The following is a 218,211-nucleotide window of genomic DNA, read 5'->3' as shown; positions in this document are numbered from 1 at the left end:
CATTCTTTTACAAGTAGTTGTCCAGTTTTCCAAGTACCATTTATTGAAGAGGCTGTCTTTAACATTGTATATTCTTGCCCCCTTTGTAAAAAAATAAGGTACCCATAGGTGCATGGGTTTATTTCTGGGATTTCTATCTTGTTCCATTGGTCTATATTTCTGTATTTTTTGTGCCAGTACCATATTGTCTTGATGACTGTAGCTTTCTAGTATAATCTGAAGTCAAGAAGGTTTATTCCTCCAGCTCCATTCTTCTTTCTTAAGACTGCTTTGGCTATTTTGGATCTTTTGTGTTTCCATATGAATTGTGAAATTTTTTGTTCTAGTCCTGTGAATAGTGCTGTGGTAATTTGGTAGGGATCACACTGAATCTATAGATTGTGTTTGGTAGTATAGTCATTTTCACAATATTGATTCTTCCTACCCAGGAACATGGAATATCTCTCCATCTGTTTATATAATCTTTGATTTCTTTCATTAGTGTCTTATAATTTTCTGTGTACAGTTATTTTGTCTCCTTCAGTTCAGTCACTCAGTCATGTCCAACTCTTTGCAACCCCATAAATTGCAGCACGTGAGGCCTCCTTGTCCATCACCAAATCCCAGAATCCACCCAAACCCATGTCCATTGAGTCGGTGATGCCATCCAACCATCTCATCCTTTGTCTTCCCCTTCTCCTCCTGCCCTCAATCTTCTCCAGCATCAGGGTCTTTTCAAATGAGTCAGTTCTTTACATCAAGTGGCCAAGGTACTGGAGTTTCAGCTTCAGCATCAGTCCCTCCAATAAATATTCAGGACTGATCTCCTTTAGGATGGACTCGTAGGATCTCCTTGCAGTTCAAGGGACTCTCAAGAGTCTTCTCCATCACCACAGTTCAAAAGCATCAATTCTTCTATGCTCAGGTTTCTTTATAGTCCAACTCTCACATCCATACATGACCACTGGAAAAACCATAGCCTTGACTAGACGGACCTTTGTTGGCAAAGTAACGTCTCTGTTTTTTAATATGCTGTCTAGGTTGGTCATAACTTTCCTTCCTAGGAGTAAGCGTCTTTTAATTTCATGGCTGCAATCACCATCTGCAGTGATTTTGGAGCCCCAAAAATAAAGTCTGACACTGTTTCCACTGTCTCCCCATCTATTTCCCATGAAGTGATGGGACCAGATGCCATGATCTTAGTTTCTTAATGTTGAGCTTTAAGCCAACTTTTTCACTCTCCTCTTTCACTTTCATCAAGAGACTCTTTAGTTCTTCACTTTCTGTCATAAGGGTGGTGTCATCTGCGTATCTGAGGTTATTGATGTTTCTCCTGGAAATCTTGATTCCAGCTTGTGCTTCATTCAGCCCAGCATTTCTCATGATGTACTCTGCATATAAGTTAAATAAGCAGGGTGACAATATACAGCCTTGATGTACTCCTTTCCCTATTTGGAACCAGTCTGTTGGCCCATGTCCAGTTCTTAGTGTTGCTTCCTGACTTGCATATAGGTTTCTCAAGAGGCAGGTCAGGTGGTCTGGTATTCCCATCTCTTTCAGAATTTTCCACAGTTTATTGTGATCCACACAGTCAAAGGCTTTGGCATAGTCAATAAAGCAGAAATAGATGTTTTTCTGGAACTCTCTTGCTTTTGCGATGATCCAGCAGATGTTGGCAATTTGATCTCTGGTTCCTCTGCCTTTTCTAAAACCAGCTTGAACATCTGGAAGTTCACAGTACACATATTGCTGAAGCCTTGTTTGGAGAATTTTGAGCATAACTTTACTAGTGTGTGAGATGAGTGCAATTGTGTGGTAGTTTGAACATTCTTTGACATTGCCTTTCTTTGGGATTGGAATGAAAACTGACCTTTTCCAGTTCTGTGGCCACTGCTGAGTTTTCCAGATTTGCTGACATATTGAGTGCAGCACTTTCACAGCATCATCTTTCAGGATTTGAAATAGCTCAATTGGAATTCCATCATCTCCACTAGCTTTGTTCATAGTGATGCTTTCTGAGGCCCAGTTGACTTCACATTCCAGGATGTCTGGCTCTAGGTGAGTGTGAGTAATCATACCATCATGATTGTCTGGGTCATGAAGATCTTTTTTGTACAGTTCTTCTGTGTATTCTTGCCACCTCTTTTTAATATCTTCTGCTTCTGTTAGGTCCATACCATTTCTGTCCTTTATTGAGCCCATCTTTGCATGAAATGTTCCCTTGGTATCTCTAATTTTCTTGAAGAGATCTCTAGTCTTTCCCATTCTATTGTTTTCCTCTATTTCTTTACATTGATTGCTGAGGAAGGCTTTCTTATTTCTCCTTGCTATTCTTTGGAACTCTGCATTCAAATGGGAATATCTTTCCTTTTCTCCTTTGCTTTTCACTTCTCTTCTTTTCACACCTATTTGTAAGGCCTCCTCAGATAGCCAATTTGCTTTTTTGCATTTCATTTTTTTGGGGGGGATGGTCTTGATTCCTGTCTCCTTTACAATGTCATGAACCTCCGTCCATGGTTCATCAGGCTCTCTGTCTATCAGATCTAGTCCCTTAAATCTATTTCTCACTTCCACTGTATAGTCATAAGGGATTTGATTTAGATCATACCTGAATGGTCTAGTGGTTTTGCCCACTTTCTTCAATTTAAATCTGAATTTGGCAATAAGGAGTTCATGATCTGAGCCACAGTCAGCTCCCAGTCTTGTTTTTGCTGACTGTATAGAGCTTCTCCATCTTTGGCTGCAAAGAATACCATCAATCTGATTTTGGTGTTGACCATCTGGTGATGTCCTTGTGTAGAGTCTTCTTTTGTGTCATCTCTTTGTCTCCTTAAGTAGGTTTATTCCTAAATATTTAATTATTTTTGTTACAATGGTGAATGGGATTGATCCTTAATTTCTCTTTCTGAATTTTCATTGTTAGTATATAGAAGTGCAGGTGATTTCTGTGTATTGATTTTGCATCCTGCAACTCCGTTAAATTTACTGATTTGTTCTAGTAATGTTCTGATACTACCTTTAGGGTTTTCTATGTACAGTTTCATGTCATCTGCGAACAGTGAGAGCGTTACTTCTTTTCCACCTGGATTCCTTTTATTTCTTTTCCTTCTCTGATTGCTGTAGCTAGAATTTCCAGAACTATGTTGAATAATAGTGTTGAAAGTGGACACCTTTGTCTTCTTCCTGATCTCAGGCAGGATGCTTTCAGTTTTTCACCATTAAGAAAAATGCTTGCTGTAGGCTTATCATATATTGCCTTTACTATGTTGAGGTGAGTTCCTTCTATGCCCGTTTTTTGAAGAGTTTTAATCATAAATGAGTGTTGAATTTTTCAAAGGCTTTTTCCGCATCCACTGAGATTATCATATGAATTTTATCTTTCAATTTGTTAATGGTGTATCACATTAATTGATTTGCATATATTGAAGAATCCTTGCATTCCTGGAATAAACCCAACTTGATTATGTTGTATGAGATTTTTGATGTGTTGCTGAACTCTGTTTACTAATATTTTGGTGAGGGTTTTTGCACTTATGTTTATCAGTGATATTGGCCTGTAGTTTTCTTTTTTTGTGTTTTCTTTGTCTGGTTTTAGGATCAGGATGATGGTGGCCTCACAGAATGAGTTTGGAATTGTTCCTTCCTCTGCAATTTTTGGAAAGAGTTTTAGAAGGATAGGCATTAGCTCTTCTCTAAATGCTTGATAAAAATCTCCTGTGAAGCCATCTGGCCCTGGGCTTTTGTTTTTGGGGAGATTTTTGGTCACAGCTTCAATTTCAGTGCTTCTAATTGGGTTGTTCATAATTTCTATTTTTTCCTGGTTCAGTCTTGGAAGATTGAACTTTTCTAAGAATCTGTCCATTTCTTCCAGGTTATCCATTTTACTGCTATACAGTTGTTCATAATAGACTCTTATACTCCTTTGTATTTATGCATTGTCAGTTGTAACTTCTCCTTTTTCATTTCTAATGTTGTTGATTTGATTATTCTCTCTTTTTTTCTTGATGAGTCTGACTAAAGGTTTGTCAATTTTGTTTATCTCCTCAAAGAACCAGCTTTTAGTTTTATTAATCCTTACTATTGATTCTTTCAATTCTTTTTCATTTATTTCTGCTCTGATCTTTATGATTTCTTACCTTCTACTGATTTTGGAGTTTCCTTTGTTCTTCTTTTTCCAGTTGTTTTAGGTGTAAAGTTAGATTATCTTTTTGATGCTTTTCTTATTTCTTGAGGTAGAATTGTATTGCTATAAACTTCCCTCTTAGAACTGCTTTTGCTTCATCCCATAGGTTTTGAGTTGTTATGTTTTCATTGTCATTTGTTTCTAGAAATTTTTTGATTTCCCTTTTGATTTCTTCAGTAACCAGTTGGTTATTTAGAAATGTATTATTTAATCTCCACGTCTTTGTGTTTTTTACAGTTCTTTTTTCTTGTAATTGATATTTAATCTCATAGCATTGTGGTTGGAGAAGAATCTGGATATTATTTCAATTTTCTTAAATTTACTGAGGTTTGATTTGTAACCCAAGATGTGGTCTATCCTGGAGAATGTTTCACATGCACTTGAGAAGAAGGTGCATTCTTCTGCATTTGGATGGAATGTCCTGAAGATATCAGTGAGATTCATTTCATTTAATGTATCATTGAAGACTCATGTTTCCCTATTAATTTTCTGTTTTGATGATCTGTCCATTGGTGTGAGTGGGGTTAAATTCTCCTACTATTATTGTTCTACTGTCAATTTCTCATTTTATGTGTTAGTGTTTGTCTTATGTATTGAGGTGCTGCTATGTTGGGTGCATAGATATTTACAGTTGTTATGTCTTCCTCTTGGATTGAACTCTTGATCATTATGTAGTGTCCTTCCTTATCTCTTGTAATCTTCTTTATTTTAAGGTCTATATTGTCTGATATGAGGATTGCTACTCCACCTTTCTTTTGCCTCCTATTTGCAGGGAATATATTTTTCCATCCTCTCACTTTCAGTCTACATGTGTCTCTAGGTCTGAAGTGGGTTTCTTGTAGACAGCATATTCATGGGTCTTGTGTTTGTATCCATTCAGCCAATCTGTGTCTTTTAGTTGGATTATTTAAACCATTTACATTTAAGGTAATTATTGATATATATGTTCCTATTGCTATTTTCTTAATTGTTTAGGGTTGATTTTGTAGATCTTTTTCTTCTGTTGAATTTCTTGACTATATAAGTCCTTTTAACATTTGTTGTAAAGCTGGTTTGGTGGTACTGAATTCTCTTAACTTTTGCTTGTCTAAAAAGCTTTTTATTTCTCCATCAATTTTGAATGAGATCCTTGCTAGGTAGAGTAATCTTGGTTATAGATTATTCTCTTTCAGTACTTTCAGTGCCATTCCCCTCTGGCCTGCAGAGTTTCTGCTAAAAGATCAGCTATTAAACGTATTTATAGTAGCCAAAATATGGAAGGAAGTTAAGTGTCCATCAATAAATAATGGATAAAAAAGATGTGATGTGATGTGTATATATATAGAATAGAATATTAATCCACCTTAAAAAATATGAAATCTTGCCATTTGTGTCAACATGGATGGACCTGGATTGTATTAGGCTTAGTGAAAGAATTCAGAATGTGAAAGAAAAATACTGTATGTTTTCACATATATGTGAAATCTGAAAAACAAAACAAAGAACAAATATAACAAAACAGAAACAGACTCACAGATACAGGGAACAAACTACTGGTTATCATAGGGGAAAGGGGTTGGGGAAGGGACAAAATATATGCAGGGGATTAAGGGGTACAAGCACTCAATTATAAAATAAACAACAGGGACATAATACACAGCTCGGGATTATAGTCAATATTTTATAAAAACCTTGTATGGTATATAATCTACAGAAATATCAAATCACTATGATGTACCCCTGAAACTAATATAATCTTGTAGGTCAGCTTAACTTCAATTATTTTAAGTTTAAAAAATAAAATTAAAATTGGGATGTTTATGTGAAAATCCAGTTTTGAATTTTCATGAAGAAATTGGCAGAGCTGGCCTACATGCTCCCTTGGTAATAACTGCCTGCAGCTGAGTCTGCACTGCCTCCTATGGGTGGGGCTTGTGCTTTTCAAGACATCAGTCCTCAGCATGCCCACTGCACCGACTACCCAGATCCAGGGGCACTGGAGATGGTAACCTCATAGTCTCTTAGGTCCCTTTCAGCTCTGAAATCCTATGATTCTCCTTTTCCTAAAAGACCGACACATAGAGCAGGAGACAATGAGAGAAGGGTGAAAAGAAATAGAGCAAAGTGAGAAGAAAGGGGACTCTATCCAATTCCTGATTATTGATATATAAGTCTCTTGGAGGTTGTTGCTCAGCAGGCCCAGCCTGGCTGTGGGCCCCAGGCCTCTCCGCCTGGGACTCTGCGCCTGCGCCCGCCCGGCCGCTGCCTGCTCTCCCAGCGCTGCCGCGGTCCAGGCTGCAGCACGCCGCCTGGGTGTCTGGGCGATCCATGGGCTGCAGCGAGGGCCGCGATGACAGATTACGGCGAGGAGCAGCGCAACGAGCTGGAGGCTCTGGAGTCCATCTACCCTGACTCCTTCACAGTATTATCAGAAAATCCACCCAGCTTCACCATTACTGTGACATCTGAGGCTGGAGAAAATGATGAAACTGTCCAGACAACCCTCAAGTTTACATACAGTGAAAAATACCCAGATGAAGCTCCCCTTTATGAAATATTCGCCCAGTTAAATCTAGAAGATAATGATGTAGCAGACATTTTAAAATTATTAGCATTACAGGCAGAAGAAAACCTTGGAATGGTGATGATCTTCACCTTAGTGTCAGCTGTGCAAGAGAAATTAAATGAAATAGTAGATCAAATAAAAACTAGAAGAGAAGAAGAAAAGAAACAAAAAGAAAGAGAAGCGGAAGAAGCCGAGAAGCAATTATTCCATGGTACTCCTGTTACAATTGAGAATTTCTTAAATTGGAAGGCCAAGTTTGATGCAGAACTCTTGGAAATTAAAAAGAAACGGATGAAGGAAGAAGAGCAAGCGGGAAAAAATAAATTAAGTGGGAGACAACTATTTGAAACAGATCATAATCTTGACACATCTGATATCCAGTTCTTGGAAGATGCTGGAAACAACGTGGAGGTAGATGAGTCTTTGTTCCAGGAAATGGATGACTTGGAGCTGGAGGATGATGAAGATGATCCAGACTACAATCCTGCTGACCGGGAGAGTGACTTGACCGACTGATGGACTATTCCCGTCTGCAGAGAGGCCTGACTGCCACAGCATCTGTGGCTATGCTGAGAGGGTGTTGATTTTCCTTTCTTTTTTCTAAGAAAAAAATAATTTTCAGGAGAATATTCTTCTGATGGCTTTCATCATTGAACTTAATAAATTGATCTTAAAAATTTCAAAAAAAAAAAAAAGTCTCTTGGATAAGTGGACTTCATCACTTCAAAATGTTATTTTATTTATTTATTTATTTATTTGCTGTACCCAGAAATTTTACTTATTTATTTTTTCTTTTTGTTTTAATTGGTTGCTAATTATTTTACAATATTGTAGTGGTTTTTGCCATACATTGACATGAATCAGCCATGGGTATACATGTGTTCCCCATCCTGAACCCCCCTCCCACCTCCCTCCCCATCCCATCCCTCAGGGTCATCCCAGTGCACCAGCCCTGAGTACCCTGTCTCATGCATCAAATCTGGACTGGTGATCTGTTTCAAGTATGATAATATACATGTTTCAATGCTATTCTCTCAAATCATCCCACCTTCGCTTTCTCCCATAGAGTCCAAAAGACTTCTATACACATGTGTCTCTTTTGCTGTCTCATATATAGGGTCATCATTACCATCTTTCTAAATTCCATATATATGTGTTAGTATACTGTATTGGTGTTTTTTTTTCTGACTTACTTCACTTTGTATAATAGACTCCAGTTTCATCCACCTCATTAGAACTGATTCAAATGTATTCTTTTTAATGGCTGAGTAATATTCCATTGTGTATATGTACCACAGCTTTCTTATCCATTCACCTGCCGATGGACATCTAGGTTGCTTCCATGTCTTCGCTATTATAAACAGTGCTGGGATGAACATTGGGGTGCACGTGTCTCTTTCAATTCTGGCTTCCTCGGTGTGTATACTAAGCAGTGGGATTGCTGGGTCATATGGCAGTTCCATTTCCAGTTGTTTAAGGAATCTCCACACTGTTTTCCATAGTGGCTGTACTAGTTTGCATTCCCACCAACAGTGTAAGAGGATTCCCTTTTCCCCATACCTTCTCCAACATTTATTGTTTGTAAGCTTTTGGATAGCAGCCATTCTGACTGGCATGAGATGGTACCTCATTGTGGTTTTGATTTGCATTTCTCTGATAATGATGATGTTGAGCATCTTTTCATTTGTTTGTTAGTCATCTGTATGTCTTCTTTGGAGAAATGTCTGTTTAGTTCTTTGGCCCATTTTTTATTGTGTCATTTGTTTTTCTGGAATTGAGCTGCAGGAGTTGCTTGTATATTTTTGAGATTAATTCTTTGTCAGTTGCTTCATTTGCTATTATTTTCTTCCATTCTGAAGGCTGTCTTTTCACCTTGTTTATAGTTTCCTTCATTGTGCAAAAGCTTTTAAGATTAATTAGATCCCATTTGTTTATTTTGCTTTTATTTCCATTACTCTAGGAGGTGGGTCATAGAGGATCTTGCTGTGATTTATGTCAGAGAGTGTTTTGCGTATGTTTTCCTCTAGGAGTTTTATAGTTTCTGGTCTTACGTTTAGATCTTTAATCCATTTTGAGTTTATTTTTGTATATGGTGTTAGAAAGTGTTCTAGTTTCATTCTTTTACAAGTGATTGACCAGTTTTCCCAGCACCACTTCTTAAAGAGATTGTCTTTTCTCTATTACATATTCTTGCCTCCTTTGTCAAAGATAAGGTGTCCATAGGTGCATGGATTTATCTCTGGGCTTTCTATTTTGTTCCATTGATCTATATCTCTGTCTTTGTGCCAGTACTACACTGTCTTGATGACTGTAGCTTTGTAGTACAGTCTGAAGTGAGGCAGGTTGATTCCTCCAGTTCCATTCTTCTTTCTAAGATTGCTTTGGCTATTTGAGGGTTTTTGTATTTCCATACAAATTGTGAACTTATTTGTTTTAGTTCTGTGAAAAATACCATTGGTAGCTTGATAGGGATTGCATTGAATCTATAGATTGCTTTGGGTAGTATACTCATTTTCACAATATTGTTTCTTCTAATCCATGAACATGATATATTTCCCCATCTATTTGTGTCATCCTTGTTTACTTTCATCATGTTTTATAGTTTTCTATATATAGGTCTTTTGTTTCTTTAGGTAGATTTATTCCTAAGTATTTTATTCTTTTTGTTGCAATGGTGAATGGTATTGTTTCCTTAATTTCTTTCTGTTTTTTTCATTGTTAGTGTATAGGAATGCAAGGAATTTCTGTGTGTTAATTTTATATCCTGCAACTTTACTATGCTCATTGATTAGCTTTAGTAATTTTCTGGTGGAGTCTTTAGGGTTTTCTATGTAGAGGATCATGATGTCATCTGCAAACAGTGAGAGTTTTACTTCTTCTTTCCAATCTGGATTCCTTTTATTTCTTTTTCTTCTCTGATTGCTGTGACTAATACTTCCAAAACTATGTTGAATAGTAGTGGTGAGAGTGGGCACCCTTGACTTGTTCCTGACGTTAGGGGAATTGCTTTCAATTTTTCACCATTGAGGATAATGTTTGCTGTGGCTTTGTCATATATAGCTTTTATTATGTTGAGATATGTTCCTTCTATGCCTGCTTTCTGGAGGGTTTTTTTTAAAATTTTTATCATAAATGGATGTTGAATTTTGTCAAAGGTTTTCTCTGCATCTATTGAGATAGTCATATGGTTTTTATCTTTCAATTTGTTAATATGGTGTATTACATTGATTGATTTGTGGATATTAAAGAATCCTTGCATCCCTGGGATAAAGCCCTCTTGGTCATGATGTATGATCTTTTTACTATGTTGTTGGATTCTATTTGCTAGGATTTTGTTAAGGATTTTTACATCTATGTTCATCAGTGATATTGGCCTGTAGTTTTCCTTTTTGTGCCATCTTTGTCTGGTTTTGGTATTAGGGTGATGGTGGCCTCATAGAATGAGTTTGGAAGTTTACCTTCCTCTGCAATTTTCTGGAAGAGTTTGAGTAGGATAGGTGTTAGCTCTTCTCTAAATTTTCAGTAGAATTCATCTGTGAAGCCATCTGGTCCTGGGCTTTTGTTTGCTGGAAGATTTCTGATTACAGTTTTGATTTCCATGCTTGTGACAGGTCTTTTAAGATTTTCTATTTCTTCCTGGTTGAGTTTTGGAAAGTTATACTTTTCTAGGAATTTGTCCATTTCCTCCAAGTTGTCTGTTTTATTGGCATATAGTTGCTGATAGTAGTCCCTTATGATCCTTTGTATTTCTGTGTTGTCTGTTGTGATTTCTCCATTTTCATTTCTAATTTTGTTGATTTGATTCTTCTCCCTTTGTTTCTTGATGAATCTGGCTAATGGTTTGTCTATTTGGTTTATCTTCTCAAAGAACCAGCTTTTAGCTTTGTTGTTTTTGTTATGGTCTGTTTTGTTGCTTTTGCATTTATTTCTGCCCAAATTTTATGATTTCTTTCCTTCTACTAACCCTGGGGCTCTTCATTTCTTCCTTTTCTGGTTGCTTTAGGTGTAGAGTTAGGTTATTTACTTGGCTTTTTTCTTGTTTCTTGAGGTAAGCCTGTATTGCTATGAACCTTCCCCTTAGCACTGCTTTTACAGTGTCCCATAGGCATTGTGTTGTTGTGTTTTCATTTTCATTCCTTTCTACATATATTTTTATTTCTTTTTTGATTTCTTCTGTAATTTTTTGTTGGTTATTCGGAAGTGTGCTGTTTAGCCTCCATATGTTGGAATTTTTAGTAGTTTTTTTCCTGTAGTTGACATCTAATCTTACTGTATTGTGATCAGAAAAGATGCTTGGAATGATTTCAATTTTTTTTTTTAATTTACAAAGGCTAGATTTATGGCCCAGGATGTGATCTATCCTGGAGAAGGCCCTGTGTGCACTTGAGAAAAAGATGAAATTCATTGTTTTGGGGTGAAATGTCCTATAGATATCAATTCGGTCTAACTGATCTATTGTATCACTTAAAGTTTGTGTTTCCTTGCTGATTTTCTCTTTAGTTGATTTATCCATAGGTGTGAGTGGGGTATTAAAATCTCCCACTATTACTGTGTTATTGTTAATTTCCCCTTTCATACTTGTTAGCATTTGCCATACATATTGTGGTGCTCCTATGTTGGGTGCATATATATTTATAATTGTATCTTCTTCTTGGATTGATCCTTTGATCATTATGGAGTGTCCTTCTTTGTCTCTTTTCACAGCCTTTGTTTTAAAGTCTATTTTATCTGTTATGAGTATTGCGACTCCTGCTTTCTTTTGGTCTACGTTTGTGTGAAATATCTTTTTCCAGCCCTTCACTTTCAGTCTGTATGTGTCCTTTGTTTTGAGGTGGGTCTCTTGTAGACAGCATATATAGGGGTCTTGTTTTTGTATCCATTCAGCCAGTCTTCATCTTTTGGTTGGTGCATTCAACCCATTTACATTCAAGGTAATTATTGATAAGTATGATCTCATTGCCATTAACTTTGTTGTTTTGGGTTCAAGTTTATACACCTTTTCTGTATTTCCTGTCTAGAGAAGATCCTTTAGCATTTGTTGGAGAGCTGGTTTGGTGTTGCTGAATCCTCTCAGCCTTTGCTTGTCTGTAAAGCTTTTGCTTTCTCCTTCATATTTGAATGAGATCCTTGCTGGGTACAGTAATCTGGGTTATAGGTTTTTCTCTTTCATCACTTTAAGTATGTCCTGTCATTCCTTCCTGGCCTGAAGAGTTTCCATACAAAGATCAGCTGCTATCCTTATGGGGATCCCCTTGTGAGTTACTTGATGTTTTTCCCTTGCTGCTTTTAATATTTGTTCTTTGTGTTTGATCTTTGTTAATTTGGTTAATATGTGTCTTGGGTTGTTTCACCTTGGGTTTATCCTGTCTGGGACTTTCTAGGTTTCTTGGACTTGGGTGACTATTTCCTTCCCCATTTTAGGGGAAGTATTTTCTCATGGCCTTTCTTCTTGTCTTTTTCTTCTGGGACTCCTATGATTTGAATGTTGGGACATTTGGTTCTCATTTCTTTTAATCCTTTTTTCTTTTTTCCTCTCTGCTTCATTTATTTCCACCATTATATCTTCTACATCACTTATCCTGTCTTCTGCCTCAGTTATTCTACTGTTGGTTCCCTCCAGAGTGTTTTTTATCTCATTTATTGCATTATTCATTTTTAATTGACTCTTTTTTATTTCTTCTAGGTCTTTATTAAACATTTCTTGCATCTTTTCAATCTTTGTCTCCAGGCTATTTATCTGTAACTTCATTTTGCTTTCAAGATTTTGGATCATTTTAACTATCATTATTCTGAATTCCCTATTCCCTATCCTCCTCTTTTGTTTGGTGGTGGGCATTTATCATGTTCCTTTCCTGCTGAGTATTTCTCTGCCTTTTCATCTTGTTTAGATTGCTGTGTTTGGGATGGTCTTTCTGTATTCTGGCAGTTTGTGGTTCCTCTTTATTGTGGATGTTCCTCCCTGTGGGTGGGGTTGGACTAGTGGCTTGTCAAGGTTTCCTGGTTAGGAAAGCTTGCATCAGTGTTCCAGGTGTGTGGAGGTCGGTTTCTTCTCTCTGGAGTGCAATGAAGCGTCCAGTAGTGAGTTTTGAGATGTCTGTGGGTTAGGTGTGACTTTGGCCAGCCTGTACATTAAAGCTCAGGACTAATTTCCTGTGTTGCCGGAGAATTTGCATGGTATGACTTGCTCTGGAACTTGTTGGCTCTTGGGTGGTGCTTGGTTTTAGTGTAGGTATGGAAGCTTTTGGATGGGCGCTTATCGATTAATGTTCCCTGGAGTCAGGAGTTCTCTGGTGTTCTCAGGTTTTGGACTTAAGCCTCCTGCCTCTGGTTTTCAGTCTTTTTCTTACAGTAGCCTCAAGACTTCTCCATCCATACAGCACCAATGATAAAACATCTAGGTTAATGGAGAAAAGATTCTCCACAGTGAGGAACACCCAGAAAGGTTTGCTGAGTTACATGGAGAAGAGAAGAGGAAGGAGGGAGATAGAGGTGACCAGGAGAGAAGAGGGTGAATCAAAAGGGGAGAGAGCAATCTGGCCAGTAATCAAATCCTTATGTGCTCTCCACAGCCTGGAACACCCAGAGAAGTTCACAGAGTTACATAGAGAAGAGAAGAGGGAGGAAGGAGATAGAGGTGACCAGGAGGAGAAGAGGGGGAGGGAGAAAAGGGGGAGTCAAAAGAAGAGAGACAGATCTAGCCAGTAATCAGTTCCCTAAGCGTCCTCCACAGCCCAGAATACCCAAAGAGATTCACAGAGTTGGGTAGAGAAGAGAAGGGGGAGGGAGGAGATAGAGGTGACCTAGGGGAGAAAAAAGAGAGTCAAAAGGGGGAGAGGACAATCAAGTCAGTAATCACACCCCTAAGTAAAAATGGGTACTGAAGATTGGATTCTTAAAGGTACAAAATTGATAACAAATACCAAAAAGCAAAGATTAAAAATCTAGAGGTTAGGCTCTTAAAAATACAATATTTTTTTAAATCACAAAAATTATAAAAAATATATATGAAGTTTGCTTTGAAAATAGGTTGTTTGTTTTTTTTTTTTTTTTTTTGCAAGTTAATAGTAGGTTATAAAAGTGAAAATTAAAGGAGTAATAGAGGACTTAAATTTTTTAAAAAAATTTTAAAAATGATAGTAGTAAAAATACATCTAGGAATTTCTCTGGAACTGTTGTGAGCAGTGTGGAGTCAGTTCAGTTTCAGATAGTTCCTTGTTCCAGCTTATACTTCTCAAGATCTATAGGCCCCTTCCAATGTAGTCAGTGCCAGCTACAGGGTTTTAATCTGTTGCACCTGTCACTTCCAAACTAGTTCCCTCTGTTTATTTTGGCTTCTTCTGTTTGCAATTCTCTTCAGTGTCTAATTTCTGCCCTGACACTAGGGTGCAAAGGTGGTCACTTATTTAGGCTTACTTGTTCAATCGTGCTGTGAGGAGGGAGGAACACTGCTAACAAATATCACTGGCGTCTGTGGGGAGTGCTCGCAGTGTCTTGGCCACACTGGGTTTGCCACTGCTCACTGCATGTGTGCTTTCCCAGTCTACACTGCTAGGCTCCAGGTTGCTCTGCAGGGGAACTGTCTAAAGTGGGCCCTGGGTTGCCAGTACTTCCCAGGTCTAAGCCAGATTCAGGTTCTCGGGTACTTTACAAAGGCGCAGACTCAGTTGGGCCTGCGTTTTTTGCCCTTCCCAGGTCTGAGCAGCTCAGGTGACCAGGTGTATAGTGAGTGCACACTCCCCAGGTGCCATGAGTCTTATCACTTCCCCAGTACCAGCTTCTCTGTTTCCTGGGTGCACAGCGGGACCACCATCTCAGGTGTGCCATGTGTCTCTTCTGGAGAGTTGATCTCTGGCTGTGACCCTCCTGTCAGATGTTAACTGTCCAGGATTCCAGGAAGACTCGGTTAGCAACTAGGAGCCTGCTCGCAGTTTGGTAGAGGATGCCATCTCTGGGGCTGAGATTGCCCCTTTCAGGCTTTGGCTGTTGCCCACCTGCCTCCCTGCCTCCAGCAGGGGATGGGCCAGTCCGCTGCTGGCTAGCTCTCCTCTGGTATTTGTTCAGTCCTTTTTCTGTGAACAGGCTGGTTTGGGTTGCTATCTCATGTTAACTCCCTCAGATTGCCCTCAGGGCATTCAGGCCTGGTCCTTATCCTATGCAATGCATCCCGTGGCACGGACGTCTGGGCTACTTCTCTGCTGGGAGTTGCACGTAATCTGTGGGTTTTATTTATTTATTTATTTTTCCTCCTGGTTATGTTGCCCTCTGAGATTCCAAAACTCCCCACAGACCCGCTGGTGAGAGGATTTCCTGGTGTTTGGAAACTTCTTTTTTAGGACTCCCTCCCGGGATGGGTCTCCATCCCTAACTCTTTTGTCTCTTTTTTTATCTTTTATATATTTTTTTATCTCCTTTCAAAGACAATGGGCACTACAAGGGATAAAAAGACAAACCAAAGAAATAACATTGAACTTTCAGTTCAGTTCAGTTCAGTCGCTCAGTCGTGTCCGACTCTTTGCGACCCCATGAATCACGGCACGCCAGGCCTCCCTGTCCATCACCAACTCCAGGAGTTTACCCAAACTCATGTCCATCGAGTCAGTGATGCCATCCAGCCATCTCATCCTCTGTCGTCCCCTTCTCCTCCTGCCCCCAATCCCTCCCAGCATCAGGGTCTTTTCCAACGAGTCAACTCTTTGCATGAGGTGGCCAAAGTACTGGAGTTTCAGCTTCAGTGTCAGTCCTTCCAATGAACACCCAGGACTGATCTCCTTCAGGATGGACTGGTTGGATCTCCTTGCAGTCCAAGGGACTCTCAAGAGTCTTCTCCAACACCACAGTTCAAAAGCATCAATTTTTCGGCGCTCAGCTTTCTTCACAGTCCAACTCTCACATCCGTACATGACCACTGAAAAAACCATAGCCTTGACCAGACGGACCTTTGTTGACAAAGTAATGTCTCTGCTTTTGAATATGCTATCTAGGTTGGTCATAACTTTCCTTCCAAGGAGTAAGCGTCTTTTAATTTCATGGCTGCAGTCACCATCTGCAGTGATTTTGGAGCCCCCAAAAATAAAGTCTGACACTGCTTCCACTGTCTCCCCATCTATTTCCTATGAAGTGATGGGACCAGATGCCATGATCTTAGTTTTCTGAATGTTGAGCTTTAAGCCAACATTTTCACTCTCCTCTTTCACTTCCATCAAGAGGCTTTTTAGTTCCTCTTCACTTTCTGCCATAAGGGTTGTGTCATCTGCATAGGTAGCATCTAATCTACAAGCAAGAAACAATAAAAGTACATACACCACTTATGCAGTACTATAAGAGGCAACTGGTAAAAGGAATATACCAAATATAATTAATTCAAGGTTTATAATTCAGTGAAAGTTGCAGTGAAAGAATATGAAAAGTTTTTATTTTCTTGGACAAAGAAAAATGAAAATATTTTCAAATTTTCATTGAGTTATAGCAAATTAAAAAATAATCAATTAAAATGGAACAATTGCATATCAACGTGATGCATATTTGTTGTTTAGTCACTAAGTCGTATCCAACTCTTTGTGACTCCATGGACAATAGCCTGCCAGGCTCCTTTACCCATGGGATTTCCCAGGCAAGAATATTGGAGTGAAATGCCATTTCCTTCTCCAAAGCTTCTTCCCAATGCAGAGATTGAACCTGAAGCTCTGGAACTGGCAGGCAGATTCTTTACCCCTGAGCCACCAGTGAAACCCCGTGATGCATATACCTAATTATATTTAATCAAACTATTCCAAGACAATAAATTTAAAATATTGCAAAAACAAGTAGAAAATGGAGCCCCTCTCTAATTACTTTTATAGTAGAAGAAATGCTGTTAGATTTTACAGCTTCCTAGATGAACATTTTACTTTGACCCTGACTTCATGGGACCTAGAAATGAAAGTAATTACCATAATTTAGAATACCTCTTTTGAAAGATTTCCCTTCTCATCTAGGTCATAAATTAACCAGAACATGATTTCAGTATGTTATGAGTATTTGCGAAGAAAACGGTCATGCCCTGACATACACTGGTAGGAAAAAAAAAAACAGATTGAAAAAAAAAAAAAAAAAAAACTTGTTCCTGATTTAATTTAAAAATGATAATTGGTTCATTTTTCAAAGGACCTTAATTCTGAAAACATTTTACCATAGCATTTTTGTGTATGTAAAATCTAATGATACCCTAGATAACAAGTTCCCAAATAAAATTACCAACAATTAGATGTTACATACATTGCTTTCAAGTCTACAGTGTTATTAAATTATCATTGCTTTGCAAATTAATACTTGCTTTCATTTTGTAAAGTGACCAAGGGGAAAATAGGTTCAAAATGAGTGCAAAACCATGACGATGAATCACCAAAATTTGTGGCTCTTTTTCCCTAGAATCATCTTCTCCTCCATGAAAAATATGGCTTATAAGAATAATAAAACATTTCCCCCAGCTTTTTATAGTTTTAAAGACTGATATGCTTACCACAGGATCTCTATTTGTCTAGAAAATTTAGTGGAAATAGCATACTGTCCACTGGATAAAGCATGTTTAATAAATGTGATCCTGCAAATTACTGCTGATTTATCAAACTACAGTTGTCAACTTATTCAATTCCTTTGGTGGATCAACATTTCCATTACTGAGAAAAAAGGTACACCTCTGAGCTGTATACTATTCTCTGCAGACAGAAAACTGTGGTTGTCATGGCAACTGCAAACTGTGCAGAGTCTGTCATGACCCAGTAACAGTGTAATGGAAAACATCTGCTGGGAAATCACAGACGGACTGGCACAAGGTCTTTGGGAGGAAGTATTTGTGAGAGTTTAACCTTAAAATATTTCCTCAATTCTCATCTCAGATTCCCCCAATACAAATATTTTAAAAGTTGCTATTCTTGCCAATATCTGCTGCACATAACTTAAAGGAAACACAGAGAGTTTTTTTTCATTGTCAATAGCACAACTTTTAAAAAATTAAGTTAGTTTTTAAATATGAAATTATTAAAAAACCTTTCTCCCCACAAAAATGAGACAGGTAATTTTCACGATTGGACCTCAACCAGCAGCATTCAACATAAGTGTGCATCAGAATTATCTTCAGGACTCCTTATAGCACAAAGTGCTCAGCTCCGCCCCAAAGTTTCTGATTCAGTGAATGCGGTGGGATCTGAGAACCTGTATTTCTAAAATTTCCCAGTGATGCTGTTGCTGCTGGCCCAAGTTCCTTATTTTGAGAACCACAGATCTAAGCTAAGAATCTCAAAGAACTCTAAAAACCTTCCTAGCCATGGAATCATGTGAAGAATAAGAAAAATGTCAGTTTTTGTTTTAAAAGTTCACTTCAATGATGGAGACTGCAGTGGTTTTCATACCAGTTCCTGCCTGAGAAATCGCTTAAAAAATACAAAAGTCCGGGTCCTATTCCTAGAGATTTTAGTTGCTTTTGGATGGAATCCAGTTTCTGAATATTTTTAACAAGCATCCCAAGTTAATTCTGATATACGCCTATTTCTCTACTTTGCTTGGGAATCACTGATTCAAGACAAGTTGTCACGTTGTAGCGTATAGCTGTAAAGCTTGTTTTTAAATCTCCAATCATTGCCCCAGTAGGTCTGGATGGGACTCAGGAATTGAAATTTTATCAAGAACCACCAGGACTCGGTGAAGGTGATGAACAAGATTATTCTTCAAAGTGAGCTCTTCAAGACATTTATTTGAGATGGGGAAAGAAAAAACTAAAATTATTTTATTTTAACGTGAAAATGAAGAAAGGCATTAGGTTTTCCTCATACTCTGGCCCCCAAAATGAACCCATCAGCAGGGCCAGTCATGAGTCACCTACTGTGGAAGGAAAGGTGGGTCTTTATCACCTTTGACAGCAAGATTCTCATTCAAACATTATTACAACACAAAGCAGTTCACTGAGACTCATGTAGGTGGACATATGGATTGTTTCCCCCTGATTTTCACTGACCTAAGTCTTCAGAAAATGGCTTAAAAAGAATCGAGATTGACTGAAGACATTGTGAGTAATGCAACCACAATAAGCCATCTGAAAATGATACGGCTGACACATTTCCTACTCTTAATGCAAGTTACTTCCCAATCTAATTAAGAGGAGTAATCTACTAAGATCCAAGAAGTTGATCAATAAAAAGAACTCTTTTCTGAAGTAAATGCAGGCTGTGGAAAGAGCATTTTGAAAACGGATGTTTCTATCATTACATAATTTTGTTGCTAAAAATCTGCATACTTAAAAACATGGAAAATGAATTTTCTACCCTGAAAATCTTCAAAAGTGACTCAATGGGTTTCAAATCATTAAAGATATAATTAACATTTGATTAGTTTACAAAAAAAACTGACAGACTTCAGGGAAGATTAAAGCTTGCTTGAATTTCAACAAAAATCTTTAGTGGACAATATAGAGAAATGAGTAGGATGATTTCATATGCAAAGTAAAAAAAAAAAAAGACGTTTTTTCCATTTGTATCTGCATTTTTTTTTTTTTTTGGTCAGCTAAGATGGGTCTCCAAACCCAAATATCTAAGCAAACTGAACTTAAACTCATATTTGCAAATTTCTACATTATAAAGCATTAGGCTGAAATATTTTTTATAAATAATGAAGCATATGAAATACTAGTTTTGTCCCCATATCGTACTATGTATTATTTGTCTTCAAAGAAAAAAAAGTTTTGTTATTCTTTATATTAAAATAGTTATTAAAATATTTGTGGTTTTCTCAGTTCAGTTTTTAAAAACTTCTATTGCATCTTTTGTAATTTAAGGAATATATAAATTTATTTATGGCATAAATAAATATTCATGTGCTGAGGATATTTGTTTGAAAATACTGACTTTCAGAAGCTGGATTAGAGAGAGTATTTTTCTTAGAAATCTGTTAATAAATTAGAAATTCTTTCTTTTCTCATCTATGAATTAGAAATATGTGCCAATCAATGGTAACAAAGTGAATATTAGTTATTTGAATATTATAAGCATTGTCTTAATGCTACCTCTTATAGATGTTAAAAACTTTGACAATTATTAATTAGTGGGTCAAAAGTAATTGACATTTATTATTCTTTTTGTAGATAAATAGTGTTTAGTGTCAAAGAATGGTTTTGGCATCACAGTTGAGTGAATATTCATCAGGATCGTGAAATTGAAAATTTGAGAAATAAATTGAATATTTTAACTAAACTATATTAACCATCTTTGGGAAACTGGTGACAGATTCATCAATGAAAAACAAATTCTATTTGCTTTTCTACTATAGACTGAATAGACTTAAAGCAATGTACGTTATAAATACTTGTTAAATGGTTATAAAAATTACACAGAGATGCTCACTCCAAATGGAATGTAAAACCTAGTTGGAGAGAGAAGACATAAAAGTGTACCCCATGTATCTTTTTACTTGAAGGGAAAGAATATCACATGGCTGGGTCTTTAACAGTTCCGTCTACACTAGTTGAGGGTGCACACTGTGGGTAGTGAGGAAAGTTCTTGCCACTTTGTGCGTGCATGCTCAGTTGCTTTAGTCATATTGGACTCTTTGCAACCTCATGGACTGTAGCCCCCCAGGTTCTTCTGTCCATGGGATTCTCCAGGCAAGAATACTGGAGTGGCTTGCCATGCCTTCCTCCAGGGGATCTTCCCAACCCGGGGACTGAATCGAGGTCTCCTGCACTGCAGGCAGATTCTTTACCACTGACCCACCAGGGAAGCCCTCTCACCGCGTCAGTGGGACAAATAATAGCACAGGCAGCAAGGAAATGCTTTGAGAGTGTTTATGTCATAATGACAAGAATGGAACGCTAGCACCACCTCTAGATAAGCTTATTTGTTTCCTAATGCTGTGTAACAGATTACCAATGATTTAATAGCTTAAAACAAGCTTCACTTATTATCTCAGTGGCTATAGGTCCAAAGTCCTGGCACCATATTACTATATTCTCTGCTCAATCAGGCTATCCGTAGAGCTGGAGTCTCATCCAAGTTCCAGAAATATCTTCTTCCAATTTGGTAGAATTTGTTCCCTTGTAGAACTCATAGTGACTCATCCTTCAAGGTCAGAAGAATGGCTTTCTTAGACACCACCTCTAAAGGGCTCACCTTTATTAGATAAAATCCAGGAACAATCATCTCCATTGTTTACTAATTTCAGTTAAATTTGAGATATGATGCAGAAAATAAAATTTCTTATAATCAAAAACATTGTGGAAAAGAAATTTTATTTAAAAAAATTTTTTGTTCTATTTGCAGAGACATATAAGTATAGAAAAATTGCATTTCTAAACTAATCTCTGCAAAGTCTTATGAGTTCTTTGTTGATTAATCACAAAGTCAAGTCCAACTCTGCAACCCTGTGGACTATAGCCCACCAGGCTCCTCTGTCCATGGAACTGTCCAGGCAAGAATACTGGAGTGGGTTGCCATTTCCTTCTCCAGGGGATCTTCTCAACCCCGGGATCAAATTTGCATTTCTTGGGTCTCCTGCATTGGCAGGTGGATTCTTCATCTCCAAGCCACCAGGGAAACGCAGAAGTTCATGGGAGTCCCCTTAGAATCACAATTATTAGTGGATAGGAATATATAGGGAGAGAAAGAAGTGAGGAAAAACCAAGATTTGGTGTTGTTTAAATAAATTGCCCTTTGCTTATTTTTTTGTTTGCTTGAAAATCAAATATCTAATTCCTCAGAGAGAAATGGACCAAAATAATCCTAGATAGATGTTGCCTAGTCTTTATGGTACAAAGGAAATAATTGCATGCTTATTTAAGTATTTGGAAGAAAAACTTCTGGAGAACAATGTTGATTTTATACTTGTATAAAGATGACACAACTATTATTCTAAAAGACAATCAGGCTCTGAAAATTTTGCACGAAGCCATTATTCCATCACTAAGAGATGGAGAATGGGAACTAATATTGGATAAAGTTACAGTACACCAGTCAATGTGCTCAACTTGATTTTTAATCTTTATAATTTAATGCACGGTCAACTTTCAAAACTTTTGCACTTGTTGAGTTGCAGAGTCAGCATTCAGTTAAATGCACTAATTAAGTGAGATTAACAATGAGTAAAAATAATCCAGCATATTAAAATACTTATGTTAATTTTTCCTTGGAATCCAAAGTTTTTTATATTCTAAATCTATTCTTTTTAAGGTTGCTTCCCAGGAGGCACTAGTGGTAAAGAATTCACCTGTCAGTGCAAGAGATGCAAGAGACCCAGGTTCAATCCCTGGGTAGAGAAGATTCCCCTGGAAGAGGAAATGGCAACCTCTCCTGTATTCTTGTCTGGAAAATTCCATGGGGAGAGGAGCCTGGCGAGCAAAGTCCATGGGGTTGCAAAGACTGAGCAGACACACACATTCTTCTTAAAGAACAAAGTTGTCTTAGCCTAGTTTTTATTGTTAAAACAAACGACACAAAATCTCTACATACCGCAATAACTGCTTATTCCTAATGGGAGTTTTATAAATCACACATATGAGGCATAAACCATTTAATATCAACACAGCTCTTGAAGCAAGAGCAGGACAGATTTTGTACGTGATAGTAGTTTGTGGTTGTTTGGTTGTCTAAGTTTCTGTTGCAGCCATTTCTTTTCTTTTGTTAATCAACCATCAAAAATACTAACTGGGGAGGAGGGGTATAGAAGGCAAGGACTGGGAGTTTGGGATTAGCAGATGTAAACCAGTATATATGTGTGTGTGCTCAGTTGCTCAGTCATGTCTGACTCTGCGGCACCATGGACTGTAGCCTACCAGGCTTCTTTGTCCATGGGATTTCTCAGGCAAGAATACTGGAGTGGGTTGCCATTTCCTTCTCCAGGGATCTTCCCAACCCAGTGATCAAACCCGTGTCACAGGATACTATATTCAATATCCTGTGATAAGCCATAATGGAAAAGTATATTAAAAAAAAAGAATGTCTATATAACTGAGTCACTTTGCTATACAATGGAGATTGGCATAACACTGTAAATCAACTACCCTTTAATTTTAAAAAATACAATTAAAAAAATAATGGATGATATAGTATCCTGTTGGACAATGGTTAGGGAGACAGTCTCTGCAATCATGTAGAAATGTGTATGATAAAATACGCTAAATATAAGATTTAACGTACTATAGCATAACTGCCAAATGATAAGTCCATGTATTTGAGTGGTAATTGAATTTATATAAATGTCACATCTTTTATGATAATGTATTGTAATAATAATCTTCGCATTGTTCTGCCATGAATGGCAAATGGTAAAACTTTCCAAATCCCTTGGTACTTTAACTTTCCAACCTACCTGCATCTTTCAAATACACTTGTCATTTATTAAAGATTAAGAATGCAGTATTAGTGGTGGGCTTCCCTGGTGGCTCAGCGGTAAAGAATCCACCTACCAGTGTAGGAGACACAAAAGACGTGGGTTCGATCCCTGGGTCAGTACGATCCCCTGAAAAAGGAAACGGCAACCCACTCCAGTATTCTTGCCTGGGAAATCCCATAGACAGAGGAGCCTGGCAGGCTACAGTCCAGAGTAGGACACGACTGAGCAACTGAACAACAAGAACATTATTAGTGGTGATATTCAAGGAGGAAACAGACAGAACATGCTCCATCTTGAAAGCAGGACTCCATCTTAGGCCAGACATATATCTATATATATAGATATATGCCCAGTATCTATGAAATGACATACCAACTGCAAAACCAGATGCCGCAGATGGAAGAGCCCCAGGGCTCATACCTAGACACTCCATTGACTAAAAGAATACCCTAATTATCTGTGTAACCAGGGTATGACCACAGGCCTATTGATAATTGTCCACTGTTAACTACCTAGGCTTAAGGCATATGAATCGCGGGTTAACTTTCTTTTCCTTTGTTCAAGACTAGTTTCAGGGAATTTGGGGAGGTGGGTTTGGGCACATACACTTAGGGTATATAAGGTTTTCACAAAAACTGGTCAGGATCCTTGGCTAAGAGGAGACTCTGCCTTGGGACTGCTGGTGTAATAAACTGCCCTCCACTATTTGCATCATCCTTCTGAGTGAGTTTGTTTCTCAGAACGCGTGGCTACAACAATATCAGGTGTGTAATTATGCTTTGCATTAGGAAAGAAATATAATGTTGTTGTTGAGTCACTAAGTCACGTCCAACTCTTTGCAATCCTATGGACTGTAGCCCACCAGGCTCCTCTGTTCATGGAATTTTCCAGGCAAGAATACTGGAGTGAGTGCCTTTTCCTATGCCAGGGGATCTTTCCCACCCAGGGATCGAACCCGAGTCTTACATGTCTCCTGCATTGGGGGTAGATTCTTTACCACTACACCACCTGGGAAGCCCTTTTAATACTAATTTACACTGCCTCAAATTTGATAAGATTAAATATTGTCAGCAAACTTAAAAACTTTTCCTTTACCCTCTTAAGTGAAGTGTTTGGGGCCTCCAATTAAACTGACAAGTGACAAATTAGCAAGAAAAAAAGACTTAATTACATATGTACACAAGGGATTTCACAAAGAAATGGGACTCAAGGAGGGGAGTTTGGAGCTTACCTACCATCTTAACAGGAGGCTGGGTGGGGCAGAGTGACACTTTTGAGAGAACAAATGAGTTCTTAGAAGGGGGTTAAAAAGGCTACTTAAGGAAAAACAAACAGTTTTAAGAGATAAATGGGCTTTAGGAAAATAGATGAGATAGGGTGTGGTACTGACTTCTGTTCTCCAAAAAGAGATTAGCATAACTCCTAGGGAGGTGATTTGTGACAATGGCGTTCTCCCATTTGTGGCAATGGAGGGTCTGCTTTTAGGTAGAGGGATTTCAGGAACTCAAAGGTCTTCAGATCAAAATAAATTTTTACACCACCGTGGTTTATTCTGGATCCCTATAAAGCAACAAGCTATGAATATATGAAAAAAAAAGAGAGAGAGAGAGAGAGAAAAAGCTTTCATTGCGAAAAGTCAACATCTAAGGCTTCTTAGATTGTATCAGATTCTCACTGAAGTTCATATTTTTGTTTAGTGTAATGTGTTAGAACCACAAGTCAACAGTTTAATAAGCTTAGGGAAAACACCATTTTTTTTTAAAGACACTTCTGAATGGCTGAATCACAGATTACAGACAGGTGAGCAGAAATAAAATAATTAAGACTAAATCAGTGGTTTATCATACCCTTTAAAGATCAGAGGCTTTAGAATGTTTTTCTGAACTCATGAGTTTATCACCAATAGTGTTTCAGTAGTTTTGTTTTTAATTATTCTGCCAAGGCTGAATCTGAGCAGAATAATCTGGATTCTAATAGGGAAGCAGATTTCTTCCAGAGTGTACACTTTTTAAAAAGATTAAAGTAAAATTTTTTCAACCATAGATGCTCCCAGGTTAACCACTCACCCCTGCAAACACCTTACCTCTGCACTTTTGATTCTTCCTCATCTTCCTAGCATCATTTTCTTCTTATCTTCATGGACCTTCCTTCCTCTGTAGAAGGATGGGGATGAGGTAAGATTTGTTTTCTTTCCAAAAATATTTCTATTATCCATTGGCAGAAATTTAGCATCACAAAGCACTCATGGATCAAACGCATGGGAGCAGCTGCTCTGAAGACAAGAAAAATGAGAGAAATGGATGAAGGTGATTTTTAAGTTATCAGTGATTTTTAATCATTAACAAGCATACAAATCTCCTGGGGGATTTTGTTAAAGAGGATATTTGGGGGCTTGGAACTGAGATTTGGCGTTTCTAATAAGCTCCCAGTGAAGCTAATGCTGCTGGTCTGGGGACCATCCTTTGTTGGCATGTCAAAGAGTTGGGCTTTCTCTTCATGGACTGAACTGAACTGATGTTGTTAGAATAGGAAAAAGGAGTCCAGAATGGTGGTGGCTAAAAGACAAAGAAGGGAAAAGTTTGTGAAAATAGAACAAAGGAAGGTCGAAGGACCAGAGTGAGGACCTCAGGTAAAACAAACAGCCCTCTGGCTAGTCCAGTTTACATAGGGCAGGCTCACAAGGAGGAGGAAAAAACATATAAAAAGAGGAGCTTTGGGCTTCTCTTCGTGTCTTTTGGGTCAGCCTGCACTCACGCCTCGAGGATGTATTTTCCTTTGCTTGCAATTAAAACTGAGCTGTAACACGGAACTGTAACATTGGTCTGTCCACAGCTTCAAATTTTTGCTCTGGCGAGACAGAACTGAGGAAATTACAAACTTCCCCGACAATATTGCCATGTGCAGTTCAGTTCAGTTCAGTCGTTCAGTCGTGTCTGACTCTTTGCGACCCCATGAACCGCAGCACGCCAGGCCTCCCTGTCCATCACCAACTCCTGGAGTTTACCCAAACTCATGTCCATCGAGTCAGTGATGCCATCCAGCCATCTCATCCTCTGTCGTCCCCTTCTCCTCCTGCCCCCAATCCCTCCCAGCATCAGGGTCTTTTCCAATGAGTCAACTCTTCACATGAGGTGGCCAAAGTATTGGAGTTTCAGCTTCAGCATCAGTCCTTCCAATGAACACCCAGCACTGATCTCCTTTAGGATGGACTGGTTGGATCTCCTTGCAGTCCAAGGGACTCTCAAGAGTCTTCTCCAACACCACAGTTCAAAAGCATCAATTCTTCGGTGCTCAACTTTCTTCACAGTCCAACTCTCACATCCATACATGACCACTGGAAAAACCATAGCCTTGACTAGACGGACCTTTGTTGGCAAAGTAATGTCTCTGCTTTTTAATATGCTATCTAGCTTGGTCATAACTTTCCTTCCAGGGAGTAAGCGTCTTTTAATTTCACGGCTGCAGTCACCATCTGCAGTGATTTTGGAGCCCCCCAAAATAAAGTCTGACACTGTTTCCACTGTTTCCCCATCTATTTCCCATGAAGTGATAGGACCAGATGCCATGATCTTAGTTTCTTAATGTTGAGCTTTAAGCCAACTTTTTCACTCTCCTCTTTCACTTTCATCAAGAGGCTTTTTAGTTCATCTTCACTTTCTGCCATAAGGGTGGTATCATCTGCATATCTGAGGTTATTGATATTTCTCCTGGCAATGTTGATTCCAGCTTGTGCTTCATTTAGCCCAGCATTTCTCATGATGTACTCTGCATATAAGTTAAATAAGCAGGGTGACAATATACAGCCTTAACGTACTCCTTTTCCTATTTGGAACCAGTCTGTTGGCCCATGTCCAGTTCTTAGTGTTGCTTCCTGACTTGCATAAAAGTTTCTCAAGAGGTGGGTCAGGTGGTCTGGTATGCCCATTCCTTTCAAAATTTTCCACAGTTGATTGTTATCCACACAGTCAAAGGCTTGGCATAGTCAATAAAGCATGTGCAGGGTAAGTCTTTTAAGAGATCAGTTTTATAGAATCTGCTTTTATAACTGATAGATATTAATTAGGGGAACATCGAAAGCAAAACAGTGGAGTGCAAGGTTCAAGTATAACTAACATTAAATTAATTTGCTGTATACATATTTATTTTGCAACATTTTATTCTGAGCACCTTTCTGGGCTTTGAGACTAAAATGACAAGCAAGACAGGAGTGAACCTGACTCCAGAAAGCTTTTATTTTAGTGGAAGCATCACTAAGCAACAGGGAGTGCTATTTCATCAGCAGTTCTCAAAGTGTGTACCATGGACCCTTTGGTGATCCCCAGTACTCTTTTAGTGGCTCCATGAGCTCAAACTGCTTTTCATAATAGCATAAGACATTATTTGCTTTTTCCTCCTCTTTGTTGACATCTGCATAGGTGATGTAGAAGCAATAATGGGTAAAACTGCTGGTGCTTTAGCACAGATACCACCAGTGTCACCCTACTGTTCTCCATTTCTAGTAAATTTTGTTCTTACTGTTGCAAATGTGTGGGAGAAAGACAAAGAAAAAAAAAAACAGCTTCACTTAAGAATGTTCTTAATGAAGCAGTAAAGATTAATTTCATTAAATCTTGACCCTTAAGGATATGTCTTTTAAATATTTTGTGTGATTAGAAAAAGGCAGATCTAGGACTTTAGCAAGAAGGCAGAGTAAGAAATGTCAGTTTTCATCCTCCTATAGAAAACATACTGCTACTCATGAATGAAAATTGCTCCAGGAAGGCTCAATAGTTCGGTTAAGAGGCTACAGCAGCAGTGGAAGGAAAAAAAAGGGAGAATAATGGCACGTAAAAGATTGCTGGGGAGACCAGCCTGGCTGAAACATCTGGAGAAAGCTGGAAACGAAGAAGGTCAGAGGCTGTCATAATCCGTACGGCATCAGCCACCTGGTGGGTGCCGTCAAGATCCCCATTGGCCTGCCCTGTAGAGGACACTGGCAGCCTTTGTCCCCAAGGAGCTCAATAGTCCCAGCAACAGCTGCAAACCTTGCCACTTTCATAGTAGAGAACCCCAAAGTCTTTGCAAGCAACCCACTGGCCTACTCCGCAGAGGGTACTGGCAGCTTTTGTCACTGCAGTAAACTGGTACAGTGCTTGGAACAGAATAGATGTTTAACAAATGGTGTTTGGGATTGCTTGCTTGTTTTAGGTCAACAAAATATTGCCAACCAGGGGAAGTTACCCAAGCTTCAGTGTCTAGCATTTACATAGCAGTGTCATTACATAAATGTGAGTGAGTGAGTCATGGGCCACATGATCAAAATAAATCTACACCCCCCATCCCTAGATATTGGGCTGCTGTCATGCAGCTCAAAATCCAAATCCTCCAATACCAAGGTTGGTCCTGACTCATCTCAGCATAAACTCTCTAGGACAACCCTGTGCGTGGGTAACTAGTGAGATCGACTAGTATAAAGTATTAGGAACCATCACTGTGAATAATAAAAATACCCTTATCACTTGGGAAATTCCAAGGATTTAGAGGCTACTCCCCTAAAACTGAAGACAAAGATCAGCTAAATTCTTCACTATATAACAGAGACCAAGATACAGGTACTGAACTATAGGGACCTGAACACATGTGTGTTGCATGAGTAAAGACTTCTGGTCTGTGTAGGTTGACTCCAGGGTATTTTGAAACATAAAAATGAGGGATAATCCATGGAAAGAAGTTTGAGGACATTTTATGAAGCATCTTTGAAAGTAGCCTAATAATTTTGTCTTCTCCTATTACCATATATATTTATTTCCAACTATGTTCATTACCTGAATTACTTCTATTTGGTGAAGCTATAGCATCTCAAGGGGCTTCCCAAGTGGTGCTGGTGGTAAAACACACACACACACACACACACAAAACCCACCTGCCAATGCAGGAGACACAAGAGATGCAGTTTTGATCCGTGGATCAGGAAGATCCCCTGGAACAGGGAATGGCCACCTACTCCAGTATTCTTGCCTAGAGAATCCCATGGATAGAGGAGCCTGGCAGGCTACAGACCAAGGGTTGCAAAGAGTTGGATACAACTGAACTGACAGCATGCGTGCACACATGGCATCTCAAATGATTTAACAAGGAGAGTGGGCCTGGACCATGTTTCTAAAAGTCCACCTCATGCTTATAAACTGTTTCCACTGAACCAAGAAAAAGTCATTGAAAAACTCGTAGTTTAACAAAACAACTGATGCAGCTATTTAGCAGAGTACCTATTTAGCTTCTTTCCTGAATTCTCTATCTGCTCTGGTCTCTGTTAGCCAGCTACCCATTTTGTTTCCTGACTTATTTTTTCCCCTAGATTTCCAGGTTTCTGGCTCCTCCCTCAAACCTTTTTCTGTGCCTCAACTTATCAATGTCCATGCTATCCCATTAGCTTGTCTGTCTGTTACCTCCTGTGATGGCATCACAGCCAGATACCTAATAGGACAGCCCTGTGATCAGGGCGGCTGTGCCAGGAAAGGGAAGTGCCTGCCAAATCTAGCCTTGCATCCCTTTCCTGTGGTGCTTGCCTTTTTCTGGGACAAGAGCCCTTCATTCCACCCCAGCTCTGAGCTCCTGGCGTGCTGCAGACCGTGGGGTTGCAAAGAGTCGGACATGAATGAGCGACTGAACTGACTGAAGCGAGAAATGTGGACAAATGAAAGGAGTCCTGACTTCATAAAGCTGACAGTCGAGTGGGTAGCTTATAACTTTTTTTAATATAAACACTACTAGTTAATTTTTAAACATATCCCTCTTACAAATGTCTACTTAATAATTACTATAGTAAGGCAGTTCTATGTTATCCAATCCTTTATGTGCACAAAACGGGTCCTTTTCTCAAAGTGGCCATCCAAAGTGGCCTGGGATGAAAATCTCCAAGGACAGGTAAGTCACATGGACCTAGATTCTTCCTCTGGAGTTTAATCCAGAAAAGAGAGAATCCGCAGGAACAGAGTATGTAGGAGCAAAAGCTGAGAAGATGTCAGGGCAATGAGAACCATGACTGAAGTGAAGAAATAAAAAAGAAGAAGCTACAAAAAAGATGGACAAGCTGGTTGAGGAGTAGTAGAAATAAAGATAAGTCTCCATAATTGCCCAAGAAGGATGTGCTCAGTTAATGAGGTGATCAAATAAATGAACCCTAGTGCTGTGTAGATGATTCTGCCCCACTGTGTTCTGTTTCACTACATCTCAACCATTCAGCTGTTCCTGACTTCCTGGGGGGTTCTTGCTTCCCTGATTTCCACATGTATGCGTTTATTAAATCTGTACATTCCCAGGTGACGCCCTAGTGGTAAAGGACCTGCCTGCCAGTGCAGGAGATATAAGAGATGAGGGTTCCATCTCTGGGTGGGGAAGATCCCTTGGAGAAGGGAATGGCAACCCACTCCAGTATTCTTGCCTGGAGAATTCCATGGACAGAAGGCCTCATGGGCTATAGTCCATGGGGTCAAACAGAGTGGGACATGGCTGAAGCGACTTAGCACACACACAGTGTAAGGTAGTCTAACTGAGTTTCTGTTTCTGACCAACATGCAACTGAAATCAACCTGCATGACGCCATTCAAGAAATATCCACTCTTATTTGGAAGATATGGTGAAAATAGGCAAACAAGTGAAAGAACAGATTTGTACATCTGTTAAAAAATCTGTTAATAATATACTATTACTAAAAACCCATGACTGTGGCCAAAACAAAATCACCTGGATGAGTGTAAACTAAAAGGTAAAATTTCCAGTACAATCTCTTGCCCCCATTTCTACTTTCCAGAAGTAGTAACAGTTTCATGTTTATCCTTCCAGAATATTTCTTCTTATATATACATTCTTATACAGATAAACTCATTCTAAACATGGTATTCTTTAACTTTATTTTCTTACAGCAACTACCCATTTCCATGAATACAAATCTGCCTCATTCTATCAACAGCTGTGTTGTGTTATATTAAGTAGTTGTCACATTATTTAACTAGAGCTCTACTGTCAGGCATCTAGGCTATTTTCAGTTCTTTGCTCTTATAAATAATGCAGTAGTATGCATTCTTCTTTTTGTATCATTGTGTAGTTGAGTGAATATTAAAGGATAAACACCTAGTAATGGATTTGCTGAGTAAAGGAGATATGTTAATTTAAAATGTCATAAATATTGTGAAATTGCCATCCCAAAATGTTATTTCAATTTACAAGAACCTTGTAAAAACTGCCTGTTTTCCCACACCTATGCTAGACTGGATATTATCAAATCTTTTCATCTTTGCCAATATAATGTGTTAAAAATACTGTGCTGTTTTAATTTGAATTTTTAAGCACTAGTGATGCCAAACATCAGATATTTATTGGTGATTTGAATTTTGTTTTCTGTGAGCTATTTGTTTTTTAAAAAAATTCTTTGTCATTCGTGTTGAAAATATTATTCCACTTTGTTATTTTTCCTGTGGATTTATTTAGTGAATGTTATCCTGCATGTGCATATCTTTTAAAAAATATTTATACAAATTTAAGAGAATCAGTCATTTCCTTTGGACTCTGAGGATTTTTTTATACTTAGAAAGTCATTTAACTCCCCAAATGACTTTTTTTCCTATATTTTTATGTTCTTTTAACATTAATATTTAAATTTGGATAAATTAATTTTGTTTTAAATAGAAGATTGGGATTTACTTTTCTTTCAGATGACTATACAGCTGCCCACCTAAAGGCAATAAATAATCCAAATTTTCCCAACTGATAAGATATATCATCTTTCATATCTTAAATCTCTATCCATATTTAAGTCTATATCTGGGTTTGAATGACTCTAAATGCATTAATATATCTATTCCTATGCCAGTACAGGTTATTTAACTTTCCATAGCTTTGAAAATGCCTTATTATTTGGTAGGAGGTGTATTCTTTCTCTAGGGCAACTTGAAAATGCATGTCAAAAAAGACAAAATTAACTGCAATCTTTGACTCAGCAATTTCACTTCTAGAATTTTTAACTAAGAAAATAATAAAACATATGGTTTGTTATTTAGTCACTAAGTCATGTCCAGCTCTCTGCAACCCCATCAACTGCAGCATGCCAGGCTTCCTTATCCTCCACTATATCCTGGAGTTTGCTCAGATTCATGTCCATTGAGTTGGTGATGCCATCCAACCATCTCATCCTCTCTTGCCCTCTTCTCCTCTTGCTCTCAATCTTTCCCAGCATCAGGATCTCTTCCAATGAGTTGGCTCTTCACATCAGGTGACCAAAATATTGGAGTTTCAGCTTCCAAATAAAATGTATATATCATTTAATATGTATGATCCCAATTTCCCCAAGTCTAATTGGAATACGGGGCTTCCCCAGAGGCTCAGTGGTAAAGAATCTGCTTGCAATTCAGGAGACGTGGGTCCAATCCATGGGTCGGGAAGATCTCCTGGAGAAGGAAATGGCAACCCACTCCAGTATTCTTGCCTGGGAAATCGCATGGAAAGAGGAGCCGGGTGGACTACAGTTCATGGGGTCACAAAAGAGTCAGACATGACTGAATGACTAAAGAACAACAAATCAGAACACAGGACAGATTGGAACACTGTAAGAGTTATAACTAGGTTGACCAAGCTTTCTGCTGGGATGAGGGGATTTCCCAGGACATGGGACTCTCAGTGCTGAAACCAGGAAATTCTCACGTAAACTAGATGGTTGGTCACCCTAGCTACCCAAATATTTCTAGTTCTTGTTCTTCCTGTTCTACATGTTCTCTAGCCTCACAAATATTTCTAGGAGGTCCCAAGTTTCATTTGTGCTTACAAGTGTATGTTCTGTGTAAGTATACATGCATACTCATATTTACCTCTACTGGTACTACCACTGTTCCATGTGGAAGTACCCAACTGATGCTACTTAATTCTGTGCTACTTAATTGTTAAAAGTTTCCTGGCTCTCTTGGGTATAGTGAGCATCACTGTCACTCTGATTAGTATAGCTTTATCTACCTGGCAGTAAGATCTCTCTCAAGTACAAGTCTCTGGTTTCTCTGACTCTATTGTGGCCACCCTACAGCCAAGAACAAGAATACAACCTCCAAGAGATAGATCTCCAATCCTGAAACACCAGGAAGGCTACTCAGAAGACATGATGTCAGACCCAGATTGTCAAAGGAACAATTTATTTCCATGCTTCCTATTAGTTAACTGGAAGAGCTACCCTCACCCACTTACAGCAGAAAGCCGAGCTCTGCCCGCCCCCCAAGGCTGTGCCTACTCAGCCTCTAATCTGTTGAGTGAGCATCACTGTGAACCTAGATGAGTCCCCAGTGGCGACGGGATCACAGACTCTGATGACTGGGCTCACTACCAATTTCTGTGTGTGAATATATATCCTGCCATCTTTCACTGTTGAGTTTGGTTAAGAAATGAGTGACGACAGGAAACTTGAATCACCCCTCTCTGTTACAGCGGGGTCAGAAAGAGTGAGACTGAATAACTGCCAGCCCTGCTGCACCCTTGAGAACAAAACGGGAACTGAAGCGGACAGACCCGTGTGGCCCACACCCCAAGGGGGGAGCCGTGTGTTTCTGTGATGTTAGTGGTTGCTATTCCAATGTCTGAGTACTAAATACAGTAATATATTCAAACAGAAATATATATAATTGCTAGTTTTTAACTACTCTCTATATCCTCTTTGGGCATATGTTTTAGCAATGAAAAGTAAGAATGAGCAATACACTATAAATCCAATTTTAGGTGACTCAGTGGTAAAAAGAATCTGCCTGCCAATGCAGGAGAGGCAAGAGACACAGGTTTGATCCCTGAGTAGGGAAGATCCCCTGGAGAAGGAAATGGCAACCCACTCCAGTATTCTTGCCTGGAAAATTACATTGGCAGAGGAGCCTGGCAGGCTAGTCTGTGGGGTCGCAAAGAGTTGGACACGACTGAGCGAATAAACACATGCAGATACACATACACAAAGCAGATGAGGGTATTCATTTTTTACAGTCAATAATATTTTAATAACTTTGTATGGTGACAGATGGTTACTAGACTTACCATGCTGATCGATTCTGAATACATGTAGACATCAAATCCCTGCATTGTACACCTGAGACTGATATAATATTGCTTGTCAACTATACTTCAAGTTTAAAAAGAAAAAAAATAAGATTTCTCTGTGTGGTTAGGATATCAGTAATCTTTTTGTTTGTTTGTGAGGGCATACTTTTAATATGTGTCATAAAATATTTTGTGGGTGTAATGAAGGTATCCAATTGGTTTAAATTTATTTAATATGCAATTGTTTTTAGAGCACTTTTAGGTTCACAGAAAAATTGAGAGGAAGAGACAGCAATTTCTCATATTCCCCATGCCCCTCCACATGCACAGCCTCCTCCATTATCAGTGCCCTCTGCCAGACTGGTACCTTTGTTATAACTGATGAACCTACACTGGTGTATAATAATCATCAGCCCATTGCTTACATTATAGCTCACCCTTGGTGCTGCACATTCTATGGGTTTGGACAAATGTAAAATGACATGTATTTGTCATGACAGTGAGCACTGAGACTTCACTGCAAATCTTCTGCTGACTTTGAAGGAACAAGCCACCTTGGGTTCTGTAGCTAAAAGAAAATGAATTCTACCAATCACCACATGAACTTTCAAGAAGACCTCAGGCCTCAGATGAGACCTCAGCCCTGGCCACTACCTTGACTACACCGTTGTGATGCCCAGAATAGAGGACTTAGGGAAGCTGTCCCCAACCTCTGATCCATAGAAACTGTGAGATAATAAATACGTTGTTTGAATCACTATGTTGTGATTATTACTCGGCAATTGAAAGCCAATATGCTATCTAATTGGTATTTCATGTGTTGGTTTTTAGAACAATTGAATTGAAGCACTTTAGAAAAAAATCTATATATGATTTATATGTTGATTATAAAGTAGATTGTGGTATATTTCCAGATGTTTCTAAATAAAAGCCTCTGATTGAGCTTATGTTTCTAGATATTTTTTGCCAGTTCCATATTGAGCCATTTCAAACCGTCTGTACTGGTATCCCTGCTTCTTGTTTTATAGAGGACTTAGTAGTGATATCATTCTGATTTTGTTCAGAGGATGGTCTTTACAGTGTTTATAAGATTTCTGAGGAAGGCTTTGCTTCCTGTTAGCATGTCTTGGAAAATGGTAACTGACCACTCTATAAATTAGCCCAAGAATAGCTGTACAATACTATAATTATATGGTACAAATCAGAATGCTTGGATCATATTTTCTCTGTGGATTATATTTTCTTAAGCTATTTCTTCCTTGCTACAATTGGGATTTGTTGTTTAAGGTAGCAGAAAGACTTTCCTTTTGTAAGAAGAGTAACTTATTGTGTGGTTTTGGATCTGATGATCTGAAAAAATATTCTATACATGTAGATAAATGACATTTCTTGTATTGCTTTGTTAAGAAGCCCTAGCCTTAGTAGCTCAGGGAGATTATGATCTAATTATTTTATTTCTGATAAGGCTTCAACAAATGTAGCTTTATTAATTTTAATACAGTATGAAGTATTTCATGAATCATAGAAAGAAGTTAAGGCACGAGGTGAGTTGTATAATCAAATGTTACTGTGCTCAGGAAAATACAGATACTTTCAAGACTCTCTCAAGTACTCACAGTAATAATGAAAAATATTTGAAACTTTGTGTTGATATGAATACCTGTACACTTTGCTCGTTAAGCTTTTTATGAGTCTCTGAAATGCTTTTGATTAACTTTTTTCTTTTAGTTTCATAATTTAGTCATGAACTAAGAGGTCTTCTATACTCAAGGAAAGAAATCTTAATACACCTTTTGCAAACTGCTTTTTTTCTTGAAGAGGTATGTTCAAATGTAAACCATTGTTTTTCCAGGAATGTTTCCAAATGTACATTTCTTATCTGTTTTTTTTTTTTTCCATCTAAAATAGATGGAAAATAAGAAGTATTTTTGCAAGGCTAACTTCTACTCCGCCAAAAAAGTCATGCTTCTCAATGGAAGTGGCGCCCTCTAGTGGATAGAGTTGCAATAATATGAACTTTTTTTCAAACAAATTTCCCTCGAGAAATTCGCAAAATATTACCATTTTAAAGTGTAAGATTAAGTGATATTTCGTGTATTAACAATGTGTGAAACCGCTAGCTCTCTCTAGTTTCAAAACTTTTTAGTCATTCCATAAAATACCTCATAACCATTAGCTAATCACTCCCTATTCAACGTTCTGCCATTCCCTTGCAAGCTTACGCTACTTTCTGTCTCTATGGATTTGCTTAATCTGGATATATCATATAAAAGAAACATACAGAATGTGACTTTTGGTGGCTGGCATCTCTCATTTTAGCATAATATTTTTGAGGTTCATGCAGTACTTTATTCCTTTTTATTGTTGAACAATATTTCATTGTATGTATATACCACAATTGGCTTATCTGTTCATTCACTGGTTGAAATTTGGGTTGTTTCTACCTTTTTGCTGTTACAATTAATCCTGTTATAAACATTTGTATACAATTTTTTGTGTGAATATATGTTTCCATTTGCAGTTTAATTACTAGGTCATGTAGTAAGTCTGTGTTTAATTTTTTGAGGAACCACACACACAAAAAGGCCAACCAAGACACATCAGAATATGGTTTTCTAAAATATTGTCATGTTTTGCAAGAGAATGCTTATTCGTGTGGGAAAATAATGACAATAGTTATAGTTACTTATATTTCCCTCTGATAATGTCAATCTTTTACAGAAAGCCTTTCTAGAATTTAACATGGGGTAATAATCCTCCTTTTCCCATAAAGATTGACTTCAATGATATGCTATAAGATTTATCAATTAAAGTATATATGATTATTTAGTATATCAAGATGTTTGAGTGACCTATTGTATTTTGACTTCTAAGTAAGTTTTTCTCCTTTTTCTTGACTCCTTTTCATCTGAAAAACATGACATTTTTTGTTTCAAATAACAGGAATTCAGATATCAATTATATCAATTTAGAGGGGGAAAAACATTTCTTTTCTCTAAACTTGATATTTATAAATTTATAGTAATGTTGAATTTTTACATATTAAGACTTAAAGTACAGAGAGTTGAATAAAGTATAGGCTCTAGAATAGGAAGAGTAGCACATTATATAAGGGAAGTTCTTGTCTCACAGGAAAGGGAAAACATTTCCTGTTACTCGTCAATGGAACAAAAGAGAAAAAATTAATAAGAGAAGGAGATCAGCTATTAGTGACCTGATTCTCTCTCCCAGCTCATAGCTAAAATTAGTATTAGAAGTGGTGGTGGTAGACCATTACCATTCAAAGATGGATTTAAGTGACTCTCAAGCAGAGGGCATATTCTGCACTTTTCAGGACATAGGTGAAAGCTGGCAAGTAAATTGATAGAGCCACCATGGAGAACAATATAGAGAGGTTCCTTAAAAACTGAAAATAGAACTTCCATATGACCTAGCAATCCCACTACTGGGCATATACCCTGAGAAAACCATGGTTCAAAAAGACACGTGTAGCCCAATGTTCACTGCTGCACTGTTTGCAACAGCCAGGACATGGAAGCAACCTAAATGTCCATTGATAGATGAATGGATAAAAAAGATGTAATATATATATACAGTGGAATACTACTCAGTCATAAAAGGAATGAAATTGGGTCATTTGTAGAGATGTGAATGGACCTGGCGTCTGCCATGCAGAGTAAAGTAATTCAGAAAGAGAAAAAACAAATATCGTATATTAGCACATATATGTGGAATCTAAAAATAATGGTACGGATGAACCTATTTGCAGGGAGGGATAGAGAGGCAGACATAGAGAATGGACAGATGGGAAGGGGAGGATGGAATGAACTGGGAGATTAGGGTTGACACATATACACTACAATGAATAAAGCAGATAGCTAGTGGGAAGCTGCTATATAGCCCAGGGAGCTCAGTTCAGTGTGTTGTGATGATCTGGAGGTTTGGCTTGTGGTGCAAGAGGGAGATTCAGGAGGGAGGGGATATATGTGTACTTACAGCTGATTCGCCATGTACAGCAGAAACTCATACAACATTGCAAAGCAATTACACTCCAATTAAAGATTAACTTTAAAAAAGATACTCTTTAATATGACAAAAAAGAAACCCCTACACCTGGGACTTCCCTGGCAGTCAAGTCATTAAAACCCTGTGTTTCCAATGCAGGGGGGCTTGGGTTCCATCCCTGGTCATGAAACTAAGATTCCACATGCCGCATGGCCAAAAATAAATAAATAAATAACCTATACCAAGCAGCATACTTAATAGCAAATAATTAAAATATTCCTCCAACTTAAATGAAAAGTAAACAAACTAACCATTATCATCATACCTGTTAAATGTTATAATGGATGTTTACCCAGTCCAGTAAGGGAAGAAAATGAAAATGATGGTAATAGGATTCAAAAGAGCAGAAATCAATGAAATGGAAAACTGAAAAATGGTAGAGAAAAATCAGTAAATCACAAGTTGGCATTTTTGAATACATTAGTAAAATTGGGGAAATCCTTAGATAAACTGATTATGAGAAAGAGATAAACTACACATTTTCAATACCAGAAATGAAAAAAGAGATATGACTAGAGAGGCCGTAGACATTGCAAGCATAAAAAAGGGATGATTTGAATAATTTATACAACAAATGCAATAACTTAGGAATTCTTAGAGGAAATTCTTAAAAAAATGTAACTTACCAAAACTAAAAAAAAAAAAAAAGTAGGAAACAATCTCCATAGCCCTATATCTGTTGAAGAGATTAATGTCTTTAATTTAAACCTTCTGTACAGGGAAGACTCAAGTTACAGATGGCTTTACTAGTGAGTTTTATTAATATGGAAAGTGAAAGTGTTAGTCGCTCAGTCCTGTCCGACTCTTTGTGACCTCATGGACTGTAGCCTGCCAGGTTCCTCTGTCCATGGAATTCTCCAGGCAAGAGTACTGGAGTGGGCTGCCATTCCCTGCTCCAGGGGATCTTCCTGACCTAGGGATGGAACCCAGGTCTCTTGCAAGCAGTTTCTTTACTCTCTGAGTCACCAGGGAAGCCCAATATGGAATGGAGAAATAATTCCACTCTTACAGAAATTCTTTCAGAAGTGAACACTTGCTAATTTGTTCTATGAAGACAGCACTATCCTGATACTAAAACTTTACAAGTTATCCAGAAAGAGCACAAAAAATGAGAGACACTATGAAACATGAAAGAAAGATTTAGAAATTTCAACATGTAACTCTCAAAAGTTCCAGATGGAGAGAACAAGAAAATATGAAATGAGACTATATCTCTAGTGCTAAAAGTTAGAGTGCTTTTTAAATTTTCTTAATTAAAGATACTGACAAATACCTTCAAATTATATTAGCATAAATTCTGTCAGATTAACAGAAGTAATTGTATAATGACACAAAAAATTTAAAATAATTAAAAATAATTATAACTAAGCTAATCTATTAAAAATGTGGCTGACTAGACATTTTCAGGAAAACAAAAACTAAGTCAGCTTGCTGTCCACAAATGCCACTAACAGAATTCCTCATGTATTTCCAGAAGGAAATAGAGCACAAAGTGAAGTAAGCAGAAGCAAATTTAAAGAAATTATTATAATTAACATCTAAATAAGTCTAAATAAGCATTGCCTAAATAAATCCACAATAATAATACTGTTTAATTCGTTGGGTGTCAGACAAGGTAGTATTAAAATAGTAGACAATAAAAACACGAGAAGTGAGCAAAGATATGAAATCAGCTAGGACCTTCATTGTTCCAGATAAGGTTACAACTATTGATTGTACTTCACTGTTTAAGCATGCACATTAAAATTTTAAAGTAATCACATAAAAAGGAGCAAAGGAGAAGGAGGAAGGAAGGAAGTATGTATCTTCACAACAGTAGAGCTGGAGGGGAAATGATGATAAAATTAATGCAAAAGAGGACAATTAAAAAGAAAAGGAAAAAAGCTTAAAAATTCAAAAGCACAAAATAAGGTGATAAAATAAAATCAAATACATCTGTACATAAAATAAATGTAAGACTTTAGATTTTACATTTGGATTAATATAGGCTATTAATAGAAAATGTCAGGTTGTTTTTTGTTTTTTTTTTTAAAAATACGTTCTTTAAAAAGATATGCTAAGAGGTAAAAATACAGGTACCTTTAAAAAAAAAGAGATGGGAAAATGAAATCTCTGTAAAACATTAGCAAAAAACAGTCAATGTACCCTTATTAGTATCATCTTAAATAGGCACAGATGTATCTGATTTTACTGATCATTCTATTGCTTAGGTGCAATCAGTCACATCCTGCTGCCAACAGAATACATTTCAGACTCTAGCATAGCTTTCCAAGTTCTTCAGCTTTAGCTACAAAGTTCCTTTGGACAGTGAAGTTCATCTTTGATCGCTCAGCTCCTATCATAAAGCTAATATGAAGTAGAACTCGAATATTTATTTAGTTCAGATGAAAGAAAAAAAATCATGATTCATGCAATCATTGTGACATTTACTTGCATAATGCCCTTTTCAGCTTTTTTTAAGACATATTTTTCTCTGAGAACAAATAGAGAGGAGGCGCACATTTACACTGTGGATCTCATGTACTGACAACTAAGCAAACTTTCTTTCCCACGTGGCTCTTCTTTTCCTGTTTCCCCTCTATTGCTGTGCACGGTAACAACAAAAGCCTTTATTTTTTCAGAGGATAATTTATGAAGAATTCCCTCTGTTTCTTATACGCCCTTCCTTTCCTCAGTTTTCCCATTTTTTCTTCCTCCTTTCTTTTCCTCTCCCTTCTTTCCTTCACTCCTTCCTGCTCTTTGTAAGCTGATCTATATTACTCAGAGCTCGGGGAAAACAAGTGATGGTTAAGAGGTGCCCAACACAAAAATAGGAAGTCTTTCCTGTTTAGATTTGTGAATTGACAATGACAAATTAAATGAATACTTTATATAAGCTGCCTCTCATTGGTCCAGACCTAATGGTTCTTATCCAACAGGGCACCTGGACAGCTATTCTATGAGTCCACACTCTTTCCTCAATCATCCTTGTATGCACTAGGGATGGTTGGGGTACAGTTTTGCATGTGTGAGTGTGTATGTATAATTTGAAGAAGCTCTCTAAACTATTCTGATAGAATTTCCTTTCCACCAACTATAGTCCTAGAAGAGAATCCCTGATATAAATGGGACAGTGTCACACCTGAAGATGAATACCTCTCTCTTATAGAGCACAGCAAACAATATTCAATATCTGGTGATAAACCATAATGGAAAAAGTACTGAGAAGAATGCACATGTATGTATAACTGAGTCACTTTGCTATACAGCAGAAATTAAACACAGCATCATAAATCAACTCTACTTCAGTATAATTTAAAAAACAATAAACACCTCTCTCACTACAAGATAAGCACCTCCAATGTCATCATATTGGGAACTTGTATCTGATGATTTATATATAATGAAGCCCTGAAGGGGACATGGACATTTTCGACAGCACACTTTTTTCATATTGAGCAAGGATACGCTAACTACTTGGCCCTCAACCTAAGCATGAATCAGCATTAACGGGGAGCCTTAAAAAATTAGATGCTTAAGTTTCATACCCAGAGATGTGAATTCAGTTGGTCTGACTTAGGTCCACAAGGCATGTTTTAAAGCTTCTCAGGTATTTCTAATAGGTAACCAGAACTGAGAAATCTTTCCCAAACTTGTCATAATTAAATCAGTGTCATTTGGGGAATTTGTCTATATATTATGAAGAGTGAAATCCAAGCTCACTTAGAACTTTTGCCCCCAAAATTATAGATATGAAGATGTATGAACTTTTTGTGGTGCAGCAGATTATTAGAAGTCTAAGTATACAGACTCTGTTGTCTATAGACAGTAATAAACAAAAGCTTTGGCAAGCAGAAAAGAAACAAAGAGAATACCCTTAATGAAAAATACTGAGAGCCTCAGGAAGTGATGGAAAGTATATAGAAAAGTAGATCAAGAATACATGGGGAAGGAACAAAAATGGGAAAAGAGAATAACAAGACAAAATAAAGCAGCAGATAGACGGGAAGGAGAAAGGATGCACAAGTTAAAATGTTAGTCAATTTTTTATTAATTTTTGTAATTTTCCACTACTCTATCCAATACCATATCTAGGTTTGTGGCCAATATTAAAACTAGATATCCAGTACACTCTTCTTAATTAATTTCCATTCCATGAAAAATTTAAAGGTGAATTATTATATTTAATGTGTATCTTTTACATTTTTTCTGATAGATCATTTTACATGATAGAAATGTACCTTTAAATGGCATTTCCAAGATCGAAACAAAGACAGAACAATTAAATACAAAAACAAAAGCAAAACCTTTATTCTTTGCCTTGATTGTAATGTGGTTTACCGTTCTTTATGGTAATAGCATTTTCCTGCATGCATTTCACCAACACACTACAAGTCAATAGCTTTAGTATAAAGAATCTACATTTAATGTTGCTTGTGAAAGAAACACAAAGTGTTTTGATGTGACTGGTAATATAATTTCATTTATATGATTTTTGTGGAATAAAGCTTGGATCTCATACCATATCTGATAAAGTTCTAATGTCTTATGGGTTGGTAAGAATACGATCTATCTGTGTAAACAAACACTGGAAAAGACTGATGATTTACTGAATAAAAAGACTAGGTGGAAACATCTGATTCAAGCAATGCCAAGAATATCAACTCATCGTTCCTTAAGCCTCTTTCGATGATAAGGCATCACTATGAAAGCAAATAAATGCTGGACTCAGTCTGAGATTCGTTTCACATTGAAATGTGTGCAAAGTTTACAGTACTAATAAAAAGCAGGAATCTACACTGCATTTTAGTCTTTGTTTCTTACTTCGTGAAGTGCTTTAATTTAAAAGTGCTAGGAACAGAAACTAACAATAGTGACTGTGACATCAACCTGAAGATACTTTTAATTTCTCATTTATGTACAAAAAGGCTGAAAAAGAAAATAAAATGAACTTTGTACAATATTTATATTTTCTTAGAAAACTCTAACCGTATTATTTTCAACAGAATTAAGCAGCTTGCGACATCTTTGTACAATTGGGCTTTTTACCATAGAGTACTCAATTAAGATTGGAAGGATAAAATGCAAGAAGCTCTTCATTGTTTGCTGCAACCTATTGCTTAATGACATGAAGAATGAGGTCTTGGTAGGACAATTTGCTTCACTTTACCACTGACATATGGCTTCCCATATTAGACTTCTGAACAGTGGAAAGAATAAGATGCAGCAGCAGAGGCAAGATAAACATGCAGCAGTGACAGCATCAAACTATAATGGAACCAATTACATCATATTACCTGTTGAAAGCTTGCAAACTCTACTTCTGTGGTACATATTTGATGCAATAAATACTGTGCTTAAGTCATCATTTTTGTTTGCTCAAACATGCACCACTGGGTAAAATTACTATTTACAAAGCAGACTTTTTTATTTTGTAAATTGACATATTCTATGTCAACCTTACCAAGAGCAGAAGATGGCTAAACAATACTGTAGGAAAAAGCAGAATCAACTTTATAAAGTGGTGGTGGGGGATGCTTTTTGGTCAGTTCAGGTTTTTAGAAAGGACTGATAGGATATTTTTATTTTACGCCAAAGGACACTTATCAAAAATGTTATAGTCATGCTGCCAGAACTCAGAATGACTATGTAATGGTGTGTGTATATGTGTGTGTATACATATATATGTATATACATGCACATATACATATATACATGTATATGTAATGAATTATGTAAAAATAAAACAACTTTTTAATGCTTGTGGATTCTATGGAACATTTACAGGCACAGTAAAATTTTTCTGGATGAGACACCTTAAAAACATGAATAGCTATTTAAGCACCTCAAAAATCTGAAAACATCCTGACACAAGAAGTAAACTCTTTCCTTTTGGGACGTGATTTTTTTTTTTTACATGAGAATGAGAAGTGCAGCATGCTTTCATTTAAAATATATCCAGTTATACAATAGAGAAACATAGAATTTCTTACCTTTACTCCCTCTCCCCAAACATAAACCCATTTACAAAAATAGTCACATATAATAGTAAACAACCTGTGAATTAAAACAAAAAGCGACCAATTCACAGCATACGTTTTGTAAAAATATGGCAGGTGTGGCAGTTAGAACATAAACACTGGTGACGATTACTGTTATCAAGTGTCGCATGTTGAATCTACATAAAAATTTAACTTCCCTCCCCCCTTTAAATTGGTTCCTAGAGTCTGAGTAGCCATTACTCTCTGCTCTTCAGCAGTGTCAGCTGGTTGTGAACACAGAAACCTCCTGTCGATGCTGTTTCTCTGGTTTGTTGAGTCCCAGTTTGCTGACCAGAGGCCCCTGTCTTGATATAGGCACTGACCTTAAGTATACATTTGTAAAAACAGTCAGTTTGGCATAGACCTCCTGTGGGAGTCCTGTTGACACCAACACATCACCATCACGGGCTGTAAACAATTGATCACAAAGTGGAGTATTCTTTGTTTCCTTCTACTTTTTACTTTCCCTGATATCTTTCCCTTTGTCTTCCTTTTCTGATTTGTCTTTTTCAAATTTTTCTTTCTCGGGTTTGGTCACACTGTCATAAGAAGGTGGAGACGTGGTGGAAGGGGTCATGTCGGTTTTCTCTGGAGTTGAATTCTCATTTAGTTTATCAATGAGGATATCTTCTTTGATGGGTGTTCCCTCCCCTTCCTTGCCTTTGTCTTTCTTATATATACATGAAACTTTTTTAACTTTTTGCTTCAAGAGGTAGCGTCTATAAGCCCTCTGGATAACAATAGCAGACACCTCCTCTTGTTTGCGTTTCAGAGTGGTTGTAATGGGCTCATACGAGACTTTGGAGGGGTTCGATGCCATGAATCTTTCTTCCATCTGGATTCGAAGGGCATCCATCTCTCCACTCTCACCCAAAACACGCTTTGTAAAGGCAAATAAGATGTCGAGGCAGTGGATCCTGTCCCCACTGACCATGGGCAGGTCCATGGCAATGAGCTGGACTTTGTTTGGTTTTGCTATGAGAAGAGGAGGATCCAGGGCCGCTGCAAAATCAGAGAGCTTGGAGAACTCTATGAACTGGGTGGCGTCAGGATCAAACTTCTCCCAAACCTCGTAGAACATCTCAAAGTCATCTTCACTCAGGGGCTCTGCGCTTTCTTCAGTAGCAACACTGAAGTTCTCCAGGATGACAGCGATGTACATGTTCACCACGACCAGAAATGATATGATGATGTAACTGACGAAGAAGAAAATCCCAACAGACGGGTTCCCACAGTCTCCCTTAACTGAGCTGCCAGGGTGATCTTTTTCAGGGTCACAGTCTGGAGGTCCACTGTTGAGGATAGGTGCTAGCAATCCATCCCAGCCAGCAGAGGTGGTAATCTGGAACAGGCAGATCATGCTGTTGCCAAAGGTCTCAAAGTTGAACATGTCGTCAATTCCAACCTCCCTCTTAACATACGCAAAGTTGGACATTCCAAAGATGGCATAGATGAACATAACCAGAAAGAGCAGGAGACCTATGTTAAACAGCGCAGGAAGGGACATCATCAAGGCAAAGAGCAGTGTGCGGATCCCCTTAGCCCCTTTGATCAGACGCAGGATTCGGCCAATCCTGGCAAGACGGATCACTCGGAACAAGGTAGGGGACACAAAATATTTCTCTATCAGCTCAGCCAGAAACATACCTATGGAAAGCCAAGATACAACAAAAATAATGTTATATGTAATGGCAGCAAACGAAAATGTACATTTCTAAGATAAGCACTATTTTTACAAAATGTGGACATGAGAATTAGGTATACACATACACACATGCACATACTAGTTTTATAAAATGTGGACATGAGAATTTGGTACACACACACATTTACATATACATAATCTGAAATATTCATTTAGCAAAATGAAACTGGTATGTTTAGTGCTATAACATTAATAGTTTTATACTAACTGAAGGCATTAATGGTCATCTTTCCTGGTTCAAGTAAAGCATATATCAAAAGACACAATATATATGGTAGCCAAGCACAGAAATGGATTTATGTTTCTGAAATACTAGTTTTATACTAGTATTTGCATAAGGACTAATGGATAAAGCATGTGGTTTTAGATTAGGAATATGAAACTTATTCTTCTGAAATGGTCTGATCAATTTTATTTGGGAGGTGGCAGAAGAGACAATCCAGGCCTTCCAGACAGACATACTTGGGACTGAATCCTGGCAATGATTTTATGCATTGCCAAATGGTGATAATAGCTATTAAATAGTTTTGCTGTTGTTGGTTAGGCTTAACGTTTACTAAGTCTTTTCTTTGTGCTAGACATAAATGCTAAGTGCATTTACTTTCATAATCTCATTTAATCCTCACAACACCACTTTACAAAAATATTTCTTGGGAAACCAGGAATCGGAGAGGTGAGATCCCTCTTGCCATAGGTCACAGAACTGGTAAAGAGTGAACACATGGATGCACCAGGCTGAGTCTGTATAACCCAGGAGTCTCCTCTCTTAATCACTACATTACTTCCCTATAGCACCATCATTGGGATCAAATGGAATGATACCTTATTTCAAAGTTCTATTTAACCAGCAAAAGTATGTAAACAGTGGAAGACAACTTTTCTATGTGTATGTTCTCTCTCCTCAAACAGGCAGAACTTTACTTCCGGCACCTGACTTAACATCCTACACACAAGAAATATGTATTGATGAAATGAATCTGCTTTGATTTTTTTGAACAAAATGTCCACTTTTGAAAAAGAATATTATACACTGTAGAAAATTATCTGAACCCAAAGATGACATGAGGCTTGTTTGAGTGTGAATATATATAAACACACAACATGCTATTCCAATTATCAAGGACAATTATTTGACTACTTCTATTGATTAATATGTGTACATGTGTGTGAATTGTTTATTCAAAGCAGTACTTGTCTACACCATAAGAGTATGACTATTATGTCAAAGTTGCAGTTATTTTCTTCCGGCATGAGACAAGATGATACATGAAAGCTGCATGTATAATATAATTATAAATAATATAAGTTCTCTTTTTTATATATAATTTCATGCACAGCACACAATTAGATAAATGACAAGCTGAGAATGGACTCTTCATTAGACTTCATTTGAAATTTGGGGATGAATGAGAAAGTATTAGTGAAAAATACTCTAAAGTTTTAAAACACAAATTTTTACTCCTAAAAATTTCACTTAAATGAAAGCACCTCTTCTTACCTACAATGGAGAGAATAACCACCACAAAATCAAAAATATTCCATCCGATGGTGAAATAGTAATAACGAAGAGAGATCAGTTTCAGCACACATTCTCCAGTGAACAGAACAATAAACACCAGATTAATCCAGTACAGAATGTTGGTCATTTCTTGACTCTGGTCATCAGTCTCCACCATCATGGTGACCATGTTGAGGCAGATAAGGATCATGATGCTGATATCAAAGACTTGTTTGGTTACAAAATCAAAGACCATCCCTTGGAATTTGTTCTGCAAAAAAAAAAAAGGAGTATGTGAAATTCCCTTAGAGACTGAAAAACAAATCATCCAACTTATCTGATTTTAACATAGCAATATGAAAATACAGCTTTTATTACAAAACATTCCATGTTTGCTTTACACTTGGAAGAAAATTTCATATACTGGAATATCCAGCTCTTTCCAAATGTATTTGTTCTATTTATACTGTTTATGATAGCAGGTTTTGTAAACTGATTTTTTGTTAAGAACCACCACTTAGTTTCTCAGTGCCTAACCATGCGTAGAGCAGAAGTTAGTAAATATTGGTCACTATAATGAATCTTTGTTATCTTCTGTGTTTGGGGTGAGCATCAAAATTAACTTTGAAGAACTAGTGAAGAAATACATTTCTAGCTTTTTTGGGTCATTTCCCCCCTAGTTTCTTCCTTCATATTCCCCACCCACTATGAGCAGCAAAGCCACAGCATCTTAAATTCTACCTTAAAGTTTAGCTGAGAAGATGCTTTTAAAATTATAGTTCAAGAAAAAGGATATTGGTGGAATAGTTGGTAAAATCCAGTTAAATTCTATATTTTATTTGATAGTATCATACCAGGGTAAATTTCTTAGTTTTGCTGACCCATCTATGGTTATGTAAGATGTTAAGACAAAGGAAAGCCGAGTGAAGTTTATATGAGGTAACTGCTAAAAGAATAAAATCATCTTTTAAAAAATTATAGCTTAAAATTTCGATGTTCAAACTTTGCCCTATTCAATCTGGACCTAACTTCCAAGCACTAACTAGCCTTATATCTTGTTTATGAAATTAAGTCCTCATCTTGTAAACCAATTATGTTCACTGGGCCCTGTGTTTTTCCTTCTTTTCAACTCTATGTGCTCAATATTCATCATCCTAGCGCTTGGAACTTGGATCACCTCTGCTAGGTCATCCTCTACCTTCTCAACTAGAACTACAGACCTTCTGCTCCATCTATGTTCGTAGTCTGCATTCCAGATGGATGCCTTTATTGGTCTGGATTCTCTGTGCTCGTGTTCTGCCCCTGCCCGACTAGTAGAGGCATCCATTACTCCATACTGGAATTCTGGGCTATCAAGTAGTACTGGTTTGTTATATTTTGCTATTTTCTCTGAATACACATATAGCCTGATGGACTGGACTTGCCTTGTTTCAGCTGGATCTGTTCTTCAAGGGCCTCCTTCAACTTAAATGCATCTAATTCCAGTTCTAAGCCCCTTGTTCTTAGCTCTTATGTACTGAAGTCTACCTTTCCAAGTCTGGTTATGTTCCCCTTATTTCTACCCTTCTGATACTTACTACCACTCTTGTACCATACTGTTTTATCTTGTTTATCCATCTCCTCTGTCATAACACTTCTGTCAAGGGGCATTATTAGACTCCCCTTCTCAGTCTGGGGCATCCTAACTCAGTTTTAAGTTTTAAGCACTCTGTGATCTCAGACAATTTTGTGCTTACATTTCTCATAAAATTTATGACATTTTATTGAGAATGGTTTGCTTTTATTTACTTAATAAAATCATTTTCTTCCACAGATACAGCACCTAGAATGAAGCAGATTCAAAATGGCTTAAAAGCAGCAACTTGCTATTTATGTTCACATCAGCATTTTCAGTAAAAATCTCTTTAGATTCTTTGCCCATTTAGTTTTCCAGTGGGTTAGATCAACATACAACTCCACTACACAGTCACTGTCTCCAATTTAAATTTCAGAATATGCTGGAGGAAGCTGTATAACCTTGGAGGCCATGTTCACTAGAGGCTTATGTTTTCTCACTTTATCTTGGCTCTTCATAATGATTAGCAATCCTTTGTCCCTCACTTGCTCCCAGGATAATTTCAAACTTCTCAGAAATTTCCTATTCTCTTGCCCTTTATTCTTACTTCTTTTGTGAGAACACCAAAGTCAATTGTTATAAAGAAACTCCTCTACCTTTTTGTCATTTTATAGTATATTGATTTCCACACCTATCTTTTTACATACTACTCCAAATTCATTGGAGGACTCAGTCCCTTTTCCTCTGTAACCTAATCCACACTGTTTTTGAGCCACATCCTGTGCAGTTTTATTCTATATTTATTCCCTTTCTCTTCAATCTCTTCCTCTCCAGAATTCCTGCTTTGCTCTGACACTAATCTCTCAATCTTTAGAAACTCTATTTTACTACTACTTCTAACATTCATTCTCTTTTGGAGTCCCCTTTTGATTTTCAAATTCTGTAAACTAGCATCGCCAATTGTTTTCTCCATTCATGTCCCTACTTCTTACTCTGTGTGACTCCACTCTTCATCTCGTGTGTAAGGCAGAGACTCATGAGTCATCTTTGTTGCTTCCTTCTTTACTTCTCATATTCAATTAATAAACCTTTTAATTTCACTCCTATGATAGCTCACAGATCCATTTTATTCATCTCCACACCACTCTGGTTCAGGCTGACTATCACCCCTGAAATAGTTCCACCAGGAGTCTACACTGCATACACTGCCTCCGTCAATGCTGGTTCAGTGACAGTCACAACACCCAGACTGACCAGCTTCTGCTCAATGGCTTCACTTTGCTCTAAGGACAAAGACTTGTCTTAATGTGGCCTAAGAAGCCCAGAAAAGTCCGGACCATCCTAGCCTGTTCATTCTCACCATGTCCCAAATGAACCCCCACCCTCTGCACTCCAGCCTCACTGGCCTTCCTACCTCAGGACCTTCACATGTACATTCCTCTTTTCTTCTTACATGGCCTGTAGACACTTCCTCATTTTCCTTCAGGCCTAGGCTCATGCTCAGTAAAGCCTTCCTTGATTAACCAGCCCCTTCTTTCTTATCAGCTCTCGTAGCTAAACGGATTCTTTCCTTCTTGGATATTTCTATTTGTTGGTGTGACTATTTGATTACCAAATAGACTCTCTGTTTAGTATTTAATTCCAAATGCTTAGCATCATACATTGTAAATGAATGACTGAATAGATGGATTTTACCACATATTGTTGCCAATAATATTCTAGCTAAATGCACTAATCATTTCCTGTGCATCCCTACCCCTATTAAAGTAAATCTACATGCTATCTGACGTAATTAAACAACAATTAAAATTTTTTCTCATTATCTACATGTATGTGTTGCCTTACTAATAAATCTCACTCTCTCACTGATTCACCTCTTCTATAATGGTGAAGTGCACAAGGCTTCATGCTCAGCAATTTCTTTTTTGGTATATTATAATTATCTTTCAAAAATGAACCTAAGATTTACAGCTCAACTGAATTATGTCTGACAATGACAACTCTAAAATCCTTATCCCATATTCATAAGACCTAATCTTTCCAAATGCCTTTACAGGACTTTCAGTTACATTAACAGAATCAATAACTTCAAAAAAACATTAACTGCTTTATATTCTTTATTATCTATATGCCCTCCCTCTTTTCCTATATTTTATAGGTTCCTCATCCCACTGAGCCTTCTTGTTGGCTCATTTATTTCCAGTCCTATTGGCATGACCCTATACTGTAGACTCATCTTCTTGTATGTAAGGGTTCATCTTCTTGTCTAAGCCCCAGCACTACTTTGTCTCTAACATTTTCCCATACCAGTCCCTAAAAATCTCTTTTTCTTCATATTACCATGCTGTTCACTTAATTATATCGTATTTTTACTTGGCTAAATTAAATGGATGTATTCGGATTCATAGTGGGCTTGACTCATTTGACCCAGAAAACCTTGTGTTTCCCACTTACTATTTCAAAAAATAAATCACTATTCTCCACTGCAATATTTATTTCCATGACTTTGGAGTGTATGTTTTTCATGTAAGTCATTACTCTGCTTTTCTCCCTTATCCATCCGAGTTGTATTATTTCTCAAAAAGTAGGCTCAAACTGTACATTCCTTATGTTTTGTCCAATATTACTATCCACTGTCTTTGGGCTTTTGGCTAACTTACAAACAGAACAGGGGCATGACCAGTTTTAGGTTAGCTAGTTTTACATCATCACTAATGGAGTCATAGAGTCGTGTTTCCTGGGGAACACTTGATTACCTTGTACCATGTATGCCTTCAGAGAGGAGTTCTCAAACATGAAAGAACTCAGGGACTCTTCTGACAACAATTCCTTGTAGCAACCAAACAGACCAGTAAAGTCAAGTTGCTCAGTCGTGTCCAACTCTTTGCGACCTCATGGACTGTAGCCTACCAGGCTCCTCTGTCCATGGGATTTTCCAGGCAAGAGTACTGGAGTGGGTTGCCATTTCCTTCTCCAGGGGATCTTCCCGACCCAGGGATCGAACCTGGGTCTCCAGCATTGCAGACAGATGCTTTACTGTCTGAGCCACCAGGGAAGCCCAAACAGACCAGTAGCCACTGGCAAATATACAATCGCAATCACCATAAAAAGCCATAGAGAATGATGTCATCTGATTTAGGGTCAAGATGCTTAGAGGAAATAGGAAATTTTTCTTGAAAACCAGGAACAAACAAGACCTATGACTTGTTTCATTAGTGATTCCATTCAATCTGCAGAGTTGGACAGAATATGGGGCATATCCAAGATGTATCAATTATCCCAATTGGTCTTCACTGCACTCTGAGAACATTCAATATTTCCACACTATGTATATATGAATATGTTTTCTTCTCTACATTGTTAGAAGCTCCTCAGTGACATCAATCCTATGGAATAGTACTGGTATATAAGCCTGAACATTTTTACTTATATATATTTTATGTCTCTGTATAAAATATATTACATAATTTCTACATATTATGTATCTAAAAATACCGAATACTTAGACTATTGAGGCCATCTGGTCACATTGCTAAGGCAGAAACTGTTTTGCAATACATGAAAATTAGTATCTAGCAATTTGGGCTATAAAAGTGATAGATAACAGCTTTTGTTAAGGATGAAAGTATGCTATTCTTACAGCAGGTCGAGGTATGGGTTTTTGTGGTTTCTTTGAACCCAATTTTTTCATTGCATTGTAGTATTTCTTCTGTTCTTCTGTCATAAAAATGTCTTGACCTCCAAAGTAAAGAAATAAAAGGAAAACTTGTAAAAATCATGTTCTTTGCTAGCTATAAAATCCATATTAGTAATTGTGTCAAAAATGTCTCCATATTCTATTCTAAAGTTACTAACATATATTTTAGATATGCATATATTCAATGTGTAAATTAGATTTCTATGCTGGAAACAGCACTTTCAGATAGCTGATAGTAATTCAGCTATTTGAATTATCAATCACTTAAAAACTCATAGATGATTAAGTCAAAATAATTTCTGAATTTTATATTCTTTTTTTTTGATGACTGCACTTGGAGCCAAAAGGAAACAGTGTGATATGTCTAGTTAGCACTTTAGAGCAAAGATGAAGTTTTAGTATACTTATCTTTTTTTTCTGCTGGTTGAAGTTATCTATGATGACACCAATGAAAAGATTTAGAGTAAAGAATGAACCAAAAATGATAAAGATGACAAAATACAGATACATGTACAGATTGTCTTCATACTTGGGTTGTAATTCTACCTACAAAATATGAAAAATGATAACCATCAGACCTAAAACTTGTTTCATAGAAAAGACATCAGTGAATTTTCAATTCTCAAAGCATATCTCTATACACTGGAAATTTTTAAAAAATTAAACAGATTTTAGGAAAGATCAAGTTTAACACACTTACTGAAGAGTCTCCAAACTCTTTCATTGACTTGAGAAAATGAAACAACTCATAGAAAAGTCTGAATAATTACAATTCATTTCACCCAATAAATGCCTAGGATATGAATGCACTTTTAAGACCCCAATAGGGCATGCAGAGTGAGGACTTCCTACAGAAGAGATACTACAGTTACACTAGTTTATGTTTAAAACTTTCAAATTTTACTCTCTCTGACTCAGTTTCTTCATCTGTAAAATGGGGAAAAAAAAACCAGAATCAACTCTAATATGGTATTTCAGAAGGCTAAATATGTTACTATATGAGAAGTGTTAGAACAGAACCTGGCCAATAGTAATAGGTAAGAGTAAGGGTTTGACTTCTGTTATATATTTCTCTTGCTAGACTAGAATTATTACCGTATGTGTTGACATAAGTATATCAGTAGGATCTTTCCTTTCTGAAAATGAGTCTATTGATTCATTGTACTCAGCAGGTCTTTTTTTTTTTTTTTTTGCCTTTATTTATTTATTTTTATTAGTTGGAGGCTAATTACTTCACAACATTTCAGTGGGTTTTGTCATACATTGATATGAATCAGCCATGGATTTACATGTATTCCCCATCCCGATCCCCCCTCCCACCTCCCTCTCCACCCGATTCCTCTGGGTCTTCCCAGTGCACCAGGCCCGAGCACTTGTCTCATGCATCCCACCTGGGCTGGTGATCTGTTTCACCATAGATAGTATACATGCTGTTCTTTTGAAATATCCCACCCTCACCTTCTCCCACAGAGTTCAAAAGTCTGTTCTGTATTTCTGTGTCTCTTTTTCTGTTTTGCATATAGGGTTATCGTTTACCATCTTTCTAAATTCCATATATATGTGTTAGTATGCTGTAATGTTCTTTATCTTTCTGGCTTATTTCACTCTGTATAATGGGCTCCAGTTTCATCCATCTCATTAGAACTGATTCAAATGAATTCTTTTTAACGGCTGAGTAATATTCCATGGTGTATATGTACCACAGCTTCCTTCAGCAGGTCTTAAGTACTGCTTCTGTAACAATGATGCGCTCTCTTATCTAACACAGTTCTGGTTTGTTTGTTTTTTCAAGTATGAATAATGTTGATAATGCTCCACTCTTTTAAAGATATGAAAGTGAAAGTGTTAGTCACTTAGTTGCATCTGACTCTTTACGATCCCATGGACTGTAGCCTGCCAGGCTCCTCTGTCCATGGAATTCTCCAGGCAAAAACACAGGAGTGGCTAGCTAGTCTCTTCTCCAGGAGATCTCCCCAACCCTGGGTTTGAACCCAGGTCTTCTGCACTGCAGGTGGATTCAGTACCATCTAGGTCACCAGGGAGGCCTTTCAAAGGAATATTTACCCATTTCCCATTCCCCCACCCCACCCCCAGCGTATGAGAGTTCTTGCAGTTCTTGGCAGTACTTGATATTGCCAGACTTTTAAATATTGCCAATCAGGAAAGTATGTAGGTAATATTTAATTTTGGTTTAAATTTGCATTTCTCTCTTGACTAAACGAGAGTATGGGTGAATAACTTTCCATACTTTTAGAAGCCAAGTGAATTTCATCTTTTGTAAAGTGTTTGAATACTGAGGGATTATATAGTAGTATGACCTCTGAAGAACTGATGCTTTCAAACTGTGGTGTTGGAGAAGACTCTTGAGAGTCCCTTGGACTGCAAAGAGATCAAACCAGTCAATCCTAAAGGAAATCAACATTGGAAGGACTGATGCTGAAGCTGAAGCTCCAATGCTTTGTCTACTTGATACAAATAGCTGACTCATTGGAAAAGACCCTGATGCTGGGAAAGGCTGAAGGCAGGAGAAAAAGGGGGCAATAGAGGATGAGATGGTTGGATGGTATCACCGACTCAATGGACATAAGTTTGAGCAAACTCTGGGAGATAGTGAAGGACAGGGAAGCCTGGTGTGCTGCAGTCCATCAGGCGACAAAGAGAGACACGACTGAACAGCAAAATACAGTATTGTATGCTAAGATATTAAGGAAGAAACTGAAAGTAATTTGCATGTCATGTAGGTTATTGATTAGAAAGGTGGAGAGAATTTTGAATTAATCAAATGGGTAGGAAACCATTGTAGAAAATGAGATAATGTAAGAAAGCCTTTAACACAGTGAGTGGCAATAAACAATAAATTATTAATATTATTCAAAAGAGCCTATAAATGGGACTCCTAATAATAAACGAGATAAAATGCAGGGTGTCGAGCTCTTATAGTTTCTTTTTCTTAATAAGGGGGAAAAATTCAGGAACTCTCTCTAAGTTACCACCTGCTTTTGGTGTCAGAGATATAACATCTTGAGCTTAATTACTATGCTCTGACAATATATGAGAAACTAATCTCTTTTCTAAAACGTGATTTCCTTCCTTATTGTTAAATAGTGAGAAATTATATGGAGATTACCACAAAAAAATTCAAAACTGCTGATGTATGTAAGATACATTATGAAAGCCCTTTCTATCATAAAACCTTATTTCCAAAAAGAAATATGATTATATTTGTTTTGTTTTCTTTTTTTTTCTTTTATCATTATTCAGACTTTCCTATCACAAAAATATCAAAAGCTGGAGGAAATCTGAGACAGATGAAGAAAGCACCTGTAAGGGCTTTTAATTCATGGCTAGAACTATTAGAACCAAAAACAAAATGTCTCTATTTACAAATAGAACAAATAGAATCTACAAATTTTTAAGTGCCAGTTGCTATTCTAGACACTAGGAAAGATATGTTAGAACATTCACAGTGAACAGAGAAATACATTCAAATCAAATTTTGGAAGAAGTAATATAAGGTTGAATATTTTATTTTTCTAATGTAGATATTCTGTATAAATCGACCCATGGTTTTATTTTATTGGCAATATCACTAAATTACAACACTGTAGAAATAGTCACTAGATCTAATTAAACAATTTTCCCTCTAAACAGACTTACATTTCGTGAATCAACTGCTGCATACATAATATCCATCCATCCCTTAAATGTGGCCTGAAAAAAAAGTCACACCATTGAATTTTTTCCCCTCACAAATTATAATTCTAGAAGAGACTAAATATCAGGTTTATTAACCAAGATTTATTCAAAAACAGGTATATAAAATAGTTTGAAATTAATATTTAAACTCTTTTGGCAAAGTTTTATTTATTTATTTATTTATTTTATTATTATTATTATTTTTTTTTTCCAGTGGGTTTGTCATACATTGACATGAATCAGCCATGGATTTACATGTATTCCCAATCCCGATCCCCCTCCCACCTCCCTCTCCACCCGATTCCTCTTGGTCTTCCCAGTGCACCAGCCGAGCACTTGCTCATGCATCCCACCTGGGCTGGTGATCTGTTTCACCATAGATAGTATACATGCTGTTCTTTTGAAATATCCCACCCTCACCTTCTCCCACAGAGTTCAAAAGTCTGTTCTGTACTTCTGTGTCTCTTTTTCTGTTTTGCATATAGGGTTATCGTTATCACCTTTCTAAATTCCATATATATGTGTTAGTATGCTGTTATACAGAGTGAAGTAAGCCAGAAAGATAAAGAACATTACAGCATACTAACACATATATATGGAATTTAGAAAGGCAAAGTTTTAAAACACATGCATTGAAAACTCTTCCTTCATGTTCTTTTGTAACATCTTTCTATTTTGACTTGAACATCTATACTTAAATCATGATAGATTATAACAATGTGCTATCATAAAAGCAATTATCAACAACCTTTGACTCTTATGTATATATACAAGAATGTAACATGAAAAAATTTCACATATATAGTATTACCTTCAGACAAACTGAAAACTATGTTGCATTATTTGATCTTAAGGTTGTCTTTTCTGCTTATCTTTTCTAAATGATATTATCATCAACCACCAATCATGATGGTTTGTTCTTGAAATTGCCAAATATACTATTTTGAGGCAATTATTCTGTAAGGGGAAGTTTTATAATCTAAAAACTATTATACCTAACAGCAATTTACTTTTTAAAAATTTTGGTTGAAGAGACATAGTAATTCTGAAGACAAGTCATCAAGTCATGTACATTTGTTTTTCAGTTTCTTAATGCCACAGGACCCTGCAGTCTTCATCTCATGTTGGGTATCATGTTAGTGGATCATCTCAGGGAGCATGTGAACATGACTTAGAGTGGTCCGTTGAGAAGCTAAATGGAGTTTTATGAAATTATAGCAGGCATAATAGACTCAATAGGAAGGTTTTCATTTGCAAGAGAGCAATCTCCCTATCTTAAAGCATTCAAGCAACAGGAAGGAAGATGGACAATCAAGGTAGGAGTCCATGTGAGGGGAATATTTGGTTATGGTGTTTGTGAAAGTTGGGTGAGTGGAGACTTGGCAAGGGTTTAGATACTGTCTGGTATCTGAGAAGGACAGAAATCTACCACCCCTCCCCCTACCTTTCCAATCCCATCCTCGGGCCAATGCCTCTACTTTGCTCAGACTGGGGAAAACAGTGGGAAACGACATAGAAATTTCAGTAACAAAGACTTGTTTTGGGAACCTAAGGCATAGTCTGGGAAACTTTAAACTTTATACAGCCATCCAGTCTCCAACATGGTGCAGAAAGACAGTCCATCCATGATTAAGGAAGAATCTAGGCAGATGGGCTTAAGGAAATATGTACTGCAAACAGTCAGCAAGAATATTATACTCATTTTAGTAACACATCACAGTGAATAATAAAGTGGTTACTTACTACCTGAAGCAGAGAAAGATACCCAAGTCCCACATTATCAAAGTTGACCTTCACGTTCTTCCAACGGGCAGTTTGGTTGCTATCTATGAGGGCCTTACATTCGCTGTAGTTGTTGACCACGCTGACATCAAACATCTCTCCAGTGGTGTAGTTAATACAGTGATAAAACTTGCCAGCAAAAAGATTCACCCCCATGATACTGAATATCAACCAAAAGATCAGGCAGACCAGAAGTACATTCATTATGGATGGAATGGCTCCTAAAAGAGCATTGACAACAACCTGCACAGCGGGAAGGTGGGAAAAGAAGTGAAAAGAGAGTCAGCTCTAGGGAAGAACTAGAAATTTAGGTCATCATACATGAAAACTCAACAGAGAAAATATAAAAATCATTCTAGTACTGAAAGCTTGATTCTCTTTTTAATTTTTTTTTGATTCTCTTTTTAAAAAATTAAAATAGCTACTGTAAAAATAGGTTTTTGAAATTGGTAAACTGAAAAGAATTTAATAGCATTCCTTTCTATGATACCTTGCACACACAAATACAGAAGCACAAACACCTCCACATATCATCCATTTCTGGTTGTGTTTGCAACATTCAAAGAAAATCCTAAGTAACTATTTTAAAATATCACAAAACAACACCTAAAAGTTCCTTTTTGAATAGCCAAACCTTCCTGGACAGGGCATCACCATTTCCTCAGTGCTGAGGGTATGTAGTCTCAGGTTTTATGCCTCAGGGGATGACAAATGGCAGTATAAATGCCTCCCAGTTCCTTTGTACCACCTTTCTAAATGAGGGTTAAATTTCCACAGCTGACCTACTTTTTAGCTAGCGCAGCCTTTGTTTGAGAGCAAAAAGGCCAGGGTTAGACTTTAAAAGGCTCAGAAGACATCATATGGAGCAGGGAAGAAACAGGATGAGGAATGATTTGGTGGTTTCAAATTACAGTGAGTGGGATTTCCTTCACATTTATAAACTGGAATGAACATAACTAATGTTGACTCACATCAGAAGTCTACACAACATGCTAGAAATTTCCCACAGAGTGAAAAAGTCTAGGTAGAAGCAATCTCATTGATTCTAATTAGAAGCCATCATTCAGGTATTATGTTGTGTGAGGGCCTCCAAAAGTGTCATTTATGGATGTCTGACAAATATTACTAATTGACTGGTTACATGAATATGAATGTAGGAGACACATATTTAACCTGGATGTGTCATATCTAAGGTTCAAAACAGCAGTTTATACTGAAAGTGTTCGTTGTGTCCGACTCTTTGTGACTCCATGGACTGTAGCCCTCCAAGCTCCTCTGTCCATGGAATTCTCCAGGCAAGAATACTGGAGTGGGTAGCCATTCCCTTCTCCAAGGGATCTTCCTAACCCAGGGATCGAACTCGGGTCTCCCATATCACAGGCAGATTCCTTACCACCTGAGTCACCAGGGAAACCCTGTTTTCAATTATAATTCCAACAAATACTAAAGTATGTGGTCTTACCCTCATTCCTTCAAACCGGGATAAGGCTCTCAGTGGCCTCAGAGCTCTTAGTGTTCTGAGGGATTTGATGGCACCAAGTTCTGAGTATCCCAAAGCATTTGCAGTTAAGCTAACCAATGAGACCTATACAGAAAAAAGCAACACAATTTTCTTATTTATAGGCAAAAAACGTTTACACAACTCAACCTTGCTCTATGCAATAAACCAGTTCCAAAACTTTAGTGAGTATCAAAATCACTTGTTGCAAACACAGATGGCTGGCCAAGGTTCGCATGAGACCTGAGAATTTGCATTTCTTTAAGTTCCCACTTAAGCTTAATGATACTGGCCAGTGAATCACTGCTATAAACCTATGAAAAAGCAGCAGCAATATATGCTCTTTTTATCAAGATTCTTGACAAGAAAATTTAAAAGAATTAAACGTAAGGAAAGACAAAGAATGACACCAAAATGAAATTTTCATCTATAGATGTATAAAACTTTAACATTTCTCATATTATTTAGCAGACCTGAAAGAGAAAAGAAATCCTAGTACAAGTATGCAAGTAAGCTATGCAAGATACAGTTGACTCTGAATATAAGCACACTCAGCAAGATCTAGATTTCTAAACAGTGGTTTAATCTTATTGTAAATGTCAGTGTGAAGGCCTAAGATCATTACTTAGGGAAAAGTGAAATCATTAACTTTAAAAAGTTGAGATTTTAGTATAACTAATTAGAAATTGTCAGAACAATGTTTTCTTTAGTTATTTATACAGATGGCTAATGTAGTTGATATAAGTTGTGACATCACAGTGAAAAAAGAAAAGAATAACTGCCGCAGGTGGCACAGAAATGTCTGATTTCCTTTGAAAATACATAGAAAACCCATTAAAACTATATAAGCTAATGAAAAGATATTTTCTCCTAAAGTGCAGCTGAATTGCAAAAGCAGGAAAATGAAAACAGATGTGTAATATAGCTTTTAAGAATATGGTGTTAGTGGATATTTGAAAAATACATTTTTTTAAGAAAAGTAAATGAGGCACATAAAAATATTTTATAACACAACTTGACTTATTCAAACTAATTTTGCACATGTAATATGAAATAGAAAAACCTTTAAATTAGGAAAAAATTAATCTATACAATTTTCTTAAGGAGTTTCTATATTTTTCCTAAAATCTAAATTTTTAGACTTTGCAAATCTCTTCAAAGACAAATGAAAGATAAAGTTACTGAATTATCATTTATTGTGAAGATTTTCTAGGTATAAAACATGAGGACTTACAGTACTTTATCTTCTCTGAAGATAGAATGAAAAAGAGATAGGTATAAATTAAAGAATGAAAGATAAAAGTTAGACATAAAAAAATTCTGAACAGGGGCAGTATTTATTGGCTAAAGAGGTAGTAAACATTCAATTTTATGTGTCTTGTGTAGTTGAATATGAAAAGGAGATACATGTAGATCTTCTCTTTCTGGTCTTCTCCTTTTGGCCTCTAAATAGTAATTTTCTTCCATTCCATCACTGACATCTCCAGCAAATTTCTTTCCCTAAAAAGGGTGAGCTTTTCTTGTCACTTTTCACAGATACTCTTCAACAGAAGAGTATCTTCGAGAACTCTTCAATAGCTTCTTCACTAAATCACTAAATCATAGATCTATTAATAAATCTCTTTGAATGGCATCTCAGGTCCTTCAACCTCTTCAACTTACCTTTCTTATCAACCAATTACAAAGTATCAACCAATTACTTTCCCTCACCCTGTGGCACAGAGCTTATCCTATAGGGCTACTTGGTGGTTGAACAAGCCCTGCTTGGCATGCAGCAGTGTCTTCAAGGCTTTGATGTCCTTGCCTCATCTGTACCTGCTGACATTGACATCCTTCAAATGCCAGTTCACACTGCACCGCCCTCATGAAGCCTGTGCTTCCTCCTCAGTGAAGAAGATGAAACTTCTAATAGAGATGTCATCTTCTCATTGTATGCATATCTATCCTCACTAGTTGCCTGTAAGCTCCCATAGGCCCAGAAGATGGCATACATATTTGTCTCTTCCATACAAAATAGATGATTGATAAATATGTTTGACATAAACCAAAGCATTAATGTATTATCATAATAATTTTCTTAAATCCAAGAAGATAAACATCCAGAATATACTAGGTAACATGAGCAGCAGCTCACAGATTTCTCTTAAGATTTTCTTTATACTTAGGTAGTGTTGACTTAATGCCTTTATTATTACATGGATATAGTAAACATAAGATATTTTTATTAAACATTTACAGTGTATTTTCTGTACATAGAAAATAAAGTATCATCCATAATCTCATTATACAAATAAAAGAACTGGCATTGTCATGGTATATTTTTCTTTTGCTCACAGTGCTCAAACACATGTGATTTAAAGTATTATTATTGTCATTTTATTGCCATTAAACTTTTGATATAATTCCACATGTAGCTTTATATGTTAATATAAATAATAGGCTTGCTTTATGCAGATTCAGCAGAGGAAAAGATATTTTAGTCTCTTAAATTCAAAGAAATCTCTTTATTTCTTACAAATTTTTTCTGTTTGGTGGCTAGAAAACTCCTACTAAATTAAGTTGAATTTTTTTCACCTACAATTATAAAAACTAACTTTTTTCATGAAAGAGTCCATTTTTCTCTTTTTCTAGTATATGTAAATTTTATATATCATAATATTTCTTTAATTGCCAAGGAGTTATTATAATCAACAGAATATTATCTTTAAGTTCAATACTTAAAACACACATTGTTCTTTCCTAAAAATTTCAGTGTCTTTCTTCTTAATTAATCTGAGTATCATTCTATCCCCTCCCTCCAGACTTCCTGTCCCTTGTTCCCTCTGGCTCTCCTAGTTTTTTCCTAGACAAAAGGCCTTAAATTTCTAAACAAAATTAGCTATTAATTTAAAGGCATTTAAGAAGTATATCTTCAAAATTAAATAAAATTGATTTTTAAAATTTTGTCTGGTTAAGATCTTCTTCAAAAATTTCCCTCAGAAGTAAGGGAATAAACTCATATTCATATTTTTTAAAGCCTCTTACTTTCTGGCACTGCATCTTATTAATAGATTATTTTCAACACCAATATAGTTTCATAAAACTCTTAAGTAATTGGCCCACAGCTAATCTGTTTCTACGATCATACAAATCAAGAAGTGTCTCTTGCTACTTGGACTTTCATATTTCTTTGTAATTACTAATGCACCTGTGGGACACACTTTGCAACAGGTTCTGGAGATGCCAAAAATGCTAACATCAAAGATGCCCGTGAAGAATTTAAACACAGTTACATGTGAGAGTGATAAAGCAAAACTTCTACATTTATATATAGCTTTGCGTAACTTGGGATTTTAAATATTAATTTAACTATTTTGTCTGTGAAACTCTGGCAAAAAATGTTTTGGGGCATTTTCTTATTGGGAAGATGGGACCCATCATTTATACTTGGGGTCCTGTGGTCGTACTAAGTGCCTACTATGTGCCAGGCACCAAGCGAGGACTGGAAGTTACCCTTCACATGCCAATGAAACGAAACAATAACGTGCAGAATACTCACATCGACGATCAGGAAATCTAGCCAGCACCAGGCATTGGTAAAATACACTTGAAAGCCATAGGCAACCCACTTGAGAAGCATTTCCAGGATGAATATATAAGTGAAAACTTTGTCAGCATATTCTAACATGGTCTTAATGGTTTTTCGCTGTTCAATATATATATCTTCAAAGGCCTGCAAGTGAAAAAACTCCATTGAATTTCATTGTCATAAACTGTCTCTAATTGGTATTTTATTAGAAAAAATCATGCTTGCAAGCATCTTTTCAGGTGCCTAAGGCTGGAAGACTTCATGCTTCCTAGAGCTGCATTTTGCTCTGTAGTTATCTATATGCAAGTGACTCTTAATTGGACATTTCAGTCAACAAATCAATTCAAATAACCTTTAAATTTTGGTATCAGGATATCCCATCAGAGCTTAAAATTTTTGAGACACTGCCAGCTGCCTCTGTCTACAATAGGAGGCACAAAATCATCTGCATGCATATATGCTTGCTCAGTGCAGAGTTGCTTGACTGTAACCCTAAAACTGTAACCCTAAACCTATTTAGTGATGAAAATATAAGGCAAGGAGTCCCCTTAGCTTGGGGAAGGGGTAGGGATCAGTCTTTTGCTTTCTCTCTCTCTCTAGCTCAATCTGAGCATGTACATAGTTGTCTAGAACCTCCTTTACCACTATTCTGCAGAGCTCTTTGGAAAGGGCAAGGGAACTCACTTGCAGGAGCCCCTGGGTCTTCTGGAATGAAAAGGGCATTAATAATTCAATCCCTTTACAGGAAAACCTATCAGGACTTGGTGATCTGGATCAAGGAGAAAGGAGAAATTGGTTTTCATTTTTGTTGGTTTTTTGACCATTCTGTTGAGTGAAATCAGATATAAAATAAGTCTGTAGTGATCTCACTTTGCTACTTGTGGGTAATTTAATCCATTTACCATTCAATGTGGTTGGTATTAGTGAACTGGCGTGAACACAGCAATGGAGCTGATGTTAAGCAGATTGATATTTAGCTGATAATCCCATGCCCTGTCTACATATTGATTCTTAATAGGAACTGGTTCTGATGACTAAAAGTTAGAAGGGTCGTTCTTTAAATATTCACAAAAAATCATACTGATCTAAATTTGATTCAATCTCAGGCCTACGGCAGAACAATCAAACTTGCTACTTAGCGAGCCTCTCACACTGTGCTAAAAATATCATACAATGTCTCTCATCTTCACAAACACCTTCTTGTGAAAACATGCAATAGGAGGTTGATTGAGGGAAGAGGTAAATGGTTTCAGGTAAAAGTAAAGGAGCAGATCATGTTACCTACCAGTGCCCCACTGCTGACCAGAATCATGAAGACAATGAAGGTTTCGAACCAGTTATGCTCCACTATCTTATAGCAAGTTTTTCTCAAGTTCCACCAGAGTTTCCCTTTGCCTTCTTCTATGCTTATCTGACAACACTTAAATTTCCGCACACAGTCTAAAATATGTCAAAGTAAATGAAGAAAAAATATCACTCTTTGATTATGCATATTTGTGTTGGTGGGAGATTCACCTACATTATTACCTGATACATTACAAATAACTTCATATTTTAAGATGGCTTTCATTTGTTGACATAGAAATCATCTATACATTTTAAAATCATTCATCCAAAAACTATTTTTTAGTGCTTATGGGGCTAGTTTAATGGTCTAATAATATAGTATAATGTATTACATTATAAAACCACAGTACAGAACAAGAGAAAGAAATGAAATCACCAAAGGTTAGTATTTCCATCCTATCCCCATCCTATAATTCCACTCATATTTGAACTTTATATGTTATTTCTAATTAGTTCACTAATTACAGTGTAAACATTTCCCTTTTAGTCACAACTAAATAGAATTTTGGAAAGTTTCACAATACTTCTCTAAATAAGATAACCAGACATAAACAAGAATTGAGATATCCTACTATTATTGAATATGTATGTTTCTGCAACTCCAGCCATTATCAGTAATAATGTAACAAACACCTTTGTGGTCTACTAGATCAAAGGCTTCTCAACAAATATTTATTGCATACCTGTTTATTCAAGGAATTATACTGGACAATTGTAATACTAGAATATGCAAAACACCATGTATCTATAAAAACAGTATGCATTTCAAGTAGGGAAGATTTGTCCATAGATATCATAGTTATAGAAAGAAACATATTGTTAAGAGTTTACCAGCATGTTAATTCTTAATATTGAGCTGTACAGAAGAAGCAGATTTGGGGTTAAACTTTGAAGGATATGTTAGAATCAGGTCTAGTATATAGAGCTTCAAAGGAATGGAGAAGCAATGAAATAAATAAAATTTGGTGGCAGGGAAGTTTGGAAATTGTATGAAGCAGAAAATCGGGAATTACCACCAGAAAAGACAGCTAGAGCCAATCTGAAAAGGACCTGAAAGATTCAGTTAGAGAACTTAGATTTTGTGTGCTAATGGGGACAACACTGAAGGATTTATTTGGGGTTATGAAGATTCACCTGATGAGAATATTGATTTCGAATGATCTATGCCTGTACAAGGCATTGAATGGATAGAAGACAAAAGATGGACAAGTAGTCAGGAGTCTAAGAGATTCAGTCAATGTAACATGAAAGAAAGTGAAAACAAGGGTGATGGTGGTGACAATAATCGGGGCAAAAGAGTCTACTAAGTTGACAGGATCTGGCAGCACATGTATATGGGGGCCCTGGGGTGTAAGAAAGAGAAGATTCCTGACATAGAGGCTTAACTATGACAGAGAGCTCTTGTTCAATGAACAGAAAAATGGAAACCTCATTTTGAAGAAGCATATTATTTTAATGCACAGATATTTATCAGATGCTACTTTATAATGTCAGCCTGATCATATACTTTGTTTCATGAACATTTAATGAAGTTCCTCTTAAATATTATTAGTTTCTCAAGTAATAAATAAATAACATATATTTCTTGTTTCTTTGAGGGTGATCTTTTTCATATTTCTGTCTCCTAAAGGATTAAGAAGAGTAACATGCCTTGAAAATATTTGTTGTAATGAACTAGATGGAACTGAAATTAGTTTTTTTTTTTTCCCTTAAAAAGGATATGAGATGAAAAAATACTGTTCAATATAAAAAGACGAATGTTAGTGGGAAGGATAAATGCCAAATTTGGGACACTGGTTCACTTCCGAGAGGGAAGCAAAGGATGGGATAAGGAAAGGGTACAAAAGGGGTCAAATCTGTATCTGATTTATTCTTAAAAAACCTGAAGCAAATACAACAAAAATATTCAAACTGTTAAAGTTGGTTGGTGCTGCTGTTGCTGCTAAGTCACTTCAGTCGTGTCCGAGTCTGTGCGACCCCAGAGACAGCAGCCCACCAGGCTCCTCCGTCCCTGGGATTCTCCAGGCAAGAACACTGGAGTGGGTTGCCATTTCCTTCTCCAATGCAGGAAAGTGAAAAGTGAAAGTGAAGTCGTTCAGTCGTGTCCAACCCTTAGCGACCCCATGGACTGCAGCCCACCAGGCTCCTTTGTCCATGGGATTTTCCAGGCAAGAGTACTGGAGTGGGGTGCCATTGCCTTCTCGTTGGTTGGTGAGTGTCTAAGTATTTTTTATTATTGTTTTCTATAATGTTATGGTTGGTGATGCTTTATACTGAAATGTTTTTTAATGTCACAAAAAACAAATGTTGATATTATCATAAATATTATTATTATATTGTGACCCTAAAAATAAACTAATTGTCTGGGAAAGAATAACAACTAATGCTACATAAATTATTTTTGTGATATATCTAACCTCTTGAATGTTTTGTGAAGTCATAATTTTTTTTCAAAATCAACTAACTTCATTGAAATATATGCAGAATTTTGGAGGAAAGAGTGGAAAAAAGTGGCTTCCCTCATAACTTATGCTGAAAAAATATCTCTTCCTCTGAAATAATTTAAAAATTGACAATGAATACATAAATATTTGTTTTCTCTAATGCATTCAAGTCCAAAAGCAATAGGTATATGCAACCTATTCATCTGCAAAACTCTTAAATCTATTGACATCAATTTTGACACTTGCATAACCACATATTTTTTAAATTAGCTTAAAGTTCAAATTAAACAGCTTTAATGTTCTTAAATGAAATGAAAATGAAGGGAACACTTCTAGAATTAGTTGTAATTAAATAGCATTACTACCATCATTATTAAAATAAACTTTTGTTTAAGCAATTAATATATGGTATTGAATTTGGGGCTAAGATATAGGATGAATTATTAAATAGATATTAAACAAAAAATGAGTTAAGGATGGAGTGATTTCTAGGGTTTTAGAGAAACAGTTCTGTACCTACAATAGAGATTTGTCATGGTCTGTGCTATTGCACTAATATTTTATGCCTCTTTGTTTGTGGTACACTCCCACATTGAATCTAGATTGGCACTTTTGCTTTGGTGAACAAGACTGAGAAAACCTGATGTAAGTGGAGGATTGATAAGTGGTTGGCATTTAGGCTTCCTCTCTCATTCCTTTTCTTTCACCATGAGGACAAGCCTGAGCCAGTGTGTGGATGGAGCTGAGTCAGGCAATTGTCTCATCTAAGACCTCAGCCCTATGACTAATCCCAACCAAGATCAGCAAGATCATCTTGCCAGCCATGGGCTTGTGAGCAAAGATGTGTTTTTTGTTATATGATAAGTTTTGTGTGCTTTGGTACACATTATTATTGTTCCAGAGATAACTGATCCACACCTCAAATAACATAATTTTAGCTTTCTTCACAAAATCCTTTTAGTATTACTCCAATGACATAGTGCCCCATACTGTATCACTCAGTATATTTTGATATTTCATTATTGATTGTCTAGTATAATTCAGAACAAATAATATATATTTGACCTTGACAGATACAGGTAATTGTTATTCATGGACAGTTCCTTTTTAATAACATAACCACATTTATTTAAGAATGTGTTCTGATATCAAATGGCAGAGTATTCATGGACAGTTTTAAATGTAAACTAATCCATTCGTACCATTATAACCTGACAAAACCGTAAACAGTAAATTACTCCTTCAACTTAAATTTTTTTCTTTTATTTCTTAAAGGTAGAGAGAGAGATGTATGATTTAGTTTTCCTGCCTATCAAAGATTCTACAAGGCCACCAAAAGACCCAGAGAGTTAGCAGCATTTCTTAGAGTAGAACAGGATTCACAAAAGTAGAAAACCAGATCTGATGCCATAAATTAAATCTTAATTTTTCAAAAATCATCTATGCTTTGATATAGAAAAAGCAACCAACAAACAAGTAAATGTACAGTTGCTGGATACCTATAGAGGATTAGAATGAGCCAGAGAGGGAGAGAAGAGACGGCTAGATCAGAGAGAGGTCTAAGGAGCGTACACGCTCTGTTCCTTACCTTCTGTAAAACAGGCTTCAGGCTCCAGAGATTCTTCAGGCTCAGCTTCAGGTTGTTCTCCCTCAGCGGGAGCTCCTATATCAACTGTGCTGCCTTCAGATGAACTAGTTGCATTTAGCTTCTGAAAATCAATTCCACAGAAAAGCTTTTAAAATAGTTTCTTTAATCTATAATATAAAAATTCCAAAGGCGTGCCCTTAAGTCTTCTGTATTCATTTCCTTGATCTGTAATTTAAGAATATCTTAAACATAATGCCAGTCCGCTTTGGTAGAGGTGGGGGGTCACAAGATTAGATACAGCACCACAGTATTTTTTTTTCCTTTAAAAATGTGGTGCTAACAACTTAAGTAATCTTTGATTAAGCTCCTGTATAAAGAGAGATTCTGAAATAAAATCATGCAGAGCTTACATAAGCTGCCAGAGTCGTATGGTAGTCTGTGATCTTGCTTTTGTGAAGTAGTTTAGTTGGTTTTATTCTAAAATTGTGACCCAACCAACAGAAGCTGCACAAGTGTATTTTCATGTCAAATGCAGAAAAGATTTGATCAAACGCACATAAACAGCAAAGTCTAAATTTATCCACTTTTCATTGACATGAAAACATTTACCACTGGTTGTTATTAAACATATTCTCTAATCTTCTAATTCTGAAAGGAGCAGCACATTGTTAGCTTTATAGCAAGAGCTGGTTGTGTGCATTCTCTTTGGCCAATGCACTCCTGCGTTTCATTGTGCATTTGGAAACTACTTGTTACTTTGGCACTCTTACCTCTCCAGGTAATAAAGGCAGAAATGAATCTTTGGTTGTTGTTTTGTTTTAAGTTAAATCAAATACCACCGAAAGAAAAATATAATACAAAGAAGTTGTTTTAAATCTTGAAATGCAACAAATTTTAGCCAAGTCATGTCGTTCATGGGGCCAGCATAAATGAAGGGATCCAGTCTTTAACCTGGTCTTAAAATGCTGCAGGAAAGACACAGGGCCAGGTATGAGTGCCACATGGAATCAGAGTAGTTTGGGCCACAGCATTCTCGGACCTGTTACAATGTTATTACTATCAGTGCATAACATTAGGAGATGGCTGAGCTGACAGGAGCTACTTTATAAAGGGGATGAGATAAGCACATGATAAAATGCACACTGAAGTATGTTGAACCCATTCTAAAATAGATGTTGTGCTCAGTACTGGAAACATTTTATTTATATTTATTTTTTATTTATTTATATTTATATTTGGGTTCTATGGATTTCCCTAAGAAGCTGGTTCCTTTATTTTTTGAAAATAATTTTCTTTATATAAAATATTTCCTTGGCATAGTGGTGTGGATAAAGTAAAAATATTTATACACACTATAAATATAACAGAAAATACTTTTGTGTGTAATTTAACAATACCACTGATACAGGCATAAATATCATATGTCTCCTCCATTAAAACTAGTTCAGGATTATTTTTAAATTCAACCAAACCATTTAAAATTAAGGATTACATATTATAAGGCACTTGAAGTTTACTGATTTCTTTTCTACTACCAATTATATCACAACATTGGACAGATACTCAATTATAATATCTTTGTTTTTAGAATTTGAATATACAGTATTCTAAGATGAAATATTACATGACTTTTTCTAATTTCCTATCCTTTATAGCTAAATTATCCTATCAATCTTATTTACATGAAGATGTTATAGTATTTGGGACCTGAAATATTGATCATATTATTTACTGGATATTGAAACATGACATAAGTAATCAGAATAAGTGAAGCTTAGTTATAACTAATCTAACTACAAAGAGCCCAAACAAGAAATGGAAAACATTCTTTTTAGGAAAAAGGATCACACTGCAATTATGGGTTGGTTAGGGATTAGGGGATGATTCTAGGTTTACTGTACCCCACTTTGCCAGGATTCTCTAGAGAATTTCTTTGATGATCCATTTTCAAGGCGCTCCATACTGGTGAATGGCTGCATCAGAACTTGCAGCAGTGCTAGGTATATACAGCTCAGGTACTCTATAAATATTCTTTAGGGAAGGTGGGAGGGAGGTTCAGGATAACAGGAAAAAGGTATACCAGTGGCCGATTCATGTTGATGTATGGCAAAAATCATCACAATATTGTAAAGTAATTATTTTCCAATTAAAATTAATTTTAAAAAATTAAAAATGAATGAATGAATGAGCTTCTTCATAAAATAATGAAGGCTAGTCCTTGATAGTGACTAGCAGAAGTCACCAGACAACATTCCATGGAATCTTGGTTTAAAATATTCAAAAGTTTCCAGGTGATCTCTGTAACATCAACTGCAATGCCTTTCATTTAGTGTGGAGTGTGGTGTCTTAGTACCGACACTGAATTAATAGATATCTTTCTAATTGAAGTCAGACATTTGTATAGTTAGAGGTCAGATTATTTTTTAAAGGTGCAACATAAAAGTTTTGTGTTTCTAGAATATGTATCTCACCAGATTTAACCCTCTGAAGCAAAGATCATGCTTTTGTCATCTCTGCCTCTCTAGGAACTATCACTAATGTTTGTGTTTAATAGATGTTCATTGAATAAACGAATGAATGCCCAATTCAGGAACTCTTTTATTCTACCACTAACTACTTCTAACACCTCCTATCTTTTACATTCACATTCAAGGGAACACACATAACATTCTCACGTCAGTACAGAGAAACACAAATCTCTTCCACATTCTAACTTGCGTAAGTAATGACCAATGACCTTTAGAATCAGAAGTGCTGTCTAAATACCAGGCTTCCAATTAATCAGACCTAAGATGAAACTATAAAATAAACTATGAAATAAATAAAGTGTACTTTAATTCTGGAAAGTATTAGGAAAATGTTAGGAAAACTGACACTAACTCATTTTGACAATGCCTTTCCTCTTTCTACTCTATGTACATGGATCTACAATTCAGCAGTGAATGGAACCCCTCTAAGGAAAGGCAATCTCATCCTTCTCCATCTTCCTCCTCAAGTGGAACAGCACAGGATCTACCTGTTACATGTTACTTGAGTACCTCTACATGTTCTACAAATTAAAAAGCTAGGGTGTACATTAATCCTCAACACCAACCAATCCAGTGTCTAGTTAGAGAAAGAAATGTGGCTTTAATTATCTTGTCAAAAGGCATACTGAGTTAGTAGCTGGATTCAAGGTCTTCTGTATCCCACTTTGTTAGGATTCCCTAGAAAACTATTTGATGGTTCATGAGTTAAGCCAATCTTTATCAATTTAAAACATTTAGTAGATGTGATATGTAACTAAACATTGTAGGTTCAAAATAGTGCTTGGGATACTGTTGCTTCCCAGGTGTCATGACCATGAACTTAGTATTAGTTTGTTATAGTCACATTCTTATATGTATTAATATAAAGTTAAATATACATTGGGACATTTCATTAAAAACCTTACTTTAAATAACAATCTTGAAATGTAGGCAAGAAATTCTGATTTATAAAACCTTTCCTGACAACATCAATTCAAGGACTTTCTTAAAATCACATGAGGCAAATATCATAGTATTATAAAATATGTTAACTAAAACAGTTAAAATGCATTAAAGAGTCTATAAAGAGTCTATAAAATCCAAATGAATCAAATTAAGAATATGAAAACCTTTCAGCTTCAGATAAGGTCGTAATCTCGATTAATTCTAACTACAGTACAAATTCACCAATTAGAATTGTCAAATGTACATCATTTATATGGAATTATTAGTACTAATATACTTAAAAGAATAACTTTCAAATAAAGCTTCTCTGTAAATTTTCCAACGTAGGCATCATTCACTGCAAAATGCCACATGACTAGGAGAGCAAAAAATGAGCGAGTTAGAAATAAAACCAGTTCTTCTTCGCTTTGGTAAAATTTAGATGTTTAGGTTCCCTTATTATAATCTGTGCTTCTTTATTGGAAGACAAGTGAACTAAAGGGTACTGTTAGTACAGCCCTTCCCTACTCAAACCTTAAAATATGGATGTCCTCCAGTGTCAGGATAGTCAAGAAATTAAACACGCATAGAGAATTATTTGCTATGCCTGGCACTGGCAATCATTTATTTTCAGGTGAAATATTAGCTGAATTTTTTTAAGTGAAAATTTCATGGTACATGGTTCTTACTACTGAAAGTCTGCTAGGTTTCTCAAAGAGCCGGGTCACCATAATCATAGGAGTTAAGCAGGGCAGAACTGTATTTTGCTTAATGATCTGATAAATAAATATCAAGTTACAATATTTCATTTCTTATTTTTAAACACTGTACTTTTAACTTTTACTTTCCACATCACTGACAAACTGTTACCAGACATCTGCCAAAGTCATAGTCCTTCTCTCAGAAAGTAGAAGCATTTTTTAAAACATAACACAGAAAAGGGACAGAAACATCATTTTATATTAAGTTTTTCAAAAGTACACTTTTTTTCTTTTTATGAAGTTAAGATATTTTTAAGAAAATGTAAACGATAGTCAATAAAAGAAATTAAGATTTTTTTTAAAAAAGAGAGATAATTAAAATATAGATTAAATCAAGTATTCCATATCTATTTTGGTCACCAAGAATGACAATTCTTTGCTCCATGTGGATCCTAATTCTAGTCTGTACTTAAGGAATTCTAGGTCATTTTATGTGAAAAATCTTAACATCAAAGTAATGAAAGTGATGGTTTTGGTTCCTGCGGGATAGGCCAAAGTGACACATTAATAATAGAAAGGAATTATTCTTCTTAGTAAGGAAAAGCAAAATCAAAACTGTTATTATCATCATATTACATTATTTAAATAATCATTTTTGTCTTTATAACAGACACATTTCAAAACTCTGTAACCCATAAATAGCAAAGTTTTAAATATCTTTCTTGAGATGGCAAAAATAACCCTTAAGTCCCAAAGATTCATGTTTGGTCAATTTTTTTTTTCTTACATTTAGGATATGTAGAGCTTTTTAAAAATTCTTTAATCACTATTCCACTGGAAAACTTTCCCTTGAAGATTTATACATTCTCCAGGATAAAATTATAGATGGGTTTTTACTGAAACCATTCTACCACTGCTTACCCAAACCTTCTCTACACAGCCTTCTCTCCTTTCTTACTCCTTGTCCTAGAATTCAGTATACTGCTCTACTAGGGCTTCTCTGGTGGCCCAGTGGTAAAGAATCCGCCTGCCAATGCAGGAGAATAGGGTTCGATCCCTGGGTTGGGAAGATACCCTGGAGAAGGAAATGGCAACCCACTCCAGTATTCTTGCCTGGGAAATCCCAGGGACAGAGAAGCCTCGTGGGCTACATTCCGTGGGGTCACGAAAGAGTTGTACATGACTTAGCAAAAACAACAATAATAACTCAGAGAATAAGAAAACTAATCTTTCTAAGAAACCATTCTAAGAAACCTCTTTCTAAGAAACTAGGAAAAAGAAGCTATTATCTTAAGGAGTCAAATTTCATACTTTTCTGAAGAATTAATGCATAACAGGAAAAAATAATTCTCTCTAGTTACTGTGTATATGGGTATCTGTTTTATTTGGGGTCTTAATTTATATGATTAATGATATTGGTCTCATTCTTCCAGTATATAGGGTATTATCTTTCATGAATATAGAGTGCCCGTGACTGAATATTTTGTTCCAAAATATTTTTTAAAATGCTACCCCAAATCCATGATCGTTGCTGCACCCAAAGAGCCAAATGTGCTTATGTTAGGGTTGTTTTATGCTTTTAACGGCAGAAGGAGAGGAAACTGCATCTAAATTACAAAGCATTTAATTAACATTTCTTGAAAGAAATTAAATTGGGTTGAGCAATTTGGTTAACATATTTTAGGAGAAAACTGTGATTTAAACATCAGGAAGTGAAAGTTCTGCTAAATGGAGCCTACACTCACTGCCTTAGCTGAATGACTAGTAGGTCCCTTCATCTAATAAATATGAAAGGAGTAGAGTTCACATTGGTTTTCTTTCTATATGAATTGTGTTGCATGATATATTTAAACAATATTCTTTAAGAGAAAGTTTCCCAGAAGTTTTAGATGAAACAAAGGAGAGACAAAAACATAAAATATAGAGGAGCAATACAATGAAGAAAGTAGATTTCAGATCTTTTTTCAGAATGACTATACCATCTATAACATTTTTGTTTGTTTCTTTTTCTTCCTTCCTATCTTTTCTTTTTGATGTACAAAAGAAACTCATTTCCTTTTCTTTCATTCTCAGGAATTTCAGGGGTAAATATCAACAGATTCTCTAGGAGAACTGTATTCTAAAGGCAAAATACTCTTGGTCAAGTGCTAAATAGAGCAATACCATTTTCTCTGAAATGAAGCAGATAAAAATTGTACCAGTGCTGCTGGCAGCAAAAACATAACATTCCATTTACATTATTATCACATTAAAACATCCTTTAGAAAGTTTGCACATGAATAAGGGATTGCTCTAACTTGCAGATTACCCTTCAGAAAAATTTAATATGGCACTGAACAACAAATTACCAACAAAGTACTCTCCTAGGGGCTTTATTTACTTAAGAAAAGGGTAGAGGAGTGAAAGCGTCCTGCAAGAGTTTTTCAAAGAGTACCTTATATTTATCCTTTAGACCCTTAGCATGTTCAAAACTCTGTAATGTTAAATGGCATTAAATAATCTATAAACGCATGCACTTTTATTTTTCACTGAATGTAATTTCTATAAAAATCTATGTAAGAAAATTAGCAGCTACCTCATTTTTAAAAAAAGTTAGGGTTGCCAGACTTGCCTGACCATGCTTTATGACTCAGCATAAGAGCAGCTGTGCATGTTTTTATTTCACTGCCAATGGATGGGCAAGGAATGTAGCTGAGTAACATGCAGGCCAGTCAAAATTCATTTAGAAACTAATTATATTTATATATGTACAATTTGCTTAGGTAACCTGGGTAAAAGTGGTGGCAGGAGTCTCTGGCTGGTTAAAAAACACCAGAGCTGCATTCTTGATGGCTCCAGCTTGTTTTTACCCCTGTGAGAAGTAAGAACGGTAAGCAGTGAAGGTCACCATATTGCACTAGTAAATTTTACTTTGAAAAATAATCATTCAAGCATGGCTTAAATTACTAAAACTCTATAAAAGAAATCAAGCATTTGAAATCAAAAGTATGAAAGGAATGACATTACATACGGTCACAGTAACTTTAGTTAAAACATACAATTACCATATGAATTTAAAATGATATACTCTAGAGAATCTACAGAAAGCTGTCAAAGAATCACACAAATTTGGCAAAGATAAAATAGAAGAGGATTTAGTTCAAACACCTAAATAACCTCTGTGTCCACTTGGTTAGTCTGCCTTATAAGAAGGGATTCATTATAGGCATTCCAAAAATTAAAAGGTGCTTCATTTTTTTCCTTTAATATTTCAAATCATTTAAAAAGAATATCATTCAGTATGAATCATTCGGTATGATATCTTATTCCATTTGTTAATACTTCACATGTGATATTTAATACCACAATCCAACCCTACCAATTAAGAAAATTACCAGACAAAACTAACGTGAAGGCAGAACCCTAAAAAGATATCTCAGGTGGGAATATTTGTAATTCTTGAATACTTGTTTCAGTTCTCTTTTGTTTTCTAGTGTAGCGTTACCAAAATGCCAGAAGATTGGAACTTGAACATAGGCCCTTCCTAGACTATTGCTCTAATCCTTTATTTGTTTATGAGTTTATATTTAAGAAGTTTTACATAAAGCCATAAATGAAAATTTTACCAAATAATATATTTTAAAACACAAGTAGCAATCTCTACACAAGTACTGAAAAGACTCCACAGCTAAAACAACAAAATAATTCTACTTTCAACTGGCAGACCAACTCTCTGCCTCCCATTCCAAAGCAGTGACTTCACATGTGTTATTTTGGAATACCTAACTCAAATGGAAAACACATGACAAAGTCTAATGTTTACAAGAGAAACTGATAAGAGAGTTTTGATTTTTCCTACTATAAGCCCCACCTTACTAGATATTTCTCTAATGTGAAACACAATGGTTGGAGATGAGGCAAAATACATGCTCTTTTGGAGAAGTTTGAGGTTTTAAAATTTCTGAAAATTAAGAATAGCGAATGTCAAGTTATCCTACCTCAAAAGATACTCAAACTTAGCCAAAGGTTTAAATGGACTGGCGACTTCAATGTTTGATTCTTCATAATTCATTTTTAATTAACACCATAAATTAAACATGTGCTGTGCTGTGCCTAGTTGCTCAGTCATATCCAGCTCTGTGACCCCATGGACTATAGCCCGCCAGGCTTCTCTGTCCATGGGGATTCCTCAGGCAAGAATACTGGAGTGAGTTGCCATGTCCTCCTCCAGGGGATCTTCCCAACCCAGGGATTGAATCCAGGTCTCCCACACAGCAGGTGGATTCTTTATCATCTGAACCACCAGGGAAGCCCAAGAATACTGGAGTGGGTAGTCTATCCCTTCTCCAGGGGATCTTCCCGACTCAGGAATTGAACTGGGGTCTCCTGCATTGCAGGCAGATTCTTTGCCAGCTGAATTAAATTAAACATATATAAAAATAAACATTGACCTCCCTTATTCTAAAGGAGATATTTACTATTAGGTAAAATAATGAGAGGAGACTACATATTAAAATTTAATGACCCAATTCTATTTTCTAAATGCTGACCTTAGTGTCTGGGCTTCCCTGATGACTCAGATGGTAAAGAATCTGCCTGCAATGCAGGAGACCTGTGTTCCACCCCTGGTTGGGGAAGATCGCCTGGAGAAGGGAACGGCTACACACTACAGTATTCTTGCCTGGAGAACTCCATGGACAGAGGAACCTGGCAGGGAAGTCCATGGGGTCGCAAAGAGTCAGACACTAAGTGACTAACCCTTAGTTTCTAGAAACTTACAATACAAGAAATTAGGCCCCACCATTTCAGCATAGCCCAGCCAAATACACTTATCCAAAATTTAATTAACTAGATATTAAGATATTATTCAGCTTTAAAATAATGATCTTATTAGTGTACATTTGAGTTCAACTAATTACAGCAATTATTTGCTCCAGGCTATAAGGTTTTTTAAATTTCCCCTTTGAATCTCATTGTTATTTTGTGACAATTCTAGTCACAAAAGTAATACTAGGTATTACCTGGAGAAGGCAATAGCAACCCACTCCAGTACTCTTGCCTGGAAAATTCCATGGAAGGAGGAGCCTGGTGGGCTGCAGTCCCATGGCGTTGCGAAAAATCGGACATGACTAAGTGACTTCACTTTCACTTATCACTTTCCTGCATTGGAGAAGGAAATGGCAACCCACTCCAGTGTTCTTGCCTGGAGAATCCCAGGGACGGGGGAGCCTGGTGGGCTGCCGTCTATGGGTGTCGCACAGAGTCGGACATGACTGAAGCGACTTAGCAGCAGCAGCATGATCTTGCTACCTAAATGTTACTTTTAGTAATTATATTTAAACTTTCTCTGAAGTTAATGTTTAATACCTACTTCTACCTAATCCCTGAATTAGCAATACTATCTTACAAATAAGAACAAACAGAAATAGCATCTTTTCCCATTATTATATAGGAGAAATACAGTAAAACTGATTAAAAAATCTAAGGTTCCTTTCTTAGAAATACATTTTTGCTCTAATTTTATTAACTGATCCCTAATTTTTGTGACACTGTTTCACTACTTAAATTACATCCTTCAGTGTCTCCAACTCTCCCAAATCATCATTCTTAGGATGAGAATAATAATAGAGGTCTTTCTGTTTCCTGCCAATCAATTAAAATGACAACAAAGAATGAATCTTTGTTTTTGGTTTTTATTTTTATTTGTTTATGCAAGTGTTAATTGCTGGGAATTCTGGCTTCATTTCTGTGTAAACAAACATTAAGGGTTTAAATTCCTTCTCTTTATTCCCAGCATGTGCTTATTAATCTATAAATAAACCAAGAATATACCCTGGTATTTAGACTCTTCTAGTAAATCAAAGAATTCTTTAAACTACCAAGAGTCTTACTATAGTTGGAAAATTTAGAATTTTACATTTATACAGCATGCACTGTGCTCAGTAGGGTTAAAGATATTTTCAACCTGATTCTTCATCACTACCTTCACGTCCTTCAAAAAATTGTTTAGTTCAGGAAACATGAAACTACAAGTAAATATCAAGCCAAGATCCCAATGATACTTCCATTAAAAATATGCCTGTGAAAACTAAATAAAATCACATTTGATGTTATTCCGTAAGAGCAAAGAATGTAGCAAAATGAGGACTGGAACTGCCCCTCACCAAGCATTTTTCTAGTACACACAATAAAATACCATCATGGGAAAATTATAAGGAAGAAAGTAGATAAACTGAGGCAATTTTCACAAATCAAAAATTATTTAAAATCTTTTTTAAAATTTATATTAACCTGAATATTAATATATCAGCAACTCAGAATGGTGACTCCTTAAAAGAATGAGTTAACTATCATTTGTTTAGCTATATACTATTATATTGTCAATTTATCTATCACCAATTTTGCCACAGAAATTGTATCAATAGGTATTTCCTATTTTCTTATAGAAAGAAAATAATTTTTAAAAGTCTGGATGATTTAAAGCAAACATAATACCAAAATATCTTCTTATGTAGAAAGTCCTACCTCTTTGCTTTCTTCCATATCTGACTCGCTGCTGAATTCTTCAGTATTTAAATTTTCAAAGTCAGACTCTCCGACAGCAATTGGTACAGTCACAGTGAGGCTGGGGTTGTTTATGAAGGACATGTAATCACTTTCATCCACGACATATTTTTCTACACTGCTGCCTATGCCACTGGTAGTTCCGTTGCCATCTTTGAGATAATTGAGGTCTTTGCCTATTTCTATGGTGGTATGGTTGGAAATGCAGCTGTCTTTTTTGTTATTGAGATCTTCAAGAGGTTTGATTTCATCTAAAGCTTTCTGCTTTCTAACAAAGGCTTTCTGAATAAATTCACGTATTTTTCTTTTAACAAAATCGATTCCTTTCTGCATCCTTCCCACAGCAATCTGGAGATTATTCATTTCATTATCATCATCAGTGGCGGCAAGATTGTCAGAACTGAATGAACTCAAGAGTAAGGCCAGGAAGAGGTTCAGAACCTAAAACACAATAGGAAAGCTGGTGATCAAAACATTCCATTGTTTCTATTGCTCCGAACTACATATTTTCCAAAGTTGTTCTTACACCTCACTTTTTGCTAATAGATATTCTTTCTAATTTATGATAAGCTATCCTGGAAAAAAAAAATACCCGGCCAATAATACTACATTAACACTATTTACATTTTAGTCATTGCAAGATTACTAAAACCACTGCTATGTAAAACTTCTATATTAAGTTCAATCCCAAATGAAAAATTTTAGCTATCTAGATAACTATACAATGAAAAAGAAAAAAAAAGTTTTATTAGGGATGTTAAGTATTTTCCCCATGTAACCTGGGTTTTCCAGGACACTGATAATTTACTATACTTTTATTCCTGAACCAAAGATGATTCCACTATATTTAAATATTATTTTATTTTTATGTTTGTACCTATTCTTGCACTTTAGATAATTTGTCAATTTAGAAAAAATACATACCTATCAACAGATCAAAAATCTCAGTTTTTGGTTCAGAAAATCATGGCCACTAGATTTATACAGTAGTTGGAAATAGTATAAAGAAATGGTTACAGACCACTAATTACTTTAACAACTTAAGTCTTCAAAAATAGGACCCACTGATATGGGTTAGCAAAAAGATTAGTGACCATAAATCTGCTATGTACACTCAAAAAGAGGTAATTTACTAAGAAATAGAGCACTCTCATTGGCACAAGACCAAGTATATGAGTCCTTGATCATTCAAACAGACAGAACAATGACAAAAAGGATATGGCTCTGAAGGGGTCCAAAGACAAAAAGTAAACAGTACAGAAGAGGAATCCTAGGAAAGGTTTTAAGTAGAACTCCAATGAAAAGGATGCTGCATTCTTTCTATATTCCTATCTTTCTAATCGGTTAATGAGCCTCAGAGTTCCTTTGTCTAACCAGTTATGAGTCAGTCTAACCAATGGTGTTAAGAAAGGCAAAAACCTATAAGATCCAACAAGGACTACTCATAATTCTGTGAGTCTATACTGACATCTTTCAGTTACCATATCATGGTTGCTAGTATTCGTACTAAGATCTGCTCCTTCACATCTGAAATTTACCAATAAAGTTGTATTTTATAGTGATTTGCCTTGAATGTATTATTTGGATAAAAATAGATGAAAGAGAAAAAATTAAATGCTACATTTTGGGTTTTATCCATAATAAAACTGAATTTTGGTACCATAATTTTTTCTAGATTTGATTTATTAATTCATTAATGAACTTTTTCTATTGGGAAATTTTTCTTGACAAATATTAGTCAACCTTCCCAGAGTGAGATCCGACTATAGTTCCTCTCAAAGCACTGGAGCAGGTATCTATTGCGTGTCATTACTGTTATATCTTATGGCCCATTCCCTTTTCACATTAGAATTAAAGCAATGGGTAAGAATCAAGTTTATGTCAACTTTCTCAGTGCTAAGCTTACAAGATTGTTCTCAGGATTCAGTTAAAGGATCCACGCGGCCCTCACAAAGCTACTGGGACATGGTAAAGTGCCAGTTTGAGAAAGTTTAGCTGTTACATCACTGTTACTATGATCCAACCTACTCTCTGTTAGCCTGTCTTCAATTTATCTGTCTTTTGTTGTTTGCAATCTAATCCCTTTTTCTAGACCTCCTTTATTACCAAAGGGTATTGATCAGCGTAACAGCTGACCAAGGTGGTGGGTGTGACCAAAGGCAATTTAAAGGAATACAGTTCAACAACCTTACTCAGGAACTGAAAACTGGGATCCTGTTTTGCACATGGTCATGGACAGACTTGATAGCTCACTGAGTGGAACTGTTTCTTTCATATGTCCCCAAATTATTCTCTTGGAATAATAATTTCTGTTTGGGATTCAAGATTGAAACATATTGTCTGTATCAATATTTTTAATTGGTGAGAAAAACTCACGTGCACATCCCTCTTGTGTGCTAATGCCCCACTTAGAGATAGAGGTGGCTACTTCTAGATGTGGTAATCTTCAAAAAAAATGTATTCTCTTTCTGAAGCACCTGTCTTGAACCTGTAAGAGGATTTCTGGCCACAGTGTTAATAAACCAAGATGATAGCTTGGGAAAAGCAATCTATAGCCCCACCTCTGTCTTGTGTGTGGACTAGGCAGTGATTACTTACACCTCTTGTGGTCGAGCATTACATGGAAGTTTATGTGTGTTTACAGGAGGTTATGTCAGCTTGTCTTTGGGGGACATTAACCTTTTTGGTGATGATGAGAAGGAAGAATTGTAGGAAGCAGTGCACCAGGTTCAGTCAGTCTTAGTTAAGGAAATGTGATATGAACATACTTCCTTAATAGTGATAAACATGACAGATATTATTACCACCTTAGTTACTCCAGAAAACATATACAAGGTATCACAAAAGGAGAGATACATTTTAACTTCTAGTAAATAAGGAGTTTCTTTAATTTTTTAAAAAAGGTACAGAATTTAAATGTAAGCCAATAGGTGGAAATTATTATTTTATCTGTTATACCATTTTATGTATATGTAGCAATCCAAATTAATATAAATGACATCCATAGGTATGAATACTTCCTGAAATTCTCTTTTCAACTTGAAATCTTTTGTACCGTTAGAGAGATGTGCCCTATTTCAGTAAACTAAAGATGATATTTGGTATGTTGAATTTCTTTAAATTCACTGTGTTTTCTGGCTACATAAATTCTACCCAAATTCCACTTGCTCACTGCCACTTTCCTGATAAAAAGACATCTGTAGCTTTCAACTGTCTATAGGAAAAAAATATTCAATTTGGTAATGCATAATCAGCCTTTTCATAAATTAAACTCTACACAGTTTGGCCTCAAACACTTTCTGCTACCCCCACTATGAATTTTCATTGCTTGTGTCCAGTATTCTCAGGCATTGCTGGCATAAAGGATTCTGTTCTCTGCCTTCTATTCTCTTCTTCCAATGTATGCCAAACATATAAATGAAATCAAATCAAATCTAAAATACAAACCAACAACATTTTCTCTGTTTTTCTTCTAGATAGCCCTGTGATCGTTTCTTCCTATTCCATGCATTCTTGCATCTTCTGAAAGCAAGCAAGTTATATCTGGAATTGTAGTGGTTTTAAAATTATTTGATGCTCATCCCTTCAAAACTTAAAGTCTAATCCCTTTTTCTTAAATGTGAGCTCTTTTTAGTGACTAGTCAACAGAATATTGCAGAAGTGACAGCATGTGACTTCAAGAGTAGAACATAAAAGGAGCTTCCTCCTTGCCCTTTGCTTTGTGTCTTGTGCTCTGGCAGAAAAAGCCAACTGCCATGTTGTGAAGGTAATCAACTCTATAGCAAGATCCACGTGGAGAGAAGCTGAAGCCTTCTACCAACAGCCAGTAAGGCTGAACTGGGACCTCTCACCAACAGCCATGAGAGTGAGCCTTATTAGAAGTCAATTCTTCAATCTTAGTCAAGATAACTGTCTCCCATCAACATTTTGATAGAAATCTTTTAACTAACCCAGGGCCAGAACCAGGTAAGTGGTTCCCAAATTTCTGACCCACAGAAACTATGAGACAATTAATAAATGTGTATTGTTATAAGCCACTGTTCACATTTCTGGATTGTACACTATTCATGTTTCTTGTTATTTTAAGAACAGGTCAGAATTAACAACAGGATACTGAGAAGACTGAAATATTGCAAAAAATACAAATAAATGATATTTTTTTGTTTTTTCCCTTTTCCTTTTCTCTTCCTCTGGGGGACTGAGCCAATCAGTCCACCCTAAAGGAAATCAGTCCTGAATATTCATTGGAAGGACTGATACTGAAGCTGAAACTCCAATACTTTGGTCACCTGATGTGAAGAACTGACTCATTTGAAAAGACCCAAAAGATCCTGACGCTGGGAAAGACTGAAGGTGGGAGGAGAAGGGGATGACAGAGGATGAGATGGTTGGATGGCAACACCGACTTGATGGACATGAGTTTGAGTAACCCTGGGAGTTGGTGATGGACAGGGAAGCTTGGCATGCTGCAGTCCATGGGGGTGCAAACAGCTGGACATGACTGAGTCACTGAAGTGAACTGACTGGGGGATTGGAGGTTACTTTTAATGTGAAAGAAAATGAAGTCTATAAATTTGTAGACTTCAAAATATTGGTTACAAAAGTCCTTGTTCTATTCCACTAAGTTGGGGCCTGGTCAAGCAACTTAGTATAATAAATTGAACATATAAGAGTCTGATCCCTCTCACATAAATCTATTGTCCTTTCTTCCCCAACCACTGGGTCCACTATTTCCTGGCTTGGGATGGTCTACTTTCTTCTCACATTTCAATTAAAGATATTTGCAGGTCTGAACTCTTTGACAAAGCTTTCTGTGATGATCCTTGCAAGCGCAAAGCAACATTTCCATCTTGTGAACTTTATATAACACTTTGTTTTCACATTTTTTTCACTTACTCTTTTTATTCCTGTTTGAGTAAATGTCCTATCACTGCGCCATATATATTGTCCTACCATCGTTCCCAGGCCTCCAGGACTCAGTAGACGTGTGTTGGGCATAGTTCATTTTACACAGAAATGATAACAAATGATTCTTGAGTCAGTGTTACTTGTTCATATTGTTGTTTCTATGCAACAAATACTGATGTACTTTCAATGGACTAAGATGATCATTTTTTTTTTTTAAACTCCAACTTGTAGAGAACCCAAATGTGAAACATTTTCAAGTGACAGTATTGTTAGTATTTACAAATAAAATGAATGACTGTCTAATAGCACTGCCATGCTTTAGCACAAGAACTGAAAGATAAAAGCCAAAAATGGCCCTCTCCATGGAACAGTAAGAGGTACAGAGATGAAGAACAACTTTGGTTCAAAAGGTATTTTAAGAGTTTGTGTTACGTGTCAATCACAGTTCAATATAGCTGGAAAAAATCTAAAATAATGTAAGCAAATATTAAAAAGAGTTCATGTAGATTTCTTTAGTCTGATCTATAACTGACTCCTGCCATCATGAAGAATTGAAACTTGATTTAAAAAATATATACAAAACATTCCTGATGGTTACATTATCTTTTACTGAAAATGAGAAAAATGTTTTACCACATACCACCAGGTTTCCAATGACCATGACCATCATGAAGACAGTAAGGCACATGGTTTGACCGGCGACCTCCATGCAGTCCCACATGGTCTCTATCCACTCTCCACACAGCACCCGGAACACAATCAGGAAGGAGTGGAAGAAGTCATGCATGTGCCAGCGAGGGAGTTCACAATCATTGGAAATCTTGCAGACACATTCTTTGTAGCTCTTACCAAAGAGCTGCATGCCGACCACGGCAAAAATGAAGACGATGATGGCCAACACCAAGGTGAGGTTACCCAGAGCCCCTACAGAATTGCCGATGATTTTAATTAGCATATTCAGGGTGGGCCAGGATTTTGCCAACTTGAAAACTCTAAGCTGAAAACAGAAACAAGGTCATTATTGCTCTGCATTTGGAAGAATTTGTATATTTGTTTACAGATAAAGTCTACAATGTCTCAGTTTTAGGTGGTGGGTTATTTGTGTGCCAAACTGTTGTCTATATTTTTCATTCTGAAATAGTATATATTATAAATAAAATAAGAATACAGTTTTTTTAATTGCCATTTAAATTCCAGAATCTTACATAAGCATTTATACTATTCTTTTTGTTTTTCTGTAAGGAACTGAAATACCTAAAATTAATGGTGATTAATTAGCAGAAACTGCTTCAGAGAAGTAGAGGCTCTAGTAGAGACTCTCATTATTTAAAAGCCAAAAGTGGATATATTTTTCAGTGTGCCTGAAATAGGCTGAAATGCACAAGTGTAAACAACATTAACACTTAAATTAGGGAAGATACAAAGGAAAAACCAACTAATTTCTTTAAATCTTAGACTGCTTTGACCTTTAGCATGTTGTAATATTAGGCTGTATTTCAAAGGAGATTTATTATATTCAAATAAGAAATACTTGAACTTGAATAAAAAGCTGTATTTTGTCAACCTTTATGTCTTCAGTGATTTAGTTAATCAACTCATTATAGTGCGTAAATGGCTTGCCACCTCTATGCCTGATACATTGGTTGTATTAGCTCATAGAAACCTCTAGAGTACGATTTACCATTAAACAGTATCAGCATTTTATTTCTGATGCTTCTGTAAATATCAGGCTAAGAGTAGTGCATTATTTAATGGCAACTAAGTGACCCAAAGGAGCAAAGATAAGAACCAAAATTTTTAATTTATTCCCAGAGAATAATTAATGCAAAACAGCCTGATATACTAAGCAAGAACATTAGTGATATTATGCTTTGTACTTTCCTAGACTCCATCACATTATCATAAAGACTTACTAAGCTTTTTAAAAGTAGTTGCCCATATTTACTTGTTATATAATCACTGCTAATTTTTTTTCTTTTATTCTTCTAACTTCAAATTAGATCCACAGCCAAAGACTAGGAAAGGAAATCACAGCTCTAAGGATCTTAACAAATATTTGAAAGTAGTAAGGAAATTTCTAAACAGACTTGATTATAAATTCTTGAAACTAATCACCATTAAGGTAGGTTGCCTATAGGAATCTATCTTTACTACCTATATACAATGACTGTTGTTTGAAAATAAATCACAAAAAGCTGGAGCCAATTCAAATAAACAGCACAATAAAAAATATCAAATTTTAAATGGAAATGGGTCCAGTGATTTTTTTTGTCTCTTAATTTAAAAAGATCCCTAAACTCATTAAATATAAAGAACAAATGAAGGATCCTTTCCTTAAAATTAAAATATTATACAGGCAACTTTTCTTAGAGAGTGGATTTGGCGACTTCCTGACCTGGCTGAAGGCACAGATGAATAGGCGCTCTGTCCTCTTTTCTGTGCCCTCTACCCAGTCCTGAGTCTTGAATTCTATGGGGGCAAATTGGGCAACTTCATAATCTCTTAGCCTCTGGTAGAAAGAAGAGCCCATCCAAAGCCCCAGTCAAGCCCCTTATTATGGTTAAGCAAACCCCATATAGCTGAGAGGTATGTATTGTGTTGTTTAATTTGATTTGGGATTATGTATGACCTCCATTTTCTCTCTTCCCATTAGCCTTGACATTCAATTACTAAGGAGAGAATTATTGGCTGTTCATTTGAATTAAACTTAACCTGTGCATTAAAACTGTAATGAAGAAGAAATTACCATCTGCTTTGTTAGAAATATATTCAAACAAAATTAAAGCTATGGGAAATCTTGCAAGTTTTACAAGAAAAGAGTGACTACTAATTACATTATTTATAAAAATATTATGGCTACTCTCAGTTAATTTACCAGTCGAAATGATCGGAGAACTGACAGTCCTTCCACATTTGCCAAACCAAGTTCCATTAAACTAAGGCTCACAATTAAACCATCAAAAATATTCCAGCCTTCTTGAAAGTAATAATATGGATCCATGGCAATTATCTTGAGAAACATTTCTGCTGTGAAGATCCCAGTGAAGACCTAAGTGAGAAATGTTTATTACATGAGTGAAGACTCTTGAAAGCAAAAATAACTATTAAGCAATTTAATTTATTCCCAACAAGTCACAATTTAGTTCTGAGTTTTAAAAATTGGTTTAGACCCAGGAAGTTAGTATCCTCAAATGGTTTGTATTCAAGTTGTTATTTAATTGTTTACTATAGTTAAGGTTTATCAAGTGATAAAGAATATAAGAATTAAGACAATAAAACTAATATTCTTACTTTTATATTCTTAAGTGAAAGGTTCAGGTAACTCATTGCAGTCAACACCCTGACTTTGCCTCTGATCTCCCTAGCTTTCCAAAAACTCACCAAATGATTACCTATTAGGGCATTCTAGCCCTAGAACCAGATTGACTGGCTTAGAAATGGTTCTGTAACTCCAACCAGGCTGATGGTATTCAATATTTGGGCTTGTGTTAGAAATACTAGTTAGGCGGCATACTTTTTCTGCTTAATGAGCTGTGTCAGTAGGATAGAAGTTGGTCGAACATTGCCATCAATAGAATATCCAGCCAGAGATGAAAGAAACATACTGGGAAAAAGCTCACAAGAAGCTAACTCCCAATGACATTGATTGAGAACTTGAATCTAGACAGATTAAAACCTGGAGCTATGCCCAAATGGACTTTAGTTACTTGAAGTAATGAATTATTTTTTAAAATTTATTTTGCTTATTTTTGCTTAAGCCCATTTGAGCTGTTTCCTAATACTCATCTCCATAAAGCTTATTTTATCCCTTGCTCACTTTTTTATAGATAATGTTGAGGTGATTCCTACATATGTGAAAAAATTTGGACTAGGTAACATTATTGTCCTTTCCTAAAGTTCTGTGATTTTTGGGCACAGCTTAAAACAGTCTCTGAAATATCTTTTAGAGCCTCTGATACAGTATTTAGAGCTTTCATTGCTCTGTCAATTTCTCATGGGTATAGATTCCCTCACTGTAAAATGCAGACATTCATAGTAGCTACCTGAGGACTGACTTTGTGGGTACCTACAAAGAGGGATTTTATGTAAACCATTTAGCACAATGTCTGGTACAAAATAAGTAGTCAGAATATATATTGTAACTTTATCAGTTAAGACCTATCTGGTTATAATAGAACAATAATGGTTAATTCAGAGTCTAAAAATATTGTGTATCATCCTTCAGAATATATCATTTACTATCTATATAGAACCTGCCTATATGTTCATTTATCAAGGTGAGAGGTTCATGAGAACTTAATAAACCTCTTACATTGATATCAATATATTTTTGTTACCTGAATTTATTCATTTTGACTTTCATTTCTATCACTCTACCATGTAGCCATGAATGTTAGTACAGAATTTTAAGTAAGAAATATGCAAAACTTAATAGTTTATAAATTCCTAAATGTATAGGACAAATTCAAACAGAAATAATAACTTCTATATGATGTTTCTTCCCTTAAAAATCCATCTTCAGGTATGAACAGATATTTCAAAATTACCTGACTTAATTTGTTTGACAAATGTAAACATGTCTGAAAGAGTCTCTTCTAAATACCTGAGGAACACAACAGCATTTTACCATAGATCTATGTCCCCTGTAATTCATAGTGATCTTTTTAATGAATGGGCAATTTATATTTAATTCTAAGTCAAACTATAAATAAAATCTTTGACTCTTTTCTACTGCTTAACTGAAGCAATATAATTTGTTATAAAAAAGTAATGCTGAACTTTTGCTGCCCAAGTAAATATGGCCAATTAATTCATATTTAATTTGAGAGTGATGTGTGAAATTCATTAAAGTAACCATATATTCTTTCAATGAGCAGAGTAACCCTCAGTGAGCCTTACCAGATTCCCAACTGATAGCACACTGCTAAACTGCTCCGTCATGGGATAGTGCTCCATGGCCATGAAGAGGGTGTTTAGAACAATGCAGATGGTGATGGCCAGGTCAACAAAAGGGTCCATCACAACCAGGTTGACAACATGTTTCACCTTTAACCATGGCTTACAGCAGTCCCAAATCAAACACATGTTAGCAAATTTATACCAGCACGGTGGGCATTTCTGTCTGGATTCTTCAAGTTCTGGAAGAAAACAGAATACTTATGAAAACTGCTTCCTCCCTTTTAAGAGGCCTTTGGTTTAAATTGAAAGTGACTCAAAAAATTCTGAAGTTGTTAAAAGGCATTATAGGTTAATTTGATGGTTGAGCAGGAAAGCACTGATAGACTAGGTGTCATAAAAAATGTCGAAGGGCTAGTAAACTTTACAAATGTACCTTAGTTAAACATGGTTTCCAAGATTCTATCTATAACATTAAACTATCTGATAATTATCTTCAAGGCTATCAAAAATTAATGGGTAGGACTTGTGTCGAGTATACTTAAATGCCATCTATGTTCCAGATAGAACACTTATATTATGGAAGACTGTCTCTCAGGAGAAGTCTTTAAAAGCTTTATTAGTCATGATGAATTTCAGTTTCCTGGATTAGATATGTTTTTTGGGTATTTTAATGAAAGAGTTCTGTCAGTATCACCAATCTTGAAAGTTTCTGGTTAAACCTAATTAGATATAGTATTACACATTAAACTCAGCAAAACTCCTTTTTTCTGCCACATTTCTTGATTTAAATAGACGACACAAAAGAAGAGGAAATATCCACTCTAAGAAAGTGAGATCCTCACTGTTTCACAAAATGTGAATTATGCACTACAGGTAAAATGCAAGAGGATTTTAGGTGGGACATATGTATAATTAATAAATTTTCATGAAATGCATTTATTTTAATGTGTTAAAATAACAATCACACCAAACCTATGATAAAAGATTTCATATAAAGACACATTTACTTAAGAAACTACTATAATGATTTCAAGAAGAATTTCAACTAAATAATAGAGAAAAGACAGAAATGCACAGATCTTTAAGGTGATGCTCAAAATACTGAAAAAGTAAATATTGGCAAAGAATTTGGGAGAACTAGAAAGTGGGAAATTACATACTATTTTCCTTTGGTATATTTATCTCAATCAATTATTGAGTAAGAAAAGGATACAGTTGTTGTTTTCTGCCAGTATCACACACTATTAGTTGCTCAGCCAAATATGAGACCTGATTAACACTAAAGCTCATGAGACTGATGAGCACTAAAATTGAGGAAAAAATTCTTTGTTCATCAATAGCATAACTGACTCTTCTGGGTCAATTTAGTATTACTACTGTGGCAACTGGAATATCTCTCCAAATCTGGGACAGTTTACTAGAAATTAAACTTTTTAAGGGAATTCATACAATGGACAAACACTACCATAGGTGGTGATTTTTGCTTTGCTGATAGACATTTACTACTAATTTTATAAAGTTTGTTACTTCACTGAAGTAAATTAATTTCCTGATTATTTTTCACAGAATTCCATTTAGAAGCAGATTCTTCAATTGTGTCTTTAGATACTGAAATACTTTAAGTACCCAGTTTATTTCCATTTCTCTTAATATGTAATTTTGTAAACAATAAAGAATAGTTAAGTTGTAAATCAGAAGAAAAACATATAGTTTTTATGTGCTGTTTGTAGATGCTGAGACTCCCAAATAAACTCATATTTATACTGAAGATAAAAGGACAATATAATTTACAGTAAATAACTAAGAGAACTGAAAAAAAAATCTCTTTGCCTATGTACAGTCAGCATAAGTATTTTTTAAAATGCTACTTGCAATTTAGTAGCTAAAGAGAAGCAAACGGAAACTGTGTGGAAAAAAAATAAGAGAAAAGTTCAAAAGGGAAAACACAGCCAGTGTTGCTCATCTTGACACCAGGAAAAAGTGAAGCCGAGTTGTTAAGTTCTAAAATAAAATCATTCAATTATTCATGCCAAAAGGAAAAAAGAATTATCACACTTTGAAACAAAACAAAGCACTCAGGAGAGAACTACAGCCACATCTCCATTATTCCTGGGTGGGTTATCCACACTGAGACGCATTTACAACTCAGTTTAGATCTTTGCTGGCTTCCCTCAATTCCCCAGTGCTTCTACCTCACCTCCCACTGTTCCTCCCAAAGATGTGACCAGGAAATATTTCCATGTGTTTTTTGCATTTTAAAAACTTGAAAAGGAAACAATTCATTTCTGTGTATCTCCTACAGTGTCATTAGGTAGGAGGCTATTCATTACCCTGGACAATGGAAATCCAGCTGTAGTTCAAAAGAGGGAAAACAAAAGTTGTCAGCGTGGGTCAACAAGCCTGGCTAAAAAAAGCAAAGGTAAACTAAAACACGATTAGACTCAGAAGGAAGGATCCCCAGATAAACAGATTATGTCAACCTAAGACACTTTTCCACCATCAGGAACCAAAAAGTACTATATTAAAGACAGTTCTAGTTGCCTGTGTGCACTATGTAGCTAACAACCAGCCTTGATTAATGCCAGATTCAAAGTGTTTAGATATAACTGAATAAAGAAAAGTATGCTTTGCATTCTACACAACCAATGAAAAATAGAATGAAAACTCAGCCATTGTTCCTCCCAAAAATATCAAGTTAAAAGCTCTGCAGATATTAAAGCCAAACACTCAGTCTCCTGCTTCCTAAGTTACTCTTATCTCTAGGACATCATTTCACTCTAAGCAATTTCATGAGACACATATTCATGGAGGGCGATATGGGAATGTGTGCACTCATTTTTAACTCCATATCTTAGTGGATAAGTTCAATTTTGTGGTGGTGGCTTGATGTTTTTAAGTAACTTCTTAGGTTAATTCAAACTTAATGCCATCAGTAGTGCAAATTAGTGTTAATTGAGACTTACCCTGTCTCCTTCTCTACTTCTTGCTTTAGGGAGCAGACATGCTGCTGACATCGGTAGCAGAACCACTGGCAGCTTCCTCTCAGTGGTTTTGCTATGGCAAGGAGCAGAAGACCAGAGAATCTTCAAAAGATTTACCTGGAGGGACAGGGAGGAGCAAGCTACTGGCAGCTGGGGGGAAAGAGGGAGTGCAAGCTAACGCAGGCGAGGTTGGGGAAGAACGTACTGAGTTTAATATCCCATAGAAATCAGTGAAAAGATTTCTGATATTGCATTAGGACATTACGGATGTTGGGACTGTAGCAACTGACATGGCTGTGATATATATGGCCATCTACATTGTGAGATTTTCCTGGCTGTGACTCTCAGGTTTTGGGTATTATTAAACATCACGGGGTCTTTGCATTCAGACTGGAAAATAATTATTCCAAGAATCTATCCCGTATTAAGAGAAACTACAACTAACAGAGAAGCATGAACACATGCTCGTGTTCTTTCTCATTCTCCATCTTTCTTTTTCCTTCCACACATCTACACACACACACACACACACACACACACACACACATACTTGGGAGGGGAAGGAAAGGGAGGGTTATAAAGGTGAAAGAGAGAGAAGGGCAAAGGAGAGTAAGGGAGGATGATAGAATACATTTTATATGAAAGTATTTTCCAAGGTGAAGTTGATAGTTGATGTTTGAATTCATTAACAAGTACAGAAAGGCATAAACATGTGAATTAACAAAACAATGATAAAGCAACCAATAATACTGGTTATTGACTGCCTTCTACATTCCAGGAACATAGATGTTTTATGGATGAGGTCTTATTTAGTCTTTACAACAATGTTATTCTAAACATCATTATCAATACTAACTGATGAAGAAACAACTACAGAGCCACAAATAGATACACAGAGTCAATAACTGATCACAAATCAAGCTGTCCCCAAATTCTTTATTTTGGAATTAATAACATCCAGACCTCTTAACAATGTATTAACTACTCATATATAATCAGCAACTAAAGAGAAAGTTGAGATATTATTAAACTCTGATCAGAGAGAGAGGCAAAAGTAGTTTTCAAAATTTTGAAAACTTTGCTTCAAAGTAGTTAATATTAAACCCTAATTTCCACTTTTTTCATTTATACTTCTGGTTAAATCAAATGAGTTTATAGCTTGAGTCTCAAGCAGTTAATACAATTCAACTGTGTTAGCATCACTATAAAAATAAACATTTATCATTACATTCCTTTTGATGTCATGCACATGACAAACTTCAACAGTTTAAGAACTTAATTTACCAAGGTTATATTCCAGGTATACCTTGAGTTTGCAGTAGCTTCCTGGAGGCTAAATGTAAAAATCTATACGAGACAACAGAATCGAGGTATTGCATGTGGATTTTACTTTTCTTTAGTAAAAGAAATAATAATATTGTGGTATCAATTCAGTTAGAATTTAACTCTTAGAATTTATGAAAGTTTTTTTAATCACCATTACCAAGGCACCACCAAGTAACTGTGCTGTAAGACTTTTGACATACCTTCCATGGTGTTGGTCAAAATACTAGCCATACTCATTGCTCTTTGCCTTGCTGAAGGATCTTCCAAAAGATCCATGGAAACGTGATAAGAACTGGACCGTCTCTTTCTTATTTCTGTTTCAGTAGTTGTGCCCTAAAAACAAAATTTCATATGAAATAACTAGTATTTTTAAAGGCCAAAGTGTTCCCGCAATAGGTGTTATTTAGCCAAATATTCAGTATGCTTTGTCAGATATAAACAGCTCACTAAGACATTGCTAGAATCATCATTCTTGGGAAGGGTTTGAAAGCCCATCATATTCTCAGCATTCAGGGATGCCTGGGTTTGTGATCAAGATGGACTTTTTTAATTCATCCATCTTGGAGCTTTGGGCTGGAGGCATCTTGCTTCTTTTGGGATAGATAACCTTTTAGCATTTCAGTCAATCCTATCTAGAACTTCAAACTGAAGCATATTACTCCTTGATTTACTCACATATTATTAGATCTTTATATATATTCATGTAGTTCAATGAATGAAAAGAACTTTACAGGTTTCCCTAATATGCATCAGTAGTAGCACTCCTAAAGTGTGAATTCCATGTTAAAATGTTTCTGTTCATTATAGACAGGTACAGATACAGGACTGCACATATGATTTTGTATAGAGCAGATGGGACTAGATGACCTTTAAGCAACCCCATTTTTTTACCTTCACACTTTGCCTTTCCCTGATGAGGTTAAATATTTTCAACTCTAAGAGACAACTTTTTTATTTAAAAAGGTTTGTTTCCGAGAGGGGTTATTTTTTCTCATGAATTTTACTTTTCTTTCATAGTAAAATTAATTTTAGGGTGACCTAAATGAATGTTCATCCTCATTAATGACAATCCTATTAATGGAGTGGAAATTCTGCTTTTGACTATGTATGTATTAGAGGTAACAAGGTTAATAAAATAATGTTAATTACCGATAACACAATAAAGTAGGTGAACAGGCTCATATTGCTTATATAAATAAGGAAAATCCTCAGAGGAATAAAAGTGACTTCTTCTTTATTATTAGCACTCAGACTTGCATTAGAAATGCTTGAGTCTTGCCCCTTTTTTCTCCTGTGATCGCTAACTTCATTGCTTGAACTCTTGAAGTGGGAATAAATTTCTGCCCATATTGAAATTCTGGTGAGTTTATTTTGGAATAGAAAAGAATCAATTCATCATATCATTCTAAAAATCAAAGATCCCCCATTATGATGTCTTGCCTTAAATTAGAGTTTCAATGCCAAGGATGGGTTCTCTTGTAAGTATAAGATAAAGTTATAAAATTTAGTTTAATTTAGTAACATCCTATTAATGTTGCATCAGAACTGAAAATATTTTGCCTCATCAGAGAAAGTCAAAGTTTGGAGGAAAAAAAATGGGGTCACTTAAAGGCCATCTAGTCCCTTCTGCTCTGTACAAAATCATATATGTTATCCGATATTTGTCTAATTTTTAGTGCTAGATTTCAAACTCTCTAATGATATTACCAAGGAAATTCTTTCTTAAATTAAATTGCTTCAACTGAATTAATGTGAAAGTGCAGGATATTGTGTGCTCTGGAAGGTAGCATTTGATCACAGCTGCTTATTTTCTGTTCTTTCTCTCTGCAGTCTTGCAAAGCCACATCTTTGGTCTGCCTCTGCAGCTCCTGCCACACCATGGTGCGGGGCCCTGCCTCACAGCACTTGATTGCAATGCTGAAGGGTGGACACCAAGCAGCAGGGCATGGATACTAAACTAGGCTTTGTTTAAACTGCCCGAATTTGCCTTCAGAGATTTATTCCCCACTCTGTGATAGGATAGGAGTGATAATTACTGATAAACGCTAAATATTTTCTAATGGACTGAAATTCTCTTGCATTTATGTAAAGAAGTTGTAGGTTTATTTTCATGTTCTCAATTAACATTTATCAAGATCAGAAATACTCATACTTCAATATGTGTAAGAACCATGTGGGATGCTTGTCAAGAAAGAAGAAATCACTGATTCCTGGCCTTTTGGTCTTGGTCTGAGTAAATCTGAGTGGGCCCAGAAATCTTCATTTCTTCCTTTAAACCACTTTTGTGAAGTATTATCAACATGTAAAAAGCTATGTGTACTTCACACTCACAACTTGATGAGTTTAAGAATAAGTATATACCCGTGAACCATCACCACTATCAGTTCATAAACATTTCCATCAACTTCTACAGTTTGCTTCCACTGCCTTATCATTGTTGCTGTTGCTATTTGGGTTGAGAACACAGCATAAGACCTATCTTCTTAGCAAATTTTAAGTTTACAATTCAGTATTCTTAGCTCTAGGCACTATGCCATACAATAGATCTCCAGAACCTATTTATCTTGCATAACTGAAACGCTGGACCCTCTGGTTATCAAACTCGGAGAAGCAGAGGAGAATGGTGGCTGCCAGGGGTGGAGGGAGGGGGAAATGAAGACTCTCCATTTTAAGAAGTATCCCAGGGATTTCTGAGGCAAGTAGTCTGATGACGAAATAAATCTTGAGAAACACTGGGTAAAAACGAAAGGGTTTGTTTCCTTAACCATCTCTTTCCCATTTAAGAAAATTTAAAGTAAATTAGTGGGAGGTAATATTGCAATATGGATAGAATGTAGGGTCAGTAGCCAGCATATATAGGGTCAAATCCTAGCTCCATCATGCACAGGCCTCAGTTTCCTCTCTGTAAAATGGAGATAATATTAATAACTATGATAAAGTATTGTTGTGAGGATTAAATGAATTAATGCAAGGAAAGTGTTCTGGACACTGTCTGGTACATAGTTAGGCATGATTATTTTTTATTTTTTGCATTTTTCCAGGTTCTTTCACAATAAAGTTCTATTTTTATTCATGAGTTGATCTGATTCTAGGATACTTGAATATCTCTCTGGGAGAAATGGTGGGGAGAGGCCAGGCAAAAAAAATAAGAATGATCAATGGCTGTTTCTATAATCCAAAGTAAGAAGTTTTTCTATTAGGTGACTGAAAGCTGACTCCATATGATTTTATTGTGACTGGCAGAGCTCATCCAACTATAATGAGGAAAATTTTGCAAAAAAAAAAAAATCATACAAAGAAGATTTTAATATGATTTGGTAAACTATAAAGTACAACCAAATTGCTAGAATTTTTTATACTGGCAAATGAAATCTTATTTAATACCAAAGTTAAAAAGCATTTATGTTTTATGAAGGAAATGTCAATAATATATCCCAGTGTCTGGTATTTAGCTGAAACTAAATTCCACTAAGTTCCGTATGCATGATTTATAACCATTATGTTAATTAAAAAAACTCAGGACAGTAATATACAAATTGAAATCGACTCTAAGTTATAACACATCACTTTACCAGGTACTTCGAGTGGCTTCTTTACCATATAAATGTACAATGGTCATTTGACTGGGTGCCAAAATGTTATAGCACTTTGACTTGCCAAGAGGAAGAACCTTGTTTTGCAGAATTTAGATGCATTTAGTAATACTATCTACTTCAAGTGCAAGTATCAAGTACTCCTTTTAAAGGATGAGAAATAACAAGATGCTTAAGATGGGCATTTATATCATTTCTTGCATTTATTTTGCTTATATTAATTAAAAACAATGCATGATAAATTGTTGCTATATTTTTGGCAAGTTTGATACTGTGGTAATAATGATGGAGGTCTTCTCATTACAGTCTATGAGACCCAACCTATGTTTTTTTTGTTTTTTTTTTTTTTCATTTATTCTTATTAGTTGGAGGCTAATTACTTTACAATATTGTAGTGGTTTTTGTCATACATTTGTTTTTAATTCATCTGTAGAAAAGTCTGAAAGGAACAATTTGACAAAATAAGTTCATAACTTGACTGAACTGACCCTTGGCCTTTGAAGAGTAGGCTCACTAAAACTCATACAGGTGGGAATGGAAAACCATTCCCGCCTGCACCAGCCACACCTCCCTCCCCAAGAGCTGCAGGCTTCCCTGGTCTCACCTCTGGTAGGAGCTGCCCAGCAGGAGACGTGAGGGCAGAAGGGCCCCCGACCAGGGAGACCACGCCGTTGCAGTCCACGGCGCTGTGCATCTTCCCGTTCACGGGCAGGATGGGGAGCACCCTGGAGGCGCGGCTGGCCTGGCTGACGTTGCTGTGGCGCCGCTCCCCGTGTCTGTGCGGCACAAACAGAGAGTCTCTTCTGCTGTCGTTGTCCTCAAAGGTGCTGTGTTCATCATCCGCAAAATCATTCTCGGAGCCGATATCCTTGGCTCGGCCTCGGAAGCTGAAAAGGCTCGCCCTACTGTTGCGTCTTGGAGAGAACAGGGAGCCACGGACGCTCAGTAAAGACTATCAACAGCAAGGAAGGAAACAAAAACCCAGATGAACAGAATTAAGTGTTCTGGAAAATATGAGCCAGGACTCATTGCTTCATAACTGCTGACTTACCTAGGACAAGGCATTGGATGGGTGTGATCAAGGGCTTATATGGTAACTGCTGGTGGCATTCTGGAACTTTCTCCTGGGTTCAGCTCTTTTCTTTTGCTTTCCCTGTTTTCTTCCTTCCTTCATTTTCATCTTCTGAGCTCTGATTTTCTGTCATTTTCTTCTACTTTACCCATGACTTCCGAGAGTCAGAAGTACCCCTGAAGACCGTTTTGTTTCATTTCTGGCACACAGAACTGAAATCTTTACTAAACTCTTCTCTAGAAACTATTCTTATTTAACAATCCAATGGGGAGCAATTAAGTACACAGCTATATTTAGTTCCTTTGAAGTCAAAACTTCACCAGTAAGAGTGCACTAGTGACCACATGACCACACCCCAATGCAGATCCCCCCACAGAGAAAAATGAAATCAATCTTGCTAGTAGGTCTGTTTAATTATAGTAACAAGGAGCAATTTCTCCCCTTCCCCTTGCATATTTTATTACAGTCCTCCTGAATAATTTAAACAAATCAAACTGAAAGACTGTATGATTCATTCCCTGATTTTCACTCTTTTGTCTGTCTCAAGAAATCTGAAGAGCACCACATTTACAAACACCTGGTTTTCACTAAGTGTCTGGTCACAATCATTTAACAGTCTTCTAGATGGCTACAATGTCACTGGCATCATTCAGTTTACTTTGATTCTCAAGCACAGTAGCATTGAGCACAATGAATCATTTGCTGTTTACCACTAGTCCACTTTTACAACTTCACTCTAGGGAGCACTTGTTTCTGCTTCTCCAATGGATATATTTGTCCTTTGTTGACAGTACCCTGATTATCTCCAAGAAATGCTCTCTGGCAAGAGCATGATCCAGGTCTAGCCAATGAGTGTATTCCATGCCTCTGGCCATGGAGACTCGTTTAAAAATGGGTAGGGGACTCTGCATGGTCCACTGACAGTCACCAATTTCTTTTGCAATTGAAAGGGGTACATTTTTTATTGAGGTTGCTAAAACCACTGACTATAAGTTCAGAGTCATGGTGGGCATCTTATCACCATGTTGGAGGAATCTGTAGATGTGGAGAGATACTTCGCCCTGGTAACATGTTTTGAGCCCTTGAGTCCAGCTGTGCCTAAAGGTACTCATTGATATTATTTACATGATCTAATTCTCTTTTTTGCTTAAGCTGGCTTAAGTTGGATTTCTATGATTATTAATAAAATACCAACTCATCATTTAAATGTTACTAGTTTCATCTTTTTATCTCCAAAGGATTTAAAGCTAACTAAAATTATTATTTTGCACCTATATATATTTTACATTCCCTGACTAATAAGTGTTCATTTAATTTTACTTTCAGCTAAAGAATGATTTTCTCAGTGACACCTATGAACATCTATAAAATGTCTGTCATCTTTAAATACTACCTTATATTATGTGATCTTAGTCATTATTTACAGAAAGAAACACATCTAAGAATACTGATCTATTCTCCCAGAAGAACTTATTTCTTCTTTTCCTATACGCATGTTTTTTCATGCTGTTATCAACTTCATTAGTAAGATAACTCATTTCCTTTGTTATTTCCATATGAATATTTTTACAACCTTTCCTACACTATCCAGTTTCTTTCATGTCTCGTTTCTCTATTCACAAGGGACTTTGAGTTAGATATAAGGACACAATATCTACAGAATTTGTGACCTACTGGTTATCACTACCTCAGAAAGAAAGCCAGACAATAAATGCTTGACAATAGGAAATGAAGTAGAAATTATGTATATGTACCATCTTAGTAACAGTTTATGTTTTTATACTACAAGTTCTGCCCTCGGTTAGTGCCAGCAGATGGTTTGGAGAGAAATGTTATAAAATTAGACACACTGTTTCTCAAAGTTCAAAGGTGAATTATGCTGCACAAGAGAACAGTTTACATGTGGCAGCTATATGGAAAATGATTGTTTTCCATGTGTTAGCCTCAACGTCCACTGCTTATATTAATTACATAAATCTATAGCAATCAAATGTCCTGTTACAAATAGAGGATGGATGGACAGTAAGAAAAAAATCTGCCATAATAAGTGGATCTTTGGTTTATCACAAATACAGAGGGAAATAATAACTTTAGAAGGCCAACAGTATCTTATAAACGCTTTAAAAATAAAATATCCAGATTGTCTTGAGCCGTGGTTAGAAACTGCACTCTTGGACTTTCTTCTTTCCCCTATCCCACAGTAACAAGTCTTAAGAAGTCTAAAAAGTATTTCATACAATCCACCTACTCTGAGGAAATTATAATCCAGTGGTAAAAGTATATATTATATTTTTTTTCAATATGAAAATAGCAATGGTTACCAATACAATTGCCTATCATGTCCCTATAAAACAATAGTTTTTAATACATGTGGGCCTTGTGCCCTGCAAAACCTAGCAAAAGCTATGGACCCTTCACCACTGTAGCCAGGCTCACTATTTTCAGTATTACTTACAAAGGTCTTGCAAAATGAAATTAGTATGACTTCAGCATCCCTCCCTTCTTTCCCCTCCTTTTCTCTCTCTCTCTTTGTATCTTCATTGCCCTCTCCAGCTTCTTAATTAGTTGCTTGATTACTTCTTTTTCAGATAAAAATCTTCAGTTCTATTTTTATACAAATACCACTTCAGAAACAGATATCCATTTGAGCCAGATATTACATGTTGTATAAGTCAGCCATCACCTATGATACCCAGCTAGTTAAGAAGCAGAAGTTTTAAGAAGATGGTATGGGGAAAATGTTACTTCTTTGGACAACATGTACAGAAAAAGGTGGGTAGAACCTAACATTTTCAGACTTAACTATTCTGCCTAGAATTAGTTCTATTGGACTTGAGATAAAGCAACTGGGGTGACTCTTTGTGGTATCTGGTATCTGGTTTACAGTTTCAAATTTTGGTAGTTTTTCCCCAGCTAACTTATTTCCCTTCTTTTCTCCTCTTGTTTCCCTCTTCCCTTCCTTCAAAACAAACAATACTCTAAAAGGGAGATTTGATTTTTTTACATTCACATTTATTGAGATTCAAGTCTCCACTAATGAAAGCATAATGATCATGACAACAACACGAACAAGGGTAGATTCTACTTCAAATTTGAATTCAACTGCACTAATCCTTTCATTTAGCGTATCTCATAATGTTACCTAGACTTAGAGTGAATCAGGCTGACCTATAAAAATTATATACATATTAAACATAAGGTTATATGAGACTGTGGATACAAAGAACATATATAATCCTAAATATACATATCTTTTAAATGAAATCAAATTGTAAATTTTCTCATCAGCTTCTTAAGACTTTTTAAAAAATATTCTTTCTAGTCAGCCTAATACAGCAGAAATTTCAAGGGTTTCAGTGTCAGGCCAACTGTGAATGCCACTTCAACCTTTAATAACTATATGACACTGGGCAATTATTTAACTTCACTGAGCCTAAAATGTAGTGAAAAGAGTCATATTCAGGGTGTTTAACATTAATTACGGTAGAAGAAGAAGAATGCCAAACACAAAACAGACGCTCAACAAAGAATACCACCCGTCCCCTTGTCTTCACATCTCAGATTGGGGATGAGGATGACAGTACCCCCTAGGGCTGCCCTGAGTGGCCTCAATAAGTTTATACTGTAAGAAGCAGTGCACCAGGTAAGTGTTAGCCATTATCATTGCTGTGGGTGTTCAAATTGTTACTGTTAATTGTATGGATATGAAGTTTTTCAGCACTGAAAACCTGTAATTCTTTGGTAATTTTAAAAGCAATTAATGATCCAAAATTTCAAAGTTACAGCAGCTAGTGTTGGTAGATAAGCCAGAAGCATCTAGATAACATCTTCTGCCCTATATAAGTCAACATATTATTTACATTCAAGTCTCCTTAAACATGAGACACAGGCAATCAAGTGCAATTAAACACAATTGTTTATTTAGTATCATAGATCTTCCTCAGTGCGCATCTACCTAAAATTTTTGATGACACTTTTAGAAAAATGAAGGCCCAGTTTCCCTTGAAACAAGAACACAAAGAATACATTCCTCATATGAAGTTGGCAGGTGGATGGGAACAACTGCATAGATGGTCTGAGAGAATCCACTCTTCAGTTCTAGGAAGCTGCCACTCAGAAAATTGACAGTTCACTGGCACCACAGCTAAGAAGGGACGGGAACCATCTACTGATTACTCCTCAGGTGGAAAATTGCCCTGAGACGCTTACCAGTCTTTAGGGAAATCTCAAAATCACAAGCCTTCCCAAATGCTCTAAAAATGCTTTCCTGGAATTCCAAAATGTTGTAAAACTCACAAATTCCTTGAGGTGATAACCAAAACTTATTCATCAGTCATTACCATTCTGAAAGTATGGTGTCATCAAGGAGGAAGGCAGTTTTATCTCTAACCAAATTCTGGCATATTTTAAATACATGTGTTTGCTATAACAAATGCAATTTATATAATATAATATGCTTACCTGATGTGGAGAGGAAAACCTCTTTTCATATGTCAGCCTGCTTCCTTCTAAGGAAAACCGGAAACCTTTTCTTCTTATGCTGTCTTCAGATTCAGATTTGTGGACCCCATCTTCCTTTTCTTCTTCTCCAGACTGTTCTTTCTGTTTCTTCTTCTTCCTTCTGTTTTTCAGCTCTTTTTCACTCTTGGAGCTCAACTTTGATGCTACTGAAGAACTCTCTGAGAAAACCCCGATCCCACCAGCACCACTGAAGTCTCTTGATTCAGCCGAAGCTGCTGCAGCTGCTGCCTAGAAGGGTCCAAGGGAAATGGCAATTGCACATAAACTTTGAAAAACTCTATCAATGTTACTGCTTCACTTATCTTTGGTATCATGAATATGTGATTTTAAAAAAATGATTCTCCATCCTAGTATGTATTTCGGAAAACAGCTCATATATTGTCATTGTCGGGCTTCCCAGGTAGTGCTAGTGGTAAAATTTCCACCTGCCAGTGTAAGAGACACACAGGTTCAATCCCTGGGTTGGGAAAATTCCCTGGAGGAGGTCATGGCAACCCACTTCAGTATTCTTGCCTGAGAATCCTATGGACAGAGGAGGCTGGCAGGCTACAGTCCATAGAGTCGCAAAGAGACAGACATGAAGCGACTTAGCACACACACACACATTATCATTAAACCACTTAAAGAATTAAAATTAAGAGAAAAGTGAAAGATCATACATGTGACTTCAAGGAAGATCTTCAAGCCGTGGCTTCACACTACACATTCTAATTATCTAGTAAAATGCAAAAGACACTCAAATATCATAAAGACTTTTTTCTGTTATTTAAACAATGTCATAAGAAGCAAATAATTTAAGAACTAAAGGTTTCCTATTTTAACCTGATCTAGCACACTTCCACTTGACAATGATTTTTAGTGCCAGTATAAATTATTAAATTTAATTCAGTCAAGAATTTTGTTTTAATAAGCCTTTTTTTTCTCTTTGACTTAAAATGATTATTTCACTAAGAAATATCACAATGAAAACAAATTAGAGACTGTATATAAGAAAATCCTCAATCATGGCATCTGAGTGAATTTATAAATGGCAACAGTACAATTATTGGAAAGATAAAGTGCTCAATATTGTTGCTGCTATTACAGTGTAATTTTATTTATCTGATCTTTATTACATATTTAGGATACTCAGTGCTAAAAGGGAACTGTACTCTACATTCAGTAAAAACGAATATAGGCGATTGGATTAACAACATTGTCAAGCACGTATAATTAGAGAAATTATTTTGAAACTTCAAGTCCGAATTATAAGATTTACAGGGTAGTGGGCACAGAATGTAATGATTTATTTAGCATGTTTATGTACCAGTGTCTTCTTTATGCAATCCACAAATTTGCATTTGAACTCTTCAAATAGAAAATAAATATTAAATAGGATTTTGTCTTTTTTTCCAGACTCTATAAAATAATCTTCTCAGTTTGACCTGGGTTTTCTGACCTTTCCCACCTCTAGTGACACGAAGGAAGAAGCAACCAGAACTGAATTCTGCTTCCCCAGAAGATTAAGAAAATAGTTCAACCAAAGGCATGTAGGTATAACTCCTTTGTGAGCTTGAGTGAATGAAGGGTCACAAGGGAGAAAAAAATGCCAATAAACTCATTATAATTTGCCATGTTTGGATGCCGTTACTATAGTTAAGTGATCACGTTAGTGGCTCAGTCATGTCTGACTCTTTGCAACTCCATGTGTTGTAGGCTGCCAGGCTCCTCTATCCATGGGATTCTCCAGGCAAGAACACAGGAGTGGGTAGCCATTCCCTTTGCCAGCATTATCTTCCCAACCCAGCAATCAAATCCATGTCTCTGTCATTGCAGGTGGATTCTTTACAGTCTGAGCCACCAGGGAAGCCCAAGTAATCATCAAAATAAAAGAATAAGTCTCTAATTACCAAATAGACTCCCAGCACTTATTAAACACATATGGCATGTTTCTACTATCAGTTATCACTGCTGATTTTGTGTGTTTAAATATCTCTGATCTTGACAGTATGGTCAGAGGATGGAGATAAACACAAAAGGACTCGATGCTTGCTACTATACCTGGGCTTCTTCTTGTTGCTTTTTAAGCTGTTCAAGCATCTGCTGAAATTCAGCTTCTTTCTGTTCAGCCTCTTCCAGCGTTGCCTGATTCTGTTCTTCATAGGCCATGGCCACCACAGCCAGGATCAAATTTATTAGATAGAAGGAGCCCAAGAAAATGACCAGCACAAAAAATATCATGTATGTTTTCCCAGCAGCACGTAGTGTCTGCAAAAATGGAAGAGATATTTTATTAACTTTTATACAGAATGCTACAAGCATGCATTCTCAGTAATAAAGTATTTTATTATAGTTCTCTTGATCTCAGGAGTTCATGCTTCCCAGAAGAATCATTTTATCTGTTCTCACCAGTTGATAAAGGTTTTCCCAGAAGTCTTGAGTCATGAGACGAAATAAGGATAGGAAAGCCCAGCTAAAGGTGTCGAAGCTTGTGTAGCCATAGTTGGGGTTTCGACCAGCCTTCACACAGATGTATCCTTCTGGACACTGGCTGTGATTAGGTGAAAAGAAAGAGGGGACATCCATCACTGCAAGTTGGATGGCTGGCTTTCCTGTTTTTATAGACCCTGATGTCTATTTTATGCAGCACAAGAAAAAGCAGATTGTTCTCACTTTACCCAGTGCTGAGTCCAGGACTAAGAAGACTGATTTACATAACAACAGAATCTGCTAAGTCTATTTGTGGATTTCTCTGTGATTCATGATTGTCATTATTATATTTATCGTGCCTCCCTATAGAAGCAATCATATTATGATTACTATCTTCTGAGATTTGTGAAGATGAACAGAAAAATAAGTCTGCAGGGAAAAATTTGATTTTCACTGAAGATATCTAGAGGCAGAAGTGTGTTGAGTGTGGAGGTAGGAAAGCGGGATAAGAAAAAGATAGGGAGGGTGCATACCAAGAGGAGTGAATGAGTCTGCAGAGTGAACATTTCACAGTATGACCTTAATGATTAAGCTGACCTGGATTCAACATTGTGCTTGACACTCTGGGCTGTGTGATCTCGGGCAAGTTGCTGGTTTGGAACACACTGTATGTAAGAAAAGGCTAATAACAGAACCTGCCTCCAAACTTACAATCACTGAATAAGACATCATATGTAAAACACTTAGTACAGTACAGAGAAGAGTTAAAATCAGTCTGTTTTACTTATCATTAAGATCTGGAGATAAACGCAGCACAATATCATATGAGCCAAATGCAAAGCTTATTACCGTTGGGGATTCTGCTACAGGTACTAGTTACTAATGTCCACAATAGCACCTACCTCAGGAGGAACATCAGACTTCCATTTATGATTCTAAAATCTCATAAATACAGAAAGAACTATTTCTATGAATTTTCCTCCTAGCTTTAGCTCCAGGGAAAATGCTTCTTAACAACAAGCATTCACATAATGCCAGTTATGATAATTTAAAGTACTTATTGAATGCTGTAATAGCTATACATTCATTAATCCATTTAATTCTCACAGTCACCTTATAATTTATTCCTACTTATCCCATGGGGAAATCAGGGCAAGGAGAGGTGACATTATATGGTGAGGTTCGGGTTTGAATTCGTGTAAGCTCTCGGGTCTATGCTCTTAACCATTTTGCTAAAATATGCTAAACATGTACTCACTACAGATCAGATACTGACATTATCTTCAGATATATTTTATGCCATGGAGACCACATTAGTATATATAGAATATCACACTTATAAAAGAACATGGTTATGAATTCTATTAACTTGAGCTTTTTATGTATATGTATTGTTTTTCTTTCTATTTTCCATTGAACTAATTTGGAAGATTAGCTGTGACCTAGTATGGAAAAATAATTGCTGCATGAGTGTGTGAAGGAGGTGACAATCCACACTTATCCCAGCTATTTTGAGTCAGCATGAAGTGGGATTTATGGAGGGCTTTGAATGAGAAGCAAGCGGAGGCAGGGTAGGCGGGAGGTGGCAGGCTAAGGCCTATGGAGCAGTGTGGACTGGGGCTCGACACAAAACAGCACTTACCCTGCATCAGAGCTGTTGCCACAAAGCAGAGCATCATTTTGCCCTTCCAAAAAATAAAAGTGACCTATTTAAAAGAGCAGAGAATAGAGAGAATCATTTTGAAGAACCTTCAAAACGCTTCAGCCACTGTGTCTGGTAATAAAGCTTACATGTTTTAAAAAGCATAATAAAACTGATAAAATAATAAATGTGTGTATGAAGTGAAGTGAAGTGAAAGTCACTCGTGTCTGACTCTTTGCGACCCCATGGACTATACAGTCCATGGAATCCTCCAGGTCAGAATACTGGAGTGGGTAGCCTTTCCCTTCTCCAGGGGATCTTCCCAACCCAGGGATCGAACCCAGGTCTCCCGCATTGCAGGCGGATTCTCTACCAGCTGAGCCACCAGGGAAGCCCAAATATGTGTATGGCTAAATGAAAATAATAACTGAAACCATACAAATATCACAAACATTTTTGATTAAACAAATGTTTAGAAAATCTGTTTAAAAAGAAATGTTTCCAAGATGTAACTATTATAGCATTCCCTATTAGTATTTATAAACTCAAATATAAACTCAAATCGCTTAAGTAAGTGTTAGTCTCTTAGTCACGTCCAGCTCTTTGCAACCCCATGGACTGTAGCCCGCCAGGCTCCTCTGTCCATATGGAATTTTTCAGGCAAGAATAGTGGAGTGCTATTCCTTTCTCCAGTGAATCTTTCTAACCCAGTGATCAAACCCAGGTGAGATAATTCAAAAAAGAGTTGCCAAACTGATGTTTTTTACTTGGCACAGAAGTGAGAGAAAGAAAAGCCTTGTTGCTTCTAAATGCTGCCATGAAAAAACATTTTACTCTACAAATACATTTTGTCTGGACTCAAAATGGATTCAGACATTTTTTTCCCGCCACTTTTAACAGGTTCTTGTGAAAAGTGGGCTTAGGTGTTTGCCCTTTCCATGATGCTATAAATAAGTGTTTTGTTTTGAGTTTTGGCTTGATTATTATCTTTCAAGATAAACTTGTCCCTTTGGAGATAAAGATTTTCGAAGTATACCTAGTTTTTATTCTTAAGGAATACCTTATACATGATGCTAATAAGTTGCAAAGAATATCTCAGGAAACAGACAAATGCATAAACATACATATTTACATATTCACATACAAAAACACACAGACATAAACACATTAAAACACACACACATATCCCTCACAAATTTTTTTTTAGTTTTCAGAAATACTGAGAGTCTATATTCAAAGAATATCTTACTTTATTACTTGGGTCAATCTGAGTCATAGTTTTATGAAAAAAATTAGATCATTACCTCATAACATATATCAAAAAATAATTCTAAAGATTTAGAAGCAAGTCCATTAATATAAAGATATGAAGACTTTCTATACTGTAGAATATATGAGGCTATTTTATATGTAGAATATCTACGTGAAAATTTGTATTATCTCTGAATTCAGAGGCATTTATAAACTTAAATATGGGGGGGAACCTACAAATTTGATGACTTGATTGCCTAAAAATCAAGTCATTTAGGCAAAAAACAATGAGAAGAAAAACAAGCTAGAGAATACATTTGGAAAAAAAAAGACAAAAGGTTAATATACTTGATAAATTATAGAATTCTTATGAATTTCTCAAAATATACTATCATTTCATAGAATAATGAGTAAAAATACCAACAGATAATTCACACTATATAAAATATATTAATTGCTAATGGTACTGATAAACATAAATGCTACCACATTAATAATTAAAAAGAGGATATACTTTTCTCTCTACCATATAGTAACAGTTAATATTAATGGGAATTCAGTAAGATAGACACTGCTATAGGAGTTATATAATTTGATCTCTCGGAATTTGAGACTATGCCTCTCTAGCCATCTTTCATGCAAACATGGGCATATAAAAGACAGAAATGGTATGGACCTAACAGAAGCAGAAGATATTAGGAAGAAGTGACAACAATACACAGAACAACTATACAATAAAAAAGATCTTCATGACCAGATAACCATGATGGTGTGATCACTCATCTAGAGCCAGACATCCTGGAATGTGAAATCAAGTGGGACTTAGGAAGCATCACTACAAACAAAGCTAGTGGTAAACTATTTCAAATCCTAAAAGATGATGCTGTTAAAGTGCTGTACTCAATATGCCAGCAAATTTGGAAAACTCAGTAGTGGCCACAGGACAGGAGGTGGTCAGTTTTCATTCCAATCCCAAAGAAAGGCAATGCCAAAGAATGTTCAAACTACCACACAATTGCACTCATCACACACACTAACAATGTAATGCTCAAAATTCTCTAAGCCAGGCTTCAACAGTACATGAATCATGAACTTCCAGATGTTCAAGCTGGTTTTAGAAAAGGCAGAAGAACCAGAGATCAAATTGCCAACATCTGTTCAATCACTGAAAAAGCAAGAGAATATCGGAAAAACATTTACTTCTGCTCTATTGACTATGCCAAAGGCTTTGATTGTGTGGATCACAACAAATGAAAATTTTTAAAGAGATAGGGATACCAGACCACCTGACCTGCCTCCTGAGAAATCTGTATGCAGGTTAAGAAGCAAGATTTATAACTGAACATGGAACTATAGACTGGCTGTTGCTGGGAAAGGAATATGTCAACACTGCATATTGTCACCCTGTTTACTTAATTTAATGCAGAGTACATCATGCAAAATGCCAGGCTGGATGAAGCACAACTTGGAATCAAGACTGCCAGGAGAAATATCAATAACCTCAGATATGCAGATGACACTACCCTTATGGCAGAAAGAGAAGAACTAAAGATCCTCTTGATGAAAGGGAAAGAGGAGAGTGAAAATTCAGCTTTAAAACTCAACATTCAGAGAATGAAGATCATGGCATCTAGTCCCATCACTTCATGGCAAATAGATGGGGAAACAATGGAAACAGTGACAGACTTTATTTTGGGGGGCTCCACAATCACTGTAGATGGTAATTGCAGCCATGAAATTAAAAGACCCTTGCTCCTTGGAAGAAAAGTTATGACCAAACTAGACAGCATATTAAAAAACAGAGACATTGTTTTGCCAGCAAAGGTCCATCTACTCAAAGCTATGGTTTTTCCAGTAGTCATGTATGGATGTAAGAGTCAGACTATAAAGAAAGCTGAGCACCGAAGAATTGATGCTTTTGAACTGTGGTGTTGAAGAAGACTCTTGAGAGTCCCTTGGACTGCAAGGAGATCCAATGAGTCAATCCTAAAGGAAATCAGTCCCAAATGTTCACTGGAAGGAGTGACGCTGAAGCTGAAACTCCAATACTTCGGCCACCTGAAGTGAAGAACTGACTCATTGGAAAAGATCCTGATGCTGGGAAAGATTGAAGGCATGAGGAGAAGGGGATGACAGAGGATGAGATGGTTGGATGGCATCACATACTCGATGGACATGAGTATGAGCAAGCTGCAGGAGCTGGTGATGGACAGGGAAGCCTGGTGTGCTGCAGTCCATGTGGTCGCAAAGCATCGGACCACCACTGAGTGACTGAACTGAACTGAACTAAGCCTTAGTATGGTCAAAATCTTTGACATTCCAAAATTCTACTAGTATAAATCTATCTGAAAGAAACAATCAGAAATACATCAAAAATTTATGTGCAAAGATTGTCACTATGCTGCCATTATAATATTAATAAATAGGAAAGCCCATAAATAATGAAATCATTTGTTTTATTTATTCACTTACCCAGTGAACCTTAATCTCTCCAGTATAAATCTTCATACCAATACTAACTCTTAAAACATTAATATATTGTGGGAAATGATAAATTTTCATATAGTTCTAAAAGTCATGAAAGATACCTCAGACTAAGTATCCCTGTGGAATATTGATAAGCAAGAGACCAGTGGAAGCTGGCTAGTTAATTGTACACAGAGAATGAGGAATTTGGACATTCCAATGACAGAGGGGCTGCCTTCAATAAGAAATTATACTGAAGTATGTGTGTGTGTTTAGTTGCTAAGTCATGTCTGACTCGAGACCCCATGGACTGTAGCCTGCCAGGCTCCTCTGTCCATGGGATTTCCCAGGTAAGAATACTGGAGTGGGTTGCCGTTTTCTTCTCCAGGGGATCTTCCCAACCCAGGGATCAAACCCACATCTCCTTCATTGGAAGGCAGATTCTTTACTGCTAAACTACCAGGGAAGCCCTATACTGAAGTATATCATCACTATGTTTTTAAGTCCATCTCTAAAATAAAATCAAACAATTCTAATATGATGATTGATACCAAAGAGATAAGCTGAAATAAAAATATTATAAATGTAGGTTTTGAGTTTATACTTTCTCATTAATAAGTGACGCTGGACTAAGGCTGCTTAACTTAACTTTCTGATGAGTACACAAATTCAGTTGTCATCTTGATTTTTCTACTCCCAGATACATCATAAGTGCTCAGTACATATATTGAGTCAAATTTCTCAGTCTTCTTAACAATCCATTTCAGTAAAATACACTGAATTCTTAAAATTACTGATTTATTTATTAAGATGACTGAAAACTCTTGATCATCATCTTTCAAATAAATCTTTTTGCTTATACAGCATTATATTGTATTGCTTTCAAGACTCATTGGGGAAAAGAATATGTCTTCAAATGGTACTTTTATCATGTTGCTCAAAAGATAAGGAGAAAGGAGTAAGGTATCATTTGATTTCTATATCACATATATTGCATACATGTGTGTTCAGTCATTTCAGTCATATCTGACTCTTTGCAACCCCATGGACTGTAGCATACCAGGCCCTTCTGTCCATGGGATTCTCCAGGCAAGAATACTAGAGTGGGTTGCCATGCTCTCCTCCAAAGGATCTTCCCAACCCAGGAATCAAACCCGTGTCTCCTGCACTGCAGGCAGATTCTCCACCACTGAACCATCAGGGGACTTCCCATCACATATATTATCTTAAACTGGTCTAACTAATTTGGTTCACATCAAAATTGAGACAATTTTCACTATATATACTTTAAAAAAAATATTTAAAGGACTAAATAGCTTAATGGTTAAAAGAGTATATCTTACCTTTATCTTCAATATATTCATCCCAATTAAACATGCTCACTGTCCTATTGAAAGTGGTACCGTTTCCATCCAATGAGTTATTAAAGAAGGAAGTGATGTTTAGTTCAAAGGAAGAATTATCTGGGGGCCATTGCAAACATTTGTTTCGCAGGTTGCCCATAAATAGCTGTAATCCTATTAGTGCAAACACGCTCAGGCAGAACACAGTCAGGATCATTACATCTGAGAGCTTCTTCACCGACTGGATTAGGGCCCCCACTATGGTCTTCAGGCCTACAAATAAAATCAAAGGGAGGAATTTAAATATACTATTCAACAGCTATGTTATAGAGAAAAACATCAGGAGCTTGTCCTGGAAAATAAAGATGTCATGCAGAATGCCAACAATATTAGTTTAATGTTTGTGACTGAACAACACTTTTATGAAAAGCCTGCTAGCTGGTGAAAATGAATGAAAGCAGAATTTGTATTTTCATTAGAAAACTGTGAATGGAAACAAACCAAAAGTGTATTTCCAAACACTCCTTAGAGCAAAAGAAATGGTTTTGATATTCATGCTTAAACATCAACCTTGTATAAATACTTTGCTTTTATTTGCAGATGTCTTACTCCCTAACCTCTCACTGGTTTTAGAAAAATCTGTATGAATAAAATAGTAAGAAATCTTGAAGTCACTGAATTATGAGGTTATATATTTGTGAATTCTATCAGCTTGAGAATGGGTTAAAAAAGGAAGACATCTGAAAACTGAGTCCCATGCAGCACTCATGCTATCTCTCGCTCTTTTATTTATCTGAAGTTAACATAATTACCAATTTTAGACCTAGCTGGTCAAATTTGCATCAGTCGAATGCCTCACAGTTTAGCTTCTATGCGGAAAGCTTGACGTTACAGGACGCAAACCATGTAGCCTGTTACTGCAAATGCCTCATGCAAAAACTTGTTAAACTCAAAGGCTGATTTAGAACTGCTCATTTTAAAGAAAACAACTAGTAAAAGCAAAGAATCAAATCCATCCAAAACATGATGTACTGATTCTTGCTTTTTTACAAACATTTGCAATAAGTGAAAAGCAACAAGGCTTACGCACAAAAGCTGTGATTGTACCACTAATGCTGCTGAAGTCAGCCTCGGTGTTTAACCTAGCTCTCACCTGGAATGACTGAAATTGTTTTCAATGCTCGGAGAACTCTGAAGGTTCTCAACGCTGAGACATTGCCCAGGTCCACAAACTCTGTCACATATCTGTAATAGGGAGTTCACACACAAACACAATAACAGAACACAAGAAACAGTTGGAGATATAAGGGGCCTACCACCTTATACCAGTTTCTTCTTACCTGGAATTACAGAAATAGTTTTCAAAGCTCTCAAGACTCTGAAAGTTCGAAGAGCTGAAACATTGCCTAGGTTTACAAATTCTGTTACATACCTGTAGAATTAAATCAGAGTTATTCAAAATTTAGGGAAATCTAAGTTGGTCTTTCAAGACCTTTTCAACTTCAATGAGTGTTGCCATCATATCTCCCAATTAAGAGGAAAATGGCATTGCTGTTGATCATAATCCCTATTACTTGGGAAACATTTTTTTGCTTTATAGCACTAGTTGAAATCAAAGCCATGTAATTTACTATGATAGTCCCTAATTTCTCCCAAGTGCATAATTTGATCAGAAGAAAAAATATCCTAAATTCACAGGATAACCAAGAAACATGCTTGATCTGTTAAGGGAAGCCACCAAGGAGAAATACAGTATAGGCTTCCACTAATGATTTAGTCTTCCTGGACAGAAAATGTATTAAGGTACTTACGCAAAAGTAATGACTGTGAAATCCAACCAATTCCATGGGTCCCGTAGAAATGTGAAATCTTCTAGACAAAAGCCCCTTGCAAGTATTTTTATAAGTGATTCAAAAGTATAAATTCCTGTAAAGGTGTACCTGAGAGAAAATAGCCAAGCCCACATTAAAGATCCTGAAGGTAATTTACAGGTAAACATATTAAAGGAGAAAAACAACAAATAAAAATTAGAGGGTTCTATATAGGTCTATATTGGTCTTCCCATGATTTAGACCATAGGTAGGGCTTAAGGAAAAAAAAAGAAACATTACATACTGAAAGACATTCTCATTGACTATATATGAAAATTGTACTTGCTTGCATTAATTAATTTGAAGGCCCAAATAATATGATTCTATACATATTAAATGAAATACACTCGTTTTGTTCTAATTTAAGCAAGTAGTTACTAATACAAAAATAAATGAAGACTTTTTTGTTTAATAAAGTGTGCATCATTAAGAGCCATGAAATATAAACTAATAAATCATAGAAAAGTGATAGCTATGAGGAAAAGAACATACAAACTATGTATAAATTTATCATCAGATACTAGTAATCACTGATGATCTTGAAAAGAGTGTAAGACTCACAAGGAAGATAAAGGGCTATACATATTGACAGTCAAATCAGTGCAGTAATCTGAGTAAATGCATGAGCCAGTGCAAGCTTTGTACTACAGAAAATCAGTGGTTGAAATAAACTTGAGTCATTGTGTAACTGGTTTAGAGTAGCCAGTACAATTTGCTGAAGAAACTGATGAGGTGTCAAGATGATAGAAGCACAATTCAAAACATAAAGGGACAACAATATTGCAAGATTTTTAAAAAATCTTCTACTTACTCCACATTCTTTGTCCAGTCTGGAGGGTTACTCATGGTCATAAATACACAGTTGGTAAGAATAGTGCACATAATGAGCACATTGAATAAAGTAGAAGAATACCGTCAAGGAAGACAAAGGTCAATGTAAACTTTCACTTTCATACACCATTATGTCTTTTAGCATTTTGAAGTTTAGAACTTTTATGACCCTACGATTTTATTATTGAGCTTGCTTTTTCCATTTCCGTAATTTTAGCAACTCCATACTCAAGTCATGTCAGGCCAAGCCATGAACTACTTTGAGGCTATTTATGTCATTTTGGTATTGAAAAAGATTAAACACAAAAAAATTAGTGCACTGGTAAATAATTCATCAATTTGTTTTTCTTTAATGACTCAATGACTAAAGTGCAAGCTCAGCACATATGAAGACTCTGACAAAAATTCAAAAGGAGATTTCAAGTAACAGTCATCCCTCATTATCTGTAGGGGATTAATTCCAGGACCCACAGTAGATACCAGAATCCAAGGGCGCTCAGGTTTCAAGGCCCCTCTGTCTCCATGAGTTCTGTCTCCCAGATTCAAACCATGGATCTTGAATACTGTACACCATCTACTATTGGTTGAATCTGTAGATATAGAATCCACAGATAGGAAATCCGCAGATGGGGAGAGCCAACTGTAACTGAATGTATTATAATCCATCCTAAGGATAACCTGGTTCGAATATTCTTAATAAAATTCTAAGCGGAGTATATAATACACGTGATTGCTCATTAAATTCCAAATAGGAAAAAAAAAAGACGACTGGTGTTAGTACTGGCATTTCGTGGGTTTGCAACTGTGGCCAAATTGCTTATTTATTTCCCTAAGCCTTGGTTCATTTTGCTACACTAGGGAAAAAGAAAAACCATTTCATAAGATTGCTGTCAGGATCAAATTAGTTAAAATATATTAAATCTCTTGCAACTTTATGTACCTTATATGGTAGATAATCAATAAATTACTTTCCTAATTTCCTAAATCATAGAGAACACTACTTTGGACAAATATCTGATTTTTCTCATTCTACCCCACTTTGCCCATGTGTGTAGAGATAGCCCTTCACCCTCCTTTGTGTTGAAAAACAGCAACAAAAAAATTCTTTAAGAAAACATTCAGTGGCCAACTATTTGAAATAACTTTCTTTCATAATTAATAAAAAGCACAAGAGGGATTCAGTTGTAGTTTTGTAAAACAAGAGCTTTATCAAAGTACATTTAGAAAATGGATAAAAATTCCAGAATGAATAAATGCTATTAATGTCCCTTCTCACTCTACTTTTAATCATAAATCTTCATATCACTTACACATAGCAAAATATCAGCATGATTTTAAGTGCAGTAAAATAGAATAGCGTTGTGTTGCCAATGTGTTGTGTTATGTATTGTCTCAATCTATTAAAAGATGTTTCTTTGCACCTTCAACTGACTTTAGTCAAAGTAATCACTGATTTTTCATTTTGACTGGCAGTGATTCAGGGTACATGCTTAATTCTCAGCTTGTTCAAGTGTGTTCACATGAAAACACTCATAAGTGAATGATGTGGATCAGCCACGTGAGGGCACTACAACCTAGAGAACACAGAAAAACACCAGTTCAAAGAAGAAATATTTTCCTTTCTTGCTAGAAAGAAACAAAAAATAAGATAAACTTAAAGATGACTTCATCTTTAGTGTATAAAACCAGCGGATCCTCTGTGTCTGTTAGGTTACTGGCCCTACTGAAGGGGGCAGCAGAGGATGAGATGGCTAGATGGCATCACTCACTCAATGCACAGGAATCTGAGCAAATTCCAGGAGATAGTGGGTGGCAGAGGAGCCTGGACGGCTACAGTCCATGAGGTCACAAAGAACCGAACATGACTTAGCGACTGAACAATAACAACCTACTGTAGAAAACAACCCCTTGGCAGATTGGCATCATTCAAAATACATAGTTCCCAGCCTCAAACATGCTCAACACAGTCTTAATATTTCTCCACTTCACTGTCCCCACTACTCTGCAAAGATAATTCCGAATATTCTCCACTCTTCTTTGATCTCCAATCTTCTTCCTTCTCTACCCATTTCAAACTCATGACCTTATTTCCTATCTTATTGAGAGAAGAGACAGCATCAGAAGGTCATATCTTTACTTCCTAACCCCAAATTGACAAACTCTCTGTATTGAGATTCTCTCCTCCTTCCCATTTCAATGGAGGGAGTTGTCAACCCTTCTACCCAAACTCTGGACACCTTCCACCTTTCCAGAACACTTCAGCAATCTTTTTACCTCTTCCTTCTCTTATCTTTAATATCTCCATTAGTAACTCTATCTGCTCTTACGATCAACACAAACTTGCTTAATTCTCTCTTACTTTTTTGGCATAAAAGAGAATACTGTAGTGTAGCCCACAATCCTCTAACCACTTATAGACTTCTCTTTTCCAATTTCACAGCCAAGCTTCTTAGAATAGATGTTTATCTTTACTTTCCTTCATTTATCTACCACATCTTCAGCCTACCAGTTTTCTTCCTAAATATGACAAACATCTTCATGTTGTGTAACTGAAAACAAAAGGATAATTTTGAGTTCTTGTCTGACTTGCTCTCTCAATAGAGTTTGACAAGCCTGATTCTTCCCCTTTTAATTATGTTCTCTTACTTTTGCTTTCATGAGATCCTAATCCTTTGATTTTTTATGCTTCATGGGCAACAATTTTTTAATATCCTTTGAAATGTTATATTTCCCTTTTTAAAAAGGACAGTGGATATCCAAGACATTTTCCCTCTCTTGCTATATTTATCCTAGTAGAGCTCATTAACACACATATCTCCAAGTACATTTACATACCCACTGATCTCAAGTATTTTTCTCCAGACTAGCCCTCTCTAGCTGGTAAAGTATCTGCCTGCAATGCGGGAGGCCTGGGTTCGATCCCTGGATCAGGGAGATCCCCTGGAGGAGGAAATGGCAAACCACTCCAGCACTCTTGCCTGAAAAATCCCATGGAGGAGCCTGGTAGGCTATAGTTCAGGGGGTCACAAACAGTCAGACACGCCTGAGCTACTTCACTTTAGCCCTCTCTTCTGAACTCAGTAATCCATATTACCCAATTCCATATTACATCTGCACTTATGTGCACTTATTTCATTGACACTTCAAGTTTTTTTGAGTTCTAAAACTAAACTAAAAATGTTTTAATCCTATCCCTCTTCTCCTCTCAAATACTGCTCCTTTGACATCTCTGTATCACAATGTCTCATGATTTAGCCAGGAAGAATGTGAGATTTGGTCACCTGATGTGAAGAACTGATTCATTGGAAAAGACACTCATGCTGGGGAAGATTGAAGGCAGGAGAAGGGGATAACAGAGGATGAGATGGTTGGACGGCATCACCCACTCCATGGACATGAGTTTGAGCGAGCTTCGGGAGTTGGTGATGGACAGGGAAGCCCGGCGTGATGCAGCCACAGGGTTGCCAAGAGTAGGACATGACTGAGCGACTGAACTGACTGACTGACTCAGCCAGGAACCTAGGAGCCATCTTGCATTTTTCTCTTCCCTGAGCATCCACATTCAACTTAACACTAAATATTATCAATTCTACCTGCTATGCCTGGATTCAGTGTACTTTTCCCACAATCCTCATAATACTACCTAGTCTCGGTATCCATCAAATCTAATGTAAATTACTGTAATTTCACCCGAGCTGTTCTTTCTGAACCCATGCTTGACTCTATTCAATCCTTTCTGCACACTGTACCAAAATGACCTTTGTAAATCTAATTTGGATCATTTCAATAGCTTTCCACTACCTTAGGATGATGATCAAATATCTTAACAAACAAAGAGTGAAGAGTCTAGGAGGTCTACTTCTTGTCCACCCTAAGTTCAGCTTGCTTAGTCCTCATTTCACTTTCCCAAGTCTGATATTATTGCAATTGTTTTAGGTCATGGAATGAAGCAAGCTCTCTTTCAAGTCAGGATCTTAACAAATGTTACCTCTTTCCCCTGAATATGCTGTTTACCTCACACGTTAGCCAACTCAAACTTTTCCTCCAGCACTCAGATCAGAAGTTATTTTCAGTAAAACCTGTCCACAATAGCACCTTTCCTGATTAGGTCTATCAGAAATATATCCTTGTAGCATCAGATGCTATTCTTCCAATGTCTAACGGATTTTTTTTCCACTAGATGGTCAACTTCATGAGGGCCAACTTCATGAGGGTCAACTTCATGTCTATATTGTTCACCACCATATACCCTTGCCATTTTGTAGGGTCAGTTGACTATTGAATGATGTTAGTTTGGAACTTTGTTTACTACTAAGTGAAGTACATTTTTCCTTTTTAGTGATATATTTATAAATATGGATCAGAAATACAGCATGAAATTTGTTTCCACGTATATCAAGTGCACAGGTTTCTACATTCTTTTGAACGAGAGAACACTGGATAAATAAAAACTGGAAATTAAAAGGATCATGAGATTTATGTCACATGATAGACTGAGCCATGGTTTTATGTCCCTTAAAAAATTTACCCCTTATAATGATAAAATTTAAGTATATATAATAAAGTAAAATATATATTTAAACTTTAATAAATAGAGTAGGTATTACCCAGTAAGTCAAAATGAATAAGTCATTACACTCAAATTAGTGTTTTTCACATTGAATGACTATCATTTTAATTTAAAAAATACATTTAACTTAACGGTCCTGACAAATGATCAGAAAGGAAACCAAATAAAACTATTTTCCTTTTAAATCAAATAAGAGATAACTAGAGTCAGATTTTTATGCTTTTAGTTTAATAGATAATCTCCAAATAGAGAGTTTCAAAATCCATTGCTCTTTAAAATCACTATAAATTTATTTTATCAGTCTCATACCTGGAGTCTCATACCTTTAAGATACCTGGAGTCTGGTGAGTGATTGAAATAGTAGGGTTTCAGATAATGATAACAAATATACAAATATGAAAAACAAGTATAGACATGGTATTGGTGATACCATACACTGAAAAATTATAGAAATTCCATGTCAAGGCAGATTTCAAGGGACCAGAACTAGTAACAAAATGCATATGCTGTTTAGTCATTAAGTCGTGTCCAACTCTTTTGCAAGCCCATGGACTGCAGCCCACTATGCTCTTCTGTCCACCGCATTTCCCAGGCAAGAATACTAGAATAGGGTACCATTTCCTTCTCCAGGGAATCTTCCTGACTCAGGGATTAAACCCTTGTCTCTTACATTGGCAGGTGGGTTACTACTGCGCAACCAGGGAAGCCCAAAATGCATGTATTCATTTTCTAAATATATAGCACATAAAGTACATTTTTTCAGAAGAACAATGAATCCTAGAATAGTATTTCCTTATGAGACTTTGTATATAAATAAAAATAGAGGCAGGGTAACCTCATATAATATCAAGAAAAAAAGGATTTTTTAAATCTATTGATTTCTTCTATACCAGATATTCATAAAAATGTGTTAACATTTTGATTGGTAGTAACCTGTCAGTTGGCAAGTCTGAAATATTCCCTGTGTGTATGATGAGGAAAGACTTCTTCATATTCATATTGAAAGTGCTTTATATAACCTTTGACCTGGGAACTAGATGATTAAAGTACTGGCATGCCTACCCCTATATCCACGTGGGTAGGATGAAGCAGCATGAGTTTTAAAGCAATGAACTGTGGATCAGATGCATCCTTTACCAATTACATGGGCTTCAGCAAGTCAATTATTTAAGCCTCACTTTTCTTATGCAAATACAGATAATACCAATACTTTTCTTAGTGAATAGTTATCTTTATTACTAGTAATCATTTTTCTATTAAATATAAAAACATAGGGCATTTCTTTGTTTTCTTAAGGAAGGGAATGACATTGTTCTGTTCAAGGATTTTGTAATAAAACATAATATCCAGAGAAGTTGCAGAGACATTTTTTACTTAAAATGTATATGAACTTGAGGCAGAAGATAGTTTTATCTAAGAGATTTCTAACATAGAGAATTTAAGCAAAGTAAGATAGGCCTCTTTCTACCTATTCATTCATATTTGCAAGGCAACAGAAATGTCAACTAAATGTCACATATATACTGTTAACTCTTGAGTTGTTTTTGTTATTAACAAATTCCTAACTATGTGATAACAGGTGGTAACTTTTGAGCATTGAAAGCAGGAGAAACAAAAATAGTAAGTTGTTCACCCTCCTTTCCCACAGACCTATATAATATTTGTACGGAAAACCATGTTTTTTATTTCTAATAGATACCATATAATTTTGGGATGAACTAAAAAGCTCACTTCCTATTTAATAAATTAGTAAGTTGAAGCCACTGAAAACAACCTTTGAGATACACAGAAATACAGGTAGATAAATTATGTACCCCTAATACATAATTTATACCTGAGGGTTTAGAAATCTGTTAGATAGAAACAGCAAAGATAGATAGAAACTGCAGTTCTGTTATATAGAAACTGCAAAGCATAGGCTGATAATCAAAGACTTAGTCTGAAGTTTTGGCCTTGCCACTTACATAAAATGTAGTCTTATAAAACAGTGACTAAACATGTCTGGGCCTCAATGAACTCATCTGCAAAGTGAGATGTGGTCGGGACTGACCACATTATGTTTCCGTCACTCAACAGCTTCTAACTCTGGTGCTGTATAAACATTCTGTTTGCAAAATCAAGTCTCAAGAGATCAGAGATTTGTACAGAATTTGTTTGTGGAATTCCTTAAATAATATGAGACTGTTTCTTTGCTAATCTTGCAGGACTTGCTCCTAGAATTGTAGCTAGTGCTACCAAGAATAGCTGTCCTAGCTACAACTTATCAAGTTCCTACCAAGTGCTGGATCAACCCTGATATTCACTGGAAGAACTGATGCTGAAGCTGAAGCTCCAATTCTGTGGTCACCAGATACAAAGAGCCAACTCATTGGAAAAAGACCCTGATGCTGGGAAAGACTGAGGGCAGGAGGAGAGGGGGGCGACAAAGGACGAGGTGATTGGATGGCATCATCGACTCAATGGACATAAGCTTGAGCAAACTCAGGGAGACAGTGAAGGACAGGCAGCCCAGAGAGTCGCAAAGAGTCAGACATAGCTGAGAAACCGAACACCAACCAAGTGCTGGTCACAGTGTCAGGTGTTTATAGTTATTATTATTAATGTTTAATTTACGATGACAACATATGGATGGACAAAGTGAGATTCAAAACAGCTGCAGTAACTGGGACCAAGGTCATGGAGCCAATAAGTAAATCTTGGAGGCAGGGTTTGAATCCAGGTTTTCTGATTCCAAAATCTGTTTTTTATTTTCCTAACCTGTATGAATGATGGGCAGTTCTGCATTACTGTGTGATTTGGGGTGTTTTAGGTCTTTGTCATCACTTTAAATACCATCTGTACGGCAACATAATGATGACTACATCTCTCAAAGTTTTAACCTCCAGCCCAACCTTTTCCCGAACTCCAGACCTGCATTCCATTTAATACCTCAACTCCTCCACTGAGTGTCTAACAGGTTTCTCAAAAACAAATAAACAAACAAATGTTCAAATTCAAGCTCTTGATTTTACCCAGTATCTCTCTCCACCTAATGTCGTCTGTCCCAAGCTCAAGGAGCTACACTTTTCTTTCTTGACCATACTAAACACCTAGAGTCCTCCTTAGTTCTGCTCATTCCCTCACACCCCACATCCAATTGATCAGCACATCCTTTCAGCTTTTCTGAACACAACTGAATTTGATGACATTTGCTACCCTCATCGTTTCCACCAAAGCCACCAGCATCCTCTGCCTTCATAAAGGCAGTAAACCCCCAATCTATTTTCTTATTTTCACCCTTTCCCCTGAGGCAATCTGTTCCCTACACAGCAGCCAGAGTGATCTTTTTCAAATCTGAGTCAGGTGATGACATTCTTTTGCTGAAAACCCTCCAGTCTTCTCTCTCCATCTCATTCAGGGCAGACTGGGTGTCTTATCAACCACCTACTACGTCAGCCCTGACCTCCACTCTCAATGACCTCACCCCCTTCTACTCTCTGCCTTTCCCACTCTCCTCCGGGCACTCTGGGCTCCTGGTTGATTCTCGAACACAACAGGTACACTTCCACCTTCATCCTTTGCCTTCATATTTGCTATTCACCTTTCTCCTTAGAGTTCCACGTTGCACTTCCTCACTTCCTTTGGCTCTTTACTCAAATGCTATCTTTTCAGAGAGGACTTCCCTGATCATACAATTTAAAATAGTACCTCGCCACTCTTCTCTTTTTATACAGCTTTATTTTTGTTAATAGCATTTATCATTAGCTGACACTAGCTAAATTGTTTGTATTATCTCTCTCCTCTAAAACACACACATACACATGGATATAGCTACTTGAGAGCAGGGACTAGCAGGTTCTATGTTGCATCACAGTGTCTAGAAGAACATTTGCCACACAGTAGGTACTTAGTAAATATTTGCAAATGAACAAATGAATAACAAATGCAAAGTGAAGGATGGTGTGCATATTAAGCTAAAATAATAAAAAACTGACATGTAACACACTGAAAATTCTGATAGGAAATTTTAGGAATATGGATAAATTTTTACTTGTTTACTATCTAGAAAACATAACCATATTTTATTTAACTATCAAAACAAGATAATAGGCACATCAAAAGCATTTTCAGTTTTCAAAATATACTCTGGCAAAAATAGAGTAAGCGTAAGATTTTTCTGCCAAAATCAAGACACAAAGCTAATTTGATATGCAAGAATGCCTAATGAAGATAACAGCTCCTTAAGAAATAAGTCAAGGTTTTCATTGGAAATAGAGAAACCAGTCAAGGTTGAAAATGCCAATTTTTTTTTTTTACTGTGAATGACCATTTTATGGAATATAAACTAATGATAATAAATACACAATGCCCTCTTAACTGTGCCTAAAATGCAGATAGCAACCTCAAGCATTTTTATCTTATAGCAAAAGGCACTTAAAATTAGAAAACCAGGATTTGAGCTTAGGATGTGCATTGTGAGGAATAAGACAAAGTCACTGAGAAAGTTACCTGCCAACTGTAGAGTATTATTTACAGCAAAATTTGATGGTAAAGCATCTGCCTACAATGCGGGAGACCCAGGTTCAATCCCTGGGTTGGGAAGATCCCCTGGAGAAGGAAATGGCCACCCACTCCAGTAATCTTGCCTGGAAAATTCCATGGACAGAGGAGCCTGGTAGGCTACAGTCCACGGGGTCGCAGAGTCAGACACGACTGAGCGACTTCACTTTCACTTTCACAGTCAAATGTGCATTATCACCAAAATACCAAAGAATGTGTCTATCTTCTCTTATATCTCTACTCCAAGGTAAGATAGCTGAGATAGAATAGTTTAATTCAGGCAATCAGAGCTTTTTTAAAAATCTACTTTTTCTGCATTAGAAGAAATGTGTAGCTCCACACCATTTGTAAGGTTCTAGGAGAGTCAAACATTCAGTTCAGCAAATCTGATTTACCTGGCTGCCTTCACATTTCAATTTACACCACTGCAGATCTCCTGACAACTGTGCCCCTTCAGGGTTTTCTTTCTTCTGGGAAGTAAGTGCTAACTTTCAAATTCTTCAAATTCAAATCGTATCTTGATTCCTAAAGAGACTCCACCATAAACTTGGTTTTCAATGCCCAGAGTCTCTGATCAGAACTTCTAAAACTACTCTCATCCTCTTCCACTGGAAGTCTCTTTTCCCAGAAGGCTTTATGTTAAGATTCCTGGGTCTTCTAACCTTCTAGAATATTTTGGAGTGGTGATGATAAAATAGCTTTCATGAAATTTTCAAAAAAATATGCTATCTCCCCACAAAAGTTTTAAAATAACAATAACAACAACAATCCTGCCTTTTTCCTTTAATACTGAGCTTTCTTAATGTTATTTCTTCATTCATATTGAAGGCAAAATAGATTTTTCTGACCTCTTCAAAACTTCCATTTTGTCACTTGTTTTGCATCTAATAATTTATCTTCTTGATTGATTCATTTGTCACTTACTTCTTCAACACATATTCTCCCGGTATTTACTATAAACAGAGCAATGGGCTAAGTCTGAATTTTTTGACATGACTTCATGTATAAATTGCAATTACATAGGGATGAACAATTATTTTTAGATACAATGAATAATTTATGGAAAGATTTATTCAGAGCACAGATTTTAACTACTCAAACATCATAATGGACCATAATTTATAGCTCATGAGACTCAAATCTAAATCTCAACTTTATTATTCATTCTTAAAGCCAACTCAAAGACATTTTTTATTCCTGTAAAATGTCTCTTTTATTTGAATAGCAGAAGTAAGGAATCATTATTGTTTTAAAAAACTCATAGAAAATTATTAAATCTTAAAACATAAATATGAAATTAAAATATGTCTATGCAAAACCTGGGGGTAATGGAGAGGAATGACCTAGAGGTTAAAAGGAAACTGAATTCCAGAATGCCGTGCTTCTACAGACATTTGCCACATTGCCAGGCAAGTCTGGGGACATGATTTATAGCCCAACACCCAGAACTGAGATGAGTTCCCTGTATCCAGTTTATTCTATCTCCTGAATTCCTTATCTAATTCCCTACCATTTCAGATTGAATTATTTTCTAGGCCTGCTAGGGAAAGTAAGCTTTTACACTGTAAGCCTTGAAGCAGGCCCTGGACTGAGCATGCTGTAAATCAAAGGCAATGACTCTTTCTAATTAGGAAACAAAATTTAACGTTGTCCTATCTGAGACTTTGCTTAAGTTTCAGTTTCCCCTTCCTTACCTCTGGATCAGTTCCTTATCCCAAGGCTTCTGTGTTCCTCCTGTCAATGTCCCTGACTGACATTGCTCCGTCTTCCTAAGCTTTGCCTCCTTGGTCTTTCCAGCCCTAGCTATCAGTCAAACCACTGTCCCTAGTCTGGAAGAAAACTTCTCATTTACAACTACTCTGTTTAACTTAGATCAAATCACTATCTCCCACCAAGGTGTCATCAATTCCTTTTCTAGGAAGTAGTACTTCATAAGGAGAATAAAGAATGAAAGGAGAATGTATGTGGGAAGAGAGAACTGCAGCAGGACCTGTGAGCTGAATAAAACACAGGAACAAGTGACCAAAAAACAAAAGAAAAATAAAATAGAAAATCAATGCAAATGACACTTGGGAAAAGAACTGGAAGAAATAATTGAAAGACTAATGCATACACAGTCATATCACAATTATAAACATTTGCAACTCAAAGCTTTCAAATACTAAAGTGAAAAGCAAAAAGTAGTAAAAATTAAGATCAAAAAGAATAAAATTATATAATTCAGAATATGCAGATATATTCCAAATGTAAAAGTAGTAAAGAAAATTAGTTCACAGATTTTACCCATTACATAACCTTGTAAAATTTGAAGACTTATAAAAGGAGAGCCTGGTAACACTGTCAAAGTTAATGAAGAAGTCCTGGATGTAGTAGGCAACTCAGAAGGGAGCAGAGGAAGAAAGAAAGAAGTAGTGAGTCAAGGAGAGAAGAAATACTTAGAATATGGGGAAAAGTGGTTCACTTACCTATGATCCCATTTGGCAATAACACTAAACTGTTGAGTAAGAGGGAAAAAAGAAAGAGCATATAGTGTTGCCAACCACATACATTTTTGAAAAATTCTCAACTCAATAAGTTAGTCAAAGAGTAAAATCATATAAGTGACTATTTGAGAAAAGGATATGAATGTACCAAAATCTTAATAGCTAATTTTCTAATAGGGTTGAAGGGAGTTAAAATGTACAGGGCAGGAGTGGCACTGAATCGAGAGATTGCTTTCCCTTTATTCAATACTATAAATGTCTGAAAAAGAAAACAAACACATAAAACAGAATTTAGAAATGCAATGTTAAAACTAAGAACAATTTAAGAAAAAAGTGATACATTTTTTTAGAAATATGATTTTATAAAATAATAATATACTAACTACCAATACATGACATGATGCTATGTGTTTTCTCTTTCTGAATGCTATAAACTCCCCTAATTTGGTGAGAGACATGAGGATTTAAAGAACATAAAGAAAATGTACAGTCATTACCATAGAAATACTTAGCATCATCATCAAGTTTTAATATCAGTATTATCAAAATGTATTTAATTCACAAAGAGCTCAAGAATGAGGCTTTGATTACTTTTTCAGTTTGATAAAAGCCGTCTCACAGGAACTTCAGTGTTTTCTGGAGGTGCTATTTGATCAAATGCTTTTAGGGGGCGCTTAGAAGTCACCTGCTTTTATTTCTTCTTGAGGGAAGCATGGAATAGGCAAAATTTATGGTGTGAAGGAATAAACCTGCTGAAGATCAAAGTACCTTATGTAGAGCTAGATATTGTAAAGAGGACTTTGGCTACTACTTCTGGAAATATTGTTTTTAATGCATAAAAAATAAGCTCCTTGTCTTTACTTTCTGCTTCACCACACTGTAAGGTGAGCAGACTTTTGCCCTTCCTCACTTCCCCCACTGCAAGATGCTCTTAAGCCCTCTGCCTGTCCTGGCCGTGGGTTCAAATAAGTGCTTCCCAAAGACTAGGACTATGGGGCCATTGCATGGTCAAGCCCATTACTACCATAGTGATACTTTAGACAGAGGGGAGATGGCACAACATTCTTCACCTGATATGCCTGGCACTAGCCCAGAAGCAATTAGGAAGTAGAGGAAATAAAGGCAACTTGACTAAGAACTCACTTTCTTATTGATATAATAGGGATCCAGATCCTCCAGCGGCTCTGACACCATCTCTGGAGGAATGTCTCCATAAATAAATGGAAGGGATTTTCCCGCTTCCAAGTCACTATTTGGCTTTGGGCCACTTTCATCATCCTCATCCTTGCGCTCTTGCTTGGGTCTCTTGGCTTTCTCTTCTGCAATGCGTTGTTCAATAGCAGCAAGGGATTCCCTGGTAAAGAAGCGGAAGCTGTCAGGTCCTGGTGGTACCAGCACTGACTGTGCCATCTTTTCATCCTGCTCCTTTAATCACTGTTTGGCTCCTTGCATAAGAAAGTGCTATGGAAACAACAGAGAGAGAGAGAGAAAGAGAGAGAGGGAAAAAAAGCAATGGTCATTAGGATAAAAGGGCAATGACATGATGCTGAGGTAACATACATACAAACGAAGCTATCTGTAATGTTTTACTAAGGAAGCTGCACTTGGCATTCAGGGGATTCGCCTGCATACATTCATCTGCTTGCACAGAGATCTATCTTTCACATTCAGTAGGTGTCTATGAGGTAATCTAATCTCCCACTCCCAAAATGTTTTAAGTGAAAATATCCAACTCGGAGCTCAGAAATGGAGGATACTGGTTTGTGCTTGCTGCTTCACTTGTGTGAATTATTTTGGCAGCCATCTTTTTCAGCATCCTTTCTGAAAAAAAAAATATTTCAGAGATCCATAACAAGAGATGAATAATCACTCAAAATTGTAGAACTGGGGTGTGTGACGATCTTGCTCCGTTTTTTTTCCATGTTCCTTTTGCCCCACTCTCCACCTTAAAGAGCTGATTCAGAAATCAATGCACCTGGTAAAGAGCTCTGGAAATCCTGAAATGCCAGGCTGTGGAAACCTAGGTAGATTCTGCTTGAAAGCAAGGAGCGGGAAGGAGCAGGGGATGCCTGGTTGTATTTGGAATTGCTCGGAAGCTACACAGGAAGGGACCTGGCTCCTGCCAAAGCAGGCAGGAAGTCACCCATGTCAGAGGTCTGGAGCTTGGACCCCCTGGTTGAGCACCTGCTGCTAGCTAGTGTAATTGCTCCTTAAATTAACAAATTTGCAGTACCTTAGGAAATGCTGTAGAGATAGCTCATTTTCTCAAATGGTGCCCATTTCTTAAAAATCCACACAGCAGATTTGGACTTGAAAAAATAATAAGTTGAAGATAGTTTATCTTTAACATGAGCTTCATTTATTTTGGTTTTTGTGGTAACATAAATGTGGTTTTACTGTATTCTAACCGTATTTTACTGGGCTATGGGCTAGCATATCTAACTTAAGTGAGCACACCAATCATTTCAAACGTTATCTCTGAATCAGTGGCAAGAGTTTCTATGCTTTCTGAAATAATATAACCAAAATCTTGATTCCTGAATGCCACCTATTACAATCACTTCTCTATTTTCCTTCTTTGTAAAATATCAGTCCATTTTAACCCTTACCCTACAGGAATGAGCATTACCATTTAATTATATGAGGTGCATTATCTAAGAGTAAAATTCATTCATATCCAGGTCACTTCTGCAGCATATGTCAGATCAAATAGGGAAATCTAAAATAACAGAATTACTGCATCATTTCCACATTTTTTTGAAGTAGACCAGGACCTTTCAGCCACCAGCTAGCAGACTGCCCTCTCAGAATCATAGTGCCTCTAAAACATCCCTCATTTTCCTCACCCATCCCCAGAGACCCTTATGCCTAGCGACAGGCACAGGCATGAAGAAGGTCCTGGCACACTTCAGGGAGGAAACTGCCATGCCTGGATGCTCTAATAGAAGAGACATGCTAAAACATGCAGCCAGCAGCTTCAAAATGAAAGTGGTCCTCTGCAGATTCCCCCAGGATTCTACTGTAAAGGTAGAGAAGCATCACAGAAAATAAGCATAATAAGAATATTAAAACATTACCCCTGCAGAGTCTTTTACACCCAGAGTTTAGGATTGATAAGCTGGCACCAAGAAGACTGCAGCTAAAATTCCATCATGCTTTTTTTGCTTTTTTTCATTTTTTTTTTTTTTTAAATTCTCCTTCAAAGACCACACCTAACTTCCTGTGAAAGGATTCTGGTAACTGAAGTAAGACCAGGCATTTCCTGTGTGGGGACTACAAAATGGTATTATTACAGCTACCACTAGAGGGCAGAGGAGCTGTGAAGAGAAAACCCTCAATGTACACTTTGAAGCATGTTTGAAGCAGCTCAAAGCTCTTAGTAATGGAGCTCTGATCTTCTAAAGGCTTTTCTTAGAACATTAAGACTTAGCCGGTTTCAATCACTACTTTTGTTAATGAATAGTGCTTCTGTTCATGCTTTTTATTTGCTAAGCCAAAAGTCACTGAATGGATAAAAATAATTCAAAGTAAAAAGAAGGTAAATAATAAAGGGTTAAAAATAAAAACTTATAAAACAGCAATTATATTAATGAAAGTCTTACCTACATGGGATTTAACATTAACCTCAGCCCCGAGTTTCTGAAATCCAGTAAAGGTCCTTGCTAGTTCAACAAAGAGCTATCTAAACTAACTTTCCCTAGAAATAAAATTAAACTAATGGATCACCAATCTTGTTGTATCTCTAATTTAAGTAGATGAAAAGCAACCAGAAAAACCTGAAGGCCAAAAGGAGACTAAATTTCAGTAATTATATTAAGAACATAGTTAAGATTTGAGGGTTAATATGTGCCAGTCATTGACTGGGCTGAGTCTGTATATACTGTATCATTCCATCTCCCCACAATTCCATCAGATAAAGACTTTCATGATCCTTATTTGAAAATCTAACAAAGGAAATACATTGAGGTTAGGAAAAGTTACCTCAAATCACACAGTCAGGATTCAGACTCAAAATCTGTGAGCTTTATTCAATTGTAAACAACACAAAAACCGAAACACCTGCTTATGTAAGTAAATCTAAAATAAAGATTAAATAAAATCAGTAAGAGGGAACAAGTATAATCAGAAACAGTCATAATTGTACTGCTAGTGGTAAAGAGCTCGCCTGCCAACGTAGGAGACACAGGAGACTAGGGTTCAATCCCTGGGTCTAGAAGATCCCCTGGGGTAGAAAATGGCAACCCACTCCAGTATTCTTGCCTGGAAAATTCCATGGACAGAGGAGCCTGGTGGGCTGTAGTCCATAGCGTTTCAGACAGTCAGACACAACTGAGCAACTAACCACATCTACATTTTTTGCATATTTTCTGGCTTCACCATTTTCATTAGAAAGGGTATTTTATTCAAAGTGTCAGACCTGTGATTTTCTTTTTTCAAACTTTAAACTTTTCACTTTGTATTGGGGTATAGCTGATCCAACAATGTTGTGATAGTTTAAGGTTCACAGCAAAGGGATTCACCCACACACACATATCCACTCTCCCCCAAGCCTCCCTCCCATCCAAGCTGGCATATAACATTGAGTAGAGTTCCATATGCTATACAATAGGTTGGTTATCCATTTTGAATATAGTGTTGTGTACATGACCTTCCCAAACTCCTTAACTATCCCTTCTGCTGGCAACCAAAAGTATATTTTCTAAGTCTGTGAGTCTTTTTCTTTTACTTCTGCAGGTAAATTCATTTGTATCATTAGAAAAACTGTTTAAGATGGGCAAGAAGCAGATATTGCCAAAAAATAATTTTGTAATTCATTCTAGCAAGTCTCTTTTGGTAATAGAAGCACAAAAAAAAAAAAAGAAAGAAAGAAAGTCAAGTTGCTCAGTCGTGTCCGATTCTTTGCAATTCCATGGACTGTAGTCTACCAGGCTTCTCAGTCCATGGGATTTTCCAGGCAAGAGTACTGGAATGGGTTGCCATTTCCTTCTCCAGGGGATCGTCCTGATCCAGGGATCGAACCCAGGTCTCCTGCATTGCAGACAGATGCTTTACCCTCTTAACCACCAGGGAAGCCCCAAGATGGCTTAGGTAAGAGAAAGAAAGAAAGGGAAAAAAAAGAAGAAAAGATTAGGAGGAAGGATGGGGGGAGGAAAGTGGGGAGGGAGAGAAGGATGAGAGAAAAAAGAAAGAAAGAAAGGAAAAGTAACATGGGAATTCACTGTCAAGGTTTGTTGTGTCTAAGGCTAGCTATAGGCATAAAATGCTTTGGAAGCCCAATTGGTGTTACCAGAATCTAGTTATGCTATATGTTTTGGCTTTAACTTCTATGGTGACAGCTTTTCATTCCTTACTATAGTAAGATGCTATAGCATCCCTGGCTTCCCAATCTCCCAGATTTAAATCCAATAGGGACAGAGACCCAGAGAAAATCTCATTGCATCTCATTAGCTTCAGCTGGGTCACATGCTTATCCCGAAGCAATCACTCTGTCCAGGGAGATGCCATGCTTTGTGCTTTGATTGGCTTCTCCCAAGCCAATGCCTCATCCTGGAACTAGGAGGAGGTTCTGTTTGAAACCTATGAACAGTGAGGATTGTGGTGGGGGCACAGCAACATTCCTGAAATGCAGAGCTTGTGTACTATCACTGGAATAAAAGGGGGTCCATGCTGGTCAACAAAGCAAACAAGCCAACAATTATGCACACTAGTCACAGAGTGGTCATATTTGCAGTGTCTCAGTACTCAGGAGAGTAACTCTGTGTGTGGGTGTTTGTGTGGGTGTATACACACATATATATGCAGAGCACAAGGGGTATGTCTATACATATATATCATATTTTCTAGCTGCATCATTTTCATTAGGAAAAGTTTCATTGTCTTCCCTGTACATCATTTTAAAAACTTAGAAACCAGGCAAGAAATTTAGATTACTTCCTCACAGTAACTTGTCCTACCACAATAAAATACTTTACAAATCTCTATGATGAGCACTAACTTCATTTATCAAATGAACACAAGCATACTACAGAAATAGTTCAGGTTTGGTCCTAGACTACTGTGATAAAGTGAATATTACAATAAAGTCAGTTACAGGAATTTTTTGGTTTCCCAGTGCATATACAAGTTATGTTTACACTATAGTGTAAGTGTGCAATAGCTTTATGTCTTAAAAATGTACAGACCTTAATTTAAACTTAATTTATTGCTAAAAATTACTAAAAATTCTAATCATCTGAGCCTTCAGTGAGTCATTATCTTTTTGTAACAGTAACATCAAAGACCACTGATCATTGATCACTGTAACAAATATAATAATAGTAAAATGTTTGAAATATTTTGAAAATTACCAAAGTATGACACAGAGACAGGAAGTGATTAAAGACTGTTGGAAAAATGATGATGATAGACTTGCTCAGGAAACAGTTGCTGAAAACTTTTAATTTTTAAAAAACACAATAAAGCGAAGTGCAATTAAAAGAAAAACAAGATATGCCTATATCTGAATATTCTGGTCTTATTTTACAGATGTGCTCAACAATAGACTAACTTGTTATACAAAAGATTCTATTAATAATTCAAAAAGTAAACTAAGAAGCAAAAAATTTACAAACTGTTTTGCCAAATATTTGGGGGGCAGTGATCAACACAGATAGTGCTTATTTTTTGCCAGGCATTATTTTAAGAACTATGTTGTTGTGTTGTTGAAGCATGTTACTCAGTTGTGTCTGACTCTTTGCAAACCCATGGACTGTAGCCTGTCAGGCTCCTCTGTCCACGGAATTCTCCAGGCAAGAATACTGGAGTGGGTTGCCATGCCCTTCTCCAGGGGATCTTCCTAACCCAGGGATTGAACCTGGGTCTCCTGCATTGCGGGTGAATTCTTTACCATCTGAACCACCAGAGAAGCCCAAGTGAAAGTGTTAGCCTCTCAGTCAGGTGTGACTCTTTGTGACCCCATGGACTGTATAGCCTGCCAGGCTCCTCTGTTCATGTAATTCTCCAGGCAAGAATATTGGACTGCCGGGAGCCAACACACGAGATCCCACCCATGACAAGGTCATGAGGGAGAAAACCTGACAGGCAAGGTGGATCAGGTTTTCAGGGATTCCGAAAAGCTGCCTCCGGCGCTCACCTTAAAGATGATATCTGTCTTTCTGTTGCTTGCTTCCATAGACTACTCCCTAATTTCTGTGACACAGGCAGAAGGCCTTCCCCGATCTCTTTCCAAATAAGAATCAATTTAGAACTTTAATCAATAAGTTTCCCGGGTGGTGGTATCTTATGAGATTATCCAGGATGAAAGGAGTGTTTCAATTTAAACTCCTTTGCTGGCATTCTAGTTTGATTAGCAAATGCGTCTATGCCCTTAGTACTAATATGCACGACTGCTTATAATACCTTAATCATAAAACAGCATAAAGAACCTGATATATAAAGGCCGTAATAGACATAGAGCCCTTCGGGGAGTGAGGAAGCCCTATTAGAGAACACAAGAAAAATTATTCTAAAAGTGGTTATTGGGTTAACATTTGCTTGCTGTGTTTTTGCTTTTAATGTGCTAAGGTTGTGTTATGGAAACCATTGTTAGTTAATATAGTTATAGATCTAGAAAAATAAGAGCTTAGCCCTAGTGTGGTAACAATGAGATGGTTGTTAACTGTCAGCCAGGAGTGCTAGGCAGAGGCTGCCTCACTGAAGCCGCAGAGTCTGTGTAGGGTAAACTTCTTAGATAAATTCAGCTGACAACTTCTGCAGAAGAATTAATTTTTGTGTTAACAAGGTTATACTTCTACTATGTTGTGACATGCTGTACTGTTGCCCTATGAGACTATAACTTTTCTGTTAAGGTCACCACAGAAACAGAAAATAGGTTTACATTCACCTGACCTGCATAAAATGTTAATAGGCCCCAAGGCCAGAAGATAATGTACAAGACCCTCATAAACAAAGAAGTATGCAGAAAACACCCTGGTTTCGTGAAGGACAAGCTGACATAATGTTAAACTATCTTCCCCTTAGAAATGTACTAACTTAGGGTATAAAAGCTATGGTAAAAAATAAAGCATTTAGAAAGATGGTAACGATAACCCTATATGCAAAACAGAAAAAGAGACACAGAAGTACAGAACAGACTTTTGAACTCTGTGGGAGAAGGTGAGGGTGGGATGTTTCGAAAGAACAGCATGTATATTATCTATGGTGAAACAGATCACCAGCCCAGGTGGGATGCATGAGACAAGTGCTCGGGCCTGGTGCGCTGGGAAGACCCAGAGGAATCGGGTGGAGAGGGAGGTGGGAGGGGGATCGGGATGGGGAATAAGTGTAACTCTATGGCTGATTCATATCAATGTATGACAAAACCCACTGAAATGTTGTGAAGTAATTAGCCTTCAACTAATAAAAATAAAATAAAATAAAATAAAGCATTGCCAGATTCTGCTGCACACCCCCAGTCTGGTCTCTCTCTCTCTCTCTTTCTCTCTCTCTCTCTTTCTTTGTCTCTCTCTCTCTCGCCAATGCCGTTCATCCTGAGGGTACCCCTGGATCCTGCTGGGGCTGGACCCCGGCATTGGACCATTTAATTTTTATAACTATCTGATAAAGTAGATATTGTGACCATCCTCACTTATAACAAGAGGAAACTGGGGTACCAAGAAGTTAAATAATTTGCAACATGTATAAATTCTCACAGTTAGAAGTGGAATCAGGATTTGAACCCATGCTCCCAAGCCACAGAATCTATGTTCTAACAATCATGCGCTGCTTCTTAAGTCGTTTGCCAGATTTATTCACTCTCACGAACGCGCCGAGATATATGAATTTACATTAGCTGTATGGTCACCCCTTTCTCTCCCATTACTCCTAGTCAGTGAATGTGTCATAGGATATTTAAAAGGATAAACCAACAATATTTTACCAAAACATCCAAGACGTACGATGAACATCTAAATATTTTTTCCATTTCAAAATGACTTTTGTAAAATATAGATAGGAATCATAGTCTCTTGTTTCTGATTTTCTAGGATGAGATTTTCAGAAGTCATGCACATTAGTTCTTCTTGCATTTGCTCTGCCCTTGGTTAACATCATACTGACATTTCATGAGAATGCTAAATGATATATGTTACATGGTTTTTAAATTTCATTAGTTGTACTAGTTTACAGGCAGAAGATTTTGTATTACAACTTTTAAGGCCAGACCCTATATTTGGGAAGACCTATAAATAATGGGAAAGGCAAGCAATGTTATTTTAAGTAGCTGGAAAAATAGTTAGAATTGGGTTTCTAAATTCTGATGACATTTCTATGTTTCCTTTTCAATTCCTTCTTTTTTTAGTTTGTCTCACTTATAAAAGAGGAACATTAATTTTCTAAATTGAAATATAAAAGAAAAATTAAGCCATGTTATTACACATAATGATATCTATAAAATAGTATTACATTTATATGAAAGGGCAATAACAAAACAAAGAAGTAATAAATAGTAGATGACCTTAATTCCTTTCCATGAAGAGCTACATTTATATAAATAAGTACTCTAAAGTTAAATTTATATGAAGAAAATTATTGGCTTATTACATTTCATAGATAAAGAAATAATTATAAAAATTTATATCATAATTACTGACTGTGGGTAGTGTTTAAAAAACTTAGAGGATTTAGGACCCAAGAGTTAAGAAAGCTGAGAAAGACTAAGGGATATCTTTTTCTGAAAGCGATCTTTTAATTCTATTTTACAACTGTAATTTTGAGTTTTCCTCAGCACAGTAATACTGGTAACAAGCCAAGGAAAGATTTGCTAAATATTACCTGAAGATTTATTTTCTGTATTTTCTAATTTCTTTATTCCATAGGTTTGAGTCTATTTTCTCACAAACTCTTTGATTGTCACTTGCTGTGTTTTTGCATATCCTTATCTTTTTAACCTTGATCCACTAGCTCAATTCTGTAACTAACAATTTTCATAAGAGCGAGAAAGATCTGAATAACTAGACTTATGTGTTGCCTCACTACAGATTAGAGGAAGAACATAATAGAAAATAAAAGACATAGGCTCAGTATGTACCGTTCAGTATTCCTTAAATGACTGTTATGTGTTAAATACATTTTTTCTTTAACAGAAATGTACTCTGATGTTATCATGATCCCTGGGAAATATCATTGGATGTAACAATAATCACTTTCAAAAAATTTCCTGGAAAAAACATTATATATGAGATATGCCTCTATTTTTATACGAGCATTTTTATTTTATTGAAAGTAGAGTAGCAACTTGTTTCTACATCCTTTCTTAATTTTCAGATGTATTAAACAGAGATTAACATCTGTGAACTACTTCAACTCTGCCTAAATGACTTATCAGCTGGAAGTTCACCTCTAATCTGGTGATCACATACCAGTTTGCTTTTTGATGGATTGATCATACTGGAATTACAGAATTCTACTTCTGGATCTTAATAGTCAACCAAGGAAGAAAATTTCCTAAGGTATGATCCTCCCTATGAGAATGAGACATTTCCAGGTGCTCCAAATTCTTTAATACTTCTAGCTGAGTTTCCTTCAGTCCTTCTGTGTCACTGAGTACTGCTACCCAAAACTGTCCCCTTCAGCCTGCATCCTCTTTAATAGGAGAGAAAAAAGTCCCCTCTAAACTCTTAAGTGGCATAGTAGATCTGAGTGTCGGGGCATCTTCCCCAGGAAAGAACAAGCAGGCAGAGCCAAGAGCAGAAGGTTTTTGGAATGAAAAACAATGCTCTCAAAAAACAGGTACATTCCAGAGTGTCCTAGATACAAAACTTGTGCATTCCACTGTGTTTGTGTGTGCACGTGTGTGCGCACATGTGATGCATGTGTGTGCCTCAGAGAGATAGAGATCTAGAGATGAGAATGAATACATAGAGACCACAGATTTGTTTCATGTCGTGTTACCATGATCTAAATTCTGACAGTCTACTTGGTTCTACTAGCTACCATGCTTGATGCTTGTAATACGTTGTGAAAGAAGTAGTATTATTGTCACTTTCCTAATGTGTGGTGTGATACAGGATTATGATAGGCTGTGTAACCTGGCATGGTCACACAGAGCCAGCATTTAAACCCACATGTGTGTGATGTCAAGTTCTAATATAAACTTCATTGTCCCATTTTCCATCAGGAGGAAGAAAGGTACCATTGATTGACAAATTGAGAAGGGTAATGTGAAATACATCTGATTTTTTAAGTCACTGGATCCCCAGCTATAGCTCAGATATTCATAGGATACTCTAGGCCCGTGGGTGCGTGAATGCCTGCGTGGGTGCTCAGTTGTGTCAGACCCTTTGGGACCCCATGGACTGTAGCACCCCCAGGTTCCTCTGTCCATGGAAATTTCCAGGCAAGAATACTGGAGTGGGTTGCCACTTTCTTCTCCAGGGGAACTTCCTGACCCAATGATTGAACCCGCATGTCCTGCATCTCCTGCATTATCAGGTGGATTCCTTACCACTAGCATCACTTGGGAAGCCCACCCTAGACCCACTACTATTAAACAAGCTGGTGGCTTCCCAGGAATTACTGTTTCCCCTTCATAATCTTGCTACTGTGAGGCTAGCTTGACTTTCACTGGAATAAGATTTAAATTCTCTTAACCTCAGATTTCTCATCAGTGGAAAAGAAGGCTCATTTTGAATTTTATGAAACAAATTTAAAAAGAATAAACTAAGTACTATGATTGGGACATAGTAGATGCTTAGTAAATGCTATTTTTTTTTCTTTTTTCAGAGACATCTTAGTGCTTTGCTTGTCATTTCAACTTTTTGTTAAAGTTATTTCTGTAATGCCTATCTCTCCATTGTCCCATCTTCCTTATTTTATCCCATCTTTTTTGGTTTGCAGGGTCTAGCATAGTACTCATCTGAGATAAAGTGTTCAGTAAATCATCAATGAATTAACAGTTGTAACCTTGTATTTATTCAGGAGTTTTCTTGGTCTTTGTTTTCTTTCCAGGATAATTTTCGTGTCATGACACCAACTAATTTTAGATTTCTGATTTTGTTGTTTTTGTTTCAGTTATATAGGACTTTACAAGTGACTTCTTACATCTATGGCACCTCCATATACTGAGCTTACTTTACCTAATCCATGCCCTTAACCTAAAGTCAACTACTATCTTCACTGCCTCCCCTCTCCGTCCAACCCATGTGCACTAGCATACCACACACACGCACACGCACACATGCACACATATATAGATATGTTTCTTTCTGTTTCTCTAGCTTGTTTTAGCAGCCCAGAAAGTTCAACATTCATGTATCTACCTTTCGCAATCTTATCAATTCATCACAAGCCATTGTTCTGGAAATTTTTTCTTTCTTTTATGAATTTCCATTATATCAATATTTAAAGAAGAAAAAATAGCACAGCATTAACCTCTTAACGCATACATCGACATATATTTTTCCTTGCGTTAATCTGTCCCTAAAACTACTTCTTAGTCAGTTTTAATGAAAGTATAGCCTGACATCTGCCACTTTCATCCAATTATCAACTGATTCTTTGTTATCACTTTATTTTATAAAGCACAAATTCTCCTGCCTGATATTTAAAGAACATTCCAAATGTCCTTTCCAGTCTTTCCTCCTGTCAACACTTATTAGTACCTTGTCGTAAAGACACAAGAAATTTGTTCAAGTTTTCCTAAAATTGCATCATGTTCTCTGTATTTTCACTTCCAAGCTAATGTTTATGCTGTTTTTATGACCTGAAATTCACTATATTACCAATTCAACCTGATAAAACAATAGCAGTTTTAAATCCCAAGTACTACATTTTCCATGAGTACTTCCACATCCTTCCATCTGAATATGTCCTTTCACTTTTAAGCCAATAATACTTGTTTTTTATACACTACTTGATGTATTAATGTGACTGCTTTGAAGGAAGTCTATGAAGCCCTCCTCTTGGTAACTCTAAAAGTTCATAAAGCAATACTTTGTACAAAGTAGACAAAAGAACTAAATAACAGAATATTTTCAAAAGGCAGTATTGAATAATCTGTGGCACTAGTGTTAAAAAAACCTACCTGCCAATGCAGGAGATATAAGAGACACAGGTTCAGTCCCTGGGTTGGGAAGATCCCCTGGAGAAAGGCATGACAACCCACTCTAGTGTTCTTGTCCTTGAGAATCCCATGGACAGAGAAGCCTGGTGGGCTACAAGCCATAGGGTTGCAAAGAATCAGACACAACTAAAGCGACTTAGCATGTGATGTTGAAGGGGTCCTGGATGTAAAATAGGCTCTTGTGATTCCAGAGGACAGATCTAAGATGAATATGTCATAGGAAAAAATTGATTCACTATAAATAATAATGTTTAAATTATTCAAAGTGAAAGTGAAGTGGCTCAGTCGTGTCCGACTCTTTGCGACCCCATGAACTGTAGCCCACCAGGCTCCTCTGTCCATGGGATTCTCCAGGCAAGAATACTGGAGTGGATTGCCATTTCCTTCTCCAGGGAATCTTCCTGACCCAGGGATCGAACCCAGGTCTCCTGCATTGCAGGCAAGTGCTTTAACCTCTGAGCCACCAGGGAAGCACCTGCATAAATCTAAACAGCTACTCTTTAATAAGAAGTAATTCTCAGTTACTGGAGATACTCAAGCCGGTATTATAGAAAGGATGCTTGTCTGGGCAAATAATTGGAATACATAATTCCAAAAATATTTTCAACCTCCAGATTGTATGATTGCCTAAAAAAGCAGAGCACCTAATTATCTTTTACTAAAGTGAGAAAAATGAAGGCAGAATTAAATGAATTATTATGGTCTTTTACATAAATTCTGGGTTAGAGATCACTCAACATCCAGAAGTCAGTGAGAAGACATGTTGCCTCCCTGATCAGTGGTTGCTGCTGCCTGATCAGCAGCATGGGGGCAGGGAGCTCGTCTGGAAATGCTAACCACCTCCTTCTCCTTTTCTCATTGTATCATGTGGTTTCCCCCTAAATATGTGGAGCTGAATTAAAAACGAGACTTAATTTGCATTTGCATAACTAGACCAAAAGAGGTCAGAAAGAGGACACAGTAAAAAAAGGATCTTAACAATAAAAGCTGACTTGCTTTAAAAATACAATCAATTACTGCTTTTTGGACTGCAATAAGAAAACACTGAAAGGCAATATTAAGAAGTTCTTTTTGCCTCTTTTTAGGATCAAGAATGAATCTATTTGAGTTCACATTGTAAATAATATATTTTCAGCAAAAATGTGAAAATATATGTCCAGATACATGTCTTCTTTTTTAAAATTAGTTACATTGCTGGTCCAGGCACTTAAGCCAAGAGGGCTATGGCTGTAAACAGCTTTGGATTTTTTTTTCTTTTGGGGTTGCCTATTTTCTAGGAAGAATATTTAGAGTTCTTTTTTTCCACCAAACTTCTTTGGCACTCAGCGTCTAGTTAACACTTGATTTATGCAACATCACTCATTTTGAGAGTCTCTAACTGACTTACTGTTATCTGGTGAGCACCAGGCTTCTGAAGAAAAGGCAGTAAAAAAAAAAAAAGAAAAGAAAAGAAAAGGCAGTGACTTTGGAGCCAGAACTAGTTTGCACCTTTACTCTGCTACTTTCCAGCTATGGTTCTTCGAGCAAAGTACTTAGATTATAGTGAGAATTAAAGAAATAAGTAAATTACCCAGCACATACAGAGGGTGTTACTTATCCCACTTTTTTCCTACACTCTTCAAGTTATTCCAAACAATACTGTATGAAGCAGAATAGATAAGCCTACATATAAAGCTTGAAGTCCAATCTTTTCCAATTTACAATCCAGTCTATCATTTAACAAACAAAACTTTTAAGTGCTCACTAAAGGCCAGTATTGTCCAGATGCTTCCAGACAATCTGCCTTCATGGAGCTTATATTTTATGTATCCTAATAAAATAGATTATGTATAAGAAAATTAAATATAGAATATAGAAGGCAGAGGTACATGCTATGAAAAAAGGTAATGTAGGAAAGAAAGAGAGAGGAAATAAAATAAAATAAACCAGTGTAGAGAGTGAGGGAGAAGAAGGTTATGTGGTAACTTCAAATAGAGTGGTCAAGGAAAGTCTTGCTGAGGAAGTAACATTTAAGCCAAAGCCCTGAAGGATTCACAGAAGACAGCCATGTCAGAAGCCTTCCAGGATGATGGGTTTCCAAGCACAGCCAATGCATTGCAGAGTTACAGAAAGGTACTCACATTTGGAAAGGCCTATGGCAAGGTAAGTAACACTGAAAGAGTGAAATGACCATACAAAACACCACCATGTCAACAGGAAGAAGAAACTGGAGCAGGTAGTGGGGACAGTGAGTGCACCAGCAGACGCTGCCAACCTCAGTTAGGCCTGCCATCTGGTTGCCCAGCAGTTTCACCGGGGACACCTGTGACATAAATGTCAAGATCAGAGTCCAAGCCAGACCCTGAGAAGCCGCAATCACAACAGATAGAAAGAAAAGCTCGCTGCCACTCAATGCCCTTAGCCTGAGCACAAAAAGGGATGTTGAAAGCAGGCTAGCCATTCCTGACAGCTCAGAAAAATCTAAGCCTGGATGGCCATCTGCAGGGTGGGACCCAAGAACCACGTTATGGATAGCTATGGGGAGTACGGGGCCAAATTTAGCAGCTAGAAACAGCTCAATGTCAGTAAAGCAGTCAAAGCAAAACGTTGCCTATCCTGATGCCTAGGAATATTTGCTGCAATTTTAAAAGATTAGAAAAGGGGTATTTTGGGGGGACCAGGATGCAGTTTTAAAATAGACCAGTTAAACGATATAGCACCAATTAAAATTAAAACTATGAAACAGATACTGCTACAAAATTTTTCATTTTTATGTGTGAAAAGTGTGCTGGTATTACATTTGTCTATTCAATATGTTGGCAGCTATCTTCACTAGCATATTCCCTGGCTTCTAACCATTCCTGATACATTTTAGAGAGAACAAATAGAGAATTAGCCACTCTGCCCTTAAGTCTTAGGGGCTCCCTCCTTACCTTTTCCCTCCCTCCCTTCTCTCTCTATTTCTTCTTTCTCCCCGCACCACCCCAACCTTTAAAACAAGGATAACTTCCATCCTGATCAAAATCATAATGTTGCTGTTGGGATGAATTTTGATTATTTAAAGTAAACCATTTTTTGAACTTTAAAGCATTATAACATTGTTTATCCATCTTCTTCTTTTTCTTAATATGATTAAAACATAATTTGACAGTAGCAGTGAATGGAGAAAGAGTTTTTTAAAGGAAAAGAAATGACCTCTTGCATTCTATATTTGAAAGTTTTCCTGTATAATTCCATGTATGTGATTTATAAAAGTGTGGTTAGAACTCATAAGATGGTCAGATTTTAAAGAGTTCCCTATCTATGCACATAGATGCACAAGCCCACACATGACAGGTCACATGATTTCCACCCCACCATACTACTGTAGCAGTTTCACCTGAAAACTAAAGCAGGAAAAACAGCAGGTCTGAGAAGGGAAAAAGGCAAAGTGAAGAAAACATACCACCTCCCCCAGTAAAGTGACCATTTGCCTTCTACATATTCATTTCCAGGCTCATATTCATGAATGACATTTCCCATTTGCTTTTCTCACTTCCAATCAAACAAAATATAATGAAATCATTAAAAGCAAGGACTGATCTGTAAAAGCAGCCTCATCACTTGGAAATTATCAAAGGGCAAGAAATGACTCACACTTTTTTAAAAAGTTCAAATCTTGATCACAAATTGCAAACTGAATTTTCTTTTGGTTTCTTGTAAAAAAAAAATACAGAGAGACAGAGAGAGAGACAGAGAAAGATTTGAGTTCTATTAATATAAAGAAAATGTTCATCCATCCAAATAAAAGAATTTGTAAATTAGAAGACATGATTTATATTCAGAATTAAACCTCTACTTTCTTTATGGCACTGAGAAAAAATTTTCCCCTTGTATTGGAACTATAACCAATGCTAATTAAAATAATAGGTTTTGTGTTTGGAAGGGGGCCTCCAAAGAGATCATTTAGTCAGACTACTTGTATTCATTATGGATCAAACTAAAATCAGAGACAGATGGCTTTGTCTCAGATCTCGGAACAGAGATTTCACAACTTTCCTTGGTTGTCTATTCAACTCTTTAATCACCATCTAACTTACTCTTTAGTTATAACCTCTGTTAATATTAACACTATCCAGACTATTTCTGTCAGTGTTTCACTGTATGGAAAGAAAAGCACCATATACACACCTGGATGGGATTTATCAAGGTAAAATTGCCAAAACGTTTACCTAGCATTCTGTTTAGTAACATTGAAAGGATATTACCTTTTAGTTCAAACAAGATACAGTGACTCAGTAAGAACTATAAGTAAGTAAGAACTACTCAGTAAGTAGTATAATAAAAAACATTAGCTAATAGTAGGCATGACCCTTATAATTCCAAACCTGTAGTCTGCTGGTAACTACAAATTGTCACTTGCCAAGGGCATTTTGCACATGCCACTTGGGAGATTGAATCCTGCGCTGCTGTAGCTGCTGACCTTTAAAAAGCCCTGAAGGGTGTTCAGGGTGGAGAATGAGGCACTTTGTGCTCCGGGAAAACTGGTGGAACAGGTCTTTAGATAGATATTTTCAGGAACTGACATCATGATCCCAATCCTCACATCTCCTCATTGACAGCAACTCCTCTGACTCGCAGAAAATCTTTTGTAAAAGAAGTGTTGATTGTGTGAACTCCCTCTTCACCAAAACTACATATATTGACCTTCCCCAGCTATCTCTTTGAAGCAGTTTCTCAAAACTATTGGAGGTACTTTCTCCTGGGCTGCAGTCCTCATTTCACCCCCAATAAAATCTAACTTGCAACTTTCACGTTGTGCATCATTTTTTCAGTTGACACTGCTTTTCTGCCCATTCTCTTCCCCAAGCTCTTCTGAAGAAAATGTAATGTTAACTTGATTAACCAGCTCTTGAGACAACATTGTAATTAAAAGCCATAAACACACAGCCTTTTTCTGTAGTTTTAATTTCTTTTTAATTGAAGAATAATTGCTTTACAATATTGTGTTGGTGTCTGCCATACATTGGCATGAATCAGCCATAGGTATACATATGTCCCCTCCCTCTTGAACCTCCCACCCCACTTCACTCCTCTAGTTGTCACAGTGCCCTGGTTTGAGTTTGCTGAGTCATAGAGCAAATTGCACTGGTTATCTATTCTATATATGGCAGCGTGTACGCTTCCATGCTACTCTCTCCCTTCATCCCACCCTCTCCTTCCTTCCCTGCCATGTCCACAAGTCTGTTCTCTATGTCTGTGTCTCCACACCAGTTACCCTGCAAACAGGGTCATCAGCACCATCTTTCTAGATTCCATACATTATGTGCTAAAATACAATATTTGTTTTTTTTCTTTCTACCTTACTTCACTCTGTATAATAGGATCTAGGCTCATCTACCTCATTAGAACTGAATCAAATGCATTCCTTTTTACGGCTGAGTAGTGTTCCATTGCATATATATAGTACAGCTTCTTTATCCTTCTGTTGATGAACATCTAGGCTGCTTCAATGTCTGAGCAATTGTAAATAGTGTTGCAGTGAACACTGGGGCACATGTGTCTTTTTCAATTATGCTTTTCTCAAGGTATATGCAATTGCTGGGACATATGGTAGCTTTATTCCTAGCTTTTAAGGGCTCTCCATGTTGTCTTTCATAGCGTCTGTATCAATTTACATTCCTACCAACACTGTAAGAGGGTTCCCTTTTCTTCACACCCACTCCAGCATTTATTGTCTGTAGATTTTTTGATGATGGCCATTTTGACCAGTGTGAGAACACTCAGACTTTTAACATGTTGTAGTTGTCTGTCATTCAGTATAGAACACTTCCTAATTTTTCTTATGATTTCTTTTATTCATAGATTGGTTTAAGTGTTGCTTAATTTTTCAAAAAAAAAAAGGACTTTTTCTATATAATTTATTGTTATTGGTTTCTAATTTAATTTCATTGTAGCCAAATAACCAAAGAGATTGAGACTTACTTTATGGCCCAGCATGATTTTCGGTGAATGCTCTATATACACTAAAAAGAATGTGTATTGGCTGTTTATAATAGCCAGGACATGGAAGCAACCTAGATGTCCATCAGCAGACGAATGGGTAAGAAAGCTGTGGTACATATACACAATGGAATATTACTCAGCCATTAAAAAGAATACATTTGAATCAGTTCTAATGAGGTGGATGAAACTGGAGCCTATTATACAGAGTGAAGTAAGTCAGAAAGAAAAACACCAATACAGTATACTAACACATATATATATGGAATTTAGAAAGATGGTAACAATAACCCTATATGCAAGACAGCAAAAGAGACACAGATGCATAGAACAGTATTTTGGACTCTGTGGGAGAGGTGAGGGTGGGATGATTTGAGAGAATAGTATTGAAACATGTACATTATCATATGTGCAACAGATCACCACTCCAGGTTTGATGTATGAGACAGGGTGCTCAAGGCTGGTGAACTGAGATGACCCTGAGGGATGGGATGGGGAGGGAGGTGGGAGGGGGGTTCAGGATGGGGGACACATGTACACCCATGGCTGATTCATGTCAATGTATGGCAAAAACCACTACAATATTGTAATTAGCCTCCAATTAAAACAAATAAATTTTTTTAAAAAATGTGTATTGGAATAAAAGGTCAGAATATAAATATTCTATAAGTAAATTAGAGCCTCATGTTTGATAACTGAGAATACTATTCATCTCCTATATCCTTACAGATTTTCTTTTCTACTGGTTTTATCAACTACTGAAAGAAGATTGTTAAAATCTCTAAAAATAATTGTGCACCTATTTGTCTATTTTTCACTTTAATTCTGTCAATTTTTTCTTCTTCTATTTTGGAATGTTTGTCATACACATTTTGTCATGATTTTGTCATGCAAATTTAAGACTGTTATGTCTTATTTACAAATCTGACCTTTTATTCCAATGAAATGACCATTTTTATCTGTATTAATTTCCTTGTCTTGAAGTCTACTTTATTTGATATTAATATTGACATTTCATCTTTCTTTGCTAAGTGTTTACATGTTACACCTTTAGTCATTCTTTTACTTTCAATCCACCTGCATTATTATCTTTAAAATGTGTCTCTTATAAACAGCGTATCATTGGATCTTGTGTTTTATCCAGTCTGCTGAAAATCTCAAGCGTAGTGCAAAAGACCTATACAAGAATGTTCATAGCACCTTTTTCATAATAGTTAAAACTCAGAAACAACTCAAATGTCCACTAATAGGAAAGTGAAAAAGAAAGATGTATTTATACAATGGAGTATTACTTGACAATGAAATAGTTATGAACTACTTATACATACAACAAAATGGTTGAATCTAAAAACAAAACAAAACACTGTATTGAGTGGAAGGACCCAAGGAAAAAAACACTACATACTTTATGGTTTCACTTATGTAAAGTTTTTGAGCAGGCAAAACTAAGATAGGGTGATAGAAGTCAGAACAGAGTTGTCTCTGGGGGCAGAAGGAATTTAGCAGGAAAGGACACTGGGGAAGTAGAGACGTTCTACATCTTGATCAAGATGGCAGTTACACAGGAAATACATTCATCAAGACTCAACCTAATTCATATTTTATTTTATGCAAATTATACTTTAACTAAAGAAAACATGGTAAGCCCAAGCTCTATTGCCTTTCTCCTACCTCCTGTTTTCCAGTGAGTCTGTGACCACATGAAGTAGATTTCAGTAAGCTGAGACAGGCTAGCCATCTTTGTTCACTCTCTTGTTGACCCTCTTTCACCTGATAGAGTGTTCCCATCAGGTATCTTCAATTTACTCTCTCTATGTGGTGAAGATAAGAGTATAAGCTGCCTTGCTATCGATTCACACTTTAAAGGGAAGTGTGAGCCAATTATGTATCTAAGATAATTAGGTCTAAGATAATTGGGAGTTGGCTCTTTTTGGTCTTTGATCATATCACTATCAATATTCCTTGTCCCCTCGAGAATTCAATGCCTAATTAAGTATTCCAAATAAACACATGGAAATTTAATCGACAGCACTGAGTCTAGTAGCAGCACGAGGCAGCAACATACAAAAACAATACAACAGACAAGTTGATTTGTTTGTGATAGAATTTTTTTTAATTTTACAAAATGTTTTTATATATGCTACATTTATCACTTACAACAACCCCAGGGGATAGCTCAGGGAGGTATGAATAGCTTCATCTTACAGATGAAGAAACTAAGCTTTTAGTCAGCCTATGCTACTGGCCACAGCAAATACATAACAGATGCAAGAGTGCAACTTGCATATTTTGACTTTACCTCCCACCACAAGAATTTATGTCCCTTGCTATTTAAAAAAGGTTAAAGTCATTGACTGCTGAAGATAAACAAAAGCTTCTTAGGCTGAGCTTTAAAGGTTATACCAGAGGAAGGGGACATTCCTATTGGAAGGGAAAGCATAATCAAAGGCCCTTCCCTAAGCAGCGTCTGGCTCTAACCTACAAGAGAGAACAAGGCAGGTTGGAGAAAGAGCAAATGAAAAGATCAATTGGACTAGAGTGTATGTTCTTGCCTAGAGCAAATTGCATTCTAATCAGGGAAGGATAATAGAGGTAAGAGTGGGGAAAGTGTCTCAAAGAATGCCAAAGATCAAGAGGTGGCTTCAAGATGGTGAAGGAATAAGACGGAGAGACCACCTTCTCCCCTACAAAAATATCAAAAAATCATCTGCATGTGGAATAATTCCCACCGAACACTGCCAAAGGACCCAGACATCCAGAAAGGCAAATTAATCTCCTCAGAATGAGGTCCAGCAAAAGAAAAAGACAAGAAGGGAGACAAAGGATTTCACGATGGGTACTCCTGTCCCAGGGAGGGAGTCCTGAAGGAGGAGATGTTTCCACACAATAGGAAACCCTGTCACAGGTGAGGTAAGGGGGGAACTTTGGACCCTCAGAAGGAAGCACAACAAGGCAAAACAGAGAAAATTCACTACAGAGATCAGGTCAAACAGCAATTTCCAGCTAAGAAGTGGCTCGCAGGCTTGTGTCTGCCTGCAGCAAGTGAGGGCTGGGTGTGGAGACTCAGGCTTCGGGGCCCAGTCCTCAGAGAAAGGACTGGGGCTAACTGCTGTGAAGATACTCTGAGGGGGTTAAAGTAACACAGCAGAGGCAGAACAGGAAAAACCCTGGGACCACCAGAGAAACAAGAGTATTCCTGCTGGAAGGCTCTAACTCCAGGCATTCACGGGACAAAGGACCATGCCCTAGCATATATCAAAGCGGGGCAATTCAGCTGCAGTCTGTCGTACCAGAGATCGCAAATTCCACCAAGCTGTGAGTGGCCACAAATGGCTTCCCACATTTCCTGGGATCCTGAGCAGCTCAGCTCTGCCAAAGGGGTCACAACCTGGGTTCAACTCCTTTGGGGACACTCATAACCTGCTTCAGGCTGTGGCAACCCCCTATGTGGCCCAGCCATGGTCAGCACTCCCCACACACCCCGCCGGCATTTGCAGTATCCCTCCCTCTCCACGCACAACTGAGCAAGTGAGACTGAATAAGCAGCCACTTTCCCCCCTTCATGTCAGGGCAGAGATCAGACACTGGAGAGAGACCTACAGCAGAGGTAGGACCAAAACCAGAGCAAAAGCCTGAGCAAAGGGAAGGGTTACAGGAGCGTAGTTTAAATTCCTGCGACTAACCTGAGACTGTGCACTTTATGGAAAACAGCAGACTGCATGCGCAAGTACAAACTGGAACCAGGGAAGATCTCAGTCTGAACTGACTCCACTGTGTCCACAACAGGCCCAAAGACCTTCCTAGATATATTGCAGGACTTTCTGAGGACACAGATTGACAGGAGTAAGAAGATCACTAGGTCTTTCTTCTCACTACCATTCTCTATATATTTCTCGTGCCCTATTTTTTTCCCCTTTTATTCTCATGTTGTCCTAATATGGTTCTTTATTATTCCTTTAATTTCTATTTTTATAACCTGCTTTTCAGTTGCTCAGTCATGTCCAACTCTTTGCGACCCCAGGGACTGTGGCCTGCCAGGCTCCTCCGTCCATGGGAAGTCTTGGTGCTATTGTAAGAAATCAGGCCTGAAGCCCAGAGGCAGGAGACTCAACTCCAGGACTTTGGAGTTCTCTCTAGTGAGAGAACTCCCGACCCTAATGAACATTAATAGATGTGAACATGTCTAAAGGCCTCCATCTTAATACTGAGACCAAGCTCTACCCAAGAGCCAGCAAGCTACAGTGCAGGACATGCATGCGTGCTTGCACGCTAAGTTGCTTCAGTTGTGTCCGACTCTTTGTGACCCCATGGACTATATTCTGTCAGACTCCTCTGTAAATGGGATTCTCCAGGCATGAATACTGGAGTGTTTGCCATTTCCTCCTCCAAGGGATCTTCCCCACCCAGGGATCAAACCCACAACTCTTAAGTCTCCTGCACTGGCAGGCGGATCTTTACCACTAATACTACCAGTGCAGGACACCCCACGCCAATCCTTCACAAAACAGGAGCACAACCCTGCACATTAACAGGCAGGCACCTCAAAGTCATACCGAACCCATAGATACCCTAAAACACACTACTAGATACAGCACTGCCCTCCAGAGAGACTAGATTCAGCTCCATCCACCAGAACACAGGCACAAGCACCCTCCCCCCGTCAGCCAGGAAATCTTCACAAGGCACTGGTCTAACCCCACCCACGGTAGGCAGACTCCACAATTAAGAGGAGCTATGACCTTCTGCCTACAGAAAGGAGACCCCAAAGTCAGTAAATTAAACAAAATGAAAAGACAGAGAAATATGCAACGGATGAAGGAACATGGTAAAAACCCACAAGACCAAACAAATGAGAAGGAAATAGTTGTCTAACTGAAAGAGAATTCAGAGTAATGATAGTTAAGATGATCCAAAATCTTGAAAACAAAATAGAGGTATGGATAAATAGACCAGAGGCACAGAATGAGGAGATGAAAGAAATGTTTAACAAGGACCTAGAAGAATTAAAGAATAAACAATCAACAATAAACAATGAAATAACTGAGATTAAAAATACACTGGAGGGAATAGACAGTAAAGTAACCAATGCAGAAGAATGGATAAGTGAGCTAAAAGATAGAGTGATGGAAATAATTGAAATAGAGTTGAATAAAGAAAAAAGAAGAAAAAGAAATGAGGACAGCCTCAGAGACCTTTGGGACAACATTAAGTGCCCCAACATTTTACTCATTTGCCCCAGAAGAAGAAGACAAAAGGAAAGGGTATGATAAAATATTTGAGGAGATTACAGTCCCTAAAATGGGAAAGCAAATAGCTACCGAAGTCCATGAGATCAAGAGAGTCTCATACAGGATAAATCCAAGGAGAAACACATCAAGGCACATATTATTCAAACTAATAAAAATTAAACACAAAGAACAAATATTAAAAGCAGCAAGGAAAAGGCAACAAATAATATACAAGGGGATCCCCATAAGGCTAACATCTGATCTTTCAACAGAAACTCTGCAGGACAGAAGGGAATGGCAGGATATACTTAAAGTGATAAAAGAAAAAAGTCCACAACCAAGATTACTCTATCCAGCAAGGATCTCATTCAGATTGAAAGGAGAAATCAAAAGCTTTTCAGACAAGCAAAATTTAAGAGAATTCAGCACCACCAAATCAGCTCTTCAACAAATGCTGAAGGAACTTCTCCAGACAGGACACACAAAACTAAAAAGCCTGTAAAACTTAGCCTAAACAATAAAATAAACGGGGACAGGATCATACTCATCAATAATTACCTTAGCTGTAAATAAGCTAACCGCTCAACCGAGAGACACAGAGTGGCTGAGTGAATACAAAAATAAGTCCCCTATAATATGCTGTCTACAAGAGACCCACCTCAGACCTCAGGGACACACACAGACTGAAAGCGAGGGTCTGGAAAAAGATATTCCATGCAAAGGGAAATCAAAAGAAAGCAGGAGTAGCAGTATTCATACCAGATAATATAGACTTTAAAATAAAGACAGTTACAAGAGAGAAAGAAGGACACTACATAATGATCATGGGATCAACCAAAAAGAAAATATAACAATTTAAAATATATATGCACCCAACATAGTAGTGTCTCCATACATAAAATAATAGCTAACAACTGTTAAAGGGGATGTCTTCACGCTGCTGCTCCTGACATTGGACATGGGGTATATCCTCTCGGCCGCAGCTCCTGACCTTGGAAGTGGGGTATCTAATCTCGGTCACTACAGCACATGAGTGCAGCTATTACTCCAGTGCCAGCTTCGCTGGAGCAGCCGTGAAGAGACACCCCACATCCAAGGTAAGAGAAACCCCAGTAAGATGGTAGGCAGTGAGAGAGGGCATCAGAAAGCAGACAGACTGACACCACAGTCACAGATAACTAGCCAATCTGATCACAAGAACCACAGTCTTGTCTGACTCAATGAAACAGCCATGCCGTGTAGGGCCACCCAAGACAGATGGGTCATGCTGGAGAGTTCTGACAAAATGTGGTCCATTGGAGAAGGGAAAGGCAAACCACTTCAGTATTCCTGCCTTGAGAACCCCATGAACAGTATGAAAAGGCAAAAATATAGGACACTGAAAGATAAACTCCCAAGGTGGTAGGTGCCCAATATGCTACTGGAGATCAGTGGAGAAATAACTGCAGAAAGAATGAAGGGACGGAGCCAAAGCAAAAACAACACCCAGTTGTGGATGGGACTGGTGATACAAGCAAGTTCCAATGCTGTAAAGAGCAATATCACATAGGAACCTGGAATGTTAGGTCCATGAATCAAGGCAAATTGGAAGTAGTCAAACAGGAGATGGAAAGAGTGAATGCTGACATTCTAGGAATCAGCAAACTAAAACGGACTGGAATGGGTGAATTTAATTCATATGACCATTATACATACTACTGTGGGCAGGAAGCCTTTAGAAGAAATGGAATAACCATCATAGTCAACAAAAGAGTCTGAAATGCAGCACTTGGATGCAATCTCAAAAACGACAGAATGATCTCTGTTCGTTTCCAAAGCAAACCATTCAATATCACGGTAATCCAAGTTTATGCCCCGACCAGTAATGCTGAAGAAGCTGAAGTTGAATGATTCTACAAAGACCTACAAGATCTTTTAGAACTAACACCCAAAAAAGATGTCCTTTTCATTATAGGGGGCTGGAATACAAAAGTAGGAAGTCAAGAAACACCTGAAGTAACAGGTAAATTTGGCCTTGGAGAACAGAATGAAGCAGGGCAAAGGGAAATAGAGTTCTGCCAGGAGAATGCACTGGTCATAGCAAACACCCTCTTCCAACAACACAAGAGAAGACTCTACATATGGACATCACCAGATGGCCAACAACGAAATCAGATGGATTAAATTCTTTGCAGCCAAAGATGGAGAAGCTCTATAAAGTCAGCAAAAACAAGACCGGGAGCTGACTGTGGCTCAAATCATGAACTCCTTATTGCCAAATTCAGACTGAAATTGAAGAAAGTGGGGAAAATCACTAGACCATTCAGGTATGACCTGAATCAAACCCCTTATGATTATACACAGGAAGTGAGAAATAGATTTAAGGGACTAGATCTGATAGAGTGCCTGATGAACTATAGACAGAGATTCATGACATTGTACAGGAGACAGGGATCAAGACCATCCCAAGAAAAAGAAATGCAAAAAAGCAAAATGGCTGTCTGAGGAGGCCTTACAAATAGCTGTGAAAAGAAGAGAAGCCAAAGGCAGAGGAGAAAAGGAAAGATATACCCATTCGAATGCAGAGTCCAAAGAATAGCAAGGAGAGATAAGAAAGCCTTCCTCAGGGATCAGAGCAAAGAAGAGAGGAAAACAATAGAATGGGAAAGACTAGAGATCTCTTCAAGAAAATTAGAGATACCATGGGAACATTTCATGCAAAGATGGGCTCAATAAAGGACAGAAATGGTATGGACCTAACAGAAGCAGAAGATATTAAGAAGAGGTGGCAAGAATACACAGAAGAACTGTACAAAAAAGATCTTCACGACCCAGATAATCACGATGGTATGATCACTCACACTCACCTAGAGCCAGACATCCTGGAATGTGAAGTCCAGTGGGGCTTAGGAAGCATCACTACAAACAAAGCTAGTGGAGACGATAGAATTTCAGCTGAGCTATTTCAAATCCTGAAAGATGATGCTGTGAAAGTGCTGCACTCAATATGTCAGCAAATTTGGAAAACTCAACAGTGGCCACAGGACTGGAAAAGGTCAGTTTTCATTCCAATCCCAAAGAAAGGCAATGCCAAAGAATGCTCAAACTACTGCACAATTGCACTCATTTCATATGCTAGTAAAGTAATGCTCAAAATTCTCCAAGCCAGGTTTCAGCAATATGTGAACTATGATCTTCCAGATGTTCAAACTAGTTTTAGAAAAGGCAGAGGAACCAGAGATCAAATTGTCAACATCTGCTGAATCATCGAAAAAGCAAGAGAGTTCCAGAAAAACATCTATTTCTGCTTTATTGACTATGCCAAAGCCTTTGACTGTGTGGATCACAAAAAACTGTGGAAAATTCTGAAAGAGATGGGAATACCAGACCACCTGACCTGCCTCTTGTGAAATCTGTATGCAGGTCAGGAAGTAACAGTTAGAACTGGACATGGAACAACAGACTGGTTCCAAATAGGAAAAGGAGTACATCAAGGCTGTATATTGTCACCCTGTTTATTTAAATTATATGCAGAGTACATCTGAGGAACGCTGGGCTGGATGAAGCACAAGCTGGAATCAAGATTGCTGGGAGAAATATCAATAACCTCAGATATGCATATGACACCACACTTACGGCAGAAAGTGAAGAAGAACTAAAGAGCTTCTTGATGAAAGTGAAAAAGGACAGTGAAAAAATTGGCTTAAAGCTCAACATTCAGAAAACTAATATCATGGCATCCAGCCCCATCCCTTCAGGGCAAATAGAAAGGGAAACAGTGGAAATGGTGGCTGACTTTATTTTTCTGTGCTCCAAAATCACTGCAGATGGTGATTGCAGCCATGAAATTAAAAGACACTTACTCATTGGAAGTAAAGTTATGACCAACCTAGACAGCATATTAAAAAGCAGAGACATTACTTTGCTAACAAAGGTCTGTCTAGTTAAGGCTATGGTTTTTCCAGTAGTCATGTATGGATGTGAGAGTTGGACTATAAAGAAAACTGAGCACCGAAGAATCGATGCTTTTGAACTGTGGTGTTGGAGAAGACTCTTGAGAGTCCCTTGGACTGCAAGGAGATCCAACCAGTCCATCCTAAAGCAGATCAGTCCTGGGTGTTCATTGGAAGGACTGATGCTGAAGCTGAAACTCCAATACTTTGGCCACCTGATGCGAAGAGCTGACCTATCTGAAAAGACCCTGATGCTGGGAAAGATTGAGGGCAGGAGGAGAAGGAGACGACAGAGGATGAGATGGTTGGATGGCATATCCAATTCAATGGACATGAGTTTGGGTAGACTCCGGGAGTTGGTGATGGACAGGAAGGCTTGGAGTGCTGCAGTTCATGGGGTCACAACGTGTTGGACACAACTGAGTGACTGAACTGAACTGAACCAAACTGATTAAAGGGGAATTTGACAGTAACACAGTAATAGTGGGGGACTTTAATACACTGCTCACACCAATGGACAGATCATTCAGACAGAAAATTAATAAGGAGACCCAAGCTTTAAATGATACATTGGACCAGTTGGACCTAATTGATACCTACAGGGAATTTCATCCAAAAACATAGATTTCACTTTTTTCTCAAGTGCACATGAAATATTCTCCGAGATAGATCACATTTTGGGCCATAAATCAAGCTTTGGTAACTTTTTAAAAAATTGAAATCATTTAAAGCATCTTTTCTGACCACAATGCTATAAGATTAGATATATACTATAGGGAGAAAAAAGAAACAGCTATAGAAAACACAAATACATGGAGGCTAAACAATACACTTCTGAATAACCAATAGATTACTGAAGAAGTCAAAAAATGCCTAGAAATAAGTGACAATGAAAACACAACAACTCAAAACCTAGCTTGCAGTAAAAGCAGTGCTAAGAGGGAAGTTTATAGCTATGCAAGCCTACCTCAAAAAACAAGAGAGACATAAAATAAACAACCTAACCTTATACCTAAAGCAACTAGAAGATGAAGAATAAAAACATCCCAGAGTTATAGAAGGAAAGAAATCATTAACATCATAGCATAAATAAATGAAAAAGAAATGACAGAAACTATAGGAAAGACAATAAAACTAAAAGTTGGTTTGTTGAGAAGATAAACAATATTCTAAACTGTTAGCCAGAATCATCAAGAAAAAAGGGAGAAGACTCAAATCAATAAAATGAGAAATGAAAAGGGAGAAGTTACAATAGAGAACACAGAAATACAAAGGATCATAAGAGGCTACTATGAGCAATTATATATCAAAAAAATGAACAACTTGGAAGAAAAGGACAAACTCTTAGAAAAGTAAAGCCTTCCAAAACTGAACCAGGAAGAAATAGAAAACATGAACAGATCAATCAGAAGCACAGAAGTTGAGAATTTTAATCAAAACTTCTTCTTGCAAACAAAAGCCAGGGCCTGAAGGCATCACAGGTGAATTCTACCAAAATTTCAGAGAGCTTATACCTATCCTACTCAAGCTTTTCCAGAAAACTGCAGCAGAAGGAAAACTCCCAAACTCATTCTATGAAACCACCACTCTAATACCAAAGCCAGACAAAGATGCCACAAAAAAGAAAATTACAGGTCAGTTTCACTGATGAATATAGATACAAGAATCCTCAACAAAATTCTAGCAAACAGAATCCAACAGCACATTAAAAAGATCATATATGCCTCAACATAATAGAGGCCATATATGACAAAGCCACAGCAAATATTATTCTAAATGGTGAAAACCTGAAAGCATTTCTTCTAAAATCAGGAACAAGACAAGGGTGCCCAGTCTTACCACTATTATTCACCAGTTTTGGAAGTCTTAGCCACAGCAATCAGAGTTGAAAGAGAAAGAAAAGAAATTAAAATGAGAAAAGAAGAAGTGAAACTCTCAGTGTTTGTAGATGACTCGATTCTTTACATAGAAAACTCAAAAGATGCCACCAGAAAATTACTAGTACTTATCAATGAATACAGTAAATTTGCATGATACAAAATTAATACACAGAAATCCCTTGCATTCCTATACACTAACAATGAAAAATCAGAAAGAGAAACTAAGGAAACAATCCCATTCACCATTGCAACAAAAAGAATAAAATACTTAGAAATAAATTTACCTAAAGAGACAAAAGACCTGTATGCAGAAAACTATAAGATATTGATGAAAAACATTAAACACAATACAAACAGATGGAGAGATATTCTATGTTCTTGGATTGGAAAAATCAATATTATGAAAATGACTACATTACCCAAAACAATCTATAGCTTCAATGAAATCCCTATCAAACTACCAATGGTATTTTTCACAGAACTAGAATAAATAATTTCATATTTGTATGGAAACACAAAAGACCTTGGATAGCCAAAGCCATCTTGAGAAAAAAGAATGGAGCTTGAGGAATTAACCCTCCTGACTTCAGACTATAATACAAAGCTATAGCCATCAAGACAGTGTAGATTGGCACAAAAACAGAAATATAGACAAATAGAACAAGATAGAAAGCCTGGAGATAAATGCATGCACCTATAGGCACCTTATCTTTGACAAAGGGGGCAAAAATACACAATGGAGAAAAGAGAGTCTCTTAAACAGGTGGTGCTGGTAAAATTGGGCAGCTACGAATGAAATTAGAACAATTCCTAACTCTGTACACAAAAATAAACTCAAAATGGATTAAAGATGTACTTGTAAGACCAGAAACTATAAAAATTTTAGAGGAAAACACAGGTAGAACACTCTTTGATACCAATCACAGCAAGATCCTCTATGATCCACCTTCTAGATTAATGGAAATAAACCTAATGGGACCTAATTAAGCTTAAAAACTTTTGCACAACAAGGGAAACTAAGCAAAGTAAAAAGATAGCCTTCAGAATGGGAGAAAATAATAACAATGAAACAACTGACAAAGGATTAATCTCCAAAATATACAAGCAGCTCATGCAGTTCAATACCTGAAAAACAAACAACCCAATCAAAAAGTGGGCAGAAGAACTAAACAGACATTTCTCCAAAGATGACATAAAGATGGGTAATAAACACATGGAAAGATGTTTAACATCACTCATTATTAGAGAGATGCAAATCAAAACAACAATGAGGTAGCATTTCACACTGGTCAGAATGCCACAAAAAGTCTACAGACAATAAACGCTGGAGAGGGTGTAGAGAAAAGGGAACCATTTCTTGCACTGTTGGTGGGAAAGAAAACTGACACAGCCACTATGGATAACAGTATGGAGATTCCTTAACAAGCTAGGAATAAAGTTATCATATAACCCAGTAACCCCACTACTGGGCATATACCCTCAGGAATCCATAATAGAAAAATACATACATGTACCCCAATGTTCATAGCAGCACTATTTACAATAGTTAGGACATGGAGGCAACCTAGATGCCCATCGACAGATGAATGGATGAAGAAACTGTGGTAAATATACACAATGGAACGTTATTCAGCTATAAAAGGAATGCATTTGAATCAGTTCTAATGAGGTAGATGAACCTAGAGACTATTACACAGAGTAAAGTAAGTCAGAAAGAAAAAGACAAACATTGTACATTAACCCATATATATGGAATCTAGAAAGAATAGTACTGATGATCCTATTTGCAGGGTAGCAAAGGAGACACAAAATAAAGAACAGACTTATGGGCACACTGCGGGAGGAAGAGAGTGGGATGATTTGAGAGAGTAGTATTAAAACATATACATTACCATACGTAAAAAAGCTAGCTGGTGGGAATTTGGTGTATGATGCAGGGAACACAAACTTGGTGCTCTTTGACAACGAGAGGGTTGGGATGGGCAGGGAGGCGGCAGGGCGGTTTAGGAGGAGTGGGATGTATGTATACCTTTGGCTGACTCACAGTGATGTATGGCAGAAACCATCACAATATTGTAATTATTCTCCAATTAAAAATAAAATTTAAAAAAAAATGCCAAAAGTCAGTGTAATTCGCTAAAGCCATTAAGAAGGAAAATTAAATATTAAGGAAAAAGGTGTCTATTATAAAATATCTTAAATATTGTAAAATATTAATACATATTTAAGATTACAGTTTTAGTACAGTAGTGAGAGTGGATAAGCAACAATTAGGTTATAAAGATGCATTTACCAGGTGGCTCAGTGGTAAAGAATCTGCATGCCAATGCAGGAGATGCAAGTTTGATAACTGCCTCCGGAAGATTCCCTGGAGGAGGAAAGGCTCCCCACTCTGGCATTCTTGCTTGGAAAATTCCAGACAAAGGAGCCTGGAGAGCTACAATCCATGGCGTTGCAAAGAACTGGACACAACTGAGATACCGAGCATGCATGCACAGGTTATAAAGAAATAAAGAAATTTGGTACACAAAACTTGTTTAAGAAACTCACTTTCAAGGGAAGAAAAACCGAACCAAAGAGCCCATTTTTCAGTGTAAGAAAGAGCTATACTTGCTCAAAGGCTGAACAAAAGGAGTTAATGAAGAATAGGAAATTAAAGACATTGAGAGAGTACTTGCTTACGGGGAATTTCTCTTGGAATATGAGGTAGAACAGGGTCAAGAGTAAAGAAGAGTCATTAAGCTTTGAAATCAAGAAAAATAACATTAAGTATGGGACAAAATCAGAGTAAATGGATAGGAATGCAATTAAATTAAGGTTAACAATGGGGAAGATCAAATTCATCTGATCACCTTAATCTTTTGAGTAAAGTCCTATGCAGATACTGATCTTAAAAAAAAAGAAGAAAAGATTTGGATTGGAAAATTCATGAAAGAATAATTTTGTTGTTCAGTTGCTCAGTTGTGTCCGACTCTTTGTGACCCCATGGACTGCAGCACACCAGGCTTCCCTGTCTTCACCATTTCCTGGAGCTTGCTCAAATCCATTTCCATTGAGTTGGTGATGCCATCCAACCAACTCATCCTCTGTTGTCCCCTTTTTCTCCTGCCTTCAGTCTTTCCCAGCATCAGGGTCTTTTCTAATGAGATGGCTCTTCACATCACGTGGCCAAAGTATTGGAGTTTCAGCTTCAACATCAGTCCTTCCAATGAATATTCAGGACTGATTTCCTTTAGGATTGATTGGTTGGATCTCCTTGCAGTCCAAGGGACTCTCAAGAGTCTTCTCCAACACCACAGTTCAAAAGCATCAATTCTTCAGTGCTCAGCTTTCTTTATAGTCCCACTCTCACATCCATACATGACTACTGGAAAAACCATATCTTTGTTTTGCTTTTTTTGTTTTGTTTTGTTTTTCATTTATTTTTATTAGTTGGAGGCTAATTACTTCACAACATTTCAGTGGGTTTTGTCATACATTGACACGAATCAGCCATGGAGTTACATGTATTCCCCATCCCGACCCCCCCCTCCCACCTCCCTCTCCACCCGATTTCTCTGGGTCTTCCCAGTGTACCAGGTCCAAGCACTTGTCTCATGCATCCCACCTGGGCTGGTGATCTGTTTCACTATAGATAATATACATGCTGTTCTTTCAAAACATCCCACCCTCGCCTTCTCCCACAGAGTTCAAAAGTCTGTTCTGTACATCTGTGTCTCTTTTTCTGTTTTGCATATAGGGTTATCATTACCATCTTTCTAAATTCCATATATATGTGTTAGTATGCTGTAATATTCTTTATCTTTCTGGCTTACTTCACTCTGTATAATGGGCTCCAGTTTCATCCATCTCATTAGAACTGATTCAAATGAATTCTTTTTAATGGCTGAGTAATATTCCATGGTGTATATGTACCACAGCTTCCTTATCCATTTGTCTGCTGATGGGCATCTAGGTTGCTTCCATGTCCTGGCTATTATAAACAGTGCTGCAATGAACATTGGGGTGCACGTGTCTCTTTCAGATCTGAAAACCATATCATTGACTAGATGGACCTTTGTCAGCAAAATAATGTCTCTGCTTTTTAATATGCTGTCTAGGTTCTTCGTGAACTCCTTATTGCAAAATTCAGACTTAAATTGAAGAAAGTAGGAAAACCACTAGGCCATTCAGGTAAGATCCTAATCAAATCCCTGACAATTACACAGGGGAAGTGACAAATAGATTCAAGGGATTAGATCTGATAGACAGAGTGTTTGAATGACTATGGACATAGGAAAGAATAATAGGTCATATAATCAATTAATTATCACTGATAAGCAGATTTTCAGTTGTTTGCAAAAGAAATAAGATATACAATTTTTTTCACTTGCAATATTTTTCATTAATTATCAGTTACAAAATAGAGGCCATTCCTTTTGAGAGATAACTATAGTACTTTTCATTGTACAGATTAAACAATACTCAAAGAAATAGTAATAGTAAATTACTACTTACTACAAATCAACACTTGAGTGAGACAGAAAGATTGCCCCCTTTGTCTTCTTCAAACAATTAAAACATTCAACATCATATGTAGTGATGTAGAATGATAAAGTGATAAATGATCAAGCATGTGAGGAAGGTATGCAAGGAGGTTCTGGAACACAGAAATATTCTCTATTAAGGATAATTTGCAGCAAAAAAAAAAAAAAAAAGATCCGTATGAGCATGCTCAAATCACTCTCACCTCATAAATGTACCCCTACTTGAGTTATTCAGGATATTTTACTCTTGGAAATGATACAAAATCAATAGGACAGAAAAAGTTAGTAGGACAAAGTCAAGGATAAGTCTTTTACAGCCTACCTACTGCATAAATTATGTCTTCCTACTATTTCAGACCTGGAGTGAGGGGAACTTCTTGTTTTCTAAAGAAGGAAATAGTGTTGTCAACTTCTAGCTCTAATTTTTTAAATATATCATCATCAATGGTTCTAATAATGTGAACTAGAAAAATTATTCAGCTTTGTAGAGATGTAGTCCATTTCTTTTCATTTTAATGGTAATAAAATTGAAGCTTATATTAATCGAATTTAAGAGTATAGATAGTATCAGATCTGTGATCAGAGTTCTGTTTTTCTAACTCCCAGTCCAATCCTGTTTTCACTAGTAATGATTTGTTATCTCTAAAAAAACTGTGAGATTTAAAAAAAAAAAAAAAAGAAACAAAAGTTATTTGAGCTGAAAATAGAAATGGGACTTTATTATCTATTAAGTAAACAAAATTACCTATTTATTTGAGTCAGTCAATACTTCTGTTAAATCTCTTTCCTTTGTTCATGGATAATCTTAGGATTTGAAGGCATTTACTTTTGGGTGAAACAGTCTCTCAGTCACAGACATCTAATTCCTCTCCTTTCAATGCACCACCCTCTCAACTGCCAGATGCAAGTGAAAAGAGCACTGCACATTCTGAAATGAGTTGGGGAGGGAGAATGTGTATCATTGCTGGAAACTGGGAAGACAGATCTGCACATGCTGTGAGTGTCTTTCTAGATATAGATCATCAGCAGCAGACTGAAAGAAAACCAAATATATGCAGAACTGCGGGCAGAAGGAAGATCAGTTTTTACTCAGAAATAAATGAAAGATGTGCATACAGAATAGCATAATCCCTGCTGGAGCCTGTGACAAATGGAAGAAGAGTATGTTTTGCAGCAATCAGAACACTACAGATTTCACCAATATTTCTAGAATGTTCACTAGATGGCAAAGTCCGTGTGCAGCTTACAATAGGAGCAGACAGCCATGTCAAGTAGAGAACAGGAATACTGCTCTCCATGAAGACAACTGAATTCAGGAAATGCCTTACTTCCCAAGATTTGATCCTGGCTGCCAAACCTACCAGTCCCTACGGTGATTAGCTCTTATTTTCCTTGGGCCCTGGACCTTTCAAATGGCAAAGTTATACTAACTGGGAATTTAAAGCTTTCTTTTCTGCCTAAAAGATCTCTAGACCATTACAGGAAATCAACTATACTTGACAGAATCATCACAAATCCATTATTTACAGCATAGAATTTTTTCTGTAAGGGTGAAGGAACAGAGAAAAATGACCAGACATATGATTGTTCAAAACAAGGTGTATGTTTGTAATAATCAACTCAGATGCCTCCTTATGAAACCAAATTACTGCAAAACAAGACATGCTAATGTTGAAATATACTCTAATTAAGAGGACATCTTAAATACGAAAGAAAAGCTGACAGCAAGAGAGTCCAACTGAGGATACTGAACACGTCACTTCCATCACGTCCAACTCTTTGCGACCCTGTAAACTGTAGCCCACCAAGCTCCTCTGTCCATGCGATTCTCCAGGCAAGAATACTGGAGTGGGCTGCCTGCCCTCCTTTGGAGGATCTTCCCAGCCCAGGGAGCAAACTCATGTCTCCTGCTCCTCCTGCACTGTAGGTGGGTTATTTACCCACTAGCCACCTGGGAAGCCCAAAGGATAGTTCCAAAAATGGCTAAATTCATAAGTACAATACAAACAATAAACAGTAGATTTGAAAATGCTGCAAGTTACATACACTAAATAAAATAGAAGACAAACTCAAGACAATCTGGAAAAGACAATCTCTTTCTGGAGATTAAAGAGGGGAGAGAAATGAGATAGAAATGATTATTAAAAATATAAAAAATGTATGAGGCAAAAGCCAAGAAGATACTATAATTAAAACTAGCAATTCAGAAGGAAAACTAAAGCAAACATGGTAGTTTCTAATCTCCAGAAAGAATGAAATCTTTTTATCAAAAAAACTCTGTACATCAAAAGGGACCAGCAAAGTGAAGTGAAAGTCACTCACTTGTGTCTGACTCTTTGTGACCCCATGGACTATACAGTCCCTGGAATTCTCCAGGCCAGAATACTGGACTGGGTAGCCTTTCCCTTCTCCAGGGGATCTTCCCAACCTAGGGACCGAACCCAGGTCTCTCACACTGCAGACAGACTCTTTACCAGCTGAGCCACAAGGGAAGCTCAGGGATACTGGAGTGAGTAGCCTATCCCTTCTCCAGCAGATCTTCCCAACCCAGGAATCGAACAGGAGTCTCCTGCATTGCAGGAGGATTCTTTACCAACTGAGCTATCAGGGAAGCCCCCATCAATGAAAACAAACTGAAACTCAGACGTATTCTGTTAGGCTAGAGAGGGGAAAAGATGAAGATATAACTCTTTTAAGTATGTAGTATGAAAAAATGATTCATTCCCAAGAAAAATAGTTGTTCATCACATGAAACTGTTATTCCCCTATGAAGGCATTGGAGAAACAGTCTCACACATCAAGAGGTAAGAAAATATATCAGCAATGTATCCTTCACAAAAAGATGATTTTAAGATATACATTAGCTCTACAGAAGATGATGAGGAAAAAATGGCGAAATTGTATATAAAAGAACTCTCAGGACGTAGAGTTAAATCATAGAGCAATATGTAAATCACTGTTGTCAAGATGGTTATAAAACAATAGACTTATTAAGAACATTTATATAAATTTATATAAAATACCAGATTACCTTTCAAAACACTAGGGAATAGTTGGAAAGTGAAGGAAAAATTAACATTTTTATCTTATAAGGAAATTGCTAATAGATAGTTTCACTTATGATGGTGACAATTTCTTTAAAATTGTGGAATAAAATGAAGCTACAAATGTATTCCAAAAACTAGAAAAATAGTGCGAGAAAAAAAGAAAGTAAAAAATGATAGTTGATACAGTCCAGGAAAAATCATGAAAAACACTAAAAATAAAAGTAGAAAAGACAAGACAAGTTATCAGAAAAAAGAGAAAGGCCAAATATACTTAAAATTTATGATAATAAATTGTGATTTGGTTTATTCACATTAAATAACAAAAAATACCAAATTAGATCACAAAGTAAAAGCTGAACAGATGCTGTTTATTTAAAAGAAGCATACAAAAAAATTGCCAAAATTAAAAATAAAAAACGGGTAAAAATATATCAGACAAATACAAACAAAAATGTAGGTTTTTATGTTATTTGAGACAAAATATATTTCAAGGCAAAAATAATAAATGGATAAATAAGGTAATTTTATATTTATAAAGGTAAATCTTCCAATAAAGTTATACTGGTCATCAATTTGTAAAGTGAATAGTAGTACATTGTTATGCAAAACTTAGAAATTCAACATAAATCAACACAACTGTTGAAGACATAAATTCATTTCTCTCAGTTTTTGAGAGATCAAGTATAAGAGTAAGATAGAACATTGAAGATTTGAATAAAGTAATTGTTACTGTTGTTTTAATAACTAGGTACCAAACTTTCTACTGTACAGAGAAAATTTCTTTTATAATTTCTAAAACTGATTAATTGCACAGCAACAAAACAACAAGCAACAAACAAGCAACTAAACAAATAAAATATCCTAACTTAATAAACTCTAGAAGGTAGGATTTTCAGACCTAGCCCACATTCCTTGACTACAACACATTATAAAACTTATTTTGAAATTTATAAATCTTTAACATTCTCTATGAAATGTATAACATGCATGAAAATGAAATTGTCAAAATCGTATAAGAAGTAGGAAACTTGACCAGACAAATTATAAGACAACTAATTGAAAAAATATGTAAAACTAAGTTATAATAACAGTGAAGGTGTTACTTTTCAGAAGTTATTGATATCTTCTAGAAAATAAATATTGACATTATACAGAAGCACTTTATTTCCACATTTTTTAATTGACTCAAAGCAGAGATAAACAGTAAATTATCCAAAAGAGTTAAGAAACAAATACAAACTTCATAGTAAAACCTTACCAGAAATGGAATCTACAACCAACACTAGTGAAAATAGATACAAAAATCTTAAATAAAATCTATTAGTTACTTAACAGCACACGGAAAAGGAAGATCCAAAATAGCCATGAAAAAATAATACAGTTATAGAAAATATATTCATGAAATATATTATGTCAATGAATCAATAAAGAATATGAACTATATCCAGATGCTAAAATGGCATTTAATGTCTCATATTTACTCATAAATTATCATAGTCTTTTTGTTAGAGAAATAAAAGAAACCTTCTTACTTGTTAATGTCTGTTTCAAATCAAAATTACATCAATACAATTATATCACTATTTTTCTTAAGACTTAACCAAGGTCAGGAATTTTAAAAACCATAGCTTATGGAAAAATGATGAATGACATGGAACCAGAGATTAAATTTATTGGCTGAACCTTATCCAAGTGATCAAGGTTTCCATCAGCAGGGACAAATCATGCAGACAGCAGGCACCCCTCAGGGTGTGAGGAAAAAACACCCACCTCTGGGGTACTCTTCTCCCACATGCATAATCTGAGTGTGAACATGAGAAAACATCAGACAAAACCCAAACTGAGGAATATTCTAGGAAATATCTGACCACTACTCAGCAGTTTTGAAGTCAAGAGAGACAAAGAAAGATTGTGAGGCTATCACAGATTGGAGGGGACCAAGGGGCAGGGAGACTAAATGCTATGCTTTGTTCTGGATCTGACCCAGAAGAGGGCAGTCTAACACATATAGTCAGCTAACAGCATAGTGCAGTGCTCATTTCTTTGTTTTAATAAATGTCCCAAGATTTTATAAGAGGTCTCCTTTAGGGGAAGCTGGGTCACAGATACGTGGGGTAACTCTCTACTATTTTTGCAGCTCTTTTTCAAACCTAAAATTAATCCAAAATAGACCTTCAAAAGCATTCAAAAACTGTATTGGTTGAGTAAAGTGTTGTCTTAAAAAATTCTGCAATTAAGGAATTGATTCATTCTACAAGATACACATCCCTCACTATTGTGATACCAGAATGGTATTGCAATCTACACTTTATTACTTCCTCCAGAAGTTTGGTCATTTTACTTTTTAGGCTGCATTTTTAAAGTTTGATAATAATGATTATAATATTTTAATAATAATAGAGGAAAAGACCATAGATATTTGTGTGTATGCATATGCGTTTGTGTGACTACCACTGATTAATTCTGTTATTGATTATAAACTTTATTCAGTCACGGAGTAAGAGAATTCCTTATGAATGATATCTTGAAATAGAGACTGTGTGTGTGAGAAAGACATAAAGAGAGAGACCCCTACAATTATATTTATTACTTTTCTCTGAAATTTTTAAATATGTTCTGCATCCATATTCTTCTACACATCACCAGGTAGTCTATTAAAACACAAAATTTAAAAGTCATTTAAGCCAATTACATTAAAGTAAACAATTAAAAACTTTTAATGACTCACTTAAAGTAGAACATGGTTATGCTGTGAAAGTAAGACATTTCAAATAGTACCTTCATCACCGCTTTAAATGACCACAGCTCAGCAAGTGTATTGATCACCTTCTATGGAAGACAGTATATGTAGGTACTGGATAGATGGGTAGGCTGATAAGACACATGTCTGTTCTTATGCAGTAACAGTTTTACATGATAGATGACCCAGGTGCCCATAAATCTGGCTAGTCCACATTATGACCAGTGTAGAGAGAGCTGCAGGATGCAATGGACGTATAGAGGAAAATGTGACACTGCGTGGGAAAACATCAGAGTCAGCATTATAAAGGAAGTGCCATTTGAGTTAGATCTAATTAGGACAAATTTCACATGTATTCTGAAGCATGGAATATTAGAAAAAAAATTTTTCATTGGAACCCTGGAATCTGTTGAGGACAGAAATATATTCAGTGGATATATCTTTCAGTATGATTAAGTAGAAAGTCATATATTTTCTATATGACTATATATTTTATAGACAGAATTTTCTACAAATAAAGTAATAAAGATATATATAGGCCTTTAAAAAAGACAAATATCTAAGCTGAAATGTAGAAGACATCCATGAAGACTCTGGGACAGCTAAACTGGGTAATTTCAATTAAACTATAGTGGTTTAATAACATGTCATCATAAGATGTCCCTTGTATTTCTCTTCCCACACAACAACAAAAATTTGGCATCTATCCACAAGCAAAACTACTTCTGTGAAAGCTGCTGCTGCTGCTAAGTCACTTCAGTCGTGTCCGACTCTGTGCGACCCCATAGACGGCAGCCCACCAGGCTCCCCCGTCCCTGGGATTCTCCAGGCAAGAACACTGGAGTGGGCTGCCATTTCCTTCTCCAATGCATGAAAGGGAAAAGGGAAAGTGAAGTGAGCACTATATGCCAAAGACCTGAAATAGCTAAAGCAACACTGAGAAAGAAGAATAAACCTGGAAGAATTGCATCACCTGATTTCAAACTATACTACAAAGGTATAATGGTCAAGACAGAAAGACACCGGCATAAAAATACACACATAGACCACTGTAACAGAACTGAGAGCCCATAAATAAACCCTCACAAATAAGGTCAACTAATATTTGACAAAGAAGCCAAGAACACTTAGTGCGGAAAGGACAGCCTCTTCAATCAATGGTGCTGGGAAAATTGGAAAATCGCATGCAAAAGAATGATACTGAATCCCTATCTTACACCACATACACGAATTAACTTGAAATGAATTGAAGAGTTAAAACATAATATCTGAAATTGTAATTTACTAGAAAAAAATAGGAAATTTTTTTGACACTGGTCTGGCAACAACTTTTGTTGGGGAGAGGGATATGATGACACCGAAAGCATGAGCAACAAGAGCAAAAATTAATAAGAGGACGGCACCAAGCTAAAAGGCTTCTGCACAGCAAGAGAAACAATTGACAAAATGAAACAGCAACCTTCAGAATGGGAGAAAGCATTTGCAAACCATATACTGGATAAGAGGTCAATATCCAAAGTAATATAAAAGAACATATACAACTCAATAGCAAAAACTCAGCCTATTTTAAAATGTCAAAGGACATGAATAGGAATTTTTCCAGGGAAGATATTCAAATGGCCAACAGATACATGAAAAGGTGCTTGGCATCACTGATCATCACATCATGGAAAAGTAAGTCAAAAACACAATGGGATACCACTGACATCTAGTAGAATAGCTACCATCAAAAAGACATGAGACAACAAGTAGAGGTGAGGATGTGGAGAAAGGGGACCCTTGGGCACCATCCATGGGAATGTAAATTGGTACAACCACCATAGAAAACAGTACAGCAGTTCCTCAAATAACTAAAAATAAAACTACCACATAACCTAGCAATCCTGTTTTTGACATATATCCAAGGACATGAAACCAAATATTTTAGGGATATCTTCATTCCCTTGCTTATTGCAGTGTTGCTCACAATAGCCAGGACACAGAAATAACCTAAGTGTCTATCAATGAGTGAATGGATAAAGGAGATGTGGCATATATCATATTCTATATACAACTGAATATTATTCATCCATGAGGAAGAAAAATTCAGCCATTTGTGACAATATGAATGGCTTGGGGAATTCTGTTAAGTGAAGTCAGTCAGAGAAAGACAAATACTGTATGGTATCATTTATATGTGGAATCCAAAAAAGCCAAACTCTTAAAAAAGGAGAATGATGGGTTATCAAGGCCTGGGGGTACACAGTGAGGAAAATGGAGAGATACTGGCCATAGAATATAAACTTCCACTTGGAAGATGAACAAGTTCTGGGAATCTAATGTACAGTGTTGTAATTATTGTTTAAATTATTATTAACATAATGTATTACATAGTCAAAAATTTAAGAGAGTAGATCTTAAAACTTCTCACCACACAAAAAAAGGAACAATAATTATGTGATATTATGGAGGTGTTAGTTAACACTACATTAGTAATATATTGCCAACATATGTGTATCAGATCAACATGTTGTATACCTTAAAGTTACACAATGTTATATGTCAATTATATCACAATAAAATAGGAAAAAATCCTGGTGGTTGATGTATATTAAATAGTAAATAATTTTATAACAGTTACAGAGTTAAAAGGACAAAATATAAAGTCAATTTTCCTAACTTATTAAGATAACAAAAAAATTAATTATTATTCACAACACTAAAGATTTGCTTCCAACTGAAAACAAAAACAGAACATTCCCAACACACTTGACACTGCAACTATTACTTCTAGTCATCTCTAAACAAGGGAATAGATTTAATTTTCTATGATACAGTCTCTGAAGATAACACAGTGAGGATACAGAAATAGTTGAGAAAGAATAGAGTCCTGGGCCAAACAGCTGTAAAAATGAAAACTTTATCACATCTGTAAAAATGAAACTTACACTTTCCTCCTGAGAGTTGTTGCAAGAATTAAAAGAATCTACATGGAGAAAGTTCAGGACACGTAGTATACACTAGATCAATATTGAATTTTCATTATTTTCAGTCTATGATTAATCTAGTATGTTTTGAAAATTTCTTATGTGCCAGGCAGTGGACTAGGTGCTTGAGAGTACCACTAAGCATGCTTAAAGGAATACAATTTAAGTTGGCTCATTCACTTACTCAACAAATATAATTTTAGTTACTTCTATATGTCAGAACCCATTCTGAGCACTTGTGATAAATTAGTGAACCAAAAAGATAATCTTTGTCCATTTGGAGTTTACATTATTGACAGAGCAGATAGAAATTACACAGTGTGCTAGAAGTTGTAAGTTTTAAGAAGGGAAAGGAATGAAAAAAAGGAAATGAAAGGAAAAAAGAGTAAAGCAAAAAGTAAAAAGAAAGTATGGAGGAATCAAAAGAATGGAGTAGGGGAAGGGAGCTGAGATTTTTAATTGCATAGTCAGAATAGACATCATTTAGAAATGCCATTTGAACACAGACTTGAAGCAGGTGAAGGAATTAGTCATGCAAATATCTGAGGCAGAAGCCTTCCAGGAAGATGAACCTCCCTGAAGACGTGAGTGTTCCTGGAACATTCAAGAAATAGTAAAAGTGAATAAGGGAAAGAGAAATTGGAGATGATGTCAGAGAAATAATGTGACAGAGACCAGATTCAACTGAATCTTATAGGAAACTGTAACATAGTTTTTACTCTGAGAGCAATAGGCATTATCTAGAGGATTTTGAGCAGAGACATGGCACAATCTTACTCCCATCTGCTGAGAGTAGGCGAAGAAGTAGATGAATAAAGTCCAGTTTTAAGAAACTAAGGCATAAATCCAGGAGAGATATGGTAATGGCTTGGACCAGGGAAGTAGCAGTCAAGATACCAGGATGTAGTCAGCTTCTGGATATATTCTGAAGATGAAACCAACAGGAATTCCATAGGGAATGGATATAGGATATGAGAGAAGGAGAATACTCAAACATGATTCTAAAGCTTTTAGCCTGAGGATAAGTAAGACTAGAGTTATCCCCTAAGAAGTAAAACGGGGAAGGCAGGGGGTGAACCAGGTTGGTCAGGGAGAGGAAAATTCAGAAATGTAGTTTAGGGCATGTTAACTTTGAGTTCTCTTTGAGATATCAAAGTCAACATGTCAAAGAAGCAGTGGGACACATAAGTCTTTTGGAAATTATGATTATTTATATGGCATTTAAAGCCATGGGACTCAACGAATCACAAGAAGGTGATGAAGATAGAGGGAAAAAAGAGAATCAGGGACTGGATCAGGGACACTCATAAGTAATGAACTTTGGAAAGGCAGAGTAAAGAGAAAAGTGATGTGGAGGAGTTAATAGAAGAAGAACCAAGATCATGGCCTGTCCTGGAATCCAAGAGAAGGAAATATATCAAGGGAAATGCAATGATGCACTATGTCCAATACTGCAATGTGCTCAGCTAAGACAAAGACAGAATGGACCATTGGACAATGTGGTGGTTCCTGTATTCCTATCAAGAATTGGTAAAATGGTGAGAGTGAAAACTTGACTAAAAGAGAATGGGTAGAGAAAAATGGACATAGAATATAACAAACACCCTTGATAAGTAATTTTGAAAAGATGAGGATTGAAATGGAGAAGTAGTTGGTGAAGGAAGAAAAAAAGTTAATAAAGGAGCAATAATAAAATGTTTGCATGATCATACAGTAAGAAGCTAAAATCACTGGTGTAGGAGAGAGAGAAAAAAATTGCTGAAGTGAAGCCTTGTGTAGGTAAGGAGGAATAGGGTCTAATGCACGGATGCAAGGATTATTTTAGGTAGAAGCAGAGGTAGCTGATTTAAGGCAACAGGTGGGAAGCCAGAATATGTGGGTACAGAACTTGGTGGGGAAATGCATTTAGTGAGGAAAGTCTTAAAGGAAAAAATATCTCCTGATTGTTTCAATTTTCTCAGGAAATAACATTGTTGACTATTAGTGAACATGAAGTAGGAAGTATTGGTGGTTTGAGAAGAAAAGAAAGGGTATGAAATCCAAGTCCAGGAAACTGGGATATGAGTAGTCTAGGGAACAGTGGTATGATCTCTGGGCAGCATCAAGGGCCCACTTGAGTTTTGTGCTTATGACCAGCTACATGAGTGCACACATGCAGTAAGGGGAGAGTTGGCTATAATTAGGAGGAGATTTCACCAGAAAATTAAAAAAAGAGGGAGGGAGAGTTTGTTAAGTGTGCATGTAAGGAGTGATTATTATGAGTGACCATAGAATTTATTTAATAAAAGGAACGAGGACATTAAGAACAGTGAAAGTGTGATAAGATCAATGAATTGGGGTTTAGTTGGGTTAAAATACTGTTCAAGCTGGGGTTCTATCCAAGGAAACATGTCTTGATCAATATTGGGATTTTCTCTTCTATTTAATTCTACCCCATCATCTCAATTATCTCTTTCTCAAATATCTGTTTCTTGTTGCTGAAACTTTTAACTCTGCTTATCTTGCTTTTTTTACATCAAGAATGCAATTGATACATCCTAGGTAAATCCTTATATCCATCTACAAAATTTTAACTCCTATTTCAGCTGAATCTATTCTATTAAACCCATTTACTGAGGTTTAAAATGCTAGTTCTTATAATTTTCATTTATAAATTTCTATTTGGTTTCTTTCAAAATACACCTATTTTACTCAGTAGCATTTTTATTCCTTAACACTTTATAATTTTAAATATGCTCATTTATATTTTATTATAGATTATTTTATTATCCCAAATTCCTGAGGTGCTAGTTCTAAATATTTTTTGTTATGTCTGGTGAATATCCTTTATGGTGGTTTATTTCTCATGTAGTTTATAATTTTTTATTATGAGTTTATCTTAAGATTCTTTTTCTTATATATTTAAAATTTGAGAAAATGATTTTACAAACATTTGCAATAATTTAGATTTACAGTAATTTAGCAATTTTACAATTCCTTCTGCCAAGCACTTGAGATGTCATTGACCTGATACTGATCTCTGTGTTAACTTATAGAATGAGGAATTCCTTCCCACAGAATGGTATATATTCAGAAGGTAAAGTGACTTGATTTACTAGTCACATGCAGTCCTAGAGTTAATTCTTTCTAAAAGACTCTTTCCTCCCCCAAAAGACAGGACAGAAACAAGTTTCTCTGAATTCCTGTATCAGCAGATTACATTCTTTAATTCTCATTTCAGTAAGGGTACAACTCCTTAAGGCTCTATGCTATACACAGGGATTCTGAATTTCAATTCTCCATATTACAAAGGTCAAGACTGCAGCCTCATGCATGCATGGGAATTTGGATCATTTTTTAAATGACCTCTTATCATAAACTCTATTTTTTCATGATATTCTAACCAATCCACTATCCTTCCTTCAAGCCTGATAGGAAGTGTTGTTCCCTTATCACTCTCCCATAAATATCATCCAACACAAGTTGTAGCACAGTATAATTATGCAATCACATAATTGCATACTTATTTGCTAATACTACCAAGACATGCTCATGTTGGAAGCATATTAAAATCCCAACTGATCCTAGATAACAATATAAGACTTAGTCATTCAAAACTATAAATATAATTCAAACTATTCAAAGCACTTCTTGAGGGCGATTGAGTCCTAGGACCATTTTATTCCAGTACAAAATTACTTTTTAGCAAGTAGACACAAAAAGACAACAAAAAATATGTTTACTTATCCTCAAAAGTCTTTAACATACTTTAATAGATAAAATGTATTTAATTTACCTTTGATTCTTAAACCATTTTTCCAAAAATTCCTACAAATAACAAAGGTCTTTGTATGATAGAAATGTTTTCTTTCTAAATTATTAATGTAGTTAGTATTTTCTTCCAAATAAAAGCCTTGATTTAAAATTTTAATGTCATATCACTGGTAAAAATTTACATTTTTGATTTGCCAAGTCCATCTCCATCTCTGCTTTCACCCACCTCAAATTTCTCTAATCCAAATACAGTAAGGTGGAGATTACACTAATGTGTGACCATTATAGGGAGATAAGTGAACAGCTTTTATTTTGAGTTTTAATATAATTTCACTTCATGTTCTTGATGCAAGCCATCTTTTCCTACTTAGAAAAATAGTATTAGAAATAGTATAGAAATAGAAATATAAAAATAGAAAATAGAAGTAGAAAAATAGTATTAGAAATAATACTTCAGTAGGCATATAGCCAATGGTATTTATCATGAGCTGTATATACATTTTAAATGCTCTTAAAATCAATATAATATGAAATTACATTTTGATGATTAAAAGCTTATTTGCCTTCATTGGAATGATGACCTTTCTTCTTGTTTGAACCCTAAAGTAAGACTTTTCCCAACACAGCAAATAATTTTTCATAAATCTTACTTTGGCTATAATTAAACACTAGAGAAGATCATATTAAACTTGTATTCTAGACATAATAGACATGTGAAGTAGGTACGGGCAAAAATACCAATCAGTATTTTAAAAGACAAAATCTATATTAAAACCATTTGGAATATTTTCCAAATTGATTTCTGTTTGAAATAAACTTGTTTGCAACCATTATCAGTATTTAAAGTCCACTGAGCAAAATGCATTAATGATTAATAGAGCAAACGGTTATACAAGTAGGGAAAGCAGTGGTTTTTTAACCACTGGAAGCATCTGAAAGTGATCTGGAGTTAATATTAAAAGTACGTGTGACTTTTGTTAGAGAAGTTTGGGTTTTTTTTAACAGAAGTTTTAGAAGACCTTGATATGTATCTTCTAGCATGTTTGCTTAGAGCAGGAATCTGAAACATATTCTAAGCCTTGCCTTGTGCTTCCTATGACTTACTAGAAAATTACAACATGATAAAATAAGTATTTCTCAAAGGGAAATATTTAAGACCAGACAGAATATAATCCCTTGAAAGTACCCCGAGCTGAGAAGTGATGGCAGATGTGTAAGTGAGCAGAGCCCCGTGGGCCTTCCAAGACAGGCCTCTCCCACCCCATGTCCTTCACCCGCCTCCTGTCTGTGGAAAAACTTCAACCAAAGAATAAATTTAATCAGAGAAGTAAGAAAATACAGAAAGAAAGGAAAACAGTAAAAAAAAGACAAAGTAACAACACTTTAGCCATTAAACAAAGTCAAGGAAGGACCTTTAGATCCTTCTCAAGTGCTATAGACAATTTTCTGAGCCCTACCCTTTGAGATGTCTTGCAGATACTGAAAGCCTCACCAGATGGAAAACGTTGACTGTATATTGACCACAAGCATATAGAACCCAGGTGAGTTGGAACCAGAAAAACTAGCTGACCAAAGATTTATGCCTCAGGTCACAGCGAGACATGATGCCTACTTGGAACCATGTGATCAAGACAATCATCTCTGAAAATAGAAGATAACCCCCTCCCCAACAGGTAACCGTTTCTTTTTTTCCTTCATAATCTCTGAGCAAAACCTGGGAAGATGGGGAGTTGGTTTTTTTTGCAACAAGAGTTATTCAGGAAAAGATGGAGACAAATAAACATTAAGTTCTGAAAGGGATAAGGTTTAAGAGTCCACCTTCTCCACACGATTGACAGTTTCCTCAATAGTTATCTTTCCTTTTAGCCAACACTTGTGTCTCAGTGTTGGATTCTTGAAGCTGAGTTTGGTAACACTGGGTTTGCCACTGAACAGTTAGCATTTTTCTCAGAACATCTAGTGCCAAGCATTGCCCACGACAATGAGTGTTAGTGGAACTGAACTTGAATTACTGTTACAATTCAAATCATCAATTATCCCAAGTATGCCCTCAAAGTGCCCATGCTGCTGGTCAGGAAAGGATGGAGACAAATAAACATCAGGTTCTGAAATGGATGGATGAAGGTTAAGAGTTCTGCAGGTAGCAATAATAATCCAAAAATTTTTAATAACAAAAGAATAAAAGCAAAAAAATAAAATCTAAATTCTACCTTAATATTTTAATAACTGCAGATTTGAGGCTAGATAATGATACTCTCATTTATAAAGCTTAGAAGCCTATGTGGCAGCTATGAGACTATCTGTATTTGACCCCCATGAGGCAGGGGTGACATTTGCTTCATCGGGTTGCCCAAGGTCAGCCCTAAGGGAAGTCTTCTATGTCTGTGCTGTGCACGGTCGTGTCCGACTCTTTGTGACCCTATGGACTGTAGCCCACCAGGCTCCTGGTCCATGGGATTCTCCAGGCAAGAATCCTGGAGTGGGATGCCATTTTCTCCTCTGGGGGTCTCCCCGACCCAGGGATCACACCCGCATCCCCCAAGACTCCTACTTTGCAGGTGGATTCCCCTGAGCCACCTGGGAAGCCCCACCTGTGTCTGCGCGGCCACCTAAATGCCTGCTTCTGTTCCGTGGCCTGTCAGGCTCATGGTACAACCCAGTCAGGTCTTGAAAGAAGGGAGTAATATCCTACTCAGGCAATGCTAAACTGAACTCAGTTAATGTTACCTGAGAAGCAGCTATTTCAGAGGCTTCATTGTAAAGGATGGGACTCTCCTCACGCCTGTGCCTTCTCAAGGCTTCACATTCCTGTCCCATGCCTAGTGAGTGCAAGGGGATGCCTAGAAGAGATGGGCTCTAGGAAGGATGTAAGAGGATTCTGGAACTGTCAATAGAAAGGGAGAAAGGAAGCTTTATAAAGGAGGTTAGTTCACCCTAAGGGAGGGACATTTGTAATTAAACTGACTTTCTTTTTTCTTTACACACAGCCCTGTGAAAGTGCTAATAAAACTGAGGGAGGAAAAGGCAAGAGCTTGAATATTTAATTCACATGCTGGCAAACCAGTCCTTACTAATCAAACTAGATGTATGTATATATGTGTTGGTCTAATCTTATGCAAGTTTAAAATAGAACCTGTTTTCAAACAGGTCATTCTGAATAAGAAATAGACAACCAAAGTAGATACAATAAGTTTAATGTGAAACAGTGTTATTAGTTTCCAAATCAAGAATTAATATGATTAAAATATGCTCTGCTGGAAAGTGTTTTGATACTGAGGATGAATTATTTCTTCCAGAAAGACCATATGCCATAAATAGCGTTTTCTGAGGAACCAACTGATTTAAATAGAAGAGATATTTTATCTCACAGACAAGGATTTAATTTCCAAGAACAGGGCACCTAAACTGGTTATATTAGCTTTCTTTTATATCATTTACCCTTTCTTCTGGTCTCAAAGGAACAAAAAATCATTCTCAAACCTTTCCTCTCTTGTCTCTTGTAGGACTTAAATTTATTTTACTGTTTTTTCTTTCTTCACTTTCTACTGACTTTATATCCTTACTGTATGAAGGGGTTGAGTTTTCTCTAATCCTAACTTAAATCAAATTACCCTTAACAGTACCTTACCCTTCAAGATAAAAACATGTCATCTCTCTTTACCTTCACTGATAAATACCTTAAAATCTAAAATTATTCTTCAGCTTTCTCTTTTTCTACTTAGTCCTCAATTAAAGCTCATGTCTCTGTAGATCTACTAAACTTCTCTTAAAATCCATCCATGACCTAATAACAGGTCAGCTCCTACCCTGTTCTCTTATTTACCACTTTATGGGTTTGCTCTTGGTAGTCAATTTACGTGCTTTATCTCCCATGACACTGTTATTAAACTAACACTAATTTATCCCATTACTTTCCCACAATCAATTAATATCCTTTCTAAACCTGTGTTATTCCACCACTCCAGCCACTTTTATTTTGCCACTCCATTCCACTTTTATTCCCTACTGATGTTCATTTATGTGTGACCTAATTCTTGCCACAGCTTCATATACATCCATATATTCAGCTTTACCTTCTAAACTGATATTTGGATGTAAAATTTTCACCATCTTCCAGATCATCTCTGTGTGATAGTACAAATTAGTATGTAAATGTATAACATCAAAACCCAAAGTCATTACCCTTACTTTTGCTGCCACAGGGGAAATAAATACAATACCCTCACATTTCAATCAGGGTGGAGTATTTACCATTCTCTTTAATTTCCGTATATAATGTCTTCACTATGTCTTTGTAATATTTGCATGCCTAACCTTTGTGCTTGGAATAAACAACTTTATATTTTTATTTATTTATACCTAGATCACTTTTAAAGAAATAACTTAACTATCATATCCCCTTAAAATCATTTTCTCTGGGCTCTGAGTTCCTCATGGACAGAAATTGTGACTTTTGGCTTATTGTGAATCTCAGGTTGTAACACAGCGCCTAGCACTAGATAGGTGTTCATACACCTGTCCCATTCACTTTCCCACCTTTCTCCATTTTTCATTTTGAGGTTTATAATATTTTGAGTACTATCGACACAAGCACATTTCCATGCTACATTCCATGAGGTATAAACTCTATGCCTCTGTTGACATCTCAGCCCCTTCCATGGACTGTTCTTGGGAGGTGTAGGCTGCACTGTGCTTGGTCGCTCAGTTGTGTCCAAGTCTTTGCGATTCTATGGACTCTAACCTGCCAGGCTCCTCTGTCCATGGGGATTTTCCAGACAAGAATACTAGAGTGAGTTGCCATGCCCTCCTCAAGGGGATCTTCGCAACCCAAGGATTGAATCCAGGTCTCCCACGTTGCAGGTGGGTTTTTACTGTCTGAGCCTCCAGGGAAGGCCTGGTAGGTGTATGGTACTTCATAAATGTTGTATGTAGAAGTGACACGCTTTAATCCCTTTTTTTCCCCCTCAGAATATTGAAGTAGTAGGATGCATCCTGTGCCCAGGAGGTGATAAAAAGGGAGGCCAGGGCATGAGATGATGGTCTAGTAGAGGTCAACAGAGCACCCGTATAGTCTGTTTTATTAGCTAGGAGGAATGAAGTTGCAAGGTAGTAAGTGACTATTCATATCATTCATGGGCAGAGAGTAGAATAACACCTCATCAAAGGGTGTAAGGAGGATACTAAGAAACAGAGCATCTCCATAGTTCTTTTATTAGTTTTCTTGGATGCCTTGTCAAGACCCCTGAGAAAACTGAACACTATATATGATGCCATTGTAACATGAACACTAAAAGAAAATACTTTACAAAATTTACCCCTCTATACACACACACACACACACACACACACACACAGAGTCAACGTCAATACACCTGGTATATGCCATTTGGATATGTTCACCCTAGAGGTAAACTGTGTTGCTGCTATGAAAGACTGAATCCTGTCAGTCAGTATTCTAGTCTTGCCTCTGATTCTAATTATGTGGTCTGGGAAATTTTACTTAATCTCTCGGCCACAACTGTTTTTCTTTAAATAATGAGATAGGTAAAAGTTAAAAATCTGAGTTCCTAAAAAATTTTCATGTAACTAGAATTGTATGGAACTTAAATCTCTTTCTAGATTCCACATGTGAAAGGAATGAATTTTTTTCCTAGTGGTTCGAACCATTCTGTAAGATCATTCCCCATAGCTTTCACAACCTCTGACATAGCACAACCACCACTTTACAAAAAAAAAAAAAAAAAAGATGAGTAAGATAGAAACATCCTGAAGCACCTGCCACCTCCAGCACCAGCATGACACCCATACATACAAATACACCGCACTTTCAAAAGAGGAAGGAATCAGGTATTTAAAAATGATCTTACAGAAATAAATTTTAAATATATTAAAATTCCATTATAAATTCATATAAATGATGACTGGGACTTTTAAATTGTTTTCTTCTGGTTAATTTGAAAATAATAAGAGAATTTAGGGGAAAGCATGAGAAGCAGCAGAAAAGCAAGGCTGTGGCATGCAATTTCTAGCTCCTGAGTCATTCCACTCTTCAGCACAGATAATGTCACATGACGAAAAATAATTTTAAATGTGAGCATCTTATACAACATCAACTATTTTAAATGGCCACAGTCCTATCCTCACAAATCTACCACAATCTAAGAAAAATTCATTTTCTCAGTAATTAATTTGTTTTCAGTGTCCTCCTCCCATCCACACTGGAGGAGGGGCAGGGTCTGTACCATCATTCCAAGTCTACTAAACACATTACATAAATCTTCCACTCATGTGGGAGAAATGACTTACATATTTTTCCGAAATGGGAAAAAAAGCATAAATCACCTATATCATTATTACTGGCAAGAATTGTTCAGAAGGCCTTTGGGATCAGAATGTTGACATGCCTCGGAGGCTGCTATCAAAAGGCTCAGCCCTGGGCTTTGGAAAAGCCTACTGCCATGTTAGTCTGCTTCATTACATTTCTACAATTTGTTCACCACATTAAGGAGCAGCATTTCCCTCTTGAAAGGAAGATCCATCCTTCACTTTGAAAGCTTTACCATCAAAAGGTTCACAAACAGCCACAGAAATAGATCAGAAAGCCGAATAAATATTAAAATACAGCATGCTAAAGTCAGAGCTCATTTCAGGCTAGGAAGATTTAAAGATACAGAATAGCTAGAATTGCAGCTTTTGAATCTCCTAGACAAAATCCAAGCTCACAAAGCACACATTTTAAATGTTACCATTAATATAAATAACAATTCATTGGTAGGTCAAAGATAGAATCATGCTGGCTTACCTGAAATAAAGGGAATTGTAAGTCATAGCTCAGAATCCACATATGTGTTAAATAACTCCAATGCAGTTATTCAGAATTTTGGCTACAGTATAAACTAAAATCTCACACGTGTTTCATCCTCACTGAAGAAGAAAAAACAAAAAGGACGACTGCAGCATCCTCTCTGTTTCTGCCTTAGCTTTCTGTTCTGACATATACTCGATGGTACCCACTGTCTGTTAGAAAGCAGCATGCTAAATTGAAAAAAAATAAATAAATGTAAGGCAGCATCTTACATGTCAGCTCCATCTCCTGGCCAAAAGGGGAATCATTTTCATTAAAGATCCCTTGGCAACGTCGCATCTAGCAAGTTTGACGTGGTGTATAGCCCATAATTCCACTGTATTTGAAATTGACTACCTTAATTAATTGCAAAGCAAACATTTAAGAAGCATTAGAGTATGAATTTTTAAAATTTGTTGTCCACTTTGGGATTTAGCTCAATTTTCTTACATTGTATTTAAACTAACTGAAACCTGTCATAGCATTATTAAAATTTTACTGCTTATCTTAAGATTTATTTAACTTTATTTGCCATCTGCAAAAATAATATGTATCTCCTACAAAATAATTTTAGATGTCAAATTGATTTTTATTGAACACTTCTCTGTGGAGATGTTGTATAGGTTTTTGCTACTAGAGAAATTCTGCATTACATTATTTTGTTAATGTTATTTAGAAGATGTTAAAAGATTAAAGTGAAAGTTAATGAAGGGCAAGGGCTTCCCAGGTGGCTCAGCGGTAAAGAATCTACCCGCCAATGCAGGAGATGCAGGGGGCACAGGTTTGGCCTCTGGATCAGGAAGGTCCCCTACAGAAGGAAAACCCACTTCCTGGAAAATTCCATGAACAGAGGAGCCTGGGGTGCTGCAGTCCATGGGTTAGCAAAGAGTCATACATGACTGAGTGATTGAGCATGAAAATGAACATGCAGGACAAGGAAATTAATAAACAACAAACTAGAAAGTCTTTAGTCAACTCAAGCTTTTAAAGATATTTCAAAATTTACAAATATAAAATTATATGCTACATGAATTTAAGAATTGTGGTATCCTATAGTGTGTAGTTATATCTTATTAGAAGGATAAAGGAAAAATTACATTATTATGATAATGCATTTAGTAAATAACACCAGTTATACTGAGCATATACTGAGCTCAATGTGTATTTATTTTTTCTATGCTTAACTGTGAAGTTCTGGTTAATTGTTAAAGTTTGAAACAAGCATATGGATTGACCTTCTTCAAGATTTTCACAATACCATGTAAATCTGAAGACAGACAGATGTATGGACTGAAGTCCTCTCTACTAGTGTGATATTCCACAGTTTGTCTTTCCAGCTACTGCAGAAACAATGTGACGCTGTCCGTGGTACTGAAAATCAATTTCAGAACTCAAAGGTTCTAGGTTTTAAGTGAAAGTGAAAGTGAAGTGCAAGTCGCTCAGCCGTCTCCGACTGTTTGCGACCCCATGGACTATGCAGTCCATGGAATTCTCCAGGCCAGAGTACTGGACTGGGTAGCCTTTCGCTTCTCCAGGGGATCTTCGCAACCCAGCGATCAAACCCAGGTTTCCCGCATTGCAGGTAGATTCTTTACCAGCGGAGCTACAAAGGAAGCCCAAGAATATTAGAGTTGGTAGCCTATCCCTTCTCCAGCGGATCCTCCCAACCCAGGAATTGAACCGGGGTCGCCTGCATTGCAGGCGGATTCCTTACCAACTGAGCTATCAGGGAAGCCCTTTAGGTTTTAAACTGGTCTGATATGTTGTCTTTGTAATATTTCAAGTAAACTTTCTTTTTAAAAGTGCTATATAATCAAGAATAATTTACAGTATCTAAGATAAAAATAATTAAGTAATATTTTATCCACAGAATATATAGTATACATACTGACCAGAAGCCATGATTAAGATAAATACATTCAATAAAAATATAAGTCATGCTTCTTTGGATCCTCTATATAATACTTCATTTTATTCTTGATGAAGTTATATTATACAGGCTGTTCCAGCATTAGTTCCCACACTGAACAGATGAAGTTACTTAAGCCTGCTCTTCAGTAAATTCAGTTAATTAATAAGCAAGTCAGAAGAACAAATCTGTTTCTCTAAACTTTACCTTACTTTTGCTTCTACAATATCATTAAGATACATTTGTATGGTTTTTAAAATACATAATAACATTGCAAAAATAAACAATTTAAATGACTTGGCAGATCAAATTACTTAAATATGCACACTCAAACTCTTTCCTCGTGTAAGCTTCTGGCAAAAATAGGATATTGTTATAAACCCTCAGGGCACATCAGTTCAGTTCAGTTCAGTCACTCAATTGTGTCCAACTCTTTGCGACCCCATGGACTGCAGCATGCCAGCCTTCCCTGTCTATCACCAACTCCTGGAGCTTGCTCAAATTCATGTCCAAAGTAAAGTCTCTGCTTTTTAATATGCTGTCCAGGTTGGTCATAAATTTCCTTCCAAGGAGTAAGCGTCTTTTAATTTCATGATTGCAGTCACCATCTGCAGTGATTTTGGAGCCCCCCAAAATAGTGTGGCACTGTATTCACTGTTTCTCATCTATTTGCCATGAAGTCATGGAATCAGATGCCATGATCTTAGTTTTCTGAACACTGAGCTTTAAGCCAACTTTTTCACTCTCCTCTTTCACTTTCATCAAGAGGCTCTTTAGTTCTTCTTCACTTTCTGCCATAAGGGTGGTGTCATCTGCATATCTGAGGTTATTGATATTTCTCCCAGCAATTTTGATTCTAACTTGTGCTTCATCCAGCCCAGCATTTTTCATGATGTACCCTGCATATAAGTTAAATAAGCATGTTGACAATATACAGCCTTGACGTACTCATTTTCCTATTTGGAACCAGTCTGTTGTTCCATGTCCAGTTCTAACTGTTGCTTCCTGAACTGCACACATATTTCTCAAGAGGCAGGTCAGGTGGTCTGGTATTCCCATCTCTTTCAGAATTTTCCACAGTCTATTGTGATCCACACAGTCAAAGGCTTTGGGATAGTCAATAAGCAGAAATAGATGTTTTCCTGGAACTCTCTTGTGTTTTTGATGATCCAGCAGAAGTTGGCAATTTGATCTCTGGTTCCTCTGCCTTTTCTAAAACCTGCTTGAACATCTGGAAGTTCATGATTCATATATTGTTGAAGCCTGGCTTGGAGAATTTTGAGCATTACTTTGCTAGCATGTGAGATGAGTGTAATTGTGCGGGAGTTTGAGCATTCTTTGGCTTTGCTCTTCTCAGGGAATTGGAATGAAAACTGACCTTTTCCAGTTCTGTGGCCACTGTTGAGTTTTCGAAATTTGCTGACATATTGAGTGCAGCACTTTCACAGCATCATCTTTTAGGATTTGAAATAGCTCAGCTGGAATTCCATCACCTCCACCAGCTTTGTTCATCGTGATGCTTCCTAAGGCCCACTTGACTTTGCATTCCAGGATGTCTGGCTCTAAGTGAGTGATCACACCATTGTGATTATCTGGATCATGAAGATCATTTTTGTACAGTTCTTCTGTGTATTCTTGCCACCTCTTCTTAATATCTTCTGCTTCTGTTAGGTCCATACCATTTCTGTCCTTTATTGAGTCCATCTTTCCATGAAATGCTCCCTTGGTATCTCTAATTTTCTTGAAGAGATCTCTAGTCTTTCCCATTCTATTGTTTTCCTCTATTTCTTTGCTCTGATCCCTGAGGAAGGCTTTTATCTCTCCTTGCTATTCTTTGGAACTCTGCATTTAAATGGGTATATCTTTCCTTTTCTCATTTGCTTTTGGCTTCTCTTCTTTTCACAGCTATTTGTAAGACCTCCTCAGACAGCCATTTTGCTTTTTTGCATTTCTTTTTCTTGGGGATGGTCTTGATCACTGCCTCCTGTACAGTGTCACGAATCTCCGTCCATAGTTCATCAGGCACTCTGTCTATCAGATTTAGTCCCTTAAATCTATTTCTCACTTCCTGTGTATAATCATAAGGGGTTTGATTTAGGTCATACCTGAATGGTCTAGTGGTTTTCCCCACTTTCTTCAATTTCAATCTGAATTTGGCAATAAGGAGTTCATGATTTGAGCCACAGTCAGCTCCCAGTCTTGTTTTTGCTGACTTTATAGAGCTTCTCCATCTTTGGCTGCAAAGAATATAATCAATCTGATTTCATTGTTGGCCATCTGGTGATGTCCATGGGTAGAGTCTTCTCTTGTGTTTTGGAAGAGGGTGTTTGCTATGACCAGTGCGATCTCTTTGCAAAACTCTATTAGCCTTTGCCCTGTTTCATTCTGTACCCGAAGGCCATAATTGCATTACTCCAGGTGTTTCTTGACTTCCTACTTTTGCATTCCAGTCCCCTATAATGAAAAGGACATCTTTTTGGAGTGTTAGTTCTAGAAGGTCTTGTAGGTCTTCATAGCACCGTTCAACTTCAGCTTCTTCAGCATTACTGTTCGGGGCATAGACTTGGATTACCGCGGTATTGAATGGTTTGGCCTTGGAGGACATGAGACCACATGGCGCAGAGACCATTTCCTGGCTGTGAATTTCTAAGAACACCTAGTCCTAAGCTGACCTGGCAGCTGTGATGCAAGTGAATTAGTAAATCCATCCTAAGATCAGCTGAGTCTAGAGCTAGGATCAACCGAACCAAAAAATTATGAAATAACTAAATGTTTGTTTGCATTAGATCTAATTTATTCACGTTCAATTACATGGTAAATTTGTGATCATAATTCTATAATGTAGTTCATCTACACATGGCTGATTCTTCTCATTGTCCTTTACTGATTTCCTCCTCCATTTTCCTAGCTTTGAATACTGGCAGGCTCCAGAAAGCAATCTTTCTCAACTCTCAAATTAGTTACTGTTCTAGCTTGGACCTGTCTCCTAAACTCCAGACTTAGTATATTCAAATGCCATTCATCATTTTCACACCCTATTGATATGTCAAAAGTGAGGTTCTCCATCTTAAGTTAATAGTAATTCCATTGTTCCAATTATTTAGACCAAAAGTTTGTATCGCCTTTGATGCTTCCTTTCATGTTTCACATGTTATTAATATTAGTTTGTGAGTACTATTAACCTCAAAATGTATCCAGAATCTAACTCACTACTTCACTAGTTTATGTTGCCATAAGCTAGTTTCATTTCTATTTTGTATTTATCCAATTCTTCCTAACTGATGTCTTTCTCTACTTCTTTTGCCTTTGCTATAATCCATTCTTAACACAGGAATTAGGTAATCCTATTAACCTATAAGTCCTATAATGTACTTTTCTCAAAATTTTCTAGTGGAGACAATCCTGCCTCAGTTTAAAGCCAAGGCCCGTGCACTTTACTTCTCTGTTTTCTAGTTATCTTTGCCTTTACTCACTCTACTTAAAGGCTTCCCTGGGAGCTCAGATGGTAAAGAATTTGCCTGCAATGTGGGAGACCTGGGTTCGATCCCTGGGTTGGGAAAAATCCCTGGAGAAGGGAACGGCTACCCACCCCAGTATTCCTGCCTGGAGAATTTCATGGACAGAGGAGCCTGGCAGGCTACAGTCCATGGGGTCACATAGGTCACTCTACTCCAAACTTTCCAGTCTCATTGCAGTTACTCAAACATGGCAGCAATTCTCCTTCTTTGGGAAATTCTCAGCTTTTGATCTCTTTGTCTGTAGTACTCTTACCTGGGCTTCTCATATCTCATTTCTCTCATTCTGGGTCATGGCTCAGAGCCACTTCCTCAGTGAGGCTAGCTTTGACCCCAGACACTATGCCCTAACTCCCCTCTTCTGTTTTTATTTTTCCCTGTAGCTGATAGACCATACATTTTATTTACTGTTGCCTTTTCTAATGAAAACATAAACTCCATGAAGGCAGAGTTGTTGGTTTCATTCACTGCTATAAACCTGGTTCATAAAACAGTATCTGGAGCATATTTAAAAACTACCTAAATAATGAATGAATGTCTTAGACACAGAATATGCATTTTTATTAATACATCATGGAAATGTTATTATATTTATGTGTGAATTCATGTGTTATTATGAATATGTCTGTCACAGAGTGTGAACAACAAGGTAAATAGCATGGTCTTTAATTAAACAATCATTCAAGATCTAAACAGAAAGTTGGACATAGTGTGGGTATTCAATAAATACATTGAGCTAATTACATAAATTTTGAAATTAGATCACTAAGATTTTGAGTCATTTTCAATGACATTCTGAAATAATTTTGCTAAAATATCACTGAACAACTCATTTCATATTAACATACTTTGAAAGTGACAGTGAAAGTTGCTCAGTTGTGTCCGACTCTTTGCGATCCCATGGACTATACAGTCCATGGAATTCTCCAGGCCAGAATACTGGAGTGGGTAGCCATTCCCTTCTCCAGGGGACCTTTCCAACCCAGGGATCGAACCTGGGTCTCCCGCATTGCAGGCGGATTCTTTATCAGCTGAGCCACCCAGAAAGCTTTACCAGACTTTGAATAGATTTTGAAAAGACCATTATAACTGTTTTTTGTTAAAAAAATGTTTATTCTCATGAGGGCAGGAGGAGAAGGGGATGACAGAGGATGAGATGGTTGGATGGCATCACTGACTCAATGGACATGGGTTTGGGTGGACTCTGGGACTTGGTGATGGACAGGGAGGCCTGGCGTGCTGCAGTCCATGGGGTCACAAAGAATTGGACACAACTGAGCAACTAAACTGAACTGAACTGAGAATAGTTTTAACTGCTTAAAAATAATTATAAAAATATTAGCAATGCTTCCCATGATGTGTGTGTATCCATATCTATCTGAGAGAATATATATATATCAATATATATATACAATATATATACTCGTAAAACTTGAGTTGACGTTCATTTGGCTAAAACAACAAGCCAATGATACATAATTTCTTAATGATTTATCTCTCTGGCACTATTTTAATCATAAAATCTACAGTTTTATTTTGGCAGGTCAATTTTCAAAATTACTTTAAATTTGAGGGATAAAAGCAAGTGTAGAGGTTAATTTCGTGTACCAGCTTAACTGGTCAAGAGGAAGCCAGATTGAACATTATTTATGGGTGTATCAGTTAGGGTTCTGGATGAAATTAGCACTTGAATTGGCGGACTCAGGAAAGTATACTGTCCACCTCAGAGTGGGTAAGCAACATTCAGTCCATTGAGAATCTAAATAGAACAAAAAGCGAGGAAAGAAGGCATTTCTCCCTTTTAAAAAAATGCCTCTCTGCTTAGGCTAAGGGCTTGTCTCATGTTTTTCTGCTCTCAACTGAGATTTGCACTTTTGGCTCCTTTGGTTCTTAAGCCTTAGGACTCAGACTGAAGTATTTCACTAGCTTTTCTGGGTTTCCAGCTTTATATCTGTGTATAATGTTATTTACTTTATATATTACACACTTACATATGTAATAAATTGGATATAAAATATTTATATATTATGTTTCTATTATATAATTATATGTATTATACATGATACATTATATAGATCCTACATATAATATTATAATAATAGTACAGATATACACCTACATGTTCTGTTTCTCTGAAGAACCCCAATATAGTAGGTAAGCCTTATTTCATCTCCATCAAGTTGTAGATATTGATTAAGACTTAATTTTGTCACTCTTTACCACTCCTCACTCAACTTTTTAAAACATCTGTGTAATTCAAGAAATAAAGGAAGATGAAAAACCCAACTGCCAATGCAGGAAGCATAAGAGATGCAAGTTGGGAAGATCCCCTAGAGGAAGACACAGCAACCTACTCCAGTATTCTTGCTTGGAGAATCCCATGGACAGAGGAGTCTGGTGGGCTAAAGTCCATGGGGTTGCAAAGAGTCAGACTCGACAGCAACTAAGCCCAGCACAGCACAGCATGGTATGTTATTAAATGATGGATGAAGAAATAAAAGGGAAATAAAAATTAGGCTAGCAAAAGCATATAATTTCCATAAACAAAATTTGATAGAGTATTTGCCATAAACTTTTGAAAGAGGAGGTGTGACAAATAATTTCAGCAATAGCTAATGTTTATTGAGTACTGTTTATGTGCCAAGCACTTTGCATAGATTGTCTCATTAAATTCCCACAGCAGGCCTATAAACTAGATTTTAATTCCCCCCCCCCCCCAATAACAATGGAGAAAATAAGGCTAAACATCTCTCAGCTGGCAAAAGATGTTTCTTGAACTCCAACTCAGACCTCAATTTTCAATGTTTGGGCTCCATTTGAATCCTTTGAGACTCAGGATACAGGAACTCCGAGGAAACTGTTCCAGTGACCTTTAGAATTTATGTGCTTTTTGTTCCAGCCCCGGGTCTCATCAGTTCTGTGAACATGAAGAGCAAGAACGGAAGTGGGAGAAAGGATAAACAGGTGTCCTTCTCCTCACTGGGGCATTTTTGAGTCAGGAGATGGCAACCCACTCCTGTATTTTTGCCTGGGAAATCCCATGGACAGAGGCGCCTGGTGGGCTACAGTCTATGGGGTCACAAAGAGTCAGACACGACTGAATCGACTATGCATGCAATGGATTTACAATGGAAGGACTGGACATAGATGGAAGGACTAACATAGAAAGACAAGAAGAGAAACAGGGTTGGATTAAAGGAAATAAATCACCAACAGCTTAATGAGCTGGAGAAAAGGGCAGAGGAAGAGTACAGACCCTCTGGGACTTTGCTGAAGACTTGTCTCTTCCCAGAAGATAGTTCTCTGAAAGGGTGCCACTGTCTATGATTCACCGAATGAGAAGTTTTCATTTGTGCAAAAAGCCTTGCATGATTCTGTTACTGACACCAGAAATACATAAATGCCTGTTGGTGGCCCTTGCTGACAATAAGGAAGGTATAATCAGGTTATCCTGACATCCTTAATTGGGAAACATGTTTTTGTCCCGAAGCAAAAAAAAACCAATACAGTGAAGAACCATTTAGACACGATGACATTCTCCAAATCCTAAGCCAAAGTATAGTCACTTGGTGTCTACAAAAATCTCCTAATAGGCAGAAGACTGATCATAAACTCCAAATTCTTCTTTGTGGTTCTTGTGGTAACAGTTCAACAGTCCTTCCCCCCCCCCACCCCCAAGCTTATCATTATTATTATCACTGACAACAGTAATTATCAGCTTAAAATTTTCATTAAAAACTGCTTCTGATACATTCTTATTTTTATTTTCTGACAAATTCACCTCTCAGTGGGGCAAATAACACAAGGTAGAGAACAGTTAATTGAATCCAATAAAGAATTTTAGCAAGAACTCACTGAGATGATGGGACAGAAAGGAGAGAGGTGATTAAAATTCTGGGGTTTCATTGGGCAGAGCCCTGCTGCCCATCTGCATAAAACATGAAGGCTGAACTAGGGGAGGGCAGGCAAAAGAAGTTTTAATTACTAGAAGCAGCCCTCTCCCTTACTGAGTTTGCTACATTGTAACAAGTTACAAGGACCAAAGCCTGAGTGAGAAAATTCTAGCACTGAAATTAAGAGTGAACTCAGAGTGAGGAGGCACGCATGCTAAGTCACTTCGGTTATGTCCAACTCTGTGTGACCCAATGGGCTGCAGCCTGCCTGGCTCTTCTGTGGCCATAAAGGTGCTACTCATTTTATGGATGGAGTGGGCAGAGGACAATGACATCTGTTAAAATTTCTGAGCGTCTCCAGGTTCACCTTCCATGGGGATAAGTACTCTCTTGTAAGTTTCTGGAGGTAAGAGAGATGGTACTGCATATCTTTATCCTTGACCCATGCTCATCACAATGTACCAGTTACTTCTAAAGTTACCTCTATCACATTGCAGCTCACTAGGAAGGTGCCTTCTTGAGTCAGGCAATCACTGACTCACAGAAGATAAGAGATGTCAGGAATAGAAAGAACATATAGAAATTAAATGCCACCGAATTTAAAACTTTGCCAACTAGGCACCCAAATGGTGTTTCTCCAGCATCCTGCCCTATTCAACAATGCACACAAACCCAGCAGAGGGCCAGCGTGAGATTTCCTTAGATCTGTCTAGGATCTCCTTGTCTTAAAAATGACTGGAAACAGTTATCTAGGAAGACAAATATTGTTTTAGACATGTCGTCAGTCACTGAGATGCTAAAGTAGACAGGAGTATTAAAATCGGAGTAGTAGTTTAAGTGCGTCCTTTGAAGGAGTCAAACACCACCACCAAAATGATAACTATCCAATATTAGAAGTGTGAGGCCAGTTTTTGAGAAAGGGGTATAGAGACCCTTGGATAGGCTGGTCAGGTGCTCAATAACTGTGCGGGTGTCATATCATAACTGTTCTTCAAACAACTTAGGGTCAGTTAGTGACAGGCAGTGTTCAAGAAAATGATCTCAAAGGAAAGTGTTCAGGTCTCAAAGATGATTTCACTGGTTAGTTGATCTCACTACCTGAGCAGGACCAGTTACCTGGAAAAATATAAATGGAAAATAATTTTTTTCTGGGGGAGTAAAATCCTCTAAGTATAACAGATTCATTAGAACTTCTAAGCCAGGTTGTAGAGCCGAAGTCAAGAGGATATTTTGTTAAGGAAGGCTTTGGTTCTAGTCAAAGATTATATGAATCTCTGACTTCTTGAGATCAATAATTGTGACAAACAGTGAGAAAATTAGCAGTTAGCTCATCATCAGTAATTAGGAAACCCTAGAAATGACCAGGATGCATCAACCAAACTAGGATCGCTCAGAGCAAATACTTTATCTAGCCTTAGTCCATGTTTTGTGGTCTGTACACAAGAGGGTCCCACCATACTGCTAGAAGTGGCATAAAAGTTTTCATCTTAATTATTACCTTTTCACCCACTGAGGTTTGTAAGAAGATTTAGGAGAAAAATATCTACAAGTTTGGAGACATTTAACCCTTCTCCTTCTCCCTCTTGGTGGTGGTGGTTTAGTCACTAAGTCATGTCCGACTTCAGTCGTGTCTGACTCTTTGTGACCCCATGGACTGCAGCCTGCCAGGATCCTCTGTCCATGGGATTCTCCAGGCAATAATGCTGGAGTGGCTTGCCATTTCCTTCTCCAGGGGATCTTCCTGACCCAGGAATTGAACCCAGGTCTCCTACATTGCAGGCAGACTCTTTACCAACAGAGCTATGAGGGAAAATATGGACTGAGCAGGGTGGAGAGTTTCCATATATGGCTATGGAACAGAAAGAGGCAAAATTGTCAGATACAGCATATTAAACCATTCTTATAACAGAGATAAAATTCACACTAGCATGAACATAGGGAGCAGTTGGGAATGGTGAACCAAAAGTAAAAGATATGCATCTTGAAATACAAAGTGAATCCATACATAAGGAAGGTAAGATAAAGCTTAGGTATCAAATGCTCAGATTCTTTATGTTCCCTAGGACTGGTGGGCAGTTATTGGAGGACTGGACCAAAAGAGGAACAAACACTTGAAGATGAGAGAGTTTAATGATAATACATAGTATTTAAACAATTATAAAGAAGGTGTAAACAATGCAGAGGAATTGTCAATAGATTCACAAGTAACTCAGGTGAAGAGGAAGGACTCAAATCTCTAAGTTCCACCTGCTTTTATCATTATGCTTTTGGTCAATATAATATAGAATGTAATGATAGCTACATGATAAAGAAAAGAGCTGCTTGGAGACAGGAATTTCTCTGAATATCACAGAGTTTGAACATTTATCAAAAATGCTGTCCTATGGAATTTTGTACTGATGTAGAAATCGCTGTCACTTATAACCCACTCTGGCTCTTAAATAACAAAATACTGTTACCAGGACAAATATCGAAATACCTTTCTTGTTCGAGAAATCAGGAAATCAATTTATATCTCAGATTTATATTTCAGAAAAAGTAGATGACTAAACAAAGACATCACTTCAAGAGAAAACTAGAAGTCCTCCCACCTGCCTCATCTCTCAACCAGTTTCCTTTCCACTAAACCAGTAGTCACTCCCTATGGAAAGGATGTGCAGTTCTTCACAGGAATTATAGAAAGAGAAGTCTCATTTCTTTTCCCTGCTCCAGGTGGAAGCATTCATGTATTTCCAAAAGAGAATGCAACTAGGAAGAGCCGCATTTAGAAAATGAGTGTCTGACATTTTTCAGGCTCCAGGGTAGCAGAAACAATTCTCTGTGTTAATCAAACCATTTCATTTTCTTCTTTAACACACAACTAAGCTACAATCCTCAGTTCTCTGGAAGTGAACAGTATGATGTGATTATAACCAAACAAAGTGAAGCAAGACTGATGCTATCTCTTGCAGGGGGGGCCCTCAATCTTATCATGTGATCCTTGACAAACTCTTCTATTCCTTGTATCCTGGCCAGGTCCAGAGGATCCACTGGGGGATTCTGAAGAGCCATTTGATAGATGGAATTGGGCCTTGGGTCATCAGTTAGAGTAGCACCAATCAGGAAATAGAGAATGATGAGGAAAATCGTAGAGCAAGACATGCCTCAAAGCATGTGGTACAGACTAAGAAATCAGAGTCAAAGTCCAGTGTTGGTTCAGACATGGTCCAGTGTTGCCTGAAATGTGTTTCCTAGAAGTCGAGTTTTTCACAATGTTAATTGATTTCCTCAAAAAACAGGGAAGGTAGTTTCTAGGGTCAAAAATAATTTAAATAATGTTGAGTATAATAAAGTATAAGCTGAGATATTAAAACAAAGTTATACCCTGGTTCAAACAGGACAGAAAATTCTCTCTCCCATAACAGTCTAGAGGATGAAAGCAGGCTCTACTTCATAAGGTCAGCAGGGACCCATTCTGTTGTCTCCTAGGGTATTGTTCTCATCTACATATTTGAGGTTGGTTGACACACATGTCTACATTCTGGCCCATGGGAAGATGAGAGGAAGTAAAGAACAAGCAAATGCAGAAGCTGAACATATATACTCGGCTACCATCCACTGGCAAGAACTCAATGGCATTGGCAGGTCTAATTTCAAGGGAAAATCTTGGGTGGCCATGTTCACAGGTTAAACTCCATTATTGTGGCAAAGTGCAAGAACATATTTGGGTTGGGGGGACTAGTAGTCTATCACACTGGATTTAAAATATTTAACAAATTATTTCTTTATTAAAGTATTTCTCAAGATATAAAGCACTAATGTACATTAGGATTCTTTAACAGAGAGATTTTTTAAAATAAGAATTTGCCATAACATCGGACTACAAAACTCATTTTATGTTGGAACATCTCTGGGGATAGTATTCTATAGAACATACCACCAGATACATTGGCCTATTAAACTCCTCTAGCTACAAAAGCAGGACCAATCTACTTCCCTTGTCTAAATGGATAAAAAGATCGCTGGAGGAGTCGATTCCTCTACTCTCCCACCCTCACTTCTAAAGTTCTATTGGAAAAAACTAACAATGCGGAACCTAACATAATAGTTCTTATTTATAGACTCCAAAAGAGAAAAAAACACAAGTCAAAATAATGGCAGGGAATTTATCTTATGTCCCCCAAATATGTGTATGTATTTGGAAACAGCATAAAAGGCTTTCTTCAATTGAACTTCTTGAAGGAGAAAAATGCTTTACCCACACATTAAAAAATTATCCACAGACTACAGTCTATATTTTTAACACTTGTTAGCTAGGAGTCATCCAGTTTTATAAGTTTAGAACAGAGTACCAGCACAGAAGGCTTAAAATATAAGAGTGGGAGTTTTGCTTTCGGGACAAATTTAGTGGCAGTTGTGGTTACAGCAGCGAAGCTCAGGTTTTCTGCCATGTACCAATAATTGCAGGTCACTCTCCTGGTTCTCCATCCAGCACTCTGACTGCTCTTTCGCTTTCTTCCTTCTACTATCACTTCTGTCTGATCAGACACAGTGTTTTCATTGTAGACTATCATGGTTAATTTGTTAATAATGATAATGGGCTAAAAGTTGCAAATGATTACTTTTATATATAATTCAAAGTGAACGTGGAATTGTCCTTATAATAGCATGAGTCCCATGAACTTTCATTCAGAAACCCTTTCTTAAAAGGTAAAAAAAAAGTCATATTTACAGTTAGTGCATTAGCACTAACAGTTATAGCACTTCACTTTGGGTAGAATCAGGGGATTGGATCTAAAGTGTGAACAGCATTATTTTAAAGCAGAAAAATACTGCATGTCACTGTTTTGCATGCAGGGTGTGCTAAGTCACTTTAGTGGTGTCTGATTCTTTGTGACTCTATAGACTGTAGCCTTCTAGGCTTCTCTGTCCATGAGATTCTCTATGCAAGAATAATAGAGTGAGTTGCCATTTCCTCCTCCAGGGGATCTCCCTGACCCAGAGATTGAACCCAGGTCTCTTCTGTCTTCTGAATTAGCAGGCAGGTTCTTTACCAATAGAACCACTAGGGAAGCCCATGAAAGTGAAAATGAAAGTCACTCAGTCATGTCCAACTCTTTGCAACCCCATGGACTATACAGTCCATGGAATTCTCCAGGCCATAATATTGGAGTGGGTAGCCTTTCCCTTCTCCAGGGGATCTTTCCAACCCAGGGATCAAATCCAGGTCTCCCACATTGCAGGTGGATTCTTTACCAGCTGAAGCCCGTAAGCAATTGCATTTTCTTAGTAACTTTTACAAAGCACAAAACTAATCATAACTGTCCCCTGCAAGACAATGTTCAGCAGCTCACTACTGTCCAAGGATGAATTCAGTTCCAGCCCCTAAGAATGACAAGCAAGATGTTTCTATGACGTGATTTCTGTCTGCCTTATCTCTGCAGTTTTACCTCCATCTCTGCTCTTGCATGTACCATTAGCTTCTGTATTACTGGATATTCCCAGTAACAGTTTATACATTTTCACATCTCTGTTCCCTCCTGCATGTTGATACCTTCACTGAGAACCTTCTATGTTTTCCATCACCTGCCTGATAATCTACTAGTCTTGTAAAGCTCAGTTCCTGTGCAGACCTGGCCAACCATCTAAAGTAAATTCATCACTCCTTTTTCCCTTGTTTCAGATACAGTATCACAGCTCTTCTTATTACTCAAATTGACATGGTTGCTGCAAAGATCAGTGAAATGAATCTGGGAAATTATTTCTGAAACAATAAACAGCTATGAAATTACTTTGAAATGATCAGTAGGCAGTGCTGGATAATAATCCCAAGAGAACCTTTGTGTTTCTTTGTTTTTCTTCCTTGGCACTGACGTAAGGTGCCATCACACTGTAACATCATTATTTATTTAATTTTGTCATTTCGGCCCCTCCTTTTAGTCTGTCTCTGGGAACACAAAGAGCAGACTGCTAATCAGAAGAGCCCCAGCTGGAATGAAATTGACAGTGTGGGTGCTGAACAAAGTGTTATTAGCACTGTGGGCAGAGCAAAGGATCAGAGAAATGCTTTCTTCCTAGAAATAGCTCCCTGGGCTCTCCTCCCTTTTGTCTGCACCTCTAGGTGTTAGTCATGTGAACTTAAAAAGATAGGACAAAAGATTCAGACATACCCTGTCTCTTTAAATAAAGGCAATCCCAAATGTCTGAGCATATCCAGATCATTGTATAGATCCACTCAGTTGGAAAAACATTTATTAGCAGGCCTGATGTTAGATGCTAGGGACTCAAAAATTAACAAGGCAAAACCTCTGCTTCAAGTAGCTAGCTCTCCTGCTAACCTATGGGAGAAAAGTGAAACCAAAATTTTCACAGGGTGGGATACATTTCATAATGCAGACAAGCATGATGACATGATGACATGGCTAATAAATCTTCACAGGTTGGAAGCAAGAAAGAGAGCAAGAAAGATTTCTCAGGTGAAAAAACAAAATATATTTACTGGTATACTTAAACAACTTCTCATCAAAACCTATTTTGTTTTTCTTGTTCAGCCCTTTAGAGCATATGTTCTATGAACTTACCATTTAGTCAAATATCTTCTAAATTTGGAAAAATGTTTATAACCTACATTTTAAATTACAGTTAAAGCACTTTCCTCTCTTGCCTTCTATCCAGTCTGAATTTTAGATAAACTTGTTTCTTTAAGCAAAACCTAATGTTAAAGTAAAGTGAAGTGAAAGTCGCTCAGTCATGTCGGACTCTTTGCGACCCCATGGACTCATTCCATGGAATTCTCCAGGCCAGAATACTGGAGTGGGTAGCCTTTCCCTTCTCCAGGGGATCTTCCCAACCCTGGGATCGAACCAAGGGTCTCCCACATTGCGGGCAGATTCTTTACCAGCTGAGCCACGAAGGAAGCCCCAACCTAATGTTATGTGTGAACTAATGTTATATGAAACTATTATTCTACATATTTATTTTCTTAGTAAGGATTTTTTTTTCTAGCCAAATATTTTCAATTTTATAGCACTCAATGTCATAATCAATTTCTTACAGGTTAAATTTCATTTTAAGCTGATAGCAATTTTAAGTTATTCCTATACTCTATTTCTTTCATTTTTGCATCTATAAAACTATTAACACTTTCAAGTCCTTTGAACAGACTGGAGATTCACTTATGAACACAGAGGATCGTGTTAAGTCCGACTCATAAATTCAGTAAGTCCGTTCCAGATAGATATTGCAAGGTCTAAGCCAGGATCAGACCTTGAGTAAAAGGCTATTTTATGAGCAATTTTGACTAGATTCTTAAGCTTCTTATGTATTTCAAGGAAACCTGAAACATCCTTCTTTAGGACTGATTCAATATGAATGACTTATAGCCACTGAACCCCATAGTAAACATAAAAAATTGGAAATAAACCTCACGCTTATGAAATTTTTAAAGGGAAAGTTGATTAGATAAAGCCCAAATGGAAATGAAAATCTCTGGGAAAAAAATTCTCAAAAAGGTATAGGATGACCCTCCTATTATTGCTGCTTTCCTTTGGGTAGTTGTCTTACGAGCAAGCATATGAGGTTGTCAGATGACAAATTTCATGGTTAATTTCAATATTAAAACCCTGCTTTTGAGTTTGGTCATCAGTGGACCTATTTGCAGGGCAGGAACAGAGATGCAGACAGAGAGAAGAGACTTGTGGAAACAGTGGGGGAAGGAGAGACTCGGATGAATTCAGAGAGTATCATTGAAACACATACATTACCATATGTAAAAGAAATAGCTAGTGGGAAGTTGCCGTATCAAGCAGGGAGCTCAACCCAGAGCTCTGTGACAACTAGAAGGGTGGGATGGGGTGGGCAGTGGGAGGGAGGCTCATGAGGAAGGAGACACATGTATACTTAAGGCCGATTCACATTATTGTATGGCAGAAACTAACACAACACTGTCAAGCAATTATCCTGCAATTAAAAATAAAAAGAAATAAAAAAGAACAAAAGTTCTTTGTCTATGCACCAACCCTGCTTCAACCAGTAGGAAACATGAGAAAACAGTAAGTCATTGCTTTTACAGAAGAAAGCAATGAGGCTAAAAACAATGAAAGCCAACAATCATGGTGTGTCTCCAAGGGTAAAGAGCTAATTTAATGCTGCTCTTTTACAACAAGCACAAGTAAATAGTTTTCATTCATGCTTTAATTAATCAGATTAATGTAAGCACTGGTTGGATGGAATAAATGTTTGTCTTTTCCATTATTGTGTGTTATGATTTGCTTATTGGTGTCTCAGCTCCATTTCAGATAGCTTAGAGGAATAATTCTGCTTATTCAAGCATGCTGGCAGAGTTGGTTCCAACAAGAAATATCTCTGCATCTCAGAGTATGGCTCAAAGGTATCTGCAGAGAAAATACCATTTCTATTAAATCAGGCAAGAACATTTGTCTCAAAGAGATGAATCAAAAAAGAACTTTTTATTAAGTCAGACCAAATGTTTTAAGAGAATATTTTCTTTCGCTATGCTATACTTTATGGTAGAATACCTTCACCATCTCTCTTTCATCTTTTCATCTTTTCTCCTCCATCATCCTCCTTAGGAGTGACTCTGGAGTCACCTCTTTCTGAACCTGTCCTGACTACCCTGGCTGACAATGCCTCTCTTCTGTAAACACTGAGATTTTTGCATTGATTCTGACAATAACAGAACAAGTATATGGTCAATATTTTGATGTATGCCTAGGCTAGGAAAAACGTGGGCTTTGGTGCAAGACAATCATTGGGTGAAATCTCAGTTCAACTATTTACTTAACCTTTTTACTACCAATTAACTCCTCTGTGATATCCATCTGTAACTATCTGGTAAGGTTGTGAGTATCAAATTTTAAAAAAGAAGTAGTATGCCTAAAACAGTGTAGACATTCTATAAATGTTATTATGGTATTTATACAAATGATATCATAGACCATGATAAAAGTTTATTCATGTTAACTATACTTCTGGCTAGAAAAAGATACATTTTTAGCAAAACTGGGAATCAAAATTATTCACTTCTGAGACTTCCAACAATACTATATCCTAAATATTCCCAAGAAGGCCCTTTTGAAGTATTAACAGATTCATTTATAGTTGACCCTTGAACAACATGGGTCTAAACCACAAGAGTCCACTTAGAAATGGATTTTTTCAACAAATGTGTACTGCAGACTGCACAGGCCCTGCTTGGTTGAACCCACAGATGCGGAATTGGGAACATGGAAGGCAGGAGGACCGAATGTAGAGTTATGTGGGAATTTTTGACTGCAGGAAGGATTGGTACCCCTATCACCCCTCCCCAACCCCATACTGTTCAAGGTCAACTCTTCTCACCTCTTATTTAAAAGACTACTGAAGGCTTTAACACAAAACAAAATGCATACGGGAAAATTCAAATTTGCCACATCCTCATTCTTACTTGCTTCATACAATTTCATTTCCATGTCCCAGACTCTCTTTTTCCCTTTAATAGGATCACTTTCCTCATTTCAGCTATTCAGTTCTCTCATCATTTCCTTGCTTCCTGAAGAACAATTGTAAAAGATGGTTTCTAAGGATTCAGTCTTGCAATTTGTGAACAATTGAAGAACTGTTCTTAGACTGTCTTCTTTTTTAACAAGGAAATCTTTATGGAATAAAGTTGTCTGTTTCATGAATAAAAAATTAAGGGATCACACACAAAACATGGTGATATATTATGGATGCAGTTACATACACATACACACAAACACACATGAACTATATATATTCCCTAGTCCCCATGAGAACTAACAAGGTCCTAACTAAGGCAGAGGCAACAGAATGGAAAGAAAAATAGAAAAGAGATATTAAAATCTTATAACATACAAAATTTCAAAACAAAATAAAGGTGTCAAGAAAATTCATTGATCTTTTCAACAAATGATGTTGGATATCCATTGGATATCCATATACAAAAGAATGAGATTGGGCCCCTTCCTCACACCATACAGGAGAATTAAGTCAAAATGGATTATAAATTTAAATTTAAGAACTAAAATTATAAAAAGAGCACAGAAGTAAATCTTTATTATGTTGAGTTAGGCAATAATTTCTTAGATACATACAAAAAAACACATGACAAAGAAATACAAATAAATTCTAATTTATCAAAAGTTACAAACTGATCCTTCAAAGATTACCATCAAGAAAATGAAAACACAACCCAGAGAATGGGGGAAACCTTTGAAAATCATCAAGTCAATAACTAAAAAACAAATAACCTAATTTAAAAACCAGCAGAGGAATTCAACAGACATTTCTTCAAAGGAAATATATCAATGGTCAACAAATATAGGAAAAAATGCTGAACACCATTAATCACTAGGAAAATGCAAATCAAAACCAAAATTCACATCCACTAGGAAGGCAATGATACAAAATAACAACAGCAGCAGATAAAAAATACAAGTGTTGTTGAGGACATGGAGAAATTCCCCTTCTACATTCCCTATTGGGAATGTAAAATGGTTCAGCCATTTTGGAAAACAATTTGACAGTTCCTCAAAAAGTTTAAGAGAAAAGTTACCATATGACTCAGCAATTTCAATCTTAGATATATACTGAAAAGAAGAAAAAAGAAATACATTCACACAAAACCATGTGTTGAATACACAAATGCTCACAGCAAGATTATTCAGAATAGCCAAAAAGTAGAAACAAAACAAATGTTCTATCAAATAGATTAAATAAATTAATTGATTAAATGTGGTCAGACATGACTGAAGCAATTTAGCACACATGCACAAGAGTCAAGTTTTTACCTAATATTTGTTTATATTTTTCTTGCATCACTTTTTCCCGTGTAAAATATCCACATTGAAGAAATGCAACCAAGCAGACTATTTTTAAAATTTTAATTTATATAGTTTTAGTCAAGGCAGTTTGAAAAATTTGAACTCCATATCTGTTTCTCCTAAGCGTTATAAAATTATAAGACGCTTGCTCCTTGGAAGAAAAGCTAGGACCAACCTAGACACCATATTAAAAAGCAGAGACATTGCTTTGCCAACAAAGGTCCATCTAGTCGAAGCTATGGTTTTTCCAGTAGTCATGTATGGATGTGAGAGTTGGGCTATAAAGCTAAGCATTGAAGAATTGATGCTTTTGAACTGTGGTGCTGAAGAAGACTCTTGAGAGTCCCTTGGACTGCAAGGAGATCCAACCAGTCCATCCTAAAGGAGATCAGTCCTGGGTGTTCATTGGAAGGACTGATGTTGAAGCTGAAACTCCAATACTTTGGCCACCTGACGTAAAGAGTTGTCTCATTGGAAAAGACCCTGATGCTGGGAGGGATTTGGGGCAGGAGGAGAAGGGGACAACAGAGGATGAGATGGCTGAATGGCATCACAATTCAAAAGCATCAATTCTTCAACGCTTAGCTTTATAGTCCAACTCTTACATCCATACATGACTACTGGAAAAACCATAGCTTCGACTAGATGGACCTTTGTTGGCAAAGCAATGTCTCTGCTTTTTAATATGGTGTCTAGGTTGGTCCTAGCTTTTCTTCCAAGGAGCAAGCGTCTTTTAATTTTATAAAGCTTAGGAGAAACAGATATAGAGTTCAAATTTTTCAAACTGCCTTGACTAAAACTGTATAAATTAAATTTTTAAAAATAGTCTGCTTGGTTGCATTTCTTCAATGTGGATATTTTACATGGGAAAAGTGATGCAAGAAAAATATAAACATCACCATTTTCAAAGACTTCTAATACTGATGAAAAGGGTAGCTTCTAACACTAATCCTAATTAGTGTGAATTGACATTTACTAGTATGTTATTAAGGGCTTCCCTGGTAAGATCAGCTGGTAAAGAATCCGCCTCCAATGCTGGAGACCTGGGTTTGATCCCTGGGTTGGAAAGATCCCCCAGAGAGGGGCATGGCCACCCACTCCAGTATTCTTGCCTGGAAAATCTCCACGGACAGAGAAGCCTGGCGGGCTACAGGCCAGGAGGTCACAAAGAGTCAGACATGACTGAGCAACTAAGCACAATTACTCCTTACAGCTCAGAGATCTTTCTTGCTTAAGACAGTCCATGTAACACTGTCCCTGCCTTTGGCTTCTGTCATAGGTATGTATTTCTCTGGCCACCAAGGCTGTTTCAAGATTGGACATTAGTCTCAATCAGAACCAACTGATCAAAATACCAAAACTTTACAACTGGATTAGAGCTGTGAGGATATAAACATGTGATTCCTGGAGGTCCTCTTGGCATAAAAAAGGAGAGTATATCTACAAATAAAGCCAATAGTGAGAAAAGAAACAGCCACAGCTGGAAGAGAGATTAGGTCCAGATGATTTCATTTGACCTCTGGGGTGCAGGCTTGCCCAAAGTCATTTCATATTCTGGACTTTCCAATTCTATAAGCCAACACACTCTCTTTTCACTTAAGCCAATTATGGGTGAGCATTCTGTCACTTGAAGCCAAATAATCCCAATTAATTTTTACATCACTTCTTCTAAAATACCTGCTTCATGGAGGCAAAGGAAAACTGGGCAGTCTTTTTCATAGCCACCTAAGGCCCCTACATAATACTAAATCATAAATTAAGGCCCACTTAGCAAACAGCTTTCCAAACGATGTTGATTATTAATGTGATTGATCTAAGTCTGTGTAAAACATAAATGGAATAGCATTGTATTAAAGAAACTTTTTTATTTGCAAGTGTGCAGGGAAAACATTATCAGATATGTGATAGCTCTCAGAAAGCATTTTTAGTTCTAGCACTTGAAGTTCTTGTACTCAATTACAAATCTGGTTTATTAAATGGCCATCTCATTTTATTTGTTGTTACCACACACCGGGCTTTACTTTTGCTGATGCTTGGAACACACCCTGTGAATTATACCCTCAGGAAAATACCTGCAGTGATTCCTGCAATTGACCTCCACATTAAAAATGGCATAAAGACTGTCCAGCTGAAGGGAATTCTTCAGGCAAGAATACTGGATTGGGTAGCCATTCCCTTCTCCAGGGGATCTTCCCAACTAAGGGATCAAACTCAGGTCTCCTGAAATGCAAGCAGATTCTTTACTGTCTGAACTACCAGGGAAACCCACATGGTATGTTACGTAAATGAAAGACCTCCAACTTGCAAAAGAGACATGGCAGACAACCTTGCTTTGTCACCTCATTAATTTTCTCCAGATGTATGACCCATACAATCAGTGAGTTTTTCAATGTCTTCTTTTTTAGCGGCTAGCTTGCTACTTTGTAGTGGCAAAAAAAAAAAAAAAAAAAAAACTGTAGGACTAAATTTTCCAGAGATTATTTCAGTATTCTTCTCTAATTAAAATTGTGTGTGAATGTCTTCTTTTTTAGCTGCTAGCTTGCTACTTTGTAGTGGAAAAAAAAAAAAAAAACTGTAGGACTAAATTTTCTAGAGATTATTTCAGTATTCTTCTCTAATTAAAATTGTGTGTGTGTTCAATCAGGGACCATTTATACCTTGAATCATTAATCTTTATGTCACCAAACCAGCATAATCAGAATATATGTATTTTTTCTGACAGATCATTTCTGTCTAGATCATCAGGGATGATCAAAAATTTAGTAGATTATGTGGTTTTAGTTATGTCAGACTCTAGACTCTTGGTGTGATATTTTAGGGAATGTTTATTGTTATGGCTTATTGTTCTGGTTTATCTGGTTATGGCTGTTTCTTGCTTGCTGAGTTGCCTACTTGTTGTTCAAGGCAACCACTCAATTACCAATAATTAGCAACTTTAAAAAGTAAAAACTACTTCCTTAACCTTCAGTTGTTCTTAAAGTTACTATCAAAAGTATTGGAATTTGTAGAACAGATTTTTAAACAGTGAAGAAAAATTGTTCATGCCACTCAGTTAAAAAAAACAAAAACAAAAAAAACCAAAAAACAAAAACCCTGAACTGCATTACTGACAGTTATCATCATTCTGCTTGTCGGTGATGATACAGACAATGCTAGTTCAATTAATATACAAGGACACTCTTCAAACAGAGGACCCCAGCAAGAACAAACTCATTGTAGTGTCTGATCAATTCTGCCGGTAGAAAATTCAGTAGATTACAGAGATGTTGAAAAGTAAGCGAATCAGTAGGGCTTTAGACAGATGCAACAGCATACTACAATGGATTTGGAGAGATGATGAAATGAATGTGGATTAACTAAAAAGTGAATCACAACATTCAAATTGGAAATTTCAACCAAGGAACCAAGAACTAATAAATGCAATGCTGTATTCCAAAGAAGGTTCCAGACATACATATCTGAATGAAGTTTCATGATTCTCACAACCCTGCACCTACCTCAAGGAAACCAAACTTTGTAGAAATTAGAGGGGATTTTTTGAAGAAGAATTCTTCTGAAACTTCTATTAGTCCTCAAAACACCTTCTACCAAGAGAGAAGAGTGGAGGTATCTCCATCTTCACCTCAAATATAGAAATAGGATTTTCAAAGGCATCAACCATGAGACTTAATACATGTCCCCAGTATGACTCAGGCATAGGAAACAAGAAAATCTAATATGCTGCTTTTGTAAAGCAAAAGAGAGGTGGTTTCTGTACTGGGATTGGAGTTCATCTCCATAAACTGTTAGGCAAAAAACACAAAATTTTCCACATGGAGAGTCAATTTTGAACCAGTTTTAAACCTTTTCAATTATATATCTGAAAAAGCAGAGATGTGGACAAATAACTTGGATGAAGTGGGTCTTCAGAAAATTATTAACTCAGGGAGGAGTATTTTCTAGGAGGAATAAAAACACATTGCCCTTGTGAGAGGAAGAACAGTCAAAAATTCTCAAATACTCCTTCTAAAAATCACTCTTGAAAGAAGAATTGCCCCTAAGCATTTGGCAATCCCTAAGACATCAAGATGATGAAGCTGTCTTACAGCTTTACCAGCCAAGTAAGAATTTTCCCTCTTTACTAGCCATCTCCTCCCATCTTTAATCCTGCAAGGTCAGGACCCAAGTAAAAGTGGTATTCTGGGAGAGGAGAGGTAGAGTTTTGAGGAGGGGAGAGAAATGACTATGTTTTTATTTCCATCAGAAAAAGAAAAATTTAAGTTTAAGTCAAGTTCAAAATGTTATTTTCTAAATGGGTTATTTATATAGCTATTAATAGTAAATTGAGATCATGTTTGTAACAAAATGAGACTATAAGCCTTTGTATCATTGAAGAGTGACAAGAAAAACTACTGAGCATGTTCAAGATTTTAACTATAAGCATGAGAAGAAATTCTTCCACTGTATTCCTTTTTGAAAACAGTGGCAATAAAAACAGAATTTTCTTTGATATCATACTCTGTGAGCCCTGGCCTGCTCAACATGTTATTTGACTGTGAATAGTCTGTACACAATTGATGACCCAGTATTTACATGATCACAATGCCTACGAGGATATTTATTCCTAGAGCTCCCAAATGAGAGTTTTTGCATGCAATTTGTTCAGGCATTTTAGTAGCCACTTAGCTACAAACAGAATGACTATCTTATTTCAAAGGCTTCCAAACTGTCAAATAAGTCTGGATAACTTAGAGATAACTAACAAACAAGCAGTGAAAAGCCTTTGGGAGAGTCTAGAGAAGTATGAAAAATCTAACTTTTCATTTTCTGGAAAAAATAGGAGGGTAAATTATCAAGTTAGATGTTAATTGAGAGAGAGAGAGAGTGTGTGTGTATGTGTGTAGGAGATAAAAATAATAGAGTAGAAAGAAATCTTTATACTAAGTCAAGTAAAAATATGTGTCTCAGAAATAAGCCTTATGAATAAATGTAGTATTGTATAGTTTGAAAACCATATTTCCATTTTCTTTATCTTGTCAACAATCCTGTGAGGGAAGTGAGGCCATAAAATTTACACGTTTGCAGTTGAGCCTGAAAAAGTTCAAGTATTTTGCCTAATACAGCGCAGATTTTTATTTCACTAGGACTGGAATCTAGGGCTATTTCTGTGTTCTAAAAGAGATGTTGATCTCGATGCAAATTTTCAATGGAAAATTTCTTTAATAGTATTAAAACAAAGGGCTTTGTTTTTGTTTGTTTTGAGAGAGTAGCTTAGGAAGCTTGAGCAAATACACATGAATTATTTTACATTTGTAAATAATGTTGGACACTTAAAAACACATGGGTCTACAACTGTCTGGAAATAAAAAGTTTAATTAAACAGAAATCTATGGGGTTTTGGTGGATGATCTGTCCAGCAACCACTCTCACTTCTAATAAGAGAACTCCCCAATTTCCCACCTCTCACCTGCCCTCAGTCCACCTGATTTGGGTGAGTTGACTCCCTCTCCTTCTCTAAAGGTGGCACCTAGCCCATGTTCTTTTCTCTAAAGGTGGCAAGTTTGATCTTTTGAAGCAACTTACCCTCTTGGTCTCTGTGACTAGTCAGGGTTGGGCACTTGACCCAATCAAAGGTCATCAGAGCTGATCCTGGGGTTTTTGCTGGTGCCCTTGGGGAGGAAGTGTACTCATTCTCAGTCTTCCTGAACCTGGCGGATGAAAGCCAGGTGCTACCGGAGCACACCATGTGCAGACAGGCTGAGTAAGAAGGAAGCCAGTGCAGAAGAAAATTCAGCCAAGGAGAGAGAGGGAAAGGTCCCAGAATCATATTTCAGGACTTGAATCCAGATGTGCCCAAAGCTCCTCTAACTCCCACAATTTTTACTTTATGAGCCTATTATTGCTCCTTTGAGGCTTCCCCGGTGGCTTGCTCAGTAGTAAACAGTCCACCTGCAGTGTAGGAGACATGGGGGAAATCACACGGACAGAGGAGCCGCCGGGGCTACAGTTCATAGGGTCTCAAAGAGTCACACGCAACTTGGCGACTAAACAACAACAATTGCACCTTTTGTCTTGAGTCCTTCTAATTCAGGATTCTGTCGCTTACAATCCAGAGAGCTCCAAAATGCACATGGTGTCAACAGAGCCATATGATCTCCTCTGGAGTCGTCTTCCAGGAGCACTTGTTAACACACTTCACGGAGACCATTCTGTGTGAACTGAGTGACTTCGGGACACTTACACATTGTAAAGCCAGCTATCCCGTTTCTGAAGTTGCTCTTCTTTTTCTATTTCACATAAAAAGTGAGGAATCATTCTTCTCGGAGGGAAGGTTTCAGTCAGGAGTCTTGCAGCACCTGTGTGTACCCCCCTCTGCAGGTGTGTTGAAACAGCTGTGTCAGCAGTTTCCCTCCCTAGCCCATAAACTCCTTCAGTCCAGGGACTGTGTTTTATTCTTACTCATTCCCACCATGCAGTTTTCAATGAATACTTGTTAAGAAAATGAATGATTCCGACTTCAACATTTTAAATCATCAAAGTTACTGTCACAGTTCCTGAGATTCCCTGTCTCGAGACATCCTTTAACAGTGTTACTACATGATTATTCACATAAAACACACTGAGCATGTCCCTAATCTATCACAGTAATCAGTGAGCACAGATGAATAACAAAATTCTCACCCTGAAGCTTCTACCCCTAAGAGAGCTAATCAGGCTGCACACTTCTATTTACGTGCCCGAACCTACCCATGTCAAAGGACCTGCAGCCTTGCTTTCATATGACTGTGACTTCTTCACCTGCTGTGCTTTTAAATATAAATAAATAAATAAGGGGCTAGAAGAAGTAAATGAGTAGTATCTACCTGAAGGCTGGGAAACTGACACTCTTAAAACAGTGAGGATAAATCAACAACCAATATTTATCTAAGTGCTTACAATTATCCAGCTCACGCAGAGCACCTGCCTTGGTGTTAACCAGCATTTAACTACTGGCTGCGTGGCTGCCAGGCTCTACCTACTGCTAGGAATTATTTTAGATTCTAACGTCTGTGTTTGCATTATCAGCCCTTCTATTTGACTGCCTCCTGAGCCTACCATAGCCCATTCTAGCCCACTCTCTCTGTGAGGCTGCCCGGCACAGAAGCATAGCACCGTGTGAAGGCCATTCATGTCCCATGGGACAGCCCACCTCCATCACACCTGCTCCACTTGAAGCTGAACAAATGGGTCCAGGTGTGCACTGATCCATAGCAACAGGGACCAAAGCCAGGGCCACCTGCCTGCTGGGTAGCAGAGGGAAAGATTTTTCTAGAAGACTACACATTGCCAGTTTGCAGCAAATTAATATCTCTAGATGGAAGAATCTTTTGCCCAGGGAAGTAAAGGTAATATTCCTTTCCAGATAGAGATATACACAATGACAACAATTTGTGTTGCTAGAGGTACCTTATTGCAAGAAAAATACGAATGCAGTTGCCCTGGAAAAGACTTTAAAAGATACTTAGCACTAGTTATCTTCCATATAAAAAATAAACTCAGAATGGATTAGAGACCTAAATGTAAGACCAGAAACCATGAAACTCCTAGAAGAAAACATATGTAGAACACTCTTTAACATAAATTGTAGCAATATTTTTCGGATTTGTCTCCTAAAGCAAACAAAATAAAAGCAACAATAAATAAACGGGATTTAGTTAAACTTGGGGTTTTCCAGGTGGCGCTAGTGATAAAGAACCCTCTTGCCAATGCAGGGGACATATGAGACACAGGTTCGATCCCTGAGCTGGAAAGATCCCCTGGAGGAGGACATGGCAACCCACTCCAGTATTAGCTAGAGAATCCCATGGACAGAGGAGTCTGGTGGGCTACAGTCCATAGGGTCACAAAGAGTTAGATACGACTAAAGCAACTTAGCACACATGCACAATTAAACGTAAAAGCTTTTGCACAGCAAAGGAAACCATCAACAAAATGAAAGGATGACCTACTAAATGGAAGAAAATATTTGCAAATGATGTAACTAATAAGGGGTTAATATACAAAATATTTAAATAGCTCATACAACTTGACAGCAAAAAAAAAAACAAAAAACGAAACCCAACAACCCAAATAAAAAGTGTTCAGAAGACCTGAATAACATTTTTCCAAAGACATACAGAAGGCCAACAGGCACATGAAAAGATGCTCAACATCATTAATCATCAGAAAAACACAAATCAAAATCACAATGAGATATCACTTCACACCCCTCAGAATGTGCTCAGTCCCTTAGCCTGACTCTTTGTGGCCCCATAGACTGCAGCCCACCAGGCTCTGCTCTCCATGGGAATTTTCCAGGCAAGAATACTGCAGTGGGTTGTCGTTTCCTCCTCCAGGGGTTTTTCCTAACCCAGGGATCAAACCCATGTCTCCTGCAGCTCTTGCATTGGCAAGCGGATCCTTTACTACTGAGCCACCTGGAAAGCCATACATATACATATATACATATATATACACAATATATACAATGGGACACTACTCAGCCATAAAAAAGAGTGAAATTTTGCCATTTGAAAAACCTGAATGGACATGAAAGATATTACATTAAATGAAGTAAGTCAGAAAGATATCATTTATATGTGGAATCTAAAAAATAAAACTAGTGGATATAACATGGAGAAGGCAATGGCGCCCCACTCCAGTACTCTTGCCTGGAAAATCCCATGGACGGAGGAGCCTGGTAGGCTGCAGTCCATGGGGTCGCGAAAAGTCAGACACGACTGAGCGACTTAACTTTCACTTTTCACTTTTATGCACTGGAGAAGGAAATGGCAACCCACTCCAGTGTTCTTGCCTGGAGAATCCCAGGGATGGGGTCTCACAGAGTCGGACATGACTGAAGTGGCTTAGCAGCAGCAGCAGTGTATCCACTGTTAACAAAAAAGAAACACAGATATATAGACAAACTTAGGGAAAGGGATTGAGAATAGGGGTGAGGGATTACAGTTATTTACAATTACTGTGTATAAATTAAGCTATAAGGATATGTTGTACAACACAGGGAATATAGGCAAAATTTTAAATAACTATAAATGGAATATAACCTTTAAAATTGTGAATCACTATGTTGTACACTTGAAACATACAATATTATGTATCAACTATACTTCAATAAAAATTGTTTTTAAAAAGAATACTTAGTGTTACTTATTGTAAGTAAATATGATAAAAATGGCTTAGCTACGTGCATGCAACTGAGTAGATTTATAGTAAATTATAATATTCCTCCACAGAACCAAATTTTGTATACTTAAAATAACTGCTCTGTTTTTCCATTCCTTAGACTTAAACACGGTAACACAATTAACATTTCCCTATAGTCCATGGGGTTGCAAAGAGTCAGACAGACACAACCTAGTGATAAACAACAGAATTTGTACTCTCACCAAGCGTACCACTGCTCCCCTTTTCATTTGGGTCAGTTTTGAGAATCATTACTCATAAGTCCTGTATCCTCCATTTTTATTATTTGTCTCACGCTTGGCAGTGAAAAATTTCTGATGTGAGTACTCCTGCTGTCTCTGGTTCTTCATTTTAGCACTTTTTTTTCCAAGCTGCTTAATTAGGTTTCAGATTAGAAATTACAAAAAGGATTGCCTCTTTTGTTATCAAAGAAATAATCATTTCCCTCAGAGATATTTTATTGCAATTTATTACATGGTTTTGTCCAATTTGTTTTCATAATTATTTAATACACAGACTACTGTGTACAAAAGACCACATCAGAAAATTTAGAATTATAAGGCTAAGCAAACTATTTAAGCACTGATGAAACTTACAAACTACCAGGTGATCTAAGTAAGATATTTAACAATTATGCTACATGTCTACACATAACAAACACCAAAAGAGAGCAAATCAGCTTTCCCACTAAATCCTTTACTGTAAGAAAAAAGCTCAGGAACCACAAATATTCTCATCGCAAATTCACCACATGTATGATCTTGGTCACGTTCTTTGACCTCTTGAAACCTCAATTTCTGTATTTTTTAAATGAAGACAATTCTAGCACTTAACTCAAGAGTTGTGAGAATCAAATGGAAAAAAAAAAATCCAAAAAGAAATAGAAACAAAAAATCCACGTGAGGCACATTACAGTACCAATCACTGTGCCCATTAAATGTAAGCCATTCCATTTTTATGGTTATATATTTGTATACCCAAATATCAGAGAGGTGAAAGGACAGAGAGACAAACCAATGAAAAATTAAGATGTAAATTGTTCGGATAGGAGACTAATGATGTTGGGTAAGACCCTGAAAATGTCACTTCTGGTGATGGGGAAGGGAGGAAACAAGTCCTGAAAATGACCATTTGAATTTCCTGCCACGTCAGTGGGATGGAGCATCAAAATCTAAATAGGTTTGTAGAACATAAGGAAACGTGGTATTTCCTAAATGCCTAGGCTGTGGACTTACAATTTAGACTTACTCATATAGTCAAGGCTGATGCCATGGAGAGCTAACTCCCTACACTTCTAGGTTGCATGGTCTGGCCACTCAGAAAAGTAGATTCCCACACCTTGAATATTGCACTGTTTGTTTCTGAGTCCAGAGAAGGGAAACCTGATCCAGGTAAACATCAGGCAAAAGAAAGAAAGGGATGTGCATGGGACTCTGAGAAAATACACAAGGTTGATAGCAAATGGATCCCAAAACTTGTCCCAACTACTGAAGCTGGAAAACTGAATAGAAAACAGTGGATTATAGAAGTTTGGTGTGAAGAAACAAGTAAGGGTTTGAAAGAATGAAGAGAAAGTTAAGCAAGAAACACAGAGATTTCTGTAGTAACTCCTCAAATTGGTACACAGATTGAAGCAGGACCCTGAGTTCTCTTCTCTAGTACCTAAGGAACCAAAACCTTAAAAAGGAATGCTGAATTTTACAGCCAAAAGTTGTGAACCCAATCAAGATCCCCAGCCTCATAAAAGATTCTGACAAATTTGCCAAAGACATGACTCATTGCATAAATATTATTACTTAATAAATCTTTCTATATGATCACCCGGCTCAAAACTGCAAGCAAGCACCCCATCAACATTTTAATCCCTTCTGCTAAGTTTTAATTTTAACTTCTTTACATAGCATTGATCATCTTCTGACATGTTATAATTTACTAACTTATTATTTATTGCTTATATCATCTCCATCCCTAAAACATAAGCCTCATGAAAGTGAAGGTCTTCATTTTGCTTCCTGATTGATATGTTTTAAGCACAAAGAACATTTCCTGGCAAATAATAGATCCTCAATAATATTTGTTGAATAAATGAATCCTTGAACTGTTCACCTCTATCTTCTGCACTGATCCTACACAAGAGTCTAGAACTTTGATAGGATGGGTGGAGGTGCTCTAGTAATTATTAAGTTGAAGTTATTATCAGCCTGTAATTTTTCATATACTTGGATATAGACGAAAATCATATATGAAACATAAATTTTATATTTCAAATCTGTATCAGTCAGTTCAGTTCAGTCGCTCAGTCATGTCTGACTCTTTGTGACCCCATGGACTGCAACACCCCAGGCTTCCCTGTCTCTATTTCCACTTCCATCAGCCTATGCATATCATCATCTTTCTCCCAGGTTTACAACAATAACATGCCATGTTTCTCCCTGACTTTCCTCTTGGCCTCTTTCTAGTAGATGCAATTCCTTAAGAAAGCAGCCCCTTGCTTTCTTTCCAGCTTCTCCTTCATCCACATCTCCCAATTCCTCCCACATTCCTTGACCTTCACATTGTTTTCAATGACCCTTCTTTTCCACCCAAAGCACTTTGCAAAGTTTCATTAACCTATTTATCTTTGCAAACTTAGAGTAATTATTTTCTGAAGTATAAACACAGTAATTTCAACCGTGATTAATTTGACTAAAAAAACAATTCTTCTCATCTCATTTCTCCACTAATTAAGTGAACTTTCAAACTGCAATGGACTTTTTTTATCAGCTAAATTCACCTCTTAAAATCAATAAACTAAATAAAAATACATCTTACATAAAACAAGCTTTTCAAAGGCCTAAACCCTCTACTTAGACATATAGTCTACAAATACTTTGCTATCTTATTGTGTTAGCATTAAATAATGCTAGGGACAAACAGCAAAAATGTAAGCTCAAGTAAATATTTTTTAAAATAGTATATTAAATAAAAAATTTAATTCTTTTCCTATTGATCTAATCTTGCATAGATTGGCGTGTAGTTACTTGCATGCACTAAATTTCAGAAGGTAGAATGAGGAATTGTATGAGGGAATTGTCTAAGAGCTTGCTTATAATTAGCAATAGACATAAAGTCTCATGGAAAAAATAATAATGTATTTTTCCCTCTAGCTTAGCTGAATCCACAGAGTGACAGTGTCACACTAACAAAGTTTGTGTAGGAAAAAAAAAAACGTCTGTTGCTTAGTCACAAAGCCACAGAGCAGAAAAGCATGTGTGCATATGGGTAAATACATTATCCAGAGATCTTTCCTGAGAGAAGCAGAGCGTATCTCCAAGACCTGACCTTATCTGCTTTGCATCTGTCCTTTCCCAATGAAATCTCCTGGTAAATAATGGACATTTACAAGAGTCTAAGAATATTTAGTCATCTGAATGGATGACACATTCTCACTTCTGACAATGTGTATGCTAGTATGAAAGGTAACATTGAAAGGTTATAGTGAAGTTAATGCCTTGCATTTAAATATAGGTCCCCACAAGTTGTTACCGGGAGAGGTGAAGTACATTTGCTTACTTTCTAAAAATAGAGTAGCTTTTCTCATTACTGGCTTTCTAAATGAAAGAGGTAAGCAATATGCCAATTTATACACAGTGACAAAATACCATCCTATGAAAAACAGGTAATTATTGAATACCTACTTCCTGCCAAGCATTGTGTTAAGTAACAAAGAAAAGGATATAAAGAAGTCGAGTTCTTGCTCTCAAGGAACTCATAGTCTGTCTAGGAGAGGTTTGAAGAGGAAGACACACCACAGCTAAGCCACCATTGATAGTGCAGTATGAAAACTACCATCAGAGAGTATGAAATAATAAAGTACAACCATATAATACAACGCTACCCATAATCTGGGAAAAGCAGAAGAGGGTATATAATTCATTTATGGGAAGAGCAGGACAGGATATCAGGTTTATTATCCTGAGTCTCCATGAATAAACAGCAATTGTCCAGGTGTTAGAAGGGAAATGGGGATGAAAAAAGCAACAATGAAACATAATTTCAAACTGAGGGAATAGCAATTAAAAAGGCATAGTGGCCCAAGATAGCTTCAGATAATTGTAATCACATAGCTGAATAGCTACAACATGGAGGGTAATCTATATTTGGAAATCACCTGGAAGCAGAGAATGTCTTACTGCATTATTCTTTTATAATAACGATAAAAATATTTTAATATTACTGAACTGAAGCACACTTAAGTAATATTTTGACAGTTGTTACATCTGGAATATTTGAGCCCATGAGATAAAATCATATTGTCTACTGAATAGACTTGAAACTGACAATTATCCTGTTTTTCAGACTGACTTTTACCACCATGTATTTTTTGCTTTTTTGTACCAATTTTTCTCAGTTAACAAACGTGAAAAATATCTACACTTCTCAACTTCTAGAGGTGTTATGAAGAAAAAAAAATGTAATAAATGTAAAAATATTTCATTATTTTCTTTCAGAACAAAGAAATTATTTCATTCTGTAATTTACAACACCTTGTATATTAAGCACTGGGCAGAGTGAGCTTGTGTCAATATTTACCACCAGGAGATTCTGATATAAAATGGACTACAGAAGTATAAAAGGACAGAAAATATAATGTAAATTAGTCTAAGTTTTCACAAAATAGCAATTAATAAAAATAAATGCAAGCAGAGTGGTAGGTAACTATACTGTTAAGCTGACTAAAGACAGAGGCATGGAAGTTGAGCATCAGTATGAATGAGCATGTCTTCTTTACAAAGAGGACATGTTCCAGGATCTCTTTGAATAGCAGAAGCGATCTATTCTAAACCCAACTAAAAGGGAACAACTGAGGGAAAAATAAATATGAGGGTACATATTTAGTGTATTTTTAGTATTTTAAATATATTTTTAATTGCACTGGTAATGCATACATATATAATTGTACATGCTTCAAACAGAAAAGAAATATACACAGCAAATCCTGAAATTTCCATACATTTACCCTTCATTTCCTTCCTCCCCTAAAAATGACAGCTGTTAAACCCTTGAAATTTGTCTTGTACTGTATGTATTTGGTATTTTACTTTAGGGATTGGTGCTTCTTTCCTCCAGTACATTTTTATATCTTTATGTTGTATTCAACTTTCTAAAATATGTCTTTATTTTCTTTCAAACTGTCTAATGATTTCCCCTGCTTTATCTATTATATAATTTATGAGCACTTTTTATTATATTATTCCCCCAAGGTATCCTACTCTCACTTCATAGATGCATCTAGGATATTAAATATATTCTTTATATATTTATCTTAGCTCCATGTATTGTCCTGAATTTTTCAGATTTACAAGAGTTTTGCTTGGTCCAGGCCCAGGGAACCACCATTCCAAATTGTAAGGTAGCAGAGGAAGGCAATGAAAGAGAGATATCTAGGAAAATTTAAAAGAAAAATACTAAATCAGGTTTGTATGTTTGGAAAATAATTGTTACTCATTGACAGACCTAGTGGAGCAATTAAAAAATGAGCAATGATTATGTGAATCAGATAAGACAAATAATTCCATGATAATGTATGAATTCTGTCTGTAAAATCTGGAATAATTTATAGTCATTCAATATAATTTATATTCAGTAAGAATTATGTAATTCTTACTATAATTATAATTCTGTCTGTTGATTTGTTATAGAACTTCATTGCTTTTCTTTTTCTTCCCCCAGATTTTATCCCATGATAATTCCCCCTCAATGTCCTAAGAATAGGGTTTATACTTTAATGTGTATGCACACACATACACACACAGCTTAGAATCAGCTAAAATAAAAATCAGTTCCCCAGAAAACACTACCAGGAACTCTCCTGAGCAAATGGATACCCAAAAGTGGACATCAGAATGAACACACTTATAAGTGACATTATTAGTGGAGAAATTAGTATGGCGCGCTAAGGACTAGCAGTTAATAAACATTACCAGTTGGCGCTAGTGGTAAAGAGCCTGCCTGCCAATGCAGGAGACATAACAGATGCAGGAGACATAACAGATGCAGGTTCAATCCCTGGGTTGGAAAGAGTCCTTGGAGGAGGGCATGGCAACCACTCCAGTATTCTGGCCTGGAGAATCCCATGGACAGAGAAGCCTGGCAGGCTACAGTCCATGGGGTCGTAAAGACTCGGACATGACTGAAGCGATTTAGCATGCAGTGAAGGGATAAATTTGTCTGTGACAAGAGAAAAAAAAATAAAATTTCCTCAAAAAGAGAACTATCTCATGACAGAAAATGTATACGACAAAATGGTAAATTGTTCTGAATTTTCCCTGAATGTGTGAGTAGCAGCGGTCTAAAGTAGTGGGAGTTCATTTCCTTTCTGCTCCTCCAGCACTTGGTACATATTTGTGTCATAACAGTTATCTTACTAGATTACAATTGCCTGTATGGTAAGATATGCAAAGTGCTAGCTGATATGCTTTTACTTTCTTCCACATTTTACTGTTTCATCTGTAAAATGTATGTAGTAATACTTTCTATGGGTGTGTTAAATGAATATATGCAAAATGCATAGAACAACATCTGGCACAAAGTACTAAATAAATTTTGGGTTTTGTTATTGTTATTATTCAATTTCTTCACTATTACCTGAGGCTCTTCCCCCATCCACTCCCTAACATTCTGGCCAGATATCAAAACTATCATTCCCTATGTGGAACTGTCATGGGAAACAGAAAAAGGAATCGTCAGATACTTGTGTTTTAAATTTAAAAGGTGTTAATCTAAGTGTATGAGTTGAACTGCGTCCACATATCTTCAGAGAAAAAAAAAAAGACTGTTGAAATCCTAAACTCAAGGGGCTCAAAATATGCCCTTATTTGGAAATAAGGTCTTTATGAAAAAGAAAGTAAAGTGTTAGTCATTCATTTGTGTGTGATTCTTTGTGACTATATCCCACCAGGCTCCTCCACTCATGGGATTCTCCAGGCAAGAATACTAGAGTGGGTTGCCATTCCCTTCTCCAGGGGATCTTTCCAACCCAGGGATCGAACTCAGGTCCCCTGCCTTGCAGGTGGATTTTTTACCATCCAAGCCAGCAGGAAGCCCAGGGTCTTTACAGAGATAAGCAAATTAAAATTAAATCATTATAGTCGACCCTAATACAAAATGACTTGTGACATTATAAAAAGGAGAAGTTTGGACATGGAGACAGGTGTGCACAGAGGGAAGACGATAGAAAGAGAAGCAGGGAGAACACTACGGAAAGACGGAGACAAGGACTAGAGTTCCAGTGTCACACACCAAGGAACATCTGGGCTACCAAAAGCTGAAAGACACGGGGAGGACGCTAGTGTTCAGAAGACGCATGATTCCGCTAACACCTTGACTTGGGACTTCAAACCTCCAGAACTGTGAGATAATAAATGTCTGTGGCTCTGGGCTAACCAGTGTGATCCTTTGCTGTAGCAGCAAAGTATCACATCATGTATAAGGACAGAAGATTTCCGAGGAAAACTTGGGGATCCAGTTTACTACTGGCGCAGAAGGAAGAGATTCAAGCTACACTCTTTGGGGGCTGGAAAGGAAGTCTGTGAGGAAGCGAGACCCAAACCAACTGGGGTCTCTGATAAGGACCTCCTACATAGTTTGCCTTCCCTAGGAGTAGCTAAAAGGCAGAAGGATAAGAAGCTGAAATGTTCTAATATGGCAGGGACTGCGCCTCATTTTTCTGAAGCCCACAGAGCATATTATGCTCCATGGGATGGAAACAGGAGAAGAGAGATGGCCGTGTGGGGTGCCTGGGACATGGGACTTATGTCAGCTAAGTGACCCTGGAAAGTTGCTCCTTGCTTTTCTTCCCTCCTCCCCTAAGTACAGGAGCAAAAGTTACCCGAGAGAAAGAGCTGACAAAACCTGAGGTAACTAATGGTCATGAAGAGAGGATGCTGCCATGCAAAACTGAATCGATGGAGCTTTTGGGGCCAGACAGGAATATAGGCCCATTGGCAGATGTCTGAGTGAAGGGCTGATGATGTCCCAGAATCATACAAGATCATCAGTCCAGTCGCTCAGTTGTGTCCGACTCTTTGCGACCCCATGGACTGCAGCACGCACAACCCACTACATGGCCACATAGAGAAGTGGGAGGCCGGGGATCATATTCCAGACTGAGATCAGTCCCCGTGAGAAGAGTGTAAACCTGAAATCACTAGAAAAATCCCCAAGTGACTCAGTCCACCTGAAACTGACAGGATTTATTTTTCTGCCATTAGGCAAAATGGGGGCTAGATTTAAAAAACTAAGTAAACAACACTCCTTGAGCACATAGTAAAAAAAAAAAAAAACAGCATCCGTTATATTTCTCTCTTCATTATACATAAGTTCCTTGATGACAAGCACTGTGCTTTCATCTTTGTCTTTTCAAAGCTAACATAGAGCCTGACGTATATTAAGGTGTTCCCTAATATGAACATATTTAGTTAATGAAAAACTAATAAAATTATAGTTGCTTTCTCTAAATTAAATTGAAAAGTCAAATGAAATGAACAGCACTTTGATTAGTTAAGAAATCTCTTAATAAACTGATAAAGCCATGTTGCTTATGTATTGTGTGCTTCAATATCCTTATAAGCCATGTTTTCTTAAGTACAATATCTTAAAGACATAGATTATAATAATATATAAACTTTGATTATATTATCACATGTAAGATGAATTTCACCTGTTCCTCCTGTCATATACATAGAACACATAATCCATAAATTACATAAATAAGCCTCACTGAAGTTAAAAATACTTTCCCAGATACTACTACTTATAAATGTCTTACAAAAAAGCAACACAAAATGACTGAAGTTAAAAATACTTTCCCAGATATTATTACTTATAAATGTTTTACAAAAAAGCAACACAAAATGACCAGTGAATGACTATTACCTTGTTCTTTAAGGAGACAG

General features: G+C 36.9%; 2 protein-coding genes across 4 annotated transcripts; one reads left to right on the top strand and one right to left on the bottom strand.

Annotated features, from left to right (window-relative positions):
- The first annotated feature begins 6,343 nt into the window (after positions 1 to 6,343).
- On the top strand, positions 6,344 to 7,391 carry LOC122453924 (RWD domain-containing protein 1). The gene has a single exon (XM_043488256.1). The coding sequence runs from the start codon at positions 6,492 to 6,494 to the stop codon at positions 7,221 to 7,223; it is 732 nt and encodes a 243-aa protein (XP_043344191.1). The 5' UTR covers positions 6,344 to 6,491; the 3' UTR covers positions 7,224 to 7,391.
- Positions 7,392 to 42,174: 34,783 nt separating this feature from the next.
- LOC122453888 (sodium channel protein type 2 subunit alpha) lies at positions 42,175 to 180,127 on the bottom strand. 3 transcript variants are annotated; one of them, XM_043488197.1, is made up of 27 exons: positions 179,896 to 180,127; positions 127,105 to 127,422; positions 126,102 to 126,220; positions 114,350 to 114,439; positions 113,479 to 113,607; positions 112,821 to 112,912; positions 111,668 to 111,940; positions 106,608 to 106,671; positions 104,945 to 105,086; positions 104,597 to 104,803; positions 102,497 to 102,784; positions 97,568 to 97,915; positions 93,571 to 93,703; positions 89,064 to 89,302; positions 87,040 to 87,213; positions 84,805 to 85,161; positions 79,218 to 79,697; positions 68,561 to 68,681; positions 64,467 to 64,621; positions 63,152 to 63,325; positions 59,578 to 59,700; positions 58,077 to 58,358; positions 56,295 to 56,348; positions 53,046 to 53,183; positions 52,581 to 52,685; positions 47,386 to 47,656; positions 42,175 to 45,829 (listed from the first exon to the last, which is right to left on the bottom strand). In XM_043488197.1, exons 2-27 carry the CDS (start codon positions 127,369 to 127,371, stop codon positions 44,634 to 44,636), a joined length of 6,021 nt encoding a protein of 2,006 aa, XP_043344132.1. In that variant the 5' UTR covers positions 127,372 to 127,422; positions 179,896 to 180,127; the 3' UTR covers positions 42,175 to 44,633. The 3 variants fall into 3 exon arrangements, with proteins under 3 accessions (XP_043344132.1, XP_043344131.1, XP_043344133.1); XM_043488196.1 differs by lacking the exon at positions 179,896 to 180,127 and adding an exon at positions 129,039 to 129,142; XM_043488198.1 differs by lacking the exon at positions 179,896 to 180,127 and having other exon boundaries at positions 127,105 to 127,424.
- Between the last annotated feature and the right edge of the window lie 38,084 nt (positions 180,128 to 218,211).

Source organism: Cervus canadensis, chromosome 15 (assembly GCF_019320065.1).
Source record: "Cervus canadensis isolate Bull #8, Minnesota chromosome 15, ASM1932006v1, whole genome shotgun sequence".
NCBI lineage: Eukaryota > Metazoa > Chordata > Mammalia > Artiodactyla > Cervidae > Cervus > Cervus canadensis.
Note: the sequence above shows the minus strand (reverse complement) of the source record. Positions and strands in the feature narration are given on the sequence as shown.

Coding starts and splice junctions, on each gene's coding strand:
- LOC122453924 (XM_043488256.1), top strand. CDS start 6,492: ATGACAGATTACGGCGAGGAGCAGCGCAACGAGCTGGAGGCTCTGGAG.
- LOC122453888 (XM_043488197.1), bottom strand. CDS start 127,371: ATGGCACAGTCAGTGCTGGTACCACCAGGACCTGACAGCTTCCGCTTC. Junction 102,785..104,596: donor AGCAACAAGAAGAAGCCCAG/GTATAGTAGCAA, acceptor GGACCCTTCTAG/GCAGCAGCTGCAGCAGCTTC. Junction 52,686..53,045: donor TCAACCAGCAGAAAAAAAAG/ATAAGTATACTA, acceptor TTATTTCTTTAC/TTTGGAGGTCAAGACATTTT.